This window comes from Dermochelys coriacea, chromosome 25, assembly GCF_009764565.3.
Source record: "Dermochelys coriacea isolate rDerCor1 chromosome 25, rDerCor1.pri.v4, whole genome shotgun sequence".
NCBI lineage: Eukaryota > Metazoa > Chordata > Testudines > Dermochelyidae > Dermochelys > Dermochelys coriacea.
In genome coordinates this window covers 16,079,357-16,347,457 of record NC_050092.1, presented here as the reverse complement: position 1 = coordinate 16,347,457, position 268,101 = coordinate 16,079,357, and the positions used below count along the sequence as shown (strand labels likewise).

At 41.3% G+C, this 268,101-nt stretch overlaps 8 protein-coding genes and 2 long non-coding RNA genes across 20 annotated transcripts; 4 read left to right on the top strand and 6 right to left on the bottom strand.

Moving 5' to 3' along the window:
• Positions 1-30,934: 30,934 nt before the first annotated feature.
• On the top strand, positions 30,935-33,980 carry KLF2 (Kruppel like factor 2). The gene is made up of 3 exons (XM_038383683.2): positions 30,935-31,212; positions 31,602-32,520; positions 33,083-33,980. Exons 1-3 carry the CDS (start codon positions 31,138-31,140, stop codon positions 33,256-33,258), a joined length of 1,170 nt encoding a protein of 389 aa, XP_038239611.1. The 5' UTR covers positions 30,935-31,137; the 3' UTR covers positions 33,259-33,980.
• Positions 33,981-43,636: 9,656 nt separating this feature from the next.
• On the bottom strand, positions 43,637-130,435 carry EPS15L1 (epidermal growth factor receptor pathway substrate 15 like 1). Its single transcript, XM_038384494.2, is given in 29 exon segments — positions 43,637-50,302; positions 56,847-57,052; positions 77,174-77,306; positions 80,564-80,583; positions 80,586-80,645; positions 82,452-82,484; positions 82,487-82,510; positions 84,557-84,662; positions 84,664-84,699; positions 85,815-85,975; positions 86,073-86,157; positions 86,159-86,203; positions 89,189-89,353; positions 89,746-89,829; positions 89,831-89,944; positions 99,745-99,906; positions 100,559-100,631; positions 101,374-101,459; positions 106,536-106,692; positions 108,783-108,940; positions 109,581-109,817; positions 110,219-110,278; positions 113,874-113,999; positions 115,323-115,385; positions 115,786-115,881; positions 117,504-117,551; positions 118,947-119,036; positions 119,223-119,264; positions 130,388-130,435. Coding segments are annotated over 29 exon segments (2,847 nt in total). The 5' UTR covers positions 130,418-130,435; the 3' UTR covers positions 43,637-50,155.
• A 3,142-nt stretch (positions 130,436-133,577) lies between these two features.
• CALR3 (calreticulin 3) lies at positions 133,578-154,274 on the bottom strand. 4 transcript variants are annotated; one of them, XM_043502829.1, is made up of 9 exons: positions 154,064-154,274; positions 151,644-151,745; positions 145,961-146,164; positions 143,762-143,856; positions 140,273-140,482; positions 139,181-139,294; positions 138,953-139,096; positions 135,069-135,161; positions 133,578-134,001 (listed from the first exon to the last, which is right to left on the bottom strand). In XM_043502829.1, the coding sequence occupies exons 2-9, from the start codon at positions 151,723-151,725 to the stop codon at positions 133,834-133,836; spliced, it is 1,110 nt and encodes a 369-aa protein (XP_043358764.1). In that variant the 5' UTR covers positions 151,726-151,745; positions 154,064-154,274; the 3' UTR covers positions 133,578-133,833. The 4 variants fall into 4 exon arrangements, with proteins under 4 accessions (XP_043358764.1, XP_043358763.1, XP_038239609.1 ...); XM_043502828.1 differs by having other exon boundaries at positions 154,116-154,274; XM_038383681.2 differs by lacking the exon at positions 154,064-154,274 and adding an exon at positions 153,928-154,061.
• A 148-nt stretch (positions 154,275-154,422) lies between these two features.
• C25H19orf44 (chromosome 25 C19orf44 homolog) lies at positions 154,423-166,207 on the top strand. Of its 4 annotated transcripts, XM_043502826.1 has the most exons (9): positions 154,423-154,727; positions 156,002-156,049; positions 156,434-157,107; positions 157,416-157,776; positions 160,999-161,075; positions 161,469-161,964; positions 163,366-163,461; positions 163,575-163,741; positions 165,810-166,207. In XM_043502826.1, the coding sequence occupies exons 3-9, from the start codon at positions 156,442-156,444 to the stop codon at positions 165,885-165,887; spliced, it is 1,941 nt and encodes a 646-aa protein (XP_043358761.1). In that variant the 5' UTR covers positions 154,423-154,727; positions 156,002-156,049; positions 156,434-156,441; the 3' UTR covers positions 165,888-166,207. The 4 variants fall into 4 exon arrangements, with proteins under 4 accessions (XP_043358761.1, XP_038239603.1, XP_043358760.1 ...); XM_038383675.2 differs by lacking the exon at positions 156,002-156,049 and having other exon boundaries at positions 156,436-157,107; XM_043502825.1 differs by having other exon boundaries at positions 154,423-155,606; positions 155,817-157,107.
• Positions 166,208-166,663: 456 nt separating this feature from the next.
• Positions 166,664-184,652, bottom strand: LOC119848199 (calcium homeostasis endoplasmic reticulum protein). 5 transcript variants are annotated; one of them, XM_038383672.2, is made up of 18 exons: positions 184,361-184,652; positions 183,902-184,075; positions 182,647-182,828; positions 181,791-181,928; positions 180,866-181,017; positions 180,357-180,468; positions 180,098-180,187; positions 179,201-179,435; positions 178,821-178,999; positions 177,864-178,263; positions 176,263-176,501; positions 175,324-175,457; positions 174,965-175,051; positions 174,493-174,648; positions 173,821-173,931; positions 173,198-173,292; positions 170,243-170,428; positions 166,664-167,194 (listed from the first exon to the last, which is right to left on the bottom strand). In XM_038383672.2, exons 1-18 carry the CDS (start codon positions 184,383-184,385, stop codon positions 167,190-167,192), a joined length of 2,700 nt encoding a protein of 899 aa, XP_038239600.1. In that variant the 5' UTR covers positions 184,386-184,652; the 3' UTR covers positions 166,664-167,189. The 5 variants fall into 5 exon arrangements, with proteins under 5 accessions (XP_038239600.1, XP_038239597.1, XP_038239598.1 ...); XM_038383669.2 differs by having other exon boundaries at positions 166,664-167,622; positions 184,361-184,648; XM_038383670.2 differs by having other exon boundaries at positions 166,664-167,622; positions 177,864-178,260; positions 184,361-184,599.
• Positions 184,653-188,729: 4,077 nt separating this feature from the next.
• On the bottom strand, positions 188,730-198,658 carry SLC35E1 (solute carrier family 35 member E1). Its single transcript, XM_038383680.2, has 6 exons — positions 198,169-198,658; positions 197,247-197,317; positions 196,712-196,849; positions 195,844-195,969; positions 195,126-195,371; positions 188,730-194,237 (listed from the first exon to the last, which is right to left on the bottom strand). Exons 1-6 carry the CDS (start codon positions 198,557-198,559, stop codon positions 194,004-194,006), a joined length of 1,206 nt encoding a protein of 401 aa, XP_038239608.1. The 5' UTR covers positions 198,560-198,658; the 3' UTR covers positions 188,730-194,003.
• A 19-nt stretch (positions 198,659-198,677) lies between these two features.
• Positions 198,678-208,290, top strand: LOC119848218. Its single transcript, XR_005290211.2, has 2 exons — positions 198,678-198,970; positions 205,346-208,290. It is a non-coding gene; the product is annotated as an uncharacterized LOC119848218 (long non-coding RNA).
• On the bottom strand, positions 200,797-258,843 carry MED26 (mediator complex subunit 26). The gene is made up of 3 exons (XM_038383676.2): positions 258,429-258,843; positions 208,357-208,431; positions 200,797-206,486 (listed from the first exon to the last, which is right to left on the bottom strand). Exons 1-3 carry the CDS (start codon positions 258,501-258,503, stop codon positions 204,795-204,797), a joined length of 1,842 nt encoding a protein of 613 aa, XP_038239604.1. The 5' UTR covers positions 258,504-258,843; the 3' UTR covers positions 200,797-204,794.
• On the top strand, positions 239,831-249,073 carry LOC122457494. Its single transcript, XR_006277051.1, has 3 exons — positions 239,831-243,168; positions 243,723-244,378; positions 247,087-249,073. It is a non-coding gene; the product is annotated as an uncharacterized LOC122457494 (long non-coding RNA).
• A 3,526-nt stretch (positions 258,844-262,369) lies between the features above and the next one.
• Positions 262,370-267,056, bottom strand: SMIM7 (small integral membrane protein 7). Its single transcript, XM_043502823.1, has 5 exons — positions 266,867-267,056; positions 266,728-266,769; positions 266,265-266,317; positions 264,664-264,754; positions 262,370-264,009 (listed from the first exon to the last, which is right to left on the bottom strand). The coding sequence occupies exons 1-5, from the start codon at positions 266,890-266,892 to the stop codon at positions 263,994-263,996; spliced, it is 228 nt and encodes a 75-aa protein (XP_043358758.1). The 5' UTR covers positions 266,893-267,056; the 3' UTR covers positions 262,370-263,993.
• Between the last annotated feature and the right edge of the window lie 1,045 nt (positions 267,057-268,101).

The window sequence follows — 268,101 nt, the reverse complement described above, 5'->3', positions numbered from 1 at the left end:
TCTCAAAATGTCAACAGGGGGAGGAGACTAGCCCTGGGGACTAGCGTCTTGGCACAGATGCAAAATGTTGTGCAACCAAGAGGAAAGTTAGGAGGTTAAGGCGATGTGCTTGGTCTTGTGAGAAAAGAGCGCAAAAGAGCTCACATGCTAAAAAACCCAAGCCACACCCTCCCAGTCTCTTTTTTCTGGATGTTTTCCACTGGCTAACGACATTTCAACTGATACTAAATAGTGAGGAGATGCACATCCAATTAGGCTGAGACCAGAAAAACATTATATCATATCTTGAAAGCTAAGACACATGAAAGAAAATAACATTGCATTCTTAGGTGCTTGAACTAGGGTGCAGCACCCCCTGACTTAAGTGGGTTCCATTACATACAGGGTTTACAGTTTGGTTCAATAACTCTCAGCACCCCCCCCATACAAATTGTTCCAGCACTCCTGATTCCATTCATCTTGGAACAATTAAGGTAAAACATTTGGGAGAAATAATAATAATAAAAATAGACATTCAGTGGGACTGGAAAACCTGGTATACAGGAATGCTGGAAGGGACCTAGGGCTGGTAGCAGATAGCAAATTAGATACAGTCTTGAGTGTCATACACAAAAGTTTCATGTTATAGAGCAAAGTGATGGTTGTTCTTCTCTGGAGATCTGTAGTGCACTCATCCTGGAATAGTACATTCAATTCTGGTACTACATGACTGAAAAAATATTGAGCACTCAGAAAGAATTCAGAGAAGAGCAACAGAAATGATCAAGTGGCTGGAGGGGCTGCTTTTATGATGCAAGAGTAAGAATTAAAAATATATAGTATGGCTAATGTGATAGGACCTTTATAACAATCTACAAATATTTGATGGGTGCAAACATCAAGAACCAAGAACTATTTAGCGTGGTACTTGGTGGTAACTATAAGTAGCAAGATGACATTTTAAAAGGGAACATAACTGACTAACAGGTTAAACTTCCTGCCTGTGAGATGTTCTAGGCTATGGAATAATCACACACAGAAAGTTGTGGAAGATCCATTGTTAGAGACTTTAAAAACTAGACTGCACAAAACACTATTAAATGCAACATAGGGAACAATCCTGAGTATACAGAGAGATGGCTTGAATGATTTATTAAAAGGGTTTCAAACTCATTCTGAGAAAAGAGACAAATTAAATTTTAGTTTTGATGCATGGGTTGTGTTTACAAAGTTAGGGTCACGTAGTCCTCTCCATCCACTGCAGTTCACCCATTGTCTAAGACCAGAGGAGATTTGCACAAAGATTGAGGGCAGAATATAGGCCTTATGTTGTAACTAATCTTTTACATAGTAACCTTATTGTTACAATCAATATCAATCACTGGGAAAAATAATCCAATATACTTTTAGGACCACCACTACTTCTGCCCTTTGGAGTTACCAATTTTGTACACACAGCTGAGGTAATTGTGGAAATGAGGAGCACAAACATGCCAATAAATTGTTTTAAAATGTATCTCTTAAAGTGTCGTCATTAGTCTTAAGAATCAGCATCCTAATAATGCTACTATGAGATGCATGCAGCAGCACATAGTGTTGTCAAATCAGGCTGGTTACATACTTGTAAAGACAGCACTTGAATCAGTTGCTCCAAGTTTATGTTTGGAAAGTTTTCTTCACAGTCATAAGTTCTAGAAACTTACATTTTAAAAAGTGAAAGTTTGCACTCTGCAGACACTCTATGATGGGGTCAGACAAATACTTTGAAACAGCTGGATCCAGCCCTGGGTGCGGTGCTTGAAACCACTGATATAGCTGGGCGTTTCCAACTCTAACTAATGGAATGCCATGATTCTATGGCTTTCTTGTTGATTTGTTGAAGGTCTTTAGTGATTTTTAAGCACTTCCAGACCACATGCCACCTGAGCCAAACCCATTGTGACTTGCTACCTGTCTACCTGAAAAACCACTTCCTCTATCTCTCTTTAGTACCAGTACAAGCAGCTAGCTGTTATCTTTCTAAATTGGTGTGAAGCAAGACACAGTTTGATTAGGAAACACATGCATTTCTTTATCCAGAATTTCTGAAGCCAATTAATTCCATAAAGCACAATCGTAGGCAGACCCCTTCCCTTCTCATTGACCTCTCCATTCTTGAAATTAAGAGATTATTCTAGTCGACTTCAATGAGCTCTTGGTGACATTTTAATCCATGTCTTCTTCTTGCCTCTTACAGTAATCACTTTTCATTTCCACAATATTTTTTAAAATATGTAAACTTAGTTCATGTTTGTAAAATGCTCTGATGATGAAAAGAAGGCTATAAATGCTAAGTGTTACTATCAGCATGTTCAGGAGATATTTTATTCCATATTATCATAAGGAAACATATTGTTGCCTCTGCACATGTTAAAATGGATGGTAAATATAACAGAATTGTATATTTTGATGAGCATCCATCAGGAAACTGAAAATTTAGAGCTTTATTAATATTAAACATTCCAGTATTTCAGACACACTTTCCATGAAGCTGTTTTAATTGAATACCAGAAAGTAGACCCATTTGTACATCCAATCCTCCCCAAATGTGAATACAGACATGGCTTTTTCTCTTAAAAATCATAAAGAAGGAACCTGTTAATTTAACCGGCAGAAATTGCATGATAGGTGCCCACAAAGTGGCCAGCCAAGCTAGAATTTTCTCTGAAAGCCCAGACACCAGAGCAATGAAAACCCAGATATAGGTACATACCTTGATTTTACTTAAGGTGGTGGCATATGTATGTGTAAAGAAATCCCCTCTCGCCCTTCATGGGCCTTATTCTCCTTTCATATACACCAGTGTTAATCTGGAATAACTACTGACACCAGTGGAGTCACTGGTGTGGGTGAAGAATGAGGTCTCGTGTCTAATTTAACGTGCATTATGGAGGGACCTCACATTCCTGAACACATAAAACCAAATAGAAACATAAATGTTAGATTCCACACCTCTCAGTGGGGCCAACAACAACCTACAGGCAGCTTGTCTCAGTTTCCTCTGATGGACATTGCTGTTCAGATCTGGATTGTGAAAAGAATGTCTAGGAACTACAATTATAACTCTTTCTGCATAAATCTAGCCATTGTGAAAGCCATCTCTGCACCATAGACTGGCAGTCTTAGAACTCAGGAAAAGAGTAGCAGGAGCAACCTGCAGTCTTATAAAAAAAAAAATAAGATTGAAAAAACACACCCCTTGAAGTTTTTCTGCAGGTGGCCTCAGTTTTGAAAACCACTTGAGTCCCTGACTACTGAGTGTGTGGCTCTCCACAGCCCCTTGAGGTTTACTGATCTACTGTTAAGCTACTGATGGTAATAACAATACTTTATAGAGCAAACACTGAGAATACTGACATTTCAGAGGCATGTACAACATACTTGATGCATTAAAATATTGATTAAAGATTAAATAGTTAAACAGCAACAAACTGTAAGAGCATTTAGTTTCAGGCTTTGAGACAATAGTTACTGGATCATAAATTAAATGTATACCCCCAAAATAAAAAGAATAGTAAGAGAGCCAAGAAACAAACAAAGAAACAAACAAACAAAGCTACTGTGACTAAACCACAGAGTAAAAGAAGCAGTTGGAAGCAAAAAGGCATCCTTTAAAAACTGGAAGTCAATTACTATTGAGGAAAATAGAAAGGAGCTGACAACTCAAATATAAGTAGGCAGGCCAAAAAAGAATCTGAAGGGCTACTAGTGTAAGACTCAAAAACTAACAGCAAAATAACTTGTAAGTACATCAGAAGTTGGAAGTCTGCCAAACAGTCAGTGGGGCCACTGGATGGTGGAGGTGCTAAAGGAGAACTCAGGGAAAACAAAGCCATTACAAAGAAGCTAAATGAATTCTTTGCATCGCTCTTCACTGCAGAGGCTGTGAAGGAGATTCCCACACACGAGCCATTCTTTTTAAGTGACAAATCTGAGGAACTGTCCTAGATTGAGGAGTAAATAGAGGAGGTTTTTGGAACAAATTGATAAATTAAATAGTAATAAGTCACCAGGACCAGCTGGGATTTACCCAAAAGTTCTGAAGGAACTCAAATATTAAATTGCAGAACTACTGTGGTATGTAACTATCACTTAAAACAGTTTCTATACCAGATAACTAAAGGACAGCTAATGTGATGACTTTTTTTTTTTTTCAAAATGCTCCAGAAGTGATCCTAACTTCAGTACCTGGCAAATTGGTTGAAACTATTGTACAGAGCAGAATGATCAGATTCATAGATGAACATGATTTGTTGGGCAAGAGTCAGCACAGTTTTTGTAAAAGGAAATCATGTTTCACCAATCTATTAGAACTATTTGAGGGGGAGTCAACAAACGTGGAAAAGCGTGAATCTAGTAGATATTGTGTACTTGGACTTTCTGAAAGCCTTTGACAAGGTCACACACCAAAGGCTTTTAAGCAAACTAAGTAGTCATGGGATAAAAGGGAAGGTCCTCTCATGGATCAGAAACTGGTTAGAAGACAGGAAACAAAGGGTAGGAATAAATGGTCAGTTTCTAGAATGGAGTGAAGTAAATAGTGGTGTCCCCCAGAATCTGTACTGGAACCAATACTGTTCAACATATTCAGAAGTAATCTGGAAAAAGGAGTAAACAGTGTTCTGGCAAAGTTTGTAGATGATACAAAATTTCTGACAATAGTTAAGTCAAAGCAGACTGTGAAGAGCTACAAAGGGATGTCACAAAACTGGATGATTGGGCAACAAAATGGCAGTTGAAATTTAGTGTTGATAAATGCAAAGTAATGCAGATCGGAAGACATAATGCCAACTATGCATACAAAGTGATGCGGGTCTAAATTAGCTGTTACCACTCAAGAAAGAGATCTTGGAGTCATTGTGAATAGTTCTCTGAAAACATCTCCTCGATATGTAGCTGCAGTCAAAAACACTAACAGAATGTTAGGAACCATTAGGAAAGGGATAAATAATAAGACAGTAAATATCATAATGCCATTATATAAATCCATAGTACGCCCACACCTTGAATACTCCTTGCAGTTTTGGTTGCCTCATTTCAAAAAAGTGAATATTAGTGATGGAAAAGGTACAGAGAAGGGCAACAAAAATTATTAAGGGAACTGCTTCCATACGAGGAGAGATTAAAAAGACTGGAACTATTCAGCTTGGAAAAGACACGACTCAGAGAAGATAATGACTGAGGTCTGTAAAATCATGAATGGTATGGAGAAAGTGAATAAGGAAGTATTTACCTCTTCCCATTACACAAGAATCAGGGGCCACCGAATTAAATTAATAGGCAGCTGGTTTTAAACAAACAAAAGATAGTACTTCTTCACACAATGCATAGGCCAGGAGATGTTGTGAAGGCCAAAACTATAACAAGGTTCAAAAATGAATTAGAAGTTCATAGAAGATAGGTCCATTAATGGCTATCAACCAAGATGGTCAGGGACACAACCCTATGCTCTGGATGTCCCTAAGTATCTCACCACCAGAAGGTCAGACTGAACAATGTATGGATCAGCTGATGATTTCCCTGTACTGGCCACTGTCATAAAACAAGATACTGGGCTCCATGGACCATTGGTCTGACCCAGTATGGCCATTCTTATGTTCTTATGGGAGTAATGCTAAACAGTGGTGCATTCATAGAAGATTAGGGTTGGAAGAGACCTCAGGAGGTCATCTAGTCCAACCCCCTACTCAAAGCAGGACCAACACCAATTAAATCATCCCAGCCAGGGCTTTGTCAAGCTGGGCCTTAAAAACTTCTAAGGATGGAGATTCCACCACCTCCCTAGGGAACCCATTCCAGTGCTTCACTACCCTCCTAGTGAAATAGTGTTTCCTAATATCCAACCTAGACCTCACACACTGCAACTTGAGTCCATTGCTCCTTGTTCTGTCATCCGCCACCACTGAGAACAACTGAGCTCCATCCTCTTTGGAATTGCCCTTCAGGCAGTTGAAGGCTGCTATCAAATCCCTCCTCACTCTTCTCTTCTGCAGACTAAACAATCCCAATTCCCTCAGCCTCTCCTCGTAAGTCATGTGCCCCAGCCTCCTGATAATTTTTGTTGCCCTCCGCTGGACTCTTTCCAATTTGTCCACATCCTTTCTGTAGTGGGGGGACCAAAACTAGATGCAATACTCCAGATGTGGCCTCACCAGCGCCAAATAGAGGGGAATAATCACTTCCCTCAATCTGCTGGCAATGCTCCTACTAATGCAGCCCAATATGCCATTAGCCTTCTTGGCAACAAAGGCACACTGCTGACTCATATCCAGCTTCTTATCCACTGTAATCCCCAGGTCCTTTTCTGCAGAACTGCTGCTTAGCCAGTCGGTCCCCAGCCTATAGGAATCCATGGGATTCTTCCATCTTAAGTGCAGGATTCTGCACTTGTCCTTGTTGAACCTCACCAGATTTCTTTTGGCCCAATCCTTCAATTTGTCTAGGTCACTCTGAGGTCCTATCCCTACCCTCCAGTGTATCTACCTCCCCCCACAGCTTAATGTCATCTGCAAATTTCCTGAGGGTGCAATCTATCCCATCATCCAGATCATTAATAAAGATGTTGAACAAAACCGCCCCCAGGACCAACTCCTGGGGCACTCCGCTTGATACCAGCTGCCAACTAGACATTGAGCCATTAATCACTACCTGTTGAGCCTGACAATCTAGCCAGCTTTCTAGCCACCTTATAGTCCATTCATCCAATCCATACTTTTTTAACTTGCTGGCAAGAATGCTGTGGGAGACTGTAACAAAAGCTTTGCTAAAGTCAAGATATATCACATCCACTGCTTTCCCCATATTTACAGAGCCAGTTATCTCATTATAGAAGGCAATCAGGTTGGTGAGGCATCACTTGCCCTTGGTGAATCCATGTTGACTGTTCCTGATCACCTTCCTCTCCTCCAAGTACTTCAAAATGGTTTCCTGGAGGATCTGCTCCATGATTTTTCCAGAGACTGAAGTGAGGCTGACCAGTCTGTAGTTCCCCGGATTCTCCTTCTTCCCCTTTTAAAAGATGGGCACTATATTTGCCTTTTTCCAATCATCCGGGACCTCCCACGATCGCCATGAGTTTTCAAAGATTATCTAGTTGCTCAGGAAGTGAACAAAGCATTCACTTTAATGACACTTTAAATAGTCAAAACTGATGCTCTTACAACTAATATATAGTTTACTGATGGATCATAAAGAGAAAGAACAGACACACCATGACAGCTTCTACCTTAAGCCACTTTCCACCAGAACCATAAAGCCAAGATCCCCTCCTCCCCCAGTCAGCTGAAAATCTGATCAGTTCTGATTTTCACAGGACTGATCACCCCACATCCTGGGAGTTGATCCATGAACATATTTGTGTCCCTCTACACTGTGTCGTTACATTGCAATAGAGCACTATGATAGGATGGGACAATGACATCACACCTGGAGCACTGAAAGATGTGATAGTGCATACATCGGTTACAATTCAAAGCAGTGGCAGCCCTACCTAAACTCCCTCCTTCTCCAGGAACAAATTCAAGTATCTCTTGAGCGTATATCTATACTCTGCTTCAGCTGCCTTCCCTTCTAACACACTTCATATGTTTATATATTTCCCTTTGCAGATAGTAGTTCTGTCCAAGTTCCTTACATTTTAGTATACATTCCCTTGATTTTGATCTTTTACACAAAAAATTACTCCCATTTGAAGTTTAATAATGAGTTCTTAGTCCATCTGCCAGGCTTGTTATTTGGCATATCTAACCTGCAGGAGCCATTACTTTCTATTAAGTTTCTAAAATTGCTTATTTACTTTCAATTGCATGCCAAAAATACTTTAAAATCAAAACAGTTTTTCCAGCTGAACAGTCAACAGAAATATCTTGAATCCATGCACTTCCATGATGGTTCAATGCTAAATCTGAAAATAGTCAAAACAACTTCTAAAAAACTGTGAAAAGTGTTCTGTCCCAGGTCAGAGACCTCAGAAACCTAGATTCAACCTCGGAATGAATTTGTGTCTAGAACTGAGTAATGATTCAAAGCAGGATCAGCTCCCCTATTATAGCAACAAGAGGGGGAAAGGGCCATTTATTACATTCAGTAAACCAAACAGCTATTTTTTTCTGATGAAATGGACGAGAAATAGGATTTTTTTTCTTGACATTTCTTTTTAATTGATTACTATTAATTTAACAATAGTGACATTAGACACAATCTGCTTTTTCTCAGGGTGTAGGCAAAAGCCAGGTTTTCATCATCCCCGGAGCAAGGACCAAAGCCCTTTTTATTCATGGTGAAGAATAATAAAGCCTAATACTTTGTACTTGGATAGCACTGCTCAGCTGAAGAGCTTAAAGCACTCCACAATTAAAGGTGTCAGTCCATATTCCTTTCTCAAGCAAAATTCCCCTATACATTTTAATGGGGTTTCATGGCCATAATTCAGAGCAGCAGTTGGCTCTTTTGCCTACCAGCTAATTATATCAGGAGAGTGTTCTGAAAAAATCAGATGCAAATTATGCTACACTTGAAGATTGAGTAGCAAAAAAAAGGATGATAAAAGCAAAATATATTTGCTTTGCAATAGTAAACTCCTAGACAGCAGCAAACATTATGGCCATTAACAGTGAACAGAACAGCCCCAACTTCTTTTTCCTTCTAGCACAGCAGAGGAATGTAGTCTGCATTTGTAGGTTTACAGGTTTTTTTTGTAATGCATATGGATTTTAAATGGTATTGCAAGTCAAAATAGCACAATAAACCTTGAAAAGCTGAAATAAAAAAGAATCTGTGTTTTAACTTAGTGTTGAGTATTTGTACAGCTGGCACCATTTAGTCCGGCATGTATGAGTGAGTGCAAGTTTGTGGTTGCAGTTTTATATAAAAATATTGTAGCCTGCTCCTGCTTTAGGAACTAAACTTCAGCTCCCAATAGCTCTCTCTGTAATTCTTTTTCCAAATAAAAGGAAGAACTATTCCTGGCTTGTAATGGTGTATTTCTGTGGCTTCTTGAACTATAATGAAGGGAGTCTGGAATGTTAAAAATTACACATGCAATGCCAGTTCTTAGCCCAGTGTAATTTGAGCTTTAAATGTTTTTACATTTACATTTTGAGTCTGTTATTGTACAACTTTTTAATTAAAATGTTATTATACCTCAGATCACTAACAATGCTTGCTCAGAGATCCATTATCAACCATGCTAGAAATCAGATAACTATAGTAGTGAGGATTAAACCCATCTGCTAAAAGAATGATTTGATTTTATTTGGCTGATTTCTATCTGTAAAATAGTAGACATACTATTTGATGTTTGCTGGATTTCTACAATAGAAATGCCAGTTCTTCCTTCACTGTAAATGCTGCCATGTTAGTCCATAAAGTGGACTAAACCCGGATGAGATTTAAGAAACAGTTTAACCCTGCTATGTTTGTCAGCGTTTGAAAAATCAGCTAATCTATATATTATAGAGCCTCTATATACCAGACTGATATGCCTGTTGTATGGTATCATATTAAAGATTGTTTGTAACTATGTGTTTTTACATTGTTAAGTACATCAGATCTCAGCTGACACATCTAGGTGCTATCATAATTCAAATAGAGGGGCGCACACTTTGCAATGTGTATAGGCCAGGGTGATTGCACCCACCAGTCCCTCTGTTCCTCTCTAAAGCTCTCCATGCGCCATGCTCCCATCCTTCTCTATTTCACAAATTCCCTGTAACTCCCCCAATCTTCAGAATCTTCAGAGATTCTGTGTACCACACTCCCTGCCCCAATCTCCCCTCTGCTCATACCAGGTTCCTCCATTCCCCACTCCTCACCATGGATTCTGTGTGCCCCCCCCAAATCTCACCTCCTTCTACCCTGGGGTCCCCAAGTCTCCTTCTATGCCAGGCATACTGTGCACAACCCTTTCCCACTTTCTCTCCATTAAGAGGCTCTGTATGTTCCCCATTTCGTCCATCACAGTTCAGGTCAACTGTCCCAGTCTTCCCCCTCCAGCAAGGGCACCCACTTTTATGCTTCTGGTTCTCCAGCTGTCACTTCTCTGGGGTGGAGGTGATGCTCTCTCTCTCTCTCTCTCGCTCTCTCGCCTGACCAGGGTATTTTCAGGCTGCACAGGTCCCTGCTTACAATGTGTTATTCCCAGCAAGACAGACTGCTTAAACAGGCCAGCTTCTGCACTTTGCATACTCTTCAAAGGCTCTGAACAGCTGTAATGACCAGCAGACCCAAGTTTCCACACTGCTCTTTATAAGCAAGCACATTGACTCTTAAAGTGAAAGCATTATAGAGCAACTATAACAAAATAATAAAAGTTCTTATACACATACTCAAGCACAGAATCACCCAACAGTCTTATGGGCTGCCTGTAGGCCAACATCCTTCCACCCTTCCCAGGAAGGATTTGGGCTCTCTTTTGACAGAAGAGCCTCTCTGGTTGCTGCATCAGAAAGCTATTTAGCCAAAAATCCTTTCTTTGTTTGTTGGGCCCTGGTGACTCCAATTTGAACCAATATATGCAAATCTCTGTGCGGAGACATCTCTGGAGGTGTTACAGTCTGAGTCAATTTGCTTTAACGCTCACCCACCCACAGAGAGTTCTCAGTTCCTGGAGAAGCTGTAGTCATCCCCACCCTCCCCAACCCCCGGCATTACATACAGTCCTTGGCCCACAGTGACAATACAGTAAGCTCTCCCAAAGATGTTGCAACAAATTGCCACATCTATCACATCCCCATTTCCCACCTCATCTGCATTCTAGGGGCTTTATGTGATTTCTCTCCTCTCACGCTAGGGTCCCCCAATTTCCCCCGAGGGTGTCTGTGTGTCCCTCCAAGTATCCCCCAGACCAGGGTTCCCCCGTTCTCCTCCCCACAGGAGGGGCTGTGTACACACACATGCACACCATCTCTTCCCTCCCCCCCCCCATTATTTTTGACTGGGAGATTAATCATTCAGCGTTTCAGGGTGTCAATATGTTAAAAGCTATTGGGAGGATGAGCAGCAAAAGGGTTCTATTAGAAGATGTTAATAGGTGGCATCAACAATTGCAGAGGTGCTTGAAACTGTGACTATGCTAATCAGATGGTGGGGCAGACTTTAAAACCTCTCTGACCATTGACCAGAGGTCTGGGCATGTCAAGAGTAAAGGCTTTGGGGCCTTTTCAGCCTCATATATTATTTAACCAGCTTGTCTAATTGATCTGCTACTTAGTTGTTTGATTTATTCATTATTGCCTATTTGCTTATTCCTTCATTAATTGATTAATAGCCTTCCCCAGCATTATTGCCTTATTGCTTCTTTTTCCTATCCCTCCTGGACTCCTTTCTCCCCTTCACTCCACCCTACTGCTCCCACCAGCTCCCCCATCCCCACATATCCACTCTCCCATCCCTTCCAGAGATGGTCAATACAACTCCTAGACTGACTAGAGGGGTTCTACAAAAATGCTCATTGGGCCACTGTTTGTAGGGCCTGTGCAGACACTTGACCTCTGTGAGTCTGCAGGGGCAGTAACCAAGTCCACACCAGATCAGATACAAGAAGTTAAAACATGTTGTTCCTCTCAGTTTCAGATTGTGGCACATGCCCCAGATTCTGAGTATTTGGAGTCTTAAAAAATGTAGATTTTTGAGCACATTGATGTAACATGCTCCAAACTTGTGTAACATAGTTATTAGAATGTGCTCTGGTTTCATAGTGACTTGATGCTATTATCCATGCCTCCTGATATGACATAGGATTCTTACCCTTCTCATGCCATAATTTATTTTTAGATACAAATTTTGTTTTGCAAGTTTAAGTAAAATTATTTATTATTTCCACATAATCAAGGCAAACAGTTTCACTTTCTTTGAAGCTTTTTTATCTCCCTACAACTGGATTTGAATCTCTATTTCACCACCACAACCCTGAAGCCATAACCACAAGGCCACATAGTCCCAGGGTTGTTTTTGGAGGTGGTAGTGATGTGAGCTATTTTAGAAGCTGCAAGATATAATTTCAGTTATATTTGAAGGAGGATTACTTAGCTTTGAAAGTTCTAAGGGAGACTTGCCTCCAATGTTTAGGGGGCAATTGCTGAAACCATCAGCAAAATGCTTGAAGTGACTGACTACCCTCAAGTTCTAACATAAACCACTATATACAAACAGCAGAAACTAACTATAGCTGAACCAATTGTCTTTGCTGCTGTTACCCAGCACCTGTCTAGGGCAGAAAAAGATGGGCCATGACACAGAAAGCCAAGCTGTAGAGAGTCACTTTATCATTACAGCGAACACCAAATAGCATAAAACCAAGTTGCTTTTGGACTGCTGCTCTTCTGTGTGATAAATTTCAGAGGAGCGGCCGTGTTAGTCTGTATTCGCAAAAAGAAAAGGAGTACTTGTGGCACCTTAGAGACTAACAAATTTATTTGAGCATAAGCTTTCGTGAGCACATCCGATGAAGTGAGCTGTAGCTCATGAAAGCTTATGCTCAAATAAATTTGTTAGTCTCTAAGGTGCCCCAAGTATTCCTTTTCTTTGTGTGATAAATGTAATTCAAAGAATAACAATTTTTTAAAAAAAATTCCTCAACACGGCCCTCAATTTTGTGGTGAAGTTTGGTACCCCCATTTTTAGCTGTAAGACCAGATGCTAACATTACATACCCAGCTCTCTGTTTTATGCCTGCCAGCTACCATTTGTATCTGCAACTAACGGCAAAATTTCACTTGCAAAATTAGAGGCCATTTGTCAAAAATTAAGCCCTTAATTTACAAATTCTGCTCCCCCTTTAGCTCTTAATGTGACAAGAAAATGGTGCAATGTCTCTGACCTTGCCTCAAATGTCAGACTCAAAGTGTGACAAAGTCCCAAAACAAGTGATTCACAAAAAAATTATTATTCATGCTGGAAAAGCAAAATGTGGTATTTGTCTTTTTAGTGTGACTAATTACTATAATTTCAATTTAACGATTCTTTAGTTACACCCGATCTTTTCAACAATAAATGTGAAGGAACATGAACTCTGTGAGGAACATAGGTAATTTTGGGACTAAAATGAGTGATGTCCCTCAAAATGAGGGTAATTTGAGAGATATTAATCATTACTTAACCCAGGTTCTGCTCCAGGCAGCCAGGCCCCATAAGTTAATATCACATAATTATTGGTAAGGAAGTGATACAGTAATGATTTTCATTATTAATTCAAGTTAATGATATTGATTAACTCGGCACTGGGCTATCTGGGCAAAAACTCTGATTTCAGATATAATGCCTCAGCTGAAAAGAAAATTTGCAGCAGAACTAATTACTTCTGTCCACTTGACAGGAAAATTGCTGCTGTTGCATCCCAATAACAGCTACTCAGGTTGTCCTGAAAATAAGAGTGCTGCTTTCTTCCTTCTATATGGCTCAGTTTAGAAGAGGGGAAAAAAATGGGAGAGAAGTCCACAGGCCTCACACAAGACCAACAGGCACAACTGGTCACAACAGAGCTGGGAAAAAAGGAAAGGGCAAGCAGATTAGATTGCGGTTGTGAACCTCCTGATTTGAGACATGCGCTCCAATGCTTAGGGTGGAGGAGGGCACTCAGTGACTAACATATTATAAGTGGAGTTTATTCACTATGATCAATATATTATAGATAAGGTTTCCCTAGCTAGCAAAATGATGGGATAGTCTAGAAATGCATCCGATGCTATGAAAATGGCTCGAGCATGTGTACTTTCCTCTTCGTCTATTATTATTGTTATTACACACATTTTTAAGATGCTCATAGGGTGACTAGACAGCAAATGTGAAAAATCGGGACAGGGGTGGAGGGTAATAGGACCCTATATAAGAAAAAGATGCAAAAATTGGGACTGTCCCTATAAAATCGGGACATCTGGTCACCCTAGATGCTCATCACCATGGCATTTGAGCATCTTTTTACATAATTTTGATTTAGTGACAAAATAAATAAATAAATAAATAATTCTTCAAATTATGAATCATACACTCGACAATAGTCTCCTTTTCACATACCTGCCACACCAAATCAACTACCCTACAGAGACCAGTGATGGGGAAATACCAACAGATTCCAAAACCAGCAGCTAGTTTCCATTCTAACACAGAGATACAGCTTACTTCCAAGCTAAGTGGCCAAGTTCTGACTCAGCCATGTCTTGAATAGGAGCAAATTTCATCTGCAAATGTCCTGTTCCCAAAGTATGTAAGTCCTACCATTAGGAATGGCAGCTAAAACATTCCTGCCAGAGGACAGGTGATGTGGGCTATGAGATTCTGGACCGGGAACTGTACTATTAATGCTTTAACCAGAACCTTACACTTCACACCAAGATAAGCTGGTAGTCAGCACAGAGTGAGAACACAGGCATAATTTGCTCTTGCTGGTCTATCCTGCTCACTGGGAGAGCAGCCACATTCTGTACTGGCTGAAGCACTCGTGTGACATGCAGAGGCAAAGAGGGTGCTAGAGAAGGGCAAAGAGCTACAAGAAACATTTTTTAATAAATGAAAAATTCCTCAGCTCAAATGTTTTGGGTGATCGTTAACAAATTCCAAAGAAGTATTATCAACCAACACAAAGTGAGGCTTCACTTTACTATTTAATAATGATATCAGACAAATGTCTCATTAGGACAAAGCAGCATTTGTATACTCTTTAAGGTCATGCCTATTCTGAGTCTTTAATTCACTTTTTTATTTTTTGGAAACACGATTCTCCTTTGGATGCAAGTAAAAACATGTCAACAAGAAAAAAATAAATGAAAAGAATTACTGCTGATTGTAAAATTAATGGGCTGAGGAAGCCATTAAATACAACCACCCCATCTCTGCCCTGACTTAACTTGGGACATCAGAAGCTCTGAGCCCAGTTATGGTCATTATTACTGTCATTTAATACTTATACTATGGTAGTACCCTGAGGCTCCAACCATTCTGCTCAGTGCTATACAAACACAGAGCAAAGCACAGGCCTATCACTGAAGAGCTCCCAATGGTCATCAGATTTGGTTTTCAGTGAAGGCAAAAGTTGCTGTTGCATTCTAAGAAGAATGTCACAAGAAAACTAGAAGAAAAAACTTTTCCCTGAAACCCATCTTTGTAAAGTATCAAAATATTTTTCCATCCAGTGAAATAGCTATAAATAACGTTTTAAACTATTAAAAAGGTAAATGCAGAAAAAGGGCTATTTACATAGGAGCATTTTGTGTTGTTTCAGTTTAATTTGTCACTGATCTAGGAGCCTCATACGTTAGCTGGAGGGAATCCAGAGCTTTCAAAGGTTTTCTGTCAGGGCTTGAAAAGTTGCCAGTTTTTTTAATGGAGCCGAGCAGTCTCAGGCCTGTTGTTCTCAGCGATTTTGTGAGCCAGGGCCGCATGTTAGCAGGAAACAGAGCCAAGTGGGCTTCCTGAGCGTCTGAGAGAGGAAACACTGTAATAAGCATGGAGGCTGTGGTTAAAAATAACTCTGGTATATAAAGGCTGCAGAGAATCCCCTCTCTCACTCATACACGCCGCGGCCTCTTGGCTGGCTGCTTCATGCTGATTTCATGCGAGTGAGACACTTTGACATCTACACAGAGCAGGTGGTTTTTAAGCAAATGGAGACAGAAAACAATCCTATGGAGAAGTGAATCCCAAGAATTCAGAGTATCAAGCATTTAATAGTTTACATGTTGCCAAAAAGCTGCATCCTAGCTTTTGTTTCAAAACCTTTGCATGTATGGATAGGATAAGGCTGTGTGTAGAACTCTTAAACCCCAAAATTTGCATAGAAATTAAAAAACCCATATGGGACAGTGACTGTATTGTTTTTCTGTGATCTGAAATTCACAAAAGAGAAGAATAGACTGAATCACACAAGCTCTCTGTCCCCTCTGAAAGCGGACACAAACCCTCTGAGTGCTAGACCATCACAGCTAACATTGGTTTCAGAGTAGCAGCCGTGTTAGTCTGTATTCGCAAAAAGAAAAGGAGTACTTGTGGCACCTTAGAGACTAACAAATTTATTAGAGCATAAGCTTTCGTGAGCTGCTTATGCTCAAATAAATTTGTTAGTCTCTAAGGTGCCACAAGTACTTCTTTTCTCTTTGCTCTACAGTAACTTGATACAAACCTGCTGCCTTCCAGCGAGCTCTGGTCTGAAAACATCCTTTGTAACTCACATGATGCCATAACTGGCAAAAACAGCCATTCCAGACTCATAACATTAGTTTTTATTATTACAAGCATTTATTTGGCACTCATCATGGTGGTAAATATAAAAAGTTATCCACGTGATTTTAAAAGTTACATTACATCAGACTGCCCCTTTAAAATTAATTATTTAAAATGGATGCAATATTTAAAGAGATTTTGAAAGAATTGTCTAGGAGAACTGGTATTTATTTACAGTAGTACCTGGATATACTCTAGTATCATAAATCCATAATTTTGGCTGACAAGGATTGTACTGAACTTTAGAAGGGTACTGAGTACCAAAGTTCATCAACAGAAGTAGGTTTGGTGCTTCTTGTGAATATTTGTCATGGATACTTTGGAGTACATTTTCAGGGATATGTAAAGAAAGGAAGTTGAGAGTTCTGTTCCTGAATGGACAATACTTTCTACAAATTACTAAGTGGCATTTTTCATCCCAAAATTTACCAGAAATTTATATATGCAAGTGCTCTAAAATAGAGGCACAAATAATTGGAACAAAATGACACTCGCAAAAATGGAGACCAGTGACCTGAAAGAAGTCTGTCCCTAAATATGCTACTACACTTTCAGAAATTTATGTAGTACTGTAATTATTTGTATTATTGGAGAAATCTGTGCAGTTTTTGGATGCTTTAATTATCTAAGTCTGAACAGAACTTCAGGTTCAAGGAAGACAAATGAGATCAGCTACTCTGTATGTAAAGTATAATCTACAACGTAAAGATTCCTGTCTTCCTCTCCCTGGTTAATTCACCAGACTCTGATTCATACTTCCATGTATTCAAATGGAGAAAGTCATTCCAGGCAGCAGCAGGTTGTGCCAATTAACAATGTCACAGTTAGTGAAACTCTTTCTTCAATATTTCCCATTACTCAGCTCCAGATATGCGGGACATATGACTAATAAATAATACAGGTGCTGTACAAAGATGATATTTCCTAAATGAGAACATATATTTATCGCTCCATATAAGTTTTCCCTCATGAACTCCATCTCTGTATAATTTGATAATACACTTACATCTATCTATTTAGCTAAAAATGTGAAACTAGCAAGACTTTTGGACATTAGTTAAGAAGCATCTTCACCTCCTATTTCCAGTTTTGGCTAGGTCGTCCCCACCGCAAAGTCTGAAATCTTTAACTTCATGCTGACAAAATGGTCTACTAAAATAACCAGCAATGCTTCTATGAGAGCTTTGGCTGTACCAAATCTCACAAGCTAAGTAGGCTTGGGTCTAGTCTGTAATTAGATGGGAAACCCTTAAGGAAAACACTGGGGCTGTAGAGATGGTTTTGTTTTTAATTGTTAAGTGCTACACTAGACTGGTTTACACTTTCAGTCCTCAATACACCACAGTTTACACCTTATTCTTTGGGTTGCATGGCTGATATCAGGGAAAATAAACATTAGTTTTTATACCGGTTCAGCATTATTTATTGCCCCAAATGGCCACAAAAGACACAGTCACTTTCCTTCTCACATTGTCTTCTCACAGGTATTCTGTAACTTTTCTCACAATTCAGATAAACATAATCTGTAAACATGAAAGTTTGGGCAGCATCTGCTCATTAATGTAACAGGGATTGAATGGGTTCATTTCCTGTGGAAATTCCAATAATTCTGACATTTGTAGATCTGATGTTTTTTCCCCAAAGTCTCTAACATCTCTCCAGAGTAATGGAATTGCTTAACTCAGAGCTCACTTTAGGAATCATAACTTTCAGAGAGACTCATTGTGCCATATAAACATGTCGAGTCATATCCTCCTTGGTGGCTCTGTCAGGCATCCAATTCCTCCACCTAGCGATATGACCCACCATAAGCCCCTCTTGCCGCACTGAACATTTGATTCCCTCCCTCAAATTGGATACCAGGCATGCTTACAAATAGCAGCACTTTGGGTGGGGTGTCTCTTTTAAAATCACATTAATTCAGATACAACTTCCAGGTTAGGGATTATCTCTCTATCTGCCTTTGAGCAGTGCCCAGCCTAATGAAGCCCCGATCTGGATGGATGCTACCGTAATATACATCTTTATAAAGAATAAGTTATCTTTTTAAATTAAATGATACATGCACTTTCTGCCCCACTCTACTATCAACCCCATGAGGTGCAAACTCTTCACTGTACATTTGAATGTTTAACAAATTGCAGATTTCAAAAAGGAGTATTCGGCTAGGTTTGAAAGTCACTAATTGTGATCTGTTCCTCTGATCGTTTCAGTGGTTTCACAGCAGAAGTACCCATTTTGTAGTATTTGAGTTTAGATACTCTGCAGAATTTTTGAAGCTGTGATTCACCCATTTTTCTATAAGATTAAAAAAATTAAATAACAGGCAGAATTGGGTTCTTAATCCTTAATTGACAGCTAAACGTGAAATGCAGGCTACATAGCCTCATGCGAATTCAAAATATTTGCTGGTGAATGATGACAGGAAACAAACTGTATATCTAAGCAAAGCAGGTAACTAATAAACTGGCATAAGTATTTTTGGGCTGAAAGCTCCCTAAATAGCTTTATGGACAGACTGGTTTGAAATACATTAAAGATTGCATCCATAGCTGCTTACTCTCCCAAACCAAAATAATAAGAAATCAGTTACTGTAGAAAATGTTAATTCTGAATGTATCAAATGCAGATTTAAAATACAAACTAATTTCCCTTCATTCAAACTTCCATCATGAAGGATTTAATTTCCTCATGACTACTTTAACAGCCAGATCACATTTTTCATACTTATTTCTGGGCAACTTAATACTGTTTTTACAGGTAGAACTATTTGTGGAAATGTAGCCTATTCCCATTTTCTTCTAGATCAACAGAAGTCACCTGCCTGGGTCTGTAACCACCACTATCTGGTAGATGTTTGTGAGCCTTTGTGAAATGAGTTAGCAGTGGTCTCCATGGACAGTACAAAAACCACCATCAGAAATGATGGAAAAGGTAGCACTGTTAATAATATTGCAGAAAAGGAAAAAGTGTTCAATAAATATTTCTGTTCTGTATTTTAGGAAAAAGCCAGATGATGTATTCATACCATACAATTCTGATGCCACTGATAAAACACATTCCATTTCAACAGTAACTAAAGAGGATGTTAAACAGCAGCTACTAAAATTGGACATTTTTAAATCAGCTAGTCTGGATAACTTGCATTCAAGAGTTTTACACAACCTGGCCGAGGTACTCTCTGGACCATTACTGCTGATTTTCGGTAAGTCTTGGAACATTGGGGAAGAGTTCCAGAGGAGTGGAAGAAAATTTGTGTTGTTCCAGAATTTAAAGAGGTAAACAGGATGAGCCAGGTAATTATATATCTGTCAGCTGACCATCAAACCTGGGAAAAACAATGGAACAGCTGATACAGGACTCAGTTAATAAAGAATTAAAGGGAGTAATATGATTAGTGCCAATCAACATGGGTTTAAGGAAAATAGATTTTGTGAAATTAAATTGGATTTTTTAATTAATTTTACAGATTTGGTTGATAAAGGTAATCATGTTGATGTAATTTACTCAGACTTCTGTAAGGCATTTGACTTGGTACCACATATGGTTAAGAAACTAGAATGATACAAAATCAACATGGCATATAGCTGAATTAAAAACTGGCTAACTGATAGGTCTCAAAATATAATTGTAAACAAGGAAACATAATTCAGCAGGCATGTGTTTCTAGTGGTATCCCAGAGAGATCAGTTCATGGCTTTTCACTTTGTAACATTTTTATATATGACTTGGAATAAAACATAAAATCATTACTGATAAAGTTTGCAGATGACACAGAGATTGGGAGAGTGATCATTAATGAAGAGGACAGGTCACTGATATAGAGGGATCCGAATCATTTGGTAAACTGGCACAAACAATATGGCCAAATATAAGGTTATGAATCTAGGAACAAAGAATATAGGCCATACTTACAAGATAGGGAACTCCATCCTGGGAATCGGTGACTCTGAAAAAGATTTGGGGTCATGATGGATAATCAGCAGAACATGAGCTCCCAATGTGTTGCTGTGTCTAAAAGGGCTAATGCATTCCTTGGATGTATAAAACAGGAGAATACCAAGTAGCAGTAAAGAGATTATTTTACCTCTGTATTTGGCACTGGTCCAACTGCTACTGGAATACTGTGTTCAGTTCTGGTATCCACACTTCAAGAAAGATGTTGAAAAATTGGAGAGGATTCAGAAAAAACCTACAAGAATGATTAAAGATTTTAAAGTCATTTATAGTGAATGACTCATGGAGCTCAATCTATTTTAGTTTGTCAAAGAAAAGCTTAAGGAGTGATTTGATCATAGTCTATAAGTGCCTACACCGGGAACAGAGATCTCATAACAGAGGGCTCTTTAACCTAGCAGATAAATGTATAACAAGATCCAATGTCTGGAAGCTGAAGTTAGAAAAATTCATACTAGAAATAAGGTGCAAATTTTTAACAGTGAGGGTAATTAACTATGGGAACAGTTTATGAAGGGTTGTGTTGGACTTTCCATCACTGTAAATCTTTTACTCAAGATTGAAGGCTTTTCTAAAAGACATGCTCAGTCCAGTGGCAGCTATTGGACTTGACACTGAAATTAATCAATCAAAGATTTATGGCCTGTGTTATGCAAGAGGTCAAGCTAGATGATCGCAATGGTCCCTTCTGGCCTTAAAAAAAAAAAAAAAAATCTATGAATTGGCACAACATGGCCCCTGTGTTTTTTCACATTTTATTTTAAAAATGTTAAATATCGAGTTAGCTACCTAGATAGCAACCAGAGTCTGTAGAGAAAGATAATGAAATAAAGAAATTGTCAGACCCATAAAAGAGAATGGCATGATAATAAAAAGCAAGATAAGCTGAATTAGTGAGATGTGACTAAGAAACTGCTTCAAGTGTGTAAACAATGATCAGCACAGTTCCAGATTCACAGTGGTATCACCAAAGGAAAAAGTGGAAGATGGTAACAATGGAAACAGAACAAAAGCAAAGATGATAGTACATCTTAATTGAGTTCTCAGCCAACCAGAGCCAACAATTCCTACCAATGGATCTGAAGAGGGTGAAGAATTAAACATTTCACTTTTAAAAATGTCAAAGCAGAAACAGAAAATACAATTAAGCAGCTAAAAAATGACAAAGTGCCTTGTCAAGATAAACTCACTGCTGAAATGCTTCAAGGTTGGGAGGATATGGTAATACATGAAATACATAAACTTTGCAATATCATTTGGGAGAAAGAACTCTGCCCAATGGATTGGAAGAAAGGTGTGATCTGTAAACTACCAAAGAAAGGCAACCAACTGATGTGAGATCACTGTTGAGAAACATTACTTTCAGTATCTGTAAAAGTGTTCTGCAATATACTATTGAACAGAATCAAACTGGTCACAGATGAAAAATTGCACAATGAGCAAGCAGGTTTTAGACTAAAAGATCACGTGTGGATCACATCTTTACAACTGATTGAGAAAGAGTTTGCTTACCAGAGAAAATTAGTCTTGAATTTCATAGATTTCACCAAAGCTTTTGATTGCATTCATAGAGAGTCGCTATGAAAGATTTTGTGACAAAATGGCCATCCTAGAAAGAAAGTGTCACTGGTCAAGGTGCTGTATGAAGGTTCAAATGCTGTGTAAGGACAGAAAGAGGAGAGACCAATTGGCTTGATATCATCACTGGAGCGTGGCAGAGTTGCATGTTATCACTCCTTCTCTGCATTGTGATAGATTATGTGATGCAAAGAGCAACATCAAAGGAAGATACAGGAGTTATGTGAAGTAGAGGAAATTTTCGAGATCTTGACTTCTCAGATCACATTGGACACAGATGATGATGCCAGGAAAACAACCACGATCAGTGTCAAACATGAGGCTGCCAAAGTAGGATTAAGAATCAGCCAAAAGAAAACTAAAGTCATGATAATTGAAAGAGGAGTCAGCAATGATGGTACATATGTTATATCTGGAAAGCACAATCAGTGGTGATGGACAACTTCATAAGTAGTGAAAGCAAGAATTGGGAAGGCAAGTGAAGTTTTTTCGAGACTGGCAAATATTTGGAAAAGTCAGGAGATTCACACAAGAACCGAGATAAAGTTACACGGTGATATACATACTGGTATATGCTTCTGAAACTTGGCAAATGTTATAAGCCAACAACAGGAAACCTAATGCACTCCATCAGACATGCTTGGAGAAAATACTTGGTGTCAACTAGTGGGATAAAATAACTAATGTTGATATGTTAAAAGAACTGGCCAACAGACGGCAGGGAAAGTGATTTGAGGAAGAAAGCTGAAATGATATTGGCATGTTGTACAAATGTCAAAAAAGTACCCTTATATAAGTCCTTGACTTAGGGAAGATGGAAAATAGAAGACCAACAGATGCCACTCTCATAGAAGCAAACTACAATGAAGGAGGAAACATGGCACTTGACAGAGGTGGAAACACTGAGTTGAGAAACTGTCATGCGAGGCAAAATAACAATAGTTATCTATTTATACTGCACACATAATGTGGCATCTGAACACCTTTCATGATAGCATCTGAGCACCATGTCAACATACCTACATAATATGTATCAACATATTGATAAGAAGAAGGATAAAGGAGTTGGAGGCGCAAGTGGTGTTCTCGTCCATCCTCCCCGTGGAAGGAAAAGGCCTGGGTAGGGACCGTCGAATCGTGGAGGTCAACGAATGGCTACGCAAGTGGTGTCGGAGAGAAGGCTTTGGATTCTTTGACCATGGGATGGTGTTCCATGAAGGAGGAGTGCTGGGCAGAGACGGGCTCCATCTTACGAAGAGAGGGAAGAACATCTTTGCCAGCAGGCTGGCTAACCTAGTGAGGAGGGCTTTAAACTAGGTTCACCGGGGGAAGGAGACCAAAGCCCTGAGGTAAGTGGGAAAGCGGGATACCGGGAGGAAGCACAGGCAGGAATGTCTGTGAGGGGAGGGCTCCTGCCTCATACTGGGAATGAGGGGCGATCAACAGGTTATCTCAAGTGCTTATATACAAATGCACAAAGCCTTGGAAACAAGCAGGGAGAACTGGAGGTCCTGGTGATGTCAAGGAATTATGACGTGATTGGAATAACAGAGACTTGGTGGGATAACTCACATGACTGGAGTACATGGTTATAAACTGTTCAGGAAGGACAGGCAGGGCAGAAAAGGTGGGGGAGTAGCACTGTATGTAAGGGAGCAGTATGACTGCTCAGAGCTCCGGTACGAAACTGTGGAAAAACCTGAGTGTCTCTGGATTAAGTTTAGAAGTGTGTGCAACAAGAGTGATGTCATGGTGGGAGTCTGCTATAGACCACCGGACCAGGGGGATGAGGTGGATGAGGCTTTCTTCCGGCAACTCACGGAAGCTACTAGATCGCATGCCCTGATTCTCATGGGTGACTTTAATTTTCCTGATATCTGCTGGGAGAGCAATACAGCAGTGCATAGACAATCCAGGAAGTTTTTGGAAAGCGTAGGGGACAATTTCCTGGTGCAAGTGCTAGGGGAGCCAACTAGGGGGAGCGCTTTTCTTGACCTGCTGCTCACAAACCGGGTAGAATTAGTGGGGGAAGCAAAAGTGGATGGGAATCTGGGAGGCAGTGACCATGAGTTGGTTGAGTTCAGGATCCTGACGCAGGGAAGAAAGGTAAGCAGCAGGATACGGACCCTGGACTTCAGGAAAGCAGACTTTGACTCCCTCAGGGAACAGATGGCCAGGATCCCCTGGGGGACTAACATGAAAGGGAAGGGAGTCCAGGAGAGCTGGCTGTATTTCAAGGAATCCCTGTTGAGGTTACAGGGACAAACCATCCCGATGAGTCGAAAGAATAGTAAATATGGCAGGCGACCAGCTTGGCTTAATGGTGAAATCCTAGCGGATCTTAAACATAAAAAAGAAGCTTACAAGAAGTGGAAGGTTGGACATATGACCAGGGAAGAGTATAAAAATATTGCTCGGGCATGTAGGAAAGATATCAGGAGGGCCAAATCGCACCTGGAGCTGCAGCTAGCAAGAGATGTCAAGAGTAACAAGAAGGGTTTCTTCAGGTATGTTGGCAACAAGAAGAAAGCCAAGGAAAGTGTGGGCCCCTTACTGAATGAGGGAGGCAAGCTAGTGACAGAGGATGTGGAAAAAGCTAATGTACTCAATGCTTTTTTTGCCTCTGTTTTCACTAACAAGGTCAGCTCCCAGACTGCTGTGCTGGGCATCACAAAATGGGGAAGAGATGGCCAGCCCTCTGTAGAGATAGAGGTGGTTAGGGACTATTTAGAAAAGCTGGACGTGCACAAGTCCATGGGGCCGGACGAATTGCATCCGAGAGTGCTGAGGGAATTGGCGGCTGTGATTGCAGAGCCCTTGGCCATTATCTTTGAAAACTCGTGGCGAACGGGGGAAGTCCCGGATGACTGGAAAAAGGCTAATGTAGTGCCCATCTTTAAAAAAGGGAAGAAGGAGGATCCTGGGAACTACAGGCCGGTCAGCCTCACCTCAGTCCCTGGAAAAATCATGGAGCAGGTCCTCAAAGAATCAATCCTGAAGCACTTAGAGGAGAGGAAAGTGATCAGGAACAGTCAGCATGGATTCACCAAGGGAAGGTCATGCCTGACTAATCTAATCGCCTTTTATGATGAGATTACTGGTTCTGTGGATGAAGGGAAAGCAGTGGATGTATTGTTTCTTGACTTTAGCAAAGCTTTTGACACGGTCTCCCACAGCATTCTTGTCAGCAAGTTAAGGAAGTATGGGCTGGATGAATGCACTATAAGGTGGGTAGAAAGCTGGCTAGATTGTCGGGCTCAACGGGTAGTGATCAATGGCTCCATGTCTAGTTGGCAGCCAGTGTCAAGTGGAGTGCCCCAGGGGTCGGTCCTGGGGCCCGTTTTGTTCAATATCTTCATAAATGATCTGGAGGATGGTGTGGATTGCACTCTCAGCAAATTTGCGGATGATACTAAACTGGGAGGAGTGGTAGATACGCTGGAGGGGAGGGATAGGATACAGAAGGACCTAGACAAATTGGAAGATTGGGCCAAAAGAAATCTAATGAGGTTCAATAAGGATAAGTGCAGGGTCCTGCACTTAGGATGGAAGAATCCAATGCACCGCTACAGACTAGGGACCGAATGGCTCGGCAGCAGTTCTGCGGAAAAGGACCTAGGGGTGACAGTGGACGAGAAGCTGGATATGAGTCAGCAGTGTGCCCTTGTTGCCAAGAAGGCCAATGGCATTTTGGGATGTATAAGTAGGGGCATAGCGAGCAGATCGAGGGACGTGATCGTTCCCCTCTATTCGACACTGGTGAGGCCTCATCTGGAGTACTGTGTCCAGTTTTGGGCCCCACACTACAAGAAGGATGTGGATAAATTGGAAAGAGTACAGCGAAGGGCAACAAAAATGATTAGGGGTCTAGAGCACATGACTTATGAGGAGAGGCTGAGGGAGCTGGGATTGTTTAGTCTGCAGAAGAGAAGAATGAGGGGGGATTTGATAGCTGCTTTCAACTACCTGAAAGGGGGTTTCAAAGAGGATGGCTCTAGACTGTTCTCAATGGTAGCAGATGACAGAACGAGGAGTAATGGTCTCAAGTTGCAATGGGGGAGGTTTAGATTGGATATTAGGAAAAACTTTTTCACTAAGAGGGTGGTGAAACACTGGAATGCGTTACCTAGGGAGGTGGTAGAATCTCCTTCCTTAGAGGTTTTTAAGGTCAGGCTTGACAAAGCCCTGGCTAGGATGATTTAACTGGGACTTGGTCCTGCTTTGAGCAGGGGGTTGGACTAGATGACCTTCTGGGGTCCCTTCCAACCCTGATATTCTATGATTCTATGATATACAATGCCCAAAAAGACCATAAAGAAAAAACATCAGCCTTGTTGGCTGTTTTAGCAAGGTCTGAATGCAAATGAAAGGTCAAACGCATCTGATGTTACTCCATTGAAATCAATGGAATTACATTGGGGATTAATTTGGCCCAAGGGAGAAGAGGTGTCCCTCTGGGACATGCTTGAGACACACTGGGAGGTAAGTTTACACAGTCATTACCTGAGATTTACCAGGATAGAGAACATACTTTAGTCTTAGCATGGCTAGTCTCGCACCTTCCACAGGCACTAATTCCAGAGTCTAAGTCAAAGCTAAATTTAAAAAAAAATTATGAATACAAATTAATTAATCTACAACTGTTTGGTATATAGTTGAGGAAAAGATACATTAATATACGTCTTTCCTGCTTACACAACATGTGAACAGTCCAGATATACTGCTGGTGCTGTAGTTTTGAGCCAAATAATAGTATGCAAAGGTAATGGGCCTGGATTCTGATCTCACACCAATATCAGTTCATGGAACATCAGGCTGAGGCTATCTATGAACTGTCCAGTGAGAAAGGAGCGCTCCTGTTTAAATTCTGGGCTGACACAGAATGTTTGATAGACAAGACATGTCCTGCTGCTGACCCAGATACAATCACCTACAGATCCAATTGCAGCCTTTCTGTATTGATGCATTCCCTTTATATAGTAGTAGGTCTGACCCATTCATTAAAGTTTAGGATCCTGATTACAGTCTATTAAAAAGTTGGTTATAGGTTCCCTTTGATATAAAAAGACCAACAGAGATCAGTAATAAATTACAGAAAATCAACCTTGCCAGCATAATATGCAGTTTTCAAACTAGAGTATCTTGTGTCCTATTCTAGCTGAAGGCCTCCCAAATCTCACCCATTTGCATTCTACTCACATCAGATTAAAGAATACACTTTGCAATAATTTCCTTCTAATTTCAGATACCCTGCTTTTTACGCATTAGTGTAACTCCACTGGCTTCAGTGGCATTATTCCAAAATTACACTGGTGTAAATTAAATCAGTGTAATCTGATTTTGGATATTTTTTAAAAAGACTTCCATAGGGTGACAAACGAAGCAGTTTCAACACAATGATAATGAAGCCAGAGGAAGATTGTGGCAAACTGTTACAAGAGTCGCACATAGGGTGACCAGACAGCAAGTGTGAAAAATCGGGACGGGGTGGGGGGTAATAGGTACCAATATAAGAAAAAGACCCAAAAATTGGGGCTATCCCAATAAAATTGGGACATCTGATCACCCTAGTCGCATGTAACTAATGACTCACAATGTTAGTAACTCTCTTCACGTTCAACTCATGGAGTTCAATATACTGAAATTTTTTAGCTTAATGGCTCTACTGAGGACAAAGAAACTAGAGGCGGAGAGCTGATTATTTCATGTACTTGGCTTTCATCTTCAGCATCCACTTAATGTTTCTTTTATTCAAAGAATAAAACACAATATACTTTAGGTGACACATAGTGACTATGGAGTTGCATATTCATATGTGCTTCCAGCACATAATGGAAAACAGAATCTGACTAGAACTTTGTAGTTAAACTTACACTTACAGTTGTCTACCCTAGAAACAAAATATTTTTGTAGCAGTTGCTGAAATCACAAGAATATAAACTGACACAGACACTTGGCATGTTATCCAGGGAACATACGCATTCATTCAGAATTCAACAGAAGACACTTTCTTGGCTGACTCATATCACCATATATACATAGTGTGCACTTACAAATATTTTATTAGAGGAAAAGAGTTTGCATTTAAAAATTACACAGTGTGACATTACATTGCAGTGAGTCATACATCTTTGTGTACTTTGTTACCATGCATTCAAGTGCATTGATTCTAGTCCATTCACAGGAGATTGACTGCTCCTCCTGGCCATTTTGTAAACTTTTAAATTAAAATGTAAAGATATAAATTATTCAACCAATATTTTGTTTTTTTTAAGAACTTGTAGCTATTTAAAAACATCAGTTAATTACCACAGTTATTGTGTTTCCCTGAGACAGATGCCTACATGGACCCACACTTCTGAGATGAAAGCCCCCAGCAAACAAACTCAGAATCCTGAGGCCAGTCTACCTTGCTCCCCATCTCTTACAGGGATCTCAGGGTATAAAAGGGGGAGTTGTCCCCAGACACCATTAATTTTTTCCCACTAATTCAGGAATCCCTTTAGATTGCAAAGAAGGGGGAATGTGGGCAGGAAGCGTGAATCTGTCTGTAGGCATCATCTCAGAGAACCACAGTTACTGGGGTAAATCACCATTCTTCTCCTTTGAGAATTGGCCACATGGATCCCTGTTCTTGGATGACTGACAAGCAGCAGCGACCCTCAGCATGAGTCTGAGGAGTGTTAGTTAAAGGTGACTGGGAGGTAGCTTACCCAAACTGGCATCAGATCAGGATGCCAAGGTGAAGACCAAAATTTATGTGATGTCTGTCAAACTACTGAAGTTACTAGGATTATTTTATTTCATATTGTCACTAGGCTTTGGCAATCTTTGTACAGCATAGTGAAGAACAGATGGAGACCTGAGATTCCAGTAAGGTAAAGGAAGTCTCTATCTCTTTTCCTTGCAGAGACAGTATGCACAAAATAAATCCCCACTGCTTTTTGTTCATCTGGATGGGTGGTGGCACTGATGGTATTCCTAGTATAGATAATGTTCCAGCAATTTCTCATGTTTTTTACTCGTTTGTTAATTAGGCTTTTCTCATGTGTAGTTCTGACCACATCACCCTCCTCTTTTAATCGCTCCACTGCCTCCTTCTTTTTCTCCATATTAAGATCAAGCTTCATGTCCTCACACTCAAAAGCCTTTCACAGCTCTGTCTCCTCTATGCACCCCTGTATTTACTAAACCACCCCACATACTCTACTCAGTTGCTCTGATTGACCCTTCGCTAGCTTCACACAAACATCTCTGCTCCTTCCAAGCAGTGCCCTCCCTGAGATGGATATAAGGCCACTACCGTCTCCTCCTTCATGTCCCCTCTCAAGTCCCAGCTCTCCTGTGATGTCCACAATAAACTGCCAATACATGACTGTTCAGCTCTGAGTTGAGGAGATATATATTTGTACATTGAGGCCTGGTCAACACTTAAAATTTAAGCGAAAAATCCATACCCCTCAGCGATGTAGCTATGGTAACCTAACCCCCGGTGGAGATACAGCTATATCAATTGGAGAATAGTTTTGTCAACCTAGCTACCATTACTCGGGAAGGTAGTTTACCTACAGCAACAGAGCCTCCTCCCCCCCCAAAAAAACAAAACAAAACAAAACCCTTCAATTGATCTAGGCTGAATCTACACTATGGGTTTATGCTGGATAGCAATGGTGCTGTAGCTATGCCACTGTAGACCCCATGGTGCAGATGTGCCTAAAAATTGTATACATCAATTGTGTATATATTGGGTTTCCCTCCCCACCCTCCATCTTCATCCACCCTTTGCAAATCGATGGTCTAAACTGTGAGTTCTTTTGAACCAGGACCAAGTGTTCATACAGCACCAAGTACAGTGGTCCTCAGTCCTGACTGAGACCTCTATACATTATTGCAATAAAAGTAACAAACAATAATAATTAATTACATTGTTAATTTTTAGACAATTTCAGAGCAAAATCTCACAAAGGCAACGTTCCAGCTGAAATCCTACGGTATGATTCTTCTCTTACATAGCTGTGTCAAGCGTACTGCCAAACACACGGAAAACTAGGGCATGAGTAGAGTCATAGATGTGGCCTGGAACACATACCTTATGTTTGGAGGCTGAGGGCCAGCTCCAAGAGCAGCACTCATAGATATGCAGGGCTGGATGGGAGCTCCAGAGGTCATCTACCCCATGCTGAGTCAAGGCCAAGTATACCTAGACCATCCCTGACAGATCTTTGTCCAACCTGTTCTCAAAAACCTCCCATTAAGATTCCACAACTCCTTTGATAACCTACTGCAGCACCTAGCTATCCTGATTGCTAAAAAGTTTTTCCTAATTTACCTAAACCTCCTTTGGTGCAGATTAAACAGCAGCAAGCAGTGATAGCAAGGTGGGGGCTACCATGCATGGCTGTTGGCAAAGCCCGGCTTGGGTGCCCAGTAAACTGCAGGCTTCTTTCAAACAAGACAGGCCAATAGCTGCGGGGAGCCCCCTGCTTTACCCCAGCGGGGATGGACACGTAGCTGCTGCAGCTTGGAGCTCAGGGACTTATGGGGCCGGGGAGGGTTCCCAGCCCTGGGAAGTGCCTGAGCTTTTCCCCCGGAGGGAGGCCCCCCTGGCTGGGGACGGTTTACACCCAAGCAGGGCTTGTCCCTCGTCCCAGGCCGCAGCCCGGCTGAGAAATAAGAAACTCAGAAACTAGACACGATTGCGCCGTTAGCGGTAAAGAAAGGACATTGCTGGCCACCGCGCTCCTGCCCCGCGGGAAGCCCTGACCCCCCCCTCCCGCTTCTGCCCCACGTGAAACCCTGAACCCCCCCCACTTCTGCCCCGCGGAAAGGCCCGAACCCCCCCCCGGCTCCTGCCCCGGGGGAAACCCCGAACCCCCCGGCTCCTGCCCCGGGGGAAACCCCGAACCCTCCCCCCGCTCCTGCCCTACGCGAAACCCCGAACACCCCCCCCCAGCTCCTGCCGCGCGGGAAGCCCTGAACCCCCGCCCCGGGGGGGGCTCCTCCTGGCCCCGGTGCAGAGAGGGGAGCTGTATTGGGGAAACTCGGAGTCCATTTCACTGGCACCCTAGGGCCCCCGGGGCGGATCAGCAGCAGCCCAGGCGGGGGACGCAGGGGCCGAGGCCGGGAGCCGGCCGCTCCGCCCAGCTCAGGCTAGAGCTGCAGCTGCCGCCGCTGCCTCCTTTTATAGCGGGGCTAAATTTAGGCTGCGCCTGGCTTGTTCCCTCCCGCCCCGTCCGGGACGCGTTTCCTCCGCTCCCTGCAATTGGCTTGAGGGCTCTGGCGGCCCGGACTATAAGGCAGGGAGGGCCCGGGAGCCGCCAGCTCGCAGCCCCTTCAGCCATCACCCCCGGAGCAGCCGAGCCGGGACGCACTATGGCGCTGAGCGACACGACCCTGCCCTCGTTCGCCACCTTCGCCAGCCCCTGCAGGGAGAAAACTTTCCACGAAGTGAGTGTCCGCGAAGCGCCCGGGGGCCCGCGTCCTGACGTGCCAGACGTCCTTTTTCCCCAGCCCCAAACTCCTCTGGCCGGGGAGGTCCAGAGGGATGCAGCTACCCACTGCTCCTGCAAAGGGACAGCTGGATATTAATGACCTGACTCCTGCAAAGGCTTGGGTGGGAAATGCTGTGGAGTGTCGGCATGTATGTGCAGTGCTGGGGGGGAGGGGAGTATCTGCAGGGGGAATGCCCCATGCAGTGCTGGGGCATTATAGCATTTTGAGTAACGTTGATTGAGAGCAAACGCTAGCCCTGGAGCAGATGGGTTAACCCTGTCCATTAGCAGAGATTCCTGGATCCTCTCCCCTGAGCTCTAATATTCTCTGCTTTGCTTTCTCAGAGATGGAAATGTGACCAGGAGGACAAGGCCCCTGCCAACAGCTGCACCATGCCAGAACTGAGGCCAGGACTGGCCAGCCTCTCCCCTCGCAAAGAGGATGAAGATCTCAACAACGTTTTGGATTTTATCCTTTCCATGGGCAATGACAACTTCAGCCAGAACTCACCTAGTGGGGACTATCCCTCAGCACAGACAGAGCCTAGCAGCTTTTACCAGACAAATCCATCTTCTGGATGCTACAGTTCCCTGGGACAGAGCAATCCACCTCCTTATAACTCCAGCCTCATGTCAGAGATGATCAGATCTGAAATGGACTCAAACTTCTGCCTCCCCAGTCATGTCCAGGGACGATTCTTTGTGACATCCAGCTTTGGGAGCCCACACTTTGTGGACAACATTAAGCCAGAACCTGACATGGACAGTTATGGGCCTGTCATGGGCCTTGTTCCTCAGACATGCCCTAAGATCAAGCAAGAAGGCAATGCAACCTGCATGATGGCCTACGAGCAGCCCAGGATGGCCAGCTCACCCCAGATCCCTGGCACAGAGACACCCCCTCTGAGCCCTGATGACCTCATGGTGACTGACTGCCAAACACAGATGATCTGCCCCTCGTCAATGTCATTCCAACAAAGCTATCACCCTGCCACAGGCTTCCACCATCACCAGACCCACTTCCAGTACCAGAGTGCCTCTCAGTTTGGCTTGTTTGAGGACAGCCTGCCCTTGCAACCCTCAGCTCCAAGAGGCATACTAACTCCTCCTTCCTCTCCCTTGGAGCTGATGGATTCCAAGCCCAAAAGAGGGCGACGATCCTGGCCCAGGAAGAGGACAGCCACACACACATGCACCTATGCAGGCTGTGGGAAAACCTATACCAAGAGTTCCCACTTGAAGGCCCACCTTAGAACACACACAGGTAAATACAGCGCAATGCTTGGCTATATGGGGCAAACACGCGGTTTGCCATGTACAAATGCTAAGAAACCCCACGCCACAGAATTAGTTCTAAGAGCAGACTGTAACCTGAATTTGTGAGAAGTTCATTAATGCTATAGAGTCTGTAAACTACATGCATGCATGCCCAGCCACAGTCTGAGAGGTTAATAACCCTGTCGTGGCTAGGCACTATCTGCATGTGTTTTTGCTTAAGTTTTTCCAACATAACGATGAGTGATACTTGCAACAATGGCCCTCCAATCACTCTCCCCCCCAAAAAAAAACCAAAAACTCACAACCATACTCCAAGCAGAGAGCTTCCTCTGCCCAGAGAAGGGAGAAGAGTTGCTACTGCAATTTAATTATCCTGGGAGGCACTTTGATACTATAGTGCTGGGCACCAGTATAAAATGCCATGCTAAAATAAATGTTAGGAATATGCTGAGATATAGTGAGAGAATTTACAACCCTTCTAGTGTTTGGGAGCTGCCTTTATGTGGGAGGAATTCACTGAGTCATGGTCTGTCTGATTTTCCCAACAGGTGAGAAACCTTATCACTGTAACTGGGAAGGCTGCGGCTGGAAGTTTGCTCGCTCTGATGAACTGACTCGTCACTATCGCAAGCACACTGGCCACCGGCCCTTCCAGTGCCACCTCTGTGACAGGGCTTTCTCTAGGTCAGACCACCTGGCTCTGCACATGAAAAGGCACATGTAGCTATAGAGACTCTGTACTGCACATCAGACATTATTTAACTGCTCAGGTGCAGAGTCGTTCAAAAATCTGTAGCTGGTACTACTTAGAGAGGCAACAAAGCTCTAGCCATGGATGGGAAGGAAGAATTTGACTCAAGGAGGTTTAGCCTGTCATCTCCTGAAGAGAATTTAAAGGGACTGTATCAGTGTGACTGTCCACTTCACTCAAGAGAGTATGGTTTATTTATAGAGCTTTTGTGAAGGGTAAACTCAACAAGACTCCATGCAGATTGTATAGAAGAAGCTGTAAATACTGTACCTCTGATTGTAATTGCCCAATACATAAGCTTTATAAGACAATGTTTGTATGGAAACTGCCTGAAGTCAACCCTAGATGGGATTAAATGAATGTTACTGTCGATGATATATTAGATTTCAGTTGAAGGCATGGCTAAGAGAAACACTCTGATTGTTAGACTATTTGTTTCATTGGTGCAATAATATTCTTGTCTGCCATGATCTACACTAGAAGTACAGGGCTTGATGTCTTGTAAAAAAAAATAACCTATTTTACTGATTGATTTTTTTATATATTGTAAATAATTTTATACATTGAGAAATGTTGTAATGTATTATGTAAATAAGACAAATGGGCATTTTGCCTATTTCTGTTTTTATTAAAAAGTAGCAATTTTTCAGTGTTGAAAACATTCTCTCTTTTTAATAAAATAAGTGTTTAAGAGATGTGATCACACTTTATATCCTTATTTGAGAGTCAGTCATTATCCTTCCCAACAGCTGAATCCACAGCCTCCTGGAAATGTTTTAAACAACAACAAATTATAGGAGGACATTTACAAAAAAAAAAAATCAGGTCCCTGTTCTAAAAACAGGACAAAATTAGGTGTAAAACTCATGATCAATTATAGTTGAACTACAGGAAATTCAATGTTATTTCAAATAGGAAAGTGTTTCACATTCAACATGTACTTCCTAAAAATGGTTGTTCAGGTAAAAAGTAAGCAACACTGTAATTTCAGTCTCATTTCTAGTTTATGCTGGACTATTTTAATAGCATCCTTAATGTTTTCCAGATGTAATCACAGTTTTGCCAGCAGTGTGTGGGTTTTTACTATAAATTTAAACACTGCATTTTTGTAATTATGGAGGCTTATTTTAAGGCATCTTTGTACATAAATTACCCTTGCTCTCAAGAGCTCAGTGCAAAATTCCTATAGATCAGTAGTGAAATGTTTAAACTTTTTTTTTCTTTTTAACATAATTCTCCCACAGAGTTTGGCTAAAGTTTCTTTTTAATACACTCCTAAAACAAAGGTTAATTGAATACGTTATAAAGATTCACAGATTACAAGAGTTAATAAACACATCTTTGTATTGGAGCTAGATAACTTAGTCAAGAGTCCCAATTTCTGCAAACTAATTTCAGACAAACTGAGTATTGTGATTGTAACAGTGCAGAGGTGAAGTCAGTACACTGAAACCATAAGGAGTTACTCTAAACCCACACTGCTGTAAAATAGATTCGAATCTGGCCCAATTTCTATATTTATGCACTTAGTTTAAAATTATAGTGGATATACTTCATTTTTATTTTTTAGAGCTAGGATTTCACACTATGGGAGTAAAATTATAATTATTATTAATTAGTATAGTATTAGGAAAATGTTTTTCCTAAAATGTATACACTTGGATATTTTAATAGAGTTGGGATTTTTTTTTCTGACTTTACAAGTTATACTGCACATGAATGAAATCAACAGGAATGTATTTAAAGTCATTGCAAATATAGCTATTCTTCTGTGAAAGCAAAGTCTGGATTTGTTCATGTGGAACAGATGTATTTTGGGCTTCTAATCAGTGACATGGAAGAATGAGTTCCACATTTCACTTTTAGAGCTCTTTCAAAGTGAAATTTGAGGTAAAGTAACTTATTTGCCAGAAACAATTGCTCAATATAATTCCAGAAAGTGAGGATGACTTAAGGATGTTCTAAAATTATCACACCCATTGTTGCAATAGTTCTAAGTATTTCCTCCTTTTTTCTCATAGGCCAAGATTTCATATCTGAGCGTGTCTGTTGGTGTTTATAACCTCCTGAACAGAATTTTAGAATCAAATCTTAATCTAATCTTTCCATATTGAACTGGATACTTCAAGAATTTCCCTTTTTAGAGTGTTCTCGTATATGTTGCAACATAATAACTAGTTCCTAAAATACTCCCTTCATCTCCATTGACTCACAATTTTTGTGCCTTCTTTTATCTCTCATCTTACACATGGTACAGTCTCCCAAATAACGTTCACTGGGTGAAACCCACCCTTATAAAGAGAACCAGAACAAGGATTATTGTACCACAGGTAAGCTCTTTGCAGGGCCTGAAAAGCAATATTTTCAGCTCCCTCTGGCCAGGTTGCCTGTGTAGCGTGGCTATGCCTACTACTACAGTTTATGGAGAAGCGTAGCAGCCAGAGCCACTGCTCTCTCTTGCCCTTGTGGATTTCCCATCTTACTAGCCCGCTTTCAGTTCCACCCACACACCTTGTAGAGAGCCCCTGTAGAGCTCTGCTCCATGGCATATGTGGGAAGGGGTTCAATATGTCCATGAAGAAATCATTTAATATCCACTATACACTATTTAAAAGTGAAGCGTTCACAATGTTTTTAGCTTTCATTTTGATGTAAGCAAATGTTAGACTGTACAAAGCCATCCTGATACATACACAGGCCTCTGCAAAGTAGGAGCCAACTAAACATTAACAACGCCCTGACCACTATGATTTGAACTATCTGATGGTTGCCATCTATGACAGTTTCTATGTGGTCTTTACTGAGAGATTGCAGGTCCCTTGTCTCAAAATAGTCCCTCAATAAAGAGCAGTGTTGTTTATATTCCCTTCCACTTTATGTTAAGGGACATGTTATGTTAACAGACAATCCTTATGAGATAGCAATGTTTTTAAATTGGCGCATCCATTGATGCACCTCCAGAAGGGTCTTCTAGGACAGAGTACAGAAATTGTGTGGTTTGCCATATGAGTTATTTGAGCCACCAATTCTTTCTTCAGTTGGAAGGAGCACTCTTATGCTAAAACACCATCTCAACAACAGCACGGTCACCTCCTATTTCTTTAAGTAATGTTCTTTGTTATAATAAGTGCTGATTTCCAAGAATCCTGGACAAGGGAGACCCCTATCACTAACCATGCCAGAAAGAGTTAATTCCTCTCCCACATCCCCTCCAGCATGCTAATATCTACATTCACCCATTTTAACATAATTATAAATACATAAATAAAAATCAGTCAGTCAAATCTGCTAAGAGGAAATGTAGAGTCCGTTGTAAACAAGATTTTCACACACACTCTTAAAAGATACCACAATGATGAGTGCACTATAAATGCAAGATAGATCAATAGATTAGATAGAGCATGCTTAGAAACAAACAGATCCAGCACAATGTCCCGAGTCAGTTAACTGTTAACATTTTTGAATATGAGACATTTTCCAACATAGTTACTGTTATAGCTCAGTTTCAGCCTGCAATTTTTCACTCTATTGAAAACAGTCTTCTCTCACCTGTTAACTCAGAAGTGCCAGTTAAAGCCACATGATGAGAACTCAGACTTTAGCAAATACTGTCCTAGTCTCAAAGTCTGTTGTTGCTGAAACAGCAACAAGATCAAAACTTGTGTCCTGCCAGCCAGAGAAGCCATTATTGTAGCCCTCCAAACCTTCCAGTACTACAGTGAAAACAATTATCCAAAACGGAGACAAAACAATTTAAAACCAAGGGTCTAAAGACTAAAATAGAAGCATGGAAAGGAGCTCTTCCAGATTATCCTGCAGCAATATGGGGAAGTTTCTAACAACAAAGGAGAGCTTATAACAAACACGGAACTTTGGGGCACCTATTCAGGCTTTAGCTATCCCCATGTAATGATGGGGCTACTAGTATTTCTGAGTGTATAAACCCTTGGTTACTTTCAGTAGTTTATAAACTGATTGTAAAAAATTGTTCCAGGCTGAAATTCAGTCTCTAGCCAAAGCAGTACCAAAAATAGTTTGTCAATTTTTAAAATAATAGAATTGTTAAGTGTTGTGGTTTCAACAACTATTTTGTGCACCAATAACACCTCCCTTTCATAAGCCTCAAGAAGGAGGAAGCGGTTTAGAAATAAAACAGACACCATTTAAAATGTGTTTCCAGGGGTCTAGAGGCTGCTGGCTCAATCTGGCAACGAGTGGGGTTTCCACAAATTCCCATGATCTTCTGATCCCAAACAACCAATTCCCTGAACTGGTGCCCCCTACCAAAAGTTGTCATCCTGTGGGGGTGAGAAGGTGCCCTAGTGCCCTGCTTCCTCATCCTGTGATGTCTTTAGGGAAGGGTGGCAGGCCTATTCCCCCAGCAAACCTTTCCCCCATTTTCTTCCTCAGCAGACATGACAGACCCATTTGTTTACTTCCATCTATCCACTGGACAGGTCCTAAGGGCATCTCCTCTCTTCTTTTCACTTCAGGGCTTTATGCCCTTTACCCTTTTCCCATTCCACCCCTCTTGCCCAAAGCTGCAGCATATTATAACAGTAATCCATATACTAAGGGCTACTGAACCTCCCATGCCTTTTCTCTGGAACCTTTCCTATAGGCAGGTACGGAACCGGACATGAGTGAAATCGGCTTAACAGCCCTCGTGTGTCACACCTTTATTGCTCCATGTGGCCCCTTTCCCCATGTGACTGCCCTTGTCCATGTGCCCCTCCCCTATATCCATGCATCCCTTTTCCCCATCTTGGCACCAAGACCCTTCCCCAATATTTGCTGTCCCTGCATGATCTCCATGAAATGGGCTGTCCCCATCCTCACTCATTACAGCAAGGGATGATGTGCCTATTGACAGTTCTCTGCATGCTCTCATTGCACTTTATCTGCTATTCTCTGGTCCTCCTAGAAATTCTAGGGCAGGAGAGTATCTGAGGCATGGAGGAAAGGGAGCAGGAACTGCTATGCCTCCCATCTATGCTGGACAATAATCCTTAATAGCAGGAAGAAAACACATGCCACACTACCTTGGCCTTCACCAGGCCTGTGAGCACCTCGGACTGGGTTCTCATATCTGGCCACCCCTATGCCCATCAGGCCAGATAGAACAGTACTACAATGAAGTGGGTATACTGCTTGCTTTCTCCACCCTCTGCTATACAAAATTGGGAAGGTGGTATAAATGGGTTCCTGAGAGACTCTACAGAGTAAAGCATCTGAAAAAGGATTTGTCTGCTCACACTATCCTCAGCTTGAGGTGCAGAGAGGTAGGGGGCGGGGATTTATCCTAAATTTGATAGGCAGGAAACAGGTTTGATTTAATCTCTCATGGTGTGAGTTTCAGCCACAATTATTTGATCTAACAATATTTTATGTGGACTCAAAATGAGTAATGTGCCCAGCTTTACAGTACAAAGATGGTATGTTCACTTACACCATCTCCCCACCTGCTGCAGCATCGGGACCAATTAAGGTTTTATACATTCTGCAAGTTTATTTTTTTACCACCTGTTATTGGTGCTTATTGCTTATTTTATAAATTAAAAGTGCCCAGGAACTAGCACAACTTCAGCCTTTCACCTTCAACTCTGGTAGCTACCCCTCCAAATCCCTATTATATTAGACCAAAAGAGACTTTTACACAGAAAGCTGGTAGCACAGATACTTTCTACAGCTTTAATTAAGGATGTGACTATGTGACGAAGCGGGACTGTTCTTAATGTTTCCTCTGAATATTGTGGGGGTGCCTCAGTTTCCCCTATGCAGTTCTTAAGTATCTAGGTGGTGGGATAAGGGTGTATGATTGTTGCAGAGCCCTAGAGGGCAGGTGTGTGCAGGCGTCTGGACACAGAGAATGGCCAACATCCTGTTTCCTGGCAAATGATGGCCTGGGCCCTTCCCCCCTGCAAGGTGAGAGCTAAAGGGTTGGAGAACAAAGGAATCAGGTGACCTCCTGGCCCCGGAAAGGGACAAAGACCAAGGAGGAGGGGCTGGAGAAAGTTTCAGTTTGGGACTGGCTGGGGACATGGAGTGAAGTGCAGATGGGGTTGTCTGGCTCACTGCCCCCCAAAATGGACCCAGCTGAGGGGTTCTGTTCTCTGTACCTACAAGCTCTGTTTTAGACCATGCTCCTGTCATCTAATAAACCTTCTGTTTTACTGGCTGGCTGAAAGTCACATCTGACTGTGAAGTTGGAGTGCAGGATCCTCTGGCTTCCCCAGGACCCCGCCTGGGCGGACTCGCTGTGGGAAGCGCATGGAGGGGCAAAGGATGCTGAATGCTCCGAGGTCAGACCCAGGAAGGTGGAAGTTGTGTGAGCTGTGTTTCCTGAAGACAGTCTGCTCCCAGAAAGGAGACTTCCCCAGAGTCCTGACTGGCTTCGTAGGGAGCAGTTCCAGAGCATCGCCCGGGGACTCCGTGACAGACCATTCCTTGAATCAGAGTCTTCTCACATTGTGAGGATTTGGAGGTTGCTTACTGACAGCCCAAAATAAAGTGATTGATATTAATTTAATAGTGGACTTATCTAAAACAACTTAAAAAGTATACAAATATTAAAGCTGCCAAACAGCTTTTTGGTGAGGCCATTCCCTTCCCACCTCCCTCTAAAGGTCTGCATTGTAAGGGAAAGGGATTGTGCAGAAAAAGCAAAGTGGTGCTTCACTGTGAGGCTTCACAGCAGCCCAACTGGGTGACCCACTTGCTTCAGAGTCAAGATAGCTGCCTAGAGCTTCTTCTTTCAATAGCTATTCTTTGCCATGGTCTGGGATGCCACTTTCCCCAAGAAATCAATACTATATCTGTAGTGCTGTTGGAAGAACTTCTGGCTGCATCTCTTTGTGCTCTGTCTGTTCTGTCAGACCATTTTCTACTCACTCCCCTTTGCAGTCTTTCAGCTGAAGGTGTGTCTCCAGTGGCTGTGTGGCATGGAGTATTCAGCTTAGTAAGACTGACTGCAGCTCCCTATGCTCTCTCACTACTTCTAGCCACAGTGTTGTAGACATCAAATACAAGAACTTTCAGTATAATTTAACAGATTTAGCAATTTATTAATGGCAATGGACACTTTACCCAATTGCTTCCTTAGCAGAATTTGCTCCACGAGGCCCAAGAGTGACTGAAGAGTCTTGCTAAGCAGTTGAGTTGCCTCCCCTGTTCTGTTCTGCCTGTTGATTGGTGGAAATAGTTCTTGTGCTTTGTGTGAGACACCAGTATGAAATAGGCACAAATACAAGATCACTCCTCCATCTACTGGAAAAAGGCAGCTAGGACTTTCCATGGAGTCCCAAAAAGCAGATGGGTCATATTCCCCTCACCTATCAAATTTTATGTGACAGCTGGTGCCTTGGTAATAGTGATGGCTGCTGTACAAATGCCTAAGAGCCATGAGAGAGAACACAGTCCATGTGGAGGCCCTGTATTTGAATAGACGGTCATTGACATCTTTCAGGGGATCGAGATTGATAATATTTACATATAACTAAATATATATTTAATTGTTATACCTTTTACATGGATTATTTATTTAATAGGATAAGGCAAAAAATGAAAAAAGCTGGGTGCCTCCAGTTAGGTACTTAAGTCCCTATTTGGGTACCTGCATCAGTGGCCTGATTTTCAGAGGGTCTGAGCACTCTCACCTTTAACTGAAATCAATGGGAACCACAGCCAATCAGCACTTCAGGACACTTATTTAGGCACCTATCTTTGGCCTCCTAACTGAAAAGGTTGGCCTCCACATTGTAGTACTTACTCATTTGTCCACATCCTAAAGGGTTTTCCCTAAACAAAAATTAATTTTAAAAGTACATCACAAAATAGCAGTATCTGGACAAAAACCCTGTTTTTTTTTTAAATTTACCTGCTTCAGCATCATTTTTGCAAATTAAAACAAGTTATTAATTGGCCTGACCATGAACCCAATGTGTGTAGAGATTGCTGCTGAAGACATTTATCTTTCTGGTGGATTTATGCTTAGATGTGGTATCTCTTTAAGTGGACTTCACTGTAAGCTCTTGCAGTTATGTTCTTACACTTCAGAGTGTTCCTAGAGGGTTTGACCTATCACTGTATCATCAGGAAACATCTGGAATAGCAGACTGAGTACTTCCTGGGACATTTTTGGTAAATGTAAAGAAATAGTTGCACCTTGAAGGTTTTCCACAGACTATTTTAGCACCTGGGCATGATGCTGGTATAAATTACAAGTTATTTTTCATAAGTCTATGTTTTTTCTCTCTCTCACACACACACACACCCCTCTCAAACCAAGGGAAGTAAATTGTGTTGAAATTAATTGATCTACAGAAGAGCCTCAGAGTTACAAATACCTCAGGAATGGAGGTTGGTCATAACTCTGAAATGTTTGTATTCTGAACAAATATTATGGTTGTTCTTTCAAAAGTTTACAACTGAACATTTACTTAATTCAGCTTTGAGACTTTACTATGCAGAAGAAAAATGCATTTAATCATCTTAATTTAAATGAAGCAGGCACAGAAACCGTTTGCTTACCTTGTCAAATCTTTTTTTTTAAACTTTCCCTTTATTTTTAGTAGTTTACATTTAACACAGTACTGTACAGTATTTGCTTTTTTGGGGGTTTCTGCTGCCTGATTGCATACTTCCAGTTCCAAGTGAGGTGTGTGGTTCGTAACTCTGTTCTATTGTACCTATAAAAAAAAAAAAGTCAAAGCATTCCTAGAATCACTGAGTCTCATTCCCTGAACAGATGAAGCTGAAGCTGGTTGCAGAAACCATTTGTAAGAGTCAAGGGATTATTCCTAAAACAACAGGGGATGTTCACTGCTCCAGTCTATGAGCTCTTTCTATTGATCTGTGGTCAGGAGGAGCATTAATAGAAGCCTAGGGGCCAGAGGCACAATGTTTCTGACAGTTGACAGACAAAATTGAGGAAGCACATCATCAGGAAAGGGTACAGCCTCTGCAGTCCTTGAATGCCAGATGCGGTCAGGATTTAAAATTGTTCCTGTGTCTTTGGATTGCACTAAACTATTTCCACACACACTGAAAGCTGCATCAAAAGTATGAATGCTCTTAATTTCTTATTCAACAAACATTAATTTGTTTACCTTCCATATCATTTGCCATGAGGATGGTGACTAGCACACAGGGAGTGGTTGCAAACATTTTGTTTTGAAGTGATTGACTCAGAACAATGTCTATTGACTCGGATGCTCAGTGACTGTCTTCTAACATGCATCCAATGAAGTGAGCTGTAGCTTACTAAAGTTTATGCTCAAATAAATTTGTTAGTCTCTAAGGTGCCACAAGTACTCCTTTTCTTTTTGTCTTCTAACAGACTCCTCCTTCATCCATGCACTGCAGCTGCACTATCACTTTGGTATATGCTGAGAGGAATAAGGGTTAGTGTGGCTTGCAACCACTAAACTACTGGACACCAACTAGGGTTAGGATTAGTGGCAAATCAGTATAGGACCTTCCACACACAATACACCATAGTGTTAGGTTGTATTTGGGGGGTGGGCAATCAGATTGTGGTGTGTTTTTTATTGAAGTTTGGGAGCTGGTAGGTAGCTTGGGTTTTTTTTTACACTTAGTGTCCCACTTATCTTCCCCCCTCACCTTCCGAGAGCCCTCTTCCTCACTCCTTTATGTAAAGAAACAAAAGACCTAGCTGTCTCTGTATTGGATCACTGGTACAGCACATCCTATTAGATTGTACATGCCCTGAGGAAGGCTCCTGTACTTCATAGTCCAAATAATTAAATGGAAGGAAGAGAAGATCTGGGCCCCATGCCTCTATGATTAAGAGGGGGCATTACAGGATGAGGGGATGTATAGTGGGGGATAGGAAGTTTGTTAACTAGCTAAGGACATTGAAACTAAGACGAAAATCTTGGCTTCAATAAAATTAGCAAGCTGAATATATTTCTGGGAGTTTCACAAGAACAACAGATGGGACCTGAAATGGTACTCTATTGTTAACACATCACTATGTACAGACAAGTAAATGAAATATGGCAGAAATAATAGGAATCAAAGGGATTAAACCTCTTTCAGGCCAGTGCATAAACCACTTCAGTGTAATGGGCTGCCTGCAATGCTCTCATAACTCCTCCCTAAGCTAATTCCCTGGAAGGTTTAACATTATGGGACAGTTTTTGTAGAAGGTGTGGTATAAGATCTTGTGACTGGATGGTATGTGCCAAGTGTGGTTTGTGGGAGGGAGGGGAAATAGTGTGGACAGGCCAACCACCAGAAAAAAATATACAACCTAAAAATGTAATTCTAAACAGGATTCACAAATTTGACCCAAGATAGTTTGTGAAATCAGGGACACGGAACTCCAAAAAAAAGTAACTTTACATTTATTATATTAAACAATAACATTTCTCTTCTTGTATTAAACAATAAACATGGCAAAGATTAAAATTAAAACACCTTTTCCCAATTTGTTATATGATATTTAAAGGATAAATATAACTACAGTAATGTACATATTTGGATAGACTAGTGAATTTCTGGTAAATGCTGCAGTTTCTACTTTATGTTTTCACCTTCTTAGCCTGTAACTTCCATCAGACTAAACAAAGTCATATTAAGAGGGACATTAAGGAACATAGCACTGTCATTATACTAACAGCAGAAGGAACCATTTATATTAAGTTTCCCTTTTAAAGTTATTTAATTTTAAAGGGAAAAGCAGAAAATGGAAAAATGAAAATTCTATTTTAAATGACTGCAGCATTTATAACAATTCAGCCTTTTATTTATACATCTTTCAAGTAAAAAGAACCATAAAATAACTGATAAAACAAATGTCAACAATTATTAAAAGTTAACTTGTTCATCCTAAAAAACCCTTAACATTTCCGTCATGTTCAAAGCAGAATTTGTGACAAAATTTCCTTACTTAGAAAATGTAAATGGATTTGACTGTGAATGGGAGGTCTGCAGAAAAGATGTAAATGCTGGACCACAAAGATTTAACTATTACTATCTGGTAATTTAATTGCGTCTGGGACAGGACAATGCATTTATAATTACACAGTCTATTAGCACAGATCAAAACAAAACACGTTTGACAGAACTTATTTTGGAACATTGGAATTAAATAGAAATGCATTTTCTGAGAGTCAGGAATAAAGATAAATGGAAAATAGGAATGATCCTTATACATGGAGAAAATGATGATTCCTAACACTTGGACCAAAATTCCGTAAGTGCTAAATCTTCAGGACAAATATGGAGAAGTATTTCAAAAATAAATGGTAACCCCAAAGGGTTACAAGAACCCTAGAAAAGCTGAAAAGCAAAGCTGAAGTGATGACAAGATGATTTCTATGAAGTGTCTAACAATAGGATTTCACATAGACCAGAAAAATAAAAAGTGCCATACTTTAACAGATAAAGCTTGGAATTTCTTTATATTTAAGAACACACTATATAAAACAAAATACATTACAGACTGATCACTTACCCCACTTAAAAATAATTAGGCCACAGGTTTCATAAGGAAAACTTTGCTGATCATATGAAGTCTCATGCAACAATACAGAAGTACCAGTACTTCCCTTAGTATTATCTGTTCCTATGGTAGAATGGTTGGCAGTCCCTACAACAAGAGTATTTTGTAAAAGCCTAGTTTCAATTGGATAAAAGTCTTCTTCCATTTCAGTCTGAAATGCAGTGTAGTGTTGCTGTCTGGTAATCAATGGTTGCCATGAGTCACCCCAGTAGTGTCTGCACTTCATAAATGCAGATGTATATACTAAATACACACATACTACTATAGAAATCTAGCACCTTCTTTGAGATTGTTTTACATACTGTGGTCTAATGATTTCTCCCTGTAGAAAACAGAATCATCTTAATTCTTTCATCGAAGACAAAAATGCAATGCATAGTCCCTTCTCCTAAGGCAAAAATGTAGGTAGAAACTGAGAAACAAACAAAAGTTTGAACCTAGAGAAGAGTGACTGTGCAACCAAAATGACAGACAAGAGATTGAGGAAAAAGGCATCTTCTACCACATTTCTACCTAATGTCCAAATATGAAGATATGTGAAAGATTCTTTAATTCAAAAATAAAATATTCAACAAAAAACTAGGAGGCAAACTTTTGTCTAATGCTGAGAGAAGAGAATGAGATGCCTTCCAACACAGACACACGTCAGCAAATTGGAAATGGACAGCAAGTGCAAGTGGACACAGGTGATAATATACCAACCACATTGTCAAACGCCACCTTGCCAGATTTGTACTCATCTTTGACAGACAAACCCCTCAGGTGTCTCTGACATCTGGCAACAAACACAGCTTGTCGTGCCAATAACAGCATTATTGAACAAAATGACTGGAAGTTTACTTTTTTCTTTTGCCAGAACTTTGAAATTCTAACCACAAAGGTCTCATTTCCCGTTTCTGTACAGAAAATGCACATATGTATATAGACATATATACACATTTTTACAGTGTATAGTAATATACTATATATTTACTGCATATACACTTTATAGAGCACATATATACTACATAGTTTGTGTGAATGTATACACACTATCTTTGTTATATAATTTATTGTGTATTTACATACAGATATACCTTATTTTTGTGTGCGTGCACACCCATCTGCCCAAACTGAAGTGAATCTACTTGTGGTTAAGATTTCAGTGTTTGGTGGAAGAAGGAAAGATGAATGTGTTCTGATAAATTTTTGCTTTAGGACAAAAAGTGGAGTGATTTCTATAAAAAATGTTGCTTCCAAGGGAGAAGAATGAAGATGACTGCTTTCTATAAGGAGAAACTTAGATATTACAGAAAGAAATCAGAGGGTCATTTCCTAGACTTCAGCTTTCTCTAATTTATCCCTTCTCTTCCCAAATTAAAACCATCTCAGAATAGTTTAGGGTTATTGCATGTTTGCAACTGTAAATGGATTAACTACATATTTTCTTGGATTCCTGTTTGGTTAATTTGCTTGACTTTTTGCTACTGGCTCATTCTCAATATTTGGCCACACAAGGCTATATACCCCAGAAGGGACAATCGAAGTTTATAATTTGTTATAATACTAAATATATGTATTAGATAAATTCACTTTTCTGACCTCATACTGTGTCCCAAAAACATTAACTATCACAGAAGTAAGAGAAACAAGGTTGGTGAGGTAGTATCTAACTGCATATCACAGAAGTAACACAATTATATTAGAAGATTTCAGAGATTTGATAAAGTGGCTGAAATTCTTTCTATGGCACATAAATTTTCTGAGTAATCAGGCTCTTTAGCTCATCCACATGCCCCATTTGTGTGCGGAGATCCAGCAGTAGAATTCCTTTGGTTTAATTGGTTTAAATATACTATTTAATTTGAGCAGAAGAGAAACAAATTATGCCACTCCCCCTGCCCCCACACTTTACCAAACAAAGACCCAAGCTTGAATGCAATCTTGTAACTTTCACTCCTCAGGCCTGGTGTATTCCAGAAGTAATGCTTTTACTCCCTGGGCTGCGGGGGAGGAGAGTGAACCTCCTAATGATAGGTTATGGAACGGCACTGCCAACTTGGAGAAGGTGGCTTGACCCTGCAGTCAGAGGTGAGGGCAATTGATACCATACATTGGAGGAGAGATGAAAGAGGAAATTACTATGAAAGCAGCATTCGCAATAAAAGTCAAATCTTTTAATTGTAAAGGGAGAAAAGCAGTGGCCTAATGTGGCTGTAAAATCAAAAGCATAACCCCCTGTGTTCACACTACACTTCGGAAGGGGACTCAGATATTGCAGTTGCTTTGAAACAGCACATGAGATTTTTCAGCTGCATCAGGAATGAAAAATCCTATAAAGTAGGAACTGTTACTGAAAATGAAAACAAAAAAAATCTAAAAGCTTTATATGCACAGATACAGGTTTTTAAATTTCATCCTGCATCCCAAAAGCCTATTTTTTCAACTTGGAAGAGCTAGATGTGTAAGAGAGGTATTAAGACAAATGCAAAATATATATGTACACAAGACAGAAAAATACAAGAGAATGAAATAAAACAACAAAACTGCAACAACAGCTCAAAGAACAGGGGCAACTATCTCTCTGAAGCAATGTGACTAGTAAAAGGTGGACTGAGAAAAGGCACATACTGTCTCATACAGCTATTTCCGATTTGATCTGACTATATAGTTAGTATGACATCTACAGCCCTGCCATGTAAGTATATACTACATTCAACCCCCTTTAATGGTAAAAGCTTTTTATTGATGTTAGCTACAAGTAGATCTAATTTGCTTTCATGAGCTCAGTGTGTCGTGGACCAAAGGAAAAGAGTGTGTTCTGAAACTTTTGAAATCAGACTTGATAACTTAGGGCTTGTCCACACAGTTAGGTAATGCGCTCTAATGTGCTTTAGAAATCACACCTCTGTAATGTGTAGCACACTAATTGGTCCATGTAGATCTGTCTAGTGCAGAACTGGTTCAAACAGCGCTACATTAATGCTCATTAACATAGTGCTTTTTGAACCAGTACTGTGTTAATTCACACTAGGGGTCAATGTGGACCAATTGCATAATGCATACACATGTGTGATTTAGAAATCACACTCACACAGAGTGCATTATACTACCATATAGACAAGCCTATAAACTCTCCATAATATACTTTACAGAAAAACAGTTATGGTTGGAAGGGACCACATAGGTCATCAAGTACTGAAAGTATGGCAGGATTATTTCCAACAGTGTTCATGGCAGCTTGTTACATCATCAAATACAGGATAACACAGAAACTATATGTTTTGTTAATATTAGGGGTCTCTTCCCCCTCATAATACAAATTTAAAAGTCTCTAGCATTTGTAATAACATTAAACAGGAGTTACACACACATTCAGGGATCAGCAACTCTGTACAATGTCTTCTGAAATGATGGGCTTCAGTTTTGTCAAATATATTCTGTCTGAAGACCTTAAAATGGATGTTCTCAATTTAGAGTAGATTTTCAATGCAAATGCAGCATTGTCCTGAGACAATCAATGTTTAATTACATTTCTAGGTCTGAAAACTAGTCATCAGAAAAAATAATCCCTACTGGGATTCTTATGTCTGTGTGAGGAAAGTATCCAGAATGAGGCAATTAGAACGTAAGGATTGTTTGACAGGAAAAACAGGCCCTAACATCATTGTGAAAGGAAAAATAAAACAAAACAAAACAAGGACACACAAAAATGTAAACACGTTACAGAAGACTAAGAAATACAATGCTATCCAACAGAGAATGTTTTACAAGCGGAGGGCCACACTTTTGGACATTCAGAATGTTAACTAGCCAAAATGCACATGTACAGAATTGGGGATGCAAATACAGGTATCACAAAGAACATTTTGAAAATTTGGCCCTAAATGCCCATTCCATTTACAAACAAAACCAAAGCACAAGGCAAGTACAAATGAAGTGCTGAGATTCCTGTAATTTATCAGAATAGGCAGTTTCTATAAATGAATAATTCACAGCAAAAATACCATAAGTACTCATTTATATCCGTAACAAGTAAAATACATGTTGCATTACCTCTATAAAATACATGTAACATCCCCCCTGAATTCTGGAAGTCTATAAAAAGCTGGACATACTGGCCTAATTAGTGCTATCAGTAGATAGGCTTAAAAAAACAGCCTATCTGTTCTACAAATATTGCTGTAACTTTTGCATGAATATCCATTTATTCTATTTATCTGGCAAATAATTCTGTGTGAACTTGGGCTAGTTTAAAATAAAGAACTTTCTAGTCTATACAACAGTTGTATAACTTTTAATGATGGGCAGTGAGATTAATCATCAACCATAATATTTAAAAATGAGAGCACACACTTAATCACTTCCGAGGTAGAGATTGTAACATAGTCAATTGGATCATACAAATAATAGCCCTATATTCTGCCTGTTGGAGCAAATGAAGGGAAAATATGGTTTCAGGGAAGACTGCAGTTCAAAATTAAAATTTAAAAAGTGTGAAATTGTTCAACATTATGTAGAAAAAGCCTCAAACACGATAATTCCTGTCTTCATGCTTGTTCATGGAATTAATCTATATTTTATCCCATGATTTAGAACTGAGTCATCATTTGTCTAATTTACAATATTAGGATCACTCCTTTTAATACCACCATGTACAAATATTAAAAAACTTTTATGCAAATAATCATGTTTAAATAAGAAGCTATTAAGTCTCATAGGCTTTGAAATCAAAATATGATTGACTCTACACGAGTTGTGTCGCTATGCATCTAATATATAAATAATCAGAGTTTCTTTCATAAGATAAGCCATATGTCACTGATGAAAGATGAACACCTAAGAAATAATTTGCCTTAAAGTCTTTGAGCTAGGTGGCTTTATGGTCATTGGCCTACTATGAGTAATTAAATAAATGTAACAAAAAGGACTGAAAGCTGAGTGATAATTTTATAAACATACTTTTTTTTCCCCAAGTGTCATTTTCTATAATTTTATTATTCATACTGCAGCCTCAAAACGACGACAATGGAATTCAGGTAATAAAAGCCAGATTCACAAATTGCAGCTTATTGTATGCAACACTGTCTGCATTATAACGAAACTTTGCTTTCAGTACCTTAGGGCCATACGTTACATTTCTTACAAGCAGTAACTTTTATCTAGAAAGTATAATACAATTTTTACAGTGTGTTTCCTGTGCATTATGTACTTGAAAAGCCATGGAGAGCCCAGTTTGATATAACCAGCCAATCTTGTTATGCTTTGACTTAAAGGTGACTACAATTACTTAACAACAAAAATTTTACAAAACCTTTTTTTAAAGGATTTGACTTGCATTGGGTGGACCCCAAAGACTTGTATTTAAGAGTTTGGCATATCAGCCTTACTGAGTGCAATAGCCAATTCAAGGTCTTCCTGTTCTTGTCTTCGCAATCGAGCCAGCCTCTCCTGCTCTGCTTTCTCACTCTCTCGCTTTGCCCAGGCCAGCTGCTGCTCCTCATTTCCAAACTAAAAAATAAAAATGGAAACTTAGTTTATATTTCTTTTGTTTATTAACCAAGACAGCAGAAATAGTATGCAACATGCAGTAGATCTAAATCATTAAGAAATGTCAAGTAACAAGACGTATAAAGCTAACACTTTTAGGTTTCAGAGTAGCAGCCGTGTTAGTCTGTATTTGCAAAAAGAAAAGGAGTACTTGTGGCACCTTAGAGACTAACAAATTTATTTGAGCATAAGCTTTCGTGAGCTACAGCTCACTTCATCGGATGCATTCGGTGGAAAATACAGTGGGGAGATTATATAAATCTCCCCACTGTATTTTCCACCGAATGCATCCGATGAAGTGAGCTGTAGCTCACGAAAGCTTATGCTCAAATAAATTTGTTAGTCTCTAAGGTGCCACAAGTATTCCTTTTCTTTTCACTTTAGGTTGAAACCAGAAATAAACTCACTGGTTTCCCTACTCCATTCACTGATCTTTTTACTTAATACCTTCCTCCTCCCACCGAAGGCATAAACTTTGCACGTTGATGTTGTCCTGCCTGAATTCAGGTCCCAAATGCATACAAAAGAGTGACCAGAAGATCTGGGGATATAGAGGAACTCTACATCCATGGGCAAAATTACTTGGAAGAGTTTGAGAGTACAGCAGCCTACAACCATACTATGATGTTAGCCTCAAGCTGACAAAAATTGGAAGCTATTGACTGATATGACACTACACTGTGAAGTGTTTTCTGTAATAGTTTCTGTAAATGGTGATACATGTTAATAATGAACCTGGAGACTGCAGATTTGTGGGAAGTTTCACCATCCGATCAAAAGTAAAATTCTGCTTTTGCAATTGTCTATAAAATAAATGCAGAGTTTTTCAGGCAGTACAGTAGCAAACAATATAACAGAATCCAAATGATTTTGCAACAAACACTAAAGAAATAAAATACATTTTAATATTCATCTTATATTTTTTATTATCATCAAATAATTTCAATACATGGAAGCAATGTGCAAAATTATTCCAATAATAATCATCCCTAATATTACACAGAGTTTCACATATTAAAGTAGTGGACATTAAAAACTGATTGCATTGGATTTTGTATAAAATATGAGAAATATTATTTTCTTATCAAAATAACATTTTATTTTACCTTTAAATAAAACCAGTGACTAGTTTTTACTGTTTAACCTTTCAGGGCCCACTATCCAGCAAACATGCACACAAATGTTTGCCAGATAGTAAGTATTTGCAAGACTAGTCCTTAGTTTTGTATTATTTCCACTGTTTAAAAAATTGTTCTGATACTTATTTGAATGTTCAGAAAAATGTATTATTTTGATTTTTTTAGAAGGGAAAAGCAGTGCATAGAATTCTAAATTTTACCTTTGGTTGAATCAAATCTGTATAAACTGTGAATACCACCTCCCTGGTCCATGATAGGACATATCTTTGAATGAAGCACAATACATAGCTGCACTGGCTTATTTTGCTACAGCATCCAGCACAAACTTTGTCTTATCCATATAGGCCTCAATTCAAGAAAGCATATGCTTAACTTTAAATAATAAATAATAACAATAATAAATATGCACTTATCTAGTTTATTATATGTCTCATGTAAATTTTCCCAAGAATCTACCTTTCCATTACACACTATATCCATGCTTCATATTGTTTTTAAACAAACGTATAAAATTACATTTCGTACAGGTCCAAATTAATAAGGTTAATCTATGCCCAATTCTCTGATCTTTTTAGTTACACTGTATTTTATCTTTATGTTGTCCTGGCTGTTGGAAGTTCCTCCTGCTATCACTGCTAAAAAACTAATGTCATAAAAGCAAAGCTGGTAATACAAGTACATAGTAGATCTTAGCAACTTGACCTTTGAAACCAAGAAACTGTGCAGTCCATTCCTATTACAACTTATTTCAGTGAATAGTTAATAAGGCTTAAAAGCTCATTAAATTGTAAATATATGATTTTCAAGACAATGAGTGAAACCCTGACCCCAATGAAGTCAGACTACGTGGGGCCAGAATTTTACCAAAGTTTCCTAACATTCAAAAGAAAGTCCTAGGGATGGGATTTAGGGTGAAATTATTGTTACTTTTAAAGTTTTAGAGATATAATGAGCTTCAGCTAATCACTTTTGGTCTCAGATACTTTTTCAAAATGTTGAAAAAATAAGTTTACCAGTGGTGTTCATTCCTTAGGATAAGATGCATATTTCTAAAGACTTTTCTAAAAACAAACATGTTTATTTCATACGTATCTGAAATCATGTTGTGTGGTTAGAAAAGCTTACTAAAAGAGTGACATGGATTCAAGCAAATCTGGATTTCTGACTAGTGTGAAACTCTTGATGACTGACATTTTTACATAATCATAACGTGCTAGCATGATCAAACATCATTTCAAAAGCATACTTTTGTATCAGTATGAAATCCCTATATATTATGTAAATATAAATTATAATCAACACCAGATTAAAAGAAGTTATTGTTTTTAGAATTTAAACAACATAAGAATGGCCATACTGGGGCAGACCAAAGGTCCATCTAGCCCAATATCCTGTCTTCTGACAGTGGCCAATGCCAGGTGCCCCAGGGGGAATGAACAGAATAGGTAATCATCAAGTGATCCACTCCCTGTCGCTCATTCAAATTTTGATCGTACTTCTTAAATGCTCAAGTCACATGGGTTCTGAATGTTCAAGTCTGTCTAAATGAACCTTAAATGGTCATTGTTGGAACGTATAACCTAACAATTCAATATCATCACTGTTCTATGTGCAGATTGTCCATAAAAATCCATTTTACCGAGCTAAAAATAAAATAAATCAGTATAACATTATTATTGTCCATTTTTCCACAAAAGCTAATGTTGAAAGAAAGTTCTCACATGAAGATTTAATATGCATTATCAGAGGTACTTTCATTTGGTACAAGGTATCTGAAAACAACACTCAAATAATAAAGTACTGATATATTTTTCAAAATATTAGAACAAGTACATTAATGGCCTAGTATAAATGGAGGGAAGACAAATCATCTGCAAGGAAAATATGTCTAATATGTGACAAAACTTCATATGCATTGAATAAAGAGCAATCTTTGAGCTTAGTTCTGAATGCTCTGTTCCTTGAAAATGAAAATGTGCTTTCTATCAATTGTTTGCAGTGGTGTAGCCGTGCTGGTTCCAAGAGGGGAGACACACAAAGTCAGTGAGGTAATATCTTTTATCGGACAAACTTCTTTTGGTGGAAGGAAAAGATTGTCCCTTTGACCAGCTTCTGTTGGTGGAAGGGATAAATTTTACCTTCCACCAAAAGGAAGACTCACCTGGCTTGTCTTTTTCCACTGATTGTAAGATTACTAGAATTTTGCAATTTTTTCTACCTGTTATAAACTAGAAATATCTGAAAAATGAACACACACAGTGTTTTGCCAGATCCCAAGACTCATGTTTTATGTCAATCCAAAAGTCAAGAATGCAATGGAATCACACTCATTAAATCCAATGGATATCAACAACTCTGTAATTCAAACAACAACATTAGAATAAGAATTAAAAAACTAAAGGAAATCCTCAGCTTCTCTTTGCTTGTAATCATGAAGAATTCCAGCTAACCAACATGGCAATTGCAGATCCTACAGCTCCACACTTCATGTCAGAAAACGCACTGTAAATGGAGTTCGCAATTTTCATAATCGAGAACAGGATCCTCCAACCAACAGATAAGCACAATCCTTTCCCTGGTTTATGAGATATCTGGCTTACTTATGACTTCACAAAGCAAGAAGTGAAGCATTACTAAGCGTGGAAACGTGATCCTGTGTTGTACACAACCAGAAAGAAAATAATGTTGAATAGAACAGGGAAACAAACTTTTTTTTTTTTTTTTTTTTTTTTTAAAGGAGCACTTAGTGAAGAGATTTCTCAGGGCAATAGAGAGCATTTACAAATGCAAGTTTAAATTTGTTTTATCAGACTAAATACTGTCCAGCGACAAGAGTTAACCTAAGCTATGACCAGCTAAATGATAAATGGTTATTCAGATCCTATTTTTTTTTTTCTACTTTCCAAGGCTGATCCTATCTCCTACAACCCTGATGGCACAGGGGCATAAACACAAACTTAAATGGAAGAAATGACACTGGTTAATCATTTGGTATAAATCACTGATGACTTACTCAAGCCTGCCAGCTAAGAAATATTTGTACTCTGTAAATACAATAATCACTGCTGGGTAACAGTAATTCCATTTTTATGCTTAGACATTACATCCTTGTTCCCCAAAAAAGAAACTAAATACCATTCAAAAAAATTGCAGATAATGCAAGCTTTGTGTCTGATTTTTATTATGTCATCATTTTGTATACACTCACAGAATTTAACTGCGTACCAACCTTCAACAGACTTTTGCTAATTACGATAAAGTTTAATAATATTTAGAGCTTTGATATTTTCAGATAAACTAAAGAATTGAGGACAACTAAAAAAATATGCACAGAGGACCTCAGCTAAACATATATCAGGGAGGAGAATGATGCATGTTTTACTGTGAACTGAAATACTGGGGGAAGCTGTTTAAAAATTAATACCGCTTGAGATTAAACTTTTTAAATAAAAAACAACACCTACTTAACAGTGAAATACATCCACCAGATTTAAAAGAATAGACTGAGTTGGTAATTTTATTGTGTGGCAGTGCAATCCAGAACAAAAAACTTAAACACATGAAAGAAAGAAGAGGCTGGAGGCTTTGTATGGAACATATTTTCTATTCACCACCGGTAGCATTTAGAACAGCCATTCTTATGCTATATTTGAAATCATTGTAAATATATCTGTCTACACTAGAAACAAAGCCAGGCTTTTTGAAAACTTGGTACTTACTCCTGGAAAAGCATTTGGCTTTGCTGTAAGACCTTTTGATCTTTTCTAATGGGGTGCAATATGGATGTTAATATACTGGTTGTATAAAACAGACCTCAGTTTGCTTTGTTTAACAAGGGCTTCTCTAAGGTAAGAACATAAGAACGGCCCTACTGAGTCAGACCAAAGGTCCATCTAGCCCAGTATCCTGTCTTCCAACAGTGGCCAGTGCCAGGTGCCCTAGAGGGAATGAGCAGAACAGGTAATCATCAAGTGTTCTATCCCGTCGCTCATTCCCAGGTTCCCAACAAGGATGGCAAACAGAGGCTAGGGACACCATTCCTGCCCATCCTGGCTAATAGGCATTGATGGATCTATTCTCCATTAATTTATCTAGATCTTTTTTGAACTAGATATGGTTATGTTTTCTGTTATGGTTTTGGCCTTCACAACATCCTCTAGCAAGGAGTTACACAGGTTGACTGTATGTTGTGTGAAGAAATACTTCCTTTTATTTGTTCTAAACCTGCTGCCTATTAATTTCATTTGGTGACCCCTAGTTCTTGTGTTATGAGAAATAGTAAACAACACTTCCTTATCTACTTTCTCTACACCAGTCATGATTTTATAGACCTGTACCATATCTCTCCTTATTCGTCTTTTTCCAAGCTGAAAAGTCCCAGTCTTATCAATCTCTCCTCATATGGCAGCCATTCCATACCCCTAATCATTTTTGTTGCCATTTTCTGAACCTTTTCCAATTCCAATACATCTTTTTTGAGATGGGGTGACCACATCTGCAGACAGTATTCAAGATGTGGGTGTACCATGGATTTATTTAGAGGCAACATGATATTTTCTGTTCTATTATCTATCCCTTTCTTAATTATTCCCTGTATTCTGTTTGCGTTTTTGACTGCTGCTACACATTGAGTGGATGTTTTCAGAGACCTATCCAAAATGACTCCAAGATCTCTTTCTTGAGTGGCAACAGCTAATTTAGACCCCATCATTTTATATGTATAGTTGGGATTATGCTTTCCAATGTGCATTACTTTGCATTTATCAAGATTAAATTTCATAAAATACATAATAAGTAATTGAAACAAAATTCCACAGCTAATAATTTTCAATCTCTCTCTTGTATATGTCTCTTTATGATTCATATTCCAGTGCATACAGAAAACATTGTGACAGGATTGTCAAAACTTTTTCACAAACAGTTACAAATACTATATGGAACCCTTTGTTTTAAGGATTTACTTTTCAGGATATGGTGAAACTGCTATATAAATGTCTTCAACAATTATTTCTGAGGAATGTTTACATCCTGGCTTCCAAAAATCAATTACAAAACAGCATCTATGCAAAAAAACAGTACACAGATTTTGCTACAAATATCTTGAAAGAAAAGGCACACTGTAGTAAAATAATTTAAAAGAAAACAAATCCTTTTAAAATTGAGTATCAAACTCAAAACTCCTTTATTATTGAGAGAAAATGCCTTTTTACACAGAAATATTAATACAGAACTACAATGGGGACAGCACGAAGGTACTAAGACAGAAGCCAGTGGACAGTAGGTCTGCAATTAAAACAAAAAATACTAAGAGTTTGCGGCAAGCAGAGCAGAAAGTGGTTTGCTCAGAGACAATGAACTTAACTTACAGAGCTGAAGTCTGCAAAACCCAAGGAAGAGTCTTTAGAAGTTTTACTTGAAGAAGAAGGAGCAAATGGATCTTTTCCACTAAACGGGTCCCCAAACCCCTTTTTACTTTGAAACGGGTCACTGCTCTCAGCCCCAAATGGCTGGAATGGATCATGGGGCTTGGTAAAATCTGCAGACCCGAGCTGGCTTACAGGAGTACTTTTACCTGGAAAGTTCAGGAGAAGGAAAAAAAAAAAAAAAAAAAAAAAAAAAAAAAGGAGAAAAAGAGAGGTTACTTACCATGGAAAACGCAAATCCCTAAGTAGGAGATTGTCCTTCATGCACTTTTACTGTAATATCATCCTTTCTTCCTGGAATAATCTAAAAGGTAACCTGATATCACAGCACCCATTATCCCTGCAAAAGGTCTCAACAGTTGTTTCTCTCTTCATGGATTTTCATAAATGTTATTTATAAACATTGGCAATAAGTTTATCTAGATTTATGAAAATACTATTGACAAAATTTAAAAAGATAGAAGAACAGTATATAAAGGCATTTGATCACAAATATTTGTCAATTATGACTTGTAGTTAACTTCGCTTGATTAAAGGTAGAGACATTTTAGGTCTTTCATTAAATAATAAATAAGAATGAGCACTAAGGGCCAGATTTTTAAAGGTATTTAGGGACCTAATGCCTAACAACTTTAAAAATCTGGCCTTTAATGCTTTACATTTCCAAACACTGAACAACTATGTTAAACAATCAGATTTTCCTAAACAATTACTATTATCTGTATATATATATTTTCTTTTCCAGAACTGGTTCATCCATCCACATTTGCAGTGTACAGTATATACACAATGAGGTAAATAAGTTGGTGAGGAAACAAAGAATTGTTTAATTGTGTTTGATTGTGTAACCCTTATCCTTGTTAAGCACTTATTCTTATAAGCATTGACACTGACTTTAATGAAGTCAATGGGATTACTTGTGTAAGTACTGACAAGCCTGAATAAAGGTTCCATATTCTAGCCTTGATATTCAAATTCTTGATATTAAATATGCATTAACATTTTTGCAAGGGCAATTTCCTGAGTTAAATAATAAACCAGGTAAGAATAAAAACTGACATGGTCTCCTAAGCTAGCACTCCTTACAGATGTGCAAACAACCCTTAACTTAGCTCCCCTAGAAACAAATATCTGACTTGACCCTTCTTGGTATAAAAGTCAAATCAGTTACAAAGTGCATGGAGAAATTTAAAGAGAACTCCTGGAAGAGATTCCAAAGGATAAAAAACAGCACAAATTAGGGCTCATCAATACAAAACTTAGTTCACAGCAAGCTGGGGTGTAAATCTACCCAGCACTAGCCTGATGTGCACTGTATTCATGTGGAATCTGCTGCTGTGCATTAAAAGTTCAGTACTGCGCTCTGAAACAGGAGTAGACTATGTGCTTGTCTACACAAGGAAAAAGCCTGCGTTAATTCCGTGAGTAGTCCAGGATGTAACTTTTAGTGCATGGTAGAAGGGTCCACATGGATATGTAGGGCTCACCTACACTCTGAAGTTAATGAACAAAAAGGTGTGAATTTAACATGAGAGTGTCCACATAGGGATTTAATGCAGAGTTTACATTAGAGGACTATATTAATATGAACTAGGAACCTTTTAGTTCGCATCTGCAGCATTCACACAGTGCAGCACTTTAGTCTGAACTGCAGGGCAGTGTAGACAAGCCCCAAGTGTTTGTATAGCCCTTTTTTAATGCCCTTGGTGCATATAAAATTATGAATTCCAGACCTTCCTTATTTTCTTAAAGCTCTTTTATCCAAGTACCACACAGATCAAATTTTCCTTAGTTTATGAAATCCAAAGGGAACAAAGACATTTACTATCAGCTACTGCTAAGAAAGATAAAGAAGACTAGAATACCTGGTATTCTCAGATGGTTTGCCCATTCAAAGTAGTAACCAGGCCCGCAAGATAAGGTCTATTTTGACTATTAAAATCATTTGTTTGGAATCATCCAGTCCTTTGATTTGTAACTGAATATGAGTTCTGTAATACATTCACTCCAGGATGACCTTACATAAAAATAAGAATTGAGTTCAAGCTTCAAGTATTTTAGAAGATATAAAAACATGCTTTATGATAGCAAGGTGAGTCTGAGAGACAGTCTTATGTCCTCTCAGAATGCACGGTGAATCAGTAGGAGGTGCTGATGACTATTATTCAGTGCACACAACATTCGGGGAAAATTAATGCAGATTATAACAACAGGGGCTGTCTCAGCTAAAAAAATTAATTCCACAACAATATAGTATTGTATGGTTCAGATTAATTTTAGAATCATAGACTCACAGAATATCAGGGTTGGAAGGGACCTCAGGAGGTCATCTAGTCCAACCCCCTGCTCAAAGCAAGACCAATCCCCAACTAAATCATCCTAGCCAGGGCTTTGTCAAGCCTGACTTTAAAAACTTCTAAGGAAGGAGATTCCACCACCTCCCTACCTAACGCATTCCAGTGCTTCACCACACTCCTAGTGAAAAAGTTTTTCCTAACATCCAACCTAAACCTTCCACACTGCAACTTGAGACCATTACTCCTTATTCTGTTATCTGCTACCACTGAGAACGGTCTAGATCCATCCTCTTTGGAACCCCCTTTCAGGTAGTTGAACGCAACTATCAAATCCCCCCTCATTCTTCTCTTGTGCAGACTAAACAATCCCAGTTCCCTCATAAGTCATGTGTTCCAGTCCCCTAATCATTTTTGTTGCCCTCCGCTGGACGCTTTCCAATTTTTCCATATCATTCTTGTAGTGTGGGGCCCAAAACTGGACACAGTACTCCAGATGAGGCCTCACCAATGTCGAATAGAGGGAATGATCACGTCCCTGGATCTGCTGGAAATGCCCCATCTTATACAGCCCAAAACGCCATTAGCTTCTTGGCAACAAGGGCACACTGTTGACTCACATCCAGCTTCTCATCTACTGTAACCCCAAGGTCCTTTTCTGCAGAATTGCTGCCTAGCCATTCGGTCCCTAGTCTGTAGCGGTGCATGGGATTCTTCCGTCCCAAGTGCAGGACTCTGCACTTGTCTTTGTTGAACCTCATCTCATTTCTTTTGGCCCAATCCTCTAATTTGTCTAGGTCCCTCTGTATCCTATCCCTACCCTCCAGCATATCTACCACTTCTCATAGTTTAGTGTCATCTGCAAACTTGCTGAGGGTGCAGTCCACGCCATCCTCCAGATCATTAATGAAGATATTGAACAAAACTGGCCCCAGGACTGACCCTTAGGGCACTCCACTTGATACTGGTTGCCAACTAGATCTGGAGCCATTGATCACTACCCGTTGAGCCCTATGATCTAGCCAGCTTTCTATCCACCTTATAGTCCATTCATCCAGACCATACTACTTTAACTTGCTGGCAAGAATACTGTGGGAGACCATATCAAAAGCTTTGCTAAAGTCAAGGAATAACACGTCCACTGCTTTCCCCTCATCCACAGAGCCATCTTATTTTCCTTTCTATTGTTGACTATGTAAAAAATGTAAAAATATATTGTCAAAGCTTTAAAATTAACACATTCCAATGTTTACTTGTATCAAAATCAAATATTTTCTAACCTGTCACAATCACTTGCCCTCATTAGCTGTATAGTAAGTTTAAATGTTTAAAAAGTGAGGTTTTTTTAGTTGTGAAGGCAACGAAAAATATTACAACACTTTTATGCAACCTCCATGCAAGTTGCAAAAAACAAAAACCCCACCCCCTAGACATACCCACACTATTTCCTTGAAACTTTCCAAACAAATTAATATTAGAATAAGTATGAGAAATTTGATCCAAAAAAGAAAAGGAGTACCGGTGGCACCTTAGAGACTAACAAATTTATTAGAGCATAAGCTTTCGTGAGCTACAGCTCACTTCATCGGATGCATTCGATGAAGTGAGCTGTAGCTCACGAAAGCTTATGCTCTAATAAATTTGTTAGTCTCTAAGGTGCCACCGGTACTCCTTTTCTTTTTGCGAATACAGACTAACACGGCTGCTACTCTGAAACCGTTGATCCAAAAAGGAATTTATAAGATGCTAAAAAACATAGGTTAGGATGTAATAGCTTTTATACCCTTAATTACAGAGTTGCTACAGCAACAGTATCATTTTATAATGATTCTACATAAAGAGAACCCTTTTGGTTATGCCATTTGAATATCAGATAGTTACAGCATCAGAAACTAGTTCCAAGAATTCATTGCCCATTGAAATTTTATTAATATTTTGCATCTGCATTTCCTAGTAAATAGGGTGGAAAAATCATCATCTTGACAAAAGTAGTTATCGGTGACTCCTAAATATTCTGAGTTGTTTATAAATGTACAGAAAGATATTGTTGTTTTAGGCATTCTGAGACCATCAAAAACCCTGTACTGATAAGTGATATCTAATACTGAGCCTTGGTCTACACTACGAGTTTAGGTCCAATTTTGCAGCCTTAGGTTGATTTAACCCTGCACCCGTCCACACGACCAAGCCTGTTTAGTCAACTTAAAGGGCTCTTAAAATCGATTTCTGTACTCCTCCCCGGCGAGGGATTTAGCGCTAAAATCGACCTCGCTGGGTCGAATTTGGGGTAGTGTGGACACAATTTGATGGTATTGGCATCCGGGAGCTATCCCAGAGTGCTCCACTGTGACCGCTCTGGAGAGCAGTCTCAGATGCACTGCTAGGTAGACAGGAAAAGCCCTGGGAACGTTTGAATTTCATTTCCTGTTTGGCCAGCGTGGTGAGCTGATCAGCACAGGTGACCATGGAGTCCCAGAATTGCAAAAGAGCTCCAGCATGGACTGAACAAGAGGTACTGTATCTTATCGCTGTATGGGGAGAAGAATCTGTGCAGGGAGAACTCTGTTCCAAAAGACGAAATGCCAATATATTTGCCAAAATCTCCAAAGGCATGATGGACAGAGGGTACAACAGGGACATACAGCAGTGCCGCGTGGAAGTTAAGGAGCTGAGGCAAACCTACCAAAAAACAAAGGATGCAAACGGTTGCTCCGGGTCAGAACCCCATACATGCCACTTCTATGATGAGCTGCATGCAATTCTGGGGGGGCCCCTACCACTACTCCACCGTCTGTGGACACCTGCAAAAGGGGAGTCTCGCGCAACAGGGATGAGGATTTTGTGGAGGTGGAGGAGGAAGTTGATAGCGCACAGCAGGCAAGTGAAGAATCCCTTCTCTCCGGCAGCCAGGAACTGTTCATCACCCTGGAGCCAATACCCTCCCAAGGTGGGCTCCCAGACCATGAAGCTGGAGAAGGCACTGCTGGTGAGTGTACCTTTGTAAATATAATACAGTGTTTAAAAGCACACGTGTTTAATGATTAATTTGCCCTGAAGACTTGGATGCATTTACAGCCAGTATAGCTACGGAAAAATCTGTTAACATGTCTGGGGCTGGAGCTACGGGTACCCAGCCACACCACCCCAGAGGATTGCCCAAGCAACAGAAGGCTGGCATTCAATAAGTTTTGAACTGTAGTGTGGCCTTGTCCTTCCCTCCTCCACCACCCCACCCGGTGCTTCCCTCCTCATCCACCCCTCCTTGGCTATCTTGCGAGTTTTCCCCCTATTTGTGTGATGAATTAATAAAGAATCCATGATTTTGAAACAATAATGACTTTATTGCCTCTTCAAGCGGTGATCAAAGGGGGAAGGTCCGTTGGCTTACAGGGAAGTAGAGTCAACCAAAGGGTGGGTTTTTGTTAAAGAGAAACAAACAGAACTGTCACACCATAGCCTGGTCAGTCATGAAACTGGTTTTCAAAGTTTCTCCGATGCGCAGAGCACTCAGCTGTGCTCTTCTAATCGCCCTGGTGTCTGGCTGAGTGTAATCGACCACCAGGCGATTTGCCTCAACCTCCCACCCCACCAAAAACGTCTCCCCTTACTCTCACAGATATTGTGGAGCACACAGCAAGCAGCAATAACAATGGGAATATTGGTTTCGCTGAGGTCTAACCTAGTCAGTAAACTGCACTAGCGAGCTTTTAAATGTCCAAATGCACATTCTACCACTATTCTGCACTTGCTCAGCCTATAGCTGAACTGCTCCTTACTACTGTTCAGGGAGCCTGTGTATGGCTTCATGAGCCATGGCATTAAGGGGTAGGCTGTGTCCCCAAGGATAACTATAGGCATTTCAACATCCCCAACGTAATTTTCTGGTCTGGGAAGCAAGTTCCTTCCTGTAGCTGTTCAAAAAGACCAGAGTTCCTGAAGATGTGAGCGTCATGTACCTTTCCCGGCCATCCCATGTTGATGTCGGTGAAACGTCCCTTGTGATCCACCAGTGCTTGCAGCACCATTGAAAAGTACCCCTTGCGGTTTACGTACTGGCTGCCAAAGTGGTCCAGTCCCAAGACAGGGATATGCGTTCCGTCTATCGCCCCACCACAGTTAGGGAACAACCCATTGCAGCAAAGCCATCCACTGTGACCTGCACATTTCCCAGAGTAACTACCCTTGATAGCAGCAGCTCAGTGATTGCGTTGGCTACTTGGATCACAGCAGTAGATTTACCCACTCCAAATTGATTCCCGACTGACCGGTAGCTGTCTGGTGTTGCAAGCTTCCAGAGGGCTATTGCCACTCGCTTCTCAGCTGTGAAGGCTGCTCTCAACTTGGTATTCTTGTGCTTCAGGGCAGGGGAAAGCAAGTCAAAATTCCATGAAAGTGCCCTTACGCATGCGAAAATTTCACAGCCACTGGGAATCATCCCAGACCTGCAACACTACGCGGTCCCACCAGTCTGTGCTTGTTTCCCGGGCCCAGAATCGGCATTCCACAGCAGGAACCTGCCCCATTACCACCATGATGTCCAAATTGCCAGGGCCCGTGCTTTGAGAGAAGTCTGTGTCCATGTCTTCATCACTATTGTGATCGCGCTGTCATCGCCTCCTTGCCTACTTTTGCAGGTTCTGCACATACTGCAGGATAATGTGTGAGGTGTTTACAATGCTCACAACAGCAGCGGTGAGCTAAGCGGGCTCCACGCTTGCCGTGGTATGTCGTCTGCAGGAGAGCAGAGTTGCAGCGGAAGCAGTGGATGACGATGACAGTTAGCAGTCCTACTGCACCGTCTGCTGACAGCAGTATGGGTTCTGCACGGAAAAAAGGTGCGAAACGATTGCCTGCTGTTGCTTTCATGGAGGGAGGGAAGACTGACGACATGTACCCAAAACCACCCGTGACAATGTTTTTGTCCCATCAGGCATTGGGAGCTCAACCCAGAATTCCAACGGGCAACAGAGACTATGGGAACTGTGGGATAGCTTCCCACAGTGCAACGCTCCAAAAGTCGACACTAGCCACTGTACTGTGGATGTACTCTGCTGACTTAATGCGCTTAGTGGGGACACACATAATTGACTGTATAAAATCACTTCCCAAAAATTGTCTTCTATAAATTTGACCCAATTTCATAGTGTCGACATACCCTAAGTGGTGGTCAAAGAAGCTCATCATCTGCACTTAAAAAACCTGGGTACAATCACTGTTCAGAGAGTCCAGACTGAGGCTGAAAAAGAATTTGGACCTCCTGCCCTCCAATTCTTTATAAATGCCAAGGTACGGCAGAAAAGAATGGATTTGCTTCCAATTTTGCTAGGTTCTTCCTCTGATTCTGCTCAGCCAGTTGGTCCTCATGATGCACTTGAGGAAGAGTGCTTATGGCAAGTTCTTTAGATTCATAGATACTAAGGTCAGAAGGGACCACTCTGATCATCTAGTCTGACCTCCTGCACAGCGCAGGCCACAGAATGTCACCCACCACTCCTATGAAAAACCTCACCCATGTCTGAGCTATTGAAGTCCTCAAATCATGGTTCAAAACTTCAAGGAGCAGAGAAGCCTCCCTCCAGTCAACCATGCCCCATGCTACAGAGGAAGGCAAAAAAACCTCCAGGGCCTCTCCAATCTGCCCTGGAGGAAAACTCCCTCCCGACCCCAAACATGGCAATCAGCCAAACCCTGAGCACATGGGCAAGATTCACCAGCCAGATACCCAGGAAAGAGTTTTCTATAGTAAATCAGATCCCATCCATCTAATATCCCATCTCAGGGGATTTGGCCTATTTACCCTGAATATTTAAAGATCAATTACTTACCAAAATCCCATTATCCCATCATACCATCTCCTCCATAAACTTATCGAGTAGAATCTTTATATGCCCTATGTTGCACTTCTAGTTAATACAACAGATACTAGATACTGTTTATAAATGTCAACTTCAGGTTTCAGCCTCATGTTGGATATACTGGTCAGCCAATATATTTTAAAAACAAGGTTGATCAAATTAGCAGATTGTCCTCAAGGTAAGGAAATTACACAAAAATACAGGAATTAGCAGCAGTATTAGCTTTCCTCACTTCTAATATGGACCTTCTGCCCTTTGCCAGTTTCAGATTGTCTTTGAACTCCCCTAACCCCTACCTCATTATATTCATAACACATCCCACTCTTGGCCACATCTGATGGGAGATATCTCTCTCACATACATCCAGGCAAGTCTATTCATTAAAAAAAAATACTGAACTCTGCATTTGGACTATTACTGTTAAAAGATAAAAACTCATTTGTTGAGTTCTTCAACAGTCCCGGGTCTACAGACAAGAGGATCTTATGTGCAAACACAATTTTATTTTGTAAAATAATTAATTTTGGCTACAAACAAAATTGGAATATTTAGGTTTTCTTGCCTGAAAACCTAATTTGAGATTCAGGCTGTCCTTGAACAAGTCCCCTTAAAAGTGTGGTTTTTAGTGTGCTCTCTAACCCCAAATCAGCCAAATTCTCCTCAGATGCACTAGTGCATTTCCATTTCAGTCAGAGGGCTGCAAGGGTACACAAGAGGAGAATTTGGCCCTCTAGCTTCTCATACCAAACCTCACTGGGCAGATTTGTAAAGAGCGAGCTTGTTCCATTTTAAGTGGTCTTTTCTTAGCTGTTAGATTTTCTGTTGCTGAAATCACTGTTTGGAATCAATAACTGGAATTGTGGTCCCAGGTCTTGCAACTTATTTGCTCACTAAAACTGTTTTTTCTAAACTGTCTGCTTTAATGTTTTGCATGAAGGTCCATGGTGGGTTTCGGAGCACATGTGAAGAGCATCGGGGTTTCTTCAGCTTCATATTTAGCTCAGATCACAAAAGAATGAATCTGCTGCAAAAGGAAGCATCACTATGAACACTATAGAGTTACTGTTAACTTAGAAGTCTTCAATTTCACTGTATGTATGCTATTTTCTTCAGTTTTTGTATTAAACAAACTTATCTCAAGACAGTTTTAATTTGGTAATTTATTTTGAAGCAATACAGGGCAAAGATGGAAAAGTCTTGCTTCTAACCTGCAACACCTTTATAGGCAATGCTCACCTTGGATAAACCAATCCCAGTGACCACTTACAGGTGATGGATGCTCTCCAGTGAAGGCTCTTCTTGTGAAGGCCCTCCACCTGGCAAATATGCTCTGATTCTGAAAGCTGGAAAATGTTTGCCTTATTGAATTAGGTCTTCCAATGTACTGGTTTCCTTCTTACCACTGCCCTCCAATTAATAATCTTATCATTGGCACTCAAATGCTTCCCTTTGTAATGCAGCATGTGCCAAATTCTGTATTGATTTAGAGAGAGTTGCACTAGGTACTTAAGTAAATGTACAATGGGGTGCACAGCATGTCTTTGGCCCTACATGTGTACAATTACAAGAACCCAGGCTGGTATGAGAAGCATGGTACAAGTTATTTTTTATATTAATAAAAACAGACCAAAAAAAACCCCAAAACCCAAATCAACCCCCAAATTCCCAACAAAATTAACAGAACAAAGCAAACAATGGTAACAGAAAATTGGTAAACATATGTCGTTAATGATGACTGAGTAAAGAGGACAGTTTCAACTTTGATTCCTTGGAGATTAAAGAAATGTGCAGTTTTACAATGAAATTCATATAGTAAAATGCCTTTTCAGGTTTGGAAGTAGGAAAATGCAAATAAACATTTGCAGTTCTTTCTTATTATGTCAGTATTTTAGCTAACAGTTTCAGTGAAAAAAGCTTTACAAAAAGCAAAACAGGTCCTATTCTGAAACCACAGCAGTTTCAGCAGTTACCCAAGTGGTGCACCTAAACCACACAGAGGACTCACTTCAGCAAAAAGATGATGAACAAAATGATTTACCACAGTAAATGCTGTTAACTTAGTAATGAACTCCACCCATACTAAGAGCTTATCTTAAGTTCATACCCCAAGACCAGCTTTAAGGCAAGTGACAGGGGTGGTTGTTTTGAGGCAGCACTGGAGTTCAGGGCGAATATTTATTCTCAGTATCTCACTGAGGCAGCACTGGTGTAGTGTGCTATTATAGAATTTGGCTCATCAATGAAGCAATGGGATGGAGTAGCAACACATTTATGCAGAATTGAAGACCTTGATCTTTTCTGATAGATTTTGTTAGATTCTCCATTTAGGGTTTGAGCCTAACATTTCTCTCAGAAATACAAAAACAATAAAAAAGATATTTTACTGTATATATTACATGATAAAGAGTGTGTGACCATATAATTATAATGATACACACACACACAGGGGTAGAGAAGTAAGGTTACACATATCACATTAAATTTAGAACAGCCTGATTTAAGCGTTTATATATGCAACTTTAAATGTATCCAAAGGAGCTTTTTGAATGGAACTTTCTAGGGTGCAAAAAATAAAGAGTAGAAGATTCACTATTCAGGATTTCAGATTTCTGCTAGTCTGTAGAAAAACTGGCAGTAATGAGTGTAAAATCCATAATCTGGACACTACTTGTGACAGTACCTGGATTCCTGTCTCATACAACTCGGATATGCAAGAGGAAGCCCCATTCATGCAAGCCTTGGGGACTGCAGTGTTTGTAAAGTACATCACAGCATGGCTCCTCCTTGGCACCTTACCAACTGTTCAGCAGTCTGTCCTAACTTTAATAAACTTGTTTTCAAGCAGCTAAATTATCCACCCAGTCCACAGACATGGAATGCACATTTCCTTAGCTGGCCACTTTACAAGCTTATAGAAAAAGGAGAACAAATGTACTGCACATTTTCACTATGTGATCATAACTCAGTAAAACCAAAACTATTTTTTTTCCAGAATACTCTGACTTTTCTCCTCAGCAAAGAATATTTCCTTGCCATATTTCAGACTCTCAGCTATTTTGGCTGTAGAGCTGTTCACAAAATGAAAAACTTATATATACGCACATTTCCCTCCTGCTCCTTGTACTCAAAATTTTTGTAACCACTTTTACTTAAACTTAACAAAACAAAACAGGCACCCCTTTGAAAGACATTAGACCTGAAAAAATTTATCTGGAAAAGTGAAAATTTCCAAAAGTTATGAACCTTCTAAAAGAGGAGATTAGAATAGAAATCATTATGCAACCTTGACTATAAGTTGCTACTGCTGTATCATTTTGTTATGTTGGGGAAAAAGGAACAGGTAAATTATCTTCTGAACAACTTGCTTCATCAATTAGTACTGAACTATCATCTTCAGTGTAAGAGATCATCATAAACAGAATCAAAACGTGAATGGAATTTTTAGTTTGTGGCTGGGCCAGCTGCTCCACCCATGAGTCATTTATCCTACACAACAAGGGATGCCTGTATTGTAACCTAACTGTCAGGTCTTCTGGAAGTCATGAAAAAATACGCTTTCCTGTCAGTCACCAACTCTAAAGCTGAGGTTCCTGCTCACAGCCGCAAAGGAGGAGGAATTGAGATGACTGGGGACTGCACCACCTTTTTATAATCATGGGCATCAACTTACAGAGCCATGAGCAGGCATCCACAGTATTCCAAACATGCATCCAGAAGGTTACAAAGCTCTGCAAAACCAGAGGTGCTTAGCCATGAGTGGGAATACGGTTAATATCTTTTTTGGTTGAGGATCTAATTAAATAAAGCCATTTTATATTCTTCCTGCCTCCCAAAGGAAGCCATCCACATGGTTTGAATAAACACAAGTAAATAAAGTACAGCCCTGAGTAAAGAGGAACATAAAATTTTAAAACTGCAAGGGAAGTTTAGTATTTGCTTTTGTCTTGTTAATTTGCTCAGTGTAAATTCTTTATTTCAACTATACTGCATAATTAATAATTAATTGTTTCACATCGAAAACAAGTAGTGTCTTCTTAAAAGTAATCTGAAGAAATACATAGGCCAAATCCTGTGTCGAGTGATATTGCACTGGATGCAAGTCAGTAAAGAATTTAGCCTAAATAATAAAAATGTGATAAGAGTTCAGATAAGCCTTTTGTATTAAGTGTTCAGACAATTAAGATTTTTATTAAAAATATGGCTAATTTTTAAGAAAATTAGGCTAATGTATCCATAGGACATATAGCATTCAACCTTTGTTTTCAATATTTTACCAAGAAATTGAACAAAATTTTGTCTTAATTTCCATCCAATTGAGAGAGATAGGAGAGGAAAAAACAAACACTACTAAAAGTGTTCTTGTGCAATGCAAAAGGCAGTGCTGACCTAAGGTCCTTGTACACGGAGAGTACTAAATCCTGAACTATTTTTACAGATCTAAAAGTTTCAGAAGATGCCAAATAATCAACCATAAAATACCTTAGATTTAGAGAAGTGACATTTGAAAAATAACTATATTTATCATTAACATGAAGGAGGAAGCTGCAAAATATAGAAGAGAGCAACCAATGTCAGAATGGTCTGAATGATAAACTTGATATGTATATGAATACATACCAATACATCTCTATGTAGTCATTCATCCACTGTAGCTCCAGAGTCAACCTGTGTTCACATTTTCTCTCAATAGAAATTCACACTTGGGATGTTAAAACTGGGGCATCTGCCCCCTAAACAGTCCATAAGAGCCATGTAGCATATGAACTGCACAATAATGGAAACAGCTCATCCTACGGACTGACTACCGTTCCCATACCTCTAGCTCTTGGGAGCTCTTTACTGTGGTTGACATAACCTGCTCCAACTAACTTACATGTGTTGATGCTATGGCAAAGCCCGTCTTCAGTGTTAGGGAAGTATCTTTCCTGCAGATGATGGAATAATGTACACAACTGAACTTGGAGTTTGCAGGATAGTCTGATAAAAATATTGTTTAAATTGTATTTAAAAGATTCTTGACACTTTTACACATATTGCAACGTTCAGATACCATCTGCATTCATCTGCAAGCTCACGAGGTGAGGAAAAGGTCACAAAGGACCTGATCCAGCTGCTACTGAAGTTAATGGGAGACTTTACTGCCTTTATTGGTAGTAGGATAGGGTCTTAATGCTTTGAAATTTAAAGAAATTTAAAAGGGTCTCAGAATCAAATATGTTTAATAAATCTGCTTTGGAAAGGTCAATTATTTATTTTATTGTCCATGTAAGCTCTGATCCTGAAAAGGGATGTGCTTATGCAGACCTTAATGCTGACACTGAATCCTGCTGATGCCAACAGAGCTCCAACAAGCTGATCCCTTTGAAAGATCAGGGTCATACTTAATTGAAGCCAGCTCAGTGAGAGGTTCACAGTTTTTGTCTTCTCAGGATTTCTTGTGATATTTTGACAGCTCAGAAATAATACCAATTATAAGAACAACGTGGGAACGGAATTAAAGTCCTTCACTCAAAGGCAGAGGTGCTAACCACTAACCTTTGAGATACCAGTTTATAAATTCAGTTTCCATAGTAGACAAAACTCAGATACAGAATGAAAAAAAAATCTTGGCTAATTTCTCCAGCTTTGGTGCGAGTCTATAGTTTTAAATTTTACCAAGCATATATAAAAGTAAACATAAAATATATGGCATCATATAGTCCAGGAGAATGGAAGTCCTACTTAGTATTTATTTAAATATCTAGATTTTTTAAACAAATAATAGCCAAGCAATTTCTATTTAACACTGAGTTTAACACTTACTCCCTTGAATTCTAAAATATTATGTGATTATTTTCCAGCAATTTGTTACTTTGTTAGTGTTCCAATAAAAGATGGAAGTGCGGCATACTAATGGCAAATATATTTCGCTGCAGACATCAACAGTTAGTACGTACAAAAAATAGATTAGTTATTGAGATACAAGACATTTAATTCTAATTCCAAATTTACAAAGCAGAGAAAACTAGAGTGATCGGAAGTTATTTTTAAAAATTACTATTACAGGCATTAATTTATACTGCATGCTGTATCAACAGGCATTTGTAAGCAGAAGACACATTTATAAGTAGATTACATTTTTATTTCAAAATGTTATGATTTTTATATTCTTTCAAGGTTAAAAAAGTCACAATCACTATAAGCAAGCAATAAAAATGAAGAAGAGGTTGAAGGTTACACACTGGTTAGTGGTGAAGGTTCTTCCACTAATATCACTGGTTAGCAGTACTGTTAAAACCACAATGTGGAATGCATGGTGCTGCATTTAAAGGAAGTGGGTAAGGGTGGGGTAAATGCAGCAGGTCCCACGATCAAAGCACTAGAGTACTGAATTTTACTTATAACCCAATCACTGACACCCACACAGGAACTTCCTGTACTTTAAAAAAAATCTGTTTCTCTCTTTTTTGCAATCAACAACTTTTACCTAGAAACTAGTTAGCGGTAAACTCTGACTGATTTTAATCTGCAGTTCATTGCAGAAAACATGTAATTGTTAATCTGTGAGAACCTACAGACAGCACATTTTAACTGACAGGTTTCAGTGGATCAGCTTTTAATTTCCTCCTTTTCTAATTACAGGTAAGTTCTACAGGACCCAGTACTAGCATAAGAAATAAACAACGCCTTAAAGTTTAGTAACACTGAGCGCTACAATCAAAGAGCTACTTACAACAGGAGAATAAAAGATAAAATTAAGTGTATTTGTAAATCTACAAATGATATCAAGATATTAGAAGGATTTTCTAAAAGCATTTACAATACAATTCAAATTGCTCACATATGGCACCTTTCATCCAAAATATCAATGTAATTTATACTCTCTATTAGGCAACGATGAACCCTGATTTACACTGAACAGGCAAAAAACTAACTCTGATAGCTCCTTAAACTAGGCTCAAGGATAGGTCCTCCTTTTATGTTTGTAGTATAAAAATAAGGCTAATAAAGGACAGTCTAAGAAACAGCTTTGGGGAAACAATTTCAAGAGTTTCTTTTAAAACATGGGGAGCGATGGAATTATATGGATTTTGGGAAGGTACTTGACCCGCACTATAGGGCCCACCACTGTATGTTGTGTTTGCCTGTCCTCTTCAGATGCAACAGCAATGACCCCAAACAATGGGCTATGTATGAGCAGAAATACCTGCCAGTATAGTACAGTGGGAAGCAGTGAATTTTAAAAAGATTTGGGGGCCATGATGGATAATCAGCTGAACATGAGCTCATAAAATGAGATGCATAAAATGAAATCTCAAGGAGGAGGAGAGAGGATATTTGACACTGGTACCACTGCTGCTGGAATACTGTGTCCAGTTCTGGTGTCCATACTTCAAGAAGGATGTTAATAAATTGGAGAGTGTTCAGAAAAGAGCCTTGAGAATGATAACAAGAGTAGAAAACATGCTTATAACATGGGTTCTCAAACTGGGGATCAGGACCCCTCAGTGGGGTCGCGAGGTTATCAAATGGGGGGTCGCGAGCTGTCAGCCTCCATCCCGAATCCCGCTTTGCCTCCTGCATTTATAATGGTGTTAAATATTGTAAGTATTTTTAATTTATAAGGGGGGGGTCTCACTCAGAGACTTGCTATGTGAAAGGGGTCACCAGTACAAAAGTTTAAGAACCACTGCCTTATAGCAACAGAGTCAAAGAGGTCAATCTACTTAGTTTAATAAAGAGAAGGTTAAATGGTGACTTGATTACAGTCTCAGTATCTACATGGGGAACAAATATTTAATAGTGGGCTCTTTAATCTAGCAGAGAAAGGCATAACATGATCCAATGGCTGGAAGTTGAAGCTAGACAAATTCAGACTCAAAATAAGGCATAAATTTTTATTGTGTAATAATAAATATGGCCTGTGTTATACAGGACGCCATACTAGATGATCACAATGGTCCCTTCTGGTCTTAGAGTAGCAGCTGTGTTAGCCTGTATTCACAAAAAGAAAAGGAGTACTTGTGGAACCTTAGAGACTAACAAATTTATTTGAGCTTAAGTTTTCATGAGCTACAGCTCAAGCTTATACGCAAATAAATTTGTTAGTCTCTAAGGTGCCACAAGTACTCCTCTCCTTCTGGTCTTGAAATCTAATTATACATTTACATGTATAAATATATAATGTATAAATGCCCCTTTTTACAGGTGCATTTCTGGAGACCCCTTTGAAATCCCTTACCAAAGACAAAGATGATCAAGGATAACCTAGTGACAGTTCTCACATATCACAGTGACAGAGAGAATTCCAGGGTCAAAGCAATTTATGTTTAATGAGATATAATGGGAAATTAATACAAGGGGCGTGATTAAATATAACTGGCTGAACCCAGGCTACGGACTCATTACAGCAGAAAGTTCACCAAGAGCAAGATTGGGTCTGAGGGGCATGTTTCTGCTCCGTCAGGTGATTCTGAGCCAGCCAGCCAGCACAGATCCAAAAGTGGATATCAGACCAAGCTAGATAATGAATGTGCTGATTCACTGTCTTTCTAGGGCAGCCTCCACAAGATGGGCTCCACCACTCCTTAGACAGAAACCAATGGGGAAGTCAGTGGTGACATTGCTGCTGGCCTCGACTGGGATGAATCACCGTCCTAGTGCAGCTGCCCCTGCAAGGACAGGGGCAAGTCAATGCATATTGTCCCCTGTCCCTGCAGAGGTGAATCTGGCACAAGACCAATAATTTTGCACAAATCAATTCAGATCAAGTAGAAATCATAGTATTAGTGTCCTCTACCTAAGGATAATTAGAGACCTTTTATTGGTACTTTATGTTTTCTGAATAATGAAGGGATAAGGTAGATACAAACCACAAAGTACTTTTCACACAATGCTTGTGTATTTTTCTTATCAACTACATGATAAAGGAAGAGTGTAAATTGAGAGTAATAAGACCAAGTTTTAGATTTGTCTGATGTGAACTGATATTTATTTACCTCTTAGAAAGATCTTTACCACATACTTGTTTTTGAATTAAACGGACTAACGAGCAAGGTGAGAAACAACGGAAGTTCCTCTTCTGTTACTTGTTTTGTGAACAGGATTTCCATCATAACACTCATTTGTATCTCTTGCAAGCATCACAGAACATTACTATGTAATTTCTCATGTTTTAAGAAACCACTGATGATTGCTAGTGTGGAAGGAAGGGAGGAGTTTAACTGTGCATTTGTACGTGAGGCTCATTTGCTTTCCAAAAGAACAACTTTGTTTCCTCTATAGTCTCCTTTAACAGAAGAGTATTGCTCCTGGTAAATTTTCGGTCTTCACATAACAGGTGAAATGCTGATACTTAAGATGCTACTCTTTCAAAAAACTAGATAAAAGCAATGTTATCTTGTCTAAATTAAAAATAAATTCAAATTAATGAACTCCGAATAAATGTAGCCTATTACAGCTAAAAATACAAGTAAAATAGGCAGTACCCTGAGTCAACCGCCTTTTAAGATAGTCTGCATAAAAACTTTTTTGGGGAGGACAAGATACAAATCAAGGTAACATCCATAGGGGAAAGAATGAGGAGTACTTAGAGAAGTCATTCTTTGACTGCCATTCCCTGTCTTTGTTGTTAGATTACACTGTATTTGCTAGGAATAATCATGTTTAGGAAACAAAGACATAGAAAGCCAAACTTAAAAAAATACTAAAATACGCCTCATCAGTATTATTTGTTGGTCTCATTCCACTTTACAGATCCCTTTTAAATTTTGAATTATTTTGTTCAGACCCTTTTCCAGAAAGAAAGGCCAAATAAAATATTCTCTAATCAATAACATACTTCCTATGAAAACTGACAAACAAATACAACACTTCACCACACGCAGCATTCTAGATGGCAAAGAGATTACCTCTTGCTGCACAGTATATTCTCTCTCACTGCTCAGTGTCCTGGTGGTCTGTTTTATTGTATATGTAATGTATTATTATTTCTATTTTAAATACTTGGAAGGCTCTTAGATACTATGGTGACAGAGCCCCTATAAGTAGATAGTTATGGGATTAACTGCTTCGAGGACCTTACTACAATTACATTCCTTTTTTTTTTTTGGTCAGTATTCATCAATACTCAGACCAGCAATGCTCCAAAATGCCTTATCAATTGGAAACCAATTTTTTAAAGTATCTATCAGATCCTTCTGAGGAGTAAAGCCAAAATGGCAGCTGAAAACTAGTGTTTGAAGATTTAAAGGCTGCAAAAATGCAGGTTCCATAAAGGTGGCAAGACTTAAATTTATTCTACTGTTTGCACAAAGATTTTGCTTTATTAAATAATACGTCCCAAACATTGATTCAGTCTGGGGATAAAGGCATGATTTACAACAAATGAGAACCTACAGTACCATCTGGAGTACATCCATAAGGGTGCTGCCTCTTTTTGAGTGGGGTGGTAGAGATTAGCTAACCTGCAGTGCCAACCAAACGAGCAATTCTGCTTTATAAATTGAATAGGTGTGAGCATTGCAAAGCAAAAGTGTCAGACAATACCAAAATGTAACACAAGGGAACTGGGTGACCCACACTTAAAACGTACGGGGGTTACTGTGGCAGACTGACAATTTCCTGCAATATCCTGAATGAATTTTACTGAATTAAGTTAAACCTTACTGAACTAGGTTTAATACCTCTGGATTGATTATTTAAAAATGCAATTGTGTATGTGCTATTGTGGAATTGTATGCAACTCCTCTAGGAAGAGGGGGATGCTAATATAATTCATCTGTTTATAAGCCGTTTGAAGCCAGCCCCTGGAAAGATATATGCATATACCAATTAAACCGGATTCTCCAGGGACCAACAGACAAAGAAAGGATTTTGGATAAAAAACCTGGTCTTAAACAGGCTCAGGGCCTTCTTCTTGATCCAGCAAACGGATAGAACCTCTCATGGAGGGCCGCAATTCTTACAGAAATATTGGAAGGACTTGGCCTACCAAGGCCCCTTACAACTATGTGCTTACTCTGAGCTGAAGCAATGATGAACTTGAAACCATAAATTTCAAGGTGAGGTGCTGAAGAACTAGTCTTGCCAGAGCCATGTTAGGATTAGTGTGATCTCTGGCATGCAGATAGGATCTTTTACTGTTTTAATATGTTTTCTCTGTAGTGCTTTTACCTTAAGAATAATATAGTGTGCTTAAAAAGAGCTGTGTGGTATCTATAATTGTGGGCAATCATACTCTTAACCATCTTTTGAGAGAAAACAAACTGGTGTGTTTGGGCCACTGGTCTCTGCTGCGAACAACACAGTAAAGGCAAGGAACGGTGCAGCCTGGAAATACCATGGTCAGAAGGGAGTGAGATGCAGGTCTCCACCGAAGAAAGGCAATGGCTAGGGAGTTGGAATCCTGAGAGTGGGTGCCTTGCTGGACCACTGAGTGGAAATACGGGTTCAGTTGTCCTGAACTGTGACAGTTACAATATCTATCCACATCTTGTAAAATGCTCATTACCATAGTAAAAAAAAAAAAGTGTTTCCAGAAATTCTGGATGCTTGGCCCATACATTTTTATGTTACAGAAAATCTAGTGCCAGAGTTTAGAGACCAAACTGGAAGCATGTTTGTGTCAGGATTTTGCTTTTTTCTGTGAGCTAACCAAAAGTTCACTGTTTAAGTCAACTGCAATATACCACAGCTTGATAAAAGTGGACTTGAAACTAATAGCTTATGAAATGTCTCCCATTTAAACAATTTCACCAGCATCTGAACGGCTTAGAAAATGAAATCTTGGGACAGCAAAAATGACCTGAAGCTGAATAACATATTAAAACAAGTTTTATATTCTTAGCTCAACCTATACAGCAGATTCATTTGTATTTAGGTATCTCTCAAAACAGAAACTGACCCATACACTCAGAAGCACCTCTGAGCTGAACTAATGCAAAAACATGTAGACACATGTTGCCATTTACTGAAAATCTGATATTTAGTCCCAAGTACTACAGGTCTGAATCAACTGCTGGTCTTCTTAGAATCTGGGCTGACCGAGGTCAACAAGACAGAAAATCGTAAATTCCTCTTTATCTTGACAAAGAAGATGGGAAAACTGGGGAAACTGACTACTAGGAAAAAATGTACTTACCACTAGGTGGCTTGGGTCGTGGAGGAACACTTTTCTTCGGTGGGAGAGCTGGAGTGTCTGGCTTACTTTTAAAAGGGTCATCCGAGAATCCCATCCCTCCAAAAGAGGAGGTGAAAGGGTCTGAAGCTGTGGGCTACGAGATAAAGGAAAGGTAAACATACGCAGATAGTAAAGATGACCTTTTAACTTTATAGAAAGTAAGTGAAAATTATTAACTCGTGTTTGAATTAACTCAGAAAAATGATAAGGAGTAAAATTCACAAAAGCAACTTAGTGACTAGGGAGTCTGAGTTCCATTTTCAAAAGCACCTAAGTCCCTTAGGAGCCTAACTCCTAATAATTTTCATTGGTACTTAGACCTTAAGTCACCTAAGGCACTTTTTACAATTTTTATCCCGGACAAGAGAGGAAGGGCACTTGGGGAATAATAAGGAGAAAGAATGGGAGGTAAAACTGTATTTTATTCCTATTTTTATCTTACTCTACTGTACAGAAACTGTAACTAATCTGGTATTTGGCGTACTGGATGTAGTAAATGTACTCAATGTGTACATACATATTGAAAATTTCATATATAAAAAAAGGACTTTTACAGTTATATTTTACAGTTTACTATTTTACAGTTTACAGCTGTCACATCACAGCTTTTATACACCACTTCTTTTATATTCACACACACACACTTGTTCCTTAGGGCTTGTCTATACAGAGTGAGTATATGGCAAGCTGGGGTGTAAATCTATAGTGCACTAACTGGCCTCATGGACCCTTCTACCGCACACTAAAAGATCTGTAGCTTACAACCCTGCCAGAACAAGAGATGCAAAACCTGCAGAAATATTTTCAAAGCAACAATGATCATCCCCAAACACACCTCTCAAGATCTATGGACCCTACACATGCCTATCACAACATGTGGTGTACCTCATCCAGTGCACTAAATACCCCAACAACTATGGGGATGAAACAAGACAATCACTATGCTCTCGAATGAACTCACACAGGAAAATGATAAAAGACAAAGACCCCATCACCTGTGGGTGAACACTTTTCACGAAGCAATCATTCTATAGCTGACCTATCAGTCCGCATTCTGAAAGGAAACCTGCATTGCAGTTTCAAAAGATGAGCCTGAGAGTTTAAATTCATTACTCTGCTAGACACTAAAAATCATGGACTAAACAGTGACACTGGATTTATGGCTTATTACAATTACCTGTAAACCCACTAACCCCATCTTTTTGTCCTATGACTGCAGAGGTGTGTTAACAGGCCACTCTACCTTGAATGGTCCCTATAATATGTGCTAACTATTATGCTAACCAGTGGTTCTCAAACTTTTGTACTGGTGACCCCTTTCACATAGCAAGCCTCTGAGTGCGACCCCCTTTATAAATTAAAAACACTTTTTTATATATTTAACACCATTATAAATGCTGGAGGCAAAGATGGGTTTGGGGTGGAGGCTGACAGTTTGTGACCCCCCATGTAATAGCCTCGTGACCCCCTGAGGGGTCCTGACTTCCCAGTTTGAGAATCCCTGTGCTAAACAATCTGTTCCACCTTGCAGTTTTGCTGTGACCCTGGGAGTACCTTTCCTAGACCAAAAAGAGCTCTGTAGTTTGTCTACACAGCAACGGACACAGCAGCTGGGGCAGTGCAAGCCGATTCTGGGTTGCGGGCAGGGGCAGCGAGTTGTCTGGGCCTGTGCTCCACCAAAGTTCGGAGCCAGGTCTCTCCCCTGGCTCCGCCTGCTGTCCCCAGGCAATCTAAAAGGGCCCAGGGCCCCTGCTGCCACTGCAATGGGGCTAAGGTGGCTTCTTGCCCGCTCGCTCCACTCCACTTCGTTTCTGGAAGCGGATGGCATATGCCTTCGGCTCTGGAGGGGGCGGGGTGTGTCTGTGCGCTGACCCTGCCCTGAGCTGTGGCCAATGGGAACTGCGGGGGTGGTGCCTGCAGACAGCAGTGTGTGGAGACCCCTCCGGCCCTTCGCCTAGGAGCTGCTGCCAGAGGGGTGTGCGTGTTGATTTCGGGAGCCACCCAAGGTAAGTGCTGCTCCCCTCTCTTTCCTGAACCCCAACCACCTGCCCCAGACCCCACACCCAAACTCCTTCCCAGAGCCCGCCACCTGCACCCCCTCCCACACCTCAACCCCCTGCCCCAGCCCAGACCCCGCACCCAAACTCCCTCCCAGAGCCCAGCCTCTGTAAAGGACCCTGCCAACCATTTAAAAATAAATATATAAAAAGTGATTCCACACTGATTTATTCATTGCTATACTGCACTTTATCATGTTTTCAAATGTATGTTAAATTTTGATTCTGCAACAAAAAAGGAGTTCTGTAGGTAAGCACTGGAAGGCTCAAGCTCCTAGGGAGATCCTTCTGAGAGTTCTGCTAATTAAAACCAAACATCCTGCTATTTGTAGAGGCTGCTGCCACCCAGTGGAGGAAAAAAGCTTTATAAGCAAAACAAGACAAAGTATATATTATTTTGGAGCTCACGAAAGCTTATGCTCAAATAAATTTGTTAGTCAAGGTGCCACAAGTACTCCTTTTCTTTTTGCGAATACAGACTAACAGGGCTGCTACTCTGAAATTTGGCCACAAAGACATTCTAATTTTAAAATCCCTGGAAAATATATCTTTAAAGGTTTCCTTTCTTTCCCGATATATGAAAATCCCTTAAAAAAAAATCTATTTCCTATCCAATATTTTCTCTAAAGTGCACACACATTCAACTTGTCATTGTAGAGCTGACTGTAAAGGTTGGGTGACGGACATTCATTTTATCTCCAAAAAGAATCTTAGAAAAAATGACATGGACTTTATGAAGTTTAATTTGTGATGTCTGTTTTAGTACAGGAGCCCCCCCAAAAGTTGGGACTTTCTAGAGAAATTTCAAGAAATGTTTACTTTTAAATGTTTCCTCTGAAAAAATGTTAATACATTTTGACCAAATAAATAACAAAGAGTTATGTTATGTTAAAATTTGGAGAGTAAATTCAAATACAGAAAGTCAAATGAAGGGATTTGAATCCTGTTTTCCACGTAAATCTCAATGCAAACTTAATTATGGAACCACCAGGGTAACTCAATAATAATCATTTGGTCACCTAAATTACACTAGAACACAGACATGCCCCTCTATTGCTCCCCCCAAAAAAATCTAGAGATTTTGGTGAGACAGACAAACAAGTTATTAAAAGCCTGCTGTATCCAAAATAATTATATCATTAGTCCCCTTCAGAGGGTTTTTCCAAATGTGACTGCAAGATTTTGCTTGTTTCAATATAATGCTATTCTTTTCTTCACACTCGTTAAGAATTATATAAAAAAAAAGGAAAAATGTTTATAGCGAAGGACCCATGCTTCCTTTGGTAACATTTACCTTTGACATCTGGCTAAATCTGCAAAACCCTCATTGCTACTGAAGGCACCACTTCCAAATGGGTCTAACGTTCCAAAAGGATCTGAAACAAGTATAGAACAAAGCTACATGTTTTTTATTTTGTTTAATTTAATACCTAGACAGAGGAAAAAATCTATTGTCACTGAAGTAGACCACCAGACAAATTAAAAAAGGACACCAATATAAAGAAGCCCTCTTAATACTAGTGCCAATAGCACAAATTATTAATAAATTCACAGGAAAGTATGTTTCTCTCTTTATGATGCAGTCAAAATCATGACAAAACTTTTTAAATTGGAGCTGACACCTACAACATGATTTCATAAAACATTTGCTATAAAATACTATCAAGTCAGCAATCATGACTTTAGTGAACTAAAAGAATGATCAATTTTTTTTCCCTTGGATGAAAAACTTGGCAGTAACAAGACACGCACTGTTACCAGGATGAAAAGATATAAGGAGAGAAGCTCAATTAGTTGAACTTCCATCTGTTCACTTCAGTCAAGCTCTCTTCTGGAGGCCATGGTTTCTTTTTAATGCTGTTCATTCAGACTTTGTCTATAATTTAAGGGTTATTTACATGGAGAATCCAGGAAAATTAATCTGAATTAACAGAAGGTATGAATTTGAAGCTGATTATTTAAACCACATTAAACCTCTGTGTGAACACCCTCATTCAGAATTAATGTGGCTTTAATCTGGTTTAGTTAAGATAAATCAAATTCAGACTCCTTTAATTCTGAAAGATGGTGTTCACACAGGGGTTTAAATAATCCATTTTAAATTCACATCTTTAATGAATTTGGATTAATTTTCCTGGATTTCCCAATGTAGACAAGCCCAAGACTACTCACCACATTCCAACTCTCTCAAAGATTCCTTTCTCAAGCTTTGTTTTTCCAAAGGTTAGAAAATAGCATCTCTAAATCCTGTTTATTTCTAGTATCCTAGTTTTTAAATTCTGTTCCCCAATTGAGTTCATAACCAATATGAACAATTTATCAGCTTCAGCAAACTGTTCCATGATCTTGAAAACTTCTATAAGTCATCCTGAAGTCTTTTTTTTATCCAGGAGAATCAGTCATGCTCAAGACACACGTTCTTCATGAAGGTAGACCCAGACTATCACATCCAGAGAAGGAGGAAGAAAAAGGGGTAGCACATGAAAATTCTCCCCCCATGGACGATTTCTCCATATTCTGCCACTGGGAGAGATGTGTGGTTTTCCTACCTGAGGAGGTCCAGGTAGTTTGGTCCTCAGAAGCTAAGGATGTGAGAGCTGCTAGAAGGACAGAGCCATCTGTATCCAGGCCCTCTGCACTAGCTGTACATGTCCTGGCTCCCCAGTAGCATGGTTCCACTGGAGTCACATTGCCAGGCACCGCCTGGCTGCCCTTGGAATTCCACACTTAAGAGGAATTCCCCCAAAAGAGTTAAGGTTGCCTCAGGTTGGATTAATTTATCTCCTGTTTCATCACTGCTTGCTTAGAAGAAAGAGGAGCATGCATATGTGGAGGATCCCTTGATAGTCTGTAATAAGTACACTGTGAGGATGTATCCCATAGAATTGCAGTCTGCTTTTGCTATTTCGAAGCTTGAGGGTGAACTCTGTGCAATTTTCAGTGCCAGTGCTAGCCCATTGAGGGTCCTAAGCAGGAATTATTTGGGGAGGCCCCCTAACACATACTAATAATTAATAAGGGGGTCCCCGTGAGCTGCTCAGGGCCCTAAGCGAGTGTTTTAGTCTGCTTACGCCTACGCATTGGCTGCTGGCAATCTCCAAATTTTAACTGTTATACCTTGTGTGTCAAAAAGGCAGCAGAATTTACCTGTGCATTTTACAGAAGAAATACTTCCCTCTTACCTGGCCCTTTTGAAGAGATACCTGAAGATGTGAAGGATCGCTACTTTCAAAGGGGTCAGCTAAATGAGGAGGAAAGAAGAAATGGTACATGTTAATAATTTTAATGTATTCTCCACTTACCTTTCTGTGTAGCCAAAATCTTCCCTACATTATAAAACTACTATTCTAAGGCCAAATTAATCTCTAGTGCAGTGGTTCTCAATTTTTTTTTTCCCGCAGACACTTGAAAATTGGCTGTGTGTCTCAGCAGACCACTTAACGATCTTTCCAAATGTTATTTGTACCATTAGCTAAACTATTGTAAAGCACTTTGAATAAAGCACTATATAAAAAAAATCCGTTAATAAAGGTTTTGTTTTGTTCTACAAATAAAAGCACACAACTCATATTTTAATATCAGTAGTCTTACCTTTCTAATGCCATGGATGTGCCCTCTCTCCCCCACCGCGGCAGCCCCCAACCTGGGGCTGGGAAGAAGTGGGGTCTTTCCCCCTGCCACAGCAGCCACAGAGCTGAGGCTGGGAAGGAGGGCCGTCTCTCCCTGGCAGCCGCAGCCCTGGGGAAAATCGCCTCTTTCTCTGTCTGCCGCAGCCCTGCACATCCCAAATTCCCCCCCACCCCCCTCTTCTCACCCAAGGGCCCCTCCACTTACACCCATTCCCCCCCAAGGGCCACCATCTCACCTTACTGTGTGTCTCTTCAGGGTCCAGGCACCTAATTAGTGAGCCCACCTGCATGGCTCCACTAAGTAGGTAAGTGGCCCGTCATTCTTTCAGGTGCAGCCACCCAGGCACGCACCTTAGAGGGAACTATCTGCGGACCACCTGAATGGAGCTCCTTGGACCACAGTTTGAGACCTCTGCTCTAGTGTAATTCTAATATAGTCAGTGGACTTTGCATTTGGACCAAACACCATGAAATACTCTTGTGGGATAAATACACATATTAGCGCATGTAGTCTGATAGCAATGATACAACATGAGGTTGCTGACTACAAAGGCAATATCCCCAGTGAGCAGAACATATTCCAGGCAGGGGACTTACAGTACAATAAAGCTGTACTAGTCTACATTCAAAACTCAAGAACCTACTGTACAGAAGTCTATTGTCAAAATGTTCATACTTGAGTGCCAAAAGTTGGCATTAAATAGACGGGCTAATTTCAGAGCTGCGGAGTACCTACAACTTCTCATTAAATAATAGTACTTGCAGAGTACTCATCAGCTCTGAAAATCTGGCCACTTATGTAGTGCATATCTTTAGCACTGAAGTTTGAAAATGTTGCCCGCCCTATGCTTGTAATAAAAGGAATGATCTGAAACATATTTCACCATAAGGATACCATTACGCGGCTACAAGTAGGGCCCTACCAAATTCATGGCTGTGAAAAACGTGTCCAGACTGTAAAATCTGGTCTCCAACAGGAAATCTGGTCTTTTATGTACTTTTACCCTATACGTATACATTTCACAGGGGAGACCAGAGTTTCTCAAAACTGGGTGGTGGTGGTGGTTTGCAAGCTATTGTAGGGGGTGTCATGGTATGCCACCCTTACTTCGCGCTGCCTTCAGAGCTGGGTGGCCAACAGCAGTGTCTGCTCACCAGGCGCCCCAGCTCTGAAGGCAGCACAGCCAGCAGCAGCTTAGAAGTAAGTGGGAGCAATGGGAGGCCAGAGAGTGGCGGCTGCTGGCTGAGGGCCCAGCTCTGAAAGCAGCAGCACAAAAGTAAGGGTAGCAATACCATATCATACCATCCTTACTTCGGCGCTACGGCTGTCAGTGGCGCGCTTCATTGCTGGGCTCCTGGCCAGCAGCTTCTGCTGCTCTCCAGCCGGCCAGCTCTGAAGGCAGGCCCCACTGCCAGTACAGCACAGAAGTAAAAGTGGAATAACCGCGACCCCCCTACAATACTGTGCAATGCCCCCACTAAACCCTTTTTGGGTCAGGACTGCTACAATTACAACACCATGAAATTTCAGATTTAAATATCTGAAATCATTAAGTTTATGGATTTTTTAAATCCCTGACCATGACATTGACCAAATGGACTGTGACGAACAGTAGAAAAGTTTATTATAGTGCAACATACACAAATTTAAAAATTACCTACCTTTGAGGGCAGGTGGGTTTTTTTTTGTGAATGGATAGAGGTAAATGGATCATTCTTCACCTGTTTCTTAAAAAAATCCTCAGAGACAGAACTACGAAATGGGTTCACTTTCGTTAAATGGATCCCCCTCCAAATGGATCTAGCAAAGTTACGAGAGGTAAACAAAATGTACTGCTTTACAGGTAAACACTAGACAATGTGCTACAGGGCAACAATCATGCTTAGCAAGGAGTCGGAACAAATATGCCTTTATCTCAAACTTATTTATCAAATAATAAATTATTAATATATTCTACTCTAAAAAAGGGAGGAAAACTATTACGATTATTTAAAAGTTCCGATATAAATGGATGGTTTATGGAGGTTTATATTACAGTTATGAACTACATTTAATAAATGTATATACTGCATATACCTCGTTCGTTAGCTTGGTCGTTTATAAGCAAACCCCCCAAGATGGATAGATAAAAATAGTAAAAACCGTATAAAAGAAAAGGAGTACTTGTGCACCTTAGAGACTAACAAATTCCTTTTCTTTTTGCGAATAAAGACTAACACGGCCGCTACTCTGCAACCTGTTAAAAACCGTAGACCGTTTCATAAACGACCCTATATTCAGGGATTGGCAACTTTGCTCCCGCCCAGCAGGGTAAGCCACTGGTGGGTCGGGACATTTTGGTTTACCTGGAGCGTGCACAAGCACGGAGCCCCTCAGCTCCCAGTGGCTGCGGTTCACCATTCTCCAGCCAATGGGAGCTGCAGGAAGAGGCGCAATGAGTCATAGAGTTTAAAATTATCAAATTTTTGGTGTAGACCCATTTATAAACCGACCTCCGCTCTTTGATGAGACATGTTTACAAAAATATTCGGCTTATGAACGAGTAGATAGGTACCTTATTAAATTTCTTCCTGAGCTCGCTCATGCGTGCACACACTCTGGGCTCCCCAGTTTAATTGAAAAACAACATACACACACTCCTCTCTCTCTGGATCCACCGTTTAAACTGAAAATTCTGAAGTCTTGGAAGGCCAGCTGTATACTCGACATATCTATATTTGGCTACAAATTATATCCCACCTGTCTCAAAGGAAAGCTTTTACCTGTTGAAACAGGGTGGTTGTTCTGAAAAAGGATCATTCTGGAATGGATCATCTAGGTAAAAAAAAGAAAAATATCTTGTTTTGTCACCTACTTAGAGAATGTCTCCACTGCCCTAGTCATTTGAACTATGGGGTGTGAACAGCAGTGCACACCAAAGTGCTGTACTGTAACTCCCCTGTGTAGATGCTGTGGGAGCGAACTTGAAAGTGTAAATTCTGGACCTTTAAGTTGTACCCGACATCCACACAGGGAAATACCGTGCAGCATTTCAGTGGCGCATTGCTCTTCACATCCCTTAGTCCAAACTGCAGCACTGTGACCATACGCGCAGTTAATAAGTTTAGCACAGTGGTTAACAATACATTGATAGTACAATAGGTCTTCTGATTCTTATATTAGCCATCAGTTACTTAACTGCCTTGAAAGGGCTGCTCCTTTAAAAGGATCAGATCTGAATGGATCTTCAGCCTGGAATGGGTCCGTATGCAATTCTTGTGGTATTATTACTAAACAATAAAGCTTTATTCTTGAAGGGATCATCCTAGAATTAAGAGAAATATTACAAAGATTTTATCAATATTAAAATGATTAATCATCCAGTTACAATTCTGATGTATCTTATTCCTGTTCAATTTTATTTTAAATTCAAGAAGCTCCTATTGAGAAGTGCCCTTTAAACTGAAGCAAATGTCATAAATACATTGCTTGAGGCTACACAGAACATCAACACTACATACGCACATAAAAATGTGTTATTTCTGATTTGTGCATATTAATTTCTGAAATACCTTCACAAACTTTCTAAAATTCCACTTTGCTAGTTTGCAAAAAGCCCCAACTCCATATAAAACATCTTAATTTCCAAGATAATATATCTTTCCACAAATATTGGCTATTGATCACTGTCTAGACTATAGTGGAGCAGGAACAATTATAACAAAACTGTTTCGAACAGATCTACCGCAGTCCACTTGACAAGCAGAACAGGGATGGATTTCCTTCTAAAAACATGCTACCTAGCTATGCTGGAAACTAACTCTCCTACACAGATGTATCCATAGCATAGTTTTCAGTTAACTATGGTTATTGCGCTAGCACCAGTCCAAGCCAATTATGATAAACTAAAAAAAAGAAAAAAGCCACAACTACAACACACGAGCTAAACAAAGTTGTGTCAATTCTTCATCATTGCATTTGTTTGTTTGATATATCCTTATACCCTTGTCTTTGCCTATTTGTGTCTTTTAGGCTGTAAACCCTCTGGAATAGGGATTGTCGCTTATCTATGTTTGTACAGCACTCAGTACAAAGGAGCTCCAATCCTGATTGATGCCTTTTGACCATAATAAATGTTACTAACAACAACAGACAAGGCCTTGGAGTTTACAAGCTAAGGATCTCTCCTCAGTATAGAAGACACAATGAAGAAGTCTAAAATTAAATTTTGTCAACAGAAAAAGAAACAAAATACAGAGGAGGAAGAAGAGTTAAAGAAACAGGAAGAAACAAATGTTTTACAAACTTTCCTAGGAACATAGAGTTTGCTCTCCAATAGTGGTTCTCAATCTTTACAATAAAAGCAACATTCCAGCAGACTTTCCACTTGAAACTGAGTTGACAATAACCATTAAAGCACAAGACTGTGCAGCAAAGTATTAAAAAAACCAAGTCTGTGAGAGCATCACTGTGCTGAGATAATCCCTTTCTTTCTCAAGTATTTTCCTTTTGTTGCGTGAGCAGAGACAAAGTAATGCAAGGCAGAAAGGTACAGTATTTTCTAAATGCTTATTAGGCCAGGGTGCTAAATATACTATGTACAATATAGTGGGATTCTATAAGTAGTTGCATATTTTAATGCTATCATATTTCACTTAAATGTTTATTTTGAAATAGATCAAAAGTGCTTTGATACCTAAAAAAAGAAACATTCTTTAAGAAAGCTATTCTACTTTCATCTTTATATAATCGAGTCTTCTAAAATAGCAAAATAAAATCTGATTTCTACAAAAAAAATAAAAAAACAATAAATATGGAAAAATAAATTTTCTTGAAACTCCCTTCAAATTGGGTATTTTGGAGACAGTGTTCACAACTTTTTAATTTTACAAAAGATTTAAATGACAATTAGTTAAAAGAGCAAAAAATTCCTCTTATGCTGGGATAAATTGTGGTCAGGTATAATAGCAAATGTAGAACAAAATGAGCTTGCTCAAACAACATCCAATCCATTAGCACATCTCTTTGCCTTCACTTTTTCCTTAGCTAGGCCTCCAGATTATGAATGGGGAGCTCATGATACAATCAAGCTAACCCTACAGTAAGCATCTTATTTACATTAGGAGGTTTGCAAGATGGCTTCCCTGGAGAGGACACACGAACAGCATATGGATGCAACAGGACTTAAATTTGGAGAAATGAACATACAAATTATAAACAAGGTTGTTTGTGTAATTTACTAAGGATTAGTAGTAGTCATAGATGCCTAAAGAAAATCAGTTAAGAAAGTTCTTAAGATCCTGAAGGAATAATGGAGCCAAAATACACAGCTAAATAAACATACTGGGATGAGAGACTAGTGATGCTGGGAGTATTTTAGAGGAAGACAAAGTTGTCTATACATTATTTTTGGATAAACTCTTGTGGGTTTAGAGTAGCAGCTGTGTTAGTCTGTATCTGCAAAAAGAAAAGGAGTACTGAGGCACCTTAGAGACTAACCAATTTATTGAGCATAAGCTTTTGTGAGCTACAGCTCACTTCATCGGATGCGATGAAGGGAGCTGTAGCTCACAAATCTTATGCTCAAATAAATTGGTTAGTCCTCTAAGGTGCCACAAGTTACTCCTTTCTTCTTGTGGTTTAGGTGTATTGCTGAAGGTGTGTAAGTGTACAGCTCACATCCTACATGTGAAAAGCAGAAACCCTACATGTCTGAAGGGCACCAAGAGAACAGCTGGACTGGAATTTAAAAGAAATGTGTCCCTATTTTGCTCAGGCCAAAAGTCAGAGCAGGCAACACTTTACAGTCTAGTCCTACATTTAAAACTTTTACCTGGATACTGTGTCACATAGGAGTAAGGGGGAAAAAAAAAATCACAACCTTAACCAATAGCTATGCCAGGAAATCTCTTGCGTTCATGCAGTTATACTGGCAACAATTTCTTTGGCCAGTATTGCTTATTTAATTTGAAGAACTGCTATAAGCTATACCAACAAAAGGACCTCTTTTGCATGGAATAAGCTGCATCTCTGGTAGGAGAGTTGATAGCATAGCTATTCCAGCAGACTATTTCTAGCATAGATAAAGACGTAAGAATTAATCGTCACGAGAACTAAAATGCTCTAAGCCTGGTGGATGGCGGCTGCCATCTTGCAGAGCTTACAGTGCCTGTTAAGGTCACACGGTCAAGTAAATAAAAATCTTTTTACAATCTGAGTTTAGGTGCAAGTTACAAATCTAATGATTGTAAAATGTATTTTACACTGCATTGAACCATAAATCCACTTGTTATTTTTATTCAGTCTTTACCATAGCTCCAAAATTTCCTCTTTCTTTCTGTGCAATTCCTTCACTTATGTCCGCTAAATTCGTCATACTACCACCATGAATCCCATTCAGAGCGTCATTATTTTGTTCAATACTTTTACTGATTTCCTGTTGACTCTCTTGAAGTTGAGAAAGTTTACTTCTTGCCTAAATAATGAAAAATATTTCAGTATCATGCAGGATTAGACATACACTCATATGAGCAAGCAACTAGGATACTCTTTGAGAATGAAAACTAGTACTCATTGACAAATCTGAACATTGCATTCTCTCTGGAATTTGGTTACTGCAGGGCTCCAGAGATATGGGAGTAATTCTGCGTGAGGTTAAAAACAATTGTCAAATTGTTACAGAATTGTCCCGACTATATTTTTTACATGAACTGGCAATCAAAGTATTAGTCTACAGTCACAAAAGCCTATGCAATTATAGCAGTCTATTTTTCTTCTGCAGGATTCACTTGGTAGGGCAGTATTATCCCTTCCTAAACTCCTGGGCTTAAAGGAGGGAGAAAGATGTGTATAAGACTACAACCATACCTGATTAATTTCTTCTTGTGTTGATTTTAAAGATTAATTATTGTTTCAAGTTGCACTTTTTCCTGCTTGGATACTCTGTTCTAGACTGAGTCTCTTCTTGCTGGAGACGATTCAGCTCTGCTTGTTGCTTTATTCAGATCATCTTCCTTGATTTTAAATCGGATTCTGGAGACTGAATCTCCATTTTCAATGATGAAATCTGAAAAAAATTGCCATGCAGTGCCACTTCAGAGTGAAATAGAAAGTAAAGTAACATTATTATTTGTGATTAATTCATATTTCATTATATTCAAATATTAAAGATAGTTAAGTTCCAGGCAGATGCGAAGAGTAACAAAAGGATCTCTCAAAAACTCGGTGACTGGGCAACCAAATGCAGATGAAATTCAATGTTGATAAATGCAATAATGTACATTGGAAAACATAATTCCAACTATACATATAAAATGATGGGGTCTAAATTAGCTGTTACCACTCTTGGAGTCATTGTGATAGTTCTCTGAAAACATCCACCTCACTGTGCAGTGGCAGCAAAAAAAAAAAAGCGAACAGAATATTGGGAAATCATAAGAAGGGATAAATAAGACAGAAAATCTCATAGTGCCTCTATATAAATCCATGTATGCCCATATCTTGATACTGTGTGCAGATGTGGTTGCCCCATCCAAAAAAAAAATATTGGAATTGGCAAAGGTTCAGAAAAAGGCTAACAAAAACGATGAGGATATGGAACGCTGCCATATGAGGAAAGATTAATAAAACTGGGACTTTTCAGCTTGGAAAAAAGACGAATAAGAGGGGATATGATAGAGGTCTATAAAATCATGACTGGTGGGAGAAAATAATAAGAAAAGTTTATTTTACTGCCTTCTCATAATACAAGAGCTGGGTCACCAAATGAAATTAATAGGCAGCAGGTTTAAAACAAACAACAACGCACAGTCAACCTGTGGAACTCTTTTCCATAGGATGTTGTGAAGGTCAATACTGTAACAGGGTTAAAAAAAGAACTAGATAAATTCATGGAGGATAGGTCCATCAATGGCTATTAGCCAGGATGGGCAGGGATGGTGTCGCTAGTCTCTGTTGCTAGAAGCTAGGAATGGGCGACAAGGAATGGATCACTTATTACCTGTTCTGTTCATTCCTTCTGGGGCACCTAGCACTGGCCACTGTCATTATGCAAGGCACTGAATTTAGCCATATGGAGTGAAAATCTATCAACTTCATGAAAAAAACTCATACAGATACAGAAAGACATCATCTTCCTTTCCAAATGCAAACAGATGGACATCATACCAAAAGGACTGAAGGTAAAAAATCCATTACAATCTACATACCACACAGACTATGCTCACATCTTGTGCCAAATACTCTCTAAGAACTGCGGAACCACTGATCAACAGCATCTACAGCAAACATGGAAGATTAAGAATGAGCTCTTCCAAACTGATACTTTCCTAAAAAACCAATCTTCCACACAAACTTCTTCATGCCTGGACTTTACAAAACGAGACGAACCATTACAAAACCCACTTGCTCTCTACAAACGAAAAAGGACACTAAACTATCTAAACTACTACATGCCACAAGGGGCCACAACAGTGATTCCCTTAACCCACCAGCACTATTGTTAATCTATCCAACTATACTCTTAGCCCAGCAGAATAATCTGTCCTATCTGGGGCCTCTTCTTCTGCTCCTCCACCCCCCAAACATGATACAGTTCTGTGGTGACCTAGAATCCTATTTTCAACCTCTCTGACTCAAGGAATATTTCCAACACACCTCTGACCACATACTAACCCCAGAGACCTTCCTACTAAGACTACAAAAAGAAGGATTCCGGGTGGACCTCCTCCTGAAGGTCGAAAAAAACAGACTGGACTTCTACATAGAGAGCTTCCGCCGACGTGCACGGGCTGAAATTCTGGAAAAGCAGCATCACTTGCCCCATAACCTCAGCCGTGCAGAACACAATGCCATCCACAGCCTCAGAAACAACTCTGACATCATAATCAAAAAGGCTGACAAAGGAGGTGCTGTCGTCATCATGAATAGGTCGGAATATGAACAAGAGGCTGCTAGGCAGCTCTCCAACACCACTTTCTACAAGCTATTACCCTCTGATCCCACTGAGGGTTACCAAAAGAAACTACACCATTTGCTCAAGAAACTCCCTGAAAAAGCACAAGAACAAATCCGCACAGACACTCCCCTGGACCCCCGACCAGGGTATTCTATCTGCTACCCAAGATCCATAACCTGGAAATCCTGGACGCCCATCATCTCAGGCATTGGCACTCTGACAGCAGGATAATCTGGCTATGTAGACTCCCTCCTCAGGCCCTACGCTACTGGCACTCCCAGCTATCTTCAAGACACCACTGACTTCCTGAGGAAACTACAATCCTCGGTCATCTTCCTGAAAACACCATCCTAGCCACTATGGATGTAGAAGCCCTCTCCACCAACATTCCACACAAAGATGGACCTACAAGCCATCAGGAACCAGTATCCCCAATAATGTCACGGCAAACCTAGTGGCTGAAATTTGTTGACTTTGTCCTCCCCTAAACTATTCCACATTTAGGGACAATGTATACCTTCAAATCAGTGACACTGCTATGGGTACTCGCATGGGCCCACAGGATGCCAACATTTTATAGCAATGTAGAACAACGCTTCCTCAGCTCTCGTCTCCTAATGCCCCTATTCTATTTGTGCTACATTGATGATATCTTCATCATCTGGACCCTGGAAAAGAAGCCCTTGAGGAATTCCACCATGCTTTCAACAATTTCCATCCCACCATCAACCTCAGCCTGGACCAGTCCACACAAGAGATCCACTTCCTGGACACTACGGTGCTAATAAGGGATGGTCACAAACACCAACCTATACCGGAAACCTACTGACTGCTATACCTACTTACATGCCTCCAGCTTTCATCCAGACCACACCACACAATCCATTGTCTACAGCCAAGCTCTACGATACAAACGCATTTGCTCCAACCCCTCAGACAGAGACAAACACCTACAAGATCTCTATCAAGTATTCTTACAACTACATAACCCACTGCTGAAGAGAAGAAACAGATTGACAGAGCCAGAAGAGTACCCAGAAGTCACCTACTACAGGACAGGCCCAACAAAGAAATAACAGAACGCCACTAGCCATCACCTTCAGCCCCCCAACTAAAACCTCTCCAACGCATCATCAAGGATCTACAACCTATCCTGAAGGATGACCCATCACTCTCACAGATCTTGGGAGACAGGCCAGTCCTTGCTTACAGACAGCCCTCCATCCTGAAGCAAATACTCACCAGCAATCACACACCACACAACAGAACCACTAACCCAGGAACCTATCCTTGCAACAAAGCCCGTTGCCAACTGTGTCCACATATCTATTCAGGGGACATCATCATAGGACCTAATCACATCAGCCACACTATCAGAGGCTCGTTCACCTGCGCATCTACCAATGTGATATATGCCATCATGTGCCAGCAATGCCCCTCTGCCATGTACACTGGTCAAACTGGACAGTCTCTACGTAAAAGAATAAATCGACAGAAATCAGATGTCAAGAATTATAACATTCAAAAACTAGTCGGAGAACACTTCAATCTCTTTGGTCACTCGATTACAGACCTAAAAGTTGCAATTCTTCAACAAAAAAACTTCAAAACCAGACTCCAACGAGAGACTGCTGAATTGGAATTAATTTGCAAACTGGATACAATTAACTTAGGTTTGAATAAAGACTGGGAGTGGATGGGTCATTATACAAAATAAAACTATTTCCCCATGTTTATTTCCCACCCCTTACTGATCCTCACACGTTCTTGTCAACTGCTGGAAATGGCCCACCTTGATCATCACTACAAAAAGGTTTTTTTTCTCTCCTGCTGGTAATAGCTACTTTAAGTGATCATTCTCGTTACAGTGTGTATAACACCCATTGTTTCATGTTCTCTATGTATATAAATCTCCCCACTGTATTTTCCACTGAATGGTTCCGATGAAGTGAGCTGTAGCTCACGAAAGCTTATGCTCAAATAAATGTGTTAGTCTCTAAGCTGCCACAAGTACTCCTTTCTTTTTACTCCTTTGCCTGTGACTTGAAAAAAAAAAAATACATTGAGTACATTTATTAAAGTGGTGAGCTTTCAGCAGAACCAAATTTACAAGGGTTATATCAATTTCCTGTTTCCCTATCTACCCATATGACCGGTGTGACAGGATCCTCAGGGTTCATCCTGGAAATGTGGGACTACTGTGCCCCCTTAACTCTTCAGCCTGGGCTGTCTCTCAGAATGCTTTGCTAGTGACAAGCAGCAAACCCCTCTAGGCGCTGTTATTACTCAGCACAACTGCATGTGCAGACCTACACCCAGCTAGATTGCATGAATGTTCTCAGAGCCACTCATGAATCACACAGAATAAGGCACCAGCCAAATCCCCCCACTTTGTACCTAAGGAATATACAGTCTTGCATTGCTCAAGACAATCAGTGAAAGTTTATTAATTGGTTCCCCACTTCAACAATGGAAAGTGGATATACACCAGCCTTTGTAAATCTGAGCAGATTTACCAAACACTTCCGGCAAACTCACTGGTAAAGATTATTAGTAAAACAAGTTTATTGATTACAAAGGGTAGATTTTAAGTGATTATAAGTGAAAAGTCAGAGTTAGTTACCAAAATAAATAAAATACAAGCATGCAGTCTACACTCTCAACCTTATTAGACTGGGCAACATCTAGATTTAAGCTGTTTCTCACCCCACTGGATATTGCAGTTCATAGTGCACAGGTTTTACCTTTGAAACCTGGGCCAGTCTCCTCTGTTTGAGTCTTTAGTCTTCTGAGTGTCCTTGTTGCTTGCGGCATAAGTGGGGGTAGGAGAAAAGGACAAGCATGGGGCCACTGTGTTCTATTTTATACCCTTAGTCCATGTGCTGGAGAACAAAGTCTAGGCATGTTTGGTGGACATTTCTGAGTCCCCAGGCAAGGTTGAGCAATTCCCCGGGGGTGGCCTTATGCAGGTGAGTCGTTAAATTGCAACCCCCTTGATGGACAGTGGCTGTTGATGGTTGTTTGACACCCACCCAGGCATTGGTTACTTTCCTTGCTGTTTTCTACGGAGAACTAATATCTGGCCAATTCCCCAACTTACAGCATGATCATAACCTTTCCCCTGATGTCTTACATGGCGTGCTTTATATGCAATATCACAATTATATATAAATGAGGAATATGGGGGTTACAGGGTGCTTCCCTGTCGTGTAGTGTCACAACCAATCATACTGAGTTTCTATAAAAAGACAACATGTTGACTATACTGAAATAATGTTATAAATGAACAAGCAAACTTAAAACGTTAGTCATTACAATAATGTACCTTAAACATTTTCTGTATTGAAACTTTAAAAGACTCAAAATCAAACTTCTCAGCTTTGAGCCTGGTTCCTCTAAAACTGGCATTTTCACCTCTAACATGAATAATATCTAGTTAGGCAACTTGTAAATGTTGACAGAGTCCACAAGACAAGAGGAATATTATTGCTTATTCCTACTTCCCACTTTTGAATTAACCTTTTCCTGTTTGTCAGGATATTAAAGAAGTTCACTTATCTGTATTTTCATCAGACTAACATAGAACTGAAACACAAATTCTGATGTTTGAAACTACTGACTGCATCAAATAAATACTTCCTGCAATTTTAAGCTACCAGTAAAATAAGTTACCCAACTGAACAAGAGCACCGGAACATTATTATCTTGCTGTATTTCTTTTCTTCTCCATTTATTTATCCATCACAGGTAAAAGAATAACAAAATAGATGTATACGTGCTAACACCTTCCAGCAGCATCCAAGAACAATACAAATGACTAGGCAAAGAGTTAAATAAGCTACTAAAATGGAAATAAAGGTCACAAGTGACTACTAAATAAACTGATGGGAAAGTGATAGGGAGGTGTGCACCATGAATCAGTACATATTTAGGGTTTTGTTTTGTTTTTTAAAACTGTTATCATTAAAAGATCAGCATGTTCACATGTTTACCTAAAGGACCTGAAACTTTAGACATTAATGAGAGTTAATATTCTTTTGGAAGAGTCTCTTCTCCCAGAACATGGAGACAGAGTATGCTGGACTCCTCAGATAGCTAGATACTTGATCCAGATATTTTAAAAAAAAATAATCAATGCAACATTATCAGCCAAAAAGATATTGAATAGGCATATGATGACACTGTCTCAATGGAACAGCCAGACTGTTTTAAGAAGAGATAAAACTAATTTTTTTAAGCAATTCCTACAGTGCACAGAACAAGGTGGTCAACCTTGGATTATCCACTTCTACAGACTGATGTCATCTCTGTGCTGATGACATCCTAATCCGCTTCTCTACCACAATCTATACTCATCACCTGTGCCTTTCTAACATCTCCGCATGCAGATGGACTGTCGCATCTCAAGCTCAACATGGCAAAAACTGATCTTCTTAACTTGTCTGATATTCTTCATTTGTCTACATCTTGGTTACTGCCTTGACTTCTCCTCCTCTTTGGCTTCCTAGCACCTTGTCTCAGCCACTCACCCTCCAGACTATTCAAAATGCTTCTGCTAAAATGTTCGTTCTCCTGATCACAGACTAGATCACTCACCACCTTCAGTCTCTTCAATGACTTCCTCTAGTCTTAGGGCTTGTTTACACAAACATTTAGCTTTCAGCAAGCTGGGGTGTGAATTAATTGTCCATGGGGACCTGTTAGTGCACGATCTCCAACACTGGCTACTGCCAGACACTTCAGAGGAAATGAATAGAACAGGACAATTATAGTGATCCATACTATGTCATCCAGTCCCACCTTCTGGCAGTCAGAGATTTAGGGACACCCAGAGCATGGGGTTTTGTCCCTGACCATTTTGGCTAACCGCCACGGATGGACCTAGCTTCTATGCAGTGATCTAACTTTTTTTTTAACCCAGTTATACTTTTGGCTTTCACAACACCCCCAGCAACAAATTCCACAGGTTGATTGTGTGTTATGTGAAGAAGTACTTCCTTATGTTTGTATTAAACCTGCTGCCTATTAATTTCCTTTGGTGCCCCCTAGTTTTTGTATTATGTGAAGGGGTGAATAATACTTCCTTATTTGCTTTCTCCAAACCATTCATGATTTTAAACACCTCTCTCATATCCTCCTTTCAATCATCTCTTTTTCAAGCTGAACAGTCCCATATGAAGAAAGCTGGAAGCTTCTCCATACCCCTAATCATTTTTGTTTCCTTTCTCTGTACTTTTCCATTTCTAATATATATTTTTTGAGAAGGGGTGACCAGAACTGCACCCACTTTTCAAGATGTGGGCATACCATGGATTTATTAAGTGGCATTATGATATTTTCAGCTTTATTATCTATCCCCTGCCTAATGGTTCCTAACATTCTGTTAGATCTTTAGTCTGTTGCTGGACATTGAGTAGATCCACAATGAGTCCAAGATCTCTTTCTTGAGTGGTAACAGCTAATTTAGAACCCATCATTTGGAATGTATAGTTTGGATTATGTTTCCCGATGTGCATTTCTTTGCATTTATCTAAGTTGAATTTCCTCTGCCATTTTCTTGCCCAGTCACCCAGTTTAGAGAGATCCCTTTGTCATTCTTTGCAGTCATCTTTGGGCATAACTATCTTGAGTAATTTTGTATCATCTGCAAACTTTGTGAATTCACTGTTTACCCCCTTTTTCCAGATCATTTATGAATATGTGGAACAGCACCTGTCCCAGTACAGATCCCTTCCTTCCCTTTGTTTCCTTCCTATCTTTTAATCAGTTAGTGATCATAAAAGGGCCTTTCCTCTTATTCCAGGATTGCTTACTTTGCTTAAGAGCCTGCAGTGAGGGACCTTGTCAAAGGCTTTCTGAAAATCCAAGCACACTATATCCACTGGATCACCCTTATCCATATGCTTGTTGACACTGTGATGCTGACAGATCAGCTCAAATCAAAACGAGGATAATTGTGTGTGGATATCAAAAAAAAGTTAATGTTATTGTCTTCACATATTTGTAACCTGTAGTTTAGTATCACATTACATTAAACATACCTCATATTTAATTAACTTTAGATCAAAAAAGTGTATGTTTGTGAGAATTTACTTGATGTGTAAACTGCATGAAAACTAATGAAAGATTGTTTGGATTGTTATAGCTAAATGCACTATGCATATCTTTGTAATTGGATTGCCCATCAAACCGGACTGGCACCTTGGAACTGTAAATGAAGAAGCTTCAAAGCATGGGTCATTGTGTTCAACAATGGGAAATCCACAGACTCAGTCTGCATTTAGTCAACAAAGAAAAAGCCTATGCTGTGGTGGAGACACTTTCCAGATTCCTTTCTGGGGAAAACAGCTATAAGAATGGATTCAGGGAATAATCAGGTATCTCTGGACTGCTTTGGATTCTAACAGTGTGGAATGGTGAATAAGAGGACAGACATCTCCAGAATTCCACTTGGTATGCCTGAGGAACTTTTAGAAATCTAGCAGATTACAACAACTCTGTTAACATTTTGGATTTACAAACTTGGACTCACCTGTTAATGTACTTTACCTGCTTAACCTCTCAATAACTCTCATCCCTTTTTCTTAGCTAATAAACCTTTAGTTAGTTTACTAGAGAAATTGACTTCAGCTTTGTTTTTGGTCAGATCCAGAGTACCAATTTGATCTGAAGTAAGTGACCAATTCTTTTGGATTAGGAGTAACCTAATCTGATGTGGTTTTTGGTTTTAATAACCTTCCATCACAAAGTGCAGTTTGTCTGGATGGCAAGATTGGCAGGAGAGCCTATGGGGACTGTCTGTGACTCCATGGTAAGACTAATATAGTGATCAGGAGTTCACGTTTGTTACTGACGTGGTGAAATCTAATTATAGAATATTCCACCAGTTTGAGGTGTCTGCCCTGTTTTCTGACAGTCTGTCCTGAGTTCGGCACTCACAGTGGTAAGCCATTTAAGACAGCATGACAGATGCCCTCAGAGAATTCTAATAGATTGATGAGGCATGACACTTCCCCAACATACTGCATTCATCTACCTGTCTGAGAATACTGGTTTTTTTACAATAGTTACAACCAATTTGCTTGGTACTGAAGTTAGGCTTACCAGCCTGTACTTGCCAGGATTGCCTCTGAAGCCTTTTTAAAAAATAGGCGGTATATTAATTACCTCCAGTCATCTGGTCTAAAAGCTGATTTAAGCAATAGGCTACATACCACAGTCAGTAGTTCTGCAATTTCATGTTTGAGTTCCTTTAGAACTCCTTTAGGGCCTGGCAACTTATTTCCATTTATCAATTTAATTTAATCAAAGCCACCTCTACTGACACCTCAATCTGGGACAGTTCCTCAGATGGGTCACCTAAAAAGAATGGTTCAGGTATGGGAATCTCCCTCACATCCTCTGCAGTGAAGACGGATGCAAAGAACTCAATTAACGTCTCTCATTCCCTTAAACTCCCCCTCCCTTTGCTCCACCCTACCCTTTCTCCTAATTCCGCCCTCTGAACCACCTTCCTCTTGCCTCTTAACTTTTTGTATCTTCTTCCATGCTGTTCCCCCATGTTGGAACTCCAACCCCACACACCTCTTTCATGCACCAAAAAAGTAACTTCTCTTTACTGTATCTCTCCTCAAAACATATTTCTCTCCTGAAACACCAGTATGATAATCTTTCATAAACATTGCCACTACCTGCATCACTGCCCAATGACAGTAGTTCCTGTGGAGCGGGACCATGTTTTTCATGTATTGTATGGTACTCAAATATTAATGACTATTAGAAAAGCTATTCAAGTTAATAAAGCCCTTTTCTGAACCTGCATATATTTGTATGGTATAGGTGATTAAGAGCATAATCCCCAATAAAAGATGCAATATGCATGATCACCTCCAGAATTAATACACACTCACCATCTGTGTTTCTTCCTGGCATTTCTGCCTCACATCATTTAGCATATCTTTCAGTTTGGCTTTCTGCTGGTCCATTTCATCTAGACGGTCTTGAGCATCTTGTTTCTGAGCTTCCAGTTCTTGCAAGTTACTTGTTTCTCTGTCTAAATCATTTTGCAGTTCCTGAAAAAAGATCCATAACATTATAGACTACACTTAACTGATGTCCTGTGACAAGCGGTTAAGCTTAAAGAGACATACTGAAGTAGGCAAACCCCAAGTCAACCTGCCTGTGTTGCCTATAGCATTTCCCCCACTCAAAGGTTTCAGTGCTTTTTGTAAACAGATCAAAAAAACCCCAAACCTGCCAGCACTTCAGCACTCAGGAGTAATCTACTATAACAAATCAAAGTCCAGGCAATGGGGGAAGAGTCTCAGAAGACAAGAATTTCAGCTATTCTAAGCCTATTATATATCATTTTGAGAACATGAATTTCAGTATTTAGATGGATACCTTCACAATGTTGTTTAAACTGTATTAATGAAGCATTAACATAGAGAAACAGTTTCTATTATAGTCTATACTATCTTCATTTTACACTAACCAGAATCAAAACAAAATATTTTCTACAGTGCACAGAAAAATGAAATCATTGCTACAAGTTATTCCCCAAGTGTCAGAATAAACATTACCGAGATGAATTCATAAAGGAAGTAGTGAGGGGGGGAGGAAGAGAGGGAGAACAAAAAACAAACAAACAACTGTTCAAAACATGGATGGTGCATCCTGCAGAATTTTAAAGAAATGTCATTAATAATAATCCAGAGTTTTTACCTGAACTTCATTGGTTTTCTGTCTAATTGATTCTTCCTTTTCTCTAATGTCCTGCTCTAGTGAATACTTTTCCCTGTAGGGAAAACATTCACATGACTGATACAATTAAAATAAGACAGTATTTTACAAAAAATCAATTAAATGTTCTTTTGTAAACAATGCAAGAAGAAAAAGCAATCCTACATTCTTTCAAGAAGTAATTAAGAAATATTCTTTTTCATATTGAAAGACTGATTTGCCCCACAATCAGTCTTCTCACCTAGACTCCAAGTAAACTTTCTAGGCACTGCTCCTGCTCTCAGTGTAATCAGTGGGAGTTATCATTAATGTCAATGACAGCCAGATAAGGCTCCTGAACTGTTACGTTCAAGAGACAATATAGGACCAATGGAAGTAATAATCACCAGTACCAAAAGGGAAGTAATACTGAAACTGTTCTACTAATCAGGGATTCAATGGTTCCATTTAAATGAAAAGGAAGGTTTTAGTTTGTGCAAAATTTACTTTACTTACCTCAGAGTGACATATCAGAATGAACTACTCTGTCTATAAATAAAAAAATTCAGTGAACAATTGGGTTCAGCTATATAAAACGTGATGGGATCCTATTTTTGATTGTACCAGATATACACACACACACGCACTTTTTTTAAAAAACAAGAATCTATGGAACCAATAAATGTAAGGTTTCCTCTTTTTTGGAGGGCGCAGCGGTTAGAAACTCTTATGAAATTTGTTAAGAGCCATCATTAGTGAGGAAAATCCTCCATTTCCCAGGTTCAGAATACTAAACTTTAACAGTCCACTATATTTACCTCTGCAGATGTGCAATCTCTTGACTAATATCATCGAGTTCTTTCACCCCTGTAAATTCTCCTGATCCAACAGAACTTGAACTATCCTGTAAGAAATCAAAATATTCCATTATAAAGGAAGCCAAATTAAGAACAGGAATGCATTCTGGGCAAAGATTGAGGACACAGGATCCACCCCTCACTTTACACTTCTCTACACCTTCTATCAGAGAACACAAAGTATTTTGCAACAACAAATGAGCAAGCCTCACAATTCTCTGTGGGGTAGAAGAGTATCATTTATCCCCTTTAGCAGATGAGTTAACTGAGGCACAGAGAAGTTAAGGGACTTGCTCAAGACATAGGATTAAAACTCATGGGTGAAACCCTGGTCCCACTGAAGTCAACAGGAGTTTTTGTGTTGATTTCAGTGTGGCCAAGATTGTAGAAGTTACAGTGTCAGGTATTCATCACCAAACACAGAGTATATTGGAAGTTAAGGGGCCAGATTCAAAAGTTCTCTCTCACTTCTTAAGCAAGGAAATGCTCATTAAATGTTCACTGAGGAAGGACCTCAAGATTTGGCCTTAAGTGGAATTAAAATCAGCATTTCTATTCCTCTGAAAAGTGACAGTATTTGAGAGAGAACTGTAAACCGAATCCTCTCAGCTTTCATTGTCTGTTTGACAATCAGGACATCTACAGTATTTAACTATATTTTTAAACAATACACTGCAAAAGGCTTCTAACGATTATGATGAGAAAAATGGGCTTTTTTTCTTTTTAAACACAAAATGTGATTTTTTTTTTTTTTTTTTTAGCAGAAATTAGCAACTCAGAATGAAGGAATAGGTGACCTGAGTTCCCAACTTACATGATTTAACATCTTAAGACCCTACTTTGGGAAGATGAGGGATCCTTTGGCATGTATGTTTAGTTGGGGTCAGGTGAGCGTAAGGAAAACCTAGATACTAATTCTTAGAGTTACTAGACAACAGTTCCCTGTTCTCTAACACTACTCATATTTTCTAAGTACAAATATGCACGGAGACTGCCACTTTACAGCACTGAAACTTGCATTGCTCAGCAGTTTTTTCACACCCCTGAGCGAAGAAAGTTTCAGCACTGTAAGTGGCCATGTAGAGACAAGGCCTTAGACAAATACAGCTCACTAATCAACATGAACAAAAAGTTAATACACTACACTCAGATAAGGTGCAGTTTTTTTCATGCTACATTTAACTACAAACATAGCAAATCAAAAATATGAAGCAATGAATTAAAGAATGAGTGGGAAATTTTAAGATTCTTGCACCAGGGTATATTTATTGGCAGCAATTTAATGTAAATTACGGACCTAGTAATTTAATATGCCAACATTGAGCTACCTGTCAAAACAAGTGCTTGAAAAATTAATGGATCTCAGATTGCTGAAGGAGCTCATACCACTGGGTAAACAGCCAGAAGTGGCAGGTTCAGATTGTAATGACATCATCACACTGTTAGGTGTCATAGGGCACTAGTGCTGAAGAGATGGGGAAAGAGACAGAAATAAAGAACTCAAAGTTACAACTGGACTACACAAACAAATTTGCATTCTTTGGGAGTGTTGAATTACTCACACGACGCATTTCTGTTAGCGCTGAGATCTCAGTTCCTACAGGGGTCAAGTAACCTGACAGAGTCTACAGAAGAAGGATATAGGAGAAATAGAAGAGCTTCAGAGAATGGAAACAAAAATGGTCACAGGCCTGGAAAGATTTCCATTTGGGGAGAGAATGAAAAGATTAAGACTATTTCATTTACAGAAAAAATTATAAGTGGTGACATGACAAATGCATTGTATGCATTGGACGAGGGCAATGTGAGTGTCAAGGAGGCCCATAGATGAAAGGTGAAATACATTTGAAACAGATAAAAGGAAATTTTCCCCCTACAATTCCGGAAACACACAATGCTTTGACCACCTGTAGAATTCACTGCTACAAGCTATTGAGATAAAAAGCATAGTGGGATTTAGAAAATAATTAGACATTTATGTGAATAATGCAGAGTATTATTAATACAGCTCATTCCACTAATATTTAAAAGGCATAAGGGTTACCCACATGCTTCAGGGAATAAGCCATTAATTGCCAGGAATTAGGAAATCATTTCTCCCATTACCAGGATTTTGTACTTTCAAGAAAAGCATCTAGTACTGCCACATTCAGAGACAGGACACCAGACTAACTCAATCATTGATCTGATCTGCTTTGGCAATTCCTATGTTATTTTCATTGTCTTGCACAGGTCCATCTATTTCATATTGGTTCTAATGTCAACTTCTCAAATTCCCTTATTTTCTTTACTGGTCTTCTAATTTCTTAAGACAGGATTTAACATTTTTCTGGTTTCTTCATCCCAGCTGTTTCTCTGACAGTTTTCTGTTCATCTTGTAGGACTTCTTCCTTTGTGGCATCTGTGTAAAATTCTTAATCTCAGATTTCATTCAGAGCTATAATTCATGTTTCGATTATTAGCTCTACAAGACCTTCAAATTCAGTATTCACTCCTCCTTTGCTGAGTTTTTCCCTTTCTGTCTCAATGCTCAGCACGGCCACTTCCTACATTTCAGGTCAACTCATTAGGAAGTCCATTTCATTCAAACCAGTTAAAAAAGGGAAAGGGTTTCAAATAAATATAAAAATAAATATTTAAACAAGAAAGCTTAACTATTATGCTGTAAGATGAGCATGCAGACAGAAAAATATACCCTATTTCAGAGCTCTTCTGTTTAGCTGTACTATAATGCAAAAAAGTGAGCTGCCATCTGTTTATTTGATGCCTAGTCATCATTTATGATTTCCTAAAGATGCGTGTCACCTGACACCTTGTCCTCCTATAGTGTCTGCGATGCTGACCTCTCCTCATACATCAAGAAAAGTCCAGAGAAGTAGGAGGAGGATCTATTTTGGGATCCTTCTCTCATTTCCCATTTTTTGTAGGACTCCCAGAAGCAATGTTCACTGTGCTTTTTTTTTTTTTTTCCCCCCCTAAACTAAGCAAGCTACCACCTTCATGAAGCACTGTATTTTTGGCCTTGGGCAAACTTATACTTTTTTTATTTTTAAAGTGAGTAGCGTGTATGAGGGGGGAGGGGAATTGTGTGTGTGTGTATATGTATGTAAACGTGTGTTGGGGAGTGAAAGGTGTTCAGGGGGGGCTACTCCTTGGTGGTTCATCCCCAGTAGCACCCACTAGTAGTTCCTGTACGTGGATTCACTCTGAAGCAGCCTTAGGAGCCTGGTCAGGCATGTGGGGTGGGCAGGAAGTGATGTCAGACACACCTCCCCTGGGTTGGTGGTTTCAGACACCCCCTCCCCCTCCCTCATCCTTGGGCACTCGCATAAAAGGGCCCAGTCTGCAGCTCCCTCCTCTGCTGCCTTTCAGCAGCAGGAATGACTGCATTCCTGGAAACCAACTGCCAGGCAAGGTGTGTGTGTGTGTGTGTATGTGCGTGCGCATGCGTGCTCTGACCATGTCAGACCACAGCTCCAGAACCTACACTGACCTGGGCTGGCGCTGCAGAGCCTGGCCAGGCCCCTCACCTGAGCTCATATGTAATGGGTGTCCTGAAGCGTGCCCCAAAGACCTGAAGGGCTTCCACTCCCCTTGTAGGGAATAAATAGGACTGTATGCACCTCATCATCAAAACGGGGGTAATGAGCAAAGTGGGTTCTTAAAGGGCCGCACCACATCCCTGCTGAAGCTGCACACAGGAGACGTGAGCAGCATGGCTGCACAGCTTACATAGAGAACATTGCCACAAGGTTCTGTCCTTGCCTCACTCTTTCTCGCCCTTTATTCCCTACTTCTGAGTGACCTCATCCACTCACATGGATTTCATAGACATTCATTTCAATTACAGTACAACCCCTATTTTACAAACTAACTGTGGATTGAGGAATTCATAATACTGAAAAATTCATAAAATTTAACATCTGATAATTACAGTAGATATGGTGCACAAGTACACTATGATACAGTGCATTGCCTTCTTTTTATCTTTCAAACCATAGCGAAGTGATTTCCAGTGCACTGAAGGCACTGGAATGTGAAGGGCTGTCAACTTGTTCTTCATTGACATTCATTTACATTATGTGGGATTTTTTTTCCCCTCTCTAGGGAAAAATGGTTTGTATCACTGGTGCTGGTATGATTAGTGTTTATAAAATTGAAGTTCTACTGTACCGTCTTTTCGCCAGTCACTCCCCTCCCCTCCACTTGTTTATTTTTTCCACCCATTGCCTCTCATTGTATGCTAAGATTGTAAACTCTTTTGGGAAGGGACTCTCTTTATATTGTGTGTGTACTGTGCCTAGCAAAACTGGGCCAAGGTCCCTGGCTGGCGCTTGAAGGTGCTACTGCAACACAAATAATAAATAAATCTACCTCCACTTCACACTCGCCTTCCTCCAATCCCATCTCTCAGTCTCTTTCTATCTCATGACACTGCCAGATGTCTCACTGTTAAATTTTATGTGGCCAAAATTGAATTTGTTTTCACTCCAAAGCACTTCCCCCAGTCCTCTGTTCTCTCTCATTGTTTGACAATACCTCTATCATTCCTGTGCTCAGGCTCGCAACCTGGTAGATATCTTTAACTTCTCCTCTTTCTCTGAGTCTGCAAAATCTAGGCTGTGTCCAAATCATGCCACTTCTTCCTCCACAATATCTACAAGATATACTCTTTCCTCTCTGTCCTGACAGAAAAACCTTTGCCCTTGTCTATTTGCTTGACTGTGTCTTTCATTTTGCTCCCACTCCCTCTACCCTTCTTTCTATCACCACCACTTTTGTGATGAAAGATATATTTTTTAATACAAATTTTAAACTGGAATTTTTCCAGGCACCAGGTAGGATTCCCTCTGGTAATTGTGAAATTGGCCTCATATTTTTGAAAGCTACCAAGGTAACGGACAACTCATTTAATATGAATTTTTGCAATTTATGAAGCATTTTTTGAAATCTGGAACTCAGTTATAAACAGAAGATAGACAAACATTCTTGCAAGTTAAAGATTCAACAATTCAATGTGTTACAAAATATAAATAAAAAATTAACAGCTCTCAAAGCTAGTTACTTTCAAAGCACATATTGGTCCAGTAGAGCAATATATTTATTAATAACCAATTACTTACTTGTATGGGAGTATTCCTCTCTGCAGGAGGGATCATATCTGGGGACAACACCTGTGGAGGATCAATCCCTTTACTGACCTTCTGTTGAATGAAATACATGGCTAGTGCAAACTGATCTTTGCTTAGCTTTCCCATCTGTCTTGTGTCTGCCAATGCCCTGTTAGAAATTGGTTATTCTTATCATAAGTCAAAATGTGTTATAAACCAAACAACTATTATTAATACAATGAAATCTGAGATGCATATAATTTTATTGTTTCGGCCTCATCAGAGCCCATTTCCTCAGTAGAAAAGTTCTACACACTGAGCTATGAATGTTTTATTAGATGCACTTAGCTGAATGAAACATCGTTTTCTTGGAAAAAATGCATTTGACTTTTTAGCCAGTTGAGTGATAGGACTGCTAAAATGTTCCCCATTCATGGAATAGCTTATATAATACGAGTACTGATTTCACTTATGCCACCATTACAGAGACTTGATAAGGAGGGTTATGTTTTCAAAGTTTCATAGATCTCTCTGAATGCCTTCCAAGTAGAATCATAGTATCATAGAAATGTAGGACTGGAAGGGAACTTCATAGGTCACCTAGTCCAGGCAGGACTAAGTATTATCTAGATCATCCCTGATAGGTGTTTGTCTAACCAGTTCTTCAAAACCTCCAATAACAGAGAGTCCATAACCTCACTGGACAATTTGCTCCAGTGCTTAACTACCCTTACAGTTAGGAAGTTTTTCCTAATGTCTAGCCTAAATCTCTTTTGCTGCAATTTAAGTCCATTGCTTCTTGTCCTGTCCTCAGTGGTTAAGAACAATTTATCACCCTCCTCTTATAACAACCTTTTATACGTGAAGACTTATGTCATAAGAACATAAGAATGGCCATACTGGGTCAGACCAAAGGTCCATCCAACCCAGTATCCTGTCTACCGACAGAGGCCAATGCCAGGTGCCCCAAAGGGAGTGAACCTAACAGGTAATGATCAAGTAATCTCTCTCCTGCCATCCATCTCCACCCTCTGACAAACAGGCTAGGGATACCATTCCTTACTCATCCTGGCTAATAGCCATGGATGTCCTTCCTCAATCTTCTCTTCTCCAGACTAAAGAAACTCAATTTTATAAATCTTTTCTCGTACATCATGTTTTCTAAACCTTTAATAATTTTTGTTGCTCTCCTCAGGACTTTCTCCAATCTGCCCACATCCTTCCCAAAGTGTGGCTTTTAGAACTGGACACAATACTCCAGTTTCAGAGTAGCAGCCATGTTAGTCTGTATTCGCAAAAAGACTCCAGTTGAAGCCTTATCAATGCTAATAAGCATTGAAGAATTACTGCTCATGTCTTGCTTATATCACTCCTACTAATACATCTCAGAAGGACTTTTGCTTTTTTTGCAACAGTATTTCATTGTTGACTCATATTAGTTTGTGACCCACTATAACCCCACATTTTTTTCTGCAGTACTCCTTCCTAGCCAGTCATTTTCCATTTTGTTTGTTCAGTTGATTATTACTTCCTAAGTGTAGTAGTTTGCATTTCTCCTTATTGAATTTCATCCTATTTAATTCAAACCATTTCTCCAGTTTGTTAAAATAATTTTTAATTCTAATCCTGTCCTCCAAAGCATTTGGAACCCCTCCCAGCTTGGTATCATTCACAAATTTAACAAGTGTACTCTCTTTGCCATTATTCAAATCCTTTATGAAGATATTGAATAGAACTGAATACAGAACAGATCCCTCTGGGACCCCACTCAGTATGCTCTTCCAGCTTGATTGTGAACAATTGATAACTACTCTTAGTATGGTTTTCCAGCCACTTGTGTGCACCCACCTTATAATAGGTTCATGCAAGCCACATTTATCTAGTTTGTTTATGAGACGGTTATGTGAGATAGTATTAAAAGCCTTACTAAAGTCAAGATATATCACATTTGATTCCACCCATCCATAAGGCTTGTTATCCCATCAAATAAGCAGCTTTAATCTGAATATGAGAGGAAGGGAAGAAAATTGATTTGGTTGTTCTCCTTGAGAGAATTTATCCTTACTTATAAATGTATGAAATGTTGTTGAGATAGTATGGTAAAAGAAGCCCTACAGCTATGAAGAAGAATAGCAGTGGCAGTCAACAAGGGGATTGTTAGTATCACATTTCTGGATGAAAAATGCTATTTCCTAGAGCCAACTAGCTAAAAAAAATCAAATGAAAGCAAAATCAAAACAACTAATGATGAATTCTTACCATATATGTGCTAGAAGATTCTGAGACAACCCTGAGTGTATAAATATATCCTTCACTTCTTGTCCGCTCACATAGCCATCCATGTCCATATCAGTTTTTAAGAAAATTTCATCGTATCGCACCTTATCAGACAGTGGTACCACCCAATTCACAGATGGCTAAAAAACAAAAAGGTTTTGTTACTTTAGCCAAAACCAAACACAACCTTTATTAATATACTGAGGGCTCACCTGTGCATAATGCTGAGTACCCTCAATGCCCACAGAAACTGAGGGGTGCACAATATATTGTAGGATCAAGCTTATAATCAGTCCACTGACATTTCCCTTCACTTCAGTAACGTATCAAGATTAATATTGTATGTGACCATCTCACGAATACTGAGAAACAGAATGTTCATAAACTGGGTACATTCTTCCTACTTATATATACACACTTACTAACACCCCAGACAGGTGTGCTTATTGACAGTACTCTTCATTGTAACTCAGGAGATCCATACTGGAGTCCTGGGCGCACATTCATCCCTACACTGCTGCTAGGGCTGATGCAGGGACAAGCTCCCACTTTTGTGAGCCCAACCTACTGATCATGCCAGTAAGATTCATACTGAAAGAGAATTCACCCTTTAACATTCAGCTCTCCCCACATCCTGTGACATCATTTGTTTTCAAAACATAAAATACTTTCTCTCAAAAAAGTGTTTTCCTTGGAAAGAAAAGTGATCCAGCAAAAAGTCATTTCACTGTTTTGCACAGTTCATCGCAAAGGATATAAAAATTAACATGAGACATGTACCTGTGTTTGCTTGATGCTGTGTTTGGGTGACAAACTTCCTGTGCTATTCAGACTGTTTACACTGCCATGGGATGGGGTAGAACGAAGGCTATCTTTAGGTGGAGGACTTGCAGGAAGAACAGGAACTGCACCAGGAAAAACTGGCGTCTTCTTTCTTTTGGAAGGTGGTATAAGTGCGGGAGGTAATACTGAGGGAACTGGCTCCTTCTCAAGAGCTCTATATACCAAATGCATTGCCTGCAAAGTCAAAAGGTAAAAATATCTGTAATATACCAATGAAGAGAGGAACACACAACAAAAAGTTTCCAATGGTAAGTGTCCAAAATACTAGGGAGAAGGAGGTAAACATGATAAGAGACAAGATCAGAAATACAGGTCAGAGCAGAGCTGTATAAGACTTTGAATGCAGGACAAAACGTTTAAACTTGATACTCTGGGCAAGGGAGAGCCAGAGGAGGGTTTCAAGGAAGAAGACCATTTTAGTGGCTGTAATTTGAATGATCTGGAGTAGGGCACAATGTGAATAATGAGCAGCCAGAAAGGAGGAGTTTGCAATGCTCAAGACTAAGTTCAAGGAAGCAATAACACCTATACATTGCTTTGTCAAACTTTTAATGAATTCAGAATTTAAAACCTACCACAGCAAATTCATCCTTGTCCAGGTGTCCATCTTTGTCAATATCACTGAGATCCCAGACCTACAGTATTTGACAAAAATTAAAGATGAAGAACATGTTACAACAAATTTTATTAAAGTATAAGTTAATAAGTAGGTTAGAAAACACTAAATGTATTAAGAACGTTAATGCCCTCTAGAAATTTGAGGTGCATTTTCTGAAGATCATATTAGTTATGGTAATACACATGGAAGTATATGTTTGGGGCTGATGAGGCATAAAGGGATACAAAGTCTCATCTGCTCTAGCACTTATACTTCAGCCTATGTCATCATAACTAATATGATTATGATGGAGAGGCTGTGTGGTACAGTGGATAGGAGACAGGATGGGGATGCAGGAGACGTGGGCTCTGTTTCCCAGCTCTGGCATAGATTGCTGTGTGACTTTAAGCAAGTCTCTTTATCTTCTTGTGGCGGTTTCCTTTCCTGCACTTTATCTGTCTTGTCTATTTAAACCATAAGCTATCTGGGGCAGGACTGTTTCATTTATATAGAGCCCAGACATCACCAAAAAATAAATAATAATACAAAGTCTGAAGCCTTTTAACACCAAGTGCAGCATAATGTTCAAGTGCAAGATTAAACAAATCACTTTTCATTCACATCAAGTCAAAGAAGAAAGTGGTCTTTCATGGTCAGAATGAAAGCAGATTTCAGGAGAGATGGGGCTGATGCTGAACTAATTGGAACCCAAACTTGGCCCTGGCACAGAACACTTCTCTGTGGACTAGTGTATATAGTTAAGAATATGGCTGAAAATAAAAGAAAAGAAAAAAGAAAAACTGTTTAGGGATAGGTTTCAGAGTAGCAGCCGTGTTAGTCTGTATTCGCAAAAAGAAAAGGAGTACTTGTGGCACCTTAGAGACTAACAAATTTATTAGAGCATAAGCTTTCGTGAGCTACAGCTCACTTCATCGGATGCATTTGGTGGAAAAAACAGAGGAGAGATTTATATACACACACACAGAGAACATGAAACAATGGGTTTATCATACACACTGTAAGGAGAGTGATCACTTAAGATAAGCCATCACCCACAGCAGGGGGGGGAAAGGAGGAAAACCTTCCATGGTGACAAGCAGGTAGGCTAATTCCAGCAGTTAACAAGAATATCAGAGGAACAGTGGGGGGTGGGGTGGGGGGGAGAAATACCATGGGGAAATAGTTTTACTTTGTGTAATGACTCATCCATTCCCAGTCTCTATTCAAGCCTAAGTTAATTGTATCCAGTTTGCAAATTAATTCCAATTCAGCAGTCTCTCGTTGGAGTCTGTTTTTGAAGCTTTTTTGTTGAAGTATAGCCACTCTTAGGTCTGTGATCGAGTGACCAGAGAGATTGAAGTGTTCTCCAACTGGTTTTTGAATGTTATAATTCTTGACGTCTGATTTGTGTCCATTCATTCTTTTACGTAGAGACTGTCCAGTTTGGCCAATGTACATGGCAGAGGGGCATTGCTGGCACATGATGGCATATATCACATTGGTAGATGCGCAGGTGAACGAGCCTCTGATAGTGTGGCTGATGTGATTAGGCCCTATGATGGTATCCCCTGAATAGATATGTGGACAGAGTTGGCAACGGGCTTTGTTGCAAGGATAGGTTCCTGGGTTAGTGGTTCTGTTGTGTGGTGTGTGGTTGCTGGTGAGTATTTGCTTCAGATTGGGGGGCTGTCTGTAAGCAAGGACTGGTCTATCTCCCAAGATCTGAGAGAGCGATGGCTCGTCCTTCAGGATAGGTTGTAGATCCTTGATGATGCGTTGGAGAGGTTTTAGTTGCGGGCTGAAGGTGATGGCTAGTGGCGTTCTGTTGTTTTCTTTGTTGGGCCTGTCCTGTAGTAGGTGACTTCTGGGTACTCTTCTGGCTCTGTCAATCTGTTTCTTCACTTCAGCAGGTGGGTACTGTAGTTGTAGGAATGCATGATAGAGATCTTGTAGGTGTTTGTCTCTGTCTGAGGGGTTGGAGCAAATGCGGTTATATCGTAGCGCTTGGCTGTAGACAATGGATCGAGTGGTATGATCTGGATGAAAGCTAGAGGCATGTAGGTAGGAATAGCGGTCAGTAGGTTTCCGATATAGGGTGGTGTTTATGTGACCATCGCTTATTAGCACCGTAGTGTCCAGGAAGTGGATCTCTTGTGTGGACTGGTCCAGGCTGAGGTTGATGGTGGAATGGAAATTGTTGAAATCATGGTGGAATTCCTCAAGAGCTTCTTTTCCATGGGTCCAGATGATGAAGATGTCATCAATGTAGCGCAAGTAGAGTAGGGGCATTAGGGGACGAGAGCTGAGGAAGCGTTGTTCTAAGTCAGCCATAAAAATGTTGGCATACTGTGGGGCCATGCGGGTACCCATCGCAGTGCCGCTGATTTGAAGGTATACATTGTCACCAAATGTGAAATAGTTATGGGTCAGGACAAAGTCACAAAGTTCTGCCACCAGGTTAGCCGTGACAGTATCGGGGATACTGTTCCTGACGGCTTGTAGTCCATCTTTGTGTGGAATGTTGGTGTAGAGGGCTTCTACATCCATAGTGGCTAGGATGGTGTTTTTAGGAAGATCACCAATGGACTGTAGTTTCCTCAGGAAATCGGTGGTGTCTCGAAGATAGCTGGGAGTGCTGGTAACGAAGGGCCTGAGGAGGGAGTCTACATAGCCAGACAATCCTGCTGTCAGGGTGCCAATGCCTGAGATGATGGGGCGTCCAGGATTTCCAGGTTTATGGATCTTGGGTAGCAGATAGAATACCCCAGGTCGGGGCTCCAGGGGTGTGTCTGTGCGGATTTGTTCTTGTGCTTTTTCAGGGAGAATAGGTCGGAGTATGAACAAGAGGCTACTAGGCAGCTCTCCAACACCACTTTCTACAAGCCATTACCCTCTGATCCCACTGAGGGTTACCAAAAGAAACTACAGCATTTGCTCAAGAAACTCCCTGAAAAAGCTCACGAAAGCTTATGCTCTAATAAATTTGTTAGTCTCTAAGGTGCCACAAGTACTCCTTTTCTGTTTAGGGATATTTACTGCATGTATTTCATATTTGTGAGGGGAGCCCCAGAAGTTCAAAGCTATTGCTCAAAAATAGTACAGAATGTGTAACAAAAGTACAATGCAACTCTATTTAAAACCCCTGGTTTACTGATGCTTTCACAGAACAACTTGTTCTAGAGTACATGCATGATAGCTGGAGTTTATATTTACAGTTGGTTTAATAGCTCCTAGTTAGAAAAAAAAGCTAATAGGATATAATGCCCTAAAAGGCATTATTGCTTAGGTGAGGACAGCTTTTCTAACCAAGAGGCATTCACTTTCCTTTTAAACTGACTTGCTTTTCAAACAAGTTCTTGGTCTTGAAAGAATACAAGACAAATTAAGCTGATCCAGCCTAGGGCCAAGTTGTTTTGTTGTTTTGCTTTTAAATGGACTATTTATTTAAGTGTCTTAATAATGGTTTAGAGAGCGTAACTTTAGGCAGCCATTTTTTAAAAATCTTGGCCTAGATCTGAACTATTGCTTCCATTTAAAGTAATGCTGTTATGATCAGTTACATTACATATTTAATTTCACTAGAAAGAGAAGTTACATTAAAAAATGGTTAGGAAAATTTGCCGCATACTTACCCTTCCTAGGATATCAAGAGGTAGCTTTGAGTTCATCAGTACTGGTTTTACTTTGTCTCCTGAAAGTAAACCGTTTACTGGCAAAAGGCTTTCAAAAATACCATCAAACTTTGCTTTTTCTTCCACCTAGTTGGTAAGAAATAGCCTGAATAAGTAAAAAAGTGTGCCTGTGTGAGTGTCGAAAATTAAATCTTGCAAGAAACTACGTGACTGGTCAGTAATTTATCATTTTAACTTCCTAATTTCCCAGCGCACACCTGTATGCTATATCCCAAACATTGTGCAATATTTCGATGTAAAACTCATGGAACGGGCTTTAGGACCTTATTTTTCTCAGTATGAAAACAAGCTTTCTGGAAATTACAGGACTGGGTTACAATATACATTTCTCTAATGTTCTAGAAAGACAAAGCATTTTGATTCACATACTGGTGCCCAGATTTTAAGTTATGAAACTTTCAGAGATCATTTACACTACTAAAAAAAGTGTTACTTCCAAAGATTTTGCTTCCTACGTTATAATATAATATACAAACTAGAAACCTTTATTTAAATGATTTGATCATTTAAATTTTCCACAAGCAGAAATTCTATTTTACATTTATAACATAAAATTAGAAAATTAAGTTATAAATATAGGATATGTAGCAAAAATTACTGTTTTCATTAGACCATACAGCAGGCACCAAAGAAATCATAATCTTAGAAGGTCGTGGGTTCGAGTTCCAAACTAATACTTGGGGATGGGATCGGTGAAGTGCTTCATTGTCTTTAGATCAGTGGGTCTCAAAGCTGGTCCGCTGCTTGTTCAGGGAAAGCCCCGACGGGCCGGACTGGTTTGTTTACCTGCCACGTCTGCAGGTTCAGCCGATCGCGGCTCCCACTGGCCACGGTTCGCCGCTCCAGGCCAATAGGGGCTGTGGAAAGCAGCATGGGCCAAGGGACGTGCTGGCTGCGCTTCCAGCAGCCCCCATTGGCCTGGAGCAGCGAACTGCGGCCAGTGGGAGCCGCGATCGGCTGAACCTGCGGATACAGCAGGTAAACAAACCGGTCCGGCCCACCAGGGGCTTTCCCTGAACAAGCAGGGGACTGGCTTTGAGAACCACTGCTTTAGATCAAACATTAACTCAAAGTGCCTTTTGCTCTGACTCTGGCAGATAGGCAGAAGATAAAAATCTTAGAGCACAACCCTCATGTCCTGGACAATGCTTCTTACAAATATTATACCAAATGCTGACAGAGACTTGCAACAATACTTGTATTAAATATAGAAGTATACAAATATCCATATTCAGTACTGTGTAACGTTCACATGTCTGCTTCAATAAAGGAAGGTGTTCCAAAGTAAGAAGTATGTTCTCTTGGTAAAATTATTCTATCAAACACAGCTGCCAGAAACAGAATTTACATTTAAAGAATGGATTCAAATGTACTGTCTTGTACACTTACCCTAACGGCCCAGTGAGCCTCTGCTGAAGGAGGTGTGATCAATAAGGGACTGCTAGTGTCATGCTAAAATGAAAAAAATAAATATGTTTATGCACATGTAGCTTTCTCTTTAATATTTAAATGTTTTACAGATGGCTATTGATATGAAGTATTTCACTTGTTATACTGAAAAGAAAAACAATCTCTTGCGTATCTTATCCAAATAGAAAAAACTTTAAATGTTGTATTATTGTTATTATTATTATTATTATTTATTTGTATTATTGTAGCACCTAAGAGCCTAGTCACTAACTAGGACCTCATTGTGCTAGGCGCAGTACAAACACAGAAAAAAAAGACAATCCCTGACCCAAAGAGCTTACAATTTATGTCCTGTAACTATTATGAGACTAATTTGTAAAGTAGAAAAGATTTCCCAAGTTTTCATTTTAAGTTTCAGTTCTAAACTTAAAATATCACTTACAAATTTAGGAGGTGGTATAGTCAAGTTTAGATTGCTCAAGTTAACATCATGGCCATTCTGTGCACATGCTACGAGTCGCAATGCAACATAGAAACCCTACAAATTCAAACACAACAAGTAAATGCAGGGCATTCTGTTAAAAAAACAAGCAATCTAACTCACTGTTTTTAAGCACGATAATCGGTATATTGTTTTTAACGATACTATTCAGATACCATTGCTTAAATGATGAAACCACATTTGAGGAGATGTTAAATTAATTGCTCTCACACTCCCACCCCTTCCATTCATTTCTACCTTTATTTATTTCTACAGCTGGGTTTTTAAAGAAAAGAAAAGGAGACTTTGCAACAACTTTATGTATAGCCTTTTTGGCTTAAGGAAAGAAACCCAATCAATGGTATACATTCTAAAAAATGCTTTCCCACAATTAAACCATTGTTGCCAAACACTTTTTCTTAAAAATGAACTAAGTTTTTGTTTAACAAACCCAAACCCCACAACCTGCAAAAGCTATTTAATATCCCAAATCAGTAACAATATATGGGTAGACCTAGCCATTACATTTTAAAATGAAATTTGAAAAGCCGTTCTTCATTCATTTATTTGTCAAGTCCTGAGTTCAGATTTTGCGACTTTCTTCCAAAAACTGATGCCATTACAAACACCCATAGGAGCTGCCAGCATACAGTTGCATTCCCTGTTCTGCCTTTGCAATGGAAACACACAATCCTGAACTCAAAATCTGGCAAGTGAGTGATAGAAATTGCTTTTTAAATATATTTTAATGTATGTATTTGTCTTTTAAGCTTAAATGGTCTGTTGGTGATTTGTGATATTAAATAATCTTTAAAACATTTTCTTAATACTTTGAAGTTCACCTTCAATTTTTTTTTCAATTTCTTGGACTTTAATCATATCAAATTGTTGTCAAATGCCCATATTTGCTAGAGTATTTGATTAGTTAATTTTCATAATTTTTGTTAAATACCTAGAGTATTTTTAATAAATTGTGACAGAGTGCTGAGAATCAGCAGCAGCAGTCACTGTAAGTCCAATTTGTTTTTCCCAGTGAAGGGCCTGATTGAGGGAAGCAGGGGCTAATTACTAGATCAGTCTAAGCTCAGGGAGCTAAGGAGCTATTTATTCACTAACTGGAAGAGTAGAAAGGCACAGGAAAGAAGTATAAGGGAGAAATGAGAGAAAGAGAAAGGGTTGGAGAGGACAGGCAGGGCCAGGGTAAAGGGAGATTTCTGCGTGGATGATGTTTGTATGTCACTATAAACAGAATTGCTGCATGGGACTGTAAATGGGTGGTTGTTGAGATAAACACAAATAAACTACATGTTGGTGTTTACAAACTGGAGGTATTACAGCCATTTGAATGAGAAGACAGTAGAAAAGGACTGCGCCCTGTCACACGTGCCTTTATTTTGTCAAATAAGAAATGACAGAAAAATATAATAAATAATTAATGGAAATATCTCCAGATTATCCATATGAAATCATTTTAACTAAATTCGTTTAGAATAGCAGATACATATCTGGGTATGAGGAGCACTGAAAAAGGCCTTTAGGCAGTAAGTCATGTAAGCACATGCGTAACATCAATGGAACTTAAGTACTATCCTGAATCAGGATGCTTTCCTGAATCAGGGCCAAAGTGTGTATGGTTATATGATAGATTTATGTTCATGTTCACTACACATTTTATATACCTGTTTATCCAAGAACCCTTTACCCTCTGGGTCAGCCAGATCCCATATCTGTGGAAACAAAAATCATGATAACATGTATTTTTGTAAGTAATTTATCTTGGAAAGCTCAAATAGAAAACATTAGTACTTGAATTGTTTGTTTTATATTTCAACATTTGAACTGCAAATTTGCTTTAAAAATTTTAAACCTCAAATTGCTGTATATGTAAAAAAGAAAGTGCTCTTTATTTTAAAATCAAATCCTTCTTCCCAGAAAACCAGATGCAAACTCCACTGAAGTAAATGGGAGTCTGTCCATTACCTTTAAAGACCTTTGGATCAGGCCCTTACGTCCTACAATCTGAATTTCTCTTGCATTAGAGATCACATCATAACCAACATACACAGAACAGTGATCTAGCATTTTCCTGCACTCCCTAGCCTGCAGTTGTAGAGAGGAACCCCCACTCCCTCCCAATAATCCTGAACTCATGACAGATAAGTTATGGAGGTAAGTGAAGGAGAAACAGATTTTCTAATATTTTGTTTTAAAATTAGTAATTTAAAATCTTATTGTGTAATCTCTAATCAATCACTGTCATCTTTAATTCATTCCTCATCACAGCTAGTCTCTTTCTCTCTCAATAGGTTCTTATATCACCCTTATCATCACGGTATCTAAGCGCCTTCCAGTAGTCCAATAAATGATGTGATTAACTGGTTACTTCTCTTTTACATATCTTCAGAATCTACACTTTCTTCATAGCCTCCACCATTAAAACATTTATCCAAACCCTGGCCATCTCCCACCTTGATTAACAATCTCTTGTCTGGCCTCACAGAATCACACCTCTCCCAGCCCGTCTGTCCACATTTTCCTCCTCCACTGCTTCCTATACATCTCCCCCTCTTTGGATCCCTGCATTGGTGGATTCCTGTCTCTTCCCTTCATTTTCAGTTTCCTTTTCCTCATCCATATATCTCAATATCTCTGTTCCCAGTTCCCCTTACTGCTACCTACACTCTTCTCAGTCATCTTGTCTGACTGCTTAGTCCCTTTGTCTCCTCTTTCCACTCTAATCTTTGTGCCTTCTAAGATGCTGTCTCATGTGCATAGAAAAATCTCATTGACAAGGTGCTTGCTCTTCAACCAATTCTTTATATGACCTTATTAATTATCCCCTCATCTTCCTTATACTGAACTGTTTTATCTTGTGTGTTATAAACTTTTTGGGGCTCTTAAAATATCCACAGAAGCAGAGCTTTAGTCAGTGCAACCAAGGGAGTAACAACCAATCTACAGGTAACCTGGAGTTCAGAAAAATCAGATGTGCACTGTATTGCACACTCTCTCTAGCAAACCACATCCACATTCACTCAATACCAGCTGTGATCATAATGCACACAAAAAATACTGTATAATGTATATGTATCCCCATATAAACGCACACATACTTAACTTACTTTTCCAAGGATAATGTCTGGAAGACCTGATTTTTTAAGGAACAGTGCAGCTTCACTAGCCCCAACTCTCCCTGTGTATGTTGGATCTACCTGGAAAACAAAAATTAACTGACTTAAGTATGTCAGCTACAAAAGCAAAAGTGGAGAATGGAGATTCTCCTGTTCCTTACCCACCCAATAATTGAGCAATATTACCACACAGCAGAGGGAACACTGCAAGAAACTAGACTTACAAAGGGGAAAAACAATTAAAAAAAAAAAGTATTAAAAACATACCTGTTTGTAATAAGTCTCATACAATGGATTCCCAGTGGAAAGCTAAAAAACAAAAAGGGTTGGTGGGTGGGATAAAAAATGAGAAAAGCAAAAATGGACCATGATCAAACATATTCCACTATCAGGGAATGTCAAAAAAGCACATCCTGATATGAAACCAATTAATTTAAATTATTATTTCAGTATCACTAATATTATATATTTAAAAGACAAAAACATATATTCTAATATTGTTACAAATTTAATGCCTTAAAGTTCTGAATCTAAAAATTAGGGTTCTGATTGTATTGTTAATTGGACACACAACATGCTTACAGAAAGCTCTCAACAATAAAGTTTAATATTCATATTTAACCCTGATCCTGAGTTACAGAAGTCTGCCTGCATGAACCCATTTTGCAGGATTGGGATACAGAAACATAAGTATGAGATAAACATATGCAATGTAACGAAATTAACATTACCATGAGAACTGTAACACTAGTGACTTAAGAGTTTAGATTTTTTTTTTTAACATTAACGTTGTGTTATTCAAAAGCAGCAGACAGTTTTAAACTGTGTATAGCTTCTTTCCCCCCCCCCCCCCCGCCTTCCCAACACTTAAAGTTATTGTGATAGGGCAGACAAGGCCTTATGGGCCTGCCACACCCTGCCCCAGAAAAGGGCAGTAGAGAGGTCTACATCGGCTGTGTGGGAAGTAGCCAAGCAGGTCAGGATAGGAAGAGCTGCAGGGCCAGAGTGAGTTCAGTTCCCTGTTAGAGTTGAAGGAGAGTAGATGGTGCTCCAGCTTGGTTGCTAGGACTTCATAAAGACAAGGCCCTGAGGTAAGGATGAAGAATGTGTGGCAATCATAGGATAGGTTTCAGAGTAGCAGCCGTGTTAGTCTGTATTCGCAAAAAGAAAAGGAGTACCCGTGGCACCTTAGAGACTAACAAATTTATTAGAGCATAAGCTTTCGTGAGCTACAGCTCACTTCATCGGATGCATTTCATAGGATAGTGGCCCAGAGAATTATAGCAGTCACCTAGTTTATTTAAAGAGACATTGTGAATGGCTGCTATCTATAGGGCCCCTGGGTTGGGACCTGGCATAGAGGCTGGTGTTGGTCTCTACCCACCCAACCCTCCCCAAAAAAAAGTGGCCTGGACTTTGAGGCACCCCAGAAGGGGAACTAAACTGTTGTGACCCAGCTGAAGAGCTGGGCCAGAAAGGCCCTGAGAGAGTGAAGACACTGCCTCCAGGGAAGGAGCCCTGGGGTGCTGCTCTAGCCCAGAGCAGGGACAAACAGAGAAACATCACAGAAGGCACTGAGAGAAGCTGCTGCTGGACTCATACCCTGAAAGGGGTTTCAGAGTAGCAGCCGTGTTAATCTGTATTCGCAAAAAGAAAAAGGAGTACTTGTGGCACCTTAGAGACTAACAAATTTATTTGAACATAAGCTTTCGTGAGCTACAGCTCACTTCATCAGATGCATTCGATGAAGTGAGCTGTAGCTCACGAAAGCTTATGCTCAAATATATTTGTTAGTCTCTAAGGTGCCACAAGTACTCCTTTTCTTTTTGAAAGGGGTTTGTGAAGCTTTTATCTCTGACAGAATGTGTATAACTTGGCTGGAGGACTGAGCCACAGAAGACCACTACAAATAGAGTGCAGGCACATGCACTTGGCCAGGGGGTGCTCGTGAAAGGTAAGTATAACCTGTTACAGTCAAAGAACTGGAGAATAATTGTTTAGTTTTCCAGACTTCTGGCTGACTAGATCAAAACAATGAAAATGCTTGCATCATACACAAGAGATGGAACATTTTATTTGGGCAGAAGTTTGTAGAGGGTTACAATGTCAATATTCACTGAATAGAGCATAATATAGAAACTGAGGAGAAACTGTCTGGAGCAAACAGCTCCGTCCCTGGGCACATTAACCATTTAAAAATGAAAACACAATGCATGCAAATTTTTAAAATAGCAATTTATATAAAGAAATTCCCACACACTTAAATTAGGCAATGTTTAAAATGCCATCATTCAAATCAGAACTATGGTTTGTGCCTTTTCTCTCTAACCTATATCTGCTTTCTCCAAACCGCCTGTCCAGTGACTTCTGTAGACAAGTTTTCACCACAACATCAACACTTTACCAGAGCAAAACGTAATAGGGCATGCTGACATGTTCAAAGTGATTAAATTCACAGCTGCATATTTCTTGATTATACAATCCCTATTTTATTTGTATGTTGTACATACATATCACACAAACTACATTAAAAGTATGAAGTAACACTCAAAAGTTAAAAGCCAGAATTAAGTTTCCTCTGCAATCTTAATTCAGCCCTCCTGTGTGTTTGTAATTATGTAGGTTTTTAAAAAAGCAAACCGAAAAACAAATTCCATCCTGTGGAATCATAGGTAGCACCCTCACAGATCACCAGTAGGGCTGAAATTTTGCACACCACAGACCTCTGCCACTTAAGCTAGAGGTTCTTGTCAACTGCTGGAAATGGCCCACCTTGATTATCACTACAAAAGGTTTCCCCCCTCCCCCACTCTCCTGCTGGTAATAGCTCACCTTACCCGATCACTCTCCTTACAGTGTGTATGGTAACACCCATTGTTTCATGTTCTGTGTATATAAATCTCCTCACTGTATTTTCCACTGAATGCATCCGATGAAGTGAGCTACAGCTCACTTCAAGCTTATGCTCAAATAAACTTGTTAGTCTCTAAGGTACCACAAGTACTCCTTTTCTTTTTGCGGATACAGACTAACACGGCTGCTAATCTGAAAAGAGTAAGTGATAGCATTAATAAGTTGACATCCTCTTCATGAATCTGTCACTAGTGGAGGATGAGACCCATTTTGCAAAGGGTTTCCACAAAAATTTATGACCACAGAGCAACAGTGAGACTCGATCTTTGGCTCATTCCAAATTTTGGAGGGGACTGACCCTTCTGTTCCTGTTCCCCCACGCTTAACACATTCTGTCACATCCCCTCCACCCTGTCCCTGTACTGTCTCTCTCCCCCATCAGCTTCTTGTCCTAGTCTCCTCACCTAGTCCACTCCAGTCTCCACCACTGAGGGTCTTCATGCTAGTCCATGTCTCCCTTCTGGGCTGTCCTACTGAGTCTTCCCTCCCCAGTCTCATTGCCCAGCCAGTATCGGTCCAACTCAGCGCCCAGTTCTCCTCCCCTTAGGTCACAATCCTAAATCTGCCCCTTGCCAAACTTTGTCCCAATCTGCTCCCTCTGCCACACCTGCCCCTCCTCCGTAGTTCTGGCTTATTCTCTCTATTCTAATCAAATTGTTTCCTCCTCCATGCTGCCTGAGTGCCTGTTCCCCAGAGGGAACGTTGAGAGAACAAGAGAGTGAGTCTCCATAGTCTCAGTTCTGGTGGTCTGTGACATAATGACCTGCAACAAGTGGCAGGAAAGTCCTGCTCAGTCCATGTAGTCCTAGGTTGGTGCATGCTTGATACAGACAGAATATTCAGAGAATCTAGAGGCCAGTCTTTACTGCGCATATGCAAACTTAGATTCCCCCTCCCCGAGTCTAAGATGGCCAAACTTGGGCTTTTATTTTCCCCCATGAGAATAGCAAAATGTTCATCCCTGACACAAAGGCAACCCCTTGCCAAAATTTCAAGCTCCTGGAGGCACACTAGCACTACAGCTTCTCAAGAAAACAGTAAGATTGTGCGTTTTTTTGTTTTATAATCATGGGCAAAATGACATTTTTCCCCCACCTCCCACATTTCCTCAGAAATGGCTGAACCATTTTTGTTGAAAATTTCTTAAAATATGCAGGCTGAGGCAGATACTTGACATGGGAAATTCTAAGCCAAATATTTAAAAATTTGCAAAGATGTAGGCAATTGAAAACAGGGTCTTATAAGGGGAAATGTCAGGCAACCTGAAGTATAGGTGGAAGCACTGCCTGTAATATTTACGCACATGGGTGTGTGCGCACATGTCTTGTGTCTTAACAGAATCAGAAGCAAGTGCTTGATGTGCCACTAAGAAGGGAAGAATCCTGGCTTTCCAATAGTACATAGTTCCCTAGCTCACGAAAGCTTATGCTCAAATAAATTTGTTAGTCTCTAAAGTGCCACAAGTACTCCTTTTCTTTTCTGCGAATACAGACTAACATGGCTGCTACTCTGAAACCTGAAATGAGTTATGATTGGTGCACAAATGAATATTGCTCATCCTTCACTTTGACCATTTTTGGAGGTGTATGTGCATATTTGTGGAAAGATGGAAACGGTCTGTCAATTTTTCTTTGGCAAGCTAATAGTTGGCAGAGTGCTGGTAAGGTAAAAAATACCCTTTGATAAATTTAATTATGTATCACCACCACTTTGTTTTGATATAGCATTGAGATTTCATTTTATATGCATGCTTTTAGGCCCTGATCCTGTGAACACTCATGTACATGCTTAATTTTAAACACAAAGCCCTACTGATTTAAAATTAATGCAACTATTCACGTGCTTAAAATTAAGCACATGTTTTGCAGAACTGGAACCTTAGACTGTATAAAACAGAAGGTACAATGTAACAAACCTTCATTTACTGGGAACATTACTGATATGTTGATCATAGGATGACTATGAGCTGCCAATGTGATATGGCTGTGAAAAAAGCTAATGCGGTTTTGGGCTGCATCAGGAGAGGCATTTCCAGTAGGGATAAGGAGGTTTTAGTACCATTAGACAATGCACTGGTGAGACCTCACCTAGAATACTGTGTGCAGTTCTGGTCTCCCATGTTGAAAAAGGATGAATTCAAACTGGAGCAGGTACAGAGAAGGGCTACTAGGATGATCCGAGGAATAGAAAACTTGTCTTATGAAAGGAGACTCAAGGACCTTGGCTTGTTTAACCTAACTAAAAGAAGGTTGAGGGGAGATATGATTGCTCTCTATAAATATATCAGAGGGATAAATACAGGAGAGGGAGAGGAATTATTTTAGCTCCGCACCAATGTGGACACAAGAACAAATGGGTATAAACTGGCCACCAGGAAGTTTAGACTTGAAATCAGACGAAGGGTTTTAACCATCAGAGGAGTGAAGTTTTGGAATAGCCTTCCAAGGGAAGCAGTGGGGGCAAAAGATCTATCTGGTTTTAAGATTCTACTTGATAAGTTTATGGAGGAGATGGTATGATGGGATAATGGGATTTTGGTAAGTAATTGATCTTTAAATATTCAGGGTAAATAGGCCAAATCCCCTGAGATGGGATATTAGATGGATGGGATCTGAGTAACCCAGGAAAGAATTTTCTGTAGTATCTGGCTGGTGAATCTTGCCCATATGCTCAGGGTTTAGCTGATTGCCATATTTGGGGTCGGGAAGGAATTTTCCTCCAGGGCAGATTGGAGAGGCACTGGAGGTTTTTCACCTTCCTCTGTAGCATGGGGCATGGTTGACTTGAGGGAGGCTTCTCTGCTCCTTGAAGTCTTTAAACCATGATTTAAGGACTTCAATAGCTCAGACACGGGTGAGGTTTTTCATAGGAGTGGGTGGGTGAGATTCTGTGGCCTGCGCTGTGCAGGAGGTCAGACTAGATGATCAGAATGGTCCCTTCTGACCTTAGTATCTATGAATCTATGAATCTACGATATATTATAAGCACCTCACATTTTTGCATTCTGTATAAACAACAAAAATTCAGCCCATTTGAGTCAACATTTTAAATGTTTACAATCACTTATGTCTAGTCTTATTCTGGATGCCTCCATGTAACTATACTTAAATTATATTACATTCCCCACCCCCATTCTTTTGTATTCCATTTTGGTGGGTTTTTACTTAATGACTTGCCAAAATATTTTGAAGTAAATATAAAAATTCAAGAAAAAAGAAAAGGAGTACTTGTGGCACCTTAGAGACTAACAAATTTATTAGAGCATAAGCTTTCGTGAGCTACTGCTCACTTCATCGGATGCATCCGATGAAGTGAGCAGTAGCTCACGAAAGCTTATGCTCTAATAAATTTGTTAGTCTCTAAGGTGCCACAAGTACTCCTTTTCTTTTTGCGAATACAGACTAACACGGCTGCTACTCTGAAACCTGTCATAAAAATTCAAGGTAGTTCTTTCATTTCCTCTACAATTATATGTATTCCCTTAAATAAAATTGTAATGCATTGACAGTTCTGTATAGGCAAAAAATCTTTTACAAGGAAACTACATAACACTGTTAACTAATTAGAAAATGTATTAATGTTGAAAGAACTACATCCTGTCCACAGTAAGAAGACTTATTCTTTCAGTAACGTATACAAATTGCATTAAAAAGAGATAATACCAAAAGAACTTGGAACAACTATCTCCCAAACATCAAAGGAGACATGTGCAACTAATCATATAAAAGCAGGATTTCTAGTATGGTAAATATCTGAGACTTGCCATATGGGGTACATTTTATGAATCCACTTTAAAACTGTTTTACCTACTTTATTAGATGAGTCTTTAGCAAGTACTATATCTACCAAGTTCTACAAAAGAAAAAGTTCCCCTCTGAAGTCTAAGATATCACAAATGGTAGCTTGATATGAAAGGCCAGAGTCTAATCAGATTTAAATTGTAAACATCCATACAGATCACAAAAACTTCTAGTACGGTATTTATACACTAGTGGGTTTTCTTTTAGATGCTTGTCAGCCATACTGTTTATCAGATCAGAAATGCTTTATCACAAAATTAGGGTAATTATAGGAAAAAAAAATTCTACCCTAAAGTTTAAGCAAAATCATGAAAGCAAAGTGCCTCCACAAGGACAGTCCTTTGCTTCCTTTGTATATTTTTGTTTAGAATTAATTGACAGAATGCTTGCCATCTTTCACTTAAAAATTCTGTGTTATCCATCTGGGGTATGTGTGACTACAGCCTTGTTGCAACCACAGTCAACTTTGGAATTCTTTCTTTGCTAGAAACTTAGCAAGAATACAAATTAGCAACAGGTTTCAGAGTAGCAGCCGTGTTAGTCTGTATTTGCAAAAAGAAAAGGAGTACTTGTGGCACCTTAGAGACTAACAAATTTATTTGAGCCTAAGCTTTCGTGAAATGCATCCGATGAAGTGAGCTGTAGCTCACGAAAGCTTAGGCTCAAATAAATTTGTTAGTCTCTAAGGTGCCACAAGTACTCCTTTTCTTTTTGCAAATTAGCAACAGTGACAAACATATCTGGGGGCAATAAGGACTCTGTTCTGTGCCCAAAAAAGGACTAGAAAGCAACACTCTCCCATAATGAGGCACTTGGTAAATTGTGTTGTACAGCCAATTATGTTTCCACAGTGTTTTGTCACACTCTGAGGAGTTATCAACCGTTTTCTCTTTAAAAAGACCCACGTTATTTCTTCAGAGCACTAAAATGTGTCTAAAGTAATTATTCTGAGCATACTGATTGATACCTACTGTTTGAAGACTTAAGTCCACTGGAGTTTCACTCTGCCATTCTTAAAAGCAGTTTAAAATATGGTTTATTACTCATGGCCAGTACATAGAACACTTGAGATTGTATGGCACAGTAAGTTGGATAAACAATATCAAACAACTATTTTGCAAAAGTCCGACTTCTGAACAGATTCATCAAGGTAACTATTTCTGTTTCTCCCACAATGATCGTTACATACAACTTGTCAGACTTCAAGTGAGCAAGAGTTACTTGACTTTATATCAGAAACCCAATTCAGCAAGTTGCTTGAGCTTTTTAAAGCTTCGTACAAGAGAACATGAATTTCAGGGGTGAAATAGAAAGCTTTTTATATTTTTCTAAAATGTATGTGAAGCCAGAGAGGATTATGTTGCAAAGACCGCATGGATCTATGTATCCAAGTGAAGTCCCACAAACTGCAAGAGAAGATAGAACCCTGAGCATGGGACTGGGGGTGGGGAGAGAGACTTAATAAATAACTATAAAGTGGAAATGTTTTATTAGTTACTTATTTGGGTTCTGGAGCTCCCCAGTTAACTGTAAACCTTGCTGATAAATACCAGGAATGTGTAATGCCATTAGTAATATCTAGTGCCTTCCTCATTTGAAATCTAGATCAGATTTGCCTATAAATATTCAAATACTCTTGGAAAACTAATGACAGTTGTCTTTCTAAACACATTACTGATCTAATGCAAGTGGTGAAGACAGGTTTTCACTTTAAAGACATTGGGTAGATTTATCTCCTCATAAGAAATCACTTAGGTAATGTCTGCAAAGTGCTTTGCAGACAGAAAGGACTATGTAAGCAACAAATATTGATGCCATGATTCAAGAATTTAGGTAAGCATATAATGGCAAGTGGCATGATAGTGGTTATTACAGACCATCAAATGCTCAAGAGGAGATGGATGAGGCATTTATAAAACCAATATCCAAAGCACAAGACTGGGAAGTAATTGGGGCCTTTAATTACACAGACATCTGTTAGAAAAGTAATGTAGTTGTTGGAATGTATTGGACACATTCTTGTTCCAGAAAAGGTGAAAGTAACCAGGGAACAGCCCTTTTAGACTTGATTCTGACCAACATAGAGAAATTGGTAGCAAATCTGAAGGTGAAAGGCAATCTGGGTGAAAGTGATCATGAAATAAACTTCAGGATTCTAAGGAAAGGAAGGAGTGAGAGCAGTAGAATAAGGTCAGGGGACTTAAACTACCCCCACTTTAACAAACTCAAAGAACTGGTAGGTAAGGCCCATGGCAGGGCAGAGAATTCAGAATGGCTGGCAATTTCTCAAGGAGAAAATATTAAAGGCATAACTACAAACTATTCTGAGGTAAAGGAAAGCTGGAAAGACTAGTGAGAGGCCGATATGGGTCTCAGGAGCTCTTTATGTAGGACTCCTTTTTGATTGTCAGGTCATTAAAGTAGAAACAGACAAATTGCTAAGGAGGAGTACAAAGGAATAGCACAAGCATGTAGGAACAAAATTAGAAAGGCTAAGGCATAAAATGAGTTACCTGTAGCAAAGGACATAAAAGGCAATCAGAGGGTTCTTTAAATACATTAGGAGCAAGAGAGATGAATAAAAGCATAGGTTCTCTATTTTGCAGGGAAGGAGAGTTTAAAACTGATGACATCAAGAAAGCTGAGGTGTTTAATGCCTATTTTGCCTTTGTCTTTACTAAAAAAAAAAGCTAATGGTGACCAAATACTCAGCACAATTAATATTAACAATAAGGGGGAAGGAATGCAAGCCAAAATAGGAAAACAGGCTAAAGAATATTTAGATAAGTGAGATGTACTCAAGTCAGCAGGGCCTGATGAAATTCATCTTAGGGTACTTAAAAAACCAGCCGATTATAATATTGGAACTGTTACCAGCTATCTTTGAGAACTCCAGGAGGATGGGTGAGGCTTTGAAGTTTTAGTGGATCACAAAGAATATGAATCAACTATGTGATGCAGTTTCCAAAAAGGATAACTATTCTTGGATGTATTTACAGGAGTGTCATGCAAGACCTAAGAGGCAACTGTCCCACTCCATTGGGCCTGAGTGGAGTACTGTGTGCAATTTTATGTACTGCACCTTAGAGATATGGATGAAACTGAGTGAGTCCAGAGCAGAAAGCAACAACAATTATAGAAGGCCAAAAATGAGGAAAGGTGTGCAGGTTTGTTGTTGTTTTTTTTTTTTTTTTTTTAAAAACAAAACTGGGCATGGTTAGCCTTTAGAAAGGGGTGGGAGGAAGGAAACGGGCTTTAAATATGTTAAGGGCTGTTAGAGAACAGTTGATCACATCCTCTTTATATGTCCACCAGAAGTAGGGACAAAAGTAATGGGCTTAATTTGCAGCAACAGAGATTTTTTTTTTTTTTAAGATATTGGGAAAACCTTTCTAACTATAAATGGAGTTAAGCTCTGGAATAGCCTACTATGGGAGTTTGTGGAATTCCCATCACTGGAAGTTTTTTAAAAACAGGTTGGACAAACATGTCAGGGATTGTCTAGGTTTACTTGATCCTACCATAGCACAGGGGGTTGTACTTTGACTTCTAGAGATCCCTTCTGGCTATACATTTCTATGATCAGAGTTAAAAATAAAATGCGTCCAATTTGTTAAACTATACGCTGTAACACAACCCTGCCTTTCACAAGGGCTCAGGGTCTTTTCTCTCCACTGCAGAATCCTGATTATCCCACTCCCCTCTCTCACTCTGCTAATAAGGAGTGAGAAGAAATGAGCCTTTCAACCATGTCATTAACGACCATGCCTAGAACCTCAGTTATGGAATACCTTAGGAAGGGAGATTGCTGGTGGTTCTGAAATGTTAGTAACTCTGAACAAAACATTATGGTGGTTCTTTCAAAAGTTTACAACTGAACATTGATTTAATATATCTTTGAAGTTTTACTATGCAGCAGAAAAAAAGCTACTTTCCCTTTTTTTTTTTTTAGTAGTTTACATTTAACCCAGTACTGGGGTTTTTTTTGTGTCTCTGCTGCTGCCTGAGTGTGTAGGTTGAGTTCTAAATGAAGCATGTGGTTGATTGTCAGCTCATAACTCAGACATTCTATTGTACTTATGACCCCCACATTTCATCACAACAGGATGCAAGCACTTCTCAAGATTTAAAAAAACAAAACAAAAACAAAACTTCTCACAACATCCCTGTGCACTAAGCAGTACTAGCTCTATTTTATAAATGGGGAAACTAACCCGTAGAGAAATGAACTGACTTAAGTAAGGTTACACCAGGAGTCTACAGCAGAGCAGTGTCCTGAGGCCTAGTCCCGTGCCTTCACCACACGAGTATACTGCCCCTTTCACTACAGTGGTTCAATACCAGGCCCTACAGCTTGGGGGGAGGAACAACAAGGAGCTTCATCTCAACGAGGAAGCGAGCATCCTCCCTCCCTGAGAGTCCACCTCAGAGTCTGCTGCTGGGAAAGGGGTTCAAAGACCCCCCGGCAACCCAGCGACCGGCTCGCTCCCTCCCCAAAGGCTCATCCCCGCCCCGGCTGCTGAGGGGAGCTGGGGGCCTGCCCCGCACCGAGCACTGACCCGCCGGCGCCGGATGAGGCCCAGCTTCCTCCCCGCCATAAGCCGGTTTAACTCGCTAGCTCCAAGCCGCCGCCTAGAGCCCTGTCCCCCGGTCCGAGTTTTCCCCCGGCGGGGTCCGACCACCATTAGTGGGGCGTCTGGCCCAGGCCAGACCGATTACCTGCTGGCTGTGGGGAATGAGCGCCGCCATCTTCCTCCCACTGACTGACTCCGGCGGGGCGGGGGAAGACGGAGCGATCGCCGCCGAAGGGAGGGGGAGGGGATCAGCAGGCACCGCAGGGAACTGGCCGGGCCTGAGGACACGTGTGGTTGGACTCAGTGCGCAGGTGAGGGGACTAGGAGGTCCCGCTACAATGCTGTGCGGCTTCGTAACAATGAGACCGTAGTTGCTTTTATCTGAGGGTGTCAAAACATTTTACAATATCCCCATTTGTACAGACCATTGGGGAAACAGGCTTGCCCAAGGTCAGTTGCAGAGCCGAGCGTAACAGGCAGGAATCGTGATTTCCAGTCTCTACCTTCAGTCACCAGAGAATATACGTACTTCATGGAATAGACTACGACAGGGTTAAGCTTAAATAAATAAACAAGTGTTTGTTCTAACAGTAAATTGGCATGTTTGTTAAAATATATTTCCACTGATAACATGAAATTCACGCACAAAAGCTAAATTTGTTGAACGTGTCACCCCAGACACTTTTCAAAAATATGTCAGGGTAGGTTAAGCCTCCTTACACTTCTAAATTTTAGCTTAATCAGGTTCTACTAATCACATAAAACTGGGGCATTAGTAACTGTTTGTTCATATATTAACTGATGAGATTTTTTTAATTCAAGGGTTTTTATGTTCTAGAGATTCCTGTCAGCTGTTTCTTCTCCAGTCACTTTTAAACACCTTAAACCTTTAAAAGGCAATGTAGTCTAATGCACAGAACAGGTAACTGGGTGTTAAGACTCCTTACTCTGGGAGGGACTCCAGCGCTTGTGTCTGAAGACACTTGTCACTGTATTCAAAGTATAGTAAAACAAGTTAATGGTCAGTACAGAAACTTCTGATTTTCTGGTCATTGTGTCAGCAACAAACTGCAGGCAAACCCTCCGTCCCCCGTCCCCCCCCAAAAGAGACAGCCAAACATCCTTGGGTTATTTTCCCTCTCTCACTCACACCCCATTAAGATTGCATCTACTCCCCCCTAGCAACTTGTCCAAGTGCTGCTGCCTCATTCCCATGACTGTCTCCTTGCCTAGCCAGTCCCCATCTCCATTCCTCAGTCACCTCATCATGGTCCCTTGGCCAGCTAGACCTAGTCCCCTACTCTGCTCTCCTCATCAACTCACAGTCATCCCCCACACCCCACTTCTCAATCCTAGTCTCCTTGTCTCAGTCTTCTCCTTGCCTCAGTTCGTCTTCCATCACTAGGCTCCACATCTGATCTGTCTTCCCGCAACCCACTCTCACTCCCAGTCCCATGCTTCTCCGCTGGTTCCAGGTTCAATCTGTCTGCATTCCTTCCTGATTGATTCCCAGGTTCATTGCCTCACCAGTCCCCCTTCAAGCTCCTTGTCCAAATCTACCACCCTCTTATTTCCTGTACCTCCCATCAGACCAGTACTGCTCTTGTCACTTCTGTATTAGAACCAGGCAACTTTCTCCTTCATGGTGCTTGGGCACCAGCAGGGGGAGCATTGAGTAAACAGAACAGGGAGGAGCAGCAGTTATAGAAGTCCTGGTCAACCCTGACTGGAGCATGCTCAATAGTGCTGGAATGTTTGGATAATAACAAGTCTCTATTAAATAAGTTTAAGATTTTGCAAAGATTTATAACTTGGCTACATGTAGCAATTTTTTCCATAGAAACAGCAAAAGACACATCCTGCTATGTTTGGCTGGTTATTGGGGTGTTTTCAGTAGGACAGTATAGGTTTAACTTGACAGGAGTCTGTCAAGAAAAACAAGCAGAGAGAAAAAGAATGGCTCAAGATAATATTCAGCTCTTTTATAGAACTTTTCATCAGTAGATTTCAAAGTACTTTTTAAAGGTCAGTATCATTATCCCCATTTTACAAATGGGGAAAACTGAGGCACAGAGCAGTGACATGGCTTGCCCAAGGTTACCCAGAGGCTAGTAGCAGAGCCAAGAAGAGAATCCTGCTCTATACATGAAGCAATATTGCCTTTACTTAGTCACTCCTCAGCACATACTTGAGGGCTGTTAAGAGACAATGCCAGAACCACTGGCTCTGAGGACTCTGGCTTGATTGCCAGCTGAGCCTAACATTACTGGTTTTGACCAGAAGGGTCAAAGTCTAGAAATGCAGGAGAATAAAATGCCTATAACAGGGCTTAAAAGGGCCACTCTTCAGGAGAGGGTTGTTCAGGAGAGCTAGGACTGAGACAAAGGAACCACTTTGAAGAAGTTAGATCTGCCTAGGTTACCATCATGCAATAGTAAGCCTTTAAGTTAGATAGATTTGCATGTAGACTTTTTGCTATTTTAAAATTCTTTTCTCCTAAAAGGTTTGTTCCTTCAACAAAATAAATACATTTTTTTGCTTTAAGAAAGGTGTTTCGTCATTGTATATCACTGGTCACATACTCCAAAAGGGAAGAGCTGCAGGCTGAACTCAGTTGGACTTCTAGGGGAAGAACAGTACATACACAGGGTTCTATAGCCCAAGACCTGGTCTAGGAGTAGAATAATTGTGAAATTCCACTCCCAGAAGACATGAGGCCTGGCATGTCGAAAGGTGCACATAGAGATACTACAAAGGGGCCAGGGAAGCAGCTAGCCCTATAACTATGATAAGCATAATTACTATGGAAGTACTTCAAGTCTTCTTTAAGCCTTTTTAAAATATTATGTAGCAACATACTTCAGAGATCAGGAATGTTGTATCTTTGAAAAAAGTAATTTTTGAAAAAGCTTTTGTGATGGAGACAAAGGTGGGTGAGGTAATATTTTTGATTGGACCAACTTCTATTGGTGAGAGGGACAAGCTTTCAAGCTCTGTGTAAGCTCAAAAGCTTGTCTCTCTCACCAACAGAAGTTGGTCCAATTAAAAATATTGCCTCACCCCCCTTGATTCTCCAATATCCTGGGACCGACATGGCTACAACACGGGATACAAATTTTGTGATGGAGAGAATTTCACAACACAATTTGCAAGTATTTTACATTAATATTAATGAAAGTATCAAAACAGTTTAGCTCCAAAGAGGTTGGTTACAAGACTTTTTCACTGCAGAGGAACATACTGTATGCCAAAGCATCAAAAGAAATATAATGGCCCTTCTTTTAGAGGTAATTTACAAAATCCTAACTCAAATACAAAATATGTAATTTAATATATTTTAGTAAGGTTTTTTTTATTGAATTATTTCAATTCCATGTTCTATTTACAGGAAACATGTTTTCTTAATGTCTTCCTGTGCTAAAATATATACATTTAAATCTCATAAAAATGAATAGTTCTAGCAAAGTTTTATTAGAGGAAGTTTTAAATATTATTTTCAATTAGTTATTAAGAAAACATCTGAACCTCCATACAACAAATTAGAGAAAAGCCAAACTTTAGATATTTCTTTGAAGTCTTTTAAAATAAGAATTAAAGCTCCTCCTTCTTCAGAGTTATCCTGTTTGATTTATCCTTTCCAGATTCTTTTGGCTTTTCTACCTTCTTGTTAAACCTTGTCCTAAAACGCTTTTCTTCTTTTGCCCTTTCCCTTTTCTTTTCTTCTTCAGTCTGTTTTATGTTCATTTTCTCTTCAGGGTCCTGAAGAAATAATGAAAAGGTCAGTTCACAGTAAATATTTTGGGTCCATTTCTGCCAGCCCTCTGTGTACTGAATTTACTTTGAAGTCAATAGGAGGGAGTTTGCCAATAGAGGAATTGCAAGGGCCTTTATTTTTAATTGACATCTAAACTTACTTACAGAATCATCTTTCCAAACTACGCACATAGATTATACTTTAGCAGCAAATGGTTGTTGAACTATTGGTTGTCTTCTTAAAATGGAAGATCTGCTACAAGAATACTGGGGGTCAGATTCTGTCCCTGGCCCCTATACAGCCTCCAGCAGCAACAGGGGCTTCAACAGCCAGAGGGAAAACTGTCCCCAGGGCAGAAGTTGCATAGGGCTGACATGCTCTATGCTGCCACCATAGCGGGCATGCTGGAAGCAGGAATAAACGTGCGGAGGAGTGACTGTAGTGTTCAGCATTATGGCTTTTCTGTGCTGCAAAGCAATCCATTTGCAGCCTTAGGGAGGCTGATGTAAGGATGTGCTGGGCACGGGAGGTGGCAGAATCTGGACATTTATTCCAGAAAGAACAAACCTTAAATTAGTAATAATTTAGGGCTAAAGTCTGACCTCAGTACAACCCTATAAAAATCAATGGGATTGCAGGAGTGTACATGAATAATTTAATTATTATTTTGTAATTATTGAATCATAGATTACATGCCTGGCACTATTCTAGAAAAAAATATCCAAGTAAGTTCCTTGGATTTTAAGCAACCTTTGTGGTCTCTTGACCCTAGGCTGCTCCAAGGGCCAGAGAGGCTCCTAGCAACAAACTACTGGAGTTACTTTATTGCAGCAATGCGGTCTTGATTGTCAGCAGCACTATGTGCTCTGTGACCCTTTCCCCAGCATACTCACTTCACCAGGGCTTTTGAGGGGGTCCACAGAAGGCACCCTTATGGCTGTCTTCCACAGTGTCTGCAGCAGGGGAATCCTTGCCTTGACTAGATACAGACCCCTTTGTACTATTCCAGCCCTTTTACCTGCAAAAAGGGACCAGAATGGGGGTGGGTGGGGGAAAAGAGCTCATCCATTACCTTTGTTTCACCCCAGGTATTGTCTCCAAAGTCTTCTGCATATTGTTCATCATCTGTGATCAAGAAGTTATCAAAAATTGTTCCAGCTCTCACCTGCAATGGAAAACAAAATCATATTTTATTTATATTCCCTGTTGATAATTTTAATCTCATTCCTTTTTATTGGTTGTTACTGAATGAGGATGATATTACTGAATATTTTCCTTTACTCAGGGGCCCCATGTATTCCTCAAAGTCGCTGCAGAATGTGCTAAGGAATTACACATTGTTACAGAACTATGCTCCAGAATCCAAGGCCTTGTCTTCACTTGTTTAAACAAAATTTGTTGGTTTAGACAGCAATTCTATTTAGGGCTGGCAAGCGATTAAAAAAATCAATCAAGATTAATCGCGACTAATCGTGCTGTTAAACAATAGAATACCATTTATTTTAAATATTTTTGGATGTTTACTACATTTTCAAATATATTAATTTCAATTACAATACAGAATACAAAAGTGTATAGTGCTCACTTTTTATTTTTTTATTACAAATATTTGTACTGTAAAAAACGAATTTATTTTTCAGTTTACCTCATACAAGTACTGTAGTGCAACCTCTTTATCATGAAAGTTGAACTTACAAATGTAGAATTATGTACAAAAAAAACTGCATTAAAAAGTAAGACAATGTAAAACTTTAGAGCCTACAAGTCCATTCAGTCCTACTTCTTGATCAGCCAATCATTCAGACAAACAAGGTTGATTACAATTTGCAGGACATAATACTGCTTGCTTCTTGTTTACATCACCTGAAAGTGAGAACAGGGGTTCACATGGCATGCTGTAGCTGGCGTTGCAAGATATTTACGTGGCAGATCCGCTAAAGATTCATATGTCCCTTCATGCTTCAACCACCTTTCCAGAGGACATGCTTCCATGCTGATGATGGGTTCTGCTTGATAACGATCCCAAGCAGTGCGGACTGACGCGTGTTCATTTTCATCATCTGAGTCAGATGCCACCAGCAGAAGGTTCATTTTCTTTTTTGGTGGTTTGGGTTCTGTAGTTTCCACATCAGAGTGTTTCTCTTTTAAGACTTCTAAAAGCATATGCCACACCTCATCCCTCTCAGATTTTGGACTGCACTTCAGATTCTTCAAACCTTGGGTCAAGTGCTGTAGCTGTTTTTAGAAATCTCACGTCGGTACCTTCATTGCATTTTGTCAAATCTGCTGTGAAAGTGTTTTTAAAGTGAACATGTGCTGGGTCTTCATCCAAGGCTGCTATAACATGAAATATATGCAGAATGTGGGTAAAACAGAGCAGGAGACGCACAATTCTTCCCCCAAGGAGTACAGTCACAAATTTAATTGATGCATTTTTTTTAAAACGAGCATCATCAGCACATCCTCTGGAATGGTGGCTGAAGCATGAAAGGACATACAAATGTTTAGCATATCTGGCATGTAAATACCTTGCAATGCCAGCTACAAAACTGCCATGCAAATGCCTGTTCTCACTTTCAGATGACATGGTAAATAAGAAGCTGGCAGCAGTATCTCCCGTCAATGTAAACAAACTTGTTTGTCTTAGTAATTGGTAGAATAAGAAGTAGAACTAAGTGGACTTGTAGGCTCTAAAGTTTTACACCGTTTTGTTTTTGAGTGCAGTTATGTAACCAAAAAAAAAAGTCTGCATTTGTAAGTTATACTTTCATGATAAAGAGATTGCACTTCAGTACTTGTATGAGGTGAATTGCAAAATAGTTCATTTTGTTTATCATTTTTACAGTGCATATATTTGTAATCAAAAATATAAAGTGAGCACTGTGCACTTTGTATTCTGTGTTGTAATTGAAATCAATATTGAAAATGTAGAAAAACATCCAAAAATATTTAATACATTTCAATTGGTATTCTAAGGTTATAAGTGTGATTAATTGTGATTAATTTGAGTTAATTGCACGAGTTAACTGTGATTAATTGACAACCCTAATTCTATTGCTGGACTTGTCCACAATAGCTTAAGCCATGTTCAAGCATAGTTGTTAAAGTGGATTAATTATACCATCTATGTAGAAGAGGTCCTCCTTGCTCCTGCCCTCCCCCTCTAGACTTTGCTTCTCATCTTTTGTATATGAATGTCCTAATTTTCAAATGTACATTGCAAATAGAGCACCTGCAGCTTCTACTGTGTTCAGCAGGAATTGAGGTTGCTTAATACCTCTGAAAATCAGGGCAATAATTTATACACCCCACCTAGCTTTGTTTGTTTATCCTTCTCTTCTCCCTGCACTGTTTACATTACATTTTTTTAATGAATATAGTAAACAAAAAAAGTAATAAAACCTATATATTGTTTCTGCCTTGAGATCTGTATAAAAAAGGTACTATATTCAATCAATATTTTTTTTAATCAGACAATCTACTTAGAAAAAGTTCTCATATACAAAAATAACTTAGCTGAGATGGTGCAGTCACTGAAATATATAGTATAGCTATAGAAATAAACTCAATTATGTTAAAATGCTGCCACTTTGTCTTTCTCTTAATCAGTTTAAAATAACTTGGAGGTCTGGTATTATACTTATATAAAAATTAAATGAAGTGAATAAACAGCTGAGAAACAGAATGCTTAAAGTTAACTCAGACAAAAATGTTTTTAAGCAATGTCATGAACTGATAGCAAACTATCACTTTGATAGAGGTGATAAAAACACCCAGAAAAACAGAACAAGTACTTTGGATTGTGTAAGGCAAGGGGCTCAGTGATCAGTAGGAATTCCAATGGAAATTATATTTCAGGGGTGGCTGAACTACAGTTTGCGAGACCTATGTGGCTCTTTTACAGTTAAAGTGCAGCTCGCGGAGTTCCCCCCCCCCCCAGACAGGGTGGAGGGGGAGGAGCCCTCAGGGTTTCTGTCTTGCTGTGGGGTGGTGGGGCTAGGAGCTTCTTCCCAACCGGGAGGAGCATCTCAGGGTTTCAGCCCTGTGGGAGACACCTGCCAGGGCTTAAGACTTCAGCAGGAGCAGGGCAGAAGCCCTGAGTCTCGGCAAACACATCCGGTTCTCGAACTTCTGAAGATTATCATATGCAGCTCAGTGGGTCAGTAAGTTTGGCCACCCCTCTTGTATTTAAAAGAATGGAGCTCTTGAATAAAAGATTGAACTGTTTTTAACAAATATTCTGATTTCTTTTACCACTATCTTTCTATCTAGATATAGGTTTAAAAGACATTTGTGACCAACTATGCTCCCAGGCTAAAACCAAGTTATAAATCCTCAAAATTAGTTTTAATACAAAACTTAATAAAACTTTTGCTTTGTGAACATGTAAACACATGCACATACTTCATAACAGTGTTTATAAAATTATAAATTGAGAAGAACAGTTTATGTCCCTCATTTGTTAGTACATCTGGAGATAATTATGATTCAAACAAATACCTATTGAAATGAGGGCATGTTGAAAATATAGGCATGATTGGTTTCAGAGCAGCAGCCATGTTAGTCTGTATTCGCAAAAAGAAAAGGAGTACTTGTGGCACCTTAGAGACTAACAAATTTATTTGAGCATAAGCTTTCGTGAGCTACAGCTCACTTCATTGTATGCATCAGATAGCCATGATTAACTCCCAACTCAGTAGATGATGTGTATATGCAAGGGCAGAACATACTGTTGCATTGTTAAGGACAGGAAGCTCTTTCATTTCTAAAAAAGAAAAGGAGTACTTGTGGCACCTTAGAGACTAACAAATTTATTAGAGCATAAGCTTTCGTGAGCTACAGCTCACTTCATCGGATGCCACAAGTACTCCTTTTCTTTTTGCGAATACAGACTAACACGGCTGCTACTCTGAAATCTTTCATTTCTAGTTTCTGTAATAATTAAAAACAACTCACCTGCCAAAGGTCTAGTCCAATGATGCTAATGTTTTCATAGCTATAGATATTGAAGTCTGGTGAGTAGTTTGGGTTTTCAATTTGTGGACAGGGCCAAACTCCTTTATAATTTGGGTTATCAATCTTCCTTGGTTTCCATTCACCCTGTAACAAACCACATGTTCTGAATACTATCACCAAAAGAATAGTCAACTGGAATATGTTATGCATAAATAGAATGATTTATACTCTGTATAATGGATTCTTGATCAGAGGAGGTTGCCATTCTCCATTTGTTGCATTATCCCAATCTTCAGGTTTCTCAGCAGTAGTATCCAGAATGTATTCAGGTTCATCCCAATCCTTTAAAAATATCCAGAAGTAAAATTATCTGGGCTTTATATTCCTACCATGAGACAAGATGCCATATTGTTTCCACAACCAATTCAGCTATGAAAGATTTTTTTATCATTTAATTTTAATAAACAGATGATCTTTTCAGGAAAAGGAAACCCTCACATACTGACCAATTCAGTAGATATCAAGGTGCTCTTTGCATAATCTGGACAAAAAGGGAAAACTAGAAAATGAATATTAAAATTTATATTTAGAACCTTGATTTACTGTTAAAGCTTGGGGTGGCCTAGTGTAGTGTTAGGCAATGCCAAATCAGAGATTTGGATTCAATCTCTTGTCCTGGTCGTTTGTGTCCTGAATTGTCAGAAGTTGGGCTTGCTGGAAGGGGCTTTTGATTAAATCCTAACCTCATTATGCATGTTTACCCAATCAGAACCTTTGAAGATTGCTCATATAAGCAGGCTAACAGAGAGTTAATTGTTTGGGGTTGTAATTAACATGGTAAGGCAACTCACTGTAGGTCTAATCCAAAACACATTAAAGGCAATTTGATCCTCTCCTCATATAAGCAACCCTCATCTTCTCATGTAATTTTTCAAATGACAAGACATTTTCAGTTACTAACAGTGTATATATCTTAGGAATGGATGGGGCACTTTCTGTTAGCCTTGATAACAGGCCAACTTTGGTGCAGAGCTATGCAGCAGTGGAGCTGGGTATCTCCAAATTTAGGGTCCTTGCAAAGCACTTCTGAGTTAAATAATCATATTTTCATGACATGCAGCTGCTCTGCACAGAGAACACCTTGGCCCAGAAAAGTTTCTCCAGGTTCAATTTCACTGTGTACTGGAAGTAGCTCTACCTGATTATATGAACAGTAGTAACAAATCTGAGTTCAATTATAATGAAATAATCAGATATTTCTGACATTTATGCGCTTCCTCAAAAATACAGGACAGAGGAATATCAGGAAAAAGAAACCACCTCAGGTTTGACATCATTTGGATCAGCAATTTGGGGTACATCATCCCAATCCTTGGGTTTCTTTGCTGTAGGATCATTTATTTTCCTTGGTGGCAAGAAATCCCAATCATCTTCTAAGTTGCCTGATTCAATTATTTCATTATCAATTTTTACTTCATAAGTCTGATCTGGTCTTAAAATCAGTGTATACAAATGAGTGAATCCATCAACCTATAAATTTTAAAGAAAGGAAGTTAAAATGTTTTCTGCTGCCATTTAGAAGTACCACTAAAACATGTAGGTTTTAGAACCAGTTTTGCATCAGAATCACATTACTGCAGAAAATCCATTATAAACAGGCTCAAACAAAAAAAAAAAAAACTCCCAAAGACTTTTATACTGGCTAAACATGAAAAGTTATTTATACAAAAAGCAATCTACTTTGCCAGCAATCTTGTATGTTTCCTCTGCTATTTTTGAATATATTGTGACAAAGCTCTGTCCTTGCCTCATGGATCCCGTGTTTCCTGGCGGATTTTGCTAGCCTCAGAGGCTCACTGTGACCCTCCACATAACCCTTCTTTCTCTAAGGACAAGGGTCACAGTCTACTGAGCCATTTTCATCATAAGCCAGTGAGGGAGGTGAGGAGAAGTTATCCTTCCTTGCACAGTCTCTGTTGTCTCCCAGTCTCAGTGATTAATCAGGGGGCAAAGGTGTGGGGGGGGAGCCCGGGCCCACCCTCTACTCTGGGCTCCAGCCCAGGGACCCTAATAGTATCAGCTATGGTAGCTGACCTTTTAGAAACATGACATGTACAATTCCCTGGGCTACTTCCCCCACAGCAGCCTTCACTTCCTCAAGCTCCATTTCACCCTTATCTCAGGGCTTCCTTCCTTGTGCCTGATATGGTGTGTACTACTCAGCCTCTCCAACCACGCAACTTCTTCCCATAGCTCCTGACATGCACACCCACCTGACTAACTGGGAGGCTTTTAACTAGTTTCAGCCAGCCCCTGATTGGCTTCAGGTGTCCCAATCAACCTAGCCTTCTCCCTGCCTTCTGGAAAGTTCTTAATTGCCCCTAGGTGTCTTAATTGACCTGGAGCAGCTGCCATTTCACTTATCCTGGTACCAGAGATATATTAGTTCCAGGCTAAACAAATCCATCTCCCACTACTCTTCCATAGCCATCTGGCCTTGTCTCATCACAATATATATGTCTGAATAACAGCTTGCTACCTTTTTAGCCATTTTCTCATGCTTAGACTTGCAGTAAAGACATAACACCTTGTGAATGGCATCTTAAATCGTGCCTTTGAAATTCCTGTCATCATAAATTTGGCATTAAGAGTTGTTTGCAGGATTATGCAAGATAAAAAAGTTTAATTAAAAATCTTTGTTTAAGTCAAGAAATATATCTGATCATTTTGAAAAAGCAGCAAGAGAAAAAGGTAACTGAGTCTACATTTTAAATGACAGGTTTCAGAGTAGCAGCCGTGTTAGTCTGTATTCACAAAAAGAAAAGGAGTACTTGTAGCACCTTAGAGACTAACAAATTTGTTTGAGCATAAGCTTTCATGAGCTACAGGTCACTTCATTGGCTGTAGCTCACGAAAGCTTATACTCAAATAAATCTGTTAGTCTCTAAGGTGCCACAAGTACTTCTTTTCTTTTTACATTTTAAATGTAAAACATCTGAACTTTTTCCCCTTTGTGAAAGTCTCTGTCTTGACTCTAAACTAAATGGCATGAAGGGGCAGGAGGGAAAGCTTTGAACTGTTATGGCGTACTCTTCTGTGTGACAGTCAGAGCAGCATTGATGGAGTCCAGAGTAAGCACTGTCTATCCCAGCTTGGCCATAGGAAGAGTTATAATAAGAGAGCATAAGGTGAATAGTGATGGAAAGGGTATATAAAACAATCACAATCCAAAAATACCTTACTAATTTATATCCCAGACAAAAACAAAGATGAGTTAAGGTTGAAAGTACATATCAGTAAGTTAAGGGTGAAAAACATTACAGGGATGTTGTAACTATACCAAAAGAAAGCATTACAAATCCAGGAAATTCAGTGAAGGTTATACTTAGAAATTTAAATGTTAAACTAAGAAATGCACAATATAAGGTTCTAAAGCAACCTGAAGTCTGCCCTGTAGTGGTGCCATGTGATAACCATAAAACAAGAGTAAATCATTTTAATGTTTGTAGTCCAAAATTAGATTAAATTAATTTTTTTAAGACTTCAGATTTTTTTTTCCATATAAAAGTCAGTGGTTCTCAATCTTTCCAGACTATTGTACCCCTTTCAGGAGTCTGATTTGTCCTGCATACCCCAAGTTTCACCTCACTTAAAAGCTACAGGGGGCCCTGCAAAGCTAAAATACATGCTTCAGCCTCCGCTGGGGCTTGGGCTGAAGAATATAATTTGAATATAAATTATAATTGCTGCTTGCCACCCCCTAATGCCAGCCCTGCACTTGCAACCCCCCTAAGCCCCATCCTATGACCCCGCTGGTGAGGGGGGTCACAATCCCCCAGGTTGCGAAACATTGATCTAGATGAGTTGGTGTACCCCTTGGAAGACCTCCGTGTACTCCCAGGGGTAAGTGCACCTGTCATAAATATAAAGGGAAGGGTAAACACCTTTAAAATTCTCCTGGCCAGAGGAAAAACCCTTTAACCTGTAAAGGGTTAAGAAGCTAGGATAACTCGCGGGCACCTGACCAAGATGACCAATGAGGAGACAAGATACTTTCAAAAGCTGGAGGGGAGGAGAAACAAAGGCTCTCTCTGTCTGGCTGATGCTTTTGCCAGGGACAGAACAGCAATGGAGTCTTAGAACTTAGTAAGTAATCTAGCTAGATATGCGTTAGATTCCGTTTTCTTTAAATGGCTGAGAAAATAAGCTGTGCTGAATGGAATGTAGATTCCTGTTCTGTCCACGGCAAAAGCATCATACAGACAGAGATCAGAGTAGCAGCCGTGTTAGTCTGTATTCGCAAAAAGAAAAGGAGAACTTGTGGCACCTTAGAGACTAACAGATTTATTTGAGCATAAGCTTTTGTGAGCTACAGCTCATCCCTCCAGCTTTTGAAAGTATCTTGTCTCCACTGGTCATTTTGGTCAGATGCCAGCGAGGTTATCCTAGCTTCTTAACCCTTTACAGGTTAAAGGGTTTTTCCTCTGGCCAGGAGGGATTTTAAAGGTGTTTACCCTTCCCTTTAAATTTATGACAGCACCTCTGGTTGAGACCCACTGATGTAAGCTTGGAGGAGCATATGCTGTATTTTTCAAACACAAGAATGAGGTTGAAGCTCTGCTTTAAATGCAAAATGGAACTCAAACTTAACTACTGAGTTGTAACTAGTGCCTCCATAATATGACATTTAAATTATTATTTAGTGAGAGTGCCTCTTTAAAGTTATCTAAATGCAGCTATTAGGTGAATTTTAACATAACTAATTTCAGGAATTTCAACAATCTTTAAAACTTATATTCTAGCATTTACCTTGCATCTGATTCGTTTCTTCATTGGATGAGGTTTACTCTTGTAATTTAAAATAACATGGACTTTCTTTGTTTCAGATCCACAAATATCTGGTCCTACAAAAAATTTCATACTGTCTATTCTTAACTTCTTTATACATATACAGTTTGCTTATCTCATGTCTTTTTTTTTTTTTTTTTTTTACTGCCAATAGACAGCCCTCATTTCCACATGCCGCTTGATGGAGTCCCATTTTTGCTTGCATTGCTTCTCTTCCAATCTCTAGACCTACCTCAAAATTATATTCTGATTTTACTAACCAAACACTGTTTTACAGCTTGATTCTCCTGCAGTCATAATACAAGCAAAAATCATATAGAAATCCACTACCAACTGCAGTTACCCATAGCCTATATCATAATACATATTTATAGAGTGATCTGTGTTATAGACTGGCTATTCAACTGATAAGTCTTTGGACAAAGTTTACTCTGAGATACACAAGTCCAATTCCCAGTGACTTAATGGGAGTTACATGTGAATATATGAGGTGTAGCGGGGTCGTATTGGAAACCCGAGAAGTGCTAAAGACCCTTGCCCCAGCCTAGCGGAAGGGACCACTGGACCCAGGGACCAACTGATTACGGGGGACAACTAATGAAAAACGGATCGGAGTGAAGGTCAAAGGTTAAAAAGGAGGATGCCGGATGGGGACACCGAGCAGAGAACCTGCTCAAAGCTGTCAAGGGAGCCAGCGGACGCTGCCCAGTGGAACTCTGCCCGGATACGTGACACTAGGGTGGAACAGAAATAGGCCCCGCAGTCGCAGAGCACCCCCTCGTCTAACATCCTCCTCCTGGTATTATAGATGGAAACTTTGGCCAGAGCCAGGAGGAGGTGGACAAGGAGGTCTCGCCACTTCGTGGAGCCACGGATAGGGTGTGCGAAGAGGAACAAGTGTGGGGAGAAGTGCAGCCAGAACCTCAATAAGAGGTTCTGGAGGAGCCGAAATAGGGGCTGCATTCAAGATAGGCGTGTGCCAGGTTCTTCCTCACGCCGCAAAAGGGGCAGGCCTCAGGTGTAGGGGTGAACCGCGCCAGGTGCATGCCTGTGCTCATGGCTCCATGAAGGAGCCGCCAACTAATGTCCCCGGCAGGCCGTGGGACCAAGGTGGAATAAAGGCTGGCCCACAGGGGGTCCTCACCCTGTGTAGCGGGGTGGTCACCCACTCCTGCCCTGAAGGGCTTGAAATCAGCCCTGGGAGAGGGCTTAGGTTGTGAGAGGGCTTTGCTAGGGAAAACAGCAAGCCTCAGCTGATTGGGGAAACAGCCACAGCTGCGGCCATGCCCCAATCAGGGCCCAGCTGGCCTTTATAAGAGGACAGGCTGTGTGTATGTTGAGAGGGAGGGGTCTGACAGCTGGGAGCTGAGCAGGGTACCTAAAGTGGAGCAGGGCTGAGGAAAGGCCAGAGGAGCTGGAGAGCTCTGGCCTGAGAAACCCCCAGGTTGCAGGCCGTGATGAAGGCCTAGGAAAAGGGTACTGGGATTGCAGAGGGCAGCCCAAGGGTAGGCCGAAGCAGCAGCTCTAGACCCTCCTTGCCGATGATGAGCGGCAAGTATACTGCAGTCTGCCCCAGGGAGCAGGGGCTAGATGGTGACTGACAGTAGCCAAAGACTGAGGCGAGGTGGGGATAGAGATTGGGGATTCCCCGGGGGGAGGGAGACCCAGATCTGTTGGGGTACTATCAGGGGGCAGCACCCTGGTGTGGAAGGGACTTGGGGCCCAGCGGCAAGTGGGACACCAGCCTGCAGAGGGCGCTCCGGAGGCTGGAAACGCTAATTCCCTGGACAACCAGCAGGAGGTGCCGCAGGGGAGAGTCCCACCCCGTCACATGAGGGCAAATTTTGGACCATCATTGGGATTATCAAAAGCCCTATGACTGAAATAATCTTACTGGACATTTGGCTTAATTCTAAAAACACTCTCATTTGTGTCCCTTAATCAGTTAAATCATTTCTAATTTCAATTTGTATTTTGACAATTTATGCTTAAAAATATCTGAAGCACAAAGATGCTGAATTGCTGACCGGTCACAGGATTTTAATCTTATTAGGGACGTCTTGTATTAAATCTTTTGCTGTACCAGTTCTAGATCTGTCTTTGAAGAACTGTGCAGCTATTGTGACAATATTTTAGCAATGCACATGTAACTAAACTCACCAAACATAATGTAATACTGTGAATCTCCACTCATATTTTTCTGATCCAAGTTTGAGGAAAAGATCTTAACATATCCACCACCACAATCTATCTTCTGCTCATGTTTTACTGTGTACTGAATGACCAGAGATCTTTCTTTATTGCTAAACGGTTTAAATCGTGATGAAATGGCATAAAATTTAGAATTTTCACTAGTTTGCAGACCTATAAAGACATTAATATTTACATATGGTAACACAATATGTATGTTTTGTTTTCATCTGCTATTAATAAAATCATACATTTTTAATTACATTAGAATAAGAATGCAGGACCTCTGTAAGGCAAATAAATTAACATTGATTTAAAAAAAATCTATCAACTGGATGTTTGCAAAAAAAAAAAAAAAAAAAACTCATGGATTCAGCTTTCTTCATTTAAAATTGAAAGTAGGGGACAAATTCTCCTGTCATTTACACTGTTATACATTTGGAGTAATTCTGTGGCACTAAACTTACTTTGGCTTTACAACCGTGTAATCAACAGTAGAATTTAGCCTTATCATATTCCTCACCAAACTAATGCTAGATGTACTAAAATCAGCCAATTTTAAACTTTGACAAAACATCACATGCAAAAAAAAGACTTAACCAGACACAGTTTTAAATGCAGTTAGCACTTAATATAGGTGAATTAATAATTTGTGTAAAAAACCAAACAAACAGCAAAACATGTTTTAATTTGTATCATAAGTGATCCATAAACATGAGGTTTCAGAGTAGCAGCCGTGTTAGTCTGTATTCGCAAAAAGAAAAGGAGTACTTGTGGCACCTTAGAGACTAACAAATTTATTAGAGCATAAGCTTTCGTGAGCTACAGCTCACTTCATCGGATGCATTTGGTGGAAAAAACAGAGGAGAGATTTATATACACACACACAGAGAACATGAAACAATGGGTTTATCATACACACTGTAAGGAGAGTGATCACTTAAGATAAGCCATCACCAACAGCAGGGGGGGGAAGGAGGAAAACCTTTCATGGTGACAAGCAGGTAGGCTAATTCCAGCAGTTAACAAGAATATCAGAGGAACAGTGGGGGGTGGGGTGGGAGGGAGAAATACCATGGGGAAATAGTTTTACTTTGTGTAATGACTCATCCATTCCCAGTCTCTATTCAAGCCTAAGTTAATTGTATCCAGTCCACTTCCTGGACACTACGGTGCTAATAAGCGATGGTCACATAAACACCACCCTATATCGGAAACCTACTGACCGCTATTCCTACCTACATGCCTCTAGCTTTCATCCAGATCATACCACTCGATCCATTGTCTACAGCCAAGCGCTACGATATAACCGCATTTGCTCCAACCCCTCAGACAGAGACAAACACCTACAAGATCTCTATCATGCATTCCTACAACTACAGTACCCACCTGCTGAAGTGAAGAAACAGATTGACAGAGCCAGAAGAGTACCCAGAAGTCACCTACTACAGGACAGGCCCAACAAAGAAAACAACAGAACGCCACTAGCCATCACCTTCAGCCCCCAACTAAAACCCCTCCAACGCATCATCAAGGATCTACAACCTATCCTGAAGGACGAGCCATCGCTCTCTCAGATCTTGGGAGATAGACCAGTCCTTGCTTACAGACAGCCCCCCAATCTGAAGCAAATACTCACCAGCAACCACACACCACACAACAGAACCACTAACCCAGGAACCTATCCTTGCAACAAAGCCCGTTGCCAACTCTGTCCACATATCTATTCAGGGGATACCATCATAGGGCCTAATCACATCAGCCACACTATCAGAGGCTCGTTCACCTGCGCATCTACCAATGTGATATATGCCATCATGTGCCAGCAATGCCCCTCTGCCATGTACATTGGCCAAACTGGACAGTCTCTACGTAAAAGAATGAATGGACACAAATCAGATGTCAAGAATTATAACATTCAAAAACCAGTTGGAGAACACTTCAATCTCTCTGGTCACTCGATCACAGACCTAAGAGTGGCTATACTTCAACAAAAAAGCTTCAAAAACAGACTCCAACGAGAGACTGCTGAATTGGAATTAATTTGCAAACTGGATACAATTAACTTAGGCTTGAATAGAGACTGGGAATGGATGAGTCATTACACAAAGTAAAACTATTTCCCCATGAAGAAAAGGAGTACTTGTGGCACCTTAGAGACTAACAAATTTATTAGAGCATAAGCTTTCGTGAGCTACAGCTCTGAGCTGTAGCTCACGAAAGCTTATGCTCTAATAAATTTGTTAGTCTCTAAGGTGCCACAAGTACTCCTTTTCTTTTTGCGAATACAGACTAACACGGCTGCTACTCTGAAACCTATTTCCCCATGGTATTTCTCCCTCCCACCCCACCCCCCACTGTTCCTCTGATATTCTTGTTAACTGCTGGAATTAGCCTACCTGCTTGTCACCATGAAAGGTTTTCCTCCTTCCCCCCCCTGCTGTTGGTGATGGCTTATCTTAAGTGATCACTCTCCTTACAGTGTGTATGATAAACCCATTGTTTCATGTTCTCTGTGTGTGTGTATATAAATCTCTCCTCTGTTTTTTCCACCAAATGCATCCGATGAAGTGAGCTGTAGCTCACGAAAGCTTATGCTCTAATAAATTTGTTAGTCTCTAAGGTGCCACAAGTACTCCTTTTCTTTTTATAAACATGAGGAAATCTTTGAGGGGGTCAACAAATGGGGGGAGAAGGTTGATCCAGTGGATATAGTGTACTTGGACTATCAGAAAGCCATTGACAAGGTCCCTCCCTCATCAAAGGCTCTTAAGCAAACTAAAAAAAGAAAAAGGAGGACTTGTGGCACCTTAGAGACTAAAATTTATTTGAGCATAAGCTTTCGTGAGCTACAGCTCACTTCATCAGATGCATTCAGGGAAAAAGCAAACTAAGCAGTCATGAGATAAGAGGGAAGGTTCTCTCATTGAAAAGTGGTAAATAGCAGGGTCCCCCCAAGGATCTGTACTGGGACCACTGCTGTTCAATGTATTTGTAAGTGATCTGGAGAAAGGGGCAAACAGTGAGGTGGCAAAATTTGCAGATGATACAAAATGACTCAAGAGAGTTAGGTCCAAAGCTGACTGTGAAGAATTATAGAGGAATCTCACAAAACTGGTTGACTAGGCCACAATATGGCAGATGAAATTCAATGTTGATAAATGCAAAGTAATGCACATGGAGAAAAAAATAATCCTAACTGTACAGTACATACAAAATGATGGGGTCTAAATTAGCTGTTACCACTGAAGAAAGAGAGAGTATGGAGTCGTTGTGGATTATTTGCTATCTACTCAATATGCAGCGGCCATCAAAAAAGCTAATGGATTATTAGGAACCATTAGAAAATAGATATAAGATAGAAAATATCATAACACCACATTATATATATATATATATATATATATATATATATATATATATATATATATAAAAATTCATGGTATGCCTACACCTTGAATACTGTGTGTGCAGTTTTGGTCACCCAATCTCAAAAAAGATATTTGAATTGGAAAAAGTAAAAGAATAGCATTAAAATGCTTAGGGGTATGGAACAGCTTCCATATGAGGAGAGATTAAAAAGACTGGGACTGTTCATCTTAGAAAAGAGATGACAAAGGAAGGATGTGATAGAGGTCTATAAAGTCACAAATGGTATGGAAAAAGTGAATAAGGAAGTGTTATTTACCCCTTCCCATAACACAAGAACCAGGGGTCATCCTATTAAATTAATAGGCAACAGGTTTAAAACAAACAAGGAAGTACTGCTTCACACAATGCACAGTCAACCTGTGGAACTCAATGTCAGTAGATGTTGTGAAGGCCAAAACTATAACTGGGTTCAAAAAAGAATTAGGTAAATTCATGGAGGTTATGTACATTAATGGCAATTAGCCAAGATGGTCAAGGATACACCACCATATTTTAGTGTTCCTAGGGTGACCAGATGTCCCAATTTTGGGGGCTTTTTAAAAAAAAAAAAAAAATATAGGCGCCTATTACCCGCCCCACCCCCTCTCCTGATTTTTTTTACACTTGCTATCTGGTCACCTTAGGTGTTCCTAAACCTGTGACTGCCAGACAGGGGATGGATCATTCAATTAATTTTCCTGTTCATTCCTTCTGAAGCATCTGGCACCGTCCACTGTCAGAAAACAGGATATTGGGCTAGGTGGACCCTTGTTCTGACCCAGTATGGCCATTCTTATGTTTTCCTTCTATGGTACCTATCTTAGATGTTTCTGTCATTCTAGTATGTAAGCACTTTATGGATTTCATGTAAGCCTTATAATGGCTTATATGAAACTCCTCAGTTTTATTTATGAGCTCTCTAAATGTGCTGAGAATGCATGTGGGGTTATATTACTTATTTTTATATATTTATATTACCAGAGGACGTACATACCCTAGTCATGGACCAGGACCCTATTGTGCTAGGTGCTGTATAAACACAGAGCAAAAAAGATGGTCCATGCCCCAAAAAGCTTACAATCTAAATCTAAGAGGAGAGACAACAGATGGCTACAGAGGAATATAAGGAGACAATATTGGTCAGCATGATAGGCAGTGGTATCAGCACACCAGCAGCCTAACCATTGTCAAGTTTTTTGTAGGCATCACAGCAAAGGAGAGTTTTGAGGAGGGTTTTTAAAGTGGATAATGAGGTGGCTTTGCAGATGTTTATACAAGCACCTCCCAAGCATGAGGGGGAGCATGGGATAAAACACGAACGTGCTTATTTAAAAATTTAACAAGTGGGTGATGGAGGCTGGCATCATGGGCCAATAGGAAGTGAGAGTCAACAGCTTGATGGTGAATGAGATGATAGGTAGAGCGGATACAGAATATGCAGGGTCTGGAAAGTGAAAATAAGCAACTTACATTTGATGTGACTGAGATGGGGAGCCAGTGGAGGCTTGACATGGTCAAAACAATGGGGTAAATAACATTATCTTTATTGCAGCTTTCTGAATGGAGATGAGCAGGGTAACACTGCATTTGTTCAGAAAATTGCAGTAATCTTGACGCAAGATGAGAGCTTAGACAAGAGTTTTAGCTGTGTGGATGTGTCTTAGCTATATTATGCAGAAAAAAATCAGTAAGATTTAGCTTGGATGTGAAGACCTACAGAGAGATCCATACAGAAGATTATCTCCAGGCTACGGGCCTGAGTGAGCGACAGACACAGTGATCAAGAAAGGAGATAGAAGGAATGGCATGGATGAAAGATTAAGAGCTTTGCTTTAGCCGTGTTGAGCTTGATCTGATATCTAGACATCGACAAGGAAATGTCAGAGAAACAGATTGAGATTTGAGTTTGTACAGGAGATAAAGATGGAGTAGAGAAGTAGATTTGAGAGTCACCATATGGAGTTGAATTTATGTTTGCAGATAAGATTACTCAAAGATCAGGTGTAGAGGGAGAAGTGAAGGAAACCAAGGGCAGAGCCCTCTGGAACCCCCACATAAAGTTGGAAGGTGAATGAGGAGAATCATCTGAAGGACAAAATGAATAAAGAAATTAGAGAGGTAGGAAGAGAACCAGGAGAGGACAGTCATGGAAGCCAAGGGAGGACGAGATTTCAAGAAGAACATGTCAATTATTAACAATGTAAGCAGTCCTAATAACACATTTTAAATTAAATGCACAAACCTTTATCTCGGACTGCATTTCCATAAAACTTTCCAGCTGTTAGTCTAAATTTCCCATAATCTGATTTATATTGAGAATTCATCCATCTGTCTTGCCATTTAACTGTTAAATAATATTAAATATTAGTAATCTGATACCAATAGAAACATTTAGGCCATTAAATAAATTAAAATGACACAGACAAGGTCTTTCTCAAATTTTAAAAATCTTTTTGAAACATACATTTATATACAAAAACTCCTCAGAAGTTTGAAAATGAAATCTGTTCCATCACTCATTATTACCTTTTGTTATACAGTAAATGAATTATAGGACTGGAAGGAACCTCAGGAGGTCATCTAATCCAGTCCCCTGCACTCATGGCAGAAGAGTAATGGACTGTTCACACTAACTTTTTTTTAAAGCATTTATTTCAGGGGAAGAAAGGTGAAACTATTTATAAAGAATTGAGTGAAATTTCAAAAGCAAAAAAAGTGGGGGCAAATCTTGATAGGCCCCAACTATCAAGGGGTAAAAGTGTCTTCAGCAACTTCACTGGGAGACCAGATCGGTCACTTCTGGCCCTTTGAGAAGTGGATCTGAACTGAACAAAGCAGAACACCATGAGGCGTATTCAAGACAGGAGACTGCTTAATAGGATGGTGTGGAACACAAGTTTGCTGCCTCTAATCTGCAGCCAGTACATACTGTACAATAACCCCTTCAGACTCCGTGTGCTGAGAAGGGGTGAACTAAGTTACCTATTTATCCAGGACCTCTCCAAGTCCCAGACTCTTCCCACATCCCCTAGGAATCACTCCTTTCTAAAAACTTCTCCCCAACCTAGGGTTCTCCGCTCACCCAGCAGGAATTGCACCCCCAACTCTCATGACCTTAGAAACTCCTCAACCCTTTAATTAGGGTTGGCAGGTGTCCAGTTTTCGAGCGGAACGTCTGGTCGAAAGGGGACCCTGGCAGCTCCGGTCAGCACCGCTGACCAGGCCGTTAAAAGTCCAGTCAGCAGTGCAGCGGGGCTAAGGCAGGCTCCCTGCCTGCCTTGGCTCCAAAGAGTTCCCAGAAGTGGTCAGCATGTCCCTGCAGCCCCTAGGTGCAGGGGCGACCATAGGCGCCAACTCTGTAGGTGCTCTGGGGCTGGAGCACCAACAGGGAAAAATTAGTGGGTGCTCTGCATCCACCGGCAGCCAAGATCCCCGCCCCGCCACCTCCTCCCCTAGCGTGCTGCATCCCCGCTCCTCCACCTACCTCCCAATGCTTACTGCGGCCAAACAGTTGTAGCAAGCTTTGGGAGGGAGGGGGGAGGAGCGTGAACATGGCGCGCTCAGGAGAGGAGGCGGAGAAGAGGTTGGGCTGGGGCAGGGATGGAGTAGAAGTCAGCACCTATGGGGGCGATCAGGGAAGCTCTGTGCACTGCCCCCACCCCGCGTACTGGCTCCGCACTTCCCATTGGCTGGGAATCCTGGCCAATGGGAGCTGCAGGAGTGGCACCTGCAGACACGGGCAGCACACACCGTGCAGAGCCTCCCACTTGCCCCGTGCCTAGGGATCAGACATGCCATCCACTTCTAGGAGCAGCACAGAGTCAGGGCAGGCAGGGAGCCTGCCTTAGCCCCACTACTCCGCCAACCAGGAGCCACCTGAGGTAAGCACTGCGTGGCTGGAACCCAAACCCCCCGCCCCACTCCTGGCCCAGATTGGAACACCCTCCTTGAGCCCCCTCCCACACACCAAACCCCTTGGCCCCAGCCCAGAGACCCCCCTGTCCCCTAATCCCTGGCTCCACACCAGAGCCTGCACCCCCAGCCAGAGCCCTCATCCTCTCCTGCACCCCACCCCCTGCCCCAGTCTGAAGCCCCCTCACACACACTGAACCCCTCATTTCTAGCCCCACACTGGAGCCCTCACTCCCTCCCACACCAACCCCTTCCCCAGCCCAGTGAAAGTGAGTGAGGATAGGGGAGAGTGAGTGATGGACAGGGGGAATGGAGTGAGGTGGAGAGTGGGGCCTCAGGGGCGAGGCAGGGCAAAGGTGTTCAGTTTTGTGTGATTAGAAAGTTGGCAACCCTACCCTTACTTGCTCTCAGAAATTCCCTTTCCCCTCAGGACTTGCATACCACAGTGACCTGGGGGGCATCAATGGGCACTTTCCCACTTACCCTACCCCACACAGCTTCATCTCCACCTATCAACCCAACCTCTTGGACACACTCCCCTTTCCTCACAGGACTCCCCCAGACTTTCTCCATCCCCTCTCCGATCTCCACCGGACTCCTCCCTCCTCGGTCACCTCCATCCATAAACTGCTCCCGGAAATACACGACGGCGTGGGCAGCGCTCAGCGCTGCCCAGAAGAGCAGGGCGAGGGCCAAGGGCCCCATTTCTACAGCGATCCCGCTTTCCCCCAGCAGGGAAACCGTCTTCACCCGAGCTGCCCGGGAACAACTGTATCCGAACCAAACGCCGTCGCCAGCTAATCTGCCGGTGCCTGCCTGCCCTCGCGCCTCAGGGCGAAGTCACAGTTGATTGGTCCTTGCCCTCGCGCTTCACGCTAATGCAAGCGCCAATTTGGCGCTGTTTGATTTGTATTCTCGCGCCTCATGGTGGAGAGAGCTCTGATTGGTTTAGAGCCGTGAAGGAGCGCGGACTATCCGGCGCCTCCTGCCGGTCCGGCCCGCCCAATTCAGGACATAATGTGTGCTGGGATTTATAGTCTGCGATGACCGACACGCCTTAGTCCCGGAGAGAAGGCTTTGTGATTGGTTCGCGTTAGGCGACGAAAGGTCGTTGCTAAGGCAGAGGCGCCCGTGGGCGGGCTGGCCAATCAGGGGTCGGTATACCGGTGGGTCAGTGTTGCTGGGATGCCGAAGAAATACGGGAAAGGCTCAAGTGCGGAGCTGTGGCCGTGGCCCTGGCCGGGCCGCTGGCGGGCTCGGAGCCCACCCCGTCCTCTCTAGGGCAGGGACTCAGGCCGGGGGAGCCGGGAGACTCGGTGCCGCCTCCGGCAGCCTGGCCACCCCAGGGGCAGCCGCCGGGATGCGGAGAGAAGCGCTGCGCTCACTCGACCTCAGCCCTCGGGCAGGACGGCAGGTGAGGTTCGGGCTCCAGTCACAGGGTTTGCTGTGGCGTCGGCCCCAGCGGTGGGTGACCTGTGCGGAGTGCAGGGGAGGGACTGAGCGCTGGGTCGCTGTCACTTCAGTCTTGGTAGTGCCTGTTGTTTGTACTATGGAAGCGCCTAGAGTCCCACGAGGGCACGGACCCGTTGCACTAGGTAGTGTCGTAGGTCCACGTAGTAAGAGACCGGTCCCTGCCTTGAAAAGATTATAGTTGAAATAGAGAAGACAGGCACAGGGTAGAGGAAGAAAATATTGCTATCCCCATTTTACCATGGAGAATGGGAGCTAAAGAAGATTAAATGTCTTGTCTAAAATCATGTAGGAAATCAGCCGTAGATCTCCCATGGTTCAGTAGTGTCTGATCAACAAGGGAACATAAGAATGGCTATACTGGGTCAGACCAAAGGTCCATCCAACCCAGTATCCTATCTGCCGACAGTGGCCAATGCCAGGTGCCCCAGAGGGAGTGAACCTAACAGGTAATGATCAAGTGATGTCTCTCCTGCCATCCATCTCCACCCTCTGACAAACAGAGGCTAGGGACACCATTCCTTACCCATCCTGGCTAATAGCCCTTAATGGACTTAACCTCCATGAATTTATCTATGAATGAAGAAGAACTTCCTTTAATTTGTTTTAAACCTGCTTCCCATTAATTTCGTTTGGTGGCCCCTAGTTCTTATATTATTGGAACAAGTAAATAACTTTTCCTTATTCACTTTCTCCACACCACTCATGATTTTATATACCTCTATCATATCCCCCCTTAGTCTTCTGTTTTCCAAGCTGAAAAGTCTTAGTCTCTTTAATCTCTTCTCATATGGGACCCGTTCCAAACCCCTAATTATTTTAGGTTTCAGAGTAGCAGCCATGTTAGTCTGTATTCGCAAAAAGAAAAGGAGTACTTGTGGCACCTTAGAGACTAACAAATTTATTAGAGCATAAGCTTTCGTGAGCTACAGCTCCTGAAGTGAGCTGTAGCTCACGAAAGCTTATGCTCTAATAAATTTGTTAGTCTCTAAGGTGCCACAAGTACTCCTTTTCTTTTTGCTAATTATTTTAGTTGCCCTTCTCTGAACCTTTTCTAATGCCAGTATATCTTTTTTGAGATGAGGAGACCATATCTCTACACAGTATTCAGGATGAGGGCATACCATGAATTTATATAAGAGCAATAAAATATTCTCCCTCTTATTCTCTGTCCCTTTTTTAATTATTCCTAACATCCTGTTTGCTTTTTTGACTGAGGCGGCACACTGCATGGATGTCTTCAGAGAGCTATCCACGATGACTCCAAGATCTCTTTCCTGATTAGTTGTAGCTAAATTAGCCCCCATCATATTATATGTATAGTTGGGGTTATTTTTTCCAACGTGCATTACTTTACATTTATCCATATTAAATTTAATTTGCCATTTTGTTGCCCAATCACTTAATTTTGTGAGATCTTTTTGAAGTTCTTTACAGTCTGCTTTGGTCTTAACTATCTTGAGCAGTTTAGTATCGTCTGCGAACTTTGCCACCTCACTGTTTACCCCATTCTCCAGATCATTTATGAATAAGTTGGATTGGTCCTAGGATTCACCTTTGGGAAACACCACTAGTTACCCCTCTCCATTCTGAAAATTTACCATTTATTCCTACCCTTTGTTCATCCTCCTCCTTTTGTAATTCTTCCACAGGGACACATGGATTCTCACCATAAAAAACTCACCCTGTCCAAACATAGTAGTGCCCCTACTGACCCTAACAGTGCCCTTTCTATAGGCAACACAGAAATGGGGGAAACTGACAAAAACAAAGACCTTAAAAGGGAGAGCCTCGTGGAAACTCAGTTTAGTCACAGCAGATTCCTAAAGAAAAAGCAGCATGCACAAAGAAACCAGCTGAACCAGAATACTTGTGCCATGCAGGAGAGGAACAAGCATGTTGCAAAAAAAACTCCGGATACAGCCTCAAAGGTGAGGTCAAGTGCCATTCTGAGAAAGCTAGCACAGATAGAAAGCAAGATCATGACCCAAAAGGTGCAGATGGATTTTTCTGATACTGAATTGGACCCGAAGATTTCGGATGAAGAGAACTTATCAGCCAGATCCAGCCTGGAGGAGAGTGCAAGAGGTAGCAGCTATCTGAAGAAAAATGACACAGTCAAGGAAAATGTGACACTGAGTAAAGTCCATTTCAAGGGGAAAAGTAGCTGCCAGACAACAAAAAACAAAGTGCCAATTAGAAAACAACTTGGTCTAGACAGTGATGAAGAGGAAATGAGACAATTACTAGGGAGCTCTTTGGAGTTTTCCAGTGAAAATGAGAACCAGAAGGATGTCACCAATTTTTCTAAACCTGACAGAAAGGTAACAATTTTACTGGGTTAGACATTGTTATTTACATTTTATGAAATTACACTTTAAAATGGCAGATCACTTTATAGAAAATTAACACACTGTAACAACTTAATTTCCAGTATTTGTAATCTACTTTTATAAGATGAGAGCTAATGTCAGTTGACATACTACTTATTCTATTTAGCATTCTGAATGGTTGATTATTCATTATTATCAATATAGTGTATTTTTAATTTTAGTGAAAGTAAAAGTTTTTAGTAAACCTTTTAGTAAAGGTTGAAAATAGGTAAAGCAATGACATAAATCTCTTTTTCAAGTTATTCATGAAGTCCAAGATGAAGAGTCCACCAAGAACATCTTTTCCACCCAAAAAACAGTCTTTGACAAATCTGTTTAGCGCTCCTTCGCTACTTAGCAGAAGTTCTCAGAAAAGAACCTCTGATAGAATTAATCCACAAACTCCCACTCCACCGAGTAGAAACTTGCAAAGACCAACTAGTATGTCTTTTCAATTGCCAACTTCAATAAAAGACAGCTTTGCAGAGACCACTTCACCTAGAACGAACCATATCAAACAAAATCAGGTGTCCTTGTCTGAAAGGAGTGAAATCAAGTCTTTGGATGAGTTGTTTTCAAAAGCAGCAGATACAGAAAATGCAACCAGTGAAAGTTCCAATGGTGAGTTTTTCTAAGTTCATTTTACATTTCTACTTATGTTCTGAACAGACTTGATGTAACCCATGGATACTCAAACTAAATGAGAGCTCATCATATTCAACAAACTTATCCTACAGAACTCTAGATCCTGTCAAAGGGATTGAGATTTGCTCTGAGCAATGTTGTTCTAATGTAATGTAAACCTTCCCCCCGCCCATTTTTGATTGGCTGAAGGAAGCAAGGTCCTAAAAATCAGTCTGTAACACGATACCTTTTGAATACTGCATCTGATCAGTTCAGAAATCCTATTGATTTTGGTGAAAATTGGAAAACCAGAGGTGGGAAATGGGGGGCACATGTTGTCCCTTTCGTCTGGTTAGAAGACCCAGCAGCTTCAACCACCTCTGTAATTGTCTATAGATCAAAGAACCAGTTGATGGCAGCCATTTATATCTTCCAGCATAACAATATTCCCCATCTCATCTCTGCCCAATCTTCTAGTTCTCTTTTAAAAGTTGACATCCTGAATGACTTATCTCCCAACAGAAAGAAAAGAAATAAGAATGATAAGGAACAATGGGGTTGCACCCAGATCCCCTGGCATGGGTGGGGGGAATGACTAACCCTGGCACTAGGATGAATGGGGATGCACACAGACACCCTGGCAGGTGGGGAAATGGGGGACAGTGGTATGGGGAGGGGGATGTGGGGGCACACAGTGAAATAGGGGGCCTGGGTAGAAGGGGAAAATAAGGGGCCCACAGAGACTCTGGCATTGGATGTGGAAAGAATGGGAGACGGGAAGGAGGGAACACAAAGAGCCTCTGGCATGGTAAGAAAGAGCAAACAGCGTCCCTGGAATGAGAGGGAAAGGATTGCAGGGTGTCCTTGAAACAAAGGGGGATGAGAGAGAGGCATGGGAAGCTTGTGGGGGAAATGGAGGAATGCAAGAAGTCCCTGGGGTGTGTAGCAACCTGTGTCTACAGAAGAAATAAAGTGCATGACCTCTAGTTTAATATGAACAAGTGAGGAAAGCTTGGTTATAACCATGTCAAACTAGATCATAGCTCACAGACATGCCTGTGGAAGCCAGTGGAATCTAGCTTAGGCCTTGTCTGCACTGCAGAATTAAACTGTTATTGAGCCCAGTTGTCAGCAATTGGTAAAAGATGCAAGTCTAGACAAGCACAGTTTACAGTGCTGAACACAGTTTGTCCATGTCTACATTTGCAGCTTCATGCTTAGCTCTGGTTTGGCTCAAATAATTGTTGACAATTGCATTTGTCCAACTGCACCAACTGCACCAAGGGAAGGTCATGCCTGACTAATCTAATCGCCTTTTATGATGAGATTACTGGTTCTGTGGATGAAGGGAAAGCAGTGGATGTATTGTTTCTTGACTTTAGCAAAGCTTTTGACACGGTCTCCCACAGCATTCTTGTCAGCAAGTTAAGGAAGTATGGGCTGGATGAATGCACTATAAGGTGGGTAGAAAGCTGGCTAGATTGTCGGGCTCAACGGGTAGTGATCAATGGCTCCATGTCTAGTTGGCAGCCGGTGTCAAGTGGAGTGCCCCAGGGGTCGGTCCTGGGGCCCGTTTTGTTCAATATCTTCATAAATGATCTGGAGGATGGTGTGGATTGCACTCTCAGCAAATTTGCGGATGATACTAAACTGGGAGGAGTGGTAGATACGCTGGAGGGGAGGGATAGGATACAGAAGGACCTAGACAAATTGGAGGATTGGGCCAAAAGAAATCTAATGAGGTTCAATAAGGATAAGTGCAGGGTCCTGCACTTAGGATGGAAGAATCCAATGCACCGCTACAGACTAGGGACCGAATGGCTCGGCAGCAGTTCTGCGGAAAAGGACCTAGGGGTGACAGTGGACGAGAAGCTGGATATGAGTCAGCAGTGTGCCCTTGTTGCCAAGAAGGCCAATGGCATTTTGGGATGTATAAGTAGGGGCATAGCGAGCAGATCGAGGGACGTGATCGTTCCCCTCTATTCGACACTGGTGAGGCCTCATCTGGAGTACTGTGTCCAGTTTTGGGCCCCACACTACAGGAAGGATGTGGATAAATTGGAAAGAGTACAACGAAGGGCAACAAAAATGATTAGGGGTCTAGAGCACATGACTTATGAGGAGAGGCTGAGGGAGCTGGGATTGTTTAGTCTGCAGAAGAGAAGAATGAGGGGGGATTTGATAGCTGCTTTCAACTACCTGAAAGGGGGTTTCAAAGAGGATGGCTCTAGACTGTTCTCAATGGTAGCAGATGACAGAACGAGGAGTAATGGTCTCAAGTTGCAATGGGGGAGGTTTAGATTGGATATTAGGAAAAACTTTTTCACTAAGAGGGTGGTGAAACACTGGAATGCGTTACCTAGGGAGGTGGTAGAATCTCCTTCCTTAGAGGTTTTTAAGGTCAGGCTTGACAAAGCCCTGGCTGGGATGATTTAACTGGGACTTGGTCCTGCTTTGAGCAGGGGGTTGGACTAGATGACCTTCTGGGGTCCCTTCCAACCCTGATATTCTATGATTCTATGATTCAAGAAATCAGGATTATGGTTCAAGCTGCACCATCGCTATGGACTAGAGTGACTTACCTTGAACTTTGTTTTAGAGATATATTACTGATGATAATACAGTAAAATTTATATTGCCTTTCATTTCAGGTGATGCAGGCAGGCACTTTACAAACATAAGTTAAGTCTTGCAAATTCATCGCCCCATTGAGCAAAAAGGTATTATCTCCATGTTAAATGGAGGAAAATAAGACACAATGAGGTTAAGTGACTTGTCCATACTCTTACAACAATTACAAGGTAGAGCCAGGAATAGAAACTAGGAATTCTGAGATTTAGTCCCATTCTAAACATTAGACCACAGTACCATTCTGACCAGTCTTATGGAACTTTTAAAAATAGCTTTCTTATACCATCATGAGACAACATTAAATAAGAGAATCTGCATGCATTATGAGTCCAGTTGATTTAACTTAATCAGTGCTTGGATTTTCTCTTTTAAAAAAAAAATCCTCCAATTCAAGAAAATTGTAAAGTACAAAAGATCTTAATAGATAGGGCATGGAAGGTCTGAAGTAAACACTACGTAAAACTTTCTTGATCTGTATAAGTGAATATGTAAATCAGGAAAACGGTATTGAATGTATGGCCTTTTCTCCTTTAAAGGAATATGTAAGGTAACTTTCCTGCTGTGATACCATTTGTCATTCAATTACAGACTTCAGATTAAATATTTTGAGCATTGATGACTTGGATCCAAATGTTTCTGGTGATAGAGAAGCATTAAAACAAATGGTAAGCAGTAAATCCTTACATTATCTAGGAGAATTTGTATTCATGTGTTAAATGAAGATGGATGTTTTGAAGGGAACAGCTTCCATTTTACCTTCTAATAATCTATGTAGACCTATTATGTAAAAGCAAATTTACTGATTAACACTGTCTGAGATTATATTCCTTTAGTAGATTAAACATTATCTGTTAGTTATACTTACCTTTCTTGGTAATATTTCAAGGGAACGTTACTCATTTCCTATTAAGAAAACATCAGTCTGGTCAAAGTATGTAACAACCAATAAGGCTAATATTTCATAAGTGATCTATACTGTAGTACAACGTTGTAGAAATATAACAAACCCTTTCCAACTTGTATTGCTGAGACTCCATTCATGGAATTTTTTTTAACAGGAGACAGACATTCAAATAAAAAAAAAATCAAACAAGGATTCAGAACCAAATGTGTTTCCTGTGAATAATAATGACCAAACCCCCCTTAAAGTGGTGAGTGTCCTAACTAGTACTAATGCTGCTTCTAACAATGATATGGAAGGGGAAATCATGACTGAAGCTGAAATCTCTGAGGTTTTAAGTGGAATTTCTACAGACTATTTTAGCGTTAGACAAGTGTTTCCAGGACCTGAGGAGAGCACTGTTAATTCAGAATATTCTGAAGACTTTGAAAAATCTCTGTCTCTACCACTATCTGAGACTACAGACAGAAAATCCTTGTCTGAAATGTCAGTGGGGCAGTCTAACAGCTCTGTGTATTCCAGAAAAGAACTTTCTCCCTCACTCTCATCACCTCAGTCTAACAAAAAATGGCATGAGACAGTAAGCAGAGTAACTGTGAAAGAGATGGCTGTGCAGACAACTGATTCTCCATTCTCCTATCACTGGTCAAAGAGTAAGTTCACATTGATTTAAAGTTTTGGGGTTTCTAGGATTCAAGTGCTAATCCTAAATAGTTGTCTAAACTCTATTAATAGATTCCAAGGCCAGAAGGGACAATTATATAGTCTGAGCTGTGGTATAACATAGGGCATAGAATTTCCCCCAAATAATTCCTAGAGCAGATCACTTAGAAAAACATCCCATTTTAAACATTGCCAGTGATGGAGAATCTACCACAACCTCTGGTAAATTGTTCCAAGGGTTACGTACTCTCACTGTTAAACATTTATGCCTTATTTCCAGTTTGAAATTTGCCTAGCTATAGTTTTTAGTTCAGGTACTATATCCTGAAGTAATCAGAAAGATCCCTTTTAATCTGTCACAATATTCATTCAGGTATTGCAACATTCATTCACAATATTCATTCATACAGCTCACTTCATCGGATGCATCTGCTGAAGTGAGCTGTAGCTCACAAAAGCTTATGCTCAAATAAATTTGTTAGTCTCTAAGGTGCCACAAGTACTCCTTTTCTTTTTGCGAATATTCATTCAGCCATCTGTACAAAAGATACTATCATTACCAGATAGTACAGCTCATCACCTCCAACTATTGTTGCTAAAGGGCAGCAGAGGGATGGGACTGACTTCCTTGAGGGATACTGGAACCTACACAGGCCTTCGTAAGACAGTGGGTTTTGGAATAATACCCAAATGTCCTCAAATGGGATTTTTTAACTAAGGTATGAAATAAATATGTTGCTAAAGCAACCCTACCAATGTAGAACCCTTTAAACTGCATTTATTTCCTAGTGAAAAGCCAGGCTCTCATTTACAAAGATCAAGCAACTGATTTTTTTACTGCTTCTGCAGATAGCTTTTTCAATCCATGACTGTCCTCCTCTTTAAAAGTAAAAAAAGCGCCAGTGGCTTTTGCCATTCAGGCCCTGAACTAAAGGATTCTAGGTCTGATTCTCCTAATATTCACTGCCTAGCGCTGAAGTTATGCGTAAACTAGACTTTCGGGGGTGGGGGCACCTGCCTATGAATGGTTGAGGGTAGCTAGAGCTCTTCAGGAGACATGAGAAGGTAGAACAAGAACTAGGCAGGTACATCTGAAAACAACTATTCTGCACTGAGGTTCTTGAGCACTTCCCTATGCCATTCCTAGGGTTAGAAGCTTTCTATAAAATGGTGATTTCCCACACCATGGCAAAAAAATCGGGTGATATCTCAAATAAGACAGTAGCATAACATGACCAGTGGTCTTCAGCTTCTATGTTGACTGGTACAAGTCTCTGGTTAAAGCTATGCACAAATTCTACACAGACTTCTGAAAAGGGGAATGTTGCATATTTCTAGTTCTGAAATACTCTATCAGAAACATTAATGCTAAGATTCTGTCCTATACATAGGGGATGGCACAGCAATCCTTGGCCCAGCTGTAGGATGCAGTTATATTGATCCAGTACCCATTGCCAGTCATGTTGTCACCATGGATGCTGTGGAAGGTATTATAAAAGCAAGAAGCTAATACTCCATTCTGTTGTCCTTGTACTTGTTCAGGATTCACTGTACAAATTACAACACTCAAAGCACTTGTTCTCTTCCCTCCTGCTTGTAGCCCTGACGGCATACAGTCCTGCAGTGTTTGCCTTGAATGACCTGTTAAAACAGCACTTGATACTGACCCAGCACTTTGTGGAGACCATCCACCATCTTCATATATCACTTGTGGAGTCATTGGAGAATGAGACATTTAAATATCACACACTGGCGGAAGCTAAGGAGGTAACTGCAGCAGAGTACAAACTGAGTGTTGTCTAGAGCAGCAGTTCTCAATGGGGGTAGGGAGGGTCTGAGGCCCCCAGGAGGTGTGAGCTGGTTTCACAGGGTCAACCAAAACAAACCAGAGAGCAGGGCTGGCATTACAGTTACTGGGCCTAAGGCAGAAAGCTGAAGCCCAAGCATTGTAGCTTCATAAGGCCCCTTGTGGCATGGGGTCCTAGGAAAGTGCCCTGCTTGTTAGCCCTTAACACCAGCCCTGGCTTTTAATCTACTGGATATGCAGAAAAACAATTGTGGGACAAGTGGGCTGTGGAGTTTTTAATAGCATTTCAATTAGCATTCAATAGCAGTTGAGAGGGGAGTCTTGGGGGGGGGGGGGAGGTTGAGAATGCCAGTCTGGAGCAGAAGACAGTTCATGTTATATAAACTGGGTCTAGGCAAGAGCATAAATGTTTATGGAAGAGATTCTCCCTCTTCTACAAATGTGTAGCAAAAAAATAACTGTTTCCAGTACCATTTGTTCCCCCATTAGATTAACAAGTAGAGTTTACTTAGCTGTTATACTATCTAAATTAGAAAAGTTTGAGTTTGTAGGATTAGATAGTTACATTGCTTACCAAAAGCTTAAACACTTAAGTGATATCTAGCAACTCAAAACCCACTCTTTACCATAGCTCAAGTCCCATAGTATCCATAGCATACTTCTTAGAAGAACCAATTTTCTCCCACTAATTTAAGGCATGGTACTAATCCTTAACTGGAAGGCAGCCTTGACCCATTGGATCCTGCAGAGAACTATCTGTGTCTGGCTCCTTTTGCCAGAACCCAAGCAGGCCATCTTATAAATGCACATTGCAACTAAAAGTTCTGGTAAAAGACTGTTAAGATTGCAAAGTGAAGCACTCAGGTTAGGAATGCCAGAATTAAGGCTGCTGTAACTTCAGTTCAGGCCATTTGTGCCTAAGCATTATGCTCTTTAATTACATTTTTTCCATGAGACTCCTGCTTCATTCAGTGCACAGAATAGACAGTACTCACTGAACTTGCTAGTTTTTTTTTTTAATTATTGAATGTGTAGTCCCAGACTTTATTTACTACTCACCATTCAAACCCTGCACCTGAATATAAATCTTCCTTATGATCCTCTCTGCAGTGCTCACCACGCTAGTAGCTGAATGCTTTAAAAAACAATTTTCCAAAACAGCTCGGAGAGGCAAGGTGAAATTTATCTCTTTTTACATGGGGAGAGTGGAAACCAAACTTGTGAACTGTCTACTAATTTTGGGTGTCCAATTTATGATACCAAGAGCCTGACTTTTTTTTTTTTTTTTTAAAGTATTTCACATTATAGTCAATGCACATCTCCCACTGACATCACTTGTAGCTGAATGCGTTCAGCATTCCTGTAAATTGTATCCCAGCTGTCTCAAGCTGGATAAAGAATACAGTTAAACCAAAACAGGTGGTTTAAGAGATTTGCCAAAAACCACACAAGAACTCTGAAAGATGGGGCACCATTTGACTGCCTTAACCCTGTGACTACCCTTTCTTTTTGCAGTTATCTTCCTTGTTCACTACACACCTTCCACATTGTACAATAAATGAGGCACATGGTCTCAAACAGCTGTATTCACTACAGAGCTCTGCCTAATTCAATGCACAGGGAATGGGATGGGGAAGAGGAAGCTGTAGAAAGTGTAATTAAAGATCTTAATGCATATGCACAATGGGCTGAATTAAGGTTGCACAGGCACCCCCGATTTCAGCTCTTCCTAACTGTGATTACAAAGTCAAGTACTTTATAGTGTTCTGATTGAGTTTTCTAATGTGCTAGATGCTATACAGAGAAATAGTTCCTAGTCCAAAGAACATACTTACAAACTTCATCACCCCACCGCACGCACCAAACACACAAGAAAGAGGCTTCCTCTGCCACACTACACCAGCGTGGATAGAAACCACAGCTTCTGTTGCTTGGTATAGAAAGGCACAAGTGTTGTGAGGCAAACTTATCTTATTTTCAGTATTGATTGAGCATTTGAGTATTAACCAATCTTTTGTTACTTTGCAGTACATCAAGAGTCACAAATCCCCACCTCTGACAATTGAGCAAGCATTGGAAGAAGTTCAGAAAATGAAAGAGCAGTAGCTGCTTTGACCTTACCGTAATGAATAACCAGATTTACTTTCACAAGTGAGATTTTCAGTTGCAAGTCTCAAACTGAAATAAGATTTTCAACTGTTTGAGAAAAGGCAGATACTGTTACTGAATTAATTTTGCATGTGGTAAGAATTCTTGCCATCTGTAAACTTTATCCTTATGTACATGCTGTTCAAGAACAAGAAAGTAGCCTATCACTACAGCAAATATATTAGTTTTAACTACCTACATGTCTTCAGTGGTAAGTTAGACTTAAAATGTGCTAAGTAAGAAACAGCACATTAAACCTAGCAAGCAAAGAAACAAAGAATTATATGTAGTGTTTGTTGCATTATAAATCAGAACTTGACCTGTATATTTAACAGTGGTGATATGTTAAAAAAATGCAAACCTGCATTATTGTTCAAGTGAGGAGTCTGAAAGTGAAAATATCAATCATATTAAGTTAGTGCACTGCTTCATTTTAAACTGTGTATGAATATAATTGTCCTCCTTAAGTTGTTATAGAAAAAGTTTTCAGAACACCTACTCTTAAAAATAAAGGAGATACTACTTTATCTAGGAAAGGACAACCCACTTACTTTAAAAACAAGCTAAAGGCAGTTTTATAAAAGTGTTTATTTGAAGGCAAAACAGTAAAATTCACAAGTTGGTAACATACATGTCTTTTGCTGATTCACAGACAGTTACAATTTCACAGCTACAATAAATCTAGAACAAGTTGATTTACCATATTGGATTGGATTGTTTTGAAGATTGTTTACACTGTAAAAATGGCTCTGGAAAAGGCTGCCATCCGGCAGACCTCTGCAGTGGAGGTGCAGGGTAAGGATGTCTAACATCTGTAGCTGGTGGTCTCTGGAAACAGAATTCAGTTACGAAAAAAGGTATTTTGTAGGCAGGGTGGTTTCCAAGAATGTTTCATATTTAGAAATGTGGGGTGGGGAAAATGAAGTCTTCTCTACTGAATTAGTTTTAGCTTTTATTCAAGGGTATATACAAAAATATAAAAAGCTTAAAGAATACCTTTCATTACAAAGCACTGAACGTCTCTTAGAGCACTTGAGTGGCTAAAACAGTTAACACTCTACATTCTGAATAGAGTTGTGATTGCAGCAGGTGGCGCGTAGGGGCTTTAAGTTGTGTAGTAGGTTCTAATAAGCTCATACAGTGCTCATAGGTCACCTGTATTGGAATTAGGTGCTTCATTCCCCATTTAGACATTAGGATACACTGCTCAGCATCAGTCTGACTTGCTCCCAAGGCAGCACCCCTCCACTTCAAATAGAATTAACCTTTGAGAGAAAAACATACATTATGGAACAAGAGACATAGAACCATAACAAGTAACATCTGTATTCCACAGGAATGAGTGGATCACAATCCTGGAGCAGGGACAGCTTGGCAGGGGTTTAGTTCTAGTATAAAATGGGGCAACTAATTTTTAAAAAGTTTGCAAAATAAATGGGTATTTTTAAACTCGCTAGACATGTAACAGAAATGACTGGCCTTTTTAAAGAACTAAACAAATGTTGGAATACATGTCATAGCCTTCATTTTCCATCATAGATTTAAATGTAATTCATTTAATATCACTTCCTTCAACATTAATCCTGATTTATACAAGATTAAGTTTAATCTTTTGTAGAAGATGCAAGACATCTTTCTTCAGATTTCAGGGAGTCTTATTCAGGTGGTGGAGGGTCTTGCGTTTCACGCTTCACTGAAACAATAGGGAAAAAAGTTCTTACACATTCTGCAGTTAGTCTCAGTTCTGTCTGAAGAGTAATGCAGTTTAGGATGAGGGCTCCATTCACAAAATAGGTTCTCTCTCCACATTTTGGGGGGTGTGGGGGGAGAGGAGGGGCAGAGATTTTGTTACACAGCCATAGAGCTATGGCCAGAAGTGACTTTGCCTGCCCAAAGCGCCTCCCTCTTACTGGTTTTCCCTACTGCTATTTGTGAATCTTTATTCAGCAAGGGTACTTGTCACTCAGAACCCCTACAAATCCTGTCCCTCCCTCATTCTCAAAATGAGGCTCTCCATCACAAAGAGTACCACTTACAACGGCAAAGAACTAAGTTAGACCTGTGTCATCTTTTCCTAAGCCTCTACTTCAGGTCTGTGCTGTACCTACCCACTCTGGTTCTGGTCCTTAGGGAAGGAGCAGAACTCAACAGCAAGGGTGAGCAGCTCACAGCTGGATAGACAAAGCCAGGCAGGAATGCCAGCCTGCCTCCCAGTACCCACAAACCCATCCTTTCCTCCTGCCACTAGTCATTAGCGATCCTCCCCCAGTAGTTGAGGGATAAAAATCTAGTTTCCTGAAGGTTAAAAAAAACAAACTGCCTAGCAACCACCCCACAGCCAAAACATGGCTTGTAGAGGAGGGAAATAAGTGGGGTTGACTTGGAATGAAAGAAGAGGTTAATTAAAAATGCACATGAATTTCCAAATTGCAAATAAAGCTCAACTCAGATTAAATTTAGAAAATGCATAGTTCTTTCCTGCTGCAATAGCCTTTTCAGTTTTAACCAAATATTCCAAAAGAGATAGCAGCTGTATGTAGTACTCCTGGGGGAATGCTGCACAATTTTGCAGAAATTAATGTGTGCACAGAATTTCCTTTTCCCCCTATAAATGGGCTGCAGTGCTGTTGGCTGCCACGCGGGACCACTGGACCTGGCAGAGCCTAGCTCACACATAGAAGACACTACCGGGGGAGAGAGCTAGAAGGCTCCTGGCAGCTGCAATTCCCAGCATGCCCTGAGAGGAGACAGCGGTTGGCATGCAGGAAACTCCATGCAAGCCTGGGACCAAGCATCAGGCTGTTTCTCCCTTTGGATCCCGGGGGGGAAGAGGAGGGAGTGTCTGGGGGCGGGGGAGCGGGTGCAGGTATCTGGCCCCCTGGCTGGGCTCTGCGGGGGCGGGGGAGAGGAAAGAGGGCAGAGAAACAGGAACTGGGTCTCACAGATCTTGGGAGACAGGCCAGTCCTTGCTTACAGACAGCCCCCCAACCTGAAGCAAATACTCACCAGCAACCACACACCACACAACAGAACCACTAACCCAGGAACCTATCCTTGCAACAAAGCCCGTTGCCAACTCTGACCACATATCTATTCAGGGGATACCATCATAGGGCCTAATCACATCAGCCACACTATCAGAGGCTCGTTCACCTGGGCATCTACCAATGTGATATATGCCATCATGTGCCAGCAATGCCCCTCTGCCATGTACATTGGTCAAACTGGACAGTCTCTACGTAAAAGAATAAATGGACACAAATCAGACATTAAGAATTATAACATTAAAAAACCAGTTGGAGAACACTTCAATCTCTCTGGTCACTCAATTACAGATCTGAGAGTGGCTATTCTTCAACAAAAAAAACTTCAAAAACAGACTCCAACAAGAGACTGCTGAATTGGAATTAATTTGCAAACTGGATACAATTAATTTAGGCTTGAATAGATGCTGGGAATGGATGAGTCATTACACAAAGTAAAACTATTTCCCCCATGTTATTTCTCCCCCCCACTGTTCCTCAGATATTCTTGTTAACTGCTGGAAATAGCCTACCTTGCTTGTCACCATGAAGGTTTTCCTCCTTCCTTCCCCCCCCCCCCCCCCCCCCCGCTGCTGGTGATGGCTTATCTTAAGTGATCACTCTCCTTACAGTGTGTATGATAAACCCATTGTTTCATGTTCTCTCTGTGTGTGTATATCAATCTCCCCTCTGTATTTTCCACCAAATGCATCCGATGAAGTGAGCTGTAGCTCACGAAAGCTTATGCTCTAATAAATTTGTTAGTCTCTAAGGTGCCACAAGTACTCCTTTTCTTTTTGCAAATACAGACTAACACGGCTGCTACTCTGAGGAACTGGGTTGTCATAGGGGTTTCTTTAGCTCTCTACCCCTTTTCTGTGCATCTCTGTATTGTTACAGACATACTTGCTGACATATTTTGAAATAAATTATGAAAATAACTGAAACTGGTATGATAATATAGTATTATTTTGACAAATAAAATTTGCAGAATTCTAATATTGTGTGCAGAATGTCCCCAGGAGTAATGTAGTGTGACAACAGCTCTTACCAAGGAAAAAGTGTTGGGGTTATTCAGAGGGCAGTATTTACTTACCCAAAAATTTAAAAATGAATAATAATAAAACAATTATAAAACTAATTTGTGTTCTTAATCTTCCGATTCCCTATGCAACCTCCATTGGATTTTATAGTCTAGGGAAACCCTTGCCAAGTCCGCTAAAGTAGCTATTATATTAACTAGGATGGGTTCACAGCACCATTTTAGATTGTCCATCAACATTCACTTACAGTCATCTCTGGCCTTCATGCGTGCAATGAACGAGTAACTTTTATTTCTGCGGTAGTTTTCATATGGGTCATCTAGTGCAACTCCTACTCCTTTATACTGATCCCATTTATCTCGGATATCCCCTCCTTTAATTGGGTCTTGGATTCCTTGTTCCTTGGCTCCCAGTCCTCCAGATCCACTCCATCCTATAAAAAGAACATGGGAGAGCATCTTGTTATTAAATTCAGTAGTGTGAATTGTACAGGAAACAAAAGTGGAGAAACAGTGTACAAGAAGCTTGATACAGCCTGAAACAATAGCTCTGAGAAGGATGAACTGTCCCATTCATCTCAAGATCTGCTGCTTTGTGGAGAATGGGAGGCACCAACACCACCTGACACCACTGTGTGTGCAAGGAGGAGGAGTGCAGTGGGCTCCACCTTCCCACTCAACCAAGCAGATATATTTTGTCTACTGGAGTAAGTACCTAGAGTGGGGAATCCCCTTGCTGCTATTCCCATGGTATACCCCCTGCTTCTCTGGAAGGGAATGACGGCCCCTTCAACTACCACTCACTATGTTAGTGGGACTGGCAGGTGGGGGTATATAACAAGGTGCCTATGGCCTTGTATTGCCTTAAGCTGGCCCTGTTATGAAGGTCTGCATAAAACCAGTTTAGAACCTGTACAAGTGACTGATGAACAACTGTCTACTGCAAGACAGTTTGGGGTGGAGAAAAGTAGATAATCATTAGAAGGAGAGGTCTTTATTTCCAGCTAAAAAATTATTACACGTGAAACAGACAAGAGCAGGACTGCAAGATTTGGCATTCTAATATGTTAGAAGGAAGGTTAGTCCCAACAGTTAGAGCATTAGCTTAGGATTCAGGAGTTCTAGATTCAAACTTGTGCTCTGCCAGGCTTCCTCTGTGACCTTCAGAATGTCACTTACTCTCTCTGTGCCTCACTTCCCCATCTGTAAAATGGGGATTATTAGTTGTATTTCTCTACCTTACAAGGGGTGAGTCAGAATAAATTTGTGAGCATGAGTGGCTCTATCAATTATGACAACAGGGCCCATATAAGTACTTAAAGAGCTGCGATAAAACAGTGTTGTTAATACTGTTTCTGACAAGGCTGTAAGATGAAACAGTTTACAACAGAAGCTCCAAAACAACCTACCCCAGTCTCAGCCTTTCGCAACCAAGGCCAAAAATAAGGCGGACAATGAAATGCATGGCTGGTTTCATTTACTATTAGCAAAGACGGGGAAGTTACGACCTCTCAATCCCTTCTCTCAGGCACTCACGATTGCAGGGGGTGCCAGTTATTTTCAGAGTTCCTTGGGTGCAATAGGCCTACATTCACACAGTTCACCTACACATTAAGAGTCTTCATTTGAAATATATTAAGAGCTGTTATAAAGAGGACAGCGATCAATTGTTCTCCATGACCACTGAAGATAGGACAAGAAGCAATTTGTAGCAAGGGAGATTTAAGTTAGATATTAGGAAAAACTTCCGAACTATAAGGATAGTTAAGTGCTGGAATAGGTTACTAAGGGAAGTTGTGAAATCCCCACAACTGAAGGTTTTTAAGAATAGGTTAAACAAAACACCTGTCAGGGTTGGTCTAGATATACTTGGTCCTACCTCAGCATGGTGATGGACTAGATGACCTCGAGGCCCTACATGATTCTATATGAAATGCATTTAGTCCTGGGTGCTTTATACAGATATATATATATGGCAACCATCCCTCTCAAAAGAATGGTAAAACACCAAAGTAGTTCAGTTACTGTATGTCATGATGCAGCATTGTGAGTGGCTAATTCTTGAAGTCTTTCCACGAACAATGCAAGCCTAAGACAAAGGGCCAGAAGATGAAGATAGCACACTACTAGCATTACAGATCTGCTGGTCTTTCCTCTTCACTCTGCTTTCCTCTCTCTCAGCTACTTCTCTTCAGCCTCCAACTTCCTGATGCAACATAGCCCTCCAAGTGTGACATGTTGCTAGCAGCTTCCCAGCTTGCAGTGCTGATGTTGAAAGTTTTCAAGTCCCTCTTGCAAATAACCTTGAACCTGAGCGTAGGTCAGCCTAGTGGCCTTGGAGCATCCATTGTTCATACGTTGCAGGTGACTAAGCCAATGGAGAGGTCAGTGTTTGAGACTGGTGATTAGACTTGGCAATTTTGCTTTCTCCTCAAGTACTTTAGTGTCAGGAACTTTGGATTCCCACTTGATATTTAGATTATGGCAAAAGACAGTGGCTGTGGAAAGTTTACGCAAAAAAGAAAAGGAGTACTTGTGGCACCTTAGAGACTAAAATTTATTTGAGCATAAGCTTTCGTGAGCTACAGCTCACTTCATCGGATGGAAAGTTTAGCCTTCTCCGACACCTGCTGTCAGTGGTACAGGTCTCTCCACCACACAGCAGTCTGCTCAGAACACACATCTAGCAGCCACGCAACAGTCTGCTCAGAACACACATCTACTAGACCCGTGTCTTGGTGTTCAATGTTAGTTTCCTGTTACCTCACATTTATCAGTTGGTTAAATGCGGTAGCTGCCTTTTCAATGTGAATTAAACTTGTAATCTAGAGAAGTTATCCAATATAGTTGATCCTAATCAGCAGAATGCGTGCACAACTTTAACAGGTGGATCAGAACAAGTCTGGCCCACATATTTATGAATGCAGCGTGGCTTTATTTCTGAAGTCTACACTCTTTAGGAGCATGACTTAAACTAACTTTAGGCAGAAGAGTCCAAGCCAAGGGGCACCATAAAAATTACATCATAGCCTCTCATCCATAAAGTACGTGAAACCCTGGAAAGCAAGGACCTTCTGGAGTAAGGTGTAAAACACTGTGTCCTAAAATCAGAAGGCAGATTTTTTTTTTCCGTCCCTGCTTTGTGAAAGGTTCTATTTGGGGGAGGAACCAGGATTGTTTCAATCAAAGACAATAAATCTTACCCATTTTCACTAACATTTGATGCCCTTTATTTTCTTCTCCAAGTCTTGAATCAGGTATAGGAGGCCCGGAGTTGGAGCCTAAACCAGCAGCAGAGCTAAGAGAAAATACAAGTTATAATTTATCATTAGAATTTTAACATTTCACTGTGTTAAAACATATTGCATACAAGTTATTTTTTATGCATATGTATTGTTTAAACTTCTATAACCAACATAACTAGCCAGATATAAACCTTTGGAAAGGCAAGACACAAGGAGTCCTGTTGCAGCATATTCTATGCATCTCCCCACAGGAACAGCAGATATCAAGGATATCAGTACCATGGTTTTCTCAAGAGTATGTTATGTAATTAAGGGTTTTTTATGCAGTGTTTTAAAAACACAAGATTTAGTTATCACCAGGAACTATGAAGTCATTTTATCCTCTCGCCATGTATATATATATATATATATATGACATGACTGCAGTTTGCTCAAGTTCTGGTTTGATCACCTTAGAATCCTGCCCTTTTCTACCCAATTTGTTAGGTGTTTAATATACAGAAACTATCAGAAAAGTCCTAGCTCAACCTCATCACGCTCAGAGAGTACATCACCAAACTCAATCCAATGGAAAGCCTTACGGAGGAGTGGGACTGCGAGATCGGGACCGGTGCCGCCTTCCCGGGGAGTAAGATTTAGATCTTGATCTTGACCGTGACCGACTACGAGAAGAGTGGGACCTGCTCCTGCTTCTGGAAAGTAAGAGTGCGTGAAGTCAGTTACCTTTCTCTAATGCACAGGATTATAGCAATATAGTATTTTTAAAAAGGTATCTAAGATCTGGAGAATTTATGGACAGAAATGCTGATATACCATTTCATGTACACAGCTTCCAGTGTGGTGCATTCTATATATTCATCTCCCTGAACAAAACCTTGTGACCTTTGGTGCCTTAAACTAATTAAGATTTCCTGAAGAAAGCAAAAAACCTAGAGCTAAGTTTCAGAATCTTCCATTTTCTGGAGAAAAAACCCTTCATTCTCAACCTACTAGAGATTTGTTGAATATGCAAAGGGAGCACAGTCTAAAGTAACAGGGTCAGGAACTTCCGAGTTCAACTAACAGCTCTGCCACTAACTCATTGCATTGCCTTGGACAACTCATTTCACCTATCATTTTCCTCATCAGTAATATTGGGAATTATTACTGCACTACCTCCAAAGGGCTGTTGTGAAGGATCATAATGGCACACATCCAGTGTTTTAGGAGATTTAGCTAGCCATAATTCCTAATGAGCTCTTGCTTCACCCTACCTGGACTGTGATCGTGAATAGGATCGTGATCGGGAGCAGGATCGTGATCGTGATCGTGACCTTGAATAGGAGCCAGACGACTTTGAAGATCTTGAATTGGATCGTGAGGAGGAACGACCTCTGCTTTTAGACCTACTGCGAGATCGAGATGGCCCACTGCATAGGGGTAACAAAATACCAAGAAAACAGAGTAAGATTCCTGTAAGCTGCATAAAAAGCAAACATGTATTTTCAATTAGACTAAAATTTAAACATCCTGAAATTCTGTTGACAACCCAGTGAAGCCAAAGCCTTCCAGGGTGGCAAGTATGTGGTTTTCTATATGTTAAATAAATCAAGCTCCAGAAAGTTAAGACATAATTATTGCCCCAGCACATTGTCAAAAAGATTTTCACTATATGTCTAATTAAGGCAGCAGTAGCACAGTCTAAATGAATGGCAAATGTCAGAAGGCACTTAAGGAAACTCTTACCTATTTCTCTTCTCCTGACCTTTCCTCCGTCTAGCTCTCATTTTAGCTCTGAAGAACTCATACAGCCCATTCTGCTCCCAGCCTTCACTGCAAGATATCAACCACACACAGAGTCAATATATGGGAAGAGCTCATTTTTGTCAAATAAAGGAGTTCAGGATTTTTAGAAAATGAGGAGCCTGGGGAAAGTGGTCTCACCTGCTCTCAGTAGGAGACCAAACAGCATACTGGAGTGGATGAAGTTCAAAATGTAACTTATAGTACTTATTTCAGCATTAGCAGAACCAAGTTAAAGGCTCTGAGAGCTTCTCAGGGCAGGGCATTTTCCTTACCATGTTGTTAGCTATACACATTCTTACCTGTTTCTAGGCCTGTCATGAGATGGTGGACTATAAAATGCTTCAACTGCAGCCAGCAACCTCTCACTTGGTGGCATTGGGGGTGGAAGACGTATATCTTTAGGATCCAAAGGTTTATATTCATGATCTTCAAGCTGCCAGAAACAAAACAGATGGCTTTCAAGTCATGGGGTGACTACCTAAAGAAATAAATATACCTAGAAAATGTAACTGCTTAGACACCTTGTACTTCATTACTGAGTTTAAAATGGTCTAAAAATAAGGCTTTGGCCAGTACCATAAACAAGCACTGGGTCATCCAGTATAAAACAAAACCCTAGTGACATTTGCAGCATTAAACTTGGCAGCACGTTAGCTGGGATTCCTAGGTGTATAAAACGTAGTTGTAGTCTATACAAGCCCATGATATCCAAGCTTCTGGCATGAGACTTGGAAAACAGTGATGTGCACTAGGAATAACAGAATTTAGACACAGAAGAGACCTATTAATTAATCTAAAATACTATATAAATTATACCAATTTAACCCATCCCACAGCAGCCAGTATGTTCCCTACAGTCTATTTTCTGGTGTTTTGTTCACTTGTATTAGATTAGAATTACAAAAATCTTCACAAAAAGAGTTTAAGAGCAGCTACCAAACATGGCTGGCCAGCAATTGGGACTGATTCCACACTTGTATAAATCACTATGTGCAACTGATTTTAAAATTATGGTAAACTTTAAAATCGATGGGACTTAACATTTTGAGAAGTGTCTTCTGTCTTCATAGTCTAGCTAGCTGCTTTTCTGAAATGTCCCCTGTGCCAATCCTGATTGATGGACAAAGCACACTACTTTGAAGTAATAAATAGCTCGTTAATTTTAAACTGTCCCTAAAATTGATCATGGGAGTTTGATCTTTTAACCCTTCTGCTCAGCTTCCATTTCAGCAACTTACTTTCACAAGTGGAGCCATAAGTCCAGCAGGAAGATCAAAGTAGGGAACATTTGGCACCAGGCTGGGATCATCATGGTTTACGTGAGGGGGGCCTTGTCTCCGCATGTGAGGAGGCTGCCCATTAAATCCATGTGGAGGAGGCCCAAAATCGGGGTGCTGTGGCCCACCCCAAGGAGGATGCTCACCAATTCCAGGATGAGGCAATCTATGCCCAGGATGATGATGAGGTGGTCCAATTTCTGCACAGAGAAGGACAAGAAAGCCTTATTTGGTTTTATAGAGGGGAAGACAAGAAGGAGGACAACTAATTGAGATGCCCCCCACCACATACATTTATTCTAAGAGAAAAAAAATCCTACTATAAGGAGAGCTCAGTAACTACTACAGGGAAGAGAAGGCACTGGAAGGTCTGTGCTCATGAAGCATCTACTGTCTCTCTATCTCCCTAGCATATCAGCCACCCATATTTTCAATAGCAAAATTTCAAAAATTAAGGCCCTGTCGCTTTGTGGTACCTTGAGTTTGGAAAGTGCTAGAATGAAAGTTTCTATTCTCAAAACCAGGTTACCTTGCATTCAACAAAGGAGGCACTAACGTGTTATACTTCTAAAGACTCAAAACACAATTGCAGTCCATCTCCAAAGCAGTACACTTGCAAGTTCTATCAATGTGCACAGACAAACAGATGGGAGTGGTTTCACAGGAGGACGACATGCAAGTGCTTTGTTAGAAGGGCATTCCGAAAGGAAGGAGAGAAAATGTTCCTGTTAAAATAAGGCAATGAATGATCTCAGCATGACCCATAGTGGACAAAAACACTGGCTATGTGTACCAGGATTGATACAGCACACAACTGGGCCATTGTGAAATACGCTGACAGTGCTGAATGGGAGATCCAGCCTGGAACAGCCGAGGGTGCTGCAGGGCAAGAATGAGCAGACAGACAGATGGTGGAAGGAAAACCTGCACTATGACTAACCCAACTCTAGCCGGTGCTGGTAGTCTCTCACTTTCATTAGAAGCAGAATATTATTAAACATGAAGTAAAAAATGTGTCTCTACCATTTCCAGGCTCTCTCCCACCCTGTTTACATTTAATAAGAAAATGTCTCTCCAATTCCCTGCTAGAATCCAGAAGATGGAGCAACTTGTCTGGATTTAACTCTTTATTCTCTCCTATTGCTCGGGCTACTCTCCCTACTCACACATGATGTTGGCTCCATGCAATACATTTCAAAGAAATTTTAGCATTGTGGTGGATTCTCAAATCACTGGAAGTTTTTAAATCAACAATGAACGTTTTTTCTAAAAGCTATGCTCTAGTTCAACCACAGCAATTTGACTTGAAGCAAGTGTTAATTCACGGCAGTCCTGAGTTATGTAGGTGATCAGACTAGATGATCACAGTAGACCCTTCAGGCTTTGGAAATCTACAACTCTAAAACTAAGGTATATAGCAGCAGGTGGCGAGGGATGCGAGCCCTTGAGGGGTGAGAGCTTTCCAGGAAGGGCTACCCCATTCCTTTGATGTCAAGCTCTCATCACAAGGAACTAATTAATTTTAAAACAGCAGTCATCAGCATCCTCAGTACCCACTTTACCTTGAGGAAAGTCCCCTTGGGGGTAGTCAAAACGATGAGGATAAGGTGGCCTTTCAAAGGGATGGCGAGGTGGAAAGTCATCCTGCATGAAGCGAGGTGGGAAGCGGTTGAAATTATGTGGATGTGGGGGCTGATTGAACTGGGGATGTTGCTGATGTGGAGGGAATGGGCCTCTGAAGTGGGGTGGCCGCTGCATTCGAAATGGAGGTTCCCTTTGGCCCCCTCCCCATGGGGGCTGCTCATGTTGGTTGTTCCAAGGTGCTTCAAATTGGTTGTTCCAAGAAGGATCTGGCTGGTTATTCCAAGGGGTCTCCCGCTGGTTATTCCATCCTGAGTCTCTCTGTTCATTCCACATTCCTTCATGGTTGTTATTCCATGGAGGACAGTGTGGAGGTCCCTGCTGGTGAGGGTAAAAAGGTTGGTCATAAGGCTATAAATATATAGAAATAGACTGTTTTTATTACATTCTTAATTATTAACTAGAGTGCAAGTACTACATGTGCACAGAGGAGGGGGAACAAACATCTGTGTACAGAGTCTGCTTGGCAAGTAAAAGTTAGGACAAACTGAAAAGGAGAATTTTGAAGGAAAAGCTAAAAAAGTGTTCTTCTCAATCCTGTCATTAACTGTAAGAAAAGATTTGTCACTGATCAGCATATCTACCACCAGGATTCCTGTTCTTAACACAACAGAAGAGTAATGGCCCAAAGAGCTTTGTACCCCAGAGGGAGCCCCTGCATGCTCGTAAAGGAAAAGCAGTAGAAGGACAACTGTGAAATATGATTAATGATTTGCTACATAGCTTTCTTTTGACTATGAAAACTCCAGATATTTTAAAATCTGGACTTTAACATTTCCAGCTTTTTACCAAGCTCCTAATTGTGTGATGATTTTTGCAATATGACAATTATTGGACACCCCAGTGCTTTACCATAGCTACATTTACACGTTTGGTACCTGTTGTTGACCCCAAGGTGCAACAGGATGAGGCTGATCAAACCAGGGTGGTTTATTTGGAGGAATCTGATCATGAGGCCCAGGACCACGCGGTCCAGCAGCTGCAGGATCTTGCACCCCAGCCCCTGTTGCATCATACTCTGCCGAACCAGCTAGAGGAAGCTGAGATTTGCCATCATCTGAAATAAATTGGAGACTCTTGTAAAAGCCACCCTTTGTTGCACCGTAAAAACAAAAATAGACAGCATCTGCCCAAACAACTTATACGCGATGGACAAGTCAGTCTAAATAGCAGCCTATCATCAAGACAAGTGGTAAACTTTCAGGAGAGCTGACAGCCATTAGCTTGTAACACACAAGTCCCAAGAATGCAATCATACCTGCTTGACTGACTGGAGCAGCAGGCGGTGCTGCAGCAGGTGTTGGAGCTGGAGCCGGGGGTGTTGATTTTACCTCACTCTCCAGTGGTGGTATTTGTATTTGTTGCTGCGGCTGTGGCTGCTGTGTTAAACTATTGACAAACTCTTCATGTTGTGTTTTCAAGGTTTGTATCTGCTGCTGGAAGGCCACCTGCACAGGCTGAACTACTGATGCATATTCTGTGATCAAAGTTGCCTGATGGGATGAGACACAAATTAAGATCAGCATTTTCAAGAAGTTACTGTGCAGCCATAATAGACACCATCCCTGCTCATACAGGCTCCCCCATTAATGTCTCCACCTCTTCCTAGAGGGATTCAGAGATTGAAACTACTCAGATGACAAACCCTCAATACGATTTACTAGATACTATATGGAAAATCCCTCCTGTATTTCCCTTTACCTTATTTAAAAGCTGGCAATTAGCAGCATTCATTCTGGGTGACTTAAAGGGTTAACCACAGACGCATATGGTACTATAAAACACTTTAAACAGCAGCCAAAGAAAGAAGAGAATGAAGTAAGCAAAGAGCCATGGTGGGCGTAAAGACAACAAACATGCCAAGAGAGCAGAATCAGGGCCAGAGATGAAGAAGCTGATGGAGCGAAGGGATGAAGAAACTAGGCCTAATCAGAACAGTATAATTATATGCTATATTTTAAATGGCCCCACCATATTTAACTTTAGAACAATGTATTACATTATTTTTGTACTGTGGCAAAGTAGAAGTTCATAACAAAAAAGACAGCTACTATTTACATCTCACAAAAGAAGAGTTACTGCATTCAGCACTTAAAATATGTCCGCAATCTATTATGCAATTATAATGAGGGGCCAACTTTCTCTCATGGCTAACCTGGTACTGGCCAAGTCCAAGAGCTGGGCTTTGTAACTGCTGAATAATTGATTCATCAAAGTAGCCATTTTTCTCCCACAGCTGAAGGAGCTGTATAAACCCAGGAAAAAAAAAAAAGAAATACTGTTAAGCACATGATAGCAGCGACAGAATAAAATTAGGGTACAGTAAGCTACATCTTTATAAACTAGTCACAAGGACTTCTCCAGCATTGAAAGTAGAAACATAAGGCTCAAGCTAACCTAAAACAACTACTCACTCTGGCAATTTTTTGTTGCTTATCCTCTTCCACAGCTAAAAAGCTAGTACAATATATAGGGACAACCACTTTCTGTAAAGCGGCCAGAAGATCTCGTGCTTGCTTCCGCTGGCTATAAAAGGGAGGGAGGGAAAAAAAGTATCAGCCTTTTACTATATTGTTAAATGAGCTGCAATACCCACCCACAAGTGTCTCATCCAAATACAGACATATATGGTTAGTAACTTATTTGTATATAATGAATAGGATACTTTACATTTTTAACCACACAGCATCAGCTGGAAACAATGTACAACGACAAAGTTAATTCAGTTCTTACTCTACCACCACTTTGCTTGCACCAATTATACACATCATGCTACAGTCACTAAACATGATGGGAATATGTAGATTAAAAATATAAAAAAACTGCCAAATCAGGCAAAGTACAAATTTTCTAACAGAGAGACCCATGACTATCTATTAAACTCATGAGAATAACAAGTTGAAGAATACATTTTAATCCTTACCAGTGATGCAATACATCATTGATTAGATAGATTAAATGTAACCGAAGCTCAAAGTGTGCCCCTTCCGCTGTTATGCGATTTCGCAGATGTCCAGCCATCAGCTCACAGTGTTGAGGAGACTTTGCATTACTAAACATCCAGTTTTTGCCAGCCTTTGAAAACCAATTTAAAATATTTTTAAATTAATCTGACTTGTTCACATTGCATGGATTTCATAAAGCAATAGATCACTAGTCTGCAAGTAACTACAAGGAAGGGAATTCCCATGTAACAGCTGTTATTGAGTATACTATACAACTAAACAAAGAAGCAGTTAAACTGTATACAATACAATTAGAGGTCACAACCCATGTTCAAACTAGCAATGACATTTAACAGCTGTTTGGGTTAAGAAGATGTTGGTCACTGAATTTTGTCCAGCAGACTTAATTCCTCTCACCCATCTTTTGGGGCTTTGTCCATCCCATTTTGCTTTTGCTCACTGCCTCAGACCAAATGATTTGTTGCTCTGGGCTTCTCTCTTCCCCTGTGGATATCTTTATCAGACTTCCAAACCATCAGAGTTATAAATGAGCTGCCCCAATGGTACTGTGAATTGGGAACTGATCTCGTCTCCCTGTGTAGGGTGGTTCAGCCCGCATCTCTTGCCCCAACACCCCAAGCAGAGTCCCACTTGCTCCTGACTCTGAACTGCCTTCATGTACTGAACAGCAGTCAACAAACTCTGATGAGTTGTTTATAAGTAAAATAGGAAACATATGGAATCATTCATATTAACAGAGAGGATGACATTCACAGCTGGAACACCACCAGTCTGATCTATTTACATGCAATCACACCCTCCTAACCTGCACGTTACACACACGAGTATATTACCGGCAAAGTCAGGAACAGAACGTATGGGTGAGCTCAAACATTTACTTACTGAGATTGCATCTTTTGTACATGTGTCAATTATTGGCTGCAGCAAGTTATCAAATTCATTCATGTCTAACTGGGTTTCCTCCAAGACTTTCTGCATTTGTTGTTCAACTGCAAGGGCTACCGCTGATGTAACTTGTTCCTAAAAAAGACTGTTTTAGTATAGGCAATATCCTTTTGATACAAAACTCAGCAAATAAATCGGAGGTGCTCCTAGTCATAGGAAGCCCTCTACGGAGACCAAGATGCTCTACTCATATTGACACAGACAGATACGTTACAAGCTGGCTGTCACTAACCCCTTGTCCACCTGCTTCCCTATGACAAATCCTGTATCTGTCAGTATCTAGCAGAAACCAAGCGAGGACCTCAGCACATAATCAAGGTCCACACCCAGAGAATTCTATAATGTAATGCAACACATCTTTAATACTGAGCTGAGGCCCATGAAAACCACTGTTTCCTGCATGCAATGTTTCACCCTGATCCAAGAAACCACCATTCAGATAAAAAATGAATTGCTGCATGCTGAAAGCCTCTGCAAGTCACAGCTGCAACCTTTCAATTTTATGCAAGATGAGTGTAGCCTTCACTCTCCTCGTAAGTTATAAATGTGGTCCTTGGTTGAACAAAGATTGGGTGTCTCTGCTCTAAACAGGTTATCATTTCTGTTCTGCAGGAGATACCATATACAAAGTGATGCCAGCTCATGTCTAGTCCCATGATGCTACCCTAAATTACCACTAGCTAGAAGCAAGATGCTCAAGATTCCCTTCAATCCAAATCTTTGTGGGAATACAATGGACTGCTGCCACTGGCAGTCCAATGTATGTAAAGCTAATACTTGATCTTGAGCCTACCTGTCGCATAGCAAGGAGATGCTGCTCCTGCTGCTGGAGATTCCATTGACTCTGTTGGATAAGTTCCTCCACAGAGGGAGCTCCTTGTGGAGCTGGGATAGCTGCAGCTGGTGGAAGAGAGGGCTGTGACAATGGCTGGATCTGTGCAGTGGCCTCTGTGTCTTGAGTCTGTTTGCACAGCACTACCAGAAAAAAATGTTCATGGTAAGAGTCATAAAAAGTGGTTCGTTTGTTTACACCAATATCCTAAACAACCTATGCACCCTGTTAACTCCAGAAACCAAACTCAACCTCTTTCTTACATAATTTTATAATATAAAACAAACATCAATTAAAATGATGCACACTCCTGGATACTTAGCCAAAATCTGAAGCTCCAGCATGTTATACTTCAACATGATTTTTAACATGTATTTATTTAACAATGGGACTCTGGACATCCCAAGTTGGATCTGTTGCAAATGCTTAGTTCTCATTCACATTTTAAGAATACCATTAAAGTATGCCAGATCAGCTTTTCCATAATGACTGGCTTAAGTTTTCTACAATTACAGTATAAAGAGTACTTGTGGCACCTTAGAGACTAACAAATTTAACTAACACGGCTGCTACTCTGAAACCTGTCAGTATAAAGAGTACGAGCGATTGCATGCACAGGACTAAGTCAACTGCTTGAGCACGAACCACAAAAAAGATTAGGAAAAAACCTAACCAAGATTTGTCTGCGTCAGGACAAAACATTAGACGAGAGTGTCTGGGCTGAGCTACATAAAATATAAAGGTTTCAGAGTAGCAGCTGTGTTAGTCTGTATTCGCAAAAAGAAAAAGAATACTTGTTGCACCTTAGAGACTAACAAATTTATTTGAGCATAAGCTTTCGTGAGTTACAGCTCACTTCATCCGAGGAAGCTAACGAATGCTTATGCTCAAATAAATGTGTTAGTCTCTAAGGTGCCACAAGTAATCCTTTTTTATAAAATATAAAATTCACATTTCCCTCCCCCCCCAAAATCAAAAGCTTCCTTTCAAAAGCAGCTTAAAATACACTATTCTTCACTGGAAGTGTGAAGGGTGGGAGTCAGGACTCCTAGATTCTATTCCCAGCTATAGAAGGGGAGTGGTTAAATCAGGGGCTGAAAATCAGGGCTGCTGGGGTCTAGTCCCAGCTCTGTCACAGACTAGCTGTGAAGTCAAGCAGATGGTTAAAATACATCTGTTCTTGTCCACCAAGGGCTTTGGCGACACCAACACTCACACTGCTGCTGCTCCAGCGCCAGTTTGTACTTGTAGTAGCCATAAAACTCGCCCCCAAAAAGGAACGAGAACTTGGGATTCTCCTTCTGCTTCTCCATCGTCATCTTCTCGAACTCGGGCCCATTCCGCGCCACAAACTGCGCTAACTTGTCAATGACATTCCGCAGCTCCTGGTCTGGGGCGGGGAGAGGGAGATAGAAACGTCATCGCCCTGCCACAGCCCTACTCAGGCCCCCATCCCTCCCTGAGACCACGCGGCCCCCAACCCCAATTCCCCAGGCCTCCGCTTCCGCTACCGCTACCGCTACCCTCTGTGAGGCCGCACACCCTCCCCGAGCTAAACCCCACACTCCCCGACCATCCCCTTGACCAGGCCCAAACCCCGCCCAGCCCCCCGGCGAAGGAGCCCCCAGTGCCTCCGGGGCCATGGCGACAAGTATAGCCCCCTGGCCGGTCTCACCATCGGGCGGCAGCGGCATCTCCATAGTTGCGGGAAAATGAGGTATCTCTCCTTCTGCAGACCCAATACTAGGGTAGGCCCGGCCTGCCCTAGGCCTAGCCGACCGGAAGTGCCGCAAGAAGAGCCTTTACGGCACTGACGCCGCCGCGGTTTACGGGTCCGTCACCATAGAAACAAGCGGGAGGGCGGGTCACTAGCACTGGCTGCGCCTGCCCACCTGGGAGGCCGCTTCGCGCCACGCGTCGCCTCATGTTCCGGCGAGTGAGTCCCTTGCTCCGCGAGCGCCCGCGGCTGAGGTGAGGGAGGGGGCAGCGCTGGGTCAGGGGCCGCATCTCTTCCTCTCCCCCCGCATGGCTCCCCAGGGCCGGAATTAGCTCCATCTACGAACGCCGCTTCTCCCTCCGTCCCCCTCTCCTTCAGGCCCCGTGTGTGGCGCCTGCTGGTTCTGGCAGGCAGCGTGTGTGAATTTACCGTTGGAACGCTGTTCCCTGCACGGGGCGCCGGAACAATTTGTATTGAGGGCCGGGGTTGCTGAGAGCCCATGAATCGAATTGCCAACCCTGTATAGAATGCAAACCACTTCAGGCCAGCACCGAGGTCCCGGGAGCGGCCCTTGTGCGCTGCACCCACCCCGGCTGTAAACTTCCACCCGAGTGCTGCATCTGACACAGTTACAAAAAGAAAAGGAGTACGTGTGGCACCTTAGAGACTAACAAATTTATTAGAGCATAAGCTTTCGTGAGCTACAGCTCACTTCAAATGCATCCGATGAAGTGAGCTGTAGCTCACGAAAGCTTATGCTCTAATAAATTCGTTAGTCTCTAAGGTGCCACAAGGACTCCTTTTCTTTTTACGAATATAGACTAACACGGCTGCTACTCTGAAACCTGACACAGTTACGTATTTGGGCCGTGAGCATCCCACAGTGGGGAGAGGCACCAGGGCAGTCGCTTCTTTGAGTACAGGGCAATTCAATTAGATCTACACCTCAGAGGACATCCTCCATTGTAAAAGCCCAACAGAGAACTAGGACTGCTGGAGCCCCTGAAGGGCTGTTCTAGCCACCATTTTTTAAAGTGCTTTCACTATATTAGTTTAGGGGAATATGTCAGCATAATCACTTTTATACAAGCATAATAGTCTACACTGGGGATTTGTCCCACTTTAACTATAATCTATTTCTGGACAGATATTTATAGTACTACAAAACCACCTGTGTTTATACCAGCCCTAACTCTTCCTTGTGCTCACTGCATGGTGTCTGGCCTCACCTCACCTGTTTCTATTTTTATAAATTGGGAACAACAGTCCTTACCTTTCATAGGCAGCAGAATGGGAGATTTAATTCACTAATGATTGTATAAAGTACTCAGCAAGCATGTGATGGAAACAGTTACAGGAATGTAATAGTCTCAGTAATTAGGGCTAGTTTTATTGAATCAGAAATTCTCAAAACAGAGATCGCTTTTAATTGGAAAAAAAAAATCAGTTCCATCACTCCATTTGTTTCGCAAGGCTTCCTGGACTGATCTGTTCCTGGTCTTGTCCCATCCTTCGGCTTCACCCCAATTTCCTTGAAAGGAAGCTGTAACAGCTTCATTAACAGGATACATGGCGCAGGTAGGTTCTTCTATCAAAACACATTAAATGGGGTCCGAATTTCAATTACTGGAGTAGAGTTGTATGGGACAGATCACAAGTCTGTAATGCAGAGGCCAGATCAAGGCCAGGTACAGTTGTCTCTGTGAAAGTTGTACTTGCTGCCTTAAGGAACATTAGAATTGTCCACTTGTCCCTGCAAGAGCAGATTTTTCTATTTTAATCCCAGTTTACCTAGAGATCTGTTCACTGTATACTTGGACTTGTGTTTTTTGCTCTATGGAAGAAGTAGAGAAAAAAAAAAAAAAGCTATCTCTAGGTTTCCTTGTTCATCCCTGGAAGAGAATGAAAACCACATGAAGCACTGCATCAGCTAGGGAAACCTAGAGAGAGAGCTTTTTCTATGGAGCAAAACCAAAGTCTAAACCAGTATACAGTAAATAGATCTCTGGGAGAGGAGACTAAGCAGAAATAATTTTGCATTTGCAGGTTGAACTAATAATAAAGGAAGCTTCCTGTTCCTGTGCATATGATAAATACACAAGTGGACAATTCTAGTGTACCTTTGGGTGGCAAGTACTGAACAGTGGGGTTTAAGAACCATCTTCCATTAATTTTAGGGAAGGATGTCTAAGGAGAAGATTTTCAAGTGGGAGTTAAGTACCTAACTGCGCTTTATGCCTTTGTAAGAGTCCCCTACGCAGCTTTGAAAAAGTCAGCTATGACTGTTGGAGACTGGAAATGTGAGTCTACTAGCTGATAGGCTGTATTCAACTATCTAGATGAAAACCATGGGATAATGCAGAACAAATCACTGGAACCAAACTTATCAAAATGCTAAAAGAGGGGGTTTTATATTGCCGGCATTGTAGTATATTTTATATACCTGCTTAGACCAAACTGCAAAACAAACAGGACCTAATTGGGATAAAAATATTGACACTAGCCACATGCCACCAGCTCACCCTCATCATTATGCTATATGAGCATCTTGAAGATCTGTAATTAGAACGTAGTTACTCGAGTGCAAGGAAAAACCCTATGCCCATGGTTAAACAGGTAATATGTTAGAGAAGCCACTTACTGCAACATGTTACAAGTTTAACAGGCTAAATCCTTTGGTCATTAATAGGGCCCTACCAAATTCAGGGTCCATTTTGGTCAATTTCACAGTCATAGGATTTTAAAAATCTGAAATTTCATGATTTCAGATATTTAAATCTGAAATTTCACAGTGTTGTAACTGTAGGAGTCCTGACCCAACTCTGAAGTAAGGGTGGCAATATAACAATCCCCCTACAATAATCTTGCGCCCCCTCTCCTTTTGGGTTAGGACCCGCACTTTGAGATATGCTAGTCTCTCCTGTGAAATCTGAATAATATAGGGTAAAAGTACACAAAAGACCAGATTTCACGGTCTGTGATGCGTTTTTCACAGCCATGAATTTGGCAGGGCCCTAGTCATTAAATAAATTGCCCCATAGCCCAACTGTAGACTAGCTAATCTTGTTACGGCCCAAGGGTGATAAGAATTAGCCAGCTTCTCCACAATTCTAACCAGTAGGCAGGAACTGATTTTGCAGAATTCGTCTTTATTTACATTTTCAATATTTAAAAAGTATAATTACAACACTTTTTTCCACTTTAAAGTTCATAAGCTAAAAATTCATAATTACTGTACATAAAAATAAAACTTGAAAAATTCACTTTAGATTTGGAAGAGAGATGCACATCACAATTAAATATTCCTTCCCTGGAAATATTCTGTTTGCATTCCAAAAAGAGAAGTATTCAGAGAACAGGAGCAAATACACCTTTCCATATTAACATCAATGAACCAATTCTGTTGGATGCACAACTAAAAAGTTCACATTTATGAAGTAATTGGAACATATTTAAGAACGACCACAGGATTCAGATTTTAGATACTAAGTTTAACTAATTTAGAGAGTGTCCTGAACTTGTCTTTCCAAGTTGAGGCCTGCTCCACAGATCAGAAAAACTTCCTATTCCTCTAAGAACAAGCTGTTAATACTTATCTGTGCAATAAGAGCAGGTCTGTTTGCTCTCCCCCTCCTTCTCCCAAAACCTTTGCAAATCTTTTTGGACTATTCCCATTTCAGCATCCTCAAAAGGAACAAACACCTCATTTGCGTACATATTAGGATAGTGTAGCCACAGCATTTGGGCCTTGGCTCAACTCTTACAGAAATGCTGTAATATGAACATGGCGGAGGGGGGCAGGGAGAGAGCTTTTGTGACTTAACACCAGTCCATGCCAGCAGCACTTAACACTACACTAGAATTTTATTACACAATGTCAGAATGTCAAGAACCTGGGCATTCAGGAACCTACTACAGAGCTAATTAAACTTAAGTACGAGCATAATTGTTACAGAGAAAGAGAATGCAGATTCTTTAAATGGACACTATCATGCCATAATTAAAAAGCCTTGTGTTACTTTTAATTAAAAAATTTAAAATATAGCTCATCATTTACACTTCACTTTTTGCATTTCATCTTGTACAATAAAATTAGACTGACGTTTCATTTTATAAAAAGAAAAGGAGTACTTGTGGCACCTTAGAGACTAACAAATTTATTAGAGCATAAGCTTTCATGAGCGACGAAAGCTTATGCTCTAATAAATTTGTTAGTCTCTAAGGTGCCACAAGTACTCCTTTTCTTTTTGCAGATACAGACTAACACGGCTGCTACTCTGAAACGTTTCATTTTATGGTTCTCGTATGTTAACACAATCCTTTTGTACTTGAGTTTCCAACTTCTCTTCCAAAACTGAAGTTTAAAAAAAAACCCAAACATTTATATTCGAGTTGATTTTTGAAAAACCCTTTAAAAAAAAAAAAACTATGACTGACTTGCCATCTTGCTTCACACTTCAGTGAAGCAGCTTTTCTCCCTTGTCACCAACTCTTACTTCTCTCCCCACTCCCTCTGCTTCACTAAGTAATTCTCAAAACCTTTTTGGGATATAGTTTATATGAGAACTACAGAACAAGACCATAAAAATCTAAATGTAGGGCCTAAACTATTAGGAAAGAAAAACTCAACTTATAAAAACAAATGACCAGTTAGAGTTTAAGAAGACCTAATGAGGACTTGATCCAAATTGTTTTTTCTACCTCTTTATCTGGGACATACAGTTGCAGACACCTCCCACAGTTTCAGCAGTATATCTCTATATTTCAGCAGTATATTTCCAGTTACACAAAGTACCAGTTCATAGACACTCCCACAAAAGAAAAAAGGTGAACTTCCCAACACAACTATATCACAAGACCTACCCACCCCTCTACCCATTAGACCCCAATCGCCCTAAAAGCTCACAAGAAAATGAGCTTTTGCAGCACATCTGGATATGATGGTGCACAACTGAAACTGACTTTATACCAAACAATAGGAAGAGTCTGGTCACCATTTCTCCATCACTCTGCATTCCTGGGCATTTCACAGAACACGGCAGGATCATACTAAGAATTTTAGTTGTGGCTTCACCTAGCAAGAAACTTCTCAATCAAGACTAACACCACCACACACCTCCACTTGCCAAACTCTACAAGATTCTAGTGCTCCAAGTCCTTATAACCACTGTACAGTCTACTATATCCCCAGCGTGCAGCAATACTATTCAACCTTCTTGGTAACCTCAAGGTGCCCAGAGGGCTACAACCACCACCACTGGGTATTCAAGTAAGGAACTCCACAGCAGGCCTAAAAAGTCCATCTAACCTACCCAATTAGATAGCAGATAAATCCCCACATTCCCCAACACTCAAAAGCCACCAGAGCAATTTCTCCCTTTCCTTAGTCTCTCACCTGATATGGACCACTAGCACACCACCAATGATGGTATGTACAATGTACAGAGTAGCAGAGGGGAATCCGCCGCTAAGGGCAGACAAAACAGTCATACTAAGTTACATACCGAGTGGTACAGAGTAATGCAGTAGAAATAAGAACCACAAAACATTTTACAGCAATTCACACTCTACAGTTTTAAGTGCCAGATTCCATAAGCATCAAATTTTATCCTTTGAGAGGTAAAAACACTGAACACACAAATTCATCCAAAATGTATCAACATGTGAAAAAACATAGAATGGGGGAGGTTTTTATGTGCCACCCATACAGCTGCTCTTAAATATTTACATATAAATATTTGTGTGTAAATAAGATCACAATTAATCATTTACCTTAAACTGCTCTTACCAGCACCAAGTTAACCTAGTTTTTTTTGTTTGTTTGTTTTTTTAAACTTTCATCTTATAACATGGTTAAGGGCAATACAAAACAGCTTTATAGCAGAAAATTCTACTGCTACATTGAAGACAAAGAGGTGGGTTAGGACATTACTGAAGGATGGGACCTTTTCTGACCAGCAACTCTTAGTGTTGACCTGAAGTTACTAAAGTCATTTTCACAAGAGCCTTGCACTCCTAATATATTGAACTATCTCTGAATATAATTCATCAGTGTTTAGCTATTTCAGCTAACTGCATAAGACACCTGAATGTTTCATTGACTGAAATAAGGACACCACTAGTCATCATTTGGTCCATAAGGGAAGGTTTTCACAAGATCTTCGAGCAGCACCAAGTTATTTGATGGACTCTCTCAGTGCAAAAACCCACGGAAGGGGTAGCTGAAAGAAGTGCTTGGTTTCTTTGTGCATGCTTATTTTTAGTAATACCCAGTATTTTTGGGGGGATAGGATTCCTCAGTTTTGCGTCAGTGTAATGTACACTACAGAGACTGGAACTCTGACAATTTAAAAAAGCTGCAGTAGCTAATGTCTGAATCATACACTAATTACAGAGCCCCAGCTTTCTTTTATTCTATGTAAATATCTGAAACCAACATATTACACACAATATTGCAAAAAATTAATCTGGTCCCCCAATTGGCTAATATTCTTACTGATTTATGGCACTCCCTCAAATTGTACTGAAAGCAAAAAAAGAGTAAAGTATTTTCTTCACTGATTTAATAGCAGGGTTATTATACATGATTATCTAGATATACCCTTTTTATTCCTGTGTTTTCATATTTTCTGCAGTTAAATGTACAGTTAAATATGCCATTAATTTACAAACCATGTTAAAACTAGACAAATGTTTCACCTCACGAAACAAAATCTTGCAATTTTTACAAGTTCCAACAATATCAGAAACTTCCTTTATCTGAATGTAGGTAGTAATTGCATTGGAACTTTGGTTCAGGTATTCAAGGAAATCATTTACTGTAGTATGATTCACCTAAAGATTCTATTGTACAAAATAATTCCCACTGACTATACAGCCTGAACTAGCAAAGCATGACCACAGGTCATGTAGCCTCTAGGAGAAAAGCCTACAAAGTTATCTTCAGAGCCCTAAGTGGACTATGGCCTAGCTCTCACCCCCTATTGCATTGCACTGCACCGCATTACAGCAGTTGTATTCATGGGGGACACTGAGGCTGCCACAGTCCAGATTAGAATTTGAGAAACAGGGACAAGGCATTCTCAGAAGGGGCCCTCACTTGTGATTACAACCCTGACAGATGAGACTGAGCCCACGTCCTGCTAGTTTAGGAGGGTGCAATACAAGCCTTCTAAGGAAGGAGTTGTGAAACAGACTAGATTGCAATCGCTACGAAATAAGCCACCTAAATATGATTAAGCAAGCATCTACTTAGGAAAAAAGGAGAAGGTGGCTGTGTTCCTCTTCCCTGAAGGGATGATTCACATGGTGCCAAGATACGGTGGTAGGCACACTAGAAAAGCACAGATCAGAGGGATTGTTATGCCTTTTTATGGCCTCCATCACTGCAGTAATCCAGAACAGCACCCCTCTGAGGTATGGAAGAATTATCTCCATTTTACAGATAGGGAACTGAGGCACAAAAATCAAGGTTGAGATTTTCAGACAGGTTTATAGGAGTTACTTTCAATGGGAGCTGAGTGTGTAACTGAATTTGGCTTCTAACTCTCTTAACTTCCTCTGAAAACTTCAGGCTAAGTGATTTGTGTCCAAGTTCACATAGGAAGTTTACGGCAGAACCAGGAACTGAACCAGAGTCCCAGTCCAGAGTATTAAACCACAAGATCATCCTTCCTTCTGCATTTATGCAATGGTACTCAGATATTAAAAAGGGTGCCTTAGAAATACATTACGTCAGTCTTTCCACTGGCTGTATTTTTCCCTTTTGCATGTTGTTAATATGAAATAACAGTTGTAAAGAAATGAAGCCCAGAGTCTATGAAAGCAATTCTGGTTTAACAGTTGTGTGGGAAGGGTCTCCAGAATGATTTCTGAACCTTGAGTTTTACAGATTAAACATCCAAGTGCAAAATTTCCTACTAGCATGAACACATTCACCTCCACTGACATCAGTGGAGTTCTGCTCATACACCATGACTGAATTTGGCCCAGCCTCCAGAGAATGCATCATTATCTCCTTTGAGACACATCAACAAAACTATTACACTGGGAATTTCTACAAGCATCTAGCAGACTGGGAATAGATTTAGCTTTGCACTTACAGGAAAAAAAAATAAAAATAAAAAGGTATGTAAATAATTAATCAAGAAGAAAGCCACAAAATTATCTTGCTTCTAAAAGGCAATCATCTTTCATGAAAAGAATACATGGGGAGGGAGTATTTTGTATAATGTCCATCACTACTGACGTCAGTCACTGGTGTTTGTTTAATGACCTATCAGCAAGAATGCGCCCAGCACTTCTCCTGCCAGAATCTCAATCCACTATATGATGGGCTCCTCCTCCAAGACCTGAAGATCATCATCTTTGCCAAAAATAGTTTTCTATACTCCAAAGCTCATATGGCTTCACTTCTCTCTCACACACAATATGTGACATAACTCATTAACAAAACTTCATGTTTTGTCAAAGCACCCTCATTTATGCAAAAAGTGCAAAACAGAAAATTCAATACCCATTCTTCAAAATTTTACATATTCACTCTTGACTCAAGAACAATTTCTCATAATTCATTATTCAAGCCAGGGGCACTACAGGAGGAAAAAAGGGTATAAACGTTAACTTCCATAACTCATCTGAACATACAAGTTAGGCAGAACATACTTAGTGCTACTAGAACTATTGTGGAAGAAAAACATAAAATATAATTGGAGGCCAAAAAATAGATTTCGTAGACAATTAGAAGGGATGTGATACATCCAAATCCACATTCATGAAACATAAGTCATATGATGGAGTATAATTCTCCCAATAAAAAGAAAGCGAGAAAGAAAAAACAATCCGTAAGTGTCTCCCAACTCAGGATGGCAACAAGCTAGGGTTACAAAAACAAGTGCAGAGAAGTCACAGGAAAACAGCCTTGTTCCAAATACTAATTTTTATTTGGCAAGGTGTTTTCTGTTGTCAGATGAAGAGTAACTACTGAAACATTTACACAACTTCATCAATCAAAGAATGTGAAGACTCTCCAACAGGTACTTAATATCAGCATGACATTTTAAACCTGTGCAACTGAAATTCAAATCTGCTTTTAGACACACAAATCAACTCTCCTCCAACTGACAAGCCCTGCTAACACCAATTAGGAGCATACACAGTTTCACTTTCTACAAAAGTTTCATAAATTTCATTTGGAAAGTAATGAACTATGTAGCATTAAAAATAAAATTAAACACAAGTTAAAGGTCAAGTTGTTAGCCTGGAAAGGAAATACTGGCTACATTTTTACTGCCAAAACAGTAGTCAGTTGACAGGCTCTGAAAACATGACAGCAAATATTTACGCTGGAGTTTTACACTTGCATTTCACCAGAATCTCTGTACAAGAAATTCTACTGTACACTCCTTTCCAGTGTCTGATATAATTGCTTCATGTTTAGAAACCTGCTTGGCTGAAAATGAAAATCTATACCACTTTTGATACACATGCATCTTCCCCTCTGAAGAACCTATACAATCTACAGCTTTACATTCAAGAGCATGCCAGAAGTTTCTGATAATTCTGGGGCAACTGTTACAGTCTATACCTGCTTATCAGAATCCTATATATCATATCTGTTTAAGTTGTATGTCGTTGGATAATTTTGCCTGTTATACTGGAAGTGATCTGTCAAGACATTGGCTCGGCCATACTGGTAATCTCCATGTTGTGCGAATATCATGAGTCCATTCTGAGACTTTTCTGGAGTGTTCCAGTGATGTTCCAGATTCATAAGGTCTCCAGTTGTAACTGGAAGTAGCTGCTTCTTTGCTTCCTGATTTGCATCATATTTTGTCTGTGGAACAAAGAACTAACTAATTATCTCAGACAACAGTAAGCAAAGAGCAGACACCTGTCCCACACAGAAACTAGTCACATTAGACTGCAGTGGTTCTCAACTTGCGGCCCAGTCAGAACAGAGCTGTGGCCCATGTGACATCCTGAGGGCCATACAGGTAGTATTGGATGCGGCCCACATAACATGTTGTGGGCCATATATGCGGCCCACAATGGTAAACAGGTTGAGAACCACTGCCTTAAAGGCTATGCTCACTAATGTTTTAAATCCACAATTACTCCTAATGCAAATCTTCTGCCATCATCATTCCTAGTTAACAAGAGTCCCGATTTTGCTCAAAAGCCTTGAGCCACTAGTGAAACACGAAGTCAATCTAGGTTAGAACATTGATCACAAGAAATCTCTTTTTATGTTCACCAGAACTCCCAAACAAACAAGTTATTGGCATACGTATTTGTGTGCTTGTAGAAGCTGAAAAGGAGCAAGAGCAGCACTGTATACTTTTGTAAGAATGAATTTAAGTGGTGGTGAAAGATGCTATAATTTACAACTCTGGAGATAAGTCCACTGATGCCACAAACATCACAGTAAGGAGCAGCAAAGCAAGTTTCCCCGTATGCACTGCTCCCCACTTCCAACATCAATGTGCCTCAATTCCACTCAAGGTCCAGGGGGAGCTCATTAACCAAGGCCCATTCATTTCTTGGTCTCCCCTGAGCCTGACAACTTGGCCATTTATGATTTTTGTTTGGGTTTTTTTGTTACACAATTACCTGTTTTGGTCTGCTTATGGACAACTCATTTTACAAAGGCCATTTACAGTCAGTAGAGAGTAATGGCTTTCAGCCACTATTGACTGGCTTAGGTTTCACAATAGAGACTTACCTTGTTATACAAGAATACCCCTAAGATTGCAGTCAGCATCCCAAGAACGTTGGTGCTGGTGACTGGATTTCGAAGCATTATAAGGGAAACTGTAATGACCATGATCCTTTTTGTGGCATTTGCAACAGAGTAACTTAATGGGCTGATTAAATTAAGAATACTGAAGGCGATGACATTCTGGGCAAAGTTACAAAATCCACTGATTATGAGCAGCATTAAAGTCCAGGACCAGTGGGACACTGTACTCTATGGAAAAAACAAAGTAAAAAAAAATGTTAATCTTCAGTTTCAGAGAAGAAAGAGAACTTCATAAGGAGATAAGGATGCAATTCACAATAGCTTAAACAAGTCGATTGTTACTGGCATTTTGGTAGGGAGGGCTGAGTAAAAAGGCAGTGATACACCACTATCTCCCCTCTCAAATTAACTGTTTTGTCCATTTCAACAGGCAACCTCACAACCTACATTTTAGGCTCATCACAATCTGCTCTTCAGTGCTCTTGCCTCAAGGTGCTAGTGCCACATACCAGACAAGTTTCGTTTTGCCTAGTGACCCTGTAATGAGCCTTACCATAACCTCAGAGCCTGCTTTTTCACCACTGTTTAGTGGCACGTGGTGGCAATTACAATACCTCTTGCCTTAGATATGGGTAAATCTTTAAAAAGCAGGAGAGATGTCCAAGCAATTACACTACCTTGAAGCTCGCCAAAGACTTACCAAGTCATTTTCTACTAGAAAGGAAGAAAGATCCACCAAAACCCATGTTGGGATCATGAAGAACACAGCATGACATCCGAGTATGTTTAGCAGCCGAAGATGATGTATTCTGGAATCTCTCAACACCTGATAAAGACATCAGAAATCACCCTTTCTCCAAGTATTGACCATCCTCATTCAAAGGATGGGGACCTGTTTCAGCAAGTACAATTCCAAACATTTGACTCATTGGTGTAGTGTTTGATCAAACAACTACAATACTTCTCTTTCACAGAACCTACAACTCACTTTGTACCATGTGATTAGAGATAAATAGCAGCCTACCTGAATGCAATGATGTACTGCCTAGTTGACTTGAATGCTCGAAGGGTCAACAGCCAAGTCTTTATTTCTATACAAGGGCATCAGTCATATACTAATAAGTGCTAAATATTCTGTTTGGTATTAAGGAGTCTGACTTTTGTTCAGAAGTTGATTTACATGTTTTAAATTTGGATTGTAGTTCCACTGCAGGACTTGGAGTAATGGCACTTCAGTCTGGAGAGAGGGACTGGCTCAGTAAAGGTGCCATCCTTCAAATATGTTGTTAGGCAGAAAGTCCTCTCAGTCATTGCTGATGGAAGCTAAATATTCCATGACATGGAACAAAGCCAAGGATAAACTCTGGGTCATGGCCAACTTTCTTCACTCAACATAACAGCTAACTTCCAAGGCTTTGTGAACTATTGCTGGATATATAACAGATGCACGAAGTACCATATAAGAGTACAAACCCCATTCTATACTGGGAAATACATTCCTGCCATCTGAAAGGTGATGCCACATATTTAAGAGTTACATCCAGCAGAACGAACAACAGAACTATTACCTTTTTGGAGAAGATGTTCTGAAGTGAGAAACAGAGTGTAGCAGCAAGAGCACTGATGAGTCCCCACATATCAAAAGAGAGTTCAGTGACTGTAGCCAGCAGTACACCACTGATTATAGGGATCAGTGATAAATACACCTGGAAGAGGAAGCAGATGACAGCAGCATGCATCTTCTAGGAACTTTCAAGTCAACAACATTCATGCACGTTTTTGGAAGGACAACAAGATCCTGAGTTTCCACTTTCACCTTGTTGCTGCTTGAGAAAATTAAACTGTGCCAGATACATGGTAGGAGTCTGGCTCCAGAAAGCACAGAATAAGCTCGCTCTTCATATTTGGAAGGATTTCTTTACAATCATAAGGACTAGAAGCTTATATCTGTAAAATGAATGCTTACTCTCTGCAGTCTTACAGTACTCGCTTGGGAAAGGTTTCCACTTGCCTCATGTGAGTGAATTTTTCAATCCCTGTCATTAAATTCAGCATGGATTAGCAATGAAAATGAAGATGAGGAATCACCAGTAATTTCCTTACCTTTGTAGTCTGTTTTTCTTTCATTATAATTCTTGACAGCAGAACCACCCATATTGGCATTGTTGCCTTTACTGAAAGCAGAAGGGAAGTTTAAATAAGGGTACTAAAGTCAAACTGTTCCCAACAGAAAAACATGAATGGGGAAAGTACACAGAAGTCTGCAAAAAGACATATCCAAACCCTAGCACTGAGGAAGAGTCAATGTCAAAACTGAGATTATGAAAATAAAACAAAGATTAAGATCATCAACGAAGGTGCCACAAGTACTCCTTAACTTTTGTCAAGTGAAAGTTTCACAAAACTGTTAGAAACTCAAAGTGTTATGCTTTTCCTTTAAAGCATCATTTGTTTAGAGTGTGGTTGAGCCTAACACTGATCATACATTTACAGGGGTGGGGAGTCTAGAGCTCAGGCTAACACAAAGAACCAGATTAAGAGTCTATGGAAAATAGCAAATAGAATGGGTAGCTCAAAAAGGGGAGTGGCAGGAATACAATATCGGGGTAGCCGTGTTAGTCTGTATCCACAAAAACAACAAGGAGTCCGATGGCACCTTAAAGACTAACAGATGTATTTGAGCATAAGCTTTCATGGGTAAAAACCTCTTTAAGGTGCCACCGGACTCCTTGTTGTTTTTGAGGAATATAATAGTCCGCAAGGGGCAAACGTTACTAGCAGATGAACTGGGAAAGACTCTACAGTAACCAGGACAGGGGTAACTCGGTTTCGAGGGGAGGGAAGAGAAGCAACGAGGCTGAGCCAGGAACAGGTCAGAGAAATGGCACCCCTCCCTATCAAAGGCGCCACAGCCCGGGTCAGGCATGGAATATCGCAGGGGGCTCCCCAGGGACGACTGAACTAGAATCTGCGGCGGCGGCTGCAAGGAAGGGCTTAGCTCTCCCCGGCGCTGGACTCTCCTCACCTGTGTGCGCGTAGGACACCGGCACCCGCCAGAGCGAGACGTGCGCCGACACGGAGGCGAAGTACTTGCCGAAGGCGAGCGGCAGGATGTAGCGGGGGTAGGCGCGGGGCGGAAGCTGCGCGGGCCCGGCCGGAGGGACGCGCCAGGCGCGCAGCAGCGGCGGCAAGAGGCCGCAGAGCCCCAGGATGTGGAAAAGCGAGACGGTGACTGGCCGCGGGAAGCCACCCAGCAGCAGCTTGTTCACCACGTTCCCGCCCGCGCTTAGCCCGTACCAGGCCAGGCAGAGCGCGGACACCCGGGCGCCCTCCCGCAGCGCCGGTCCGCGAGCCGCCGCCGGCGCCCCGGAGCCGGAGCCGCCGCCGCCGCCCGGAGCCGCCAGCGCGGCGGCCATCGCTACCTACGGGTCCCGACAGACCGCGGCGCAACGTCAGCGCCGCCAGCGCGTCGCTTCCTGGGGGGGCCCTCCCCGCCATACCACAAGGCTCGAGGTCGGGGCTTTGTACATGGCGTCACTTCCGCTCGCCTGGCTCCGCCTCCGCCTCCGCCTCCGCCTCCATCCAGGCAGTGAGGAGCCGGAACGGGCCCCGTGACTCCGGATTTGCGGAAAGCGTCGTGTCCTGGCGGGACCGAACCGCGGGGCTGGGGTGGGCCACAGGCCTCTACCCCCGCTATGCACGGTGGGGTCCGTGCCCGAGCGGCGGGGCAGAACGACCCCTCCCCGCCGTGCCAGTGCTGTGGGGCGACGCGAGGCTTGAAGAGGACGCGCGCAGTGCCGTTGGCGGGAGGCAGCCCTAAAGCTGAGGTAACGGACTCTGTGGCGAGGGAGCGGCCCAGGGGTGGGGAGGTCCCGCAGCGCAGGCATTGTTCTGTTTGACAGACGAGGAGGGAGGTAATGTCTTTTATTGGACACACCTCTCTACGCGGGACTGCTTGTCCCTCTCCACCAGAAGTGGGTCCGATGAAAGCCATTACCTCCTCCTCCTTGCCTCTCTAGTAGCAGGACTCTGGTTCAGGCAGATGGACAGAGGTGCTGGAACTAGGGTGCGGGGCGGGAGCTGCCACACCCCTGGCTTGAAATGCTTTCCATCATATACAGGGTTTACAATGTGGTTTAAGGGCTCCCTGCAGCGTCCCCCCCCCCATACAAAGTGGTGGTTGGCGCTAAGCGGAGGAGAAACCTGGCTTTGATTTCAGCTCCTGAGCTACTGCCTCACCTCTCGACCAGCAGCCTCTGTCACACTTAGAAATACAAGAGCAGCAGACCAATCCGGGCATGTAGCAGCTACTACTAAAACTCCCTGACCAACCTTTTTTTTCCTCTAATAGTTCAAACATGGCTATTGCAACTTAAAAACAACTTTGTAGTTCTGGAAGATTCCCCCGTTAAACCAGCTGTTAAGTCACCATGAGCACACACCAGCTGTAAAATAATTAAGGGCAAGGGAGGATGGTGATACAATTTCAGAAGAGGGAAGAACTGTTTCCAGCTACTCCATAGAATTAACCTAGGTAGAACTTCCACAGACCTAACTTACTCAGCAATAGTTACAGGAATATTAAATTTAGAAGCAGTCTACAGTAGGATGCGTTTGATGGATTGGTTAGTCAGGGGCATTTATAAAGGTTGGCATTAGAGTCTTTTTGACTGCATTTAATAAGGGTGATGTAAAGAGCTTTTTTGCATTATTTTTGTGAATGGCCTAAAAAAACAGACACTAATAACCATACACTGGAGATGGGCACTCTACTGTCTAATGCATATCATTAATAAAGATCAGGAAGGCTTAGAAAAGCATTTATCCAAGAGGCAGATCTCACCCCTACCACTAAAAATTACTAAATCACACTCTTTTCTCTGAACTGCCCCATGTCTGCCACCAATCATGCATGTCCTAACACCCTTGTAGTAAGGTATACATATGTATATTTTGCCACTTGACAATGGTCACATATGTGGGATGCAGAGATGACAGTCTTTGATGTGGTCTACCTCTAATGTTGTTTCTCTGTACTGCCCTCTGGCTCCAGGCAGCTGTTAGTTCTAAACACTTTAGGGGGAAGGTGTGTGTTTTTGGTCTGTGTACAGGACTTAGTATATACTAGCACATAAAACCAATGGGGGGGGAGGGGCACAAAAGGCACCTTTCCCCTTAAGCTAGCATAGTTACAAAAGAAAGTACTTCACTTGGGTAAAAGCACACAAACTTGTTTTCGTGAAGTAAAAAGGGTACAGAACAATTAAGCTATTTTTTTAGTTTTGTAATTTTTTTCCTCAGGGAATAGATGGACAGGAGTTTTGGGATCTCCTCTGTATCTGAGGTGTTAGCTGTGTGGGACTGAAGGCCTTAGTCCAGGACTCCCAGGGCATCACTTTCTTGGTGACAGAATTTTTCCACTTGCAATCTGTGGTAAACAAATAAGGTATCCCCCTCCTTCAGGCTTCAGCTGCTCAGAGTGAGGTGAGGGCAGCTCACTGTGTACACCACTGTTTCCTTCCCTGCAAATGGAAAAAAATCAAGACCTCATTTCACATCTTGTGATTTCTTGTCAAACTCCTACATTTCCAAACGTGTTTTTTGATGCGACACACCCCCCTCCCTCTTCCCCTCTCACTAATTTTAAAATTCAGGGGGAAATTGCTAACTCTCCATCCACCTACCCCACATTTAAATGAGCACTGAATTTAGTACTAAAGAAAGACATTGCAACCCAGAGTCCTGGAAAATGAACTCCACAAAACACCACAGGAAGCAGTTTCCTCACTTACACAATTCATTCATGAATTGGAGGGGTCATCTGCAGGACAATACAGGTAATTTACACTATTACTAATTCAGATAATCTGCCTTCCACCTATACTGTCAGTAAAGATGCCAATTGGGACACTTGTTTAAAAGTGTGCTAGAATAAGACCAACTAATTTCATAGTTAGCATCACATGGGTGTTCACTCAAAATCCATGCACACCAGATTTGGACCAGGGAGCGAGAACAGCATGAAGATAGTCAGTCCTCTATGCTAGCCACTCTTGGTCACTAATTTTAATAAGTGTTTCAGTAGTGTTTAAACTTATAGATAGGGATGGTTATAGATGTAATTGCTTTGGTACAACGCATAATTATTTTCATGAGGGGCTCCCCTCGTAAGTGAAGGGAGAAAGTTTTTTTTAAAACGTTAGATTTGCATTGACACTGGTAGTCAGGGGCAAGATTAACACACCTGCTCAGGTGGGATAACATTCCTGAAAAGTTTGAGGTAGTAGCATTAGTAAAACATTGCCTAGCAAGAGTAAGTGTTGTGTCTGGCTTTCCCCCTAAGTGTATTGAACACAAAAGGATAATATTAATAGCCTGCTGGGAACCTCCTCTCTAACACATCACATAACTTTTACAATGAAGCAACAGAGCTTGTTATGGCCACTGTTTACAGTCTTCCTCCTAGGGATGGGAGTTTCTACTCTATCACCAATACTGATAAAACGCTTCTTTACGCTTGTTAAAAATCTACAACCATTTAAGGGAAATTATTGTTGAGTGTTTGAGCAGCATCACGTAAAGTGTTCTTCGTAAACTAAGGCCAACTAAAATATAGAATGTGAGACACATTGAATGGTTCCCGGATAGGTAAATATCAATTGTTTGTACTGCTTATTTCTTATAAGCATCCTTTGAAAAATAAAGGAATTTATATAAAACCATCTCAGCACACCCAATATATAGGCACCCATACTGAAATGGGGCCATATCAGAACCTAGATTCACACATGGGAGCCTTTCAATGCCACAGTAGAAGGAGATGTCTGTTCTATACTTGATAGATTGTAAGTGTTAGGACAAGGACAGTGCATTTTGGAAAGCACCTAGGGTACAAGCAACTGGCCAAGAAACAGTCCATGCAAAAATATGAAAGTACACAAAGGTAAACATGTACAAGGTAAACTTCATTTGAACTGGTTTACAAAATTAACAAGACCACCTTGTAAACATCTTCAACATTTGCTGGAGCTGATAGAACATCACTGGTTACACTAATAGAACATGCTGAAATATAAATGTTTTTGAACCTATTTCTGACCCTGGATTACTTCCAACTTGGTTGATGACCTAGTTTAGAACAGTGAAATCTAGTCACACAAGAGATTTAAAGCACACAGTAATCAGTGGAATGTCTGATCAGTTTGTAGGGCTGTGGGCAAGAGCTGGGTCTGATACTTTAGACTCCTCCCCTATAAAATAGATGAAATTAAGAACATCACAGTGGTTAGTCAGCCTCTGGGCACTGTGGCAGGTTGCTTGCAAACGCCAGTGACAATTTAGAGTATTATATTCCTCTTCAGACCCCTGTAGTGCAGCCAGAATTTCAGAAGAAATGGAGTAAACTGGAAATAAAACAGTGGCTAAAAATTATGTGGTGGATCAGAGCCCAACCATTCCCTTCTGAGAGTAACCCTAAATTCAGAGACCCTAAGATGGGCAGGTTAATGACCAGGGTCTTTCAGGGAAAGGGGAAGCAAACAGACTCCCTGGGATGGGGGGGGGGGGGTGTTTAGTGTGTAAGTTTTCCAAATAAATAAATAAGTATCTTCCCCACCCATTCCACCCTTTCCAAGACACAAGGCGATACTACCTTCCCCAGCTCCAAACAGCTTGGGTAGTCTTTATCACTGCAGAAGGGTAAAAAATGGAAGTCAACTGAAAATATACTTGGAAACATTTTTATGGTGGCTGGTTTTTCCAGCTGAGAAGCCTTTCTAATTCTGAAGTCCTAGAGAAAAGGGAACAACTAGGCACTGAGGAGAGATTTTGAAATACACATATACAGCAGGTTTCAATATTTCACAAGCCAGGCAAATCACAGAAGCATTCAGTCTGAATGGGAAAGATTAGATTTTAAAAGCTTTTCTCATTGTACTCCATGGAACAAGCCAATGCTGACCTGGTGAATAACATCCATTCTAGAAAGTAGATTTTGTTTGGAAAATTAAGAGCCTGATCCTGCTCTCACTAAAATCAGTGGGACTTTTACTAGGACCTCAGTGGAAGCTGGATTGTTGATGTATCTAATGTTACTGCAGTGGCAGTAATCCCGATTCTTTTTTTAAAGCACCAGCAGGCCAGAAGCCCAATACCAGATGCTGTAAAAGTAAATTGTTCCAATTGCTAATATATTAACAGGAGCTGCAAGTGTTTTGCCTATATTGAATATAAAAATATTACTGAATCAGGCTGTGATCAGAGGTGAAAGACATTCTACAATTATTATTATTACTACATACAAAAGTGGACTGAAGAGAAAGCTGAACAATTAGCTCAACTTGTGAGGTATAGTAAAAGTAACTTGGAGGACTCTCTCCAAACCAAGCACACTCTCCCTGGATTTAACCATAATTAAAATTATCCAGTATATATTAGTAAATATTGCCAGCACACTTGGAAGACTACGAAAAGCTAGACAGTACATCTTATATGACTAATCACCTTTAACTGGTTTAGAAAGTAAACTAACAGGATGCAGTTTTAATCACACTGCTGGTAATATGTACTTAGCTTCAACTTGGCTTTTCTGAACTGACCAAACTTTGAAAGTAACCAGTTTAAATATAAATAATTCACAAACTTTTTTGTGCAAATTTTTTTATTTCCACATTTATATCACAATGTGTCCACTTAAAGGACCAAATAGCAAAGTTGCTCCCTTCTGCATCCCAAGAACACAGAAGTCTAATTACTGTACATTCACTAAGGCTCTTTGTTTTTGCAAATTGCGTTTATGATGGATATCCATAAGGCAAACAATATCTAAAGGAATGGTAACAAGTATATTTCCAGCATATAAACAGGCTTCCTTTTTCCCCTCACAGTACAGTTACAAACTTGTAGCACCCTCATTCCTTTTGGATTCTAGAAAAGGTGAATTTTTCTAGAAGTTTGCAGGAAAGGAAAAAGGAGAAAAATGATTTGGCTGGTGGTGGAAGAAATTTTTTTTTTTTAAACCTAGTTTTTGCAGCATTTCTCAGAGACTGGATTTTAACTGAAACCAGACTAAAGTATGTGGATGCCTATGGAATGTTGAGCTGAAGCCAGATCGCCAACCTGCAGTGCAACACCCGCTGTTTAAAACCCAATCTTTGCACCACATAACTTGAAAAGAACACAATCATGTTCAAAGATCTGATGCAAATAAAAACTAGATTTTTTGCACATTGTCTCGGACATCTCACTGCCAAAAACTCAAATCAAGTCAAATAAATAGATGCATATTTTGTTAAGATAATTTCTACAATTTTATCTGTACCTGCCTGTAATAAGATTCCGGCATTCACAAAGTGCTGGAAATCATCTTCACTTCTTGGGGACTAACACTTTTTTTTAGCTGGCTTGCTATAGAGTTTTGAACTCAAAATTATCAACCTTCAAATGCCTTCCTTTGCAATTTTGTTAGTAAACTGGTAGCAGCATTTCACAAAAGGAGAATTTAAAGGAAAGAGCTGTAAACAACCAGCTCCTTCATACCCTCTGCTCGTTGGCCCTGTTTGTTCAGGACAGGAGGCTCTCTCCATGTTAAGTGGCATAGTGTCTGCCATTTTTTCTAACTGCTGATGTGAGAGCATTTTAGCAAAACTGTACTCAGTCTAGGCAGACATAAGGCAGGATGTTCAATCTACCATCATCCCCATGTGGATCTAAAGATATGCACTGCGTCCAATTATACCAGTTACCCTGTGTATCATAACAGCCATTCACGCCTGGCCAGTGATGTTCACGTATTCTGTTGAGGTCATCGCTTGTGACCTCTCTTGTGACCCCAGGCAAGTCTGTGGGTTTGCTGTTAGGAGCTAGAACATGAGTCTTTCTAGCTTCTCTTCTAGTGCTTTCCTCCTGCTTTAAATATTCAGACATGAAGTAGTGAGCTCCTGGGGTTTGTACTCCTGATGAAGACAGCAAGCTACTTTGTCTGTTTAAATACGATTGAATTATTTCATTTCTGGATAACTCTTTCCAGTTCGTTTGTTCAAAAGGACTTTGCAGGTTGGGTTTTTGCTCCTGCTTGTCTGTTTCTGTCCTGTGCTGTTCAGCAACTGCAGGGATTTCTGCCTGCAAAGAATCTTTTTGTGTTAAAGGTTTTATCTGTCCAGTCATGGGATCAAACGTGAGTTTTCTTTCTTTTAATCTCACAGGTTTTACACCCCCTTCTACGACCTGCCCATCCAAATTGACTGTATGGTCTCTGGGTCTGTACCTTTTCTTCTTCTTACTATCTGAACCTGAAGCAGCATCATCACTGTCCATTTTTGAAGTGTCCGGTGAAAAGCCAACGTGTGGCGTCAGAGATTCCCCAGGATGCAAGTTAGTTTTGCAGCTAGGAGATGTGTGCTGAAGTGTCCCTGCTGTGTGCCTCTGCTGGCTTTCAGAAGATGCCTGCTCCTGCCAATGTTGAGATGCCTCAGTTCCTGATTGCTGAGAAACCTCCAGTCTTTTTGCTGGCATTGGAGGTGTTGATGGTTGCATCAAGGAAGGGGGTGGTGGTGATGGCACCGGTGCAGTATCTAAGAACTGGGACCTTTGAGATGGACTAGGTATTGAACCCTTTGGTGAGTATGTGATATGCTGTCGAGCAAATGTGTCATGCCTAATATTCCCAGGATTAAACGAGGAACAGCGGGGACTCTTAGGTTGGTGCTGTCCTGTGGTTTCTTCCAATTTATCATGCTGCTGAAGCACTGCAGTCTTTAATAATGAGGAAGTGCTTGAAGGTTTTACAAGTCCTGGAGAACTGGTGTGAGGTTTTACAGCATTTACTGGGATCTTACTATGTTTGTCATTTTCACTATGTTCTGTCCTGCTGCTTTCAGGCCCTGTGTGCAGGTTTACATCTACAGGACTGGGGAAACTTTCAGGGCTCCCCGCAATCCCATTAGTTGGTGGAGGAGAAGAGTTTTGTAATACTTCATGACTACCTTTGGAAACTTTAGAAGGAGGGGGGCCCTGATGCCCATCCCTATGTTCGCCTTTCCTTTTCCGATTTCCCAGTTTTTCTGTTTTCGGTGAGGTTAGCTTTTGAATATCATTCCTGCTTTTCAATTCATTGATGGGCTTTGATCCAGTTACTACAGCAGGTGGCACTTCTGGTTTACAGTTGTGTGCACCACCATTTGCTGATCCAGGTGGATTCGGTAATCCTCTTGGAACGGATTCATTCTGGGTTACAGGTTCTATCAGTTTTTGCCAATTCCGTAGCAATTTCTTGGCACGTTTAGCAAGTTCCTCATTGGATGTCTTCTTTCTTACATCATTGATGAGTTTCCCTAATCTTGTTTCCTATAAAAAGTGAGAAGAGTTGTTTTACAAAAATTTAATTCTGAACAGATAGCATGCAAGTCAAATTGTAAGATGCATTTTCACTTGTCAATGCATACCGTTCTGCCAAATATCACACCAAAAATTCACAAAGAATGTAGGAGCTAAATAAGATATTATGCCATTAGTCTTTTTGGAAGGGATTGATTCAGCTGACCCCATGCTCCACCATTTAGGAAATCTACTGTAAGTTTGATTATTCATCTCTTCTCTTTCTCTGCAGTCTGAAGTGCCATGGGAGCAATCTGGGGAGGGTGGTGGGGAAGGAGTCCCTCACTCAATAGGAACCTCTTGCAGGTGACCAAGGAGCATGCTCAAGTTCTGGGGAAAGGTGTGCACAACCCCCAACCAGACAAGGTGTGTGTTCACCACCACAGGCATGTAGAAAGAGGGACAAGAAATCACAGACCTTAGAGCTGATAATCACTGTTGGCTTTTTGTCATATCCTACTCCACCCTCCAGAGTCGGATGGAATTTTCCCCAAGTGCTGTGGGAAGGATTTATGGGGCCAATTTAAACAAAATTCTTGGGATGCCTAAACATGACTTCCCTCAGTTTGCAAGGGAAATATCTGGGCCCTTCTTTGTTTTGTGGATATACCCAAAACATTCATTTGGAAACATTAGGCAACTGCCCCAGAAATCAGATTACAGGTAAGGAATATTGGCATATAAGGTTAGACCAAAGAAAGTGCAGTCTGTGAAGTGAAGCACTAACTCCTTTTGCATATTAGAGGGAATGGGACATGATAGGTTTGAAACTGAAAAGTTTGGATACATTTCAACCTGTGCCAATTGAAAATTAATCATTATGATTGGCGTTGGCAGAGCAGTGCTGTGCGATCCTAGAAAGTAAAAGATTCCCCATGAGGAATGTAATTGGATCCCTTTAGAATACAAGTCAGTTATGTTTTTCAGAGGCATGACACTGCCAGTTTAAGTGCATTCATCAACAGCAACTGGTGACCTGAAGAAGAGCTCTGCATAGCTCAAAAGTTTGTCTCTTTCACCAATAGAAGTTTGAATTCCAAAGCTTTAAATTTAAATTAAATATTTTAAACATCTAGGTGCAAAAAAAATCCTCTTTGGCTTTATGGATCTAAAAGAGTCCAAAGAAGTCTGGCTTGTGCAGTTGCTGTCCCACCAACAGAGGTACTGGAAGTCATAATCTGTTTGTTCTCTCAGTGATCCCTTTTGTATACCAAATCTCACAGAGGGTATTTGACATAAGAATGTTTGAGTGAAAAGTGAATTGAACAATGAATTACCCAATGTGTACGAGTCAGCATTCCTTAGCTATATAGTATTCTCACAGGGGGAACTAACCTCACAGCCAATCAAGGATTGGCACTGAATTGGGCATGTTTCTAACTAATTTTATGGCTATATAAAGTGATGTTATTCATGGTAGATTATCAAAGAGAATTAGAATTTGAGCAAGAAGAAGAAGAAGAAGAAGAAGAAAGTGACCAGTCCTAAGATACAGAAGTGATGCTGGCTGAATCAGACAAGGAATTAACCAGTGGCAAGTAGGGATTACTCTGGTCCCTTATGTGAACAGAAATTGGATTGCCCCATACACCAATATAGTTACTCTTCTGCTGGTATATGATTCCAGCGAGACAACTCATTCGTTCATGTAATGAGGTGCCAGAGGAAGGAGTGGGGGACTAATTACTATATCTTTGCCTTAAATTTGTAATCTTTTGTGGTTTATCTATGTTTTTGTGAAAGAGCTAGAAAACATTAAAGGGGATTCAAAAGATATTGTACAAAGGCGATCTGTTTTCATACATAAGCATGTGTGGATTTTACAAGTAAGGTGACATACCTCAAGTGCCTCTTTGGTTATGGGATATTTCTCCAAGCTGGAGATCACTTCCAGCACTGCCACCATGTTATGGATCTGCAACAAGGAAGAGAAAGTTATTTAAATTTTCATGCATACATTTTAGTTCTCAAATAATGCAACATTTAAAACATGTTATATTGTATAATTACAAGAAGAACTGAGCCCAAAATGGCCACCACATCTCCTGGCTTTAGGGAGCTGCCTGTCTGCAATAAGAGGGAAAAGGATACTCCTCCAGCCTACCTGGAAGTTGAAGGAGCTGTTGCAGTCTTGCTCTTACATAAAATTAAGTTCAACACACACTGTCAGAGCACATTGCCAGCTGAAGTGCTTGATTTCAAGTGAACACCCATGATAGTATATACCGATTTTCATAAAGATGTGACCAGTTTAAGCACAAGGTACTTTCACCATACGTTAAAATAAGGTGAGAATGGCAAGCATAAAGACAAAACCACCCAGTTTCCACTCCTCCAGGTAAAATCCTGGATGAGCAGACTTGTACTGTGTCTCAAGTGTCAGACCAATTCTGTTAGACCAACAAGGAAAGCAAATTCCAGAGCACAAGACAGAGAATGCACATCAGTGCCCAGAGTTCAAATCTAGGGTCTGTTAGCTAGGATGGCCACATTGGTCAACTGTCAGCATAGTACTATGGGAAAGAACCTAGGATCCAAACCACAGACAGCTTGATATTAGGGTTAGATAATATTGTGTATATTCAACAGTGGTGGCATAGATTAAATGTTAAAATATTTAATCTTGTTCAGTCTATTAATGTACTGTACTTTTGAGAATCACTCAAAATTGCTCACATGGTGGCATGTAACAAATACTCACATAATGGACTGGCCCAGCCCAATATTTTATAGCATTCTTGAAAAAAGTCTGCTGTAAAGCCAGACTGGTGAAAGTGTTCTTGAACAAATACAGTACCATCATATGTAACAATATGGGTTAAACCTGAAATTCATATCTGTTCTTCTATAACAAAATCAATGAAAATGAAATTTTACAATGCTTTTTCTCCCTCACAAAGCCATAGCTTTAAGGGTTTCATGAAAACATGGGGCTTAACCTGCAGTTGAGCATTACTACCACTGAAGCGTTACGCAGAGTGTTTAGTGCTGTATGAGACAGGAAGAGAGAAAATCCCTGCTTCAGTGAGCTTACAACATAAACAGAGAAAAAAAAGACAAAGGCAGGAGATGCCCCAGAGGATGGTTCAGTCTGTGCTCAGATAGGTGGCTTACCACGTAAAGGAGCCTGCTCCATCAAAGGCTATCATCATAGGCATTCTGCCTACAGTTTACCACACAGAGAAAACTAGAAGCTGACAAGGAGTTCCAGTTTGAAATCAGTGTCATGCAAAAGAGAACAGAACAACAAAACCAATATAAATGGTTTTCATGGAGCCGCAGCACGTGTCTAACCTGAATTGTGGGATTAATGATCAGGGCCAGTCTTAAACACAGAAGGTCTGATCCAGAATCAGCCACCGTTCACGCAGTCTGTTGATTCCAGTGGAGTCTAACTGGGCATAAGCTGTGCAAGCAACCACTTTGGATCCTCCATCCCTTTATACCAGTACATCTCATGGGTGGTCCCATCTACCTCTTCATCAATAGGGCTGTGGGGGGAAGGGTGCTGAGGAGTCTGCTTAATGCTAGACATCCCCAATAGCATCCTTGACTTAAAAGAAGATGAAGGGAACTCTGCCTTTTATTCCCTCCCTCTTCCAGAAACACAGGATTCCATAAATTGTAATGCTGGCCCTGTCAATGATAAACATTTCAGAGAAAGCCAACCAAGTCTAAAGTAGTGTTACTTTTCCTACAGTCTAGACAAGAAACTCCCAAACCACAGCCCACTGAGCACATGCTGATATGGAGAGCTGTTTGGTCATGTGGTGCTGCCTCTCCTTGTTTCCAGTTGAGAAAGTCATAACAGCTGGGAGGAGAGGTAAAATGAAGAGCAAAAATAGTCCATCTGATTAACTCTTTCCAAGAAGAATACTCAAGACAACTAATAAATAAATACATACTTTCCTATAACTTTTCCTGTGAGGAATTAATCTTGCTGCCATAGGAATATTATGCAATTAATTGGGAGTTAAACTGGTACCCAAAAAATCTGAACATTATCTACACTAAGAATGAGCTTGGGAACCAGTTTAGACAGACTTTTCTAACAGCAATGGTGAAAACAATTTCAGAGTTATTTTTAAGTATCAGAGTAGCAGCTGTGTTAGTCTGTATTCGCAAAAAGAAAAGGAGTACTTGTGGCACCTTAGAGACTAACAAATTTAATTTGAGCATAAGCTTTCGTGAGCTACAGCTCACTTCATTGGATGCTGTAGCTCACGACAGCTTATGCTCAAATAAATTTGTTAGTCTCTAAGGTGCCACAAGTACTCCTCTTATTTTTAAGTATCACTTCACTGAATGCATTAGTTATACCAGAGATCTCTCTGTGTAAAACAGTAACTTCTCCAGTGTACTTCCTGAATTAATTTTCATCAAACAATATTTTGAGAAAAATCTACGTAACAGTGACTCGTTGTCACAGAGGGATAGATCCTGAGCAAAGTCTAAAAACCTCAACATAAACCATAGTAAAGAGTTTAAAACCAGAAAGAGAAACAAACACTATGCCCAGTAGGTGTCCTCCAATTATCACAGCAAGTAAATTTCTGCTTTATCGTAAAAACTCAGTCTCAAACATTTGGTATTCTCAGCACCAAAAATTCCAAAGCTATGCTACCTTACATATAGGATAGGAAGGAGTTATTCTACAAATTTATATCACATTAACACACTTGGTGCCATGTTTTCAAATGGGCCTCAATGCAACCTTCATCTATACATCTGCAGCTTTATGCATACATATCACATGTCACAAAAGAATCTGTGGACACACTTAGCATAAGTGAGATTGAAATGCTAAGGTGACAGTGTTCACAAACATGCACCACAAAACCGATCATTGGTTTTGTGGTGCATGTTTGTGAACACTGTCACCTTAGCATTTCAATCTCACTTATGCTAAGTGTGTCCACAGATTCTTTTGTGACATGTGATATGTATGCATAAAGCTGCAGATGTATAGATGAAGGTTGCATTGAGGCCCATTTGAAAACATGGCACCAAGTGTGTTAATGTGATATAAATTTGTAGAATAACTCCTTCCTATCCTATATGTAAGGTAGCATAGCTTTGGAATTTTTGGTGCTGAGAATACCAAATGTTTGAGACTGAGTTTTTACGATAAAGCAGAAATTTACTTGCTGTGATAATTGGAGGACACCTACTGGGCATAGTGTTTGTTTCTCTTTCTGGTTTTAAACTCTTTACTATGGTTTATGTTGAGGTTTTTAGACTTTGCTCAGGATCTATCCCTCTGTGACAACGAGTCACTGTTACGTAGATTTTTCTCAAAATATTGTTTGATGAAAATTAATTCAGGAAGTACACTGGAGAAGTTACTGTTTTACACAGAGAGATCTCTGGTATAACTAATGCATTCAGTGAAGTGATACTTAAAAATAAGAGGAGTACTTGTGGCACCTTAGAGACTAACAAATTTGAGCATAAGCTTTCATGAGCTTCACTTTACAGCTCACTTTATCGGATGCATTCAGTAATATTTTCATCCTCTGGACAGAAACTTCCTCAGATATCTACCACAACTTCAACAGCCTAGATTACCCATCCATTAGACTCGCTCTAGAAGACACCCACACTAGCATCAACTTCTTGGACACCACGATCAGCTTCAACAATGGAACCTTAGCCACTATGGATGTAGAAGCCCTCTACACCAACATTCCACACAAAGATGGACTACAAGCCATCAGGAACAGTATCCCCGATAATGTCACAGCAAACCTGGTGGCTGAACTTTGTGACTTTGTCCTCACCCATAACTATTTCACATTTGGGGACAATGTAAACCTTCAAATCAGCGGCACTGCTATGGGTACCCGCATGGCCCCACAGGATGCCAACATTTTTATGGCTGACTTAGAACAACACTTCTCAGCTCTCATCCCCTAATGCCCCTACTCTACTTGCGCTACATGATGACATCATCATCATCTGGACCCATGGAAAAGAAGCCCTTGAGGAATTCCACCATGCTTTCAACAATTTCCATCCCACCATCAACCTCAGCCTGGACCAGTCCACATAAGAGATCCACTTCCTGGACACTACGGTGCTAATAAGGGATGGTCACATAACCACCAACCTATACCGGAAACCTACTGACCGCTATGCCTATCTACATGCCTCCAGCTTTTATCCAGACCACACCACATGATCCATTGTCTACAGCCAAGCTCTACGATACAACCGCATTTGCTCCAATCCCTCAGACAGAGAAACACCTACAAGATCTCTATCAAGCATTCTTATAACTACAATACCCACCTGCTGGAGTGAAGAAACCAATTGACAGAGCCAGAAGAGTACCCAGAAGTCAGGCCACGCCACTAGCCATCACCTTCAGCCCCCAACTAAAACCTATCCAACGCATCATCAAGGATCTACAACCTATCCTGAAGGACGACCCATCACTCTCACAGATCTTGGGAGACTGGCCAGTCCTTGCTTACAGACAGCCCCCCAATCTGAAGCAAATACTCACCAGCAACCACACACCACACAACAGAACCACTAACCCAGGAACCTATCCTTGCAACAAAACTCGTTGCCAACTGTGTCCACATATCTATTCAGGGGACACCATCATGGGGTCTAATCACATCAGAGGCTCGTTCATCTGCACATCTACCAATGTGATACATGCCATCATGTGCCAGCAATGCCCCTCTGCCATGTGCATTGGCCAAACTGGACAGTCTCTACATCAAAGAATAAATCGACACAAATCAGACGTCAAGAATTATAAACATTCAAAAACCAGTCGGAGAACGCTTCAGTCTCTTTGCTCACTCAATTATAGACCTAAGAGTTGCATTTCTAAAACAAAAAAACTTCAAAACCAGACTCCAATGAGAGACTGCTGAATTGGAATTAATTTGCAAACTGGATACAATTAACTTAGGCTTGAATAAAGACTGGGAGTGGATGGGTCATTACACAAAGTAAAACTATTTCCCCATGTTTATTTCCCCGCCCCCCTCCCCCCCGTTCCTCACAAGTTCTTTACAATTGCTGGAAATTGCCCACCTTGATCATCACTACAAAAGATTTTTTCTCTCTCCTGCTGGTAATAGCTCATCTTAAGTGATCACTCTCATTACAGTGTGTATGGTAACACCCATTGTTTCATGTTCTCTGTGTATATCAATCTCCCCATTGTATTTTCCACTGAATGCATCCGATGAAGTGAACTGTAGCTCACAAAAGCTTATGCTCAAATAAATTTGTTGGTCTCTAAGGTGCCACAAGTACCTTTTCTTTTTGCGAATACAGACTAACACAGCCGCTACTCTGAAACCATACACAAGAAACCCACAGATCGCCACATCTATCTTAACAGATCCAGTAACCATCCCAAACACACCAAGAAATCTGCTACACATAGCCAGGCACTCAGACACCATAGAATATGCACAGAGGAGGAAGTCTGGGATACACACCTTAAACACACCTAAAACCACCTTCACCAAACAAGGACACTCCACCACAGAAGTAGATCACATCATGGAATGGGCTACCCAAATGCCTAGAGAGAACCTGCTTCAATACAGAAATAAAAACCCCTTTGATCACACACCCCTAATTGTCACCTATCACCCCACATTGGAACTCATACAGGGTATCAAACAAACAAAAAGGTTACTTACATGTAACTGGCGATTCTTTGAGATGTGTGGTCCCTATTCTGTATTCCACTGAATACAGTTTACACATGCTCCCAGAGTCGGAAAATTTGAAAGTAGTGTCTGTTGGTTTGAACATGTGCCTTAGCTAACCTCATGCTTCTGCTCAAGGTGACAAAGGGCAGGACAGACCGACCACATCTCCAGGTTCCTTCTCCACTGTGAATCAGACAGATCCACATAGTAAAGGGGAAGGAGGGCAGGAAATGGAATACACGTGGACTTTGAGAGTTAATGGCGAGACCTGCCACCTTCAAGGCTAGAAGGTAGTCCAGGTGAAGGGGGATCCATACCGATTCCATCAAAACTCCCTTTTGTTGGACCCAGGAAATGAAGCCTTTCCACTTAGCCTGGTAAAAGTGTTTAGTGGATTCTTTCCTGCTGCTGGAGAGGGTATTTCTCAGCTGTGCAAGACAGGTCCATCCTAAAGTTGATGCCCATCCAAATACCATGCTCTGAGGTGGAGCACCTGTGTATTGGGATGTTTGATCTCACGGTTGAACTATGTCAGCAGGTTGGAGAAGGTGAGGATAAGAATTGGTGAATGGGTTGACATCTGAAGGAGACTGGGAAACCAGAATTGTCTGGGTCATGACCATCACTCTGTCTCATAAGATTTTGTGGAGTACTCAAGGTAGGAACAATAGAGGAGGGAAGGCATAGTTGATTTGGTCGGACCCTAAGAGTAGTGGCAGAGACTTCCCTGGAGTAACGTGTAGTGCATTTGAGGTTTATATGGGAGACAAAGAGGTTTGTGGTCGGAAACCCCCATCAGGTGAAGATGTTTTGAACTACTGAATTGTGGAGTACCCATTTCTGGTCAGTCACAAAACATCTGCTGAGTGAATCCGTGAGCACATTCTGTGTCCCTGGAAGGTAGGGTGCAGACAGGAGGATCTGGTGAGTGATGCACTAATTCCAGAGATCGACTGCTTCTGTGCATAAAGCAGTCGATCTCGTGCCTCTATTTGTTGAAGAAAACAGCAGTGGTGTTCTCTCATGTCAGAGAACATGATGAGAATGGATGAATGGGAGAAAGGATTGACATGCTTTTGTTACAGCTCAGAGTTCCAGGGTATTGATACGCATCCTGGATTCTCAAGGAGACCATGTTCCCCGTGACATGTAATCATCCACATGCTCATCCATGTGCACTCCCCAACCTACGAGGGATGCACTGATGATCATCATCTTGTCCAAGGACAATGAAGAAGGGGAACCTCTATGCATATATGATGTGGGTCGGTCCATCACTGAAGGGTGAACAGTACCCTGGTGAGGACTGTCAGCATGAGGTCCATGACTTGACATTTTGGCAAGTAAACCATCTGGAGCACACCTGGAGACAATGAAGGTGGAGTTGAGCAAAGGCAGTCACCTATGTACACTAAGCCATGTGGCCAAGGAAGGATAGGCAAGTCCTGGCTGGTACGTGAGCGCTCCTTAATGCTGTCAAGATTTCCGGCGTAAGGCTTCGTGAGCCACAGGAACAAGGGGTAAGCTGGGTCTCCCAGGATCACTGTGGGCATTTTACACCCCCACTGGAATCTTCTGGTCTGGAAAGAAAGTATCTGCTTGCAGCTTTCTATACAGACCTGTGTTCCTGAAGATGCATGCATCAGGCAGCTTCCCTGACCACCCCGCATTGATATCTGTGAAGTGACCCTAGTGCCTGGAGTACCATAGAGAAAAGACAGTTACTTTTTCCGTAACTGGTGTTCTTCAAGATGTGTTGCTCATGTCCTTGCCACATGCACTAGTGCCGGAAGTTTTTCCTCACAGCAGTATCCATAGGGGACCAGCTCTGGCACCCTCTGGAATGGCGCCCATATGGCACAGTATAAGGGGTGCCACTGGTTCCCCCCACTTTCAGTTCTTTCTTGCCAGAAACTCCAACAGTGGGGAAGGAGGGTGTGTTGTGGAATGGACATGAGCAACACATCTTGAAAAAAACACTGGTTATGGAAAAGGTAACTATCTTTTGTTCTTTGAGTGTTTGTTCATGTCCATTCCATATTAGGTGACTACAAAGCAGTACCCCGGAGGTGGGAAGGAGTTCACAGACATATAGATTGCAACATAACTCTGCCAAACCCAGCATAGTCTCTGGCCTGCTGAGTGATGGCATAACGAGCTGTAAACGTATGAACAGAGGACCACATTGTGACTCTACAGATGTCCTGGATAGGGATGTGCACCAGAAGACCACCAAAGATGCCTGCGCTCTGACAATCGGCAGCGGCGGAACCCCCACCAGGTCATAACAGGTCCTTTTGCAGGGACTGTTAACAGGGAGTTCTGAGAGGGAGTTCTCCAAGTGAAGGAGGAGCAAATATGGGACCCTTGGGGTAAGTGGCCGTCTGTAGTGTGCGTTTGTGTTTGGGGGTTACTAGCTGTGTGCTGAGCTTGTGTCTCTGTCTGTCTGAAGGACTGTGTGCTGTGGCTGGCAGTTGGAAGCCATGAGCTTCTAAACAAGGTTTGAAATCTAGAAGCCTGTGTTCATTGGCTGAGCCTTAGTAAGGGGGCGGGGCTATCAAGAAGGCCAGGGCTTTATAAAGCAGTGAGCAAGTGACCAGATAGCTTTGTGACCAGGGACTGCTAACAGGGAGTTTGGAAGGGGAGTGGGAAGGGGGTGAGGTACACTTGCCATTCTTTAAAACCTTTAAACTAAACTATAATCAAAACTACTTGATTTAAAACAAAAATCCTATCAACCTAGGTAGCTGTAGGAGAAATGTAGGCATAAGCCCAGCAGTAGAGTGGAGACTATCCTGTTTATTGCACTTGGTGTAGCATGATTATCTGCCCTGTGGGTGGGTGGCATGTGTGTGCATTCGGTGCAAGGAGCTCCTGTCCCTCAGAGACCGTGTACGGGCTTTGGAGGCCAGGGTGGCGGAACTGGAGGAGCTAAGGGAGGCAGAGAGATATGCTGATGAGGCTTTCTGGGACACTAGATTTGTCCCACCTCCGGTCAGACAGCCCCTGTGCTGTTAAGGAGGATATAAGGCCCAGAGAAGGAGAGCAGTCAACAGGAACAGAGGGAAACCTTCCCATAATTGGGACCCTCCTTCCAGATGATGATGGGGTATCCTCTCGCACTGAGGTTACCTCTCCAGGGGAGGGAACTCCAGTCACTAGGAAAAGGCAGGTGTTAATGGGAGATTCGATCGTTAGAAACATAGATAGATGGGTTGTGATGTCCAGGAGAACCTCATGGTGACTTGCCTGCCTGGTGCAAAGATTGCGGATCTCTCGAGCCATCTAGATAAGACTTGTGTGTAGTGCTAGGGAGGAGCCGGTGGTCGTGGTACATGTAGGTACCAATGATGTAGGGAAGGGTAGGAGACATCCTGGAGGCCAAATTTTGGCTGCTAGGAAAGACTAAAATCCAGGACCTCTATGGTGGCATTCTCAGAAATGCTTCCAGTTCCATGTGCAGGGCCAGGTAGGCAGGCAGAGCTTCAGAGTCTGAATGCGTGGATGAGACGATGGTGTAGAGAGGAGGGGTTTAGATTTATTAGGAACTGGGGAAACTTTTGGGATGGGGGAGCCTATACAGGAAGGATGGGCTCCACCTCAACCAAAGTGGATCCAGGCTGCTGGCACATCACATTAAAAAGGTTGCAGAGCAGTTTTTAAATTAAGAGATGGGGAAAGCCGATTGCTGCAGAGGCGCACGTGGATCAGACAGAGACTTCTCTTAGAGGAGAGAGTCTATTGATGGAGATTTTCTAGGTTTTCGTCAGGAGGCGGGTATGGAAGAGGATAAAGTATGCGCCAGATCAGATGAGAAACATTCACAGAAAGAATCTGACCCATCAGAAAAGGGCAGAAAAATAAGCAGTGACAAGTTTTTGAAATGCTTGTACACAAATGCTAGAAGTCTAAATAATAAGACGGGTGAATTAGAGTGCCTCATATTAAAGGAGGATATTGATATAATAAGCATCACAGAAATCTGGTGGAGTGAGGACAAATCAATTGGACACAATCATTCCGGGGTACAAAATCTATCGGAAGGATAGGTCGTGCCGGGGGGGGGGGGGCGGGGGGGAAGGAGAGAGACACTATATGTGGAAGAAAATGTAGAATCAAATTAAATAAAAATCTTAAATGAATCCACATGTTCCATAGAATCTCTATGGATAGTAATTCCATGCTCTAATAAGAATATAACAGTAGGGATCTATTACTGACCACCTGACCAGGACAGTGTAGTGACAATGAAATGCTAAGGGAGAGAGAGTAGAGAGGCTATCAAAAAAAAACCCCTCAATAATAGTGGGGGATTTCAGTTATCCCCATACTGACTGGGTACATGTCACCTCAGGATGAAATGCAGACACAAAACTTAGATAGTTTAAGTGACTCCTTCTTGGAGCAGCTGGTACAGAAACCCAGAAGGGGAGAGGCAACTCTTGATTTAGTCCTGAGTGGAGTGCAGGATCTGGTCCAAGAGGTAACTATAACAGGACCGCTTGGAAATAGTGACCAACATTTAACATTCCTGTGGTGGGAAGAACACTTTAACAGCCCAACACTATGGCATTTAATTTCAGAAAGGGGAACTATGCAAAAATGAGATGGTTAATTAAACAGAAATTAAAAGGTACAGGGACTAGAGTGAAATCCCTTCAAGCTGTATGGACACGTCTCAAAGACACCATGATAGAGGCTAAACTTAAACATATATCCCAAATTAAAAAACACAGTAAAAGAACTAAAAAAGAGCCACCGTGGCTTAACAACCATGTAAAAGAAGCAGTGAGATAAAAAGGCATCTTTTAAAAAGTGGAAGTCAAATCCTAGTGAGGTAAATAGAAAGGAGCATAAACACTGCCAAATTAAATGTAAAAATGTAATAAGCCAAAAAGGAGTTTGAAGAACAGCTAGCCAAAAACTCAAAAAGGTAAAAAAATTTTTTAAGTACATCAGAAACTGGAAGCCTACTAAACAACCAGTGGGGCCCCTGGACGATCGAGATACAAAAGGAGCACTTAAAGATAATAAAGTCATCGCAGAGGAACTAAATGAATTCTTTGCTTCAGTCTTCACAGCTGAGGATGTTAGGGAGATTCTCAAACCTGAGCCATCTTTTGTTGGTGACAAATCTGAGAAATTGTCACAGATTGAAGTGTCACTAGAGGAGGTTTTGGAATTAACTGAGAAACTTAACAGTAACAAGTCACTGGGACCAAATGGCATTCACCCAAGATTTCTGAAAGAACTCAAATGTGAAATTGCGGAACTATTAACTATGGTTTATAATCTGTCCTTTAAATCAGCTACTGTACCCAATGACTGGAAGATAGCTAATGTAACGCCAATATTTAAGAAGGGCTCTAGAGGTGATCCTGGCAATTACAGACTGGTAAGTCTAACGTCAGTACCAGGCAAATTAGTTGAAACAACAGTAAAGAATAAAATTGTCAGACACATAGAAGAACCAATTGTTGTACAAAAGTCTACATGGTTTCTGTAAAGGGAGATCATGTCTTACTATCTATTAGAGTTTTGAGCAAGTCAACAAAAGTGTGGACAAGGGAGACGCAGTGGATATAGTGTACTTAGATTTCCAGAAAGTCTTTGACAAGGTCCCTCACCAAAGGCTCTTACGTAAATTAAGATGTCATGAGATAAGAGGGAAGATCCTTTCATGGATTGAGAACTGGTTAAAAGACATGGAACAAAGGGTAGGAATAAATGGTACATTTTCAGAATGGAGAGGGGTAACTAGTGGTGTTCCCCAAGGGATCAGTCCTTTCAACTTATTCATAAATGATCTGGAGAAAGGGGTAAACAGTGAGGTGGCAAAGTTTGCAGATGATACTAAACTGCTCAAGATAGTTAAGACCAAAGCAGACTGTGAAGAACTTCAAAAAGATCTCACAAAACTAAGTGATTGGGCAACAAAATGGCAAATGAAATTTAATGTGGATAAATGTAAAGTAATGCACATTGGAAAAAATAACCCCAACTATACATATAATATGATGGGAGCTAATTTAGCTACAACTAATCAGGAGAAAGATCTTAGTCATCGTGGATAGTTCTCTGAAGACATCCATGCAGTGTGCAATGGCAGTCAAAAAAGCAAATGGGATGTTAGGAATCATTAAAAAAGGGATATAGAATTAGACGGAGACTATCTTATTGCCCTTATATAAATCCATGGTATAACCATATCTTGAATACTGTGTACAGATGTGGTCCCCTCATCTCAAAAAACATATACTGGCCTTAGAAAAGGTTCTGAAAAGGGCAACTAAAATGATTAGGGGTTTGGAACGGGTCTCCCATATGAGGAACGATTAAAGAGGCTAGGACTTTTCATCTTAGAAAAGAGAAGACTAAGGGGGGATATGATAGAGGTATATAAAATCATGAGTGGTGTGAAGAAAATGAATAAGGAAAAGTTATTTCCTTGTTCCCATAATACAAGAACTAGGAGCCACCAAATGAAATTAATGGGTAGCAGGTTTAAAATAAATTAAAGGAAGTTCTTCTCTCAGCACACAGTAAACCTGTGGAACTCCTTGCTTGAGGAGGTTGTGAAGGCTAGGACTATAACAGGGTTTAAAAGAGAACTGGATAAATTCATGGAGGTTAAGTCCATTAATGGCTAGCAGTCAGGATGGGTAAGGAATGGTGTCCCTAGCCCCTGCTTGTCAGAGGATGGAGATGGATGGCAGGAGAGAGATCACTAGATCATTACCTAGTAAGTTCACTCCCTCTGGGGCACCTGGCATTAGCCATTGTCAGTAGACAGGATACTGGGCTGGATGGACCTTTGGTCTGACCCAGTATGGCCATTCTTATGTTCATGAGGTAATCCAATTGGAAATCCTCTGCGAGGACACCAGGCGACCCTTCATCCTATCCGCTGCCAGAGTGAGTGTCGACTCCATTAGGAGTGCTCTTAGACAGGTATCGAGATCCTTCTTCGTCCTAGGTTTGAAGGACTTGCAGATATGGCACTTGTCACAGATATTGCATCATCACATCACTTATGTGCCCTAAGAGCGCTCCTAATGGAGTCAGCACTCACTCCGGCAACGGATAGGATGAAGGGTCCTCTAGAGTTGCCAGCTGTCATACAGCAATCGCCACTTGTTTTTCCACCATGATGACAGCTCTCATTTTGGTGTCTTTGCTCTGCATACCATTCCAGGAAGGTGGCTTTGCGCGTCCAAATGTTCTGCAGCCACTGCCTGTCATACATGCATCATGATGCGATGCCACCACCCAATGCTTGTTTTCCAAGCCCAGTACTGACAGTCCACCATGTGCAACTGTTCTGTCAATGCCAACATCAGTCCTGAATTGTTTCTTTCCACAGCACACAGCAGGGCAGGTATCACAGATTCATTATCAGATTCACAGCTCATGAAATAACATGGCTGATCCTGCAGTATGTTCATAACATTCATCACAAAACTGGAGAGCAGTGCAGGATACATACTTTCAGGCAGAAATGGAGGGCGCACAGTTTACAGGGGCTGCTGAAAAATGGAACAAAATGTAGTTGGAAGCCCATGGAATAATGGAACAGTGAACTGCATCATGGGACGGTGAGCCTGCCCCCATGATGCACTGCAATCCATTCCCAGAACTACAAGCAGCAGAAGGTGGTAAGTAGCACAGTGGGATAAGTACCCACAATGCGCTGCTCTCTCTGTCAGTGCTGGAGGACCAACAGTGGACATGCTCCACCAACACAAGGAGCGTTGTGTAAACATGCATAAGCAATGTAGTTACAGTGGTTTATGATTGTTTACTTAACTCCATCATGTAGACATAGCCTCAGTATCATTAATCATTGCTCCAGCTCTTCATTAGGTCCCAGCAATGCCTCAGCAGATATTGTGTGCATATCTAACCCTACTTTCCAATTAGGTCTGGTCTAACCGTGCAGAATTTTGAGTCAGCAGCTTCAGACACTTTGGCACCCAATTTCCTGCAGTGCCTGCCCTCAACTACAGTTTTGGTGTCTGTGTTTCACTTCAATGGGCTGCTGTTTCTTGATGCTCTGGCACCTGGATTCTTCTCAGTGCCCTGGTGCCTAAGATACAGCAGTTCAGCACCACACAATTTTTTTAGGCAGCCTTAAGGCTACTTGGTGTATTGGCACCTGCTCTACTATTTCAGCACCAGTTTTGTCAAGGTTCTTATAAAATAAGATTAGTGCACTAGCTATTACAGGTCCCTGTTGACAGAATAATTCTGGGGAATTTCTAGACATCAGAATACACAAAGCATCTTTAGGCTTTGGAAAACTGGGCATCTTCCCTCCTAATAAGTTTTATCGAAAATGAGTCATGTTGAGTAATTATGCTCAATGTGCCCTCCAGACCAACAATCTGAGTGACTGTTTTTTATAATTACTGGTAATCCCCAAACGTTGCAAGATTTAAGTGACTGTCAAACTGATGGAGAGAGGCCATACATCTATTAAAAAGTTAATAGAAGGAATCTGATAATGCAGGTGTGCACATGAAGCTGGCAGAAAAGAGCATTTTGACAGGGAATATCCAGTAGCAACTCTTTTTAATTAGAAAAAAAAAAAAGAAACAAACAGGCCACTTCGGGGATTCCACATACACTCTCACCTCCAGCATTCTGAGAAGATAAAAGAAACCCTATTATAAAAATCTCCTAGAACCATAAAAATATGTAAAAAAAAGCACTCTTGGATATGAGGCATCAATGCCACCAGCTCTATGCATGCCTTCCATATACTAAAGGCAGCAGGATGTGTTTCTTCTGCTTTGACCTACTTGAAAGCGTGTGTTCTTCTGAAAGCACCCTTGGCCAAGTGCAACAGATTTTGTTTTTGTTAAGAACCATGAGAAAATTTCTTTCCACACCTTGTGGAACAACAGTTCACTAAAGACAACCATCATCTTGTGGAATCTTTAATAAAACCATATTCACCTAATTCTAAGCTATAATACGGAATGTGCAGGCTCTTAATTGACAGTGTCAGACCTAATGCCAATTGCACATGGCAAGGAGACCTGCCAAAGATGAGCAGCCTGCCTAGAAGTACCATCTCTATAACAAGAAGTCCATCCTTTGATGACAATGGCACATTAACACTGCATGACTTCACAATTAGAACATTGATTTCAAAGGATATATCAGGCTAACAAAAAGCATAAACTTTCAAGAATATAAAAATTTATACAATAAGATTTCCCCAGAAAATAAACATTGTAAGCAATAGCTAATGAGCACGTAGAGCAAGTACTAACTTTCACTTATGAGAACTCAGATTTGTTTCAAAATTCCACATGCACAATTAATTCACTCTGAAGTCTCACCATTTGCCAACTTTATTTTAAAGCGAATAGTGTTTCTGTAAGTCGTAAAAACTAAATTAAAAATGTAGAAATCAGAAATTCTAGTTTAAGACTGAGAATTAAATTCTTCCTAACAGGAACTAAATTCCAAGGCTTAGTAAGATATAAACACAGTTGTTAAACCCCTGAACACAGGGCTCCTACTAGAGACACCAAAACCCCACAGCTACCACCATATTTAAATACTTGCTCGATGAAATGGTTTTGCTAACTTCAGCCATATACATTGACATGCCATGAGAAACTGTTCTAGTTTGAATAATAGCAGCCCAGATAACAGTCTGCTGTTCAGAATGTTGTATTATTGTTTACATACTAGATAAAACAATAAAATGAACTGGCAAGGGACTTCAACAATCTGGGTCTCTGTAGAAACTGCAAGAGTATATAGTTGCCTAATTCAGCTGCCTCAAGAACTTATAGGTGGTTTTATTGCCTATTTGCCTCAATCTATAACTGCCACTTTCCCTCTCTGCCAAAACTACTCCCATTTACATAGCCAGTTCTTCTAATTCCTCTTCTGCAAAGCTAAAGAACTTGTACTGCTTGTCCTTATCCTGTATTTTGAAGCTTGATAGCCACATGGATCGTGCACACAAAAGTTTATTGGAGGCGGCGAAAATCTGCATTGAGCCACTTTCAACAACCCATTCAATGTCATAGTCCATGGACTATGACAGAATGCAAATCCTATCTATTTATTCCACAATATCAGTCTCTAGCAGTTAAATTCATTAATCACACTTCTGAATTTAGTATTGGTTTTCTAGGGTCTCTTCCAAATTAAGCAAAAAGAAAAGGAGTACTTGTGGCACCTTAGAGACTAACAAATTTGAGCGTAAGCTTTCGTGAGCTATAGCTCACTGCATCTTGAAAGCTTATGCTCAAATAAATTTGTTTGTCTCTAAGGTGCCACAAGTACTCCTTTTCTTTTTGCGAATACAGACTAACACGGCTGCTACTCTGAAACCTTCCAAATTAAGCAACATCTCTTTCCATTCTAGCTTTAAACTAGAATATGACAGTTACTCAACCCTGTGGGACAAAACCTCAAGCAGCTCAGTTTCTCAATGGCTTTTTGTTGCTTAAAAAGTATTCTACTAAAGATTTCCAACCGAATCTTTAATTTAGGGATGATCTTTAACATGGATCTTTAACATTTTTTCCCACACACACAAAAATCTATTGATTATTATTTAGATTACGGTAATACGCAAAGGCCACAATCAGGATTGTGCTAGGTGCTGTATAAACAATCCCTCCCTCAGAGTTTACGATTTAATTATAGATTAGATGCAAATGTAAAACAATAAGAAGCAGGAAGAGTGGATAAAAGTAACAAGATCATCTGGTTACACAGGCTGCTTGCTACATGCTTAACTTGTTCATTCCAAATCATTTTAACTTAAACCTTCACTATACATTTTAGGGGTTTTATTTGTTTTTTTACACCAGTCCAAACTCCCTGGGTTCTTTTAAATCCACTCCTCCCCAAGTGACAACTGACTCACTACACATTTTGAATGGTTTTCTCTCTTTTACATAGATTATCCCCTGGTATCCTTGCCTAGCATCTCACATACCTTCAGATAATGGCTCCCCTTCCTCTACACAAGTTCCAAGAAATGCATTTCTGCCCCAGTGTGGGACTGGGAGGCCACTTAAGCCCTGAGGATTTTCCCCACTTTCTGCTGTTGTCCAGAAGGTGGAGTCTTTGCAGGGGTCAGGCTCAAGAGACAAAATACATTCTGGAATGTTACTGCTCTGAAGAGAGAAAAGGAGTACTTGTGGCACCTTAGAGACTAACAAATTTATTAGAGCATAAGCTTTCGTGAGCTACAGCACACTTGCTAATCCTTAACACTGTCAGTTTTGACCAAAAAACAGGGTATAAATATTCTCTCTCCAAAAGGAGAATGAGAATCACAAGAGAAACAATTGTTTTTCTTACCACTGTGTACAACAGTTGGATATTAATTACATCTTTATGGTAGAATAGCTAAGTAACTGGATCTCATGTATTTCTAAAATGCAATAAGTTGAAAAAATAATTCCCATTTTAATTTGATGATTACATACCAAAAGATCCAAAAGATCATTAACTAAACACAAAAACGCAATAGCAGGAGGCAACATTTGAAGAAAATTCAGTTATTTCTTTTGAGCAGTAAAATGGCAACTTCAGCCCAATATAATACAGAAGCACAGTCCATAATACAAAAATCTGATTGTACATAGCATTGCATGTAAATAATTCTCATGTCTGCATAATTAGTCCTGCCTTGAGAGCATGGGACTGAACTAGAACAGTGGCTCTCAACCTTTCCAAACTTCTACACCCCTCTCAAGAGTCATTTTTCTTGCATACCTCAAGTTAACCCTCACTTAAGAAGTGCTTGGTTGCACAATCAGACATAAAAATACAAAGTGTCACAGCACAACATTACTGAAAAGTGCTTATTTTTCATTTTTACCATATAATTATACAATAAATGGATTAGAATATAAATACCACGGACCCTCGCTAGAATGCGGGGTTTGGGATCCATGTGCAGTACCGCATTAATGCAGGGGCTGCGTTACCATGGATCCCAATTTAAATATTTAAATTTGGGATCCATCACCGCAACCACGCTACATGCGAATCTGCGCTCTAGCAATGCGTGCTCTAGTGAGGGTCCGCTGTATTGTACTTACATTTCAGTGTATAGTATATAGAGCAGTTTAAACAACTCATTATCGGTATGAAATTTTAGTTTGTACTGACTTCAAAAGTGTTTTTCATGTAGCCTATTGTAAAACTAGGCAGATATCTAGATGAGTTGACATACACCCTGGAAGACCTCTGCATACCCCTGATTGAGAACCAGTGAACTAGAACACCTCTCAAAGTCCCTTCCAGTCCTACAATTCTATGTCAGGAAGCACTAACACAGGGCATGCACTTAAGTTGACAGTTCTCCCCTCTACCCACCCAACAGACTGGAAACAATTGTTACAGAAACGTACAATTTCAGTCATTTAAGTACAGCAGAAATCATATTCCTCCTAACAAAGAGCAAACATGCTTAATTGGGACAGATGCCAGAGAACTTTTTCCATGATTAAGCCATGATAACAACCCTAGTCTGTGCAGGAAAAGCTATGGACTGCCATTTAAAATTTATCTTCTAGTTTTAATATTTTGTTTTAGAATATGATTAAAGCAATAAAGTAACTATACACCTGTATAAAGAAAAGGAGTACTTGTGGCACCTTAGAGACTAAAATTTATTTGAGCATAAGCTTTCGTGAGCTACAGCTCGCTTCATGCATGCATCCAATGAAGTGAGCTGTAGCTCACGAAAGCTTATGCTCAAATAAATTTGTTAGTCTCTAAGGTGTCACAAGTACTCCCTTTCTTTTTGCGGATACAGACCAACACAGCTGCTACTATGAAACCTGTACACCTGTATGTTTTCTTATGAGCCTCAGACAACTGGGACAAAATCTAATTGGCACATCACAGTCACAAAGTTGCCAATTAAGAAGCTCTTATTCTACTGAACTCTTGTAAGAGAAATTACAAAGTTGCTTTACATGCACAAAATATAGAATAGGACACTCATGCTTGCTCTTTTTCAATACTGTAATATGTTACAGCCAATCAGCAATAAGGACTTCATTTGGTGGAAAAATCTGCTGGTCTCAACTTTTGTTCAAGAACTTTTAGAGAGAGAATCTAATAGGGCAGTTCTTTTATTCTAGTGCTCGTTTACATCTGGAGTACTTGAGCTCCAAAACTGCACTGAAACCATTTTGCCTCCCATGGCACAAACAGAATCTTTGACTTGCAGAGACATGAATAAAGCTATTTATTACTTTTAATAGAAAAAATGTGAACGCAATAGAAGCCAGAAGGTATTTGTAACTTGTTAATGTAATTGTTTGGGGATAAAGATATTGGATGAAGAGAGGTAAGCATTAACATTTAATATTTAGTATTGTAAGTTTCTTCCTCCCCCAGGCAAACATTTTTTCTGAGTGCTTTGAAGATGATTGTACTAAAGGGAGGCTTACAGTTACACTTCAGAACATAGGTTTCAGAGTAGCAGCCGTGTTAGTCTGTATTCGCAAAAAGAAAAGGAGTACTTGTGGCACCTTAGAGACTAACAAATTTATTTGAGCATAAGCTTTCATGAGCTACAGCTCACTTCATCGGAGGCATTTGGTGGAAAAAAACAGAGGGGAGATTGATATACACACTTCAGAACATATTGGCTTTTCAGGAGTAGAACCCCAGTTTATTTCCACACAAATACTATAAATGGTAAATTCCTTGTTGGCCCCTATCAAGGTTGGCGATTTCCCTGGAAAAACTAGTTTAGGACAGGGTACTGGGTAAATACTGGCTTAAATCTGGTTTTAACTAGGAAACTGGGGGAATAATTCCATCGGCATCCAGCAAGTTCAGCAAGCATAGAACAAGTCTTCAAACTTGTATACATCCATTCAAAACTGAGGAATAGGTTTGGTCTACCCACTACCTCAAAGTTGGTTTTCTGCTACAGAATGCTGCATGGCCAAATGGACCTGGACTGATCATCTGCAGTTCTGCATGCTCCTGATTGCTTAAGCTTCAGGCATTATAACTCTAAATTACTCATGTTTTCATATAATCAAATGTTCTTCAATTTTGTATATACAATATTGAAAACTGAAATACAAGTCATGACATGTATAACTTCCGAGAAAATACCAAAACACAGACATTCCAATATTCAATATTACCACCACTGCAGCTGTATTTAATATTTGTACAATCCTAATCTATATACTGTCATACATCCACAAGTAAAACTAAGTATAATATGGTGTGAATTAACGAAGCAGTTTTTAAAATAGAAAAATGCCTTAAACTGGGACTAATTAGTTTTTCCCAGGGTGATAAAAATCATGATTTTATGTGGTAAAAACTACTTCTGCTAAATACCATGACATCCCTGGCCCCAGTACTAATACTTAGCATTTGTATGGCACTTTCCCATCCCTAGATCTCAAAGCAATTTTACAGAGGTAAGTAAATAGCATCATCCACGTTTACAGATGGGGAAACTGAGGCAGAGGAAGTGACTTGTCCAAGGTCCCACAGCAAGTCAATGGATGTGTGAACAGAAACCAGGCGTCTTGAATCCCAGTCTGGTGCTCCACCCACTAGACAACACTGTCTAGACATGTTTCCTATCCTAATGTCTAAAAATGACCAGTGGCAATTACACTAATTGCTCGTTCTTCATGTCCTCCTACTGTGGCTGCCATGTTTTTATCTCAAAGGTAGCAGCATTCCATTGATCGGTAATAGAATTGTTGTGTACGATACCCAGATCCCTGGGGATGAAGACATATAAATGTCAGGGATTATTAGTAGCCTAACTTTGCAGGAATAACTGGAGTTTAGGTTAGTTACTAAAACTTGTCATTAGAAAGATAATGCTATTTACCTTCTTGATTGAGGTTTTAAAATTTAGTTCTTCACACAAACTCATTTGATCAAAGAGAACAGAACATTCACCCCCATTTATAGACGCTTTAGAGTTTCTACTGTGTGACAAAGATCAGATGCCATTCACAACTCGTTAGGAGGTTTAACGATGCATACAATGAACATGCAGAGTAAACTAGAATGTTACCTATTGCGCATACCAAATAGGTAAGTTAGCAAGTTGGCAACATGATTTTGAAATTTAAATCAGTTGCAAGGGCACTAATCTATTAATTCCCCTTTCCACCCACTATCATGAAATTGTCTAAAGATAGGGTATGCATAAGATACTATTCATAGGAATAGAATGTCAGTAGGATGATCATGTACTACACTACTCTTAATTTATGAAGTTTTACTTCTAAGAGTTTGGGGTTTTTTTGGTGGAAAGGGTGGGGCCTCAATCTTGTGGTGGAGTTCGAATCTTCATCAGTATAGAAAGATACCCTTAAAAAGCCTGAATCAGCTACTCCAATACCAACAGACAGGTTGTAAAACTAAATAGTCAGCTCATTACTAGGGCCCTACCAAATTTACAGTCCATTTTGGTCAATTTCACAGTCATAGGATTTTTAAAATCATAAATTTCATTTCATATATTTAAATCTGAAATGTCAGTGTTATTGTAGGGGTCCTGACCCAAAAGGGTGTTGGGGGCAGGGGTTTGCAAGGTTATTGTAGGCGGAGGTCTCAGTACTACCACCCTTACTTCTGTGCCTCCGCTGGTGGCGGTGCTGCCTTCAGAGCTAGGTGGCCGCAGACCAGCAGCTGCTGGCCAGGAGCCCAGCTCTGAACACCACCGCCAACAGCAGTGCAGAAGTAAGGATGGCATGGTATGGTATTGCCACCCTTACTTCTGCGTTGCTGCTGGCAGGGTACTGCCTTCAGAGCTGGGCACCTGGCCAGCAGCCGCTGCTCTCCAGCCACATAGCTCTGAAAGCAGCACAGAAGTAAAGGTGGCCATACCATGACCCCCCCTACAATAACCTTGCACCCCCCGCAACCCTCTTTTGGGTCAGGACCTCCTCTTTGAGAAACGCTGGTTTTCTCCATGAAGTCTGTATAGTATAGGGTAAAAGTACACAAAAGACCAGATTTCACGGGAGGAGACCAGATTTCATGGTCTGTGACCAGTTTTTCCTGGACATGAATTTGATAGGGCCCTACTTATTACCTTTTAATTGTGAGTTAATTTAAGCACTAAGTTTGAAAGTTATCCACTTGTAGTATCTTCCATGGCTAAGTATTTGATAAGAGGTCAGCAACTTTCCATCCAACAGTAGTTTGGTGCACTACATGAAATGCATTCTGGAGCTCAGAGTTCCTAGTGGTGCAGGTGTCCACGGTACATGACCACAACAAATGACACTTTGTTGGCTGTGTCAACAGAGGGTTGAAGGAACAAATAGGCACAAAAACTACTGTACTTATCCCTAGAATTAAACCCTACATGTTAAATCACATGGAGAAGTTTGTACAGATTGTGCTGTGCTGCTCTATAGTGAGACATGGTAACATTCCCTAGAGTTGACATATATGGCACTGTAATGGGCTTGGCACCTGCCTCTCACGAGCACTTCCTTCCTCTGGCTGATGGTGCCTGCAATCTCTCAGTTCTTTTCAGCGAGGTGGCACCTACCTCTTGCGAGCACCCACCTCCAGCTGATACATGTCTCGGCAGGTATTCAGCGACTCATAGTATAGGTGGCTCAGCCAGAGGACTGTCTGTAGCCCTTCGGGCTCCAGTCCTCAAAAGTCTGACCAACAGGGACTATCTCAGTACACTAGTTGGCCAGCTTACATGTGAAGGTTCCTGCTCTGGGATGGAGAAGCTCTGGGGTGGGTCAGTCTAGATTAGCCCCCTTCCAAGGGGAAAAAGGAAAAGGAGTACTTGTGGCACCTTAGAGACTAACATTTATTAGAGCATAAGCTTTCGTGAGCTACAGCTCACTTCATCGGATGCATTTGGTGGAAAAAACAGAGGAGAGATTTATATACACACACAGAGAACATGAAAGAATGGGTTTATCATACACACTGTAAGGAGAGTGATCACTTAAGATAAGCCATCACCAACAGCGGGGGGGGGGGGGGGCGGAGGAAAACCTTCCATGGTGACAAGCAGGTAGGCTAATTCCAGCAGTTAACAAGAATATCAGAGGAACAGTGGGGGGTGGGGTGGGGGGAGAAATACCATGGGGAAATAGTTTTACTTTGTGTAATGACTCATCCATTCCCAGTCTCTATTCAAGCCTAAGTTAATTGTATCCAGTTTGCAAATTAATTCCAATTCAGCAGTCTCTCGTTGGAGTCTGTTTTTGAAGTTTTGTTGTTGAAGTATAGCCACTCTTAGGTCTGTGATCGAGTGACCAGAGAGATTGAAGTGTTCTCCAACTGGTTTTTGAATGTTATAATTCTTGACGTCTGATTTGTGTCCATTCATTCTTTTATGTAGAGACTGTCCAGTTTGGCCAATGTACATGGCAGAGGGGCATTGCTGGCACATGATGGCATATATCACATTGGTACTCTAAGGTGCCACAAGTACTCCTTTTCTTTTTGCGAATACAGACTAACACGGCTGCTACTCTGAAACTTCCAAGGGGAGGTGTTAATAGTTCTATGTAGAGTCCCTTCCCTGGGCCTGCCTTAAATGAGTCCTGGCAGCCATCCAGAAGCTATTCCGTCACTTCCCTGGTCCCTGCCAGCAACTACCTGCCTTACCCCTTGCAGCCAGCCAGCCAGGAGTACCTGTTGCTCCCCTGGTCCCTGCTAGTAGACTGCACTCACTCTGGCCCTGCAGCTCCTTTTATATGAGACTGCTGGGCCCTCATTGGCTACTCCCTGTGCCTCTCTGATTGGCTGCTTCCTCTGCAACCACTTCTCCTGTCCTGGGATGGGTATGGCAGTACCCTGAGGCCTCCAGTAGGAGGCCTTTGGGCCTAGTCCACCCCACTACAGGCACCTTTCAAGATTAGCATAGAAAATGTACTTCCCAAACAAGGATTTTTTTTTGGCAAGTAGGAACACCATGAAAAGACACTAAGTTATTTGTAATAAATTAGATCAGATTCAAGCAAAGAAGACTGCATCATCACTGAAGATGCTTTGGAAATTTCATTAAAGACTATGACAGATTAAATGATTGAAGGGTTAACCCTTCCAATATTTACACAAATTTAGATGTCTTCTGAATAGATACCCCTCTAATCACCAAGCACTAGAAACAAGATTGGCCGTGGCAGTGTATTTCTATCTATTCCCAAGCAGAAAAAAGTCTATTCAGTACAGCAATTCTTGTTCTAAATTAGATCTCAAAGAGATACAGTCTGGCTTGGATAATTGCTTGTATGCAATTATAAAAGCCTGCAGGCAATGAAAACTGAGCAAGAAACCTTTCAGTTTGCAATTCGTCATCGATAAAAATATTTTGTTCCTAGCACAGAGTTCTGAAGGAGAAAAAAACCCATTCTGGTATTTAAAGTTAAGGCAGTAAAGAGTCTACTAGATGGTGACAAAAGTAGCTTTTTTGAAGGGGGCTGAAAGGGATTACGGAGATAGGAAATTATTTCAAAATTGTAAGCAGGACTTTCTGATCCTCTTGCTATGAATTGACTACTCAGCTGTAAAAATGATGAGAATGTAGGCAAGAGACTAAGGCTGTATTGCATATTTTACAGCGGCACAGCTGTGCTGTTACAGCAGTGCCGCTGTAAGGTATGCGGTATATCTGCTCTTTGTTGGCAGGAGAGAGCTCTAGTCAAAAAATAAAACCACACCCAATGAGGGATGGTAACTTCGTAGGCAGGACAAAGGGCTGTCCGCACCAGTGCTTTTTGTCAGTAACACTTTCGTTGGTCAGGGGTGTTTTTTTTCCACACCCCTGACCAACGAAAGTTTTACCAACGAAAGTTCCATGTAGACATTGCCTAAGGCCTGATCTACCCTAGAAAATTAGGTTATAACAACTACATCATCACTCAGGGGTGTGAAAAATCCACACCCCTGAGCAACGCAGTTAAACCAACCTAACCTCCTGTGTAGACAACACTAGGTCAACAGGAGAATTCTCCTGTGTATCTAGCTACCACCTCTCAGGGAGAAGCCCTCCTGCCGGCATAGATAGTGTCTTCACTGAAGAGCTAAAGTGGCACAGCTGCAGCAGTAGGGTGTGTGCGCGCACACACACACAAGCCCTAAAAGTACAGCAAACTATGCTAGTTTGAGTGATAGAATCATAGGACTGGAAGTGACCTCAAGAGGTCATCTAGTCCAGTCCCCTGCACTCAGTGCAGGACTAAGTAACAGCTAGACCATCCCAACAGATGCTTGTCTAGCCTGCTCTTAAAAATCTCCAGTGATGGAGATTCCACAACCATTCTAGGCAATTTATTCCAGTGCTTAACCACCCTGACAGTTAGGATGTTTTTCCTAATGTCCATCCTTAACCTCCCTTGCTGCAATTTAAGCCTATTGCTTCTTGTCCTATCCTCAGAGGCCAAGAACAATAATTTTTCTTCCTCCTTCTTATAACAACCTTTTATGTGCTTGAAAACTTATGTCCCCTGTCAGTCTTCTATTTTCCAGACCAAACAAACCCAGTTTTTTCAGTCTTCCCTCATAGGTCATGTTTTCTAGACCTTTAATCATTTTTGTTGCTCTTCTCTAGACTTTCTCCAAATTGTCCACATCTTTCCTGAAATGTGGTGTCCAGAACTGGACACAATACTCCTAATCAGTGCGGAGTAGAGCAGAAGAATTACTTCTTGGGTCTTGTTTACAACACTCCTGTGAATATATCCCAGAATCATGTTCACTTTTTTTGCAACAGTGTTAACACTGTTGACTCATATTCAGCTTGTGGTCCACTGTGACCCCCCAGAACCCTTTACGGAGTACTCCTTCCTAGGCAGTCATTTCCCATTTTGTACGTAACCTATGAAGTGTGCTCACTCTGTGTTAGACAGCATATGTATAAATAACATCAATATTCACCAATTAAACCTGAACACAGATGGTTACACATTCTATTAAGTTTATATTCTCAACTCAGTTCAGCTATATATCATTACTAGTATAGTAACTCCAAGTATTCTAATTCAGAGATGGGCAAATTATGGGTCGCATCTGCCCCATTAGATCTTTTAATATGACCCTCAAACTCCCGCCAGGGAGCAGGGTCACGGGCTTGCCCCATGCCACGCAGCTCCGAGAAGCACCAGCATGTCCCCACTCCAGCTCCTACATATAGGGGGAGCTAGGAGGCTCCACATGCTGCCCCCTCCCCAAGCGCAAACCCTGCAGCTGTCACTGGCCAGGAATCGCAGCCAATGGGAGCTGCAGGGGCAGCGCCTGCAGACAGAGCAGCGTGCAGAGCCGCCTAGAGCCTGCACCCCTGACCTCCCCACGTCCCAACCTCTGCCTCAGCCCTGATCTCCCTCCCACCCTCCGAACCCCTCGATCCCAGCCCAGAGCCCCCTCCCCCCCTCCAAACCCCTCATTCCCAGCCACACCATAGAGCCCGCAGCCCCAGCCAGAGCCCTCACCAAGCCTCTGCCCCAGCCCGGAGCCCCCTGCTGCACTCCAAACCCTTCAGTCCCAGCCTGGGGCCCCCTCCTCCACACCCCAACCTTGTGTCCCAGCCCAGAGCACCCTCCTGCACCCTGAACCTCTCATTTCTAACCCCAGCCTGGAACCCACACCTCCAGCCCAGAACCCGTACCCCTTCCCACACTCCAACCCCCTGCCTCAGCCCAGAGCCCCCTTCCATACTCCAAACCCCTCTGTTCCACCTCCAGCCCCCTCCTGCACACCAAGCCCCACATTCCTGGTCCCACCCCAGAGTCCACGCCTCCAGCCGGAGCCCTCAACCCCTTCCACACCTCAACCCCCAATTTGGTGAACATTCATGGCCTGCCATACTACTTCCATACCCAGATTTGGCCCTCAGACCAAAAAGCTTGCCCATCCGTGATCTAATTAATCCAAATCTCCTTCTGGGAGACCAAAATCCTAGGAAAGACTAGCTTGAAATGGAGAGTGTCAAATGTATGACTGGTTTCAGAGTTTCAGAGTAGCAGCCGTGTTAGTCTGTATTCGCAAAAAGAAAAGGAGTACTTGTGGCACCTTAGTACTTATGGTACTCCTTTTCTTTTTGCAAATACAGACTAACACGGCTGCTACTCTGAAACCTGTCATTATGCAAGGCACTGAATTTAGCCGTATAGAGTGGAAATCTGTCAGCTTCATGAAATTAATTTGTTAGTCTCTAAGGTGCCACAAGTACTCCTTTTCTTTTTGGTTTCAGAGTAGCAGCCGTGTTAGTCTGTATTCGCAAAAGAAAAGGAGTACTTGTGGCACCTTAGAGACTAAAATTTATTTGAGCATAAGCTTTCGTGAGCTACAGCTCACTTCATCGGATGCATTCGGTGGAAAATACAGTGGGAAGATGTATATACACACACAGAGAACATGAAACAATGGGTTTTATCATACACACTGTAAAGAGAGTGATCACTTAAGATGAGCCATCACCAGCAGGAGGGGGGGGGGGGGAGGAGGAAAACCTTTCATGGTGACAAAGCAAGGTGGGCCATTTCCAGCAGTTAACAAGAATGTCTGAGGAACAGTGGGAGGTGGGGTGGGGGGGAGAAATAACATGGGGAAATAGTTTTACTTTGTGTAATGACTCATCCACTCCCAGTCTCTATTCAAACCTAAGTTAATTGTATCCAGTTTGCAAATTAATTCCAATTCAGCAGTCTCTCGCTGGAGTCGGTTTTTGAAGTTTTTTTGTTGAAAAATAGCCACTCTCAGGTCTGTAATCGAGTGACCGGAGAGATTGAAGTGTTCTCCGACTGGTTTTTGAATGTTATAATTCTTGATGTCTGATTTGTATCCATTTATTCTTTTACGTAGAGACTGTCGAGTTTGACCAATGTACATGGCAGAGGGGAATTGCTGGCACATGATGGCATATATCACATTGGTAGATGCGCAGGTGAACGAGCCTCTGATAGCGTGGCTGATGTGATTAGGCCCTATGATGGTGTCCCCTGAATAGATATGTGGACAGAGTTGGCAACGGGTTTTGTTGCAAGGATAGGTTCCTGGGTTAGTGGTCTTGTTAACTGCTGGAAATGGACGTGTGCCACACATCCTCCTTTTCTTTTTGCAAATGTATGACTGTTGGACTGGATCAGAGTTTTTGGCACATGAATTGCCACCTTTACTGCCAGGACCAGGCAGAGGGATCAGTAGGTAAAACGCCACCCACGCACCAGTTAAACCACCCACAAACTCAGGCTGACTGAACAGCAGCAATTGCACAGGATAAATTTCATATGCTTCTGTTGAATAAAATTGGAGCATCTCCCAACAAGGAAATGTATTTAGAAGAATTAGCATGACCGCTTGAATTCTGATACATCAAGACTAATCCAAACATTATCTGGACATAGTGTTAATTTTTAATCTTTGAGACCTCTAAATGAGGTTTATTCTTGGGTAAGTTATTAAATTCACAGGGATGAACAACTCCATTTCACCAACATAACATTTAATTTGGAACACTTTTTTAATTAAAAGTAAAAACCCAACTGATCTACAGAAAATTAATTTTAGGTTTTTTGATTTCGATTTGCCATGGTCTTAGTGCTCTTTACAGTAAAAGGAAATTACTTGTCCTGTGTGTGTATTCTGTCTATCAGAAGTCTATAGTTAAGTCTCATTATGGGAATCACTACCATGAGTAACTGCAATCCGTTTGAATCCCTTCTCCAGCTTCAACAGTTGATAGCTGACAAGCACTGTTGAGAGCAAAATATCCCAAAGTGACAGCATTCAATTTCATCTGATCAGCAAAGAAATCACTGACAGTTCAGTCATTTTCTGCCGCCACTACAACAAAAGCAAAGCTAGACTCTGTTAGCCAGGCTGTGTATGAGAATGAGTTAGAAACACCAACTAGAGAGAATCATTTTGGAATCATTTGCTTAACCCTAATGAACCCTAGGGAGTAATCAGAGATTTAAAATTATGTAAGCTTGCATTTAAGAATCTGATGGCTCCTACAGTTCTCTAAAGCTCTCTCAGGAATCTAATTCAGTCCTTTTTTTGCAGTTCACTGTATTTCTATCAAGTGTTGCCCATTTGAGCTTTAACTACTGGAGTTATGTCTTTGAACAAGTATCAAAGAGTCCAACTAATGTCACCTAGATTAGGGATGTAAATATTGCTTTAAAAAGTACTTGTTTCAACTATTAAAATTATATCAGTTAATCGTTTAATCATTAACAAGTTCACAGTCGGGGTGGGGGAAGACATCCTGCTCTCTCTCCTCTGAGGTGGAGCAGAGCATGCTGGGGATTGTTTGTGTGCGCATGGCTGGGCATTTCGCGCCTTGCTCTGATCCCACTCCTCGCTCTCCTAGTTTCTAGATGCTGCCTAATGCAGCTAATTTAGCAGATTGCTTCCAGGAAAGCAGCAGTGCCAGGAAAGATCCAACTGTTCTTGCAGATCCAGTGATTCACGGGCAGACCCACTGCTGCAGCGAGCTGCAGGAGAAGCAGAGCGGGGGAGGGGGGTTGCCAGGCTGCCCCTAACGGTACCCTCTCTGCCAGGCATAGGCTGCTCCAGCAGTGCCCCAAGCTGCGAGAGCATGACAAGCTCCAGCGCCCCCCAGGTATTGCTACAGTGTTTTTAATGTGCAAGTTAGGTATTGTCACAAAATGATTTTACCAATCTGTTTTACACATTAACTGCAATATATGAATAGTAAGACTAATACTTATCAGTTAACCATTTAATATTTTACATCCCTAATCTAGATGTAGTAGAGTTCTTATTTCTGTCCACAATATCCAATGGTGCAAAACGTGCAAGCAGTCACACAGAGAGCTAACTTGTCTAAGTACACGCTTGGCTATTCCAGATCGTCCCTTTTCTCTACTGCTCAAGTTCAACCCTCACAATGAAAAAGCTGAAAAAAAGAAAAGGAGTACTTGTGGCACCTTAGAGACTAAAATTTATTTGAGCATAAGCTTTCGTGAGCTACAGCTCACTTCATCGGATGCATTCGGTGGAAAATGAAAAAGCTGGTTATCCTGACAGAGCTAGTTATCCATTAGATCTGGCTGCTTTTTGGATATTCTATTTTCAAATTAGTTCCTTAAGAAGAACAAGACGAGGAATAGTTAAATCTCAAGAGACTTGATGATCAAGTGGGGCTACATTACTGGCTCCAATATATATGACTGGGTAGATAACCTCGAAATATGAAACATCTCCTGCAATGCCAGCTGTCTGAGTGTGAATGCTGTTCCAGTGACCTGGCAGAGTGCAATGATCACAGGCAAATCACATGTACACAAATGTAGCAGGAAGCAGTATGATGACATGACAAGAACTACAGAAGTCTTGTAATCTCTATGAAATTGGCATCAAAGTAACAGGAAAGAAGTTTATGTATACTACTGCAGACACCCTATCACAGCGTTCTTCATTGCAAGGCCCGTGAGCCAGTGGCGGCGCTCATCAACCTAAAGGGCCATGCAGCAGAGATCTGGAGAGGAGAGAGGTAGGGGGTAGGTGGGAACTGGGGAGTGGAGCAAGTTGGGGCTTGCAGGGCTGCTGTAGGCCTCTCCCCCGGCGCTAGAGCTCCCTGCTGCCAGCAGGGAGAGAGATGGTCCCTTCCCCCAGAGCTAGCTGCTGCCAACAGGGAGAGGGCTGGGGTGAGTCCTCTAGCTGCAGCCAGGGGCAGCCTGCCTACACCCCAAACTCCTAAACCCTGGCCCCACCCCAGAACCCTCACCCCCCATCCCAACCCTCTGCCCCAGTAATGAGCCCCCTCCTGCACCCTGAACCCCTCACCCCACCATCTGCCCTACCCTGGGCCACCTTCCACACTCTGAATCCTCTCTGCCCCATCCCATGTGGCTCTCACAATTGAGGTTTTTTGCCAAAGTGGCCCCCACTTCAAAAATAGTGAAGATCACTGCCCTAGCATCTCAAAGAGTGATCCGGCCTGTTACCCTTACTCCTCAGAAACAACTACCCTCTTGTCTGGAGGGAGGTAAGAGATATTTGTTTATAAGTGAGACATGAAAGAGGTAAGGTGGGTGAGGTAGTATCTTCTATTGGACCAACTTCTGTTGGTGAGAGAGCATGCCCAAGCACTGAATGACTCCTCCAATACAGATTTGCAATATATGGATCCACCACAAGTCTGACTCTCCTACAGTACCAAAATGTTTGCATGTGAGTATAAATAGCTTGACATTAAAAAAAACCACTCTGGAAACCATGTGCAAGTTCCCTCAACTGGTATTTTGTGGCAATGCAATGAACTGAATGTGACTAATCGATAGTCAACTGTAAAAAATAATTTTAAGATGGTAAGAAGTTATCTCAGATCTTCAGCATGTCAACTAAGACAGGATACATGAATAATGGCAATGATGCTCAAACAATACGATTCTGTATCATAAGCTTCAGTGTGTAGCAGGGCAATTTTCAAACTGCCCCATAACAACATTAAAAACAAGTATCAATAAAGCGTCTACATACTAATGACAGTACTCATGCATCCGATGAAGTGAGCTGTAGCTCACAAAAGCTTATGCTCAAATAAATTTGTTAGTCTCTAAGGTGCCACAAGTACTCCTTTTCTTTTTGCCAATACAGACTAACACGGCTGCTACTCTGAAACCTGTCAGTACTTAGGAATTGCACGGTTAAGAGATTTAACAGTAGCAAGATACTGACTCTCACTGCAAAGTCCTTGGTTTGATTTACTGGTACTACCATCTAATAGCAGTTCAGTGACCTATTCTACAATAAGTTGGTGATCTCTTAATACAGTTGGTGGTGGGCTTGTGTCACTTATGTCCCTCATTCCACTAATGAGCATCAGACAAAGAAAGAGAATGGAAAGTTCCTCTGTTAAATCTAGTGCATTAGAATAAGAGAGGGGGGTCACTGCTGGAGCATTTGTGGGAAAATGTCTCTCTCAAAGATGGTCCAGTAATAACGCTAGCTTAGGACTTCCACCAGACTTCCTGTGTGACCCTGGGCAAGTCACTTCGCCTCCGTGCCTCATCTGTAAAATGGGGATAATAGTCCTGCCTCACTGGGGTGTTTTGAAAGGATAAATACATTAAAGATTATGAGACACTCCAATACTATGGTGAGGGAGCCATATACAAGTACCTAAAATAGATTAACTAGAAATTAAAAAAGGAAGCAAAACAGGTGGGCTACAGAACTTCAGAAGAAAAGTGGCAAGCAATGAGAAACAGAGCCTTGGAGGCAAGGACAAGACTTTGAATTTAACGGTACTCAGTTATACCTCATCTGTGAGGAAATGGAGATTGAATAACAAGGCCAAGAAAAAACCTTAAATCCACATTATCTTATTGCATACCCATGTTGTTGAATCTGGCCACTTTCTGTAGCAGGTTCTCTTGACACATACCAACTAAATGACAAAGTCTTGTTCAATAGGGGACAACTACAAAATTATAGGGTCAAGATATAAACCAGAGTTCTAGAAAAAATGAATTACACTGCTCTTAATGGGTATATCAAATATATTCCTTCCCAGATATCAATGTTCTTTTAACATTAATCAGAGCATTTATTCTGAAATCTGCCAAAACAACTAAAGGTTAGAAAGATCTTCAGAGTTATGAGCATAATTTGGGAGGCAAAGGGAAATAGATCATTGTATACAGCCACCAGTCCGACTTGCTCCACTCCCCTAACCTCAGGTAACCTCCACTAGGCCAAGCTGCTCAGTCAAAATCTCCTGACCATGCTGCAGATACAATCCCTCTCTCCACTCACCAACACACTGTTTGAGCCTGTTGCTGCCTGCCCTGCAGCACAAGGAGCCAAGTCAGAGTGGGAGATGGAACTACAGTGGGAGAATCATAGGACTGGAAGGGACCTGGAGAGGTCTTCTAATCCAGATCCTGCACTCAAGGCAGAGCTAAGTATGATCTAGAGTTAGACCATCCCTGACAGAAGACAGCTTGCGCTCTATAGCTTGTATTCTAGCTACATATTTGCTAAAAGTCTTTCCCCCAGCCCCACTCCTTTTTGAGAGGTTGCTTTCATCCTCACTGAAGTATGGGTTGTTTCTTCCTCAGCATCTCACCTACTCAAGTACTTCGTTTTCTCAAAATAGTGCCTCATTATTTTAAACTGTTCCATCTGGTTTGGGTTATTTCTCCTTCCCCTACAAGTAAGCACAATTATTCCATGGATAGCCAGCTACTGTCAAGGCCATTCAGTAGCATGGCTATTAACAGGTTCTTGAGAACAAAATGAGCTCTCCTCTCAACCTCTTTGCCAAGAAAAATATCATTTCTTGGAGGGCTGTAAACCCAACCATTCCCCTCAGCAGTGTACAGCCACCAGAATCATTTATTTTATTTACCAGCAAGTTTCACTACAGCAAAGCTGTCATCCAATGCAATTACAACAGGACAGAGTGCCATAAAGGAGCTCTATATACTGATCTGCATTATGTAAAATAATAAAAAAATATACCGTTCAAAGTTGGGGCTTGGTGTGTACCAAGTTAAAAAAAAATCAATTATTTCAAATCAGATTACCTGTTCAGTGTAATCTAATGCCAAACATGTAGTGACAGTTCCCACTTTGGAAAGTCCCTGATGTCGTGAAATATCAAGAAACTAACACCACCATGTGGCTCTTATATAGCACTTTCCATCATTTTTACAAAGGAGGTCAATATCATCCCCATTTCAAGATGGGGAAACTGAGGTACAGGGAGGTTAAGTGACTTGCCCAAATCCACTCATTAAGACCAGTGGCAGAGTTTGGAACAGATCCCAAGTCCCCTGAAAGCTGCTGTGTCTGTGGACTAAATATTATGCCAATTCAAAAAACAATTACGTCAGAATTTAAAAGACTGAATGTCTTTTACTAGCATTAAGGTGAGAATAGCCTATTTACATGAAGTATGCAGGGACAGCCATACAAACTAAAAGTATATTTTTAAATTAATTTGAAAGAACAAGAAACCCATTTTCTTTTCCACTATCCTCTTCACAAGAGAGAGAGTCAAACTGCATTTTCCCTAAGCAAGGGTATTGGGACAAGATACGAGTATTACTGAGAGATCTAGCACAGTGACTACAAAGAAAGCCAAATGTGACAAAACCCTTAACATCCAATATATTTTTACATAAACATGTTCCCACCTGACCTGTGATTACCCCACAGAATTTTATATTCCCACAATGCCATGCACCTCTCTGCTATGCACCTTGTACAAGATCTCTGGTCAAGCAACTGCTAAGTTATGGAGTTTATTTATGGCGGTTAGAACTGCATGTCAAGTTTGTTCACTGTAGGCAGTTAAATTAACATGATGTTGTGTGTTACCTACAGCAAATGACACAAAAATAAACAATGTTGAGTGTGAGATCAGGAGGACTTAAGATACAATAAAATATGTCACCACTTTAGGAGTAATATTAAAATTTCCCCATTTTACACCTTGCATTCATCAATGGAATGAAATTAGCCCTACAATATAACCATGATATTCTGCAAGTTTTAATTCTAGATGGATTTCATAATATGCTAAAAGAGTTCCACAAAAGCATTAGCCACAACATATACAGGAAAAAGATTTTACTCGAGCACCTTCAACACTACAAAACCTAAAACAAAATACATCAAATGGAACTGAACTTATTGCTGGAAACTATGCAAATAGATTTATACCCCTACTACAGTCCTGGAACAAACCCCTTGTAAATGGAATATAAATAAAGAGAAGAATCGAAATCTGCTAGATAGGACATATGTACAACTAACCGGAAGAATAGTGATTCTAAAGGAATACAGTATTTTGTTTTGCAGTTATTTCACAAGAATATGTAAGATGCATGCAAAGTGACACCATTTAATCCCGTTCGGTGAAAGTGGCAAAAAACGTGTGCTGGATCAGAAACACTCAGAGCTGAAACTTTACATTCCTAAACTATTTTCTGGGTTCAGATATTTAAGTGTCAGATGTGGGAATCGTACTTCCCAAAGGTTTCAGAGTAGCAACCGTGTTAGTCTCTATTCGCAAAAAGAAAAGGAGTACTTGTGGCACCTTAGAGACTAACAAATTTATTAGAGCATAAGCTTTCGTGAGCTACAGCTCACTTCATCGGATGCATTTGGTGGAAAAAACAGAGGAGAGATTTATATACACACACACAGAGAACATGAAACAATGGGTTTATCATACACACTGTAAGGAGAGTGATCACTTAAGATAAGCCATCACCAGCAGCGGGGGGGGGGGGGGAGAGGGGGGGGAGGGGGAAACCTTTCATGGTGACAAGCAAGGTAGGCTAATTCCAGCAGAATTCACAAAAAGAAAAGGAGTACTTGTGGCACCTTAGAGACTAACAAATTTATTAGAGCATAAGCTTCTGTGAGCTACAGCTCACTTCATGCATCCGATGAAGTGAGCTGTAGCTCACGAAAGCTTATGCTCTAATAAATTTGTTAGTCTCTAAGGTGCCACAAGTACTCCTTTTCTTTTTGTGAATACAGATTAACACGGCTGCTACTCTGAATCCAGCAGAATTACTTCCCAAAAGAATTCATAGCTTAACTTTTTCTTACTAAACTTTTGTTTCAGTTCACAAAGGCCACTGCTATGGACTAGACCTTCAATACTAACTAACTCAGTGAGAAGAACCAGCTGGAACAAACTGGTCTTCAACCACTACCTTCTTCAGAGATCAAAATATAAACGCATCAAATTTTGCATCCACTGGCTCTTCAGTGGAAAATTCTATCACCAGCTGTTTTGTACATGTTAAAATTGAATAATCTGAGACTAAAACCAGTCAAGCAACTACTCCAGTTTTAAGTACGCATTACTCTCCTGTCACAACCATGCCACAGAAACTGCTGAAATACTGGGGCATTAAATAGATTTTACCTCAAATGAGCAATTTTCTAGTACAATAAAGATGCAAGTACACCAGGTTCACGTTAAGTACAATTATGTTTCTTTATTCAATAAGGATTTTATTATTTGTATTGTAGTGCCTACAGATGCTAATTGAGATTCAGGGCACCAGATGCTATGCAGACAGAGTAAGAAGACAGTCTCTATCGCAAAGAGTTCATCATATCATAACAAAGATGAAAAAAAGGATGAAAAGAAATGGCGGAGGGGGAAACAGAAGAGAAGAGAAGGACAATGACACGACAAGAAAGGGTAACAGGAAAGTGAGTTATAGCACACAAAAAATGAGGTTTCCACTTATCACCTTACTACAATATGTCTAAGCGCCCCATCATTTTCAAATCTGATATTGCTGAATAACTATGCCCTAAAGAAAATGCTTCTGAATTAATGTTAACATTGACAAATAGATAGTATATATAGATTACATAAAAAATACATTAAAAGAATGGTAAGGTTGCAAAGTAGAGCATTCTTAAGTTAGAAAATGCCAGGATTAAGATTGCCCATGCATCCTCAACTCAGCCCCCTCACATTAATATAGTCTTAATCACATGAAGAAAAGGAGTACTTGTGGCACCTTAGAGACTAACAAATTTATTAGAGCGTAAGCTTTCGTGAGCTACAGCTCACTTCATCGGATGCATTCCGAAATGCATCCAATGAAGTGAGCTGTAGCTCACGAAAGCTTACGCTCTAATAAATTTGTTAGTCTCTAAGGTGCGACAAGTACTCCTTTTCTTTTTGCGAATACAGACTAACACGGCTGCTACTCTGAAACCTTTAATCACATGATAACACAATATTTTTCTACAAAATATGCAAGTAAGTCTTTGAAGTATCCACTAAGATGCATAAGCCTTGCAAAATCATGCAACCTGTCCTCTACAGTTCACTCACTGAGGATTCCATCATCTGACATTTAGCAAATCTTAAATATAATTTAAATGCAGATTTCAGTACAGTTTTAGAAAGATGTGGTTTGTGTTGCAGGGATTCAGCAATATCTTCCTCTCTATGACCACTACAGACCCCGTTGCTGAAAATAGCTTCCAGCTCCTGAGGATGTCCTGGTAAAAGACAAGAAGAAAAGAAGTACTTGTAGCACCTTAGAGACTAACAAATTTATTTGAGCATAAACTTTCGGGAGCTACAGCTCACTTCATCAGATGCTGTAGCTCACGAAAGCTTATGCTCAAATAAATTTGTTAGTCTCTAAGGTGCCACAAGTACTTCTTTTCTTTTTGCGAATACAGACTAACACGGCTGCTACTCTGAAACTAGTAAAAGACAGGCAGCGCAGAGATGCATCAGGGAAGACCTCTTGGATGGAGATGAAAGAGCTGCTGGTCATATCACAGCCCTTGGAGGTGGTGAAGAAAGCCATGTACTGGCATACTCTATGTCAGACTATGAGCATTATACAAGTCTCTGCAAGGCCTGAAGGTGGAACATAAGTACCTGGCTGTGAATCTTTATTGTTTACCAAGTTTGTGTTACTGCAGTTTTTTCCAATTGTTTTTCCAGTATTGGCTCTTTCTATAAATGAGTGGAATAGATTTTTATGATCTTGATAAGTGTTCAGTCCCTTGACTTTCATACAAATGATACTAAGCATTTTACTTTCCAGATACCCTGCTTCCTCTGTAAGAATCTGTTTTACACAAAAATCCTCTTCACTATTTTTTCTTTTTATATTTAAGGTTTAAGGTTTTAAGGTTTTATTCCAGACCGTCTGCATCAAGTTGTTTTTGTTCTAGTGACCCCTCTGGTGATACAGTGACTATAACGTTTCAGGGTACTTTGATAGCAATTTCCTTCTATATGCCTTCCTTGTCTCAAGGATTCTCAAGAGCAGCCAGGATGCTGATTTCTCACTATGGGTCCTTGTTATGGAGAGTGTTAATTTATTCATTGCTGAATTTTGTTGTTAACCATCTTTCTGAATGGGTGAGAGATGGGTAGTTTAGATTAGGGAATCATTTAAAAACAAAGGGAAAACAAATCTCCCTGAGGCACTGCAGAGAGCATCAGTGGACATCTTGCCTTCATTGCAAAGTCAACTCAGTTTGAATCACACACACACATCCCCCCCTCAACTGTGGTGGTGCTTTTAATTTAAATTGGTTGGCCCATCAGTGAGCAGAGGCTAAAGCTAGAATTGTCAGCTGCTAACATGAGCATTCTGCATTGTGGATACAGGCTAGCTCCACTTGACTGACACTAGTTCATTATTTGTATTTCAGAGTAGCAGCCGTGTTAGTCTGTATTCGCAAAAAGAAAAGGAGTACTTGTGGCACCTTAGAGACTAACAAATTTATTAGAGCATAAGCTTTCGTGAGCTACAGCTCACTTCATCGGATGCATGTAGCTCACGAAAGCTTATGCTCTAATAAATTTGTTAGTCTCTAAGGTGCCACAAGTACTCCTTTTCTTTTTATTATTTGTATTGCCATCGTGCCTAGAAGCCCTAGTGATACCTAGGACAGGGAAATCCTGGTCTAAGTTACAAACATTACAAAAAGACAGGCCCTGCCCCAAAGAACTTACTACCTCCAATGCCTTTGCAAAATTCCTCCCATATGCCCAGAACACATACATGTTCTCCCACAATTCACTGGGAAAGAATTAATAGTTTTAGTGCCAGACATGAGTGAGTGCAGCACCAATGTGGACACAGCATCTTGAGTGCTATTTAGCAGTGTGGGCACTCTCACTCAAGCTAGGCTCACTCAAGAAAAACAAGCATAGAACATTTGAGTTAATTCAGTAGTGAAGACATACCTTGAATAAGTTACCTCCCCTCCCCACTGAACACCGGGGGGGGGGGCGAGGGGGAGGTGGCTAAAAGCAAGTGATACCATCACCACCTCCTCTTCCTCATCTGGGGCCTGGGGAAAGCAGATGTTGAAGGGGCAGTTGAACCACACCATTGCTTTGACCTCCAACATACATCTCACTTTTTTGACAGCACCCAGACTTCCTTCAGCAGCCTCAGCCCCAACCCTAACCTGATTGAAGGATGGCTACTAACCCCAGCCCTGTGAGATTATGTCCTGCCACAAGCGACATGGTCTCTGCACCAATGGACCACCATAAGGCCTCAGTGGGAAAATGGAGGAAGTTCTATTTTTCCTATCAAAGAACCATAAACATATACAAGATAGCTGATACCATTGTGCCATTTTTCCAGTCTGAGCTTCATCCAATATGGCCTCAGAAAATGTACTGTATTGATATATTTGGGGGGGAGGTATAGCTCAGTGGTTTGAGCATTGGCCTGCTAAATCCAGGGTTGTGATTAAGGGGGCCATTTAGGGATCTGGGGCAAAAATTGGGGATTGGTCCTGCTTTGAGCAGGGGGTTGGACTAGATGGCCTCCTGAGGTCCCTTCCAACCCTGAGATTCTATAATTCTATGTGCCATAATATGTTTGAGACTATCAAGGAGGATGTTTCTGGATAGTACTAGCTCATATTAGTTACAACCTGGTACCCATGCAAGTATTACTGTGCCAATTACAGGCACCTTTCGGAAACAGTGGAAGCAAGACAACAGAGCTGCAAAAATTCAACAAGCTATTCTGAACAGAAATGACCACCACAACTGTGGGGCTGAAGCCAGCTGACCCACTACACCCTTTCACAGGCATGAAGCCAGTCGACCCACTATGCTAACGTTCTCACTTGACCCACGTGACTTAACAGAAAGCAACTCCAATTAGCTCAGTCCAGCTATTAAAAATATTAAAGTATCAAATGCAATCCTCCCCATTTATTAAAGTGGCTTTGAAAATTAAGTTGTTTCAGATGCGACCAACTACAGTGGACATACATCAGTGCACCAAATCCTCCTCTGCAACCCAGATTTTGATGTGCTGATTCAAACTCTAAAAAGACCACCTTATTATTCCTCCTACTCAGCAGCCCCTCCATAAGCACGCAGTAAGGCAGGTAAAACCTTAGAGAGACAAGGCAGGTGACAGGTAAAACCTTGTCAGCTACTTTTGCATTCAAAGTATAATTTAGAATTTCAAGTTATTTGAAACAGAAAACTAAGTTGTAAGTTTAATTCATCGTAAGTAGTAAATTATACACTAGCTTCTATATACTCAGGCAGCATCCTTGAACTAAATACACTTAGTTCCTTAAAGGAAAGGATAAAGCCAAAGCAAATGTCAAGTTTTTTACCTTCATTCGCACTTGAGACACTTTCCTGCACCTAAAAAAGTCACTAAGAAGGGAAGCGAGGGGGCACTGTCCTCTTTCCCTTCTATTGCTTAGAAAATTAAGGGAGAAAACGCTCTCCCATTATGCTTTTACTACATTTTTTTTTAAAGTAAAAAGAGTGAATTTAGGGTGACCTGAGGTCCCAATTTTATAGGGACAGTCCCAATATTTTGGGCTTCTTCTTATATAGGCACCTATTACCCCTCACCACTCTCATCCCAATTTTTCACATTTGCTATCTGATCACCCTAAGTGAATTTCATATTGGTGAGATGCTATAAACCCAGAGCCATGGAAGCTTAGCTGCACAACTCAAACACCAACTGGAGGGAACTCCCCAAGCCAATACAGGTAGCCTTAATCTTTTACTAATAATTCGGGTCCGTTCTGGGAGTCTAAGCAGTGATGCCAACTATCATATGGTCTCCATGGCATCTTGACTTACAACCAAGTCATTTCACATGGTGAGTAAACACCCATAAGATACTTACTGTCAATCCAGATCAGATTTGAACTAATGACAGAGATGGTAACAGCAACAACACTGAATCCTCTAAGTCAAACACCCTGTTTTACTAATTCATTTCTAGAGTTTAAACTCAGGGAGTGAATGTTATGCATTTACTCATTTTAGTACTAGGAATCCATCATTTCTCTGGGGTCTCATAAGAGGCCAGCAAAGGGGAAATAGTTTAAAAGATAGGCCTCGTGTACACTGGCAAGTTTCTACGCAGTAACGCAGCTTTCTGCGGTGTATGCTGTAAAAGAACCATGCCAACAAGAGCTGTACAGCTTTCTGCGCTGGGGCTACTGTGCCGCAGTGCCAGTGTAGACACCCTGGTCGATTACAGCGCTGCAACCAGCCTCTGGGAGGTGTCCCAAAATGCCTGTTCTCGCCTCTCCGGTCATCAGTTTGAACTCTACTGCTCTGCCCTCAGGTGACCAACTGTGAGCCCCACCCCTTAAATTCCTTGGGAATTTTGAAAGTCCCCTTCGTGTTTGCTCGGTGATGCATGCTGTGGTCTCAGCACATATTTCCAGACGACCATGCCTGCTCCATGCACCAGAGGATCCCCCGCTTGCAGAATGCCGAGCTGCTGGACCTCATCAGCATTTGGGGAGAGGCGGCTGTCCAGTCCCAGCTGCACTCCAGCCGTAGGAATTATGATACCTATGGACAGATTTCACAATGCATGAGAGAATGGGGTCATGACCAGGACACACTGCAATGTAGGGTCAAACTGAAGGAGCTGCGGAATGCCTACAACAGGCACGGGAGGCAAACCACTGCTCCAGTACTGTGTCCACGAGCTGCTGGATCTACAAAGAGCTAGATGTGATACTCGGTAGCAACCCCACATCCACTGCGAAGGCCACTGTGGATACTTCAGTGGCTCGCGTGCCAGTCAAAAGTGGACCGAGCCAGGAGGAGGAAATCTTGGACAAGGATGTGGAGGGGGACCCAGAGACAGAGGATGACTCAGAGGTCAGAGATCATGCATCCAGGAGCTCTTCTCTACCCAGGAGGAGGCTACCCAGTCACAGCTGTCGGAGCTTGGCGAAACGCAGGATATGACCTTGGAAGCCCAGCCTCCCTCTTTGTTATCACTGTCTCAACAGCTGCGCAGAATTAGAAAGTGGCCACAAAGAACTAAAGAGGACTTTCTGCAAAATGTCATAATGCACTCTGCTGCTGAAAAACAAGAATCAAAGGACTGAAGGATAGCGAGAAGAGGGACCGAAAGGAGAACGTGGCATGCCAGAATGAAGCCACGGAGCGGCTCTTAAACGTTAAGGAGTGCCAAGCGGACATGCTCCAGACACTAATAGCACTGAAGACCAAGCAGCTCCGTGCCTACCCTCCTCTGCGGCCACTGTCGCAAAACTCTTTCCCATGCACCCCCACACATGCACCCCCCATACACCAGCCTGTGTTAATGTCCGTGAAACACCCACGGTGATCCACAAGCATCTGGAGAACCATAGAGAAATACCCCTTCCGATTAATGTATCTGGTGGGTAGGTGGTCTGGTGCCAGAATTGGAATATGCATGCCATCTATCACCCCTCCGCAGTTAGGGAAGCCCGTTTGCGCAAAGCCATCCACAATGTCATGCATGTTGCCCAGAGTCAGTGTCTTTCGAAGCAGGATGCAATTAATGGCCCTGCAAACTTCCGTCAACACAAGTCCAAAGGTCGACTTTCCCACTCCAAACTGGTTAGCGACCGATCAGTACCAGTCTGGAATAGCCAGCTTCCACAGTGCAATCTCCACGCGCTTCTCCAGTGACAGGGCAGCTGTCATTTTCATGTCCTTGCACTGTAGGGCTGGGGCAAGCTCATCACGCAGTCCCATAAACGTGGCTTTTCTCATCCGGAAATTCTGCAGCCACTGCTCGTCATCCCAGACGTGCATGACTATGTGATCCCACCACTCAGTGCTTGTTTCCCCGAGTCCAAAAGTGGCATTCCACTGTGGTCAGCAACTCCGTGAATGCCATAAGCAATCTCGTGTCGTAGCTACTACGCATGGCAAGATCAATGTCGAACTCCTCTTGCCTTTGTAGTTTAAGGAATAACTCCACTGCCACTTGTGACGTGTTAGTGAGAGCAAGCAGCATATTGGTCAACAGTGCGGGATCTATTCCTGCAGACCAAAGAGACAGAGCACGCAGTACACAAACTGTTGAAAAATGGTGCCAAATGCGGATGGAAGCATAGGGATTGCTGGGATGCGAAGCAATGCATCACAGGACATTGGGACAGGACCCAGGATGCCCTGCGACTGCTCTGACTTCCCACAACTCTTAGCGGCAGCAGAGAAAGAGATGCTCTGTGGGATAGCTGCCCATAGTGCACCGCTCCAAATACCACTGCAAGTGCCGCAAGTGTGAACATGCTATCACGCAGGCAGCTGACAGTGCGCGCACACAACAGCGGTTTCCCTTCAGCGCTCTCTGAGCAGCGATGTAACTCTGCCAGTATACATATACTTTAGATTTTCTTTGATAGGGTGAGTCAAACAGGATTAATAAATCTCAACATTATTGGAGTGGGATAACACCACTCCTGAAAAGTTTAAAGTAGTAGCATTAATCAACACTATGTTGGGGTGGGGGCGCCAGGGTGTTATCTGCCTTCTCAATGTACCGAGAGCAAAAGAAAAAATCTGTTACATTAAATACAATGCAGCATGTGGCAGACCTCCTCTCCATAATACTTCACACAACTATTACAATAAAGTGGCAGGTTTCAGAGTAGCAGCCGTATTAGTCTGTATTCTTCAAAAATAAATAAATAAAAAAGTACTTGTGGCACCTTAAACACTAAAATTTATTTGAGCATAAGCTTTCGTGAGCTACAGCTCACTTCATCGGATGCATTCAGTGAAAAACAAAGTGGGGAGATTTATATACATAGAGAACATGAAACAATGGGTGTTACCATACACACTGTAATGAGAGTGATCACTTAAGGTGAGCTATTTTAACCAGCAGGAGAGGCCGGGGGGGAGGGGGGGGACTTTTGTAGTGATCAAGGTGGGCCATTTCCAGTAGTTGACAAGAATGTCTGAGGAACAGTGGGGGGTGAGGAAATAAACATGGGGAAATAGTTTTACGTTGTGTAATGACCCATCCACTCCCAGTCTCTATTCAAGCCTAAGTTAATTATATCAGTTTGCAAATTAATCCCAACTCATTGGAGTCTGTTTTTGAAGTTTTTTTTTGTTGAAGAATTGCAACTTTTAGGTCTGTAATCAAGCGACCAAAGAGACTGAAGTGTTCTCAGACTGGTTTTTGAATGTTATAATTCTTGACGTCTGATTTGTGTCCATTTATTCTTTTACGTAGAGACTATCCGGTATGACCAATGTACATGGCAGAGGGGCATTGCTGGCACATGATGGCATATATCACGTTGGTATATGTGCAGGTGAACGAGCCTCTGATAGTATGGCTGATGTGATTAGGCCCTATGATGGTGTTCCCTGAATAGATATGTGGACAAGTTGGCAACGGGCTTTGTTGCAAGAATAGGTTCCTGGGTTAGCGGTTCTGTTGTGTGGTATGTGGTTGCTGGTGAGTATTTGCTTCAGGTTGGGGGGCTGTCTGTAAGCAAGGACTGGCCTGTCTCCCAAGATCTGTGAGAGTGATGGGTCTTCCTTCAGGATAGGTTGTAGATCCTTGACGATGCGTTGGAGAGGTTTTAGTTGGGGGCTGAAGGTGATGGCTAGTGGCATTCTGTTATTTTCTTTGTTGGGCCTGTCCTGTAGTAGGTGACTTCTGGGTACTCTTCTGGCTCTGTCAATCTGTTTCTTCACTTCAGCTGGTGGGTAGTGTAGTTGTAAAAATGCTTGATAGAGATCTTGTAGGTGTTTGTCTCTGTCTGAGGAGCTGGAGCAAATGCGGTTGTATCAAAGAGCTTGGCTGTAGACAATGGATCGTGTGGTGTAGTCTGGATGAAAGCTGGAGGCATGTAGATAGGAATAGCGGTCAGTAGGTTTCCGATATAGGGTGGTGTTTATGTGACCATCGCTTATTAGCACCGTAGTGTCCAGGAAGTGGATCTCTTGTGTGGACTGGTCCAGGCTGAGGTTGATGGTGGGATGAAAATTGTTGAAATCATGGTGCAATTCCTCAAGAGCTTCTTTTCCATGGGTCCAGATGATGATGTAATCAACATAGCGCTTACTTGCCCAATCGCACTCAATTGACCTAGGACAAGTTTTGTTTGTTTGTTTTAAAGAAGGACCTCAAAGTCAACTCAGGCCTTGTCTATACTAGAAAGTGTTTGCTGATTTAGCCATACCAACAAACCCTCCTAGTGGAGATGCAGTTTATACCAGTTGCCTGAACAAAAAAAATTACATTAGCAAACTGACTTTTTTGCTAGTATAACCACGTTTAAACTAGGGCTTTTGCCAGCATAGCTACATGAGTTAGGGGTGTGATTTTTATACAAGACTCCCTGGTATAGCTATGCCAGTTACAATTAAGTATAAACCTGGTCTTACTCAGACTTCCTTGCTGAACAACTTATTTAGTATGTGATTAATGAAACCCCCATATCAAATTAATCTAACAGGCTATAACCAGGCTCCAAAAGAAAGCAACCAAGATTTTTTTTTTTTAATTATGAGTATTGATTCCAATGGTGGAGATAGTGCTGCAGCTCTCAGCTTCCTTAGTTTCCAAAGCAATTTCCCTATGTGACTAAGCAATTGTTTATAACATACACCAGGACTTAAATCTGTCAGAGATATCATCCGTGGTGGTGGTGGGTTTATTTCTTTTTGTTTTTTGTTTGGGGGGTGGGGGGGAGGAGAAGAGAAATAGTGTTTTCAAAACTCAGAGTTTAAGGCCAAAAGGGACCATCCACTTCAGTAACTCAGACAGAGCTTATGGGGTCTATTACAGAAGTCCTGAAATCATGATTTAAAGACTTAAATTTACAGAGAAGCCACTATTTACACTAGTTTAAACCTGCAAGTGACCTATGCCTCATGCTGCAAAGGAAGGTGAAAAACTCCAAGTCTGCCAAGCTGATCTGGGGGGAAATTCCTTCCTGAACCCAAATAAGGTGATCAGTTAGACCCTGAGCATGTGGCCAAGACCCACCATCCAGACACCTGGGAAAGAATTCATTGTAGTAACTCAGAGCCTCCCCATCACCAGCCACTGGATATATCTGCTGCTAGCAGTCGCATCAGCTACAGGCCACTGAAGTTTTCTGCTTAATTAAAATACCTACCTGCACAGTATCCATGAAGCATTTGTTGACCGTCTTACAGGCTTTGGAGTCTAGAACATCCAAGGTCTATTAATAGTTTATTGAGTTGATCTCGAGTACATTACCTTTGCTCTTGGTTGAAAAGGCTAAGATGGAAGACACCCCCTTCCTATAGGCACTTTTAAACACGACTTATTTTTCCAATATTATTGGCCAGGATAAGTCTATCAAAATATGCAGAATAATAATCTTATTATTAATGTACATTAAATGATGTGGGTAACTAACCTGTCAAAAGCTGAGCATCAATGCTATTAACTGCTAACCTAATTCTCTCTGAACAGATCAGTCTGCTTACTTATATGTAAAGACTGTGCATCTGTCACAGAGGTTATGGATTTTGTGACTTTGTGACTTCTAGAGTGGCCAGCAGCAGCAGCTTGGGTGTCAGGGAGGGGTCTCAGGGCTGGGGCAGGGAATTGCAGTGCGGGGTGGCATTTACCGGGGAGGGGGTCCCACCAGCATGTCGCTACAGCTCGTAGGTGGAGGGGCCATGGACTCCACACACTGCCCGCAGCCCCCATTGTCTGCGGTTCCCAGCCAATGGGAGCTGCAGAGCCAGTGCTTGTGGCAGGAGCAGCGCGTGGAGCCCCCCGATCACCCCTCCCACTAGGAGCTGCAGGAACATGCCAGTCAGAACTGGGTAGGGATTCTGCCAGCCCCACCAACCTTCCCCTCCCCCAGCAGGGGTCCCAGGCCACGCGCTGCCACCCACCCACCCCCCAGTATCAGCGGGGGCCCCAGGCCACACACCAACACCCAGCCTCCCCTCCCAGCACCAGTGGGGGTCCCCGGGCCACTCCCCAGAGCACCCCCAGCCCAAGTTTTATTTAGGGGCAAATAATAAAAGTCATGAACAGGTCACAGGCCGTGAATTTTTGTTTACTGCCTGTAACCTGTCCATGGCTTTTACTAAAAATACCTGTGACTAAAACATAGCCTTACTTATATGGCCCCCATCACTACAACTGCACTCCAAGCAGCAGTAGTGCTGAAAATACACATTCTTTTTATGTTCATTTTCATAGGTCTTGGCAAGACTGGTGAGGGAGGGTAAAAAAAATTCACAGAATATTTACTTCTTAATTGCATATTGTTATAATATGTTACAGAAAGTACTAATTCAACAGGCCTGTCATAAACTGTGCTAAGTTTAAAAAGACAAATTAATTCTTTTAAATGGGAAACTAATTAGATGACACTTGCTCAAATACAAATTAAATAATTCTGAATTCCAAAACATTAGATAGAGCTCTAGAACAAAGAAGGTTCAGCTGAGCTAGAAACAAGCAACATTAGTGCCAGAAGAAAGCCATTGGTACATAAATATTTTATTTTGACTGACATTTTCCCCAGTAAATGGTTATTTTTGCACCTATTAAAACCTTGAAAGTTGCACTAACATTGTATTACTGAGGCCAGGAAAGATTTGAAGTGACTAATGCAGGGACGACCTGAATTTAACACATTTTCTAAAAAACAGAATCTGTATTATAGATTGGTATCTCCTTCCTACAAGGTCAAGGTTTTGACCTGTTTAATACTTCAAAGTCCTACGTACACCGATTGACTGATGTATCTGACCTGACAGCAAAAGTAAGAATTAGCCTCCTGACTCAGTTTCCTTATCAACAAGCAACTCCACACATTCTAGCCACTGTACTCATCCAAAAATTCAGTATGAAACAAACTGATGAGCAAATGCAGGACAAGAAATCTATCCATCTTCCATCTGCTTGAAGACCTTTAGGTGGAAAACGAGGCCAGAACTGTACAGTTTAACCTCATGAGCAATATACTGCCTCAGTCAGCAAATCCAAGATTCTGACATATGGTTTGGCAGGCTGTTCAGCAAGCAGTCAGGAACCATATTTCACTTCATATGGCTTTTTCGTTTGTTTTCTGAACTGCCAGGCAATAAGATTATAGCCTGGCATCATCACTCCCTCATACCCCCTGAAAACTGCTCTCTCCGAAACACCCTTCAGAGTTCTTAATCAGTAACTGAGACGGAGGTGAAAGAAAATTTACTATTTAGGGGCACTTCCTCTCCCAATAATCTACAGCACTCACAACATGCTTTGCCTAGATGTTTTCTATTTAAACCCTAACAAATGCCTATAGATTAATTTACTATAAAATTAATTACATGAAGTTTTACAATTCTGATTATCTTCCATATTTGGGATCAGTAACTGTCAATATCCAGCACTGCTGAGGGTTAGTGTATAGTACATTTTAATGATGTTACCACAGGTTATAAAGGGTGCATAGGAACAGAAGATTAAAGATAAATTGCTTTAAAATAGTATGTGCTACTCCTATGGCCTGTTAAACTGAAAGATCAAGATCTCATGAGTTTGTAGAGAGCACAGTATGCCAGACCTCATTTAAAACAATGCCGTAATAACTGCATTGAGTAACAACGAGGGTCAAGTACTGCATTCTTGGACAGCTTTATCTTTAAAATGCCTCAATAAGTAACATTATTTATTTTATTACAGGATCTTTTAGTCCAAAATCAGATGTATAGGAAAATAAACATGAAGTGATTGAGCTGATTTTTCTTTGGCTTTCAGATTATGTGTATAATTTGTTGTAGTATCCTGAGAGTGCATTCACTTCATTATCCCACTTTATTACTGAGACACATACATCTGCTCCTAATAAAAAGAGAGCTTCTCTAAAAGACAGGTATGTGTGAACTGATATATCAAATTCCATCTGCCCTATGGCAAGTGGAAACGAGACCTGCCCACCCTGAGGATGGCATGATGTATTGGTGTATAGCATTAGACTTTGCGCACACTTAGGCTCCATCATAGCCAGCCTCAGATGTTATATGAGCTGAACTCTACTTTGCAACTTACAGACTTTGATGTAAAAAGAACAGGAGTACCTGTGACACCTTAGAGACTAACAAATTTACTAGAGCATAAGCTTTCATGGACTTGATGTGCTGCTGATCCAAACTAACCCTACAGCCCCTACGCACCACTAATTTGAAACAGAAAATTGTAAGTTTAATTATTTAAAGTACAAGGTAAAATGTACACCAGTTTCTCTGTGCTTATGCTGCATCCTCATACTAAATAATAAGCTTATCCTGTAGAAAAGAATGAAGCCAAACCAAAGACCAAGAATGTTTTACCCCCAACAGTAAAGAATTCGGGAACTCACAGCCTGCTTCTGCCCTAGCCCCAGAGATGGCCCCAAAAGTTTCAAGGGCCTCACAGTCCTGTAATTTCAGATCAGGATCTTATCTGAGACACTAACCTGTAGCAAATGAAGTCCCTAAGCATGGGAGCTTGTGGGTCAGGGAACAGAAGGAGAAATGACAAGAAGCCCCTTCCAGGGTGTGCTACGGTATAGCGGAGAGCAGAGGGATTTGCTGGGAGTGCCCCCCGCAGGTGTAGATGTAGGGGGAGAAAGAAAGGCTGGAACACAAGATAGGGAAAGCGTGGGAGCTCTCCAGAGAGGGCAAGGGTGCCGAAACCACTGGAGGATACCCCTACCCCAGGGTCTTTTATGGGGTGAAGAAGGGAGAACCGTTGGGATGCCCCCTCGGGAGTGCAATCGAGCACTCAGAGCAGCCTCGGGACGGACACTGGTTGCTCTGCCGCCGCCTCCTTCCGCGCGGAGGCCATCATGTCCTAGCTGCTCCTGGCCAGAGAGGTCCCTGTCCCGCCGCTTTCCCAAAGGAGCCAGAATAGGAAAGCCCATTACAGTCAGCCCAGAACCCTCTGCAGGCCGCGCCAGAGCCGCGGTCTCGAGTACAGAGCGCAGTCCGGCACCGCACCACATGGCCGGTTACCATCTGCCCCCGGTCCCCGGCCCCACAGCCATGCCCGCGGGAGTACACGCACTGGGCAAGCCGGGCCCCTGTGGCAAGGGGATCAGGCCTCGGGAAACCCCCAGTCCTGAGGGCGCGGGAATCCTGGGCCCTCGCACAGGGAGACGAAACGCCTCGGATTCCGGAGCATCCCAAGAAGGGAGCCAGGAAACCCAAGCTCCCCTTGCACCACCCACAGCAGGAGCTTCCGGTCTAGGGCTGCTCCGCGAGGAGGAGACCCCGGGGTAGCTAGGGACCCCGGGGAACCGACATTCAGGCTGCCTACGGGATAGGCGCCTCCCGGGAGGCCAGAAACCAGGACCTCGCAAGACACCCACAAGGGTCACCGGTTCGCGGACGGCACGACCTACGGGGCAGCGCCCCCCCCGGGGAGGGGGAGGGGGAGGTCGGCGGAGCAGGGGGCAGCGCCTCCCCCTCCGGGAGGGGGAGGTCTGTACTCACATTACTCTGCGGGTCGATGGCCTGCAGCAGCCGGTCCCTGATCTGCTGCGGGGAGGGGGCCGGAGCCGCTGTCATTGCCTGGGCGAAGCGGGGCGGCTGCGGCCGGGGCGGGCAGGCGGCGGGGCCGGGCCGGGCCGGGGCAGCGGCTCCTCACTCGCCGGCAGCAGCCTCCTCAGGGAGCCGCAGCCGCATGTTCGCTCCCCGCGCGGCGGGGGAGCGGCGCTCGGAGCCAGACGCGACCGCGAGGGGAGGGTCGAGGCAGCAGGACTAGGCCAGACCCGTCTGCTCAGCTCGGGGCCGAACTCAACTGTGGGCAGGACTCGGAGAGCCAGCCCCGCGCAAGGCACCATGGGACCCACCCGACGCCGTTACGCACGGCGCGTCTGTGACGTACCAACGCACGCACAGGCACGTTGAGCGAGTGCTCATGCTCGGGAGACGCGAAGGCGACCTGTTCGCAATACGCATGCGCCGAAGGCAGGGCTGCTCCGCACAGCGCCGATGCAAAGCCGGCGCCCTGACCCCGCACGTTACCGAGCCAGGGGGAGCGGGAAACACGGAGCCGGCGGGGGACGCGGCTCCAGCGTCTGCTAGGCTGCACCGGACCCCGCTAGGCCTTCCCCTTAGCCCCAGCAGCTGCTCCCGGCCCCGCATTGCTCCCCTGGAGCGTCCTGGGCTGGAGTGGCAGGGGCACAGCCCAGGACGCGGGGGCAGCCCCAGAGCTAGGGCAGCGGCACTACAGCGTGGGATTCAGGGGCGGCTGCGGCAGTAGGGGATGGGAAGGGCTGGAATAATAGGGGGCTGCAGCTCAAGGGATAATGGCAAAGATGTATGGCTATAGTAAAGCCACGCTGAAACCAGCAAGAGTGAGGGGACAGGTCAAGATTAAACAAAGTATTCACAGAAAGCCAATGGTTTGATCTCCAGCTCTTGCTTAGAGATGGGCACTTGTCCTGGCAGTAACGGGGAGAGGGGATAGCTGTCGGGTTTTGCAGAGGCTAAGATTTTTCTTCAATGCACGATGCCCTCACTCGAGACTGACAACAGTGAGTCTTTCTAGCTGAAAAGCAGATGATATAATAACACTATTTGAAGAAAATGGCCATTACTAAAAACACACATTTCCATAATCTTCCTGCTGGCAGTAGCCTCAAGAAAGTAATGGTATTAGTCATAACATGCACCATAGTGTCGCCCTTGCATGCCAATGCAATCTGAAGCAGTGCAAAAATTCTTAAACAGATTGGACCTCATTACACTTAGTAAAATAAAAACATACACCCAGAATAATTTGAATCAGGTTACTTTCAAGGGCTTTAATGCCCACAGATACATTCCTAAAGGTGCCTATTTTATTTGCATCAATTTTATATGAGCCATTGTCTACATTAAATCTCCATAGCACATAACATTTTTAAACATCTCACCAAACTAAGTTGCAATCTATTGGTAGGGTTAAGTATATAAAACTAAAAGCTAGACATCCCCAACAAGTCAAGCTATAGTTATGCTGCCAAAGAACCAAAGTTCTGGATAGGGGAGGAGAAAACCTATTTTCTTCTCCCAGCAGCAGCTGCACTTGTTTAAAAGCTCAGAAGAGTTCGTTTATGTTCTTGTGGCCTCTACTGGAAAAAGGAAATCGATGGATGCTAAATAATTCTGGAATGTTCACGAAAGAATTATATTTGGCATATAATCACTACCACACCTTGCCCCTATTAATTTGCTTTTTGGCTGCCTTTTGTGTAGTCACATTTGACCTCTCACATCTGAGACATAGGCATGGGCAAATGCTGATTTTTATACCCTGGCATAATGAGGATTTCCACTAATTTTCATTGTAGTGGTGAAAATGATCAATGAAGCAACTGCTAGAGCCTGCATAGTTTAACCCGTGTGGAAAGGACTGAGTTTACAAAATACAAAGAAAGACACACAAGGCCTTATATCAGAGGCCTGAGCTAAAGTAGTAAAGTTTTCCTAATATAAAGCAAAGTCAGGCTGTGAACTAGGCCCTGCTCACAGACTCTGGCAACAGGGCTGATATTGCAGAAACACAATTCCTAAGTAGTGTTAGGTACGAGAATACACACGCAAACACATTCCAGAAGGGTGGTACTAGAACACCCCGATACCAGCCTATCCTCCAAAGATAACGAACATGCTGACCCATCTTAAAGATTAGGTCAGGATGATAACATGATGGATAGAGATGTTTTGATCGAACCAACAGGTACAAGGCAATGGGTGGCGGCCAGATATATCAGAGAGTGGTGCCCAGATACATCGGGGCAATACATAATTTGTTTGTAACGATGTATAAAAAGGTATCTCAAAGGGAGTGTCTTTGGCCAGCGTAGGGGGAATGGAAAATCCACCATTTATTGAGCTGCATCCATTATCACAGGCATACGTCTTAGTATCCTCATAGAGTCTGCCAGGTGCTATTACCATGCTTCATTGACAATAAACTTGGCCGGGTGCCTTCGTACCTTAACGGATCCTGTGATCATCGGACAGTTTGACTGAAGTCTGCTGTGCCAACTATTTGGCTGGGACAGCACACAGAGAGCACACACATGCAGCCAGATATCCAACAACAGTCATACTTGCACTACGTGCTCAGCTCTGTATAAGGCACAAATAAGAAAACAGGCCCTGCCCTGAGAAATGCACAATCTAAAATTTCATTCCACACAAAAAGTAAAGCTGCGCCATAAATCTCACACTCTGAAAATCAAAGTGTTCACTAAGTGGTCTGCCACACTAATCAAGGATCTAAACTCTTGGGTGCATCGTAAGAATAAGTAGTTCAAAGCAAACAATTTTAATCAGTTTCAGTGCAACAGTGTATAACTGCAATGGTAATGTGTATAAATATTTAACTATTACACTTATAACATCTGCTAAAGTGACTACTATCAATGCTTCATTGCATTATATTATCCATTTAGTCAGAATATGGTTTATTATACATATATTATAGTTACTATACAAGAGCTCTGTGTAACTTGGAAGCTTGTACCTTCCACCAACAGAAGTTGGTCTAATGAAAAACATTACCTCACCTACCTTACTGCTATAATATAGTTTGCCATATTTGTAGTGTTAGTATAGTTTGAACATTTTCTACCTCCTAAATTAAAACAAATTGAAAAGAGTTACTTAGAGAAGAGAATGCTACTTGTTCTACATGGAATTGACCAGAACTTTACACTACATAACATTGCTCTGAATAACTGATACAAATCAAAAGAATGGTGGACACAAAATAGAGCTGAGTGCTACTCTGACGATTATGGGGACCTCTAGTGGCTTATTTATAAACTGTAGGACCATCCTCTTCAATACACTGGCTAAGTATTCACTGAGGACGCTGGATAAAAATTAGGGTGGAAATACTTTGAGAGTCATGGATTCTAAAAACAGTAGATTTTAATGGGATGCCATCCCCTGCATACCGTGGAAAGGACAGCATCTCTCCCCTTTTCAACAGATGTGCATGGGACAACTGAACTTTAAAATATAACCCCATCCTAAAGATTATTCTTTGCAAACTAAAATATCTCAAAAAGAAAAAGAGTACTTGTAGCACCTTAGAGACTAACAAATTTATTAGAGCATAAGCTTTCGTGAGCTACAGCTCACTTCATTGGATGCATTTGGTGGAAAAAAAAAAAAGCTTTCGTGATGTATTTGATGAAGTGAGCTGTAGCTCATGAAAGCTTATGCTCAAATAAATTTGTTAGTCTCTAAGCTGCCACTAGTACTCCTTTTCTTTTTGCAGATACAGACTAACACGGCTGCTACTCTGATACCTGACTCTTGCTAGTTGACTCTACTAGGAACTAACAGAGTACCAAGCAGCTTTAACCCTCTAAAAATAAAACTACTCTCTTCAAATCCATTTACATATTATCCATCAGAGTTCAACAGGGATGTATAATCTGAGCCATTTTTATTGAAACCTCCAGTACTGGTTTGGAAGATGAACAATTTACACATACACAATCACCAACACTGATTTAAGAAGTCTGATTACACTAAATTTGGTAACTATCTTAGATGTGTGCTATGAATCTAGAACATGCATATGGCATATTACATATCAACTGATAACAGATCATCATTTAATTGATATTTAAAATTACATTTAGCACTTTTGCATGAAAGAAACAGGACTATTGTAACTGCTATTAAGAAGATGTTAGCGCACTAACATCGAATACAAAAATATGCTGACATACAATAACTCCCTTAGGCCTAAATTAAATGTTTACTTAAACGCTGTTTTACCGCACAACTTGTAAAGCCTGAAGAGAAAGAAAAAAAGACTGAATTAATTATTTTTAAAATTTTCTTTTCAGCCTGTTCTGATGTGTACATTCTCATAATACTTGGAAGTTAGTTTAAGATCTCAAGACCTGTTACTTCTTTTGATGATGAATGTGTATTTTTTTTAACCTACAAGTTCTTTGGAGCTTGTTCCTGAGCTTCTGGACCCTCTTTATTGGAATTTAATTGTATAAGTAGTAGTGTCTGTATGCTCATTCTCAGTTATTTCAACTTCAAGGACATTTATAATCAACTTGGGAAAGGCTTAATTCTGGTGGCCTCTACTCTGCTAACTCCATATCCACAAAATCTACCTGTCTCAGTAGGTAGATTCTCTAGAGCAGTTTGCAGGCACATACTATCTTTAATATAGTGAAAAACATTCTTCTCCTCCTCCTCCCACAAGTTATTTCTTTATTGCGCAGCCCATGACATCCAGATATTTAGAGTGCTACGCAGCTCTCTATAGTCAGATACAAAACTGACAATCATTAAAATTCCAAGAATATAACATTGTTTAGCTTAACTTTATAAAAATGCCTTACAAATGGCAAAATTGGTCTCAGACAATAGAGCAGTGGCTCCTCAAATAGCCTATACTATGCCATAACAGACTAAGAGCAATGAGTGACTGAAAGCGGAGATTCTTATGACCATCAGATGTTGTTGTAGTTCTATAGTACACCAAGCATCATGTTGCTGAGCCAGCATCATCATTTAGAAGTTATTTATATATGCTAGAAAAGTTGAACAATTTTGCTTTGAGCATCAAGGTTGGTAGGCCTAAAAGCTGACACTCCCATAGAGGCAAGCTAGAGGAGGGTATACACATGGGTCAATGTGTTTGCTGTTAGTCCAATATTTTTTGGGGTCTGTTGAAAAAAGATATGAAAAAAGTTCCAAGAGTCAGCCCACACTTTTGGTAACTATGGTCCAGGAGGGTCAGTTTGTGTGTCTACCAACCATGAAAGTGCTCCCCACCATTTAACAAGAAGCTACTTTCATTTACATAATAATCACACCATCTTACAATCTGCCCAAGAATATGAATGTGTCCTCTCTCTTTAACATTTAGAGCCTTGTATAAAAGAACAGACCAAAATTCTTTGTTCATATTTTGAAAACATTGCAATCTTTTACTTTATGGAAAGGTCATGTTTCCAGCCAAAAGCCTCCTCCAAGTTACCAGATAAAGACTGCTCTCCAAACTGGATAACTTCTGGATAATTTTCAAGATCCAAATAACCTAGCAGATATAACAGAAAACACAAAAGTAGTTGAGAATTGTGTATAATTGTATAGTAGACATCCAATTAAATGTCATTACTGCCAGAAGAGACATTAATACACGTCTGCGTCAATTCTGCTTTCCCATTCATTGGACCATATAGCTACACAGGTGAAAAGCTAGCAGATATTCTGCCAGCCTGTCCATTGAGACTGAGCACGAGGCTCAAATCCAGGGTTTTGAGAGGCAGCATGAAGGCATCTGCAAGGCCATGAAGCTGGCCTAGCCCAAGGGTTTTTCTGTGTGAGAGTTTGGTTTTTTTACATCCAAGACACCACTAATGTCTTTTTGAAAAAGACATCATTTGCCCTGGTCTTCCAACATAACTGACATGTTTAAGCAACACATTGTAAAAAGCACTAGATTCAAGGTTGAATCTCTTATTGATGAGCAAAGAAACTAAATTCATCATGCATTACAAGTTTCATTATCATTAAGTGACAAGGTCAGTGAACATCTCCTTACAGATCAAAATTGAAACAAATGAGGCTCAACAGCAGCCCAAAACAAAGGAAGAGAGCGGGATCAGAAGAGGAGGAGTTCGGAACAAAACCAAGATGTCTAACTTAAGAAAAAAATTATATCAATGAGATCCTATCTGGTTCTACTTACACAATCATGCAAAACATCATGAAGATGTTCCACAAGGCAATGAAGATTCGAAAGTACCTGAGACTCAGCAAGAACTCCCTGATATTGTCACCTAGAAAATCAAAGGAAAAACCATTTATCATATACAGCAAACACAGACACACACATTTACAATTTACATTTTCAATATTAACTGAAACATGTCATTAACTGTTAGTTCAAAATAAAAACTGAATGTTACAAGGACAAAACAAACGAGAAATGGAGATTTGGGAGGGGATGGCCACCACCTAGTACAGTCTGTCACAAACACCCACAAAGGTCTAGAAAACAAGGAAAAGAAACCAGAAGATAGGTCTCGTCCCATTCCAAAAAAGGAAAAGGACATCTGTCATGGCCACGTTATAGTATGGGGTCTTCCCACCTCAATCATGCATCATAATGAGGATAAATACATAGAGGCAACTTAAAAACACAAACATTAATGAAGAAATCAACACACAAAGACACTGAGTTCTTCTGCAGCACAGATGCCAGTGTCCAAAAATGCAGGAGGGAATGTACACTGTAAATCTTAGGACTCCTTCTCCAAGTCACAGTTCTGAGAGGAAGAGCAGTGCCTGCAAAGCTCCTAGGTAAATATTGTTCAGTCAAGTTGTTAGCAGAGATTGATGAGCCAGTCACTAGCTATAGATGGATCAGTGAACTCATATTTGGGTGTCTCAGAAATCGGTTCATGTTAAGCACTTTTGTCTTAGAGGTTTCCCATGTAGATTTGATTAATCAGAGGGAAGCCATCTATATGAACAAAGTGCTGCATTCACAGCCATCTTTGTAGTGCCCACACTGAAGGAAACTACACACACTAAGGGCTTGGCTACACTTGCGAGTTACAGTGCAATAAAGGAGCCCCGGGCGCACTAGCTCATTACCCGTCCACACTGGCAAGGCACATAGAGCGCTCTGACTCGGCGGCTACAGCACTGCTGGTACTTCACCTCGCGAGTGGAATAACATTTGCTGCACCCCCACAGCGCCAGTGTGGACGAGGTGTTGCATTACTGCGCTCTGATCAGCCTCCGGAAACGCCCCATAATCCCCTTAAGTCAAGTGGCCACTCTTGTCATTGTTTTTGAATCCGTCTAGGAATGTGGATATGCCCTTTGAAAACTCTGTTTCTGACAGCCGGCTGCTTATCTGCGCCAAGACAAAGCAACCATTAGTGTGGAATGCTGTGTGAGAGAGAGAGAGGCGGGGGGCGACGGGGGGGTCTGCTGCTGTCTGAACTTACAAGACAGCATGCTCACATGCTCTCAGCCCCCCAAGAACCCACTCTCTCTCCACCCACATACACACAACACAATCCCTGTCACACTCCACTCCATCCCCCATTTGAAAAGCACGTTGCACAACAGTTGCCCATAATGCACCGTGCCCAATGCCGCTGCATGGGCCACAAATGTGGCCATGCCAGTGTGCTTGAAGCTGTCTGTGTGGACAGACTGCAGTGCTTTCCCTACTGCGCTCTCCGAAGGCTGGTTTAACTCAAAGCGCTCTACATCTGCAAGTGTAGCCATGCCCTAAGAGTCACAGAGGAAGTGTTCACTCATTGAGCCTATTACCCGTAGTTGGCTCCCTAGACTCTTCAACGAAGCCCTCAGTGTCTTTCTTCTTCCTGCAGGGACACAGGAGTTATTTCCACATTGCTCAGAGCAGACATGCATTATCAGTACCAACCCTAGGCGGGAGTCCATAGGATTTGGGACCAGACAATTAATCTAACAAGAGGTTGAACGGGGTGCAAAACCACCAGAGCCCTGGGGGACAGCAGTCTGCCAGGAGTGACTGGGAGGGAGCGACCCGGGCTGCTGATGAAAGTACCACAAGGCAGGGAGCACACGACTTCCCCTCTGCAGCCGGGACAGCCAGGAGCACCCGGGACGGAGGGAGGGCAGCACCGGCCCGGCGAGCGGGGCAGACGCGGGTAAACGGGGCGGGGGCCAGGAGGACCCAGCGGCGCCCCGTTCAGCGGCTGGTTACGGGAAGGCCCGATCGGAGGCCGAGGCCCGCCCCAGCCCCACTCACAGCCTGAAGTTTAACACGGCGCCGGCGTTCATCAGCAGCGTCCTAAAGGGAGAGACAGAGAGCGGGTTAGAGCGGGAGCGAGCGGCCGGGGAGCCGGGCGTTCTCCGGGGACTCCCGCCCAATCCCCCCGGCCCGGTACCCGCAGAGCAGCAGGTCCCCGATCATCGCGGCGGCTTCCGGACCGCGCCCGGAACCGGAACCGGAACCGCAAAGGGCCGGCGCCTGCTCAATTCCTTTGCGATTCCGCGCGCGCCCGCACGCACCCGGCGTCCAGGCTGCGCCGAGACCCCCTCGCTTGGCCGCCAGGTGGCGATACAGGGGGCGGGGCCTGTCTGCTCTGGGCGGGGACTCTCGGTAGGGTCCCCCTGGGAGAGAGTCGAGGTAGAACCCAGGAGTCCTGGGCCCCACGGCCTTCCCCCGGGCCGAGCACAGCATCCTACACCCTTCCCCCTCCCATCCCTGGGGATAGAACCCAGGAGTCCTGGGCCCCATGGGCTTCCCCCGGGCTGGGCACGGAGCCCAGAGTCCTCTTTCCCCCTCCCATCCCTGGGGATAGAACCCAGGAGTCCTGGGCCCCACGGCCTTCCCCCGGGCCGAGCACAGCATCCTACACCCTTCCCCCTCCCATCCCTGGGGATAGAACCCAGGAGTCCTGGGCCCCATGGGCTTCCCCCGGGCTGGGCACGGAGCCCAGAGTCCTCTTTCCCCCTCCCATCCCTGGGGATAGAACCCAGGAGTCCTGGGCCCCACGGCCTTCCCCCGGGCCGAGCACAGCATCCTACACCCTTCCCGCTCCCATCCCTGGGGATAGAACCCAGGAGTCCTGGGCCCCACGGCCTTCCCCCGGGCCGAGCACAGCATCCTACACCCTTCCCCCTCCCATCCCTGGGGATAGAACCCAGGAGTCCTGGTCCCCATGGGCTTCCCCCGGGCTGGGCACGGAGCCCAGAGTCCTCTTTCCCCCTCCCATCCCTGGGGATAGAACCCAGGAGTCCTGGGCCCCACGGCCTTCCCCCGGGCCGAGCACAGCATCCTACACCCTTCCCGCTCCCATCCCTGGGGATAGAACCCAGGAGTCCTGGGCCCCACGGCCTTCCCCCGGGCCGAGCACAGCATCCTACACCCTTCCCCCTCCCATCCCTGGGGATAGAACCCAGGAGTCCTGGGCCCCACGGCCTTCCCCCGGGCCGAGCACAGCATCCTACACCCTTCCCCCTCCCATCCCTGGGGATAGAACCCAGGAGTCCTGGGCCCCATGGGCTTCCCCCGGGCTGGGCACGGAGCCCAGAGTCCTCTTTCCCCCTCCCATCCCTGGGGATAGAACCCAGGAGTCCTGGGCCCCACGGCCTTCCCCCGGGCCGAGCACAGCATCCT

Excerpts from the sequence above, each read along its gene's own strand:
- C25H19orf44 (XM_038383675.2), top strand. The coding sequence starts at position 154,674 with ATGCGGAGAGAAGCGCTGCGCTCACTCGACCTCAGCCCTCGGGCAGGA. Across the intron at positions 157,777-160,998 it reads AACCAGTGAAAGTTCCAATG|ACTTCAGATTAAATATTTTG; the intron begins GTGAGTTTTTCT and ends ATTCAATTACAG. Across the intron at positions 163,462-163,574 it reads CACCATGGATGCTGTGGAAG|CCCTGACGGCATACAGTCCT; the intron begins GTATTATAAAAG and ends TCCTGCTTGTAG.
- SMIM7 (XM_043502823.1), bottom strand. The coding sequence starts at position 266,892 with ATGATCGGGGACCTGCTGCTCTGCGG. Across the intron at positions 266,318-266,727 it reads GCCGTGTTAAACTTCAGGCT|GAAGAAGAAAGACACTGAGG; the intron begins GTGAGTGGGGCT and ends GTGTCCCTGCAG. Across the intron at positions 264,755-266,264 it reads GTCTAGGGAGCCAACTACGG|GTGACAATATCAGGGAGTTC; the intron begins GTAATAGGCTCA and ends TTGATTTTCTAG.
- LOC119848199 (XM_038383669.2), bottom strand. The coding sequence starts at position 184,385 with ATGGAGATGCCGCTGCCGCCCGATG. Across the intron at positions 176,502-177,863 it reads CCAAGGGGACTTTCCTCAAG|AAATTGGACCACCTCATCAT; the intron begins GTAAAGTGGGTA and ends TTCTCTGTGCAG. Across the intron at positions 173,932-174,492 it reads TATTCACGATCACAGTCCAG|AAGCAGGAGCAGGTCCCACT; the intron begins GTAGGGTGAAGC and ends CTTACTTTCCAG.
- KLF2 (XM_038383683.2), top strand. The coding sequence starts at position 31,138 with ATGGCGCTGAGCGACACGACCCTGCCCTCGTTCGCCACCTTCGCCAGC. Across the intron at positions 31,213-31,601 it reads GGGAGAAAACTTTCCACGAA|AGATGGAAATGTGACCAGGA; the intron begins GTGAGTGTCCGC and ends TTGCTTTCTCAG. Across the intron at positions 32,521-33,082 it reads CCACCTTAGAACACACACAG|GTGAGAAACCTTATCACTGT; the intron begins GTAAATACAGCG and ends TTTTCCCAACAG.
- SLC35E1 (XM_038383680.2), bottom strand. The coding sequence starts at position 198,559 with ATGGCCGCCGCGCTGGCGGCTCCGGGCGGCGGCGGCGGCTCCGGCTCC. Across the intron at positions 196,850-197,246 it reads AAGAAAAACAGACTACAAAG|GTGTATTTATCACTGATCCC; the intron begins GTAAGGAAATTA and ends TTCCTCTTCCAG. Across the intron at positions 195,372-195,843 it reads TTCTAGTAGAAAATGACTTG|AGTACAGTGTCCCACTGGTC; the intron begins GTAAGTCTTTGG and ends TTTTTTCCATAG.
- MED26 (XM_038383676.2), bottom strand. The coding sequence starts at position 258,503 with ATGACAGCGGCTCCGGCCCCCTCCCCGCAGCAGATCAGGGACCGGCTG. Across the intron at positions 208,432-258,428 it reads CCATCGACCCGCAGAGTAAT|ATCCATAACATGGTGGCAGT; the intron begins GTGAGTACAGAC and ends TCCTTGTTGCAG. Across the intron at positions 206,487-208,356 it reads TAACCAAAGAGGCACTTGAG|GAAACAAGATTAGGGAAACT; the intron begins GTATGTCACCTT and ends CACTTTTTATAG.
- CALR3 (XM_038383681.2), bottom strand. The coding sequence starts at position 154,018 with ATGGGGCCCTTGGCCCTCGCCCTGCTCTTCTGGGCAGCGCTGAGCGCT. Across the intron at positions 143,857-145,960 it reads ACAGTATTACATTATGTTTG|GACCAGATATTTGTGGATCT; the intron begins GTGAGTTTAGTT and ends AATTTTTTGTAG. Across the intron at positions 134,002-135,068 it reads ATACCTGGGGTGAAACAAAG|GACCCTGAAGAGAAAATGAA; the intron begins GTAATGGATGAG and ends TTATTTCTTCAG.